Here is a 240055-nt window from a genome sequence, read left to right on the forward strand (position 1 = left end):
GTCATAAGGAAGACGATATCTGGAAACAACTACTGGATGAAATAACAAGAAAACACAGATTAACTGAAAACTTTGAAATTATAGGCCATGGAATTTGCACACACACTTTTTTTTTTTTTTAGTTTATTTCTCAACAAAGAAGTGGCATCCATCAATACCACTGACCACAGACGTACCCATAAATACACCTCAGAGCTAATTAGGTGTTGGTCTACATCTTGCAGAGATGGCTTCAGTGCTGAGTTATTTTAAACCTACGCTACCACTTTCCCTTGTCCCAAAAATCAGGTATTCTGAGGCTGCTTGCAAGAGGGCTGGAGGTATAAATAGGTATAGTTATAAGGACCAAACATACCCCTTTCCCTGTATAAGCATGCCACTTTAATCCACAGAGGTCAGTTACGTGATTAAATAGATAACATCTGGCAATGAGAAAGCTAAAAAGTAAGATGCAGGAAGTCTTAAAATACCTAGCTTTTGTGGATATTGGGCAGCCAGGATAAAATAGTAGAAAAAGGACAGAACTCCCATTTCACCCCATCAGGAGCACGTGTGGGTGTAATGAGCCAATACAAGCTCTGTAGGGCCCTAGACTGAGACAAAGAGTTATGCAGTACCAAGTGTTTACTGGGTCTTCAACCAGTATTCTAAACATTAAATCAAGTCATTTAATCCTTACTCTAGGAGATAAGCTTTATCCATTTCACAGGCAAGAAAGCTGAGGCTCTGAGTGGTTCTATAATTTGGCCAAGACACGCAACTTGTAAATGGTAGAGCTGATCAAGTCAGCCTGACTCCAAGCTCTTTCCACAATACCATGAGACAGAGAAATGACACAGCAGTGAGCAGCCTGGGCTTAGTCTGTGAACCCGAAACTAAGACCCAGGTACCCAAGGTTCCATCCTTCACAAAAGGAGTCAAGCTATGCTGTAGGGGAGCAAATCCGGGCAGCTGGCTCATTCTCCTCAACTAGATTGGGCCAGCTTTGAGCCATTACCAACTGCCCAGGCTATTCCAGCCCTGTGGCCCTTGGTTTAGATTAACAGAACTCAATGTGGCATGAGATTCTAATAGGGAAGAAAACATTTTGCATACATGATGTCAAACTAGTTTAGGTTGTCAACTGAAGAAGGTGGCTATCAGAAAGCTACTCAAAAATGACTACTCTACTGGTAGTTGAGAAAGAACAGGCAGTTGGACTCATCCTCTGGTTATGATGTAGTCAGGCAAAACCTGACTGAAGAGATAATTCTCTCCCAGATTCATTTCTTTCTTCTCTTTGGTTGGATGTAGTTAGGTGTCAGCGTCCTTTGGTCCCAAACCAAACTGTGGACTGCTGGCTTCCTGTGCTCTCCAGCTAAGGGCAGCACACAGAGGGCTTGGGGGACCAAGGACCAGGCTGTACGTACTCTCTCAACTCCCCAGGGTGATGGCTCTGAGAAAGCAGGTTCTTTATACACATAACGGGGTAGGCAGCAGGGGGTGGTATTTATGAGTGGAGTGACCCACTATGGAATGAGAGACTCACAGCTAAGGCCACACAAACATGCCTATTGGTAACTGCTTCAGCTTTTCACATCCTAGCTCTACAGCAAGCTCTCTAGACTGTTGCCCAGAAACCTCTCTCATCTCTGAATTCCTAGTTCAGCAAGGAATACTCTCAAGACAATAATCCATTTTAAGAATATTTTATTTATCGCTTGAGATTACATATTCATTATTGCTGATCTAATACAATCACTTAGACATAAAGATTTCCGAGAGCCTCTCAGAAATGGCAATCCTTAGAGGTTTTATTTCCTTTTAGTAAGATGACAATGAGAACTAGATGATTATTTATATATATATATAGTATATACGTACGTATATAGAGTTTAGAACTTGTCCACATATAATTTGCTGGTGTTGCCTATTTTCTTTCCATAATTCTCCTTTATTAAAAAAGCTTAATGCAACAATGCATTTTGATTTTTTTTAAAACCAGGACAAAGTTAATTTTGAGAAAACCACAGGAGCAGCAATTTCAGATCTGTTCAGAGAAAAGCCAAGCAGCAAAAAAGCTTTGCAAGAGTATGTGGCCATGGGGAGCCGTGCTCATATGGGAAGGGAAGACAAGGAGGTAGGAGGGCAGAGGGAAGGTAGACCAGATATCTTTATGTATTTATTTTTTTTTTTAGTGAGAAAAAGAAAATTGAGTATTTCCTTTAAGAAGGCAAAAAAGACCTTGAAAACTAGCACAAATTCATTGTAGAGAAAATGGTAAGTATCCCTACAGGCCAGGGCCACATATAAAAAGTCTTTCCTATGCTTCCAGATACCTAGGATGCATCTAAGGTGAGAGCTTGAGGGAAGATGACATCTTTGTTCTGATTACAAGGGCAGGGAGAATAATGACCAAATTCCAACACCAAGGTGGAACCCAAATACTCAGGAGGCCTGGACCTCCTTTTCCTTAATGGTTGGTGACTCAGGATCCCCTGAAATTCAGAGGCAAATACCTCACCATGGGTAGCAACACTGGCAACCTAACCTAGAAGCCCAGTGTGGCTCCTTGTTCATTTGGAATGGGTCTCTTCACTACTGCAAGGCAGAGCTTGCTCTGTCAGGACCAGCAGAGTGAGGGCCACAGGCAGCCAGGCTTTGCTGAGAAACAGCAGGCTGTGATTATTTGGCCTAAAACATAATAGGCTGGAGTCCAGATATCTGCCTAATGGATTCTACTCCGGATGTAAATGAGGTACAAATCTCATTTTCTGAATCTTCTGCTAAAGGGATTCAATTAATACAAAAATCAGAACTGGGAAGGCCAAAGGAAGAACTGAATAACCCTGGTGGAATTTTCAGCCTTTATGATCTTCTTTATGAAAGAATACAGCCATGTATGTGGCAATTTTCTAGTACTCGCTAAGACATAGGTCTCCGATGAACCAGATTCTATGGGCTGAGCCAGTATGCTATTTAATGAGGCAAAGAGCCATTTACCTAAGGCCCACCTCCCTACCTCTAAAAGGAAGGTCACTTCCAGACTAGCTCAGGATATATGTGAAGACCAGGGGAAGCTGGAGAAGGTGAAAACAGGAGCAGAAGGTTACAGTGATCCTGGGTGGTTTGGTGTTTCCTTGAGTCACCCTGGTCTTGAGACTTTGAAGCAAACCATGATAGAAAAAAATGGAAAAACAAGCAAAACTTTAAGTATGAAATAGGGATGGCAGGGGAAAAAAGGGCTCATTTCATCCAAGATTCCTAGGGCCACTCCAGACTTAACTCCTAGAACCAATCTGGTCCCAATGGAACCCTTAAGACCAATAGGTCAGTCTCCAAAAGGAATCCAATTCTTAGGTGGGATACAAAATTTCAGGCTGCTCACATTATAAATTTTTTGTAATGGTGGAGGTGTTAAAAAAAAACTACCTCTCTGAAATACAGAATCTTAAGATGGAAGAGGCCAGAACATAAAAAGATATGTCTGCAGAGAAGAAAGACGACAGACCAAATTGCAGAGACATTAGATTTCAGTTTCATCAATGGCAATGACCAAAGGGATGAACGTCCGATGAGGTTCAAACTAGTCAAACTAGCTTTGATCATCTGGATTCAGTTTACAGTGTCATCTCTGTATAGCCTACTCAGTTAAGCTGCAAAGCCCTTCCCAGGGGACAAATAAATATGTTCTGCTTCTTTAGGGTATTGAGCTGTGGGCCTGAAAGACCTGTCCCATTTCCAAAGTCCTGCACGCCCAAATCCCTTGAAAGGTAGGCCTTTTCCTGCTCAATTTCAGAAAGTTTTAGGCAATAGGAGGAAGTTTCAGGAAGCAGTGTTTCACAACAAACCTCCTTTTATGAGACAGTGACAATCTGGAGGGAGCTTCCCGGGAAACTATCCAGTTAAATGACAAGGAAGTAAAATTACGGGCTCCCGTGGGGCTGGCCCCCACTTCCTGAGCAGAGGTTAGCTGGGTTATAAAGACAGCAAAACAAATGTCTGACAAACATCAGAGCTGCTGAGGAAATAATAGAGGCACATTCCTCTTGGAACTTGAAAGTGTTAAAATGGACATAAATATTCAAGAAGAAAGGAGTCCCGGGTAAGGAAGGAGACCCACAGCAAGTACAGGCAGAGCTGAGTTTTTGGTGTAGCTGCCAAAGCCTCAACACTCCTTCCTTCCCAGCCATTGTATAAAGAAGGCAGTGATAGTGATGGTCAAGGCTGGGAACCCAGGCCAAGTGAATTCAGTGGTTTCCAAAAGGCCTCACCTAGGGAAGGGCCAAAGCTGAGAAAGGCAGCGGTTAAAAACTTATTCCAGAAAAACCCCAGAGAACAAGGAATCTGGAATCCATGGACTAACTCCTGAGCCTGGACGAGAGAATACTGACCAATGCTGAGGACTCAGAGTCAATGGGGAATCATGCGAAGGACGCACTGGGAGCAGCTACCCCATTTCTTTCCTTTCTCAGCCTGTCCTCTGTGGCTCTCACAGCCCTTGGGGCAGCAACCACACTCTAGGCCAAGGCGACAGGCACAGGATTCTGGATTTTAATAAATAAATAATCTAACATACAGGATGAGCACGGCGGGCAGCTGATTGGAGAAGCAGCTTGCTGGGTTCTTTCCTGTATAGGAGTGGAGAAAAGACTTGGAGTTCTATTCCTTAAAACTTCTTCTGGCTTGAGTTACAGGAACTTAATACCTGTAGGGAAAAAGAAAGATGAGACTGGATGTTATCAGCTTGTGGGGATGCTGGGACATGAAGAGCCTGCCTAAAGGTGTAACGGGGAGGCAGGGACTTTTCTGCAGTGCATGGTGAGAGGAGCTAAATGGACTTTTTCACATCAATGAAAAAGGCCAGGATTTCTCCACATAGAGATGAATATCACATCAAGAAGATGAAATGGCAAATTCAGGAAAAGGAACACTATTTAATGTCTGGAGAAGACCTCAAAGAGTCCTTTATGGGGGGCAGTGATGGGGAGTGGGTTTATTTTTCTGAGTTCATGTAAATATGGTAATGGCTGCAAAGACCAATTCCAGTGCAGGAAGCTCTTCACTACCCAGGCTTCCCAGTTTTCTGGGGAGCCCAAGGCACCTGTAGTAATTGGGCTTGAAGGGCCCATTCTTGTTGAGTCCCAGATACTTGGCCTGTTCATCTGTCAGCTCGGTCAGGTGGGCATCAAAGGTGGGCAGGTGTAGGCTGGCCACGTACTCATCTGGAATAGACCACAAAAGACCTGCAATAAGCATTCAAGTCTCTTGCCTAGCAGTCCTCTTCAGCCTTAAAAAGTTGGAAAGCGCCTTCTAATTCTTGGAGCTAAATGAAAAAATATTCAACTTTTGCTTACTGGACCTCAATTCTAAGAATGGTTGCTTGAGCCTAAGCTCAGTGCTCTTCGAAGTCCTAACATTTCTTCCTTACAAGCTGTTTCAGCCCTGAACCTTTCCTTCTCCCCAGAAAAGTGAGGGAGATGTGAAAGAAGCAATAGGCCTTAGAGTCTAAAATAAAGGATGGGAGAGTAGGGGGGGGTCTAAAAAGCGAGAAGCTCCAACTGTAGTTCTACCTTGAACCCTATACTTTGGGTCACTCGGAAACAGACACCTGGGGGGAGGATATAGCTCAAGTACTAGAGCACATGCTTAGCATGCTCAAGGTCTTGGGTTCAATCTCCAGTACTTCCTCTAAAAATAAATAAATAAACCTAATTACCTCCTTCCTCAAAAAAATAAATCAATAAGAAAACTCAATAACAACTTTATAAAAAAAAAAAGAAAGAAAGAAAGAAAGAAAGAAAGAAACACTAACACCTGCGGAAATCCGAAAGGAGTGACCAAGGACACGACACTGTTTGCTTTGCTTTCACCACTCTTAGCTCTTATGGGTTTCTATTTTTACCTTTTCTTACCTGAATACATATTATTCAGAATTTTTGTGTCATTTCCTATGTATTTGTTTGGTCTCTCTAACTTCATTATACATTCAGTCAGAATATGGACTGTTCTATTTTTTAAAATATCTTTCCAAAGTGCCTATTAAAGGGAGAATAGGTTGCCAACTTCTAACAGTTGCTGTGCCTATAATGCTAAAGCCAAACAAAACTAGAAGCTGATTTATGCCCTGATCTTTGGCTCGGAGTTTATAAACACACTGTTATCAGTTCAGGTGCTTGAGGCAGGTTCCTTAAAAATTTAAGACAGTTTAATGTTTCTCTTATACAAAACAGCCACGTAACTAAACTCTTAACAGCAGCTATTCAGAGTCTTTCCTTTGGCCTGAAACAACAGGGTCAGTGTTAGAAAGCGTAGAATGAAAGTCTTCTTGGTCTGAGGACAGTCTGGTAGGGGCTATCTGGCAGCCTAGAGCTGGAACCAGTCAGATGTCACAAGGTAGGAGACGATTCTTCTCTCTCGGGGTGGGGGAGGAATTTTTTTCCTTTGAGATTCTTTTCTTGTATAATAGACACTTTGGGAAAATCCTTAAAACTCACAGGCAGGTACACTAAATCATAGCACAGTGTCGTGACTTGCTTAGGATAACCTGTTTGAAAAATGCGCCAAATCAACTAGGGCTGGAATCTAGGAATTCTAGCTCCCACTTTATAAGATGAAGATAACTTTTTTCTATCTCTAAGAAATATAACGCCCCCAAACTTCATTTAGCCCCTGACTCTGAACTACTTGGTAAGGATGGGGAGAGAAGAGCTCAAGCTTACCCATTTTCTTGGGCAACAGGTAGACATCCTGCTTATAGCGGCCCTCAGGAGCATTGTAGAGCTCTATCAAGGCAAGAGCCTAGAAAAGCAGAGAGACAGATGCGGACATGCCATTCACAGCAACCCACCTCTTACCAAATGAAACCCTGATGGGCTAATGACCCTCTCCAGCCCACTGCTTCCCCACTATGGGGGCCTTACCTGAGTAGTAGCTGTGATGGAGAGCACAAAGGTAGGCACTGTGGAGCAGCTGAGGTTCAGCAGACGGCCCTAGAGGGCAAGGCGTGACACACAAATGGGTTGGTTAGATGAAGTCTTTGGCTTTGAGAAGCGAGGGAAGAACACCACTGCCATTTTCCAAATACTTCCCAACTACTATGCTGGACAAAAAGCAGGTATTCAATCAATAGAAATGAATCAATTGACATTTAAGTGAAATGTTAACAAAATTCTGGAAAACCTGATGAAGGTAGAAAGTTAAAAGATCTCTGGGACTATTTCAGGGGGTATATCTTCTGTGTGTTTTGAAGGAGGTGAGTTCTGTATGTGCCTTGCAGGACTGTAATTCAAAAATAGGAATCTTTGGCTGCAGAAAAGTTTTTTTCTTTTTAATGAAATGATAGGAAGTAATTTTTTTTGCTAACATTAAAATTATAACTTTTTGAAAGATATCAGATTTTCCTGAAGTAAAATCTGATAGTTCTAAATTAAAAAAAAAAGAGAGAGAAAAAGAAAGAACTAGAAATGGTCACATGACCCTGAGGCTTATGCCAAGGAAGGGTGTATTTCTCTTGAATTTTCTATTTTCTACAACAGAATATCTTCCTTCTGATGCATTGCTATTCCTTTGAAAAGCTGTCTTAAACAATGATCTGGTCAAATCCAAGGACAATCTCTCCAGGTTGTGATGGAGATATATTTTGATTTAGGAAGCTGTAAGGATTTCTGTGCTTCTTCCTCAATTTGGTTCTCCTGAATCCAGGACAGCCATGTATTTCGAGTGGGTGACTCAGAGAGTTAGAAGAACTAGAAACTTCTTCCAATGCCATCCTTTCCTACTTTATTTCCTAGGAAGCTTGATTACCTTTTTTGCTCAACATAGTAGCCAAAAACAACTGTGTTAGTTGCTTTTGTCACCAAAATTGCTAGACAGGACCTCTCAGGGCAACTAGAAATAAGTCATCAGACAGTGGGCTGACATTAAAGCAATTAATGAATATTTATCAACCTGCCCATTCCCTCCCTGTACATCCTTCTTTACAGATGCCCTGAAGTCTTTGAGAAGGTGAGATAAGGTGAGGAAAGGTGAAGAGAACAGGAAAAATACTCAAACATAAATTTAAGCATCCCTAGATGAAGACAGTATATGCTTTACATTTTCATATTCAGTTTCTTTAATTGAAAAATCAATGAAAATCAAAACTCAAGGAAAGTATTACTATCCTCCTTGTTATCTTGGTATCTTTCCCTGAAGAAGAGAAAGTATCAATGTAAAAACAGAGGGCAGTGTTAGAGCTGTCAGAAATCTAGGACAGGGAAGAGACACTGTCAAGAAAGGAAAAGTGGCTAAATATTGACATGGAAGTCTAAGTGGAAAGAAAGTCAAGAGTAAGGCTGAGCTAGAAGAAGCCGAGGGGGAAGTATCAGCCATGCAACCGATGTATAGCTGGGTATCTACTATACTTCTGGCTCAGCTTAGGGGAATGGACACTCAAAAACAGGGGATCTATTAGCAAAGACATGACCTTCCCAGAGTTTGCTTAAGATTGTCTGAGTCACAGTCAGGAATATCTACTTTGTGCTTACTGATTAAACCATCCCACAAATGACATTATCTCTTTGTAAGCATCACTCAAAGTGGCATTGGTTCTATCTGTTAATTCTTTCCACAGTAATAGTCATTATCTGACTCAACCTGCAGAGTGACATAGAGAGACAGGATAATTGGTGAAAAGTGGGGAACCAAAATAGTTTCTTAATTGCTGAATGAAAAGACCTTTCATAGTTAGATGTAAAATCTATTGGTAAAGTAGTTAAGCTTGTGCTTAAGAGATGCAGAAAGGATGGGAGAACATGAGGAGGAGGGGAGCTGGGTACTGCAGTCTCTCCGGTCAGGGGTGAATCTCTCTTACCAGCCTCAGGTCTTACCTCTGCCAGCAATACTATCCTCTTGCCATCGGGCCATATTACATGGTCAACTTGGGATCTCACTCGCTCCCAGGTCAGTTCTGGTGTCCGCAGACTCGCCTGGAACATAGACAGCAAGGATACCATCAGCCATGTCAAGAACCTTTCTGGATGGAAAGATGTTGAAGGGAGCCATTTCAAATAGCAAGTCGAAAAGAGCAACCAACATGCCAGATGGAGAATACCTGTCCTGGGTTGGTTAGGACTGTTCCATTTCAGGGAATTTAATCTTAGGCCCAGCCAGGGAGGGATCACTCAGGATGTCATTCCACAACATATACTGTACGCCCACTGACTGCTGAGCACTGTAAAAGGTGCTATGGGAAATACAAAAGAAACCAAAGACATGGTTTCTGCCTTCAAAAAGCTTGTACTGTAGTTGGGGACACAAAACAATACATATGTGAGGGGATAAAAGCCTTTAATACTTACAAAGCAACATGCAAACAAGTGCAGATTAATACGGTGCAAACTGAATACATAAGTGCTGAAGGGACACAGAAAAAAGGAGGGTCAGAGCTGAGTGAGATTAGTTAGAGAAGGCTTTATGTCCTACAGGTAGCATGCCGGGGCCCAGGGTTCTGCCCTCATGTCCCAGTGTCCCAGGTTCCACCTTCTCAATGATGGTGGTTCACCCTAAAGATCAGAAGCTTTGTGACCTAAGTGCAAACGTGAGGTAGCCTTTAGAGAAATGCTTAATGGTGGAGTAAAGCTCCTGGTGGCTCACCCTCCATCCATTTCTGTATATTGTATATTCCGAGAACAAGAGAAGAAATGTTAAGTTTATCAACAGCAGCAATCAAACAACAGTCACAGGGTTTAGACTTAAGATAGTAACTTCCTTCTTCCAAGAGGCAATGCCTAAATTAGAAAAGGAGTCTGTACTCTATGACTACCCACTGGCTCAAGTTGGTAAAACTGAGAAGTCCTGCCAAATAGTAGTTTGCAGATAAATAAAGAGAAATACTTTAGTTATATAATAATCACTTACTGAGTACACATTATATTCTAGGCATTGTAGCAAAGGCACTATTATAGATAAGACTGTGGACTCCTCCCCTGGACTGTGAGCTATTTACGGACAGGGACTGTATCCTCCCAATCTAGTGGGAAAGACAGGCATGTAATTATATTTCATTATATTCAGAACTTTATTAGTGGTCTGGACCACTTCTTTATTAGGTAGATGAGAAATATAAAATCTCTTGAGATGTCAAGTTTCACAAATTGGTTCAACTTTTCTAAAGGGCAATTGGGCTAACAAAATTTTATATATACCTAATCTTTAACTAAACAAATTCACTTTTAAGGCTCTATCCTATGGAAGTAGTTGCTTAAGTTCAGAAATGTAAGTGCCCAAGAATGTTCAACCCAGTATTATTTGTAATAGCAAAAATGTAAGTCAACAAGGGAATGTCTAGGTAAATCAGGATAATTCCATACAACAGAATAGCATGCAATTCTTAACAAATAAAGAAGTAGATCTGTATGTGTTAACATGAAGACCATACGTTATTGTTAGGTGAAAAAAATCAAGTTGCAGAAATAACATACTATAATCTCAATTTTGTGAATTTTTAATTTCTTACTTTAAACATATTTATAGTTTGAATTGTAAACTAAGCAAGTATTACTTGAAAATTAGAATTTAAAAAAGAAATTTTACAAATAAACACTGTAAATAAAGTTTAAAAGAATTTTAGCAAACAGACCATTTTGGGAAGTTAAGGACATACAAAGTAAATTATTCAGCCTTTAGAAATATCACCATGAAGGGCCATAACCATGTAGAGCCAAGAGATACTTCTTGGTGACATTGACAATTTTTTATTGAGATGATGGGACTTTAAAGGATTTCAAGTTCTTAGTGTTTCACAGTCCTAATCTTCCATTGGACAAGCAATCTTGGTGACTGGGAGTAAAGAGCTGACACAATGATTAACAAAATCTCCCGTCTTAGGAAGGATTTCCTGGGAAAAAAAGATACGGTGGAATCAAGGAAAGGGCACTTCCTATGAACATCATAAAATAATCAATGCTTAGTAGAAGTGGTTTACTAGAGCACTGGGATGGCTATGATGCAAGCAAAAGACCTGAGGGTTTAAAATGGGGTTTGAAGAGAAACTTGGTTATCTCTAGCACTGCCGAAGCAGCCCCAATAACCTATTAAAGTCTACTTGGTAGTTACACTCCTTGAGAGAAGGGTTTCCCATGGCTAGCACAGTTTTACAGGAATTCCTCTTAAAGACATCCAATTGTCTTTTCTGTGGATTTACAATCACTAAGCAATCTACCAGGAAACAGGTTCCCTAAGCCCACTCCTTTCCCCAACTAGGTGTACCTCCCACTGTGGTTCTGGTCCTGCGAAGCACAGAGTCAGCAGCAAGTCTCAGGTTGTAATTCTTCAGTTGGCAAAAACTTTTAAAGCATGTGCACATAATGGTTTAACTACTTGAGCTGTGAAGCTGACAATCATACAGGCTGTCTGTGTGATACATATGGGTAAGCAGGTCTCTTTTCAAGAGAAAGGAAGTATGTGAAAGGCTTGCCAAAAGGCAGCTAAGAGCACAATTCCTATCGCAGGTTCCGTAAGTATTCATGGTATCATTTCTCAGAAAAAAATACCTAAATGACGGATGTTTTCCATGAGCTATTCCTTCCTAAAAATGCCGTAGTCAGTATCTCAAGGTTAGGTAAACTGTATATTTCAAACAAAAAAGACCCTTAAATTTTTGATTACTAAAAATATCTGGATAAAAATTTACCAGATCATTCTCCTTTGCAGTTTGGCTGAGTTAACTTACAATGACTCTCCTCCCTTTTTATCACACTCTGCATCCAATTTATTTAGCAAATCCCACTGGTCCTACCTTCACTTCTTGTCACCTCCACTGTTTACCCAGCTAATCCACGCTACCACTTTCTGTTGCTGGAAATACTGAAAGAGCTTCCTATCGTCCCTATGACCACTCAAGCTCCAGGAGTGTTTTCCTCATACAACAGCCGGGGTAATTTTTAAAAACATAAGTCAGGTTTTGTCAGTCACCTGCTCAAAACATTCCAATGGCATCATTTGTATCCAGAATAAAATCTAAAGTCCATAGCATGGCATATAAAGTCACCTGCTACCTCCTTGCTGCCTCTTATTCTCAGTGGCATCTTTTCTGTTCCTCAAACACATCAAGGACGTTTCTACTTCATGGTCTTTAACTAACCATTCTCTCTGAATAGAATGCTCAGATGGCTTGCTCCTTCAATTCATTCAAGTTTTGTTTTTTTTTTAAACAGACAAGCACAGAGTCACTGTTGTGGTTAGAAGTTGGCAGCATGGGAAAGGGGAGGAACAGATGGGGAATTGAGGTGTCGTTAAATACAGCCCCCCCCCAACAGCAGTGCCTGGGGGAGACTTGGTCTGCTTCAACCCAAGAGGAATCAGGAGGTCAAAAGTGGTTTGGGAAGCCAGAACCATCAGGGATGGAGGGAGGAGGAGGAAGGTCCAGGGTGGGGTTGGGGGCTGTTTGGCAACTAGGGTGAAGGGCCTGCCCTCTCCCTGCTGGGATCCCCCTAGCCCTTCTGGTCTGGAAGGAAGCAAGCAGTCTGCAACCCCCATGGGCAGGTCTGGGGCTGCCAGATGCTTTAGGCAGGGGGCTGTAGGGGTTCACAAAGGCTTGCCCTCCAGGGAGATGATTGCGCTGCCCCCACCCCACTGGCTTCTCTGCCAGAATGCAGTGGTCCTTAAAAATATGAAATGGTTCAGGAGTTTCTGTGTCATCCTTGCACAGGGGCTATGCTAATCTCAGTATTTTTAGCATACGTGCTGCTGAAGCAAGCACTCATTCAGGTTTTTGTTCAGATGTTCCCTCCTCAAAGATACCTTCTTTGATCACTCTAACTAGATAGGTTCCTCAATGTCCTCACCCTTCTGCTATTCTTCAGTATTAGGCACTAACTGACAATAACTGTCTACTTAGTAACTGTTTCCCACACTAGAATATAAGCAAGAAAGTAGGCATTATTGTTCACTGCTATTTCTTCAGCCAATTAGTACTTAGCACAGAGCAGAGCAAGTATTCAATACAAATTTGCTAAGTAGTGAATGAACATTCTGGATTCAATGATTAGTTGAGCCTGCTCTTTCCTTAAATTTCATTTTACATGCCCTGTGACACTACCATCCAAGGTTGAGTAATTTAACATTTTCAAAGCTGTTCTGAACATGTCCCTTTCTGGACCATTTAGTTTAGTCATACATTTTCTGCTAAGAAGAGCACAGACAGTTGAAAGATGGCTCTTGGCTAGTGTCAGTGGCAGATACTAGTGCTACTAGCAACACCTGCAAAAGTAGGTCTAATCTCACCACAGAAGCCAGGCTGATCCTTTTAAAACAAAAAATCATCCTTTTAAAACAGAAGTCAGAAATCCTATAATGGCTCCCTATTCCTCTCCAGACACAATGAGGAGTTCTTACCATGGCCCCCCATAAGATCTGGCTCATTACCTCTGACCTCATCTTCCATTCTTCCCTGCCCCATGCTCTTCCGTTCCAGCCACACTGGCCTCATTGCTGCTCCTCAGACTAGGCACACTGGCACCTTAGGGCATTTGCTCTGGCTGCTGTTCCCTTGTCTTGAAATGTTCTTCATCTAAAAGTCAACATGGCTAATTCCTTCAGATTTGCTCAACCATCACCTTTTTTTTCTTTTTGGTTGGATTTTTATTTTATTTTATTTTAATAGAGGTGCCGAGGATTGAACCCCAGATCTTGTGCATGCTAAGCATGCGCTCTACCACTGAGCTATACCCTCTACCCCAACCATCACCTTCTTAATGAGGCTTATTAAGCCTCATTAAAATTATAACCCTCTCTTTAAAATTATAACCCAGCACTCTTGATCCTCATTACCATGCTCTACTTTTTCTTTTATCCATGGTGTTTTCGTCTTCTAACACACTATAAATTCTACTTATTATATTTATTATCCTTCTTCTCAGTAAAATATAAACTCCATGGGGGCAGGAATCTTTTCCTATTTTGTGCACTGATCCTAAGCATGCAGAATAGCACCTGGCATATAGTAATCACACAATACATATTTGTGATGGGAGGTAAAGAGGCTCTTGGCTTTTATCCTGAGAGATTACTTATGTCTGGGCTGCCTTTGGAGGAAAGATTAACATCACAATTTGAAGTTAATCTAAAAAAGCATGAGAAGATAATAGTATAACACATAGGAAAACAAGAACAAAAAAACTGGACTGGAAGTCAAAAAACACGGATTTTGGGCATCAATTTCATTTTGGAACCAATGGCTATGACTGAACAATGCACTTAAGCTTTAGAATTTCCCAATCGAAAATCAGGAATAAAAATAATGCCTCATGGGATGGTCAAGAGGTCAAAATGAGATAAAGTAAAGGTATAAAAATCACATGATTGCATTTGGAATTATTTTTATTTTAGAGCTTCTTGAGGGTTTAGAAGAGAAAATTTCTTCCCCTTTCCCTTATACAGAAGATTTCTCTTTAGGGCTCAGAGCATGACTACTTCCCTTTAAGCCTTTTCCATCTGGGGGCTCTATAAGTGGACTAATCCAGAAAAGGAAAATCATGGGCTAGATAGTTTTAGAAATATTAATATCTTTGACCATTTAATAAAGGGGCAGTATGGTATATAAGTGGAACTTAAAAAACAAAGACAAACAACCCCCTCCACCAAAACCAAAATAGAAAACTAAATTAATTATTCTTTATAAGCAAAATATCACAGTAAAGACAGAGTAATGGAGCCATGCCACTCAAAAACCTCGAGGGTAGCAATAGGCTCTGGAAGGTTGTTTTCACAGCTATTTTTAATAACAGAAGAATAGAGCACAGAGTTAAAAAGAGAAACCATTTAAAATAGACACCCAACAGGTTCTCAGTATATCAACCGATCCTTACCTGGCCATGCTGAAGCTCAATCAGAGCAGCCCTCAGTGGAGATGAAAGCATGCTTTGCTTGAGCCATTTACCCAGAGAGAAATACAGTTGTGCCAGAAAAATGCCAGAAAAATTTAAAACCAGAGTGAAAGTCACAATGAGACATACTTTGGTAAGTCTGAAAAGAAATAAATAACACTTCTATTAACTATTACTTGGGCAACTTAGTAGGACCGAGTGTTATGTTGGATTGGAAAATTTTACGGTGGATATAATAAAATTAGAGAACCAAAGTGACAGATTTTCTAAGTTTGAGGAACACATGCTACTGAATCGCTTGTCACACCTATGGATGCAATTACTATAGTTTGGAACATATGTTAAGGGGAGATCTAGACCCATGAAAGAGGGAGAGAAAAGGGAAACCACCATATTTGACAGTCAGTCCTAAGCAGTGTTCTCATCCCAGCCCATAGATTTTCCTCCCTTGACTTGTTTCCTTGGACCAACCTACTTATTTCATCTTCATGGTAAAGTCAAATATTCCACAAATACTGACTAGCAATACTGACTCACATTTGTTGCTTCCTTTTTGTAGTTTTGAGTCTACCGAGCTCTTAATCCTATATATAAAGATAAAATGGCTTAGAGTATAAGTAGGTATCAAGCTTAGGTGGAAAACAAGAATCATTTGAAATGATTAAGTTGAGATGAAGAAGTTTTACTGATTCCATAAGCACAGGCCATAAGGCTTGTAAGTGAACAGCTCTGCCAGGACAGTCATGTTTAGGATGACTGGTGACCCTGCTATTTCTTCTTCTGGCTTATGTTTCTTGGGAAGGAGAGAAAAAAAAAAAAGCCCCCAATGATGAGTCACTAGTTGATCTTACCACGTCAATCTCCGTGTTAGAATGTCCCATGTTACAAACGATGCAGCTATTCTTCATACGGTCCAAGTGCTCTCTGGTTACCACATTCTTGTTACCTTAAAAACAGAAGAGATACCCACATGAAAAAGAATGAAGTTGGACCTCTACCTCACACCATATGTAAATTTAACTTAAAATGGATCAGAGACCTAAATGTAAGAGCTAAAACTATAAAAGTTTAGCTGAGCATACGAATAAATCTTTGTGACCTGAGTTAAGCAGTGGTTTCTTAGGTATAATACCTAAAGCACAAGGAACCAAAGAAAAAACAAAATAAATTGGACTACACTGAAATTGAAAAACTTTCGCGCTGCAAATGATACCACCAAGAAAGTGAAAAGACAACCTAAAGAATGGGACAAAATATTTGCAAATGATATATCTGATATATGGAATATTATAAAATGGAATACTATTCAGCAATAAAAAGAATGAAACACTCATACATGCTATAACATGCATGAACCCTGAAAATATTATGCTAGGTAAAAAAAGCCAGTCACAAAAGACCACATGTTGTATGATTCTGTTCATATGAAATATCTAGAATAAGCAAATATACAGAGACAGAGAATTTAATTTAACTAGGGCTGGGGAAAGATGGAGGGTAGACTGAGGAATGACTGCTGATAGTATGCGGTTTCTTTTTGAAATGATGGAAATGTTCTGGAATTAGATAATGGGATGTTGTACAATTTTACTAAAAATCACTGAACTGTATACTTTAAAAGGGTGACTCTGATGATATCTGAATTACATCTCAGTAAAAAAAATTAGACTGTGTTGATGGTTGTATAACCCTTTGAATTTGCTAGAAAACACTGAATTATACACTTAAAATGAGTGAAATGTGTGGTAAGTGAATTATATCTCAATAAAGCTATTAAAAAAATTATCGAGTGATTGATGTGAAGCAAGAATAGTTTCTTATGATCCCTCTTTGTCCCCAACTCTTCCTGAGGCTACAAATAATATTTTTATTCTTAAACATTATGATTTTCTCCTCTAAAATAAAATAAAATTATAAAAGAAACCCAACATTCCAATGGTTTATGGTTCTAACATAAAGATAATATAAGTATCTCAGTCCAAGGGAAGTAGCCATATCTATATATTCCTCTCTAAAACTCAAAATCTACCTCTTCAGGAATTAACACAACTACCATTCCCACTTTCTCTAACTAGGAAGAATTTTGCTCTAGCTTTGCTTTAATTATAGGGACTAGAGAGAAATATACATCACTTCTGGAAGTGAAATAAAAAACCAGCAAATGTACAAATGTAAGATCTGGCTTCCCAAATAAAACTCATCTGTAGCCATCTCCCAGGTAGCTGAGGATGCACGGAGATATAGAACAGTTAAAAGGGCTGGAGAGAAACATTCCTGTAGAGATGGCATAATGGTATACTTTTGGTCAGAGCTCTAAAAAGGCAGGAAGAATGTGAAAGGTTGACTAGCTTTCTGGACGACTGTCTCTGGCTTTTAGAGTTTGGTTTTGTTCAGAACATTTTCAGTCATTTTGCACTTGTTCCATGAAAGTGTTCCTAAGTGCCACCCTACTTTATATGTCATAATCATACCTGTACAGGTAATAACAATATCCACTTGTCGGATGACCTCATTTAATTTCACCAGTCGAAATCCATCCATACTGTAGAAATAAAGTATGATCGATTAACCCAAATAGGCAGCTGGGAAGCCTTTTGCCACACAACCTCAAAAACTATCACCCAAGTTCCTCTGGTACCTACATCACTTCTTGATATAGCTGGACTATTCTTAGCAGTGAAAAATTCAAACCGTTTCCTTAGCTCATACAGGACAGAAATAAAAGGTTCTTTCGTATCACTGGAACCTAGTTCTTCCATGATAATAGGGAAGCAGGGTTAACCATGAGATTCTCCAATCAAGTTTCTAAAAAGTGCCATCTTACCTGAACCTACTGCCCCACTGAAGCTGCTCTCCCCAAGATCATCAATGATCTCCTGAATGTCAAGAAAAATTCTTTTCTTAGATTCTGATATTACTTGATTTCCCCTGCTACATTAAACATTATTTGTCTTCTTAAAACTCTATACTCTTTGGAGACCATGATACTGTTCTCTCTTGGTTTCCCTACTTTTCTGATTGTTCTTTCTTGATCTCAGTCAACCTTTAAATGTTGGTACTCGGTAGGGTACTCTTTTCTCTACCCTTTCAGCACTTATCCATTCCCTTCCCTTGGCTACAAATGATGCCTCACAGGTGGCTGATTTGCACATCGATATCTTTAGCTTAGCTCTTTTCAAAGCTTCAGAGCCACGGATCAAATGATCCACTGGATAACTCCTCCTGGTGTCCCACAAGGACCTCAAACTTACTGTGTTTGAAAATAAACTCATTTTCTTCCCCACACCACCAACCTTATCTATCCCTTCTTCTATATTTTTTATCTTAATCAACAGCATTACTATTCACCCAACTGTACAAGCCAAATAAACTAGAATGTCCTAGCCTACTGCCTCTCCCTAATTAAAATTGTCACCAAATCTGGTTGATTCTTTTTCCTTAGTATCTTAAAATTTCTTTGATCTGTCTCTTCTTCTTCATACATTCTGGTCTTATGTTTGGTCTTATTATTTCTTGCCTAGATTAGTACAGTAGCCCCTGGCCCAATTTCATCGCCTTTAGGTTTATGTCCCTCTAATTCATTTTGCAGAGTGATTTCCCTAAACACAATTTGGATCCTGTCACTCCCTTGCTTAAAATACTTCAGTGAGATTGACTGTTCTCAGGATAAGATTCAAATACTTATGTTAATATATGATTATACTGACATATGATCCCTACCTCAGGTGTTACCACTGCCCCAAATTTAACCTATAGGTCAGCTGCATTAAATAATTTCTTAAACATAAACATGATGTGCTCTCTCCTTTCTAGGTGATCTTGCACATGTTCCTGGAGCTTATTCCTAAACTAAGAAATCATTTACATGTCTCAAGACTCAACTCCATCGACACTTCTTTCTACCTTGCCCCCTCACTCTTCAGTTAGATATTTCTCCTTTGTGCTCCTACAGAAGCATGTGACGTTCATCTCTATCACAGCACTTACTACACTGCACAGTGATTATCTGTGTGCTTCTAAAAACAGGGACCTTGTCTCATTCACCTATACATCTTATTCATCCTCAGCACACGGCACAGAACCTAACACAGAATAAGTGATCAGTTCACATCTATAAGATAGTCTGAATCAGTATCTTTATCAGTATTCAAGCAGGTTCACATTTCTCTAAGTGAAAATGCTAGAATGGTGATAGTTCCCCTATTACGTTGGAGCCCTGACTCAGACAAAGCCGACAACTGTTGGGGAAATCTGTGGGTTGATGGCGAGGGTGTGTGAGGAGTTGTAGGGCAGGAAGAACAGTTACGGCAAAATCTTCTATGCCATGACTCATCTATCCTGGGTACCCTCCTCTGGAGGGTTAATGGTAAAGACTAGGGGTGTTATCCAGGCTACAGACACAGGGACTTTGCAATAGTCCTCAGGGGCAGTGCTATTTCCATCCTGCTGAAGATGCCAAAACAATTTTAACGATTTTACCACTTTTTGAGCACTTACTATGTGACAGCAGCTCTATCTGATGTCAGCCTATATCTGTTTTCAACCATTGCTTTTCAAAGGGAGAGAACTGCATGTGGAGATGGTAAGGGGCTATTTGTTCTCTAGCTCCCTGTTACTATTTTCACAGGAGTTCTAAATGTTAGCTTCTCTAATAGTCTCGGCTCTTGGAGCAGAACTCCTTGATCTTTGAAAGACAGGTGCTTGCAGTTAACAGCAATCTCTTGGGATCTGGGCCCCTCGGAGATAAAATGCGGCATTAACCAGGCCAGTCTTTGGAGCTACAAGGTTACGTGTTAGATGGCAACGTAGAGGAAAAAGAAACTCTCCTTTTGCATGCTTACCAGGCTTGAAGGGCACAGATAGGGTCAATCTCAGTCACATACACAATGGAGCCCATAGCTTTTAAGGCAGCGCAGCACCCCTTCCCCACCTGAAGAAGAGAGAAAGTACATATTATAAGGAAAGTCACGCAGAAAATAGTTTCTCAAAGCTTCTGGTAAAGCATGCCCACCTTTCCGCCCCCAAAAGGAATTTTGCTGAATAGATTCATGCTTAGGGAAAAATAAGAAAAACAAATAAATTAATGCAGTTCATAAACAAATTCCTAAGCCTTGCTTAGCACATGCATGTGCATAAGAACACCCACACTCACGATTTATAATCAAAACACAAGCTAAAAGAACATCACAAGCAGTGTACTGGAACAGTCAGAAAATCAACTTAAGAAAAAATAGCAAAAATATAAAGGAAAAAAAGAAAGACTGTATTTTAATCAGAGGGCCTCTGAAGTTCCTTTTTTCCATCTAAAGTGGTAAATGAATGTATTTTTATGTCCGTACAAGGGAAAAATTCTAGTATATTTCAACAAAATACATTTTAAACACCTCATAATTGAAAGATTAAACCTTACCTCTCCATAGCCACAGACCACCACCTGCTTTCCACCAAACATCATGTCTGTTGTTCTTTTAAGTCTATGGGAAAAAACCAAAACACAAACAAAAAAAAAACCCCATTAAATCAGAAAAATCTCTTGTTTCTCCCTTGAGATTAGATTGAATCCCTTTGTTTTCATGGCTTTGTTTTTTTGTGTGTTTTCTTTTTTTGGTTTGGGGTTTTCTTCCCCCATGGTGAAAGCAAGCCTGGTTTCTATCCCAGAGAAACTAATGACTAGAAAGGAAGGTTCAATAAAATATGTATTTTCTTACTCCATGCTATCCAATCAATTCCATCTATATGAGGCTTTTTTTCTTTTTTTGCCCCCTTGTCTTGGGAGTGGTGCAGAAGGGAAGACGCTTTAGACTACAAAGTAACTTTTAAACATAACAGCAATACGTATTTATTATATAACATTTGGAATATATAACATTTATAAATAAAGATACAAAGAAGTAAAAAGACTGTAATTTTAACTTAAGGAGGTGACAAAGCTCTGTCTTAATGTAAACATTCTACCTTACTAAATTAGACACATAAAATACAACACTGATAAATGAGTCCTACATTGTTAGTATCAGAATGGCCAATAAGTCCCACAGTAATTCACCAGGGAGGGTAACAGGCAACAAGGTGGAGAAGAGCCTTGAAACACACCAGCACTGACTACGTGAGGTAGTGAGTTTTCTAGGCCGAGTCCTTCTCAGACATGTTCTACTTCTTTGTCTCTGATTCTCTAAGAAGTTAGAATAAACGTCCTTACTGTTATTTTCAGGGTCTCTTGGAAGAGGTTGTAGGAGCAGTTTCCCTTCAGGTTTAGTTGGTCTCCCTTCTCTAAGGAAGCCTCAGGGAGGCAGAGAAAGTTTTTAATTACAACCAGCCTATTCTGAGATAGACAGTTCCAACAAATATCTGTGGGTCTTTCTACTCATTTATCTCTCTGTTAAATATCTATAAATGACCCAAAAGCAGAGTAGAAATCCTATCTTTTTACTGATCTGACAACTCCACTCACTAGACCTAGTATAACTCCATGAACCCCAATAAAACTCAGTAAATATCAATTGAGCGTAGAGGCAATTTTTGTTGACTGAAGAGACTAAGTCTGGCTGGGCTGCCACCACACTCAAAAGTCAGGGCTTAGAATGGTCCTGGACTGGCTAAACACTGCAAGGAAATCAGTAGATCATATTTCTGAGCCTCCTTTACTTTGCCTACCCTCAAGCCTTTCTGCCTCTCTTCCCAAAAGAAAATGTGACTCTCTTTGTGATTACAAATGCCTGTGCGGTGGAAAGGAAACATCATCAACACTGCAGCTCTGCAAACAACAGGCTGACAGACCTGGATGGATTCCAGTTAGGCAGTGATTTCCTTGTGATCTTAGGGACCCAGATCTGCCTCAGGGTTCAAGGATAAAGGGCAGAAAAGACCTCAGTCAAGGAAGGACTTTTTGGGGATAGGAGGGGAAGCTGTCTGCTGGTGTATGAGAGTCACACCAAGTCTCTGGCTTCTCTCTTTATTCTTTTGGTCCCAGGACCTCTAGAAGAGTTTCTGAAATACAATCTATTTTACGAGCTAAAAATCATATCTGGGATTTCTGGTAAATCCTTTATCTCCCTACCAAGTGGAACCTCAGTCTCCAGAAGGCTGTAGTTGCCCTGCTTTTTGGCACCGCAGACCAATTACAGAAGTGTCCTCCAGGAACGAGTGGGGCCATTCTCTCAGCTTATGGTGTAGTATGTAACCAGCTCAGAGCTACAGAAGCTCAAGCCCTTCCTCATTTGGACCCTCTATTTTGCAGCCTTCTCTGGAGCACACTTTGCCTGTTCTTTAACTTCTACTATCAACTCCTCTGAGAGGAAAAACTACCCGTGACCCAGTTGGAAAGCTTTTCACCGTCTGAAGGTGCCAAGGATCTCTTACTACTCAGCAGTAAGTAGATGGGTGATGTTTTCCTATCTCTCCATTAACCTTAACCCCTGTCTACTGCTTCCATTTTACTCTCACTTTCATACATCTGATATTAAAGTAGCTTTCTTATCCACAGGGTAAATGCTGCTTAGGAGGGACTCTGTCCATGTTTATGAGCTATCTTTATGCATCTTTTACAAAACTTAAGATTAAGGAAGATTTTAAACTCACAGATTTGGGATGTGAAAAATCTAAAAGAAACTTAGTTGTGAATGAGTAAATATTTTTATGAGTATAATACCCAGATCATTTATCAGGTGCAAAGCTGTGCATCACAGTAACAGTTATATGGGTACAGAACTGGGGACAGTTCATAAACATACTGATGGATTGGGAACTCAAATGTCCAATCTATCTTATAATATCATTGACTTTACACGAGTAATAATTAGCAATAGTTTGAATTTGCATTCAATACCTCCCCCAACCCTGAAAAAAAAAAGATTTCAAAGCAAAAGTCTTCCTGCTATGATCTAACTTAATCCTAGAAGTTACTGTACAGGGTTCTGGAAAGAAGGGCAAGTGAACTAACAATGACCAGGATTCATACCTTATCTCATCTAATCCTCACAGTAACCCTATGAGGTAGGTCTTACTGTCACCATTTTACAGGTGAGGAAACAGGCACAGAGAGGTTAAATAACTAGTCTGAGGCTTATAAATGATATAGCCAATCATCAAATCAAGGTCCTTCTTGCTCCAATGCCTGTGGTGTTGAACACTGCCTGGGGTCCAGACTAGTAATGGGACCCACAGGCTCTTCCTCCCCTTTTCTGTTAACCTATACATGATGGAAACCATTTGACTTGGCAATATTCTAAACCAACTTAATGGTTTCATACAGAGAATTACTGAATCTTCCTAGCAAGTATGAAGAAATATTAGGACACAAGTGTAGAAACAGAAACTGGGCACTGGAAGAACAGAATATTTGGTATAGTATATCTAAGTGGATTTTGTCAGACTTGCAGTCCTTACAGATTTGAAAAACTAGAAAAGCCTCTGGGAAATGACTCTTTGCTCACTATAATTTCCAGATGGCCAGAGAACTCTATGACAGTGGAGGTTAACAACAGACAACATGACCTAGAAGAGGAACACCAGGAACCTTCTCCTAAACCACCAAAGATACTTCCTTGTTTATAACAACTTTAGTTACTGACTCACAGCCTTGATAGGGTCACAAAGTGAAAACTCTGCCATCAATAGATAAGGGCTGCTCTGACTTTTTAAGTAAAATAGATTTGCTGGTAATAGAGACAGCAATGGTAGCTCTAGGTTATAAAATATTGAGTATGATATAATAGTGACAGCAATGGTAACTTTGGGCTATAAAATACTGAGTATGATGTGGTGACAGATCCAGAGGGGCTACACAAATCATTTCCAGAAATAACCCAAACCGAAAAACTTAGAACCTCAATTCAACAACTTAAGTTCATCCCACAGATAATAAAAGATTACCCATCAAGAATTGATTCACGGCAACAGTAGAGGTTGTCAAATTTCTGTTTGGTGACTGAATCATTGACATTCATGGCTGGAACACATAGCTTCCCAGCTTTGGAGAGCTGGTACAGCCTGAGAATGAAGGAAATCAAGAAGAACATAAAACAATGAGATATTGCAATCTACCATCAGTTTCATATCAAATTCAACAAATAGGTTAATTGAACAGGCATGAGACACGACTAGTTTCATCCTATTAGATGTATGTAGAGAAATAAAGAATACCTTTCCAGAACCTGTATATGCCTTAGAAATAAAGACTTTAGTCAAAAGGCATGTGGGAAAATCTTTGACCCACCCCTAAATTTTAGGGATTAAAACATGAAACTTTAAACTATTTATTAATTTTATTTCCCTTTTTAATTAAAAAAGAGTAACTGTTAGTAGTATTTTAATTCCACTCTCTAATGCAACAATTTTAACTTTCAAGTATCGTTTGAAATTTTATCATTTCAATACACACACCTATAATTATGTGTATCTGTGTATGGGGTTTTATTTAAATTGAGTCAACTAAAAATTAGAGCCAGGTGTTTTATTCAAAATTCATCCCTTTCTAAGAGTCTGAAAATATGGCATAATCCATAGTTTTATACATTCAAAAAGGTCATAAGATATTAAAGCAGTGATGGTAGCGTATTTAGATTTTACTTCCCTAAAACTTTCATACTTTCAGATCTTTCTGTATGAATAATAGTAAACAGAAATGATTCCAATTTTACTCAGGGAATTATTGCTCATTTGAGGAAGAGAATCCTAAATCCTTGCTCTCTGTGCGAGAGTGTAAGCTCTACAAGGGCCCAGGTTTTTGTCCCTAGCATGGTTCCTAGAGCAGTTTCTGATTCATTGCAGAAGTTCAACAAATATCTGTGGAATCAAAGAATTCCCCTCAAAAGGACAAGCACTCATTGCACCAAAATGACGAGAAAACAGGAGGACCATACTTGTTCTCCTATCCACCCCCTCTCTATTTAGGTTTGTTGTGTTAATTAAAAAAACAAGTATGTAGACTCGGATATCATTATCTCAGAGCAGGTTCCAATTTTTAACATAATATATTCTATAGGTATGGGATTGCAAGAATATATATCCAGGCTGCATAAAACCAGGCATGCCCATGTCAAATCTTACCTATGGACTCCAGTAACACTCTCCTCTACGATGCCCTTGATTTTCTTAAACATGTTGGGATACTTCTTATAAATCCAATGAGTAAGATCCCCTCCATCATCCAAGATCTGCAATAATGAGCATAAATAATGTTACTTACTTTGCTGAAGGCTCAAGGCTTCCAGTGCTTCTCTGGGTCTTGTATCCCAGTTCCTACTTGTCAATTTACAGATATTTCAAATTTCTCAAATGGTTATGCAAAGTAACTTAAGGCCAGTATAATAACCAAACACTTGTTTCACTGGAGAAAAAGACACTGAGGGTGAAAGGCAGACTGTATTTCTCACAGCCAAATGACCTTCCCAAATGACACACCTGCTAGATCAAAATGTACAGCAACACGATGAAGACTTTCTTATAGACTAACAGCTTGCGTGGCTGTCTAGAGCACGAGCTCTTGAATGTACTGTCGATAGTCAGAAAGCCTAAACTTAGTATCAGCACATTTATATTGGTTAAATTCAGGACTTTAAATATGCTCAAACCTTAGTTTAAATCCAGCCACATAATTCATCTTCCTCCTAGAACAATGACTTATAAAACTGTATTCATTAATCCTTTACTTCTCCCAAAGTTCAGGCGCTCTCCTACCCAAAATGATCAGGCAGCACTGGAGGGTTCTGCCTAGCGCAACCTCACACTCTCAATAAACCAAATTAAAAATAACTAGGGAACTGTGCAGCATGTAGGTGTGCAAGCATGCCTCTGAACAGCTCATCACTATTTCAGGTTGGAATTAAAGATAAACACAATGCTGTGCCTACTGAAGCTTTCATCAGCAGAGGAAAGTTTCTGAATTATAAATAAGCTAAAGAAAGACCAGCCTAGAATACTATTAGGCAGTAGGCTGTGGCATTTCAGCCCTTCACCTAGCTGTTAGAAATGCTTGGCAGGGCTTTCCAAACTGTGACACCCACCCTCCTGAAAAGACCCACAGGACTGAGCTGCCCTCTACTGACATGCACCCATTTTGCAGTCCCAATTATCAACTCTACTGCAAGTGCCAAGGATGCCACCCTGGACCCCTGAGTACATAAAACCTCCAACCTCATGTCCACCACCTGATCTCTTTTTTTGCTCCTGCTCTTGTTGTTGATCAATTTTTTTGTGACTCCACTAAACCTTATTTGAGAGCAGGGATCGAAGGCAGGACTCTTAATAACTCTTCCACTTGCTCCATAGTGTAAGTTAGTGCTCCATTTTCTCCCAGTAGAAACCTCAGAACAGATGCCCTAAGAAATGGAAAGGCTCCTCTGAATTCCTCTCTCCCTTTTTACATGTATGAAATCCCTCGTGGAGTTGCCCCTTGCAGTCTCTGATCCCTAGCCACATAGATGATCAGAGACAAAAAAGACTCTGTCTTAAATCTCCCTATTCTTGCCCACATTTCCCTTTTAACAAAGGTATCTACAGGCAGGTAGTTGCCATCTCCAATATTTATTTGATGAATATAGTCCGTAAGTCTCACCACGTAATTCTAATGCAGAAAATTTTTGTCACCAGGGAATCTTCCTGAGGTTGGAAAGCAAGTAAAAGTACTATATTTTGACAGGCTCCAAAGAGATATGGGCCCTGTTTTCTGGGGTCACAGTTGTTATCCTTGTCTTACTCTCTCCGTCAACCTTTCTAGCAGTCTGGGCTGCTCTACAGTCTGTAAAAGCTCTCTGTGTACGATCCCCTGCCCTCCCCATGTTCATCACTATAACATTAATGTTTTATTTCCAGTAGAAGCCCCCTGGTATGTCTTCTTTAGCTTCTGCCAGTCACACTCTCTTCTATCACTGTTAAACTCTACTGGAATGAGCGGACTCATCCTACAGCCGACCCCTCCTTCCTTTCAGGATTTGAAGGCTTTGACCCAGCTTCCTCAAACCAGCCCTTGGTGCAACGTGTCCTGGATCACAGAATCGAGAAAGATTCTCTCTGTTGTGTACCAGGTGAAGCCTGCTCCGCTGTCTTTAGCAGCGAACAGTAGTTGGACTAGAGCTTCAAGGATTCTTTGTTTCAGTCGATTCCCTAATTTCTCCTCTCACTCAAATGCAGAAAAGTTTGCAAAGTAGGAGCGCATCACACTTTGTGCAGCTTTTTGCTTCTCTTTGTGACTCTAATATGCTATCAGCCTTCAAGAACTTAATCTTAAAAAAAAAAAGAAACAAAAGTAAAAACTAAGCAAAAGTAAAAAACCCAAAATTTTGCCAGTCATCTTTCTTAAAGTGAGGAATGAATAAAGAGAAGAAATTTGAACTTGTAATCCCTTCAGGTTTACTATAAATTTAGCATGTGATTCTAGAAAGCTAAGTACCACAGGAGCTGTGTGCGTGTGTGTGTGTTTTAATCATTGTTGTGGGGAGCACGGTAGGGGATGGTAACTCATTAATCGTACTTTTTGACCAGTCATGTGTGAACCCTGAGCAGTATTCTAATGTTGCTGATGAATGTGAGTGCTTCTAAGAGCAGCATGACAATTATAGCACTTTGAGGCTACAGAGAGGTTTAATATTCTTGGGATACTCTAAGCATAAGTGTCTGCTGGAAGCTCAGGTACATCAGATAGAAAAGGAAGCATTTTCCTTCCTCCCTGTTGGGAAACCCTCTCCCAGACCATCTCCTCCCTCTCTGTACCCTCAGGCCCCTACAGAATTGTGTTAGCAGAAATCTAACCCACCATGTTTGGCTGCCAGCCCTCCACATTCACACATCTATCAATGCACCACCAAAAGTCATCTTCTGACTCTCCTTTCCAGGCAAACACAGGAAATCCTAAGAAAAAAGGAACAAAGAGAAAACATTAAGGCCTGAAAAACGGGCTGACCCTAAATTCTGGCAAGAAGATGCCAGTTTCTCCCAATTCCAAACTCTCTCATTCTGCTGTACTTTCTGAATTGACTTTCTTCACTGATTAGTATCATCTTCAGCTCCTCCACCCACTCCTTTGTCTTTGGTGGTCATTTTGTTCTTGTTAGACCAAAGAGGACAAGCAAAGGGGACAAGAATATGATGGATTCTAAAAATATAACTAAAGGCAAAAAGAAGAAACCAGAAATAAGTACTTCTTGATCCAGTCCAAATGGAATTCTCACCATTTCCCACCTACATTTTAATCTTTCTTGCTTCTATGCTTTAGTCAGAAATTTAAAAAGCTTCTGTGCTTTTCTTCATCAGGAAAGTTCTTAAACTCTTCTCCCTCTGCTAAAATGTTGTTATACTTCATGGCTCAGTTAAGTGTCATGTTCCTAATGAAGCCTTATTAACTCAGCTGGAAGTAATCTCTCTTGGACTCTGAACTTATACAAGCCCCTGGTTGGTATACTTAACGTGGGTTTATGACCTATTGTGGCATTCTCACAAATGCCCTTGTATTATCATTATTTATATAGATGTCTTTTCTCCTTAACCACAACATATGATTCTGAGGGCAAAGACACTGTCTTATTTGTTCTTATATCTCTTAGAGTAAGTCAATAAGCATTTGTTGAAAAAAAAAGAGAAATGAATGTGTATGTACAATTAATTGGACTATATATTTCTATTTGTGTATTTTTCTATACATATATTTTATACATGAATAAAAATTTTACAAATGAATAGAGCTTTCCCAGAATTTCTCAAGAGCTCTGAAGCAAGTATTTGGTATCTTGACCTGTGCTGTGCTACCAGAGAGTAAAGGCAAGAAACTGCAAAGTCTAAATTTCTCTTTCTCTCTCTCTCTCTTTTTTTTTTTGTCCTTCAAGTGTCAGTGGCTATTGTGATCAAATATTAATCTGCCAGGTCAAGTCCTGTTTACTGCTGAAGCAGAAGCACCAAACATTAAATCAGGGCAAACTGCTGAAAAGCCAGGAGGACCACAAAACTATGCCTGAAGCATTTTCTTTTTCAGTCCATATGACCTTAGACAGAGAATAGTGTTCTCTGGTGCTCTAATATTAACCAGTCAAGGCAAAGCATTAACTAATAATGGAAGATTAGACATAAGACGATATTTGCAACTGTAAAGTACACAGTTGCCTCAATCATATTTAACAAGAGAAGCCCAGAAAGAGAGCAAGTTCATCAAGAATATGGATTCATTTCTTCCAAAACAGCTTTTACATGGCAACTTTCCTTAGGGATTTATATGGCAACAATGGAACTTTTTAGAAAATTACTTGAGCCAAAGACACAGAAAATAAGCGGAAGATCTTACCACTTTCTGCTAGAGCAGCAGCCACTTCATTGAGGGTGGAATAGATGTTGCAGGCAGCCCATCGGCACTGTGCCCCCAGAGCACCCAGAGTTTCCATAAGCACCTATATTAAAGAGAATGCTGGAGATGAGCAGGCACGGGCCAAACAATTGGTCAAGGAGATTAAGTTTATATATCTGACAATGAGAAAGTACATTAGGAATAACTAATGTGAATGATTTTCAAACTGTGCTTCACAGAAACTTCAATACCCTGAGAAAAGGGCAAGGGTAGGGCGCAGGCAAGGAGGAAGGCTCCAGCTGAGCTCTGTGCTTCTACTCATTTAACATATTGGGCCTCCCTGTAAGATTTAATTAAACCAAGGATTTCAGAGCCAAAACATTTTTTTAAAACCAATTTATAGTTCTTCTTCTTAAGAGGTAGAAAGCTGCAGAAGCTTCCACCTAACAACAAGAAAAAATTGGACAGTCTACAAAACCATAATTTTTCTTGAGCCCATCAAAAAGCTGAGGTCATAATGCAACCAAGGAATTGAACTCTAAAGAATGACAAATCCCTTTAAGGAGAGAAGGTACACAGTTTCACCTCTGGCAGAGCAAGGGAGGCTGCCACACAACAGGTTAAGGAAAAAGTAGCTAAAATTTTAATGAATTAGTAAGGGCTGGGAAAGTATGTCAGTTTGGAACTTCTGGTCACCTCAGACACAAGGAGATTTCATGCTCACGTGCCAGCTCTTTTCCAGGGGCTTCAACCAGGACTCACGAGAAAAACTGCGGGCAGGGAGCTGATTGTCTGTGCTCTACGATAAGCATGAAACCTGGGCACTTCCCCACAATCTCCTCTCACAGGAAGCAAAAGTTTTAAACTGTAGGAAGAGGAGCAGAAATTATGCCTGCCACCAAGGACCAGGCAAAGATCCCCTGCTTCTGAAAGAGTTAGTAGCAAAAACTCTCTGTTCCTGGGGGAGTGGTGGAAAACCCTCTTGGGTCAAGGACTCTACGTTAATACAAAATAAAGATCTGCTACCTTTCCAGGAGGGACAGGAAAGTATCTCTGCTCGAGACCTATCATCAGATACAAGGCAAAGATTACTGTTACAGGGAGGAGAGGCAGGAACGCTGAAAAAGGCCTACCTTCAAGAGGCCTGCCTAAGACTGAGGCTGGATCAGAACCCCACCTGCCCACACTATAAGCCCAGCTTCAGGAAACAAGGAGCAGCCGTCTCCTGCTGCAGGTGGGGCAGGCACTTGAAGAGAGAGCCCCCGTGTGGCAAGCATTTGCAGAAGCAGCTGAAAGCCTCAGGGTGAAGCCAAAACACTCAAGAGCCCCTGGCTGGAGGAATTTGAAGACTATGGTGCAGGACAAAATTGAAATCCAGCCCAATTTATGACAATAATGGAAATGAATATACCTATTCAATGTAAAATTTCTAGATACGCGAAAAAAGTGGGGAAAAAACCCCAACCTATTGTCCAGAAAGAAAGTATTCAAGAGAACCAGACTCTGAGATTAGTGAGATGTTTGATCAAGACAGGAACTTAAAATTAACTATGATTAATATGTTAAGGGGTCTAGTGAAGAAGATGAACAGCATCCACAAACAGATAGGGAATTTTAGCAGAGAGATTGAAAGTATAAAAACAAGTCAAACAGAAATGTCAGAAAAAAATTTTTTTAATGTGTCAGCGATTAAGAAGTCTTTCATTAGGCTTATCATCAAACTGGGCATATTTGAGGACAGAGTGAACTTAAAGATAGATCAATAGAAAGTATGGAACTGAAATACAGAATAGAAAAAGAATAGGGGGGCAAAATCAGAAGAGGGCACCTGGGATCTATGGGATACTATCAACGGTCTAACACACAGGTAATCGGAATGCTAGAAGGAGAAGGAAGAAAACAGGGCAAAAGATATATATGAAGAGCTAATGGACCACCATTTCCCAAAATTAATGAAAGAGGATCCAGGAACAATGACATCCCAATAGCGAAGAGCCTCAGAAGCCAGACTTAAGGGGCTCCCCTTGGCCAAAATTGGAACAATTTGAGCATCATAATAAATAATTATAGTAATGGATTTAACCTATTAAATAAAAGGAAACAATGATTCTATACAAATAAACAAGTGAGTGAATAAATGGAAAGTCTGATGAAGAACAGGATATTTACACAGTTTTGTATCACTCCCTCACAAAATACTTATTAATTACAAAAGAGGGAAAATAACTTTTATAATAGAAAAGTCTGGCAGACATCACCTCCATCAAGGGATCAAAATGAACATCAGTTATGGGACAAATCAAGATCAAGTGCCATCTGATAGAATTAAATGAAGAAAAAAAAAAAGCAGCATCATTTCCTACCAAAGCTACATACCCTGAAACTAGTCATGAGGAAGCATCATAAAAGTCTGAATCAAGGACATTCTACAGAATAATTTGTCTATAATCTTCAAAGTGTCAAGGTCATGAAAGTCAAAGAAAGACTAATGAACTACGCAGCCCTGATGGAGACCAAAGATGATGACAATTAAATGAGACCTATAACTATGGACTGGATCCTTTGGTTATAAAAAATATTCTTGAGACAATTAGTAAAGCTCAAATGGGGTCTGAGAATTAGATGGCAATAATGAATCAATGTTAATTTCCTAATTTTGAATGACTGGCCATTCAAATAGAAGCATATCCTTGTTTGTAGAAAATACACACTGCAGTATTTGTGGGAGCATCATCAGGTTGGCAACTTACTCTCAAACAGTTGTATTTGCTACTTTTCTATAATCCGTATTTATTTCAAATTTTTTAAATTATTAAAATAAAGTTAATCCACTGTGACTTACTTTTACTTCAATATATAAGATGGAGATAGGCTTCTTCTTTTTCTAATTAACTTTTTTATTTTTAATTTTTATGGGGGGAAGTAATTGCTTATTTAATTATTTGCTTATTTTTAACAGAGGTACTAGGAATTGAACCCAGGACCTCGTGCATGCCCAGCACTCTACCATTGTGCTATAACTGCCCCCCACACCAGACAGGCTTCTTTTTAAGAAGGTAGTATACCACCTTACTTCTTTGATTAAGAGCTATTTTAGTGAGAATAAAGCTTTAGTGGAAAAGCTTGTTTTAAAACTTCCTGACAGCAGTTAACTTTGGGTACTGATAATTTTCATTTTAAAATAAAAATTCTAATTAAAAATATGCTCTAAATAAAAAAAAAACTTGCAAATAACTCCACTAATGTAGGCTAATCCCTTATGTAATTTGTCCAAGGCCATATAGTGAGTTAATAGCAGAATTACTCTTATATCTTAATTTCTTTATCTTTCAATATCTGATCCCAGTTTTTCTCTCTTGTTTATTCACTTTAAAGAATTTCTGAATCCTTACAACTAGGATTCATGAATTTGTTAAAAAAAAAAAAAAGAGAATGATACTGAGACTTGCCTACAAAGCAATATAAATTAACTAGAAAAGTGTCTGGAACCAAGACTGTAAGAACAGTTTAAAGAACTATGAGTCAAGGCTTCTGGCTAACGGCTCAAGCAGGAGTAAAGGCAAGTGGTAGTGGGGGGAGGACAGAGCTTAGAAGCTGGTTTAGCCCAACTTTAAATCATTACTGTTTCAGAAGAACAGATAAGGAATCTGGTTAGAAGGAACTATGGAAACACACCTAAAAGACAAAAAGATCCAAGTCTAAAAAACATGAACAGGGACTGTTAACTATGAAAGTTATTCCTGGAGCACGAGATTATAGGAAACTTTGTCTTTCTACATTATAGATCGTGGCAATGCTTGAATACTGTAAAATGAACATGAACTACTTCTGTAATCAGAAAAATTAAAGACTAAAAGCAAAACAAAGCAAAATTCCTTTGTTATTATTTTTTTCAAAGGAAAAGGAAAAAAACAAATAACCTTGAAGAGTGGTAATGTTCAGTGAGTCAGGGAGTAAAAAAGAAACTAGATATAATTTAGCAACATGAGACAGTACAGAAGTACTTACTATTTTAGGCCACCACACTGAAGTCTCATGTTCCCGACTGGGGAAGCCCAAAAAAAGTTTCAAGAGTGTTTCTGCCTTGATTCATTAATCTATATTTCCAAAAAGAGATCGCTTTTCAATTTATTATACTAATTTTGGGCCACCAAGACACGCTTTTCCTCTGAGAACACGTAACCCAGAAAAGACTCACGGGGAAGATGCTAACAGTAGCCGTCTATGTCATGAGGAATCTTTGTCGTTGTTAACAAGGAATGTGGACACATAAGCGTTGTGCTTCAGGAGACAATCTTTTGAAAGTTGATCTAGCCATACAAATGACTTGGATCTTATAAATCCTATAAGAGATTCCAGACCATTTCCTGATACAGGGATTTCTTGCAGTGGTCCTATTATGGTTGGCAACTCAGTATCTACTACATCTTTGATGAAAACTCTAAGTCAGTTGTTTTCAACAGAGGAACTCTGAACTTTGTGGGGGTGTTTTTGGTTGTCACAATAATTGATACATATTTGGTTTAATCTTCAAATGTTTCAATGCAAAGTTCACATGAGTGAGAAACCTATTTATAATGATCTGAGTTAAGAACTTTATTCCACTTTACATATCAACAAAAGCATTGCCAAGAATGCAACAAGTGTGTAAATCAAGAGATAACTCATACTTTTTGTTGTTATTCAAAAATTTACAAAAAGTTGTTTATAATTTCAGAAAATTATGCAATTTTGCAATATTGCTCTGATGCTCTGGAAACAGTAACACACTTCCATGTATATATATTTGTAGCTCTCTTGTTCAAATAGTGCTATGAGTAAATACAGATAACTGTGACCATTCTGCTATAGATGTACCCAAGCACTTAGATACTGAAATATACATAATTTGATTATAAATCACTTTCCTTTTATTCTTCCTTCATATTTCAGTAAGATTTTATGTTGATTTTTTTAAAGAAAATTATATGTACTTAGATACGTCATACTTGAATTTCATTTCAAGGTAATACAGGGGGATTGCAAAATATTTTTTGTATAAAGGAGTCATTGAATTTGATAGAGGTGACAGCACTGATCTAAACTAATCATGGTAACCCCAGTTCCTTTCCAGGACTGATGGGGCATAGGATGTGATCCAGTCCTGCTCAATGACATGATAGAGTATCCTGGAGGACTTCTGGGAAAGGTTTCCTTGCTCTTGGAAGAGAGAGAAGAAATGGTCCCTTTTCCTCTTCATGTCTGTCTGTGATGGCTTGAAGAGCTGTAACCATCTTGCTATTAGCCTGAGGATGAAGTAAGCACAGTGAGGAGACAGCTCCAAGAGCAGCACGAACTGATGAAATAGGAGCCCTGAGATTTTTCATCTGAAGTCCACCTTTCCTCTGGGCTTCTAGCTATGTAATTCATAAATTCCTTTATGTATAATCCAGGTTGACTCAGATTTTCTCTTATTTGCAGCTGAAAGCAGCCTAACACAGTTGCCTTGTAGAAACGATAAAGGAAGGGAAGATAAAGGGAAGCACTGCAGAAAAGTGAAGGAAGCATCAGCTTGGGAATCAGATGTATTGAAGTTCAAATGTCAGTTCTGTTGTTTACTAGCTGTACAACCTTGGACAAATTACTTAAACTCCCTGAGCCTCAGCTTCCTCATTTATAAAATGGAAACAGGAAAACAGGCTTTACACAGCCATTATGAGGGTTAACAAAATAATACTTGTTAAGGTCTTAGCCTCTTAAACTAGTGCTTAAACTAGTTGGAAGCCCTTAATAGCCGGTGGCTATTATTAACTATTGTTATGTGGAGAGAGGAAAAGGACTCACAGCAGTCTGAGCAGTGATGTGTGTGCAACCCACGATTTTGGCTCCAGCCAAAGGTTTTTCTCCTTGAGCTCTCTTCCTCAAAGCCATCAGTGCCGGCATTTCTGAAAAGGCCCAAAACATACACAGCAATATTAGAGAGGAGGGAATGAGAGAGAAAGAATACACAGAAAAACGCATTAAGGTAAGATCCTTCCCCAGTCAGGTTCTCTGTTACATTAGGTTTCTCAGGGGTTCAAGATAGTAAGCCTGACTTTTCCTTTATAAGGCACTTTCAGAGGCAAATGCTCCAGTGTTTGATTCCCTCCATCCCAGTTCTCCTTATCTAGTCTCTCTTCCTGTTTTTCTTGTCCTTCTAGACCCACTGGAGTTTACTCCCTCCCCACAGTGTTTCCTGAGCTCAGATTTCTTTATTACAAGTATTCTTCACAATCACACTGAAATTTCACAAACTACTGGACCCCAGGATGTAAAAAGGGATTAACGTGGACTAAAAGACACAGGCAGCTTGAGAAGGGAAAGGTGCTTTCTTTACCTTGTTCAGCAATTTCAATTTCTCTTCGTCCAAACTCTGCCTGTTTGATGTTCTTGACACAGAAGTCACTGCTTCCCTTAGAGTTCTTTTGCTGCTTGTCCCTAGGGGATGTCTCATCATCAGAGCTGTCTGTATACGAAGCCGCTGGAAGGACAGAATAAAAACCCTCAGGGGCAAAAATGGCTTCCTTTAAAGCTCCAAACCATGAGTGAACTGAGGCTTTTCTAGTCATCCAGCATCATGTAAATTTTCCCATTTGGTAAACACCTAAGTGGCACCAAGGAGCTCTCTCGGTCATCTCCTATGGAAAGTGCTATTACCCACAAGTCAGAAAGAGGAAGCTGAGAGAGGCTGCCAAAGACATTCTCGTAGGGTAGCATTAACTTGGAATCTAGAGCTAACTTCATCTTCAGAACATGCAGAAGTCCTTGAACATGTAAAAAGAGAGGTTACACCACAGGAGCAATAGGTTCAAGTTCTTAATGCAAGATCATGGTCATTAACCTGTGGGTTTCTGGGATCCTAGCTACCCTTCTCTGTTTGCTGCTTAAATGCTTGATGTCATTTGTATTTTAGTACAATAACTGAACAGATAAGTCCTAGAAAACAAGGAACCCATGGGAAAGTAATGAAGAACCACACAAAAAGTGTTTGTCCGACAAAACAAGAGCTTTCTTTTTTAAGACTGGCTCTGATGAGACTGAACTATGCCTGCCGACCCAATTAGACATTGACAATGAAGCATTCAGTGTGCTCCCCCTTCTTGCTGGCCTCAGTGGGTCCTGCACTAGGCATTTTAGATTCCCAAAGAAGCGGATATATTTTCTTTTGGTATAACTAAATGCTCTGATGACTAATCCATTTAGAAATACACACTAGAGGGTAGAAGGTCTAAGACTTTTGATTGTGGCTAACAGGCAGCTGCTGCTATTCCCGTATTCGGCTGAGGTCTTCTTAGTCTTCATATAATTCTGTAGTTGCTAATCATTTGCTGGATGGTTTCAAGTAATTTCTTTCCTTAATTTATGTTTAAGTTTCTGACTTAAAGTTTAAGTACCTAAGTAGTCTTCAAGGTTTGCTGGGAGGAAGGTTGAGGGACTTAAAGCACTGTCTATAAAGCATTATACATCTCTCAGTGAGATAAAAAGTACTTCCAACACTTTTAAGGGGAGAAAGCTGCAAAAGCTCAGAGCTCCTATGGTTTCTGGTGCTCTGATCTACTTATACCCAGAGAATTAAGGCATTTCTGGGATTTCTCAGTAAATGGTCTATCTCTGGGAGGGCTGCAAAAGGCAAGTCTGACCTTGCCCGGTTAATCAGGCATGGCGCTACAGAATGCTTGGGCAGCAGGGGCCGAGTGTCTCTCTTGGAGCTGGAAAACTGCCCTAGAGCAAAGTCCCAACACGAGGCAACAAGAATGAACATGGACACCAGGGGAGGTGAGGGAATTAATAAATCCCCAAAGGGACTTTTGTTCTTTAAAGGAGCTAATCTGTACAAAACGTCTATGGGTCTCCCTCCTAGGGTTAGTAAGAGCTCAAAGTACCTTTGGCAGCAGAGCCCAAAAACAGTTTCCTGGGCAGTCATCTGTTTCACTAATCAATACTCAGAAATAGCTTATGAGTTGGAGGTTTAAGGGAACCACGATTCTATCACCTGAGAGAAGAAAGGTAACAGCCACCCCTAATCCTGATCCAAATTTATAGGAAAATTGCTTTTGAAGAAAGTGTTCACATTTAGAATATCTACAATTTCAAATCCTTTTCCAGAGCCATGATGATTCTGATGCTCCACAATGGCCATTTAAATCTAGGGGTTATGTGTTTTGGAGCAAGACAGAATTTGGTTGAAGTCTCCATCTCTGTTTCTGGGTATATAAAGTAGAGGTGACTCTAGAACCTGTTTCTTAGGGTTGTTAATTCATTCATGGATTCAGTCATTCACACAGTCAGTTATTCATTCAACAAATTTTTATTACACATCCACTATGTACCAGGCACAGTCTAAGTGCTGGGGTTACAGGACAGATACGGATTGTCTTTGCCTTCATGGAGTTTTTAGTCTAGAAGGTGAGTCAGACATGAAATAACTAATTATAATTTTAATTATTTAGAGGGTTTGTTTCCACATGATTATAATATGTGCTATGAAGCAGACTATACACTAGGCAGACATGACTTGTCAGAGTCAAGTTGTTGAGAAAATTAAATAAGATAATGTAAGTAAAGTGCTTAGTGCAATGCCTGGCATAAAGTAATTAAGCATTCAAATTATACCTGATATACTTATTGGCTTTTGTACATATTTTTAATTCAATGCCAGATATTACATCATTAAAGGTTCTTACTCAGCTTTAGGATATTGAGTGAGAAAGGAATGACATACACACGGTATTATTTAGCAGTTTCTTTTTTTTTCTACCTCTGTCATCTACTGACTTATCCAAGCAGCAGGTGGTTGGCTGGCAGTGATTAGAAAGGTTGAGACTGGAGTCCTAACTCTACCCAGAATAGCTCTCCTCTCCTATGCCTCTTCAGCAACAAAGGATGAGCCAGGGAAAAAAAGCCAACCAAACAACAACAACAAAAGTCCCCAAAATTCCTCTTAAGAGAAGTACTTCAATTTTTGGCTTGACTTGTTCTCTTCCTACTCAAAGAACAAAATTATTTATATTATTTCCCTATTCTAAAAGGAAAAAATGGTATTTTCTTTTCTCAATGATAGTCAACTGGTTGTAGTTAGTTCAACCAATGCTTTTCTTTGAGACAAAATGGATTTGTTTCCAAGACCCTTTATACAGACCTGTTATCAGGTAAGAACCAAAAGTATCAGTTGTCTAGACTGGACTAATATGTGAATGCAAAATGGCTGAGAGACCCAGACCAAGAAAGTATTATTTTTGCAAACACAGTAGATTATTCCTGAACTAACATGACATTTATTTTTGGAATCCATAACTCATTTCTGCCACTATATTTAAAGTAGGATATTCATGAAAATGGTTGAGATAGCATTAAAAAATTCTTGCTAGGAAAATTTAGAGAAACCCAACACATATGTATACACATGCCTGAATAGTTTCTAAAGTGTTTGTAATTGTCAGTACACTCTGAAGCCCAGAGTTACAATTTAATTAAAAGTGAACAATCAATAACCACAGAAACCTACTGAAGCACAGCCCTGACACCTTAGCTCTAGTTCACCTCTAATTGGTTAAGTGAACAATTTTCAATTTATCCAACTGTATATTAGAGGGTCTAACAGATCCTCTCTCTCCCATACTCTCCCCTTCCCCTAACTACCATGAGAAAAATCTTATGAATAAACGAGATAACAGAAAAGGGTCAATTTCTAGATAGAAGAATAACATAAAGTACAAAATAACTTTACCATGGGATGTTCTCTTGTTTCATGATATCTCAGAATGAAAACAATTTGGTGAATCATTAATCCACAAATCTATCTCACGGAACATGCACACATTTGCTCAGCAGCTGTGATACTGTGGGTAATTGCTAGGAGAAGCAGTCAGATTGCTGGTTGAATTAGTCCTATTAGACAATTTCAAGTCAGGCAATTCCTCTTGGGCCCAATCTACTCATTTGGTAATGGAATAAGAGTATTGACCTGTGTGTCAATGTACAGTAGATTTCATTGACGACTATCACTCTAGAAATATGCGAAAAGCTATGTTAGCAACCAAAATACAGACAAACAAACAAAACTTTGTTATTTGAAAAAATTTCAAGCTTTAGAAGAACCAATTATGAACTGTGACACTTTAGACCTCTTTCCTTATCCTTAACCAATTAACTCACTGCAAAGGCAGCTTTTTCAGAAATACATCATTGAGATGATCTAACTTTGAAGAAGTCTCTTCTGTTCATTCGTTTTTATGAGGTTTTGTGCTTAGAGAAAGAGTTTTTAGAAGTTTGGTTTTTATAAAATAATTTCAGGGATTAACGTAGCCTTTTTCAACTGGGGTTTCACCAGAATTAAGCTCTAATGCCTTGAAGCATCCATTGGACGTATGAATTAACGTCTCTCTTATGCCTGTATCAGTAATTCTGAACCATCCTTTGAAGAACTGAGAAAACAACCTTTCAAATCATTTTCTGTGTTCTGTGATTCACATGAGGAACCGGCTGCAAAGGCTGGAGGAGGTTCCTAAATAAAAGCATGACAGACTTTAGTGGCAGGAACATGAGGAAGGGAGTGTAGGCCAGCGCCTAAGAAAGGCTCCAAGTAACCTCAGCAAAACAAGCACTTCGTACAGAAAGGTATCCTTTTTTTTGAAATGCCAGAAACCTTCTTCTAGCTGCGCACACACAGAGTATATCAGAGGTGTACACTCCTTCACAGAGGTGTAAAGTCGTTTAACAAGAATGTCTCTGGACGCCTTTCCCCTTATTTTAAAACAAAGGATCTGGCTGCAGCACTGAGAATAGATCGAAGAGGGGCAAGGCTGGAACTCAGCCGTTCAGTTTTTAAGACATGGGAGGGTTAAGATGCCTGTAAAATATCCAAGTGAAAGCACTATGGAGGCAGTTGAATATCTGGGTTTAATGTACAGGGAAGAGATTTGGGCTAGAGACAAAATCCAAGAATCAAACATCAATACATATTTTAAACTGCGAGACTGAATGAGTTCACCTAGGGAGAGATAAACAGAGAAGAGAAGTCTTCGGGGCTCTCCAACGTTCATTTCTATAGTCAATTAAATGATAACATATGCTGAAAAGGGGGTCCAAGTTCTCATTGACATGCATTCGCACATCTTCTCATATTTAGAAAGCTGTGAGTAATTCTGTTATTCCTGGCTTTTCTCTTGATAAGTATGGAGCTTTTTCTGTATCACCTCGTATCACTTTCCCATTCCCTCTGTTATGAACATTGCAGGCTGCAAGAGTTTTCCAGAATCACACAACAAATCACACATTGATCAAAGCCTAGAAGCTAGGTCTCTCCTAACTCCCAGTGTAAAACTCAAAGCAGCAGGCACCTCCATTCACAGTTCTAAAAGGGTTTGACAACTGTTCACATGGAAATAAAACAAGGTAACAGTGTGTGTGAGATGCTGCTGAAAAAAGAGCAAACATAATGAGGTTTCATTTTAAAAGCACTGAGTTTATGGAAATAACACTTCCTATAGATTATTTTGGATCATACCTAGAATATTATATTTATAGGTATAATATTTTGAAAGGACACTTCATCTGGAACATATCCAGATGAGGTTAACAAGGACAATGGGATGCCCTCCAAATTAGGCAACCAAAAATGGTGATTTCTATTTCTAAGTAAAATCTTTACATTTCAGAGACAGCTAAATTACTAGATAAAGCAAGGATCATCCTATCATCTAAAAATGGTCCCAAAGAGACCAGATGGCCATTTGTCAGGGATGCCATCAAGGCAAGTCCAGCATCCACTGCAAAGCTAAATAATTGATCTTTAAGTTATTTTCCAAGTCCAGGATGTTTTGACTCCATGCTTCAAAACTTAATACCCTTAAATAGATATATAAGGTTGATTTTTTTTTTACTATAGAAATGGCAATTTCTTATAGTTCAACCTAAAAGTCCAACTTTTCCAGGGTGACATCAGTCAATATGAGTCACCAATGAGCTATCCCAAGTAACTATGCATTCTCTTGGACACCAAGGGTATCAAACTCACTCTTTTAGGTAAGTAGATACTTTGTAAGTACTCTCCCTGCATATATATATGGGTGTTTTGTAGGAAGGCAGGCTTTGCTTTTCTCTATAGGAGCACAGTTGGAAATGTGGATCAAGTGTGTAGGGAAGAAAAGGAGCTAGAGTTAAAATTTACTGTTTTTATTATTTAGTATCAATCTTTAGATAACATGCACAAACTCACAGTCTAAAATGTTCTACAATTCATATTTTCACAATTATTATAGTTTTCTGAATTATATTAACTGGTTCATGAATTTTTAACAGTTACTGAGAATTTTTTTATATAATTTAATTATTTATTATTCTGCTGGTTATTTCAGCAGAATAACATAGGTACAAAATTTGGTATCTTTAGACAAAAATCCATAGGGATTTATACCATGTGCTTTACATCATTCAGTTATTGTGGGGGAAATTTAAAGAAATGTAAAAAGTGTAAATAACAGTCCACCCAACCTAAAAGTTACAGCTTCCCAAACAAGCTTTCTTCAGCTTTACATAACAAATGCTAATTTCTTAGTTGTGTGAAAAACAAATAAAATTTCAGGTCATGATGAACATTTTTTAATGAATATTATTATTTATAAGTTAAGACATAACTTGGACAAACACCCAGCTTCCTATCACATTCCTACATAAGAGCAAAATAAAACAGCTCCATATTAAATCAGACACATACTGGACACTGTTACACAAATGGCCAGTGTTGACAAGGGGTCCCACATGTTGATACTCATTTGGCATTAAATGATAACTCAGCCCCAGGGACCACATATTGGAACTGACGCCACTGCAAAGGAAAGGAGTAACAAGCAATACAATGTCACAGCTTAGAAGGAAAGGCAAAGGGCTCACTTGAGCTAGCTACAATGATTTCATTGTTTCTTGGGGCAATTAAGGTTTCCCAGATGGAGGGATGGGGATCCTCTCTTTGATTTTCAAAGAATGGAAAAAACACAAGTCCCTACACATGCTGTTCAGTGAAGGTCATCAGTGAGCAACATACTCCCATTCTCTGAATAAATCAGAATTCACTTTCCCTAGTCACCCTCTTCTGCCATTATTGGAAGAGGCGGCCTCTGTTAGGCTCCACTCTGAATCCCCAAGAGAAATCCAAAGATTCGATCCAGAATTTTGGTCTAAATTTCGACTGAGAGTCCAAGTGTTTATTCCAAAGCACAGGCTTGATCGTGCTTAATTAGCTTTAGATAGACAGGACGGTCTGCTGATCAGACTTAACCAGCCTCCACAGCTGGTCACAGCAGTCCAGCACTCACCTGAGCTGTAGCTGTCAGTAGATGACTGAGAAATGGAGCGAGACAGAGAGCGACGTCCAATTTTGGTGGGACGCTTGTTGAATTCTTGCTTCTGGTCAGCAAATTGAATCTGCTAAGAAAAAGAACTCTAGTTTCATAAAGGGAAAGAACCTCCATTGTGAGACAGCAATTCAAGGCTTGTAGGAACTTACCTTCCTTCCCAGCTGATCTGATTGTACCAACCCACGTTTGGAATGTTAACATTCTTCTGAGAGAACGATTTTTCATTCTTTACCTACTCTGTTTCTATCAAATTTAAATCTTTGATCCACTCTCTCACTATATACATTTTGCAATAAAAGGGAATGTTCTGGTTAAAATAAATTTTTAGAAAGTTAATTTATATCCAGAAATCCTTCCTATGGTTTCACTGAAAATTAAAGCTGGAAAGGACCTCCATATATCTGGATAAGAAACTTCAAGGTACAGAAAGGTAAAGTGACTTGCCTTCAGGTTTTAAGATTCTCAGGAAATGGTATGGTATAATGGAAAGGGAGAAAAAAAAAGCTTTCTACTCATACAGAACTTTCTGGAACTGCATTCAAATCCTGGCTATGCCACTCGTTAGCTATGTAACATTGGTCAAGATACTTTTGTGATCCTCATTTTTTCATAAATACAACAAAGATACTTCACAAGTTTTAGAGAGGGTTATATGAAATAACGTGTGTAAACTATGAAACTCAGCAGGAGATTCAATTAATTCACCCCTACAAAACAAGTTTATATTGTTCTTGTAACTCTTGCAGGTAGTCAATCTAGCTTTTTAAAGGTTTCCTAAAATGTATTAATAAGCTTTTTGGTACTAATAAGTAAACATTAATTTATTATTTTTAATATTTGGTATCAAATACTAAAAGCTACAAGATGATGATTTATTAACTGTAACAGATGTAGAAGGAGTAGATGACTGGACTGAATAGGTATAAATCTCAGTACAGTGGAGGTTGCATTTTGGAAGTTCCAGCTGACGCTTCATAACACATTACAAATCAAAGCTCATATCATTTATTCAAAAAATACCTTTTTTTCTCTTTTTCTCTAATTGAATGTTTGCATAATTGCTTAGATTGGATCAAACTGGCATGGAGGCAGAAAGGATCAAAGATCTGACAACTGGTTCTGCCTTTCATGAGAAAAAGATGGGCCCTTGATGGGCAGAAGACAGATACAGCACATCAGAACGAAAGCAACTGTTGGCTACATTTCCCGAAGTTAGAGGTAACCATTGAGTCATCTGAGTATTCAGACAAGGAGAAAAGTGCCAAATCGAATTAGCTTAGCATATCTTTTAGGGGAATTCATAGCATTTTCATAGCTATAACAACAAATAAAGCCTGTGTAGTACTTTAGAGACTGTAAATTGTTTCCAGCAATAGGAAAATTCATTGGATTAGAAGCTTTCCGCAAAATGAAAAATGGCAAAGTTAATTATTTTTTTTTTGAAGTAGCAGTGTATTCCAAAAAGATAAAGCCCTGTTTCTCTGCACTCCCATGGAACGTATGTGAACTTCCATTTACTTCTCCTATCCCAGCACTTACCACCCTGAATATAACTACCTACCTGTATCCTGTGCAAACTAGGCTCCATAAAGGCAAGAACTGTGTACCTTATTCACACTTATATCCTCAAGCACAAATGCCTGACACACAGTAGGCAACCATGTGCTGAAACAGTGAATCTGAAGTAGCCCACTCTATTTGCAGGCTGTACTTGGTTGAATATTAAGTAAATATGGTAACCATAAGCCAAGTCTAAAGTTAAAAGAATTCTTAAGGGCAAAAAAAAAAAAGTCCATCAACGGATGACTGGATAAAGAAGATGTGGTATATTTATACAATGGAATACTACTCAGCCATAAAAACCGACAACATAATGCCATTTGAAGCAACATGGATGCTCCTAGAGAATGTCATTCTAAGTGAGGTAAGCCAGAAAGAGAAAGAAAAATACCATATGAGATCGCTCATATGTGGAATCTAAAAAACAAAAACAAAAACAAATAAACAAACAAAAACAAAGCATAAATACAGGACAGAAATAGACTCATGGACAGAGAATACAAACTTGTGGTTACCAGGTGGATAGAGGGTGGGAAGGGATAGACTGGGATTTCAAAATTGTAGAATAGATAAACAAGATTACACTGTATAGCACAGGGAAATATACACAAAATGTTATGATAAATCACAGAGAAAAAAATGTAAAAAAAAAAAGTATTCTGCAAATTAGAGCTTCATCATTAACCAAAATACAAGTGCAAATGATTGGACTTAAAATTCACTTTATAGCAAGAACCTTCAATGAATTAGTAGACTGTTTAAATAGTTTTACCTGTGGTGAATTGTTTAATAGGTGTAAAAAAATATTTTAATGTTTTGTATCACCAACTCAAGCTGACCAAGTAATTTGAAAAGCCCATTAAAAGTCTTTATGAGGAAAAAAAAAAAAAGTTGGGAAGGGGGAAAGGGTGGGTGAGAAGATGGGGGAGGGGAACAGCAGTCAAACTCAAATCCCTGGCTTCCATTTCACCAACCAGTTCAAGACAGTATGTCGTTTTGCTTTTTCTAGAGGCTCATCTAGGAAAAGAAATAGTCCTTGACTTTCTAAAGGCCACATGAGTCACTAACTTCAGCAGTGCCTTTTTTAAAAAAAGAATAACAGATAAACCCTGCCTCAGGTATGTACCACCCACTCGCACCCACCCACCACTAGAGGGGGCGGGTCAATCTACTTCTCTAGATTTGTAGGATCAGGGGTGGGTGGGCATACACCCGTTTACCCCAATAATACTAAACCATGTAGCCTTCTAGCTGCACCATCATCTCAAACCAGTTTCCTTAAACTGAATTCTCTTCTCTGTGAAGACTTCTCCACAGCAATTACTCTTAACCAGGTCAAGTTCAGGCTATCTTTTGGCACTAAAGAATGTAGGCTTTCTCCACCCAGAGACATGGGGTTCTGAATCTTGTTTACTTTTTGGACACTGAACTCAGATTTCTTTAAGATTGAAGAATATTAGAAAGAGACTAATATATAGAATAAGTTATACAATTTCCTCAAGAAATAAATGTTTATCTTTTACTGACAACCAGAACACATGGTTTAAATAGGTCATCCCTGTTGCCCACCTTCCCTCACCAGTTACGTGCCATTACATTCTTTACTCTTCCTTTGTAAAACAGTAATGTACCCACCCCAGTTAGGGTACTCTGGTAGGCTCTACCCCTAAATTTCCTACCTTGTTTGAAATCAAAGAGTCCTTCAAGGTAACCCTCCTTATCCACTTCAGAGAGAATTGCCTATTCCAGCAGGCATCAAGGCACGGAAGGGAAAGAGACTGCTAGGAGAGGGGCAGCTCACCTTATACCAGAAGAAGGGACGAAAGCGGGAAAGGAGGGAAAGAGCAGCTGGCTTTTTACAGTAATGGCTGTAGCGGCAGCAAGACTGGTAAATAAGAGCTTAGCCTCACCTGGGCTTTAATCCCAAAGTTGCCATTGACAATGTATTTCTTCTTGTTGCTCAGCATAGTGACATTACCAGCCCTACTGCCACCTCTCCAGTCCAGGGACCCTTGTGGCTAGGCCTTTAAACTTTCCTCATCAGCAATTCTGTTGGCTCTGGTTCCAGCTAGCTTTTTTTTTTTTTTTGGTGTGTGTGTGTGGGGTGCCTACCCTTCCCTGGAAATCCTGAAGCAGCTCCAATAGCCCCTCCAGCAGTAGAGCCCAATTTAATAAGGCATTTCTGTTAGTGGCTCATCAGCCATTCCTAATTCTGCTGGCTGTTTTGTTTTTATTTTTAATTTTTTTCCTAAATACCCAATTACACAGATCCTCTGACCTCTAAACCTTAACAAGTCCCTCGACAAGGCCCAACTTGCATGCGCATAACAATAGCTTATTTATATAACCGGTGCACTTTTTTACCTGCTATAATTAACTTGCTAATTAGGTTCCTTTTTAACCTTACCTCCTCCTTTTTCATGTCAGATGACTTTAGTTAACCTAGTCTCATTGGAAAAAAATTAACTACAGAGCCACTAAAACAATGAGGGAATTTATTAAGACGGTAAGGAAAAAAATGGTTCCAAGTGCTCAGGCAGCCTGTACCTTATACTCTGTGTCCTTGAGTTAGTTAGACTGGGGACACTGGTTTTAGCTCTGTCACCAAGGAAATCAACTTTCTGAGAACATTGCTTTACTCTTAATTATGCATCTTTTATACAGGTTTTGACATCTGGTTTCTAGTTCCATCTCAAGATTGTTCCTGATTGGGTGTTGAGTGATCTGCTTGCATTTTTCAAAAAATTTTTTCAAAACCCGTGTGTGTCACAGAAGGTGTGACTGCAATAGGGAGTTTCTTATTTCCTCAGAGCCCCTAGAATCATAATGACCTTGTTACATATCAAACAGAGTCAAATGAAAGGGCAAAGAATCACAGTTGTTGGTTTCTGAAAGGGACTCAGTGAAAAGGAAAGCTACATTCAACCGTATGCTACAGAGATAGGGGTGGGAATGTGATTTGAATTCCTTAAAAAACAAGAGCTTGTTGAGCATAAGAAGGAGCATAAAATTGTAGATTCTTTTTTTAGGATAATCTTTATGTTGAGAGAAAAGGTCTCTGGAAGAACAGAATAAGGGGAGGAGAACTAATATTTACGAAGTGCCTACTACGCCCAGCCCTGATATATGTTGCTTCTGTTAATCAGTATAAGAATCTTAAAAAATAGGCTTCATTACCCCATTTGACAAATTAGGAAAGTACAGCTCTGAGAGAACAATGATTGGCCTGAGGTCTCACAGCAAGTAAGTGGGACCAGAATGTGAGCCTGCGTTTATGTCAGAGCCAAAGCTCTTTCCACTACACCACACATTACGATATCGATCAGAGGACCCAAAACTCCCCCGGTCCTAATTCTGTGGGTACGTCTTTCCTCTTAATTTATCTTAAATTTATTTAATTTAAAATTACTCCTTAAATTTACTTTCTTAACAGATTAGGTCTCAGAAATGACATCATCCCAGATAATCTTGGGGCTCTGATCAAACCACAATTCTGAAATGGCTAAATCATATAAGAATTTGAACTCTAACAGCCCCTTAACTGGCAATTTTGCCCAAGGCCACTACCAAAAATTGAAATGGAAATGAACTGATCCTGGGAGATGGAATGTTCACTATCACCCATGATGATCTTGATCTCCTGTTCATAATTTCACAAAATGAGATGAACTGATATTTTCCTGCTTGCTTGATGAGTCTCTAAACTTCTGCTCCTCCTAACCAAGCATGTTCACCCTAATACAACTCTCAGCTGGTTCCTCATTTTCCGCATTCAGGGGAAAAGGAACTCCATGGCCTACTGGCTTCAGTCACTAGGCCTGAGTAGAGGAACATGCAGATCTATATCAAATACAACCAGAAGACATTGGTAAGAGCCTTACCACTTAACAACTTCATCTAACAAACTACTTTTCAAATTTTAGCTGCATTATTTTATTAAAATAAAATGCACTGTTAGGCCCTACCCCAGAGTTTCTGATTAGCAAATCTGGGTGGGGCCCAATATTTTCCATTTCTAACAAATTTCCAGGAGATGCTGATGCTGCTGGTCTGGGGACCACACTTTGGGAACCACTGCTCTAATACTTTCTCCAAGCATGAATAAAGCTGCCCTAATTTGCCCTAATTTTCTCCTTAACCAACCGTTTTATCCTCTCTGTAGCTACAACCATGGAGGCATTTTCACAGGCAGAAAAGAAAAGTTTATTTCAAAGGTGAGAGAATGGAATGAGGTGATCCTTTTTTGTTATCCAACACAGGGTATAAAGAGAACAGGGCCTAATTCTGATTTCCACAATTTAAGGCTGTTAAGAGTAGATGATTAACACACTAAGAAATATAGGACTCATGGGGAGAACAGATCTATTTACCCTACAGAGGAGCAGGCCAAGAGAAAAAAATTCATTCCTTTTCAAGTACATAAAGTAGGACTACAAAGGATGGTGATCAGAGGTTCTCTCTCTCCATATCTTCATTTCTTAACATTCCTGTACTTAACATCTGTAATCCTCATCTGTAAAATAGGAATGACAATATCTACTTTGTCTATCCCAACTGTGTGCTGAGAAAATAATGTATGTGAGAGAGTCTGGGAGACAACATAATGATACACAAGTATAAAATATTAACATTTCTTCTTTTTTTAAGGTCAAAAGTTCTTCCTCTAGAGTACATGGAGGTCTAGACCCCCTAAAACAGAATGTAAAATTTTCCTGGGTAGAGAGTCCATAGTTTTCATCAGTTTCTCAAATGGGTCTCTGCTTTGTCAATTCTGACCCAGAGTTATAGTCAAGCTACTTCTAACACCATTTACCAGATACCTTCAAGGTTTTTGTCTCACTTCCAAGTAGATATGGTTCAAGCATATATAGAGACATTGCTCCCTTCCAAGCCAAATGAGCTGCTTGAATAAATTCTTCACCTATACAAGGGATTACTTCTAGCCAAAAGAAAATCGGGTAACCAGCTGGCTGGGTACTCAAGAAAGTCAATCAGATTTCCTATGGAAAAGTACCAAGTACCACAGAGAGCTTGAGTGGGAGGAGGAAATATTAATTTGTAGAAACTTGAAAAAGGTTACTGCTGATCTCCATGCACATAAGAGGAAGTATTTTCACCTACCAGCAGGGACTAAAGAATTCTCAAGGGAAGTAAAACGTATTAATAAGGACAACCTTTAAAAGGATGAGTTCCCCAACCTTTTAGCAGTAAAACTGCCTGAACAAGGTTAAGAAAATCCTTCACATGAAAACAGCTGAGGAGCAGGGCTCCAGCAGAAATTTTCCAGTGACTGATGGAATGTTAACTTGAAGGTCTACCTTGTCAATTCTCGAGACTGGAGTTCTTCAGACTTCAACCTGGCTTATTTCCCTGCTGGGAATCAGAGATGTGAGTACTGTCAGCTGCTGTCTGTGGTCTTGAGTCCTATTCTCTGAGGGATATGCGAGTCCCTTTGCTGCTGATCACTAACAAGAAGGGAGGTATTATAATTTAACTTCTCTGCTATATTTTTCCCCTGAAAGAAGATTTGAGAGCCTTGTCATATTTCCTTTGGGGGCAAGGATAGTCTCAGTGGAAATTTCATTACATTAATATGTAAACTGGAACATGAGTCAGACATTTGTTAAAGCTTTCATAAACTGAAACTTTGGCTCAGTGTGGGAACTGGCTCCAGGCTTTCTTCTAGGGGATTAAAAGCACTCTAACATTTCACAAGTTAAGGTCTGGAAATCTATAGGCAATACACTAGAGGGTGCTCAGTGGCTCACTTTGGTGGCTAAGTGGATATCAGCGGCAGCCTACTGAAGCACTTCCAGACCAGGTCAGAAATTAATGACTTATGTGGTATCTGATAGAAAGCCTCAAGAGGTTAATCTTTGGCAAGAAAAAGACAGCTGATGAAAAAACTGAGTTATTGAAGACAAGCCCTTCCCTACTTTTTCTCATCGTTAAAAAAAAAAACCTACTGATCAAAGGCATTTTCCTGGTTTTTGAGAGAGAAGGGCCAAGAAATCGCTAAATAAGAGACATGCTGTATTGAAAACAAAGCAGAGCTGTTCTTTATTAAAGAATGTTATCTTAGGGGAAAGGGTGTAGCTCAGTGGTAGAGTGTGTGCTTGGCATGCATGAGGTCCTGGGTTCAATTCCTAGAACCTCCATGAACATAAGTAAATAAACCTAATTACCCACCCCCCCAAAAAAAAAGATTTAAAAAAGTTATCAAAAACTGGGGAAATCTTAGGTGAGCAATGGTCACACTAACTCTTTTAGGACAGTTATCTATCTTGTTCACGTAAATAAAAAAGTGAGTAGGTAAAAGTCCAGTAGGAGCTCCTCTTGAGAGGATGTGCTCAGGAGGTAAGACAGAAAGGTGTATTGCTCATGAGAATAAGAGTTACAATAAAACTTCTCTTGATTCTGAGTTGACACACTAGTCAACTGAGGAATTCTTCTGTAATATTCCTTTAGAGAAGTAACAAAGTACTTAATGTGGGCCCTCACCTAAGAAAACCAGAATTCCTGCTCCCCCTTCCTGTTATTATTATGTGGCTGGAGACTCAAAAACAAGCTTAAAAGCCCAACTAGAATTATTATTTGAACCCCTTCCATTAATCTCCAACACTACATTATTTGAAATAAGCCTGTGGATGGGTAGGATTTCTTTTGATCAAATATCTTAAACTGAGCACAGGGTTCTGGAACAATATTAAGAACAACAGGAATAACTCCAACAAAAATAATAAACAATAGTTGTTATGAGAGTTGAAATGTGGGCTTGTCAGTTGGACATTTGTTAGGTCTACTATATACTCATTATTGATGGTTATTTCTTTAAGTCCGTAATTCCCTAAACACTGAAAAGAACTTGGAATATGTTATGTATAGTCCAATCAGTTTTCAATAGGGGAAAAATATACATATATATGAAAAACACAAGCTGGTATACAGACTGTAAGAAATCAGGCTAAACCAGGAAGAAAGCAGACAGGAAAATAAAGATAGTTGCTGTTTTTAAATCAAAAGTTAAAATTGGATCTAAAATATTAGGTTATATGTGCTAGTTCTTATCATAATAATTATAATATTATAACCTTATTATAATTATATTAAAATATGTATCAGGCAAATAAGATATTTTGAAGAACAGTAGCAAGAGAGCTGTAGTTCCTGCCTTTTAGAAATACACGTATGAAGAATATTTGGGGTAATATTTTGACCGGCTGGAGAAAAATGGGCAGGTAGGAGAGGAATGTCAAATTTTTTCAGACTTGAGGGAGCACCATTTCTACAAGTTCTGGTTTTTATCCCTTCACTATTCTTTTACCCCCATGAGAAATAAATTAAGCATCAGCTTGCTAGTAGAATGCAAAGCAATCAGAGAATAACACAATTCATGCAGGATACCAGCAGCAGTGGGGGAGCCCCAGCCCAGCACAGACAGCCAGGCAATAAGCTGATTTGGCCAGGCAGGTCTCAGACCCTCCCCAGCTTCACTCGTAATTAAAAAAACAGGGGTTAAGAAAAAGAAGAAGAAGAAGAAACAAAAGAAAGCAGCAGGGGTGACCCAGGACATAGGAACTAATCAGAAATAAGAACAATAACTGTTTTCCCAACCACAGGTCTTGGTAGAGACTTCTCACAAGTGATCCTGTCATCTGTCAGAAATGGCTGCCTCATTATCAAGAAACAGAAGGAAAAGCAAAGCAACCAAAGAACTCACCATCCACTCAGGCACGTGAAAAGCTGAGGTGCCCTCATTACCGTCCCCATTCTCCATAGTACAGGCTTGGGTAATATATGTCCTGCAGCAAAAGAAAGCTGGTTTGGAAATACCGGGGTTTTCTGAGTGCCAAAAAGTAGAACCAAATCTAGTAATTCAGAAGTTGACAATATCTAGCAGAAGCTGCATCCCCTTTCACAAAGGTTTCCTATTAAAACAAGATCATTAATAAGTCAAATGCCTGACACGTCCCTTACTGGCCAGTTTCAAAACTGCTTCTGCTTCAAAATCAGAGCTGATGCAAAGTTCTGCACCCCGGTACTGAGCTTTCTACAGGGCACTCACTGTTTAATGCTCCCCGAACACTCTAACCCCACCTCCTCTGTGGGGACTTTCTGCAGCAACAGTTAGGCTTCCGCTCTTTCCCGGCGTATAAGGCACTTGTTCATTTTCTCCCGCCCCTCAGGACACGTCATTGGAGGTGCTGATACCAAGATCAATAAGGATCGAGGTCAAGAAGACACTCCCATTTCTCGAGAGTTGCTTGATTTGGATCTGTACAGTAAACAGGCGTTTCCTTGAAATCAAGAGTTCCTTATGGCTTTCAAGTTTAAACAGCTATGCAGAAGCTCCCCATCTACTCACACCAGGGGTCTGGCACCAAACTCAGGCATATCTCAAGTTAAATTCTTATTGCACAGGAGATTCGGATGGAGCCAGGGAAGATCTCTTGCAAAATCAGAACTTAGAAGCTCTTAAGAAAGTTCTGGGACCACAACCCCCTCTGCTGGCTCCCTGTGCTATGTACAAGAAGGTCTAAGGACCTTCAGCTGCAGAAAGATAGCTGTTTCCCTGAGGCTAGTCAGGAGCTACCACAGTGTAGGTAGGTTTAGGAGCCAGGATTTCTGATCAAGACTAGGGCTGCCTCTTGATTTCAGACATAGAAGTTTGTGTCTCTTAACCCTCTACTCCTGTCTTACCCCATTACCCCCTTCCCTCTCCCCACTGGTTTATTATCTAAATCTGTAAGTTTACAAGGATATATTGGACATCATAGGGAATATAGCTAATATTTTAACGTAACTTTAAATGGAGTATAATCTATAAAAATAGTGAATCACTACGTTATATACCTGAGATTAATATAATACTGTAAATCAACTATACTTCAATTAAAAAGAAAAAAAGACTAGTGCTGCCTCAAAGTCCCTATCCAATGCTGGTTTTTACTCAGAGATCTGGTTTCAGAAACAGGATGCCAACACAGTAGTCTTACATACCATCATCTTAAGGGAAGCTGTTTCATACTTATGTCCCTGCACCGGCTCCCTCCTCTCCACATACTTCAGAAGTTTGGAAATAAGACAAAAGTAGAAAAAAGGTGACCTAACCTATTTTACCTTCTTAGTTCATTCCTAGAGTATATTATCCAGTAAGAGTACCACAGACTTCAGGCACAAAGGAATCTCAACAAGATATGCCTGCTCTGGTCCCCTTCAAGGACCAGGGACTCTTTACAGTGTTAATTCCCACTGCAGAGGATAATTTCTCTGGAGCTGATAGTCATAATGCTATAATTAGGATTACAGGCTCAGGGCTTTCACTGGTTAAGAGAACGGAGGACAGGAAGGTAACTTCTAGGGGAAGAGGTATTATTTTAAGATGCCAGAAAGGGCAGAATTCAAATGACTGACCCAGAGATCTACACGAGAGAGAAAGGCAATTGAAAACAGAAGGGGACTGTTGGACCAGGTCAATGCAGAGGTGTCAAAGGATTAGAGATCATAGGGCAGGTCAGATGCAATGAGAACAGAGGTGGAAGTAAAGGAAGTTATGGTCCTAGAGGAGCTATGGAGAGAAGCAATTTGAGTGACAGCAAGATATAGAAAGTTGATGAAATGCAAGAGCGATTTGAGATAAGGATGTCAATTTTGATAAGGCCCTCTGAGGTCAGAGTGTCAATTTCGATAAAGCCTCAGCTCTCAGAAACCTCCAGTTACTGTCTTCTGTCTGGTCTTCCTGTTAATCCAAAATTCTTAATAAAATGAGATGTTAACACTTCTTGCCTAAATTTCCAATGATACATTCCATCTGTGTTTTAAATGCAACATATCTAAAATCAAAATGATTGCCCCATCTTTCCTTTCCCCACATCCTTCAAACAAGTTTCTTCTCACTTTTCTACCATTGTTCCCTCAGTCATCTAGATATAAAAATTCAGTCGTCTTTAATTTCTCCCTTTTCCCTAGCCCCTAGAACAATCAGTTGCCAATTATTTTTGACCCTCTTACACCAAGCATCTTGTCTATCCTTCCCTCTCTATTTTCACTGCCTCCTAAAAACCCTCTATAAATCCTTTCCAGGATCTTCCACTTCATATCCCTACATACCCTGCACCCCCATAAAAGATGTATTACCCACTATTTCCTGAATGTGAAGACCATTCAGCAGAGCAGCTAAGGGTACTGGTTTGGGAATTAAAAAGACCTAGGCTAGAACCCTGGCTGCCACTTAACCTCTCTAACCCTCTAGTTTTCTAATCTGTACAGTGGTAATAATAATAGCCATCTTACAGTACTGATGTAAGGATTTAAAAGTGTGCATACACTAAGTATTTAATAAATGGTAGCTCGTACTTATATCATTGTTATGCTGTGTCCTTTCCCACCTCAGTGCCTTTGCTTATGCTGTTTTCTCCAATTAACATGCATTCATTTTGCCTTCATTTCCATCATCTTCACTTATTCATATTCTCTGAGGTTCAGCTCAAATGATAGTTCTGCCATGGAATCTACCCTAAAAAAAGAACCTCCCTTTCCTCTAACATTGTTCTTTGGTCACATCACTATTTTCACCTTTCCTCATATTACAGTTACTGTGTATGTTATCCCTCATTAGATTCCAGGCTCTTTAGGGGCTTAGCCAGCTCTGATTTGCCTCTAGTGTCCAGCAGATAGTAAGGGCTTAAGAAACTGTCAAATTTTGTCTCCTGTATGTGTACCTCATAATACGCTGGGGTTACTTGTATAACCAATGTGTTTAATATATTTATGCCCATCTTATAGGATGTGAAACATTATTTTATATACACAGATCTTAGTTATACTACTGATAAAAACTATGACTTATTTGTGGTCCTTTTAGGGTTTTAATCCTTAATTATAATATTATGTCTGCATGAATATATAATCCATTTTCCATTGCTTGATCTGTATCAATTATAATCCATTAGATTGCATCATAATGAAGGATTTTAGGAACAAATCAAGGCCAAAATACTATTTTATGTCTAGAGTGGAACTCAATCTTTAAAAGATGTCAGTGATCAGCAAACTACTAGATTCTTGGTACTCATCAGTTATTGAGTAAATGGAAGATGACTGCCCTCATGGTAGTGTTAAAACATGGAAGAAAATAACTTTTAAATAAGACAGAAATGAGAATAAAAGAATAAGTACAAGTAAAATATGTCACTTTAGCAGGTTAAACTAAATGTCATTTTACTTGTGACATTTTTTTTTTTTTTTAGGTAGGTTTTAACTAAAATGGACTTCATTTGAAAACTGCAGCCTTATCATACCTTTCTGTAATGACTCTGAACAAAAACAAAATAGTAGCTATTACACTTGAGAATGAAGGTCTATTAAGTGAGTAGGACTGTATAAGACACAGGGTATGGGTGTAAATACTAATTATAAAATTGTTTTCAATCTAATTTCATTCCACCATAATGTGCCTGAGAACATACGCCTACAGCAAGGGCAGGAGTGAGACCCCTGCATATGATTATCTATAATAATCACCCTTAATATTTAGGGGAGGAGTTTGCAACTTCAGAAGGTTACACAAACTGTATCTGTTCCTGCAGTCTTCAAGCTTCATAAAAATTGACCAAATGTATGAATAGCTCAAAAGAATCTTATTTTCACTCCAAGAATCTCATTTTTACTCCAAGAAGTTCTGTGTGCCAGTTGTGTTCCTACCAGTGGTGATTTGATAGTAGTATCATTATTGAATTAATGAGGGTAAGCCAGATGACTTGCCAGAGTGAGTATATGCTTGGGGCTGGAGGGAAAATGTCAAAAAGTTAGTAATTTCAGGGGTCAAGAAGTTAGTATTTTCAGGGGTCAAAGTCAAAAAGAACCAGGCAGTGGTGAAGAAGTAATGACAATGGTAGAAGAGTTTTAAACAGGAGGCAATAAATCTGGAGCCTAGAAAGTCATAAGGCACAGGGCAAAGAATACAAGATTGTGACCCCTGGCTGGTCACTAGTGGTTTTATTAGACTTTGTCAAGTCCCCTAATTACTCTCTTCTTCAGTTTCCTTATTATGAAATGAGGGGAAGGTGGGTAAGAGTGCACTGTGGAAGGTGAGAACTGGTTCCTTCCAGTTCTGACATTCAGTTTTTCTAATCCATCTGGTTTCTCTGAGGCCATAAGAAAAAGCAATAACTACTCCTTAGTCACCTGAGTTACAGCTTATTATAGAGGCTAAGGTTCCTAACCACCTGAGTTCAAAGTTCCATTGGGTCAATTATGAGGCTGGCTGAAATTGCTGGGCTTCAAATCTCCCTTGCCCAGTCACATTTGAAATGCCCATGATACTAGAGCAACTGGAGTTGTTAAGTCCTCCTCCTACTCCACAACTTAAATACTAGGCATCCTGACTCTCAGTTCCTTGGTGATCTTAAGACTCACATCCTACTGGTATTTCAGATGCCACACGGAGGCATCATCATTACTGGTAAAGACCACAGACTTTAAAGTTGGGTAGGCTTGGGTTTAAAGGCTAGCTTCATCACTTACTAACTGTGCATCTTTGGGTAAAATACATAACTTTTTGAGCCTTTGCTTCCTCATCTGTAAAACAGGATAATAAAACCTTCCTCACATTGATGCTGTAAAATTTAAACAATACACATAACTACATAGAAAGCACTTAGTATAGTGCCAGGAAGCTATTTTGTCCAAAACCAGACATAGTAGAGTAGTACCAGACTGGTTTGAATCTTGATTCATCACTTACTAACTGTGTAATCTTAGGCAAATTATGTATCCTCCCTGTGCCTCAGTTTTCTCATCTGTAAAATAGGGACATTGAGACTCTACCTTATAGGATTGCTGAGAGGGTCAAATAAACTAACATATATAAAGTACTTAGAACAGTGCCTGGGACTTGTCAGTGTTTTTTTAAATTGATTATTATTATAATGTAACATGTATATCCACCAACACATCCAAATTCATATTCCCTTATATATGGTGAATTCATTCAATCGAATCACAAATACTTACTATCAAGTACCAGACAGCATAGAAAGACAGTCCTTGCTTAAAGTCTAGGAAGAGAGAGAGGCAATTGAATAATTACAATAAAAATGTGAAAAACGATAAGCTAAGTACAGGGTGCTATGGGAGTGTCTGGCAAGGGTACTAATCATGTGTGCTGGGAGTGTCACATCAGAGAAGCTCCATTTAAGCTGAAAGGTAATGGATGAGTAGTGGGTACCTGGTGTGCATTTGGTGAGGAGTAGGAGGGAAAGAATAGAAAGAAGAACACGTACCCTACGTTATCTCTTACAATATGTCCTACATTCTTCATACCAGCTGTCAAAAGCTTGATCATCATCATTTCCATCTAAATCAGTGCTGCCTAAACTTGAATGTGCCCACAAATTACATGGAGATTTTGTTAAAATGCAGATTCTGATTTAGTAAGTCTGGAGTATATCCCAAGAGTTTACATTTTTAACAGCTCTCTGATGATGCCGACACTGCTGGGACTACACCTTAACAAGGCCTAGATAACTCCATCTCTGTAATGGCCTATTTCCGTTTGTTAAATTACCTTATTTATACATGATTATCATCAGCACAAATATTTGAAAATCTGATCTGTTCACTTCCTTGTTCAAATGCCTTAGTAACTCCCCACTGTCTTCAAAATAAAATCCCAACTCCTTAGTATGACACACAAGACCCTTCATAACTTAGCCTCTGCATATTTCCTGAGCCTCAGCCCTCGGCTCTGAATTCCCCCACATCCCCACTCTGAACACACACACACACACACACAATGCACACACAAACACACATTTTTCAAAATTTAGTTTAGTTCTAGCTTCCCTCAGTACATATTTCCAGTTCCTGGTCTAGGTTAAGAATCAATTCTACGAGTTACTGAGTAATCGCCCAGACTGATCTCTGTCATAGTACGTATCAGTGTTGATACTATAATCAATCAGTTATCTCTTTCTACACTAGAACTGCAAGCAATCTGAGGGAAGAGATTAGGCGTCTCATTCCTATGTTCCAAGCACGTAGCAAACAACTAATGAATATGTGCTGAATGGGGGGAAAAAAAAGCCTTAATCAAAGAATAGTTCTACATATTTATCAAAATTCATCAAATTGTACAACTGAAATACGTGTAGTTTATCGTACAGGAACCACACCACAATAAAGGTGTTAAAAAAAACCCCAAACAACTCCCTAACCCCCCCCAAATTTAAAAAAAAAACATTAAAACAGATCATAGGAATTATCCAAAATAAACACACATAGGAAATAAAGAGTTGGGGAGTGGGGAGGAAGGAATAGTTCACTCAGAGTAAAGCCTAAAATGAATAAAATACATAACAGTCACCTGAAGAGTAAAAGCTATACACCCGCCTCCAGGACATTTTTTTATGGCCTTTATTTTGTTAAGACACATTTCCTCAATACCCATTTTGTTGAGAGTTTTTATTATGAATGGATGTTGAACTTGCCAGATGCTTTTTCTGTATCTATTGAGATAATTACATAATATTTATCCTTCATTTTGTTAATATGGTTATCACATTGATCAATTTGTGGATATTGAATCATCCTTTCATCTCTAGAATAAATTCCATTTGATCATGGTGTATGATCCTTTTAATGTACTGTTAAATTTGCTAATATTTTGTTGAGGATTTTTGCATCTATGTTGATCAGAAATACTAGCCTATAACATTTTTTTGTGGTGAAATATACATAAGATTTACCATTTTAACCATTTTAAAGTGTACAATTCAGTGGCAATAAGTATATTCACATTGTTGTGCAACCCTAACCACCATCTATCCCCAGGACTTTTTCATTACCCCAAACTGAAACTCAGTACTCATTAAACAATGACTCCTCATTCCCCATCTCCCCCAGCCCCTGGTAACCACTATTCTACTTTCCGTCTCATTGAATTTGGCTAGATACCTCATATAAGTGGAATCATACAATATTTGTTCTTTTGTGTCTGGCTTATTTCACTTAGTATAAAGCTCCATCCAGATTATAGTATGTATCAGAATTTCATTCCTTTTTAGGGCTGAATAATTTTCCATTGTACACACATAACACATTTTGTTTATCTATTATTCATCCGTCAATGGACACTGGGGTTATTTCTACCTTTTAGCTATTGTGAATGCTGTTATGAATATAAGTGTACAAGTATCTGTTCAAGGCCCTACTTTCAATTCTTTTGGGCATATACTCAAAAGTGGGATTGCTGGGTCATCTGGTAATTTTTGTTTAATTTTTTGAGTAACCACCATACTATTTTCTACAGAAACAGCACCATTTACATTCTCATCAGCAATGCACAAGGATTCCAACTTGGAGAAACTGGAACCCTTTTGCACTGCCAAACACTTTTATGCTTATTGGCCATTTGAATATCCTCTTATGTGAAGTGGCCCTTCAAGTATTTTGCCAATTTTTCTATCGGGTTGTCAGTCTTTCCCTTATTGATCTGTTTAAGTAATTTATATATTCTGGTTATGAGTCCTTCACAAATATCTCCCATTCTGTGGCTTGCTTTCCCACATTTACTGTTGTCTTTTAAAAATTTTTTTATTTTGAAATAATTTTAGACTTAGAAAAAATTTGTAAAAATAGTGATGAAGTTCCCATATACACTTCAACCAAGTTGTTCTAATGTCAATATCTTGCAAAACCAGGGTAATGATCAAAACTAATAAATTAACATTGGTATAATACTACTAACTAAGTTACAGACTTTATTTGGATTTCAAAAGTATCTCCACTAGCATTCTTTTTTAGTTCTGGGGTCCAATCCAGGATCCCACATTGCATTTGGTTGTCATGTCTCCTTCGTCTCCTCTACTACTAACTAAGTTACAGACTTTATTTGGATTTCAAAAGTTTCTCCACTAGCATTCTTTTTTAGTTCTGGGGTCCAATCCAGGATCCCACATTGCATTTGGTTGTCACGTCTCCTTGGTCTTCTCTACTCCATGACAGTTTCTTAGTCTTTCCTTTTCTTTCATCACCCTGACAACAGTAGTTGACTGAATCCTGAAATAAACTATGCACTAACTGGATTGGGAACAGAACAAAACAAAAACCTTTATATTATCTGTTTACCTTTTTTGATCAAATTTTAGTCCCTTCCCCCAGTTTTATTGAGATATAATAGACATATAACATTGTATTAGTATAAGGTATACAACATGATTTTGATATATGTATATATTCCAAAATGACTGCTATCATAAGTCTAGATAACATCCGTCACCCCACATAGTTACAAATATTTTTCTTGTGATGTTATCTACTCATCTCTTTTGATTAATTTTAGTATAATGGAGATATCAATTTTACACATTAATAAAGACAATATTAAAAAATAATAATACTTTTAAAGATCAGCTAATTCAATGTCCTTATTTTAAGGATAAAGAAGTGAAGACCTAGAGAAATTACTTACCCAAAGTCTTACAGTACTTCCTTTCCCCACTGATTTTATTTGGAAGGTGATACCTATTGTTTGTGACTTTTAATATATTTTGGGGGTGCTTTATGTGCCTCAAGTGTTCAGAGACCCTCTCTTACTAACATGAACTAAGTGTCTCTATTTCCATTAAGAGATCCACAGGGCCTAAACAGCTCCTCAATTGCTGGTCTGTTTTCTAATTTTTCTGGAATGAATGTACTGCCCTTAAAAAATAGAAATTAAAAAAAAAATACATGGTAGACAGAATAGTGGCCCCCACCCTCCCACACACACACCAAGATGTCCATGTTCTAATCTTTAAAGCCTGTGAATACATAGCATGGGTAAGGCTGCAGATGGAATTAAAGTTGCTAGTTGGTTGACCTTGAGAGAGGGAGATTATCCTGAATTATCCAAGTGGGCCCAATATAATCAAAAGGTTTCTCAAACTTGAAGAGGGAGGCAGAGAATGAGAGCCAGAGACAGATTTGAAGATGCTACACTACTGGCTCTGAGGATGCAGGAAGGGGCCACAAGCCAAGGAATTCTGACAGCTCACAGAAGATGGAAAATGCAAGGAAATGGATTCTCCTCTAGAGCCTCCAGAAGGAATACAGCCCTGATGACATCTTATTTTAGTTCACTGAGACCCGTTTTGGACGTTTGATCTCCAGAACTATAATTAAACACATTTATATTATTACAAGCCACAGAAAATTAATACATGAGGGTCCTAAAATTTTAAGGGGAGGGGAGGAGATTGTTTGGTCTTAAATATCTCATTTTCAGCTAACTACTCATGCATGCATAGTTTGTAACATTTTCATAAATGAAAAAATTCTGCACATTACCATGACTAACATTTTTTAAAGTGCTTTGGAATAAGAGTCCATTCTTACTGAATCCTTATTTTGTATAAAAACACTGTTAATGAGAGAGAATGTTAAGATGTGACTGGAGAGATAGGCAGAACTGCCTGATCATGTAGGGTTTACAGGCTACAGAAAAGTTTTAATTTTATTCTAAGAATAATGAAAAGTTACTGAAAATTTATGTTTTTACAAGATCATCATGGCTGTTTAAAAAGAAAAAAAAGAACATGAATGGAAATGAGAAGAACAGTTAGGTCATTAAACATATGAGCGAAATAAAATCAAGCCCATTAAAAAAGGTAAAAAAATAAAAATAAAACACATGAGTGATGATGATAGCTTGAATGAGGATGATGGTAGCACATGGATTTAAGACATACATGTTGGTGGTTGACTCTACTGGACTTGATAGCAAACTGAATATGAAGGGTGAGGAGGATGTCAAGAATGAGCATTAGGTTTCTGGCTCCAGCAACTGATTAAATAGGAATGCAATTGATTCAAATGTGTAAGAATAAAGGGAAAATAGATGTGGGAAGAATATCAGGACTTCAGTTTTGGTCATGTTCAGTTTGAGATGTCTATGAGATATCCAAGTGGAATTGAAACAGCAACTGAATACCGAGTTTGGAGCTCAGAGGAAAGTCTAGACTAAAAACATAAAATTGAGAGTTACCGATCTCATGCATTTCTATAATTTAAATCCCATGTATATGCAGATATACAAAACCATGGAAATGGATAAAAATTGCCTAGAGAGAAGAAAAAAAACAAACAGGATTCAAGTCTGAGCCCTGATCCACAATCCACCATACAGGGTAGAAGAAAAAGAAAAGCCAGCAACTGAAATCTAAGAAGCAGCCATCAGAAAATAGAGAGGAAAATCCAAAGAGAACAGTGTCACTGAAATCAAGAAAAGAGATTATTACAAGAAGTAAAAAGTGGTCGGCTATTCCAAAGACTGCTGAGTTGTTTAATAAGATGACAGCTGAAAACAGTTTTTAGGATGTGGCAACATGGAAGTTTTGGTGACTTGAGGGAGAAATGGGGGTGAAAGCAGGATTAGGCAAAACTGAAGAATGACTGCAAGGTTAAGTAGGAGTGACAGTTTGAAGAGACAAGTCTTTTGAAAAACTGGGTTATGAAGGAGAGCAGAGAGGTATGGAAATAACTAAAGAGGGATTACGAGTCAAAGGAAATTGCATGTATGTATGTGTGTGTGTGTGTGTGTGTGCTTTTGTTCACAAGATGGTTACTAGAGTTTGACTGAACTCTGAAAGAAGTGATCCAACGAGGGGGAAGATGAAAATGTGTGTGTGTGTGTGTGTGTGTGTGTGTGTGTGTGTGTGTGTGTGTCTGCGCGCATGCGCACAGGCGCTTAAAAGTATAAATAAAGGAAGGAGAGAAGTAAATAGGGTTGCCAGATAAAATTCACGACATCCAGATATATCTGAATTTCAGATAAACAAAAAACAATTTTTCAGCATAAGTGGGTCCCAAATATTGCACGGGACATGATTATACTAAAAACTGTTCATGGTTATCTGAATTTTAAATTTAACTGTGCATTGCATTGTTGTTTTTGCCAAATTTTAACAACCTTAGGGGTATATCAAGAAGAAAAGTCTCTGAGAAGATAAAAGAGAATGGGATCCAGGGCACAAGTGGAGAAGCTATTCCCGGTTAGGATTAGGAATATGTCTTCCTCTGTTATAGAAAGAAAAAAGAAGGAATAGATGTAGCAGATTTACAGATGATGGTAATAAGATGAGGGAATTCACATCTAAGAGGTTCCCCCCACCAATAATGAGTTATAACATAACATCCATTAGGGGTAGGTGGGGAGGAAGGGCTGTAGGAGAGTTGAGAAGCATTAATTGGTTTATAGTAATTTAAAAACAGACAACCAGCAACCACTGAAAGTTTCTAAATAGGGCAGTAGTATCTCTGCAGAGTGACATGATAAAAATATGCAACAGGAAGATGCAGTCAAGGAAGAATGTGGCTAAAGGAAATGAGAGCAACTTTAAGATCAGTCTTAAAGATGGTCAAAGTCTGAATTTCCAGATTATGACAATAAGAATGAAAAAGAAAGGACGAATTTGAGAAATTACCTAAAGGAAGAAAAAGCAAGATCTAGACAAAGATCTGGATGCAGAGCTGAAGGTGAGAATGTTCCTATAATATATATATATATTATATATATATATGAAGCCATTTTTAACATAGTACATTCAAATTCCATGCATTCAGCATCTTTCACCATTACTGCTTTTGTGATAATAATCCCTATGATTATTTCTCTCTACCTGACACTTTTCTGCCAAAAATTTCTCTCTGCTTTTCAAAATTCTTTGCCTTTTCACCTTTCCCTATGAAAGTCAAATAGGAAATATTCTAATGAGTTCCAAAGCAAATCAATCAAGCATAACTATGATTAGGAAGCAGATCTTTTTACATCCAAGGTCAGGATATAATATATTTAAGAGATTCCTAATAGGAAGCAAAAATTATCCTAGAATCTGAACATTAGAGAAAAACTACTAAGTGGATTGCCCCCCACCGTCCTCCATGTAATAGATAAATCACTGTCTAGCAGCCAAGTTTTGAAAACTGTGTTGATGCCTGAGCTAATGTCAGTAAGATACCTATTTTTTTTTTAATTTTTGGGAGGAGGAGATAATTAGGTTTATTTATTTATTTTTTAATGGAGGTACTGCGGATTGAACCCAGGACCTCATGCATTCTAAGCATGTGCTCTATCAGTGAGCTATAATCCTCCCCTGTAAGATACTTTGAGTCTTGGAAGGAAAAAATACATAAAATACAGAAGATTCTTACTATTCATGGTAGTTATATTCTAATAAAGTCACCACAAACACTAAATTAGCCAATAACTGAAGCACTGCTCCTGGTCACATTTTGTCAAATGACCAACAGATAACCTTGTTTTATGTATGCTTCTGTTTAAAGACATCTTATTTAATGTATATTGTAGATTTGTTAACATTGAACTCACAGCCAACAGCATCATAACTCACAACTGAATGAAGCTTATCTCACACACATTTTCTCTATAAAGCACATCACAGCCTTTTTTTGTGCTTAGAAACACTAGACAGCACTTCAGCACTGCATTTAGGAGACATTTTAAACAGTGAAATCATCAAGAAAAAGCACAAAAATGCAAAAAGAAAGAAAGAAAGAAAGAAAGAAGAAAGAAAGAAAGGAAAAGAAAGAAAGAAAGAAAGAAAGAAAGAAAGAAAGAAAGAAAGAAAGAAAAAAAGAAAGAAAGAAAGAAAGAAAGAAAGAAAGAAAGAAAGAAAGAAAGAAAGAAAGAAAGAAAGAAAGAAAGAAAGAAAGGGCAGTAAATAGACCATGTAAAGAACACCTGGATGGGAGTATGAGAGTTTTAAACAAGAAAGCAGAGCATTGCCTTGTTTGACCTCAACTGAAAACATACATGTTAGGTGACTCAAAAGTTTTGCCACTCTGAGCTGTCCACAGATGACCACTGAAAGGGCCACAAGTATTGATTCCGAGATTAAAATAAATGTTAGCAAGTACTCAAATTTGCAAATGCAGAATCTGGAATAATGGGGATTGACTGTGCTTGTTGATTTCTCTTGCTCCAAGTGATTCCAAAGCACATTTGCTCCAATTTTAAAGCTTACAGCTAACTCTTGCCTACACTTGCTGTAAATGCCTCCTTAAGTTCATAAATCAACCGAATTTTGCTTCTAAGTGCAGTTCTCTACAAGATAAGGATGCTCTACTTTTCCGCGCTACCCAGAAAGGGGTCCATACAGCGTTGTTCTGGATTCCCATCGTAACTTAAAGGGAAACTTTCACAACGTCCGGAGCCCTTGATGTCCTGCAAATGATGGAGGAGGATGTCCTCAAATTCCTTGCAGCAGGAACCCACTTAGGTGGCACCAACCTTGACATCCAAATGGAGCAGTACATCTACAAAAGGAAAAGTGATGGTATCTACATCATAAATCTGAAGAGAACCTGGGAGAAGCTTCTGTTGGCAGCTCGGGCCATTGTTGCCATTGAAAACCCAGCTGATGTCAGTGTCATATCCTCCAGGAATACTGGCCAGCGAGCTGTGCTGAAGTTTGCTGCTGCCACTGGAGCCACGCCTATTGCTGGCCGCTTCACGCCTGGAACCTTCACTAACCAGATCCAGGCAGCTTTCCGGGAGCCGAGACTTCTGGTGGTTACCGATCCCAGAGCCGACCACCAGCCTCTCACCGAGGCATCTTATGTTAACCTGCCTACCATCGCCCTGTGTAACACGGACTCCCCTCTGCGCTACGTGGACATTGCCATCCCGTGCAACAACAAGGGAGCTCACTCAGTGGGTCTGATGTGGTGGATGCTCGCCCGGGAGGTTTTGCGCATGCGCGGCACCATCTCCCGGGAGCACCCGTGGGAGGTCATGCCTGATCTCTACTTCTACAGAGATCCTGAAGAGATTGAAAAGGAAGAGCAGGCTGCAGCTGAAAAGGCCGTGACCAAGGAGGAATTTCAGGGTGAATGGACAGCTCCCGCTCCCGAGTTCACTGCTACTCAGCCTGAGGTGGCGGACTGGTCCGAAGGCGTGCAGGTGCCCTCTGTGCCCATTCAGCAGTTCCCTACTGAAGACTGGCGCGCTCAGCCCACCACTGAAGACTGGTCTGCAGCTCCCACTGCTCAGGCCACCGAATGGGTTGCAACAACCACGGAGTGGTCGTAAGCTGTTCTTTCCACAAACTCTTAAAACGGAAATAGGTTGACGGAAAATAAAGTTCCTACAAATTGTGAAAAAAAAAAAAAAAGATAAGGATGCTCTAGCCAAAATCTTCTGCCCAGTCTAGCAGTGATTGAGAAAGTGGAAGAGACTTCAATCTTCTTAAAGCAATGCTGTTATTGTAGTGCTAACAGGAGTCTACACCTGGTTGCAAGAGGTCTTACACAATAAAGACTCATAAGGGTCTGTATTCAGACATGCAAGACTATCACTGCCAAACACTCTTGCCTATGCTTGTGCTGCTCTGCTGCTGAAAGCCACCCAGGCACACAGATAGGTCAATACTACCTAGTAATTGTGCCATGCTTCCCTACTCAGCTCCCCTTTCCCATCTCCATACTGGCTGTCAAATGTTCTCTACTCTTGGCTCAAATGCCCAACTATAATATCTATAGTCTCAGTACATATATTCCTATTTCAGAAAAAACTAAAACCATTAGATGGAAAATTTTTTCAACTTCTTGATACCAGGGCCTACAACCTCACCCACAGCTATCATCTGTTGCCTTTTACCTACACTTTCCATTTTAATGGAAGAGAATTCCATTCCTTGAGGCAATGGACTAAACTGTAGTCCTCAAAATTCATATGTTGAAGCCGTAACTCCCAATGTGACTGTATTTGTAAATAGGGCCTTTAGAGAAGTAATTAAGGTTAAATGAGGTCATTAAGGGTGGGTTTCTAATCTCGTGGGATTATTGCCTTTATATGAAGAGGAAGAGACACCACAGACCACTCTCTATCTACAGTGCACAGGGAAAATGTAATGTGAGGACACAGGGAGAAGGCAGCCATCTATAAACCAGAAACCTCATCAGAAACCAACCCTGATAGCCCCCTTGATCTTGGTCTCCCAGGTTTCAGAACATGAGAAAATAAATTTGTGTTGTTTAAGCCACCTAGTCTGTTTTATTTTGTTACAGAGCCTGAGCAGACTAACATACCATCTAAATCTAATCCCGCCAGCCAGTGGTCTGGATCAGATTCTCTCATCTTCTCAGGGGCTGTTCTCTATCAATTACTCCCTCTCACTCATGTTCCTTCAACCTGTCACCACCCCCCCACCGGCCACTGACTTCTTCCCATCAGGACAGAATATGTTCAGGTTTCTCCTATCCCAAAAATGAATAAATTTCCACCTTTATCTCTCAGCTACTGCTCTCTGTACTTACCTTCAGAGCAAAACTTCTGGGCTTTCTAAACTCACTATATCCCTAATGTTTTACTAACTATTTATTCACTCCTCAATCTACTACAGTCTGGCTCCTGCCAATCCACTGAAACTATCAGTGCCCAATAGTCCTTGATGCAAAATCTAATAGAGACTTCTCGGCTTACTTTACCTCTCATAATTTTGACACTGTTAATACCTTTTCCTTGTTCTCTTCCCTTGGCTTTTCTGATATTATACCACTCTTTTCTTTGATCTCCAGGATAACTTCCTTTTCATTTTCCTTTGTAGCTTTTTTTTTTTTTTAAACTTCTGGTCCCTTAAATGTAGGAGTTCTTGGGAGATTCTGATCTCTGTTTCTTCTTCTCTCAAAACATTCTCCTATACATATCCATGGCTTTGTTTACTATTAATATGCAGATAAATTCCAAAACTCTATCCAGTACTTTCTGAGCTTCAGATCTATCTAAATAGACAATGACCTACTAGATGGCTTTACTCTATGATGTTCCCATAGGCACATCCAACTCAACATATCTAAAATTACTCACTTACATATTCTAAGGGAGATAAAAAATAAGTAAACAAATAAATGAAATCATTTTTGGTAAGTGTTATAAAGGAAATGAGCAAGAAGCTAAAGCAAAGTATAAAAGGAACAAACTACCTTCAACAGAATGATCCAGGAAGACATTTTAAAAGTGATAACACTTGAGCTAAGACCAGAATAATGAGAGAAAGCTTGTTCTATGAAAGGAAGGAAATAGTTATTAGCAAGACTCCAATGTAAGAGAGACCTTGGTACGTTAAGGAATGGAAGGAAAAATTGCATGTCGACAATTTTGTGACTGAAAGGACGAATGAGGTTGCAAAGAAAGGCAAAGGCCTAAACGTGAAGGGTCTTATGAGCCAAGATAAACGTTTTGGATTTTATTGCTTAAAGTTGCTTAAAGGATTTTAAGAAACATGACATGAATCAATTTGTATTTACACTTGCTGCTGTGTGGAAAATGGATTATGAACAGGCAAGAAGGGAAGATCAATTAGAAAGCTGATATAGCAGATCAAGTGAAAGACGATGGTAACTTGGAGAAGGCTGATAGCAATGAAGGTGTATAAAAGCAGACAAACATGAAGTAATTTCAAAGGCAGAACTTACAAGACTTGCTAAGGGATCAGAGGAAGGAGGTGCGAAAAAAGAAAGAATGACTTCCACAATTCTAGTTTGAACAACTGGGTTGAAGGTGATTTATCAAGATGAGAAAAACTTGGGTGGGGCCAAAGAGATTAAGTTTTATGGAAGAAGTCAATGTCCACTGTGCACATGTTAAGTCTGGAACATCTGTGAAACATTTACATGGACACAGAAAGCAGGTGGGTAGATCTGAGAGCTGGAGCTCAAGTAAGAGGTCTACACTACAGGCAGCTTGACTGGAAGCTGTCAAGCTCATGGTGGCAGATTTGAGTTTTCCAAAATTCTAATTTCATTTGAAAGCTTGAATGTTATCACTGACAACAAACACTGTCTGTTTTACTTAAGTGACAGGTTCATTTTGTTCATTTTCCAAAAAATGTCTGCCAACTGCCCAAGTCTGAATAACTATGGTCAGCTGTCCTCTAAAGTAAAAGCAGTATGCCATAAAAAAGAGGCTAGTTCAGTCTGCACCTTAAAAACCTGAGTGCTCTCCCTCAAGACAGCCATCACACTTCAGCATGCAGAAGCGCTTTATGTGTACTTCCATTTTCATTATAAAAAAAAGAGAATTGTACTCCAAGGTCGATATTAACAAAATTAAATTTTCAACTGCCTCAAGGACATACTTAAGTGAAACTGGAAAATAATTTTTTCTTTTTTCTTTTTTTTTTTTTAACATTTTAAAATTGAGTTATAGTCACTTTACAATGTGTCAAATTCCAGTGTAGAGCACAATTTTTCAGTTACACATGGACACACATATATTCATTGTCACATTTTTTTTCACTGTGAGCGACTGGAATATAATTTTTGATTGCAAGTGTGTGGCAATGAAGAGTACAGTGACAACTAGTAGTTTGGTGCCACCGCCTAATTCATGGTAAGGTGCTAGCAGTTTTATCTACCATTGCTAATGTACTATTAGTGCAAATGTCAACACAATGGAAAAGGCAAATAACATATTAATATTATTATGAAAATAGTGTTGACTTCACAGACCTGTGAAAGGGTATCAGGGATTCTCAGAAATCCACAGACCACACTTTGGGAACCACTGCAAAAGAGGTACTAGGAGACCATTGGGAGGTCTGGGGATTATCAAGGGCTTTATGCAAGACATGAATTTTTTACCTGCAAATAGGTATCTCAGAAAAGTCTTCCCTTCATTCTTACAAACTTCCATAACCGCTACCATTAACAGTGAGGATTTCCTTCTTTTTATGGCGCCCACCTCCCCACCTACCCCGCTGGCCTTTTATTCAAGGGGTCTTTAAAGTCAAAAGTATTTTCATAATACTATTAAAATGTTATTTGTCTTTTTCACTTTTCATTCTCTCAACAGTGTTGAGTTTTCCAGAGGCTATATGGTAAGTGATGATGTTATATCACTATGTTGTCTAATGAAATGTATGCTTCTGTATTTTTGTGTTTTCTAAAACTTAACAAGGACATTGATTTAGGGTATAAATAAAAGTATTTGCAGCTCATTACTTCTACTATGCTCCTACTGTCTATGATCTTCTGCTATAATCTCTGTAATTATATTATCATCCAATAAATTATTATTTTTAAATCCCAAAGACTTCCTAGTGTCCATGTGGAACACTAATAAGTAGTATACATTGTCAAATTGTTTCAAAATAATATTCAAAAAATTTTTTTCAACTTTTCTAAATTTAAAAATTTTATTTAAAACTTACTATTTTAGAATTTAATAAAACTCTGAAATAAGAGAAAATTTATTTATAATCTTTTTATATTTAAAGATGAATTGTTTTTAAAAAGGAGATTTAAAGAATCTTTTTTTCAACCTACAGCTGTAAAATTTATACCTAATTCTGAAAAAGATGAAACTAACATATCAGAGAGGTCTTTGACTCATGGAAGAGAAGAATCTACCCCAAAGAACATGAAAAAATTTGTAAATAAAACATGAAAATAAAATGAAATTAGTATTTCCTTCAGACTTATAGTTGATAATAATTTATTTTGTCTTATGCAACAGAATATTTTTGAATAGTATTATGGCACCAGTTAAGTTATAGCATCACTTTGAGACTAGTCATCTATAGCTTGAAAAAAAAAAAAAAGAATTGAGTATTTTCAATGGAAGCAAGATGAGCTTTTTAAGTGTCACACAACATGAAGACTGACTCAATACAAAGATAAAATAACCCCAAATCACGACTTAAATGACAATCATCCTGAATCATTCCAGAAAAAGCACAGATGAAAAACTGAATAAAACAGTTCAGTTTAGGATTAGGTAGAGTCTACTTAGGAATTACATATTTTGTTGAAATAATTAGTAAGACAGTAATGGGGCCTGCTGTTCTTTTAAAAATATTAAGAATCTCCTTTAATTCTGATTCAGCTAGGAATCTGACAGGGAGAGAAAGAAAAAAATCTACATGACCCTTGGTGGAAATCCCAAACTTACAGGGAAACAGTTGAGACCTGATTCTGAGCTGCTGTTTTTTTCCCCCTCCTCTTTACTGTCAAGAAAACAATAGAGGTCATGGGCATTCAGAAAGAGATCATTGCTAATGGATTTATGCAACAAAGGAATCTTAGAAGAGAACTAGTGGTTAATTCTGATAATCAACCACTCTGTTCCACAACTTATCTACTTATTCCACACCTCAAAACGTGGAATTCAGGGAACCTGGTCTCTTTATAGAAAAGTGTACTCTGACCCACCCGTCGACTGAGACCCTTCAATTCAAGAAACTGAATCTTACCTCTCTGACTAACCAGTGCAACAGAGGGCCATTTCCTTAAAGTAGTCATCAAATTATCAAGGATATTCTGATTGTGGGATAACAAGAAAATGTTAGCTCTGAAAAGAAGAATGATTTAAAAGTCATCACTGTGTCGCCAAGCACATGGCAAAAAGAGGGCATGACATCTTCCAGGTGCAACCTAACTTTGGGAAGACTAGATTTTCTATGGTAAAAGTTTACTTTTGTCAGTAGTATTTGGGAAATCTCTGAACTGACTACCGTTTAGAACCTCCAGCTCATCTATTAAGGTGACTATCATATCCCTAGTACTTACAATGAAGCTGCTTCAAATTTATTATTTACTGAGAGACTGTAACGAAGAAATGCATAGCACATATATCCAAGAGGAATGTCTAGGGATAGAAGTACTTTGTTTATAAACAGAGTACACAGCTCAACACCTGTGAGATCTGGGAAGGCTTCACTGGGGAAAAAATGTCTTGAAGAAATAAGTTATACCTAACTCTTTAAGCCTCCAAAATTGCAATAGTGCTTTACATCTTCATATTTTTAATAGCAACAATTAAGAAAAAAGAGACTAGTTACAAAGAGAAAACCAACAGCAAAGTATTTTCTGGTGAGAAAACATAAAATAGTAAAATGGCTTAGATCAATCTGTCAACTTTTTTTAGGGCCATGGGCCCTCCTTAGAAAATCCAATGAAAGTCACAGACCCTCTCTCTAGAATCTGGAGAATTTGGTATGTGCTTGTACAAAATTTGGTAGACAATTTCAAAGAGTTCATAAGTCCATTAAGACGGACAATCTGCATTCACTTAGGCCTAAGTGAAGAAAATAAATCCTGGGGACTCTCCAAACATTAATTATGGAATTGAAGGGGAAGAAAACAAGGACAAAGGCTATCACTCATTATACATTCACTATCTGCTAGGCAGCACTGCAAGAGATTATATACATGACTCATTTAATCCTCAAGACAATCCTAAAGATAGGTTTTTAAAATCTGGATTTTATTTTTTTATTTGTTCATTTGCTTTTAACTAGGTAACAAAGGTTTATGGCACAAAGTTCAAGAGACATTAAGAGTATATTGTGAAAAGTCAGTCTCTCTTTTTGCCCCCTTTCCTTCAGCACCAGATTATCTTCTCCAGAGGGAAATTATCATACTTATGGATATTTCTAGAGATGTCTTTTGCATATAAGCAAATGGGTTAAAAAACTGGCTCAAGATCACACTAATAAGAAGCAGACGTAAGACCTGAATCTAGGTACATTCATGTGTGGGGACTATTCTTCGCTTCTCTTTCTAGACAAATAGTAGCATATCATGCATATAGCTTTTCCCCCTTAACAATATTTAGAAGACTGTTCCGTATCAGATGACAGAGCTGCCTCCTGTACATTTAACTCCTGTACATTATTCTACAGATGTACTAATTTTATTTAACCAGTCCCCTACCAATGGACATTCAGTTCATTTCCTGTCTTTTGCTATTTGCGTATCACCGTGATAATGCTGTAATGAATGTTCTTCTACGTATATTTCACACATGTGTGAGATTATCTATAGGATAAATGGCCAGAAGTATTAGTTATCATTCTCTTTATTGGAAAAAAATGACTTTTGCCATTCTCCCCGACTCCCCTCGCAAAATCTGGATGCAGTAAATGAGGGGAGTGTATCCACCAACCAGAAGCAGCCAATTAGTTCACCTTAGTTTTACAGGGTCATTTGTATACATGGGTATAACCCAATCCCATCTTTTCAGAAATTGGTTTGGAACCCACAGGGGAGGGATGCCCAAATACTCAAAGTAGATCAGTGTATAGTATCTATTTGAAAAGCTTTCAAGTATGAAATGGTAGTTGGGTGTAGAAGTAAACAATGTGAAAAATATAGCTGAAAGAAGATTCAAATATTCCTTAGCTTAGTGAAATAAATTTCTTTTAATTATTGGTGTTGGTCATTTTCCATATTTCCTAAGAGTGTAATTCACTATCACTGTAAAAATACTTGATGGAAGTGGTGAAGGTAAGGAAGGTAAGCAAAGCAAAAGCTTCCCACTAAGCAGCAGCAAACAATTGAAAATAAAGACATATGAATCCTAGAGTTTTCACTAAGTGATTTCAAGTTTAGACCAGTAGTCCTGAGTTATTTAACCTGTCTCCATGCAGTTTCTTATTATAGCTTTTTTAAAAAAAAAAAAACTTTACTTTTTAGAGCAGTTTTAGGTTCACAGCAAAACTGAATGTACAGATAGTTCTTATCTATCTCCTCCCCTTTAGCACACACAGCCTCTCCCGTTATCAACAGTCCAGCCCAGAGTGGTACGGTACACTCGTTACAAAGGATGAACTTATGCGGACACACATCATTAACTTTACTAAGGGGTTCATTCTTGGGGCTGTTTATTCTATGGATTTGATGGCTGTATAATGACATGTATCTATCACCATCATACATCTTATAGTACAGTTCCACTGCCCTAAAAATCTATGCTCTGCCTGTTCATCTCGTCCACCCTCCATTCCTGGCAATCACTGAGTTCTTTTTACTCCATAGTTCCGCCTTTTACAGAATGTCATAGAGTTAGAATCATACAGTATGTAGTCTCTTCAGATTGGCTTCTTTCACTTAGTAATATGCATTTAAGGTTCTTCCATGTTTTTTCATGGCTTGATGGCTCATTTCTTCTTAGTACTGAGTAATATTCCATTGTCTAGATGTACCATTATTTATCCATTCACTTACTGAAGGATATCTTGATGCTTCCAAGTTTTGGCAAGTAAAGCTGCTATAAACATCCATATGTGGACGTAAGTTTTCAACTCATTTGGATACATAATAAGGAGCACGATTGCTGGGCTGTATGGTAAGAGTATGTTTAGTTTTGTAATAAATTGCCAAACCATCTTCCAAATTGGCTGTCCCATTTTGCATTCCGCCAGCAATGAAGAAGCAAGCGTTCCTGTTGTTCAACATCCTTACCAGCTTCTGGTGTTGTCAGTGTTCTTGATTTTGGACATTCTAATTGGTGTGTAGTGGTATCTCGTTGTTTTAATTTGCATTTTCCTGAAGACATATGATGTGGAACATATTTTTATATGCTTATTTGCCATTTATATATCTTCTTTGGTGAGGTTTCTGTTAAGGTCTTTTGCTCATTTTTTAATTGAAATGCTTGTTTTCTTGTTGACTTTTAAGTGTTCTTTGTATATTTTGAATAACAGTCCTTTATCAAATAGATCTTTTGCAAATGTTTTCTCTCAGTCTGTGGCTTGTCTTCTCATTCTCTTGATACAGCTATTTAACAAATGAGAAAATTGAGGCTCAGAAATGTACCTGCTCAAAACATATAGTAGGAAGTGACAAAGCCAGGACCTAAACTCTGCTCCTACCACCATTCCATGATGTATTTACAAAGACTTACTTGGAAAAGGAGACAAAATACTGAAGGAAAACAAACAAACAATAAAACCAACAACCACCATAACCATTCTCGTTTTGAAAAATGGAAATCACACACCCTCCCCTTCTCTCATCTCATAAATTCCCTGTGATAATCTCTTCCATCACCACATTTCAGTTGTCACCTATGTGCTGACAACTCCTAAATTTCTATTTAAAGCCCAGATCTTTCAGATCTTTATATCTAAATTCCTAATGGACATCACCACTTACACATCCCATACATTTCTCAAACACAGCCTATCCAAAACTGAACTCATCATATTATACCAAACCTGCTCCTCCTCCTCCCAGATTCTCCATCTCAATAAATGGACCTCCATTTCAGAAACCCCAAAGTCACCCTAAGACCACTTCCTCCCAGCCTGCGATTTCACTTGCAGAAATAGCCCCAATTCATAAAATTCTGTCCTTTGTCCAATGACATTATTTTCTCACAATTCATCAACACCTTTTTAGTTTTACTTCCCTCCTTGTCTAATCTAGATTTCCTGGTCCATCTTGAAAGTGACTCTTATAAATAGCTTCATTTCCTCTCTCCCTTCATTATTTTTGCCAGGTAAAACCTCAATCCTGATGACCCCTACCAATCTATCTATTTCATGTTTGGGCCCAACCTGCTAAATTTTGCAAGAGGAAAACCATGTAACCAAGCTGATTGGTTTCACTTTAACCTTCCCTAAACTCAAATGAGCATCTATAGTGCCTCTGTCATCTTATGAAGTTTCTTTAGTGGTACATACTCCCTGTGTCCCCTCCCAGGAAGAATAGTTCATGCTTGTCCCTCAAACTTCTACCCTCACTGTCAACTGACAACCTTACCTTATACAGAAAAAAGAGAATAGAAGAAAACAGAAAAATATCTGATATAAGCTCTCTCACATTCCCACCACCAGGCCTACCTCATTTGCCCTAGTTTCTCCTTCTTCCCCACTTTCACTGAAGTAAGGCTCTCACCATGTGCTCTACTGTCCATTCCCTCTCAAGTTCTTAAGGACTTGACTCTTTCCACATGATCTGGCCCTCACTTATCTCTACAACCCCATCTTTCACCATTTACTCTCTGCCTAAAAACACTCCAATAGAAACCAATCTTCTTTTCCAGTTTAGAGTCTTTATCCTGCTGCCTATGCCTTTCTTTCTTTCATAATGTGTGGATTTTTAGTTAACTCAGTTGTTTGTCTACTGCAGTTGACTCTCCACCACTACTACAATGGCCCTAGGCAACCACTGATTCATTTTCCATCACTATAGACAGATTTGACTTTCATAGAATGTCATATAAATGGAAACATAAATATATATATTCTTGTGTCTAGCTTCTTTCACTTAGCATATTTTTGAGATTCATCCATATTGTTCCATGTTCAGCTCTTTCTTTTTTATTGCTAAGTAGTACTCCTCAATACAGATGTACCATAATTTATTTATCCATTTACTTATTGATGGATATTTGGTGTTTTTCCAGTTTGGAGCCATTATGAATTAAAACACCATCAACACCAGTATACAAGTCTTTGTGTAAACATAAGATGTCATTTTTTGGGGTAAAGACACAAGTAGGGATAGAATTGCTGAGTTATTTGGTAAGTATATAATACATTTATAACAAACTAGAAAACTGTTACTCACCAGTAACATATGAGCATCCCAACTGATTCATATCCACATCAATATTAGGTATTCTCAGTCTTTTCAATTTTAGCCATTCTAGTGGGTGTACAGTATCTCACTGTGGCTTTAATTTGCATTTTTCAAATGATTCATGATGTTGAGCAACTTATATGCTTACTGGCATTTGTATAGCATCTACTGAGGCATGTCTGTTCAAATCATTTATCCATTAAAAAAATTGGACTGTGTATCTTATTACTGAGCTGTAAGAATTCTTTATATATTCTAGATACCAGTCCTTTTTCTGGTAAATGTATTGTGAATATTTTCTCCCATTCTGTGGCTTCCCTTTTTATTTACTTAATTGAACTTTGAAAGAAATAAGAAAATTTTCCCTACTCCAAGGTCATGAAGATCCTTTTCCTTTGTTTTTCCTGTAGCTTCTGATCTATTTTGAATTGTTATGTATGGAATGAGACAAAGGTAAAAGGTCACTTTTCCTGCAAATGGATATCTAATTGTTCTAGCACCATTTGTCAAAAAGAAGATACTTTCTCCACTGATTTACTTTGGCTTTTTGTCAAAACTCAATTCACTGTCTACGTATGGGTCTATTTCTAGACTCTCTATTCTGTTGCATTGACCTATTTGTGCCTATTCTTTTCCCTTTCGGGTCAGTACCTTTGCTGGAGTGATAAGAAGGTGATAATCAGGGTCCAAAAACATCTAAATTCTTTGCCAGTTGTCTAAGCCCTCCTTTTTTTCTTCTTTAAGCATTTAGCACAAAATACTCTTCAAAATCAAAATTGCTAGCACAGAAGGTACTACAATTATCCATATATGCCAAACATACACTGATCTCAGGATGAAGATTTTATTCATAGTAAATGCAGGACAAATAAAAATATGAAAGTTTTAATTCTAAATTCACCATAAATAGTCCACTAAAACCAAACAATATCCTAGTGCCCTCTAGTGGGGAGAAACCGCAGGGATATGCCAAACACAAGAGAAATGGGCTAATAAAACACTATTCAGAGGAATACAGAATACCAACAAATGTGATTAATATTTTCATCTAGTCTCCTCATTCTTTTTAAAATAAAATTTTTTTAAATAAGAAGGAAATTTTTTTCACTATTTTAAGTTATGTTAACTCAATATGAATGCAGTGAAATAGAAGATTGGTTAGAAAAATAAAACAGGTGATTGAATTTATATTCCCACAGTATATTTTCCTATACAAACAAAATGGGGACCAGAGCTCAAAGGAAAAGAGAAGGATTCTACATAACTGATTGAGCAAAGATGTAAATTAGCTGGTTTCAAGATACGTAGTTTAGATACACTATCAAGGCATATGTTTATATATACTTGTATATACTTGTACACAATACAATACACAATATAGTATTAGACATGCACACATTTTCCGAAATGGAGCACCAAAGTTGTTGACAACAATAATTATCTGCAGGAACAGGGGTGAGCAGGGAGAAAATAAGGCTTTACACATCTATATATCCAAAATATATATATATCTATATAATGCTCTTTTAAAATTGTAGGTTAATCATTTTGAAACAGTGAAATGGAATTTTATATGAACTCCCCAAATAGGTGGCAAGTGAGTAATACTTTATTCAGAACAGTTCCAAAGGTTGATTATAATCAACTAATTCTTGTTAGGTTCCACAGAGAATATATAGCTATCTATATTAACCTCCAACATTCTAAACAGGCAAGAGAGAAACAATAAATTAAAAGTACTTTTCAACAGCAATTTTGCTCAACAATTTAATCTTTTAGATATTTCCATTTCCCCATCACCAAGCCTCCAGATCTGAAGGAGGAAACCCAAAATCCAAAATGTCTGCTCTCTGCATAAACTCATTCTTGAGCAGGTTCTTACACTGCTATTAGCTCTAATGTCACTTTTCCAAATGGTATATCATAATTTTCCAGTAGGTCTTGAAGAATTTCCAGCTGAGTCTCAAGGTCTCTCGCTGATTCTACATATAGATACTCCTCCGAGGAGTCCCAGCCTTACTTAGCCTTCTACTTCATCAAAATTTCTTAGTATATTCATCTACCTTTTCCTTCTTCCATCTTATTTTAAAGAAAAGGGTCTCTCTCCTCATCTCTTCTTTCAAACTACCTCCCTATCTTTACTTTTGTATTTTTTTAATCATCTATTATTTTTAAAAAATTTGTAGTCTCACTATTCTTAGTCTAGTTACTTAGGTTCAAAAGTTAAGTCATTACTCTTCTTCTCAAAATGTTGTTTCTTCTTGGACTCTCAGTTCTCCACCACTCTGCTACGAGCTGACAGAGTAAATGATGGTACTAACAAGGCCCTCCCTGTACTTCTGTAATTTCCTCAGTCTAAAATACCTTTTCTGTCTCCATTCCATATCCTCTAATTACTTTCTCTTCTCCTTCCCTACTTATATCTTTGAATGCCAAAGTATATGCTGCTTTTTATTTGAAGCTCTACCTTTATATCCTTGGAGATGATCTCTTCTTCTAAATTTCTGTGGTAATTATTGCCCACACTACTTAACTGGCTTGTAGCTCAGGCTCCTTTTCATTGACATTCTTCCCTTTAAGCACTTGCTAAATCTTCCCAACTGTTGGTAAATTCTCAAGATTATAGGCAGATTTTATATTTCTTATTTCCACTATCTTGCCCAGAATACATTTTAAATGACAGTCATGAATGTGTTATTCCCACCCTAGAAATTCAGAGAATTCTACAAGAGCACATTGTAGACAACAGTCACTTCTACTGCTATCAATGACTGACACATACTCAGTCCTCCGTTTGCATCCTTGTCAGCCTCCCCCCAACTACTACCACCACCTACCTCCCTTCCTTCCTGTATCTCATCTCTCTCTCTCTCTCTCTCTGCTAAGTGGTACCAAAGAATTATATGCTATGATTTTAGCTAATTTTTTCTATAAGGGTAACCTATAAAAGCAACTTGTATTTCTAATAGTTATAAAGTACAAAATACACTGAATTATCCTCCCACTGTAAACAACTAAATATATCATACAAACACCTACTTAAATGTATTATTTGGTTGACCAAAAGTTATGAACTGGCAGGGCTTAAAAAAAGGGAGAGGCCCCCAAGGGAAAATTGTCCAGCTGAGCCATTTCCATAACCCTGTCCCACAAAACTGTGAGCAAAGTAAAATGTTTATTTTAAATCTTTAAATTCTGGTAGTTGCATAACAAATTCTAAACACTAACTATAACAGGTATTACATAACAGCAGAGAAGTTCTCCACTCTATACTATTTGAAATCGTTGTGAAATCTTGACGACATTCTGCTTCACTTCTTTTGTTTCTATTCTTTCTTTCTTTTTTTTTCCCCTTGCCTTAGAATTTCAGAGATATTTTTGTTAAAATTCCAAACCACTCATTTCATAGGTTGGGAAACTTACGTCCAGAAAAGTGAAATCACAGAACAAATCAGTAATAGAATACAGATCAAAATCCATGCTTCTTGATTCTCAATGTAGTGTTTTTGTCCATAACCAGAACTTCTTTGTATCTTCTCCTTCCTTTCTTTAGTCCACTCTTTTTCCTTGTGGTAGCCAAAATAATATCAATCAATCACCCTTCTAAGCTTTTCTCCAAAGAGCCTAGACCTATTTGCAATTCCAGGATTTAAAGAGCATTTCCCAGTCCCGCTTGTCTCTACTCCTGCTGAGCCACTAGCAATATTTGGTGCCAGCTTCCTGGGGCAGTTGATGAGTGTGTATGGATTATCACCAACAGAATGCATATCTGCTACTAAGTGTACCTTGGTAACAGGGGAATAATGACAGTAGAAGGGCATTATCTGAGTATTAAGACTTCCAGCAAGGAAAAACAGCAAGAATCTCACCCTCACCTGGACTGAAAACAATTATCCTTTGGCAATTGTAAAATGTAAAAGTCATCTGCAAGTCTAACAATTTCTTAACAAAGGTCTAACTAGCAGTTAGGGAGGCTGCTGTATTAGACAGGGTCAGGAAGGAATGAAGATAAGAAAATTAAAAGACAAAAAAAACCCCAAAAAACCAAACAGCACCAAAAAAAAAAAAAACAGATGGTAATAAAGAAAGAAAAATAAAGTAGAGGGAGATGCATAAGTATGAAGGTATGCAGACATCTTCCCATAGCCCAGATTAGAACTACAGCTAATCTGTAGTTTTTTATTTATATTCAACTGGTTTTTATGTATTAAACTTTGTAGCCCAGCCTCAAAGTAAGACTGCTAATAAAAGGGGCTTAAAGTTACTATAATTCCAGCTTAAAACTATCTGTAACCATTCAAATGTTATCAACAGGGTTTTGATTAGATAAACTGAGGTACATTCAAACAATGGAATATTATATATCTGTAAAAAGAGGAAGTTCTTTTGTACTCATACAGAAGGTTCACATTATGTGACCCTTTGGTTTAAGAAAGGGGAGATAACAATAAATATACAGATTATCTATACTTACATAAAGAAACAATAAGAAATAACAACTAGGCCATGAAAAAAAAAAGTTCTGGCTACTTACATGTAAGTTCATTCTCAACCTGCTCAGTAAGAGACTTAAGACCATTATAATGACACTTCTCATTCAAGTTTTGCTCTTTCCTAGCTTAAGGGTGAACTAGACCATCCAGTAATTTAGCATTAGTTGGCATAGTAGGGTCTGATGCTGACTGATTTCCAAAGACTCCTCGGATCAGATAAGACATGACTTTTTCTCCATAACTGGATTAGATGAGTAACTGCCACACTCATTCTTTCTCTTCTCACAATGATGTATCACCCTATGTTTACCTCCACTTACCCATAATCAATATTTACAATTTAAATTAACATCCTTACTATCTAAGTACTTACCTAGTGTCTGTGCCACTGTTTCAGGCTTCAGCTGTTACTGTCTCTCCAGTTGAAACTGGAAATGCTTGTAAGTTATTGACCAGCTAGCTACAAGTATCTCTGCATGGTGCCTCCAGGGCATATTTAATTAGACACCCTGGAACTACTTTTTATGCCAATCCCCAAAGTGAAATCCTGTATAACCAAAAATCCTAAACTTTATGTCATAGCATAAACCTTTAATTTTCCTAGGTTTTCTAGTCCTGAAAGACAATTCAGAATCTATTAATTCCAGTAGTGACAGTTTCCAACATGGAAACAGAGAAAAGGTTATTAGTCAGCTACATCTCTCAGCTGCTGGGAAAAATGACTAAGGACCAACACATATAGCTATAGGTAGCATATACTAATCTTATACTTAAAGAGACAGAGTGAGAGTCAAGACCAAGAATGTAAACACAATACTAATCTCTTCCCTCAACTTCTACCCTTTCTTTTAGACCTTCTCCACCCCTTCCCTTCCTCTAGGGAGGGAGGCTCAGGCAGCAGCAGGTTTAGGTTTACTCACAGCTAGCTTTATTTGATTTACGAGGCAACAGAAACACACAAAAAGTCAGGCCCAAAAGAGAGCTATTTGTTTATGATTGGCTCAAATTCTTTTCACCCAAGTAAAAAGACCCTTTAACAAAAAAGAACTGGTAGGAAGGAGAGGTGAAGGAGGATTTCTAGAGAAAGGCTAAAAGTGATGGGCGTGAGGAATTGCTGTGTTAATTCCTAGGTACTGTGCTTCTGGTTTCTGAATCCTGTTACTAGTGGCCCTGGTCCCAGATCTAGGGTACAAGCTGAATAATGGTTACAATGTATTATTTAAAGATCTTTCATCTGTTCACATCTTTGGATCTCAGAATAACACTGCCCTTCCAACTTTCCAGTTTTTACAAACTAGTGCCAAGAGGAAATTACAGGCAACATCAAGAGTGGATACGCCCAAACTCAGAAATACCTCCCTCTTTAGAAACAGAAGGGAAGAGGGAATGCTTATTTTTTTTAATCCACCCCACCCTGCGCTATGAAATGAATACCTTTAAAAAAAAAAAACTTCAACTATAAACGTTATTCATGTTCACTGTGGAAAACAGTAACAAAAGAAGAGACAAAAATCAACCATAATTCGAACATTCAACTATTACCATTGCTGACATTTTAGAATGTATCCTTCTGGTAAATTTTTATAGGCAAAAAAAGACATCACGTTATACCCCTTTTTAATGTATTATTACATATTTCATGTGCATAAAATCATTAAATACTATAATTGAGAGCATGGATTTTGAAGTCAGACATAACTGGATCGCAGCTCTCTTTACTGAATGATTTTAGACAAGTTATTTAACCTCTGTCAATGCTTGAGTTTCGTTACATATAAAATGGAAATAGAAACTGCTTACCTCACAGGCATATTCTAATTATTAAATGACAACAGATAATAGGATAAATCCAGCATAGTAAACACTCAACAACATAATACATGTTGCATAAATTTTGTACTTTACAACATTTTATTAAGTGGCCAGTACTCCACTGAATAAATGTATCCTAGTTTATATAAGTATAGTCATACAACACCACACTACAAGAAGCGGTTTACTTTTTTTTTAATTTACCAGAGTACCCTGAAGGCCTTTCCATGACTGAATATGCATATTTACATCATTCTTTTTAAACAATGGACAATATTGCATTAAATGAGTGTACTACGATTCATTTAATCATTCACCTGTTATTCTATTGTTTTCAATTTGTCATTATTACAAAAAATACTGCAGTAAAAAAAATTCGTGTACCAAGGCCTTTACAGATTATGTGAGTCTTTCTCTAGGATAAATACTAAAAAATGCAACTGGTGTGTCAGAGCATGAGCATTTCTATTTTTAATAGCGATTATCAAAGTGTCTTCCAAAGAGGATGTAAAAACGTTTCTTCTGTCATCTGGGTATGAATGTACCCATTTCTAGTATCCTTGCCAAGACTAAATGTTACTACTTCAAAAATTTCTTTCCAATATTATGGACAGAAGTAGTCTGTCAGTTTAATAAATATGTTTCTAATTACTAGTGAAGATGGGCATCTTTTCATATTTTTAAATGGGCATTTGTAATTTCTCATCTGTGTAATTCTAGTGTATAGCTCTTGCTCATCTTTGTATTGAATGTCTATTTCTTATTGCTTGGCAGAAATACTATATATAACATGGATATTCATTTTTATCATACATATTACAAACATTCCCTCCCAGTCTATGGCTTAATTTTCAACATTATTTATGGCATCATTTTTTGTATATACATTTTTTTACTTGGATATTCAGAGTCTTCTTTAAGAACTAGTTTCCTACCCCCAAGAGACTGAACATCCAAGTAAAAAAATGTGTATACTTCATTGATCCTACATAATTACTAAGAATTGTCCTCACTGAATTTCCCTGTTTGCTTTGCCTCTTCTCCAATTAACTAACATTATAAAGCTGAACTGTTAACTAGGGATGCCGAAAAACAGGTATACAGCAGTACAAGAAATGTTAAAGGAAGTTTTTTGGCACAAAGAACATGAAAAGATGGATCTACACAAAAATATAAAGAGTACCAAAAATGGTAACTATGCGGATAAGTACAAGATTCTTTTTCCTAATTACTTATATCTCTAAAAACATTTACAGTCTGCACATCCTTGCTAACACTTATTATCTCTTGTCTTCCTGACGACAGCAATTCTAACAGGTGTGAGATGATATCTCACTGTGCTTTCGATTTGTATTCCCCTGATGATTAGTGATGTTGAGCATCTTTTCATACCTGTTGGCTATTTGGGTGTCTTACTTGGAAAAAAAAAAGTCTATTTTGTTTCTCTGCCCATTTTAAAATCAAATTATTTGGTTTTCTTTGTTGTTAAGTTGTACACGTTCTTCATATATTTTGGCTATTAACCCCTTATCCAATATACAGTTTGCAAGTATTTTCTCCCATTCTGTAGGCTTCCTTTTCATTTTGTTGATTGTTTCTTTTGCTGTCAGAAGTTTTTAAGTTTGATATAGTCCCAACTTATTGATTTTGGCTTTTATTGTTTGCGCTTTTGGTGCCATATCCAAAAAATAATTGTCAAGTCCAATGTCAAGGAGCTTCTTCCCTAAGTTTTCTTCTAGGAGTTTTATGATATCAGGTCTTATGTTTCAGTCTTTGATCTATTTTGAGTTAATTTTTGTGAGTGCTGTAAGATAAGAGTATAATGTCTTTTTTTTTTCATGTATTTATTCAGTTTTCCCAGCATTTATTGAAGAGACTGTCCTTTTCTCATTGGGTGTTCTTCACTCCCTTGTCAAATATTAGTTGACTGTTGATGTGAGAGTTTAATTCTGGGCTGTCTATTCTGTTCCACTGGTCTGTGTGTCTATTTTTACAGCAATATCCTACAGTTTAAATTACTATAGCTTTGTACTATAGTTTGAAATCAGGAAGTGTGATGTCTCTGGCTCTATTCTTCTTTCTCATGACTGTTTTAGCTATTCAGGATCTTTTTGTGGTTCTATACAAATTTTAGGATTTTTTTTCTGTGAAAAATGCCATTGGAATTTTGATAGAGATTGTGTTGAATCCACAGATGGATTTGAGTAGTATGGACATTTTTTTAACAATACTAATTTGTCTGACCCATGAATATGAGATGTCTTTCCATTTATTTACATCTTCCTCAATTTCTTTCAACAAAGTCTTGTACAGTACTGGTGGGAATATAAATTGGTTTAGCCACTATGGAAAACAAGATGCAGTTTCCCCAAAAGATTAAAAATATAGCTACCATATATGATCCAGTAATTCCACTTCTGGATATACACCCAAAGGAAATCAAAATAGGATATCAAAGAGATACATGAAACCTCATGTTTATTGCAGCATTACTTACAAAAGCCAAGATTTGAAAACAACCTAATTGTCTGTCAACAGATAAATGGATAATGAAGAGGTGTATATACATGTATACAAAACAGAATATTATTCAGCCATGGAAAAGGAAATCCTGCCATTTGTGACAACATGAATGGATCTTGAGGACATTATGCTAAGTGAGATAAGTAAGACAGAGAACAATAAATACCATATGATATAACTTGTATGTGGAATCTTAAAAAAAAACTCATAAAATTGGAGAATAAATGGTGATTACTAGCGGCTGAGGGGTGGGGGAATATGTGAGAGGTTGTTTAAGGGTATAAGCTTACAACTAGCAGATAAATAAGACCTGGAGATCTAATGTACACTACAGTAATTATAAACAATAATACTGTATTATAAACATCAAACTTGCTAAGAGAGTAGATCTTAACTATTTCTATCACAAAAAGTAAATGATAATTATGTGATGTGAAACAGGTCTTAGCATTAGAGTGAAATCACATTGCAATGTATAAATGTATCAAATCAACATTCTGTACACCTTGAACTTACATAATGTCATATGTCAAATATATTTCAATATAAAATAAATACATATAACAAGATGTTTCTAGGAAAAAGCTTATAGCAAATAAATGAATAAAATAAAATAAAAAGGTACTGTTAAATTATAATATATGCAGAAATAATGTATGATAGCAACAATACACAGGACGGGGGGGAGAAGTGGAAGTATACTATGATGAGATTGACACACTGTATGTGAAGTGCCACATCACATGAACATAGTCTATGATAAGTTAAAGATGTGCACTATAAACCCTAAAACAACCACTAAAAAAGAGAAAAGAGAAAAGAAAAAGTTATAGGTAATAAGCCAGTTGGGGGATAAAACTAAATGATTAAAATATGCTTAATACAAAAGAAACAAGAAAAGGGAAGCAAAGGATAGATGGGAAAAAGAGAAAACATTTAGCAAAATGGCAGATTTACACCCAACCATATCAACAATAACATCAAATGTCAATGGTCTAAACACCCCAATTAAAAGGCAGAGATTATCAGACTGGATAAAAGCAAGACCCACCTATATGCCATCTAAGTGCCACCTACAAGAAATATACTTAAATAAAGATACAGACTAAAAGAAAAAAGAATGGAAAAAATATACTTCATTAAAACAAAAGAAAGCTAAAAGACAACCTTTTATACATATCCTCAGGCAATTTCAAATCTGATGATGTGATGATGAGACACTCAATATTCACCAGCTCCCAACTTATTTACTGTACTTAGTTCACTTCTGAGGATTAAAATGCCTGAGTCATTAAAAATTACATGCCCCGTTTAAGCAGGTTTTCTGCATACTTTACTCAGAGAAAAACACTGAATACATTTTCCCTTACATAAATTATGTCTTTTGTTTATGATTCATCAGCATTTAAACCTACGCTATTAAGTCGATGCCTCTCAGCTTCACATGCTAGTGGTGCATAATACCTGAGAACAGCAAACTTAAGTAATAAAGGCATTCAAGCACTATATCCCCCACCATTCCTCAGGCAATTATTCTTGGGGGAAAAATATCTCAGAGTTGTAAATTCCTTTTATAAGCCTATGGATTTTAACCAGCTTTCATCAAATAGAGAAACTAGAACACCCCTCCCTGCCCCAGTAAATTTAACCAAATGATTGTCTCAAAATACTACTTTGCAGCTTAAAAAAAAAAAGTGTGCATATTTTAAAAATTAAAATATAGCTTCTTTTTAAAAAAAAGTTGAAATGGCTATATTAATATCAAATAAAATATATTTCAGAGTGAAAAATATTACCAGGAATAAATGATATCATTTCTCAATCACAAAGGAGTCAATTCATCAAGAGGACATAATCCTAAGTGATTTTCTATCTGACAACTAAGCTTCAAAATACATAAAACAAACACTGATAGAACTGCCAAGAGAAACAGGCAAATCTACAATTCTAGCTTGAGATTTCAATACCCTTAACTGACAGAACAAACAGAAGACCGGAAAGGATTATAGAAGACTTAAACAACACTGTCAACCAACTTGACCTAACTGACATTTATCAAACACTCAACCCAACAGGAGCAGAAAATACATTCTTTTCAGGTACACACAGAACATATAACAACATATTCTGGGCCATAAAAACAAGTCTAAATAAATTTAAAAGAATTCAGTTCAAACAATTTACGTCCTCCGACCACAATGAAATTAAACCAGAAAACAGCAACAGAAAGATGTCTGGAAAATCCCCCAAACATTTGGAAATTAAATACAATACTTCTAAATAATCCAAGAGTAAAAGAAAAACACAAAAAAGAAATTAGAACGTATCTTAGGCTGACTGAAAACATAGCATATCAAAATTTGTGGGATGCAGTGAAGCAGCACTTAGAAATTTATAACACTAAGCACTTCTATTACAAAAAAGAAAGGTCTCACGTCAAAAACCTCCATTTCCACCTTAAGAAACTAGAAAAAGAAGAGTGAATAAAACCCAAAGAAGAATGGAATAATAAAGATCAGAGTAGAAAGCAATAAAATAGAAACTAGAAACAAGTAACAGAAGATCACTGACACCAAACACTAGTACTTTGGAGATGAATGAAACAGATTAACCTTTAGTCAGATTGATGAGAAAAAAAAAAGAGAGAAGATCCAAATAACAATACCAGGAACAAGAGAGGTGACATTACAATTCTACAGATATTAAAAGGGAAATAAGAAAAATATTATGAACAGTTTTTTCTAATGAATTCAATAAATGACTTGAAAGAGACAAAGCTCACTCAAGAAGAAACAGATAAATCTGAATAGCCCTTTATCTCTCAGAGAAATTGAATTTGTGGTTAGAAACCTCCCATCACCCTCCACCGCTCAAAAAAACCACCAGGCCCAGATGGTTTAATTGATAAATTCCACCAAATATTTAAAGAAAAAATAATACAAATTCTACGCAAACTCTACAGAGTCGTATAATAAGAGAAGATTACTTATAGATTAATATTTTTCACTAACACAGATCCAGATATTTTTAACAAAGTTTTAGAAAATCAATTCCAACAGTATATAAAAAGAATAATACATCACAACCAAGTAGAGTTTATTCCATAATGGAAGATTGGTTTGGAATATGAAAATCACTTGATGTAATTTACCGTATCAATAAACCAAAAGACAAAAACTATATGATCATCTCAATAGGTACAGAAAAAGCATTACATACAAGTCTATATGTACATATGCTTTCATTTTTTCTGGGTAGGTTTCTAAGAGCTCCTAGTGTAATTCTCTTCCATAAAGAATTATGGTAACAGGCAATTTTTGCTTGGGGACTCCACATCTGCCTAGCTGAGATTTTCTCAACTGTGCTGTGGCCTGAGGTTCTTCCCACCCAATCCGTACTTCCCTGTCTTTCTTCACAGCTGTTGGACCTGGATCACATTCTGAAAGCCCTCCCTGCCTACTCCTGACTCTCTTCCCTTTATAGTTCACAGGTGCTTCCCCAATAAATCTTGCACCTCTATGCTGTCTTGACACCTGCCCCTTGGAGAATCTACACTGAAATAGGGAACATAAACTAATCTAACTGAGGAAAGAATTAGCTACCTGTTTAAACTGGTCCTGATTTCACATTCTTCATACCCAACATTACGTTTAAAGCCACAACGTGGATGGCTTCTCTAGATAAGGAATTAGAAGCCATGGAGCCCACTTATGAGGGAAGAGATAGAAGTTTTTTTAATCTCAGTATGCTGTGGGCTCTTTTAGCTATTTCATCTGAACACTCAAATACATTTGCCTCAGGAAACAACGATGTCTCTAAGTGAATCACCAATTTTTCCTTGTCCTGTCTTGAACTGAGAAATCACTCAGAGATCTGGCTAGCAATGAAGGCAATTGCATTACTCTCTGGCATTTAAAATGTCCTGAACAACAAATATGTTATTAGCCCAAGGGTTCTTCATCCCAATCCCTAAGGAAAATCTCAAATCTCAACCCAAGTATAGATGTTATGCCATCCAGTGACAGGCAACATTCATTTAAATCGAATTTCATCTGTATTTTTTTTCAAGTTTACATTTGGCTTACTTCTACCATTATTCTGTTCCAAAAAGGATAGTTTTATGAAATCTGCCAAAGTTTCTAAATTATTGAAACAAACTGAGAATGCATGAAGCCTATAAAGACCAGCGGTTTTACTTTAGAACCTCAAGAATCATGTTGCCCTGTGTATAGTGCTCGACCTACTGGGTGTGCCTAATAAATGTGAAACTAATCCTCCATGACCTGCCTTCTAGGATAAAAACTCTCTTTATTAGTATGACCAAAATATTCCACAGCAATTTTTCAAGGGAAATAGCTTCTTAAATCTTACATATTGACCTTAACAGCTTCATACTATAAAAAGTTCTGAGGGATGAAGGTAATACCATTACCCAAAAACTACATCAGGACATTCCTTTAAGAGAGGCATAAATTCTCCTGCCCTTAGTTTCACCTTCTTGCAAAGTTTCTTAGTCCAGGCTAAATAATTCCTCTCTTGCTCTAATGTTAACAACCTTCAGATATGTGGGAGTGTCTCTCTTTCCTGGATTTTGTAGTTGCCAGAATTCAGTTCAACCCGGCATGCTTAAAATCTTTAAATGATCTTCACAAATTCATCTATTTATCCTTTTCAGCACTACAGTTGCTCTCAGGACGCACTACCTTCTGTTTCTATCATGCTGACACTGTGCTGAATGTAATACTCCCAAAGGGCTTCTGCCAACTCCCTATGCTGTGGCACAATTCTTCTTTGTTCACTGCCTATAATAGCACGAGCTTTTCTTTGATTGCCAGATCACATTTCAAGCCCAAACCAAGTTTGTTATCTGCCATTACTGTCAAGTGCTCTCTTGTCCCTCTGGGGTTTCTTTCCTTTTTTTTCTTTGCTGTCCGATCTCTTGTATCTCCTCTTCAGCCTCTGAAACAAGAGTAGAATTGTGCACTGATGCTAATTTCCCAGGCAAATGAATATTGTTCATATTTTGGCCTGATATTAGTACTAGAAATCGCTTATTGATAATGTTCATAACTGAATTTCCCCCCTTGTTAAATTCCTACTTAAGATCTTTCTTTGTTAAATCTTCACAATAGATAAACAAGTTTATACTATATAGCACAGGGAACTACATTCGATCTTGTAATAGCTTACAGTGAAAAAGAATATGAAAACGAATATATGTAAATTCATGTATGACTGAAGCATTGTGCTGTACACCAGAAATTGACACAACATTGTAAACTGACTATACTTCAATAAAAAAAAAAGTAAAAAGAAAAAAATCTTCACTCAAACCTATATCCTCCTAGTAACTAAATATTTTAGTTAAAACAAAATATGTTGTATGCTCTCCATAGTTCTTTTAATCCAATAAACTTTCACTAAGTGCTTCCTAGATGCAGATGTTGTGGCTAAAGATGAATAGACCACTTCTGCCCTCAAACAGTTCACAGCCTTGTTTGAAAGAAAGGCACGTAGAAAAATATTTATAACTCAGTGTAATAACACAATAATGGAAGATTATACAAACTACAAAGGTCAGGAAAGGTGGTCACTTGAAAGTTGAATAGGAATCCATCAGACCCTGAAGGAGGAGAGGACATTCCAGTCAGAGAGAAATTTCAAAACAAAGGCAAAGAATGTTGAACAGTGTGGAATGCTTGGGAAACAACTAGCATGGTGTTACCGGAGCATAAAGGGCAGGAAGGGGGAAAATGTCAGGAGATGAAAGTAGGAAATTAGAAAAGAACTGAGGTAGTAGACCCTGAAATGCCTTGAAGCTCAAGCTGAGTTTGGACTTAATCACGTAAGCAATGAGCAGAGGTTAAAGAAATATAAAAAAGAAAGGCACATGACCAATGTTTTAGAAGAATCATGTAACATAAATGTAGAGAAGAAAATGGGAGGAGCGGGGACAGAGGCAAGAAAATCTATCAGGTGTCAGATGCAACAGTCCAGATAAGATGTTATGGGTTTCAAATTTGAAGATTTTCAGAAGGAAAAAAAAATCAAGAGGGCTATTCTCAGCTTAACACTTACTGAGCCATCAGCTATGAGGAAGGTGCTATATTATATGACTCCCATATTCTGTCCCATTTAATGGTTACCATAAGCTGTCAGGTAGATACTAGCATCTTAATCTAACACAGAAGAACCTGTGACTCAGAGAAAACAAATAAAGCTAAAAAATGTGACAAATAAACCAATCACCAAAAAGAGTCAAATTTTACTAAATTTGTGCTGTGCTCTGTATGGTCCTCTGCGTCCTCTGCACAGTCACTGTGGCTTCTAGAACACTATTCCAGAGTATAACCGTAATTTTATTTTCTCTACTTCAATTCATTTATTCAGCAAAAACAAGTTAGTACTTAGAATTTGCTAGCAGTACATAACATGAGTCAATGAGTTTACAATCTAGTAGAAGAAAGACATAATCACACAATAAAACCTATAATTAGAAACTAATAAAGAATCATAAAGTATAGGCTATTATGAAACAGTGTAAGAGGAGAACTTAATTTAGTCTTGAGGCAAGGATATATAAGGGAAGGTCTCTGAGAAAGTGACGTCTGAGACCTGAAGGGAGTAAGGATAACCTGCAGGTGAAGCTGTTCTTCTCTAGCTCTCTCTGTGCTGTTACCTAGTCACTTCATCTCACTGGTGAAAACACCCAAAACTAGCTCATGATTCTGGGTCTTCAAATTTCACAGCATGATATATCTAATCAGATGCTTGGCCTCAATTCCTTTTTATCTTTTCCAATGACCATACGCCGGTAAACTTGTCAGTACCTATACCTTCTACACTGTAGGAATCTAAAATTTAAATACCATATTTCATCAAATCTAAGATGCCATCAATTGGAAGACTCACCATTATTTCACATACCAATAAGAAAAAAATATTACCAATTAAACTGACATTTCAACCCCAGAGATGTTAAAAAAAAACAAACCCTAAAATCAATGAATTATGGTATGTTAACTCTGATGGCAACTGCTAATCCTTTTTAAGAGTCTCTTACTCTGTTCTTTCCATGATTTCTCTTTGAGCTCAACTACACTTTTGGAAACTTGACCCTCTTATACTATCCAAATCTGTTAGCTCTTGCCTGTTAGCAAAAAATGAGACTGGAATTTAGAGACATGAATTTAGAGAGGCAGCAATTCTGTAACTTCATAGCACTGAGTTGCATAGGCACAGGCAGAAACAAAGGCAGACTACAGAAGTAATCCAGGAATGTGGGACTAGCAGAGGATAAGAGCCAAGGGAGCTGAAGGTACTTATAGGTGACTAACTGAAATGATCAATCATTTGTAACTATCAGGATTTATAACTCAAAGCAAAATGTAACAGACTGAGAACAAATACATGACTACAGATATCACTGAAACTGTCTGTAATGATCCACACTAGCCTGCCCATATGAAGTGGGCCATGTGCCCTAGCACCAATACCACATGTCCCTTACCAGAGCAAATAACTCTTCATTATAATAATGGTTTATATTTTGAAATCATTTTAGAATAATTCCATTATCTGAATGTTCCTGGCTTTTAAATTCACATAAAGAATCTTCTATATATACAATTATGTGCTAGAACATCCTTTAGAAAAATCATTCTGGTGTTTTGGATTCAATATTATCTAAACTGTAGAAATACAACCAAACCAGGACAGATCAGATCCCACAGATGTGGATAAAGAATCAACTTCTGTATATACAGATTTGTGGACTTGTATACTATGTGGTTGATGGTAATGGTGAACAAGTATTATACCCTCCTGACAAGTCAATAAGAGCATGATTCTTGTAGTAGCTGATGGTGAAAAAGAGTATGAAAATGAATATATCTATATTCATGTATGACTGAAGCATTGTGCTATACACCAGAAATTGACACACCATTGTGAACTTACTATACCTCAATTTAAAAAAAAAAAAAGGGCATGAAAATGCTCCTAAAAGTTGGTTAACTCTCATCTAGACTATCACCTCCATGCGATGTGAGAACTTATTGGTAAATTTTTTAATATGTCTGAATATAAAGCAGGGGTCAGCAATCTATGGACCACAGACCAAATTTGCCACATTGCCTATATTTGTATAGCTCACAAACTAAGAATGGTTTCTACACTTAAAAATAATTTTTTAAAATCTTAAAATGAATAATATATCATGGCACATGGAAATTACATGACATTCAAACTTCAGTTTCCATAAACGAAGTTTTATTGGAATACAGTTGTCTATGATTACTTTTGTGCTACAACAGCAGAGCTGAGTAGTTGCAACAAGAACATGTAGGCTGCAAACCTTAAAATCCTTACTTCTAACACCTTACCAAGAAGTTTGCTGCCACCTAACCAAAAAAAGTTTTATTTTATTGTATAATCCAGTGATAACGGTGACAGTTACTTCTTAATGGACACAAGAGCTTGAACCAATAGCAATTTGGAAAATGATGACTTTAGTCAATCAGAATTTTTAAATCGTAAATAGTTTATTAAGTAAATTAGTCCTAATTCAATCGATGGAATGGCAGGTATCAAACATATTACTGCAAATGTGCCTCTTACAAGAGTTCATCTCTTTGGTTTAGTTCTTATAAGCCCTCACGTTGTTTCTCTCCAGTTATCATCCAAGCAACCTTTTATAAGAACTCTCCAAATCTCCTCTAGGAATTTTAGGGGAAGCTATATAAAGGTACAGTATTTTGTCCCTGCAACTCTACCTAGGCACCTTCCACATGTTTCAGGAAAACAGTAAAACAAAACAAAAAAGCAAGTGTCCTCATGAAATGTCAAGTGATTTGTGGCCAGTAGGTGGAGATAGTCTCTAACCAAACTAGAGAAGCAAAATTTGATTTCAAGTTGTAGTAAAAATTTAAACCGTCTTCAGATCCTTAATTTGAAATATTCAGTTAACTAGATAGGACAAAGTGATTTTTTTCCTAGTTCAGCAGTAAAACCAGGCTACCCTATATTTCTTAAATCAGATTCCACTAAGGGATCAGAAACTGACAGGCTGGTTGTTGAAAACTCCATTCCCTATAGAATATGAACCTACTTCATTGGCTGGAATCAAAGTTTTTTTCCTCTTGCTAATAAAAAAGGAGTATTTTCCAATCATTTATTCTCAATGAGGTTTAGCATCTTTCCTCTCAAATCAAGCCCTAGGCCTTCTTTTGCACTACCCTCAAGCTACTTGTTTATATAAACTGGGAATAACTGACTATTCAGCTTTTTGATAACAGATCCAAATCACCTTATCAAACACTACCTTCACTAACAACAAAAATCCTTCCCAAAGATTTTTCTCATTTTATAAAGAAGAAAAAAAGTTTCTTTTATATTCTGCAAATCACAGGAACATAATTGCAGTTCTAATTACTGGGCCACTAGGCCAGAGCTAAAAGGCAATTTTTCTAGCATTAGGCAGGAGAAAGGAAGATGATTCTATCAGGCCTTAGGCAAAAGCATTCTAAACCCAATCGCTCAGTACCCTGGAGCTGTTCAATAGCTTTCCAAAGCTCCCAACAGGAGTTCTCTTTGGGATTGGTCTGTCCTATACTTTTTTTCTCTCCCTCTGATTTCAATAGCATGTACACATCAGCCAGGTTTTAAGAAAAAGCTTATTTCAAAGTAAAGCATATAAATGCAAAGGACTCACAGGCAACCCCTGCCACCATCACTACCCATGGGATAGGTGCAGTACAAAAAATTCCTAACTGGAATAAATAACAGAGATGTCTTCCAGAAGCTCCCTCTCTTTGGAGAAGCCACCTCTCCATAATCATTTCCTGTCGCATTCTCAAACACCCTTCTTATACTTACACATTGCACTAGATACAATACATAGATACACACGCACACACACACACACACATACACACACAGAGTCTTGACAAGTTGGATACCTACTTCAGAAAGGTTGACATATCTTATACTAAATCTTAAAAAGAAGAACGTATACTAAAGCCTCCAAAAATGAACTCAACAGGCAAGGTTGTAAGGACTTTAACTTAGCTAGCTTAATTTAAAATGAAAATACACATTCATTTCTTTTACAACGCTACTTTCAGAAACCATTTCTTTTGAGTATTGTTCTAAACCACCGGGTATCAGAAGGTTCTGAATTTGTTATTTTACTTTTCAGGTTACATGAATATAGGTATAAACACCTTAAGCTTTTCAGTTAATAAACTCCAGGCATTTACTCTCTATCAATTGCATGGATCATCCTAGGAAGCCAAAATATTTAAATCCAGTGAAAGCCAACGTGGCACCAGAAAATAGTTGTATCTTCCTTCCATGGATATTTCTGATCTTTTGATAAAGTAATTGGAAGAAAGTCTGTGGTTGATAGTATATTAAGGGGTCCAGTGGTTCTTCACTGGCTCTTTTATGTAGCCTCTCCTCTACTCCTCCTATTATTTCTTTGATTACTTTCAACCAAATATCTGTTTTGAGTAATCCTAAATGATTCCCCCAAGATGAGACTTTCGAAACCACATTTCCAAGACTCCAATGAGTTTCTTTAAGTAATACTATCCTAGGAAGTAAAGATGGGAGCAGCAGAGCCCGAGGCTGGCATCAGGTACTAAGATTCCAGGGTCTAAAATCAGCTATATATTTATCCAAAATACACTTAGTGAATAAAGGCAACAGTATGAATGCAGAGAACCTTTAGAAAAACTGACTAATCCAGTTTTATCCCAACATTTGCCAAATTACGTAAACCAATGGCTTTAACTCCGTATATATTCATACAAAACCCCAGCAATGCCAGCAACTATTGGGGGAATAAAGGACTGAGCAAGATCTTCCTGGTTAGAGACAATTAGAGTTCTAACAGGGCATGCAGTAACCTTCTAGGGATGCCTATGGTTACAGAAACTCACTTGAATTAGTTTGTCTGGCCATTCACTATCTTTACCTTAAGACAATAACTAGGCATAATCCTATAATTATTTCTACTAAATATTTATACACATATTTATTGTGTGCCTACTATGTGTTGAGTGTTGTGTTTCAATTTTCTTCTCTATGTAATGGAAAAGTTCATGAGCTAGCACACTAACCAAGGTCTAGAGAAACATCAAATAATGCCTAGATGGGGACTCAATTCGACAGTCCATACAATTCGTCCACATACTGCTTATTTTTCTACTTTCAGAATCTAGGCTTCTCTTCAAGATGCTACTGAGGACCATTCCCTGAGTTTAAACTAGTTGCAGCTTACTGTTCTCAAACCTAGAGACATAGGCTGACTCATAAGTAACATTTTTAAAGCTGCTGCTCTGCAATGGACATCCCTCATAAAACCTTAATCACAATAAATTTAGTTAAATCCTTTAAAACCAGATTGCTCTAGCTTCACAGAACAAGTCGGGCTGCTCAGCTTCAATTCCCTGGAGAGGAGGGAGAGGCTCTACTCTATTATGAAACCAGCTTCCCTAATCAAATTCCCTTTCAGAGAAAGAGGTCAAGGAGAATAACTGCTGTGCTATTTTCAATTCTTCCTTCTAAGAAATGAATGTGATTGACAGATGCTATTTCTTTGAGTTCCCGTGGCCTATTGCCAAGATCAACTAATTGTTCCTTAATTAAAAGAATGACACCAATTCACCAAGCTACATGACTCTCCATAGTCAAAATACATAATACTTTACATTTGTAAAATTTTATAATTTTTGAAGTTTACACACACATATTTTTTCTCTCTCTCAACACCCCACTGGGAAGGAAGAAGAGATATTATCCTCATTTTAAACACTGGGAAAATGCAACAAAGGCCATGTATCATTTGCCCAGTGTTAGGTGATGGATCCAAATGTTGGATCTAATATGCTACTCTCTTATAGCCCTGCAATTTCTTCACATTACATACCTTTGCAATCTCTTTAGTATGCCTACTAATTCTATTATCTGCCCCAACTTACTGAAACATTTACTAAGAGAAGACAGCATGTTCAATCATGTTAGTATAGCAGATATAGATACACGGGGTGCAACAAAAGAGTGGTTTTGGAGACTAAGATGAGTTCAGATGACAGTCTAGACATTTAAGCTATATGACTTAATGGTAAATTGAGAACTAGCCTTAATTTCTTTATCTGTAAAACTAGTATACCATCTATCTCACAGAACTCTAAGTAAAATGCCTGATACACAAAACGTATTCAAATGTTAATTCCCTTCCCTGGAACAGTTCTAAACAGATCACCAGCCCTTGAGACAGTCTAACTCATCTGATTTCAGCGACCCCTAAAAATTAAGGGATGAGGATTAGGGAAATTGGAACATTAATATTTTCCTGGCACTTCCCTCAGACATGTGGGCTTTTTTGGCTGTCAGTCTAATGAGCAGCTTTTAGAGATGCAAACAAATTAAGAAAAAAATAGGAAAGAGCAAATGTGTCCAAATAAATAACATTTATCATGGGCACACAGAGTAATTGTTCTACCAACTGAACATGTATTTGAATGGCAGCTAGAATACACCATTCGGCCTCCCAGTAAAGAAGAGCTGAATTAATGTTACTTTTCCTACAAAATAACTGGTTAGATCCATACAAAAAGAAATAATACAACATTAATACAAATAATCCTTCTCCACTATTAACAAAAAAGCCAAATGGGATAAAGCGTTTTTCACAACCAATAAATGAGTAATCATGTTACTGTGAAATGAGTTTCTAAAAGTGAGTTAACAGTATTTCAAATGAATAGTTTAGAACAAATCACATCTGAGTCATATTCTCAATACCGTATATAAATTCATAGTAAGCCACCTCATTCCTGGGATTTATTATATTTCAATAGATAGTTGAAAGACAGTTGCTATAAATATTTGAATGACTTCAAAATGTGAAACCCCTGACTTTAAGAACTCACATTTGTTGTTGCAGTTTTAATTGTTTCTGTTTGAAAAATGCTGAGGGTGAGTTGGGCTCCCACAAATAAATTTTATTCTGTGGTCATAATCAATCTGTGGTTTCTACTAGAACATTTTCAAGGCCATATTCAAACACTGATATTAGTTGAAGGGGCATACATATATTGGTATGCAACTTTTATGTGCTGCAAGAGTGTTTTTTTTAATCTCCCAGTCATGGGAAATCAGTAACACATTACTTATTAAAATTAATTTAGCATAATTATTTCTTGGTTTCCTTTTCTAAAACTTCCTTTTCCTGAGTCATTAAAACTGAGCTTCCAAAAACTAAAGTTTCAAAGATAGAAAGAAAAAAAATACTACTAGATGTCTCTGCTATATCAATTTGAAGAAAGGCTGTTAAGTAATATGCTTTAAGAGTAATGTTTCTCTGATACATTAGATCAGATGGACTTAGCAGACATACACAGGACATTGTATCCACAAGCAGCAGAATACACATTCTTTTCTAATGCACATGAAACACTCTCCAGGATAGATCACATGCTAGGCCACGAAACAAGTCTCAGTAAATTTAAGACTAAAATCATATCAAGCATGTTTTCTAGCCATAACACTGTAAGACTAGAAATCAACTACAAGGGGAAAAAACTGCAAAAAACAGAGGTAAGTGGAGACTAAACAATATGCTACTGAACAACCAATGGGTCACTGAAGAAATTTTTTTAAAAATACCTCGAGGCAAATGAAAATGAAAGCACAACAATCCAAGATCTATAAGACACAGCAAAAGAAATTCTAAGAGAGAAGCTTATAGTGATACAAGCTGAAGAAACAAGAAAAATCCCAAATAAACAACCTAATCTTCCACCTAAAAGAACTAGTGGGGAAAAAAGAATAAACAAAACCCAAAGTTAGTAGAAGGAAAGAAATAAAAAAGATTAGAACAGGAATAAATAGAGACTAAAAACAATAGAAAAGATCAGTGAAACTAAGAGCTGGTTCTTTGAGAAGATAAACAAATTGATAAACCTTTATAGTTAGATGCATCAAAAAAAAGAGACAGGGCTGAAGTAAATAAAAGCAGAAATGAAAAAGGAGAAGTTAAAACAGACACCACAGAAATACAAAGGATCATAAGAGAGTACTATAAACAATTATACACCAACAAAATGAACAACCCAGAAAAAATGGACAAATTCCTAGAAATGTACAATCTCCCAAGACTGAATCAGGAAGGAATAGAAAATGTGAACAGACTAATTATCAGTATGAAATTGAATCAGCAATTTAAAAAACTCCCAACAAACAAAAGTCAAAGACTAGACAGCTTCACTGGTAAATTCTACTAAACATTTAGAGAAGAGTTAACACTAATCTTCTCAAATTCTGCCCAAAATTTATAGAGGAAGAAATGCTTCTAAACTTATTCTATGAGGCCAACATCACCCTGATACCAAAACCAAACAAAGACATCACAGAGAGAGAGAGAGAGAGAGAGAGAGAGAGAGAGAGAGAAAATTATAAGCCAGTGTCACTGACGAACATAGATATAAAAATTGTCAGCAAAATATTAGCAAGCCAAATTCAACAATACATTAAGAGAATCATACACCATTAAAAAAAAAAGGTTCTGTTTCTCAATCTAGAAGTCTAGTTGTAAAACTGGGTCCCAAATAACTTACTCCTAATAATACTTAATATTTTTAAATAAATAAACTAAATTAGATTCAAAGTTCTCCCCATTAATGCCACTTTCATTCTCATATTACATTCAATTTTATTGAGTGGGAGAAGAAGGACTGACATATGGCTAGTCAGCAAGGAATTTTGCACAACCAGCAGGCTCTATTATATATGTTACAGCCTTAGCTGTGACAATTACTCATTATTATAATGCTTGTGGGTTATTTTCTCTTTCTCAGACATAAATTCACAATAATGATGGGAGCAAAGAGAAATGAAGAAAGTAGGACAATCGCCTCTCCAGGGCTCAAGTAGGATGCTATGAACATGTTAGTAACTACACAAAACAAGTTATAATCACCTAATCAAAGGGAAAGTGATGGCAAACAAATTACGTTACAAGTACTGTTCCTACTAAAAATGTTTGAGATTTTCAAATTCTATGAATGTATTTTTTTACAATAAGAAGAACTTGTTCATATTCATACTTATTTGCTTTAATGTCACCTACGAAATGATGACCTAGGGAAAAAATTAAGATTCACTTTTCTGGGAAATAGTTTCATTAAAAAAAAAAACTGATGAGATCGCTCATATGTAGAATCAAAAAAACAAAAACAAAAACAAACAAACAAACAAAAACAAAGCATAAATACAGGACAGAAATAGACTCATGGACAGAGAATACAGACTTGGTTACCAGGGGGGTAGAGGGTGGGAAGGGATAGACTGGGATTTCAAAATTGTAGAATAGATAAACAAGATTACACTGTATAGCACAGGGAAATATACACAAAGTGTTATGATAAATCACAGAGAAAAAAATGTGACAATGAGTGTGTATATGTCCATGAATGACTGAAAAATTGTGCTGAACACTGGAATTTGACACAATATTGTAAAATGATTATAAATCAATAAAAAATGTTAAAAAAAAACTGGCTTAGTCAAATAATTACTTATCATTCTAAAATGACAGATTTTGTGACACGGTGAATAATTTTCTCACGTGAGTATAAAATTCTTTAGTGAACACGATCCCATACTGCAAGAGTCTGTGGTTAAGTCACTAAAGGTAATTTAACAGAACAGGCTGTGGAGAAAATCCATGATTTGAATCCTGGCTTTAACATTCACTAGTTTTGTAACCTGGGGCAAATTACTTAATCTATGGTTTCAATTACTTAATCTATAAAATGGGAGGATGCTAATAATCTTACCTATTTAATAAGGTTGTGGTTAGAATAAATTATACATACATATTTCATGTGAAAGTGCTCAGAACAGTGCCTAGCATATGGTAGGTACTTAGTTTTGCATTACTTCCCTGAGTTTTTTTTTAGGGTTTTGTAAAACAAATGGATAAACGCATGGGGAATGTGTGCTTGATAATGTAAATGTTCTTTGCCATTTACTTTAAGGAAGAAAAGAACAAGTAGGGGATGAGGGGGAAGATGTTTTTAAATGTAATATATCTTATAGCAAGAGAAGTAAAAGCAAAGGTTCTGATTTACTCCTTTGAACAAAAATACAATGAAAAGACTCACTGGAAATAATGGAGTAAAGAACTCCAAGTTGGATAACAAATAACAATTAAATAACATTTACTTTTTAAAAAATACATATTTCTTTCATGTTCACTCAGAATATTTTTCACCATTTCATCATCTTGTGTTAGATCAAGCAGGGAAAGCCATACTTGACACTGCTCATCTGTCATGTCTCTAAAATGAACTCATGTTTTAAAATGCTGCTCAGAACATTCATTCATTCATTCAACAAGTATTTACTGAAAGTCATGCACTAGGCACCAGGGACACAAAGATGACTAAGACCTGTCCTTCTCTTCAAGCTTAGTCTATCAGAAGAAATGAATATGTAAAATTACTAGGAAAGGAATAATGTATAATAATAATAGCAATGGATAAAAAAAATATTTTAAAATATTTAAATCTAGACATTCATAATGACACCAAAAATAAAACAAAACAAAAAATCCTAACTGGTCACTACTGGAGAATACTAGTGAACCAATTCATTATTTTCAAAATTGATAATTAAAGGAAAGAATCAGGCATTCATCCTGACTTTCTTACATGAACTATACTGCTGGGTAATCAAATATAGGTAAAGGAAAGTTTCTCTTTATAGAAGTAGTCCATCTAAGGGGGGGAGTTTAGCTCAAGTGGTAGAGTACATGCTCAGCATGCAGAAGTCCTGGGTTCAATTCCCAGTACCTCCTCTAAATATAAATAAATAAACCTAATTATCTCCCTCCTCCCAAAAAAGAGAAGTACTCCACCTAATAAATTAAGAATGATAGATTGGAATATCACTGCCATTTTGCAGCTCTTAATGATTTAATGAATCTAAGCAAAGGTCATCAGATAGCAATTGACATCAGAAAGAGACAGTACCTCCTGCCGGAAATATTTACCACTCATGAAGAAGTCTGAGCAAATTCCAAATTTAAGTAGCAATTTGCAGGAAATGCAGAGGAGAAAGGAACATGCTAAAAGATACCACAGAGATGTGATCAGCAAAATTCAGACTCAAGGAAACTCTACAGACAAACTCAGTTTCTACAACAAAAAATTACAAAAGAAAAAAGAGAGAAAGAGATGGACAGTCTAACTGCATTGTACAAATTTATTGCATCCCAATTCAAACACAGTGAAAAAAATATATGTATGTATGACACAATCAGGGAAATGCAAACACTTGGTTTTGATGCTATTAAAGAATTATTGTTAATTTTTAAGTGTGATAATAGAATTATGATTATTTACTTAAAGCTCTTACCTTTCAGAGGTATATATGGATGTTTGTAGGTGAAATTATAAAATGTCTGGAATTTGCATTCAATAATCTAGAGGGGAGAGTGGAGTGGGTCTGAGTAGTACAAGGGGGTGATGGGGTACAGTTTGACATTGTTTACTACAAAGAATATTGAAAAGAAACAGTAAGGATCAAAATAATGAGGGAGACAGACAGACAGACAGACAAAGACAAAGACACTGTATGTAAAGCACCTAGCCTGTACATCACAAGTACTATATATAATTATTATAACCTTAAGGATTGGATTAGATGACCTCTCTGGTACTTTTCAATCCTGAAAGTCTAAAATCCTAGATTAGATTATTCTTAAAGGTCATTTTTATCTCTAAAATTGTTTGATTCTCCACACCCCACAACCCCCCAGTCTGGCTCAGTTTTCTTCTCCCACTAGTTAACAATAGCACACAAAAACACTGAACAACAACTACTTTTAAAAAGCACATGAACTGGGATTGACTCCCAGTTCAGTGCTTGGACGTTTCGGCTATACCACCCACTTCAATTCTGGAATCTGGATGTTATACTTCAATTAATAGGTTAAACAGTCAGTACTGATTAAACACATGGAAAACTTTGCTTTATCCAACAGTGATAACTTCTGTGTTTCTTTTTTCCCCACATGTAAACACTTGGGAAACAGTAGGCCAGAACTCCCCGGAGGTGCCTTTCAGCAAGTACCTGTAATCAAAAATATTTTCGTGATAATACTAAGACGATACTTCCCTTTTTTACTCTTGTCATCTCAAGTGTACAGTGGAGTTTTCCAGAGGATACATGATGTGTGGAAATGCATCAGATCAAATGCAAAAGCAGATATGAAATTCAAGCTGTTTTTAATGAAGCCAGATATCAAAGAGATTTGTAGAAATATAAAACAAAGCATTTCTTCCCACTAAATATTTTTTTTGTTTTGGAAAATACATTCTTCACGGAAATGTTATTTATGTTAACATGTAATAGGCTGATTTTTTTTTAATTTCTGTTTTAAATAAATAGTAACAATGTATTTATTACTGTTATCTTAAATAAACAAATTTAAATTCTCAGCTTTAATTCCTAATATAGTAAATAGTGATAGATGTAACCCTCTTATGCAAAAGCTCTTTGGGATCCCCAAATTTCAGGAGTATAAAGGGGTCCTGAAACCAAAAAATTTGAGAACTGCTGCTCTAGAACACACACAACTCTGATTGTGTCTGTCACTATAACACCTCACATTACCATTACATTTTATGTTGCGTAGCTTCAATTCTTTCATTTGCGCACCCTACAAAGGACACTGCTTTAAAACTAGTTGATTTGATATATTTAAAATTTAAAATTTATTGGGGGTGGGGGGGGCTACTCTGGTCTAAAAGAGAGAGAATTACTGCTCAATTATAAAAAGATATGAAGAATTTTGATCACATGGATTCTACAAGGCCAGAAAGAACATTTCCCATTGGAGGGAGATTGGCTCTTAGTCCAAAGACCTAACTTCTTTCTTTTGTTATCTTTTTTCCTTTTCATTAAGACTTGCCAAAGCTAGAGTTCTCATTCCCAGTTCCCTGACACCATGGGAAGACTTTGGCAAAATAATCCTTCCTGGTCAGGGTAAGAAAGCTGGTCATCTCAGGACACAGATCTGTTCAACTTCTTGCCTTGTGGAGTCTCCATTAGGAATCTCTATGCACTGATCTCTTCCCAATTCTTCTAACAAAAACGTGAAGTTTAATTCAGTTCAAGAAATTTGGGTGAGCTCTTGAAGGAATGACTAAAGGAGACCACAAATGGGAGAGAAAGAAAAGAATGCAGCCTTAAATATAGCTGATGCTGGCTGTAAATTCATACATACATTACATACAATACACACATCAGAAAGGTTATATACATAAATTATCAGGGAGGCCACAGATGAGAAAGAAAAGACTGCAGCCCTGAAACAGGTAATGCTGGCTATAAATACATACTTACAAACATACAAATAAATGCAAACACCTGGAGTTGGTTGCCCCATCCTCACTAACCCTTGAGCAGCACTGAATCCTTCTAAATCATGTCTTCTCATCTTTTATACTCCAGGGCATTTTAATTGGATTTCACCTTTATAAAAATATTGTGGACGAAATCTGAAATTCGTCCACTTTCCTACAGCTATAATTCTACAAACTGATACAATAAAAACTAATTCTACTCCAGTTAGCCGAAAATAAATTTTGAGTAACAAAAGATCTAAATTTTCTATTTCTTGATATATTTTCCTGCTATGAAAAATTTTTCTTTTAAAAAAAGTTTTCATTCCCACTCCTTTTCAATTAATCAACAACTGCATATTGAACACAGAGGAAAAAGTGAGCAAGAGTGAAAGTGATAAGCTAGAATCCTGCAAGAGAATTCCTCATCCTCATAAAGGTGAGAATCTCATTGCTGCTGAATTATCCCCCAAATAGCTATTTCATGCCTCTTCTATTCCACCTACAGGCTTAATTTCCCTATTCCTCACTTTTGTCAGATAACCTTACTTCCTCTATGAGAAGACTGGCAAGCACTCTCATCTTAACTTCAGACTCTACTATAGATCAACCCCAACCCCATATCTTTCTTTCCTTTTTTACTTCCACCAACAGAATTCATATTCTTATCAATTCTCTTAAACTACTCAGCTAGAGCACAGTCTTCCCCAGGAAATCTTGAAAATAAATTATTTATAATAGTATTCAAATTAAATAATTCATTAACTAGCTAAGAGGACAGTGTTTCTATTTTTGATTAAATGACTCCATTGTAGAAAGGTTTAAAGATATTTAAATGATTTTAGTATTTGGATCTCCATTTTGTTTTTTAAAGCTTCAGGATGTAAAATGTTTCTTTATTCTATTCCTGGGTGGTTTCTTCTCTGAGGTCACAAGATCAAATCAGACCAGATTAGTAGACTGGTTTTAAAGTAAAAAATGACCACCTGATGATATTTGGAACCTTATATGAAACAGGATAGTGATACTGAGTTCAGGTCTCAGGGCTTGTAGTATAAAAAGTATTGCTCTATTCATACAGTCATAGAACATAATAAACCTCTTTGTTTTAAAGATAATCACTGAACTCTAATAGAACCAAGGCAAAACAAATTGCCTTTAAAACACCTGAAATAAATGTCAAAAAAACTCTACAAACAGACAAAAAACCACCTGAAATATAAAACTGTAGTCTCTCAGAATGTTCAAGAAAAAAGTGAAGTTTAACTCAAGTCTGGAAAATTCTAATCACTACCTTATCTTTGACAAATATACCTGTTTGGTTTATGTATTTATCACAAAACATTTTAAGCACATTAAAAAGTATAGAAAATAGGGGACTTCCATTTCCAGCCAATATGGAGTAACAGGTAAAGGATTACCTGACTCAAACAGACAAAATATATGAAACAACGGTTTTGAAGACACTGCTCATCAGACAATGAATGAAGGACAGTGATCCCCAAGAGACAGGAAACAAGTGAGGCGAGTTCTATAAATGCCCGTTTACTGCCTTCCGACTATTTCTAAGGCATAGGTCAGGGAGGAGGAACCCAGAGAGAGCCCAGCAGACTTCGTCTTAGTTGAAGAGATGGAGTTTTGACTTTGCAGGGCAGAGTGCTGGAGAAGAGAGAACACTCTTTGTGTTCAGTATACCCTCAAGTATTCGGCAGAGTACTCATCAGTAACTGCATGTAAAGAATCATTCAAAGGATTAGGAGGAACACTATCTGGCACTCAAGCAGAACAGGAATAATTCCTGTTCCAACCAACCAGAATGGAAAACCCCATAATTTACAGAACATTGGGTAGATTATTCAGAAAGGTCTTGGAGAATAATTACACTAGATGGAAAACTGCTCAGGCCCCACCTACCAAGTCTTATAAGCAAGACCAGAAAGGGTCAAACTGTATCCATAACTTAACTGTGATACAAAACAAAGAAGAAAAAGATTCAGTACTCAACAAAGTAAAATTCACAATGTTTGGAATCCAAGCAAGTTTACCAGAATCAGAAAGATATGACCCATAAATGGAGAAAAACTGATCAGCTGAAACCAACACAGAACTGACATAAATGTTAGAATTAGCAGACAAGAGTATTAAAATCGTTATTATATGCATATTCTATATTCAAAAAACTAAGTGGAAATATGGGAGATACTTTAAAAGGGGGGGGGCTAAATCAAACTTCTAAAGATAAAAAGTACAATGAGATGAAAATTCACTGGATAGGATTAACAGCAGATTAGGCAAAACAAAATAAGAGATGAATAAACCTAAAGACACAACAAAAGAAACTATCCAAAATGAACCAGAGAGGAAAAAAGGGGAAAAAACCATCAGTGAGTGTGGGAACCCTTTAAGCAGCCTAATATATATGTAATTTGAGTTCTGTAAAGGACAAGGAAGAGGTACAGAAAAATATCTGAAATAATGGCCAAATTTTTCCAAATTTGAATAAAACAATACACCCATAGGTCCAAGATGCTTAGAACCTCACGAATAAGAATTCAAGGAAAACCACATCAATAACATAATAATCAAATTGTCCAAACCACTGGCAAAAAGCCAATCTTAAAAGCAGCCAGAAAAAAAGACACATTATGTATAGAGGAACAAAGATAAGGATGGCAGCAGATTTCTCATCAGAAACAATGCAGGTAAGTCAGTAGTTAAGCAACAGATTTAAAGTAATGAAAAAAAAGGAAAGCTGTCAACCTAGAACTCTACATTCAGCAAAAAATATTTCAAAAATAAAGGTGAAATAATGACATTTTCTGATATACAAAAAAATTCATTACCAGCAGGCCCACACTAGAAGAAATGTTAAAGCACATCCTTTATACCAGATGAAAGGATTATACCAGATGAAAATCTGAATCCACACAAAGGAATGAAGGATACCAGAAAGAATAACTACATGGGTACTTAAATAAGATCTTTTTCTTATTATTTAAATCTCTTTCTAAGATAGTTTACTATTAAAACAAATATAATTACATAGATGGCACAGGGTTCATAATAAAGGTAGAAAATGTATGACAAAAATAGCACAAAGGCTGAGAGGGAAGAAAGGGGAGTATTTCTATTGTCTAAGAAATATTGTAAACTTCTTTTTTTAGTTCATTGTAAACTTACTTTATACTATGGGTGAAATGGTATAACAATTTTAAAGGCAAACTGTGATAAGCTGAAGATGTATACTACAAATCAGATTTAAAGCAACCATTAAAACAAAATAAACAAAAAGCAGCCAATAAAAGAATAAAAGAGAATGATAACAAATAAGTAGTTAATCAAAAATAAGACAGGAAAGAAAAATGGACCTAGAACAGATGGGACAAATGGAAAACAAGTAGCAAGATGGTAGATTTAAACCTAACCATATCAAAAATCACTTTAAATATAAATGGTTCAAACAAGCCAACTGAAAAACAGAGACTGTCAAATGCATTAATAAAGCAAAACTCAACTGTATGCTATATACACTTACTTATTAGAATGGCTAAAAATAAAGAGTTCTCTTATCAAATGTTGACAAGGATGTGAAGGAACTCAAAATCTCCTATACAGCCAGTGAGAATGTAAAATGACAAAATCACTCAGGAGAACAGTTTGACAGTTTCTTAAACATACACTTATATGATTCAACTATTATACTCATAGATATTTAATAAAGAGGAATGAAAGCATCTGTCCACAAACGCTTCTACACAAATATTTGTAGCAGCCATATTTACAATAACTCCAAGCTGGAAATAACCGAAATGTCTGTCAATAGGTGAAAAACAAAGTGTGATCTAGCCATACAATGGACTACTACTAAGCAATGAAAAGGAATGAGCCTTTGACCACTCAACAATATGAATGAATCTCAAAATATCAATGCTAAGTGAATGAAGCATAATATTGCCTCCCCCCAAAAAAGAATACATACTGCATAATTACATTTATATAAAATTCTAGAAAATGCAAACTCATCTATTGTAACATAAAGATCAGTGATTGCCTAGGAATGAGGTTAGGAGGTGGGAAGGGACAGAAGACTTTAGAGGTGAAGGATGTATTCTTTATCTTAAGTGATGAGTTTCATGGTTGAATACCTATGTCAAAAAATTTCAAGTTGTACACTTTAAATATGTGCAGTGCATTGTATGTCAATTATACTTTTATAAAACTATTTTAAAAATTTCATCTGTGCCTCTTTTCTTTGGGGTAGAGTTTTATTTACAATTCAAGATATTTAATGATTATAGGTCTGTTCAGGTTTTTATTCCTTCTTGAAACAATTCTAGTAAGTTAGTTTATTTCTAATTTCTACTATTATTTCTTCTTTGACCTATGAGTTACTCAGAGGATGCTTTTAAATTCCCAAATAAATCATCTTTATTTTGATCATCTTTTAGTTTAATTTCAATCTTAACTGAAATGAGTAAGAGAAAATAGCCTGCATACTACTACTGACTGGTTTTGTTGAGACTTGCTTTATGAATTCAGTATGTGTTCAATTTTTAAAAAACTACTTAAAAAGAAAGTATTTTCTCATGTATTAGGTGTAGGGCTTTGTACAGGCCCACCAAATCAAGCTTGTGGTTGTGTGTTCAACTCTTATCAAATTTTTTGTCTGTTTGACCATCAATTGCTGAAAAAGATTTTAAAATTTCTTGCTTTGTAGGTTTATCAATTTTTTCTTATAATTGTATCTATGTATTTTCTTCTGGTATTCTATCTATATATTTTGCATTCTATCTGTATCCTATCTATATATTTTGAGCCCATATTTGAAATTATTATAGCTTCCTGGTTATTCCTTTTATAATTTTTTGTGATGATTTTTAACTCTAGTAATGATTTTTGCCTTCAAGTTAATTTTGCCTACTATTACCCTGCTATACTAGCTTTCTTTTAGAATATGTCTTTCCATACCTTTACTTTCAATCTCTCTGATTCCTTATGTTTTATTAGGTATCCCTCTTATAAACTGTATACAGCTGGATTATTTTCTATTCAATCTGACAATGTTCCAGTTATGTATTATGGTATAAAAAACTGCCTGCAAACAGTGGTAAACAATGATCATTTATTATTCTCATGATTCTGTGGGCACAGCAGAGACAGGGTGTCTCTGATCCACAATGTCTAGGACCTCAGATGGGATGGATGCCTTGAATAGATGAAGATGGCTGGGATGTCTCAAAAGGAGCTATCTGCCTGGGACCTCAGTTCCTCTCTCCAGATGATGTTTACTAGGGCTAGAGTGTCCAACATGGTTCCTTCACTCACTCACATGGCTGATAGCTAGTTGATGCTGGCTGCTTGCTGGTAGCTCACTGGGGCTATCAACCAGTGCCTACATGTGTCCTCTCCAGTTGGCTTGGGCTTCTCAAAGCTGGGTTCTGAAAGCAAGTATTCCAAGAGGCATAGGCACGCACTACAAGGCTTCTTATGACCTAGCCTCAGAAGTCCCATTTAATTGGTCAAGCAAGCCACTAAAGCCAGACCAGGTTCAAGGAGAGGAAAGAAACAGCCTCTATCTCTGCATGGCAAGAAGGGAAGAAACTGATGATGGCCACTCTAGAGGCAAGCCACCACAAACCACCCTCTGGCCCCAACAAGTCCCTCCCACATGCAAAATACACTCACCCTCTCCTAAGACCTTCAAAAGTCTCATCTCATTATGGCATCAGCTTGATGTCCAGAATCTTGATATCTAATTCAGGTCCAGGTGTGATTGAGGTTCCTCAGATGCAGTTCCTCAGGTACAGCTACTGGTGTATAATTCCTCTTGATCTGAATAAAGAGACAAATTATCTGCTCCCACACACCCAATACACAAACGTACAATAGTGAGACTGATGCAGGATAACCACAATAGACACTCTCATTCGAAATGTGAAGAAAAGAGGGGAAGGAACAGGAGATACACAGAGGTTATTTTTCCGTAGCAATTCTGAAATTTAATCAGACACACATCACTAGTTTCTTGGTTACAGCCCAGCCCTACTCTCGAAGAGTTATCCTTCAAAACTCTTGACCCCACCCTGAATTATCTTTCCTTTTACATAAGAGATGATTAATATTTGCAATGGAGTAGCCTTCTCAGCCTGTTTCCTGCCTGTAGATGGTTGGGAATTCCAAAATTTTTTTTTTCACTGTCTCTGATTCTTTTAATCCATGCTGAAGCTGCTACAATTAGTACAAATTTATTAAAAATCTTGCAGATTTCCTATGAATCTTATAGGTTCACTCCAGTAGACAGAGTCATACCCACCTTCTCTATTCAAGTTCTGTGTGAAGCTACTGTAAGAAAATACCCTTCCAATCCTTAGAAGTCCTATTGTTTAGCTAAGAGGGTCTAAGAGGTATTCCCTTAATATTTTTAGACATTTTTTCATCTAGCTGAAAGGTTCTATGAGGCACAGCTTTAGATCTTTCCAAAGTTTAACAAAGGGATTTATAGTTGCATCCTTGAGATCTTTACTTTGAGGCCACATTTTATTGACAGCATGTTGAATTTTATCTTTGCTTTTAAGCCATTTTTTTTAGAAGTCATCAGCTATCTGGAGCAATGGAGGATGAGAAAAAATTCTCTTTTCTGACATAACAGATCCTGGGTTAGAAATATTTCCCCTCTAAATTCTGCTTAAAAACTGAATAGTTCATTTTTTAGTTCATTCATTTCTGTATTTGTACAACATAGGCAGTTAGAAGAAGTTAGGTAATACTTTTCAACATTCTGCCTAGAAATCTCTCTAAATAAAATGAATTCATTAGATACATTTTCTATCCTCCATGTTATCACATGCATGTGACAGTGCTAACAAACCTTGTACCACCATCACCACATAGCAAAAGTTCCCTTTTATCCAGCCTCCAGTAATATTTTTCTGTGTTTCAAGGCTTCACTAACAGTCTCAAGATCTCTCTAGCTTCTACCCTCTGCCAAGTCCCAAAGCCAATTCACATTTTAGGTTATAGCAGTGCCTCATTTTCAGGTACCAAATTGTTTCAATTATTTCTTGCTATGAATAAACTACTCCAAACCTTATTGGCATAAAACTGCAAACATTTTATTATGCACATAATTCTGAGGTTCAGGAATTCAGACAGGATACAGTAGGGATGGTTCATGTCTGCTCCATGACATCTGGGGCCTCAGATTGGGTAGGTCTAAAGTCTGAAGATGGCTAGACTGGGTCCATATGACTGCTGCATGAGTTTGATGTCTGCTGGGATTGGAATGTCCAGGATGATTCCTTCACTCATTCATGTGGCTGGCAGCTGATGATGGCTGCTGGCTGTTAGCTGGGAGCTCAGCTAGGCCCCTTCATCTGGCTTGGGCCTCTCTTTGCATGCCACCTAGGTCCCAGTTTGAGTGTTCCATGGGAGAACATTCCAAAAAAGAATGTTCAAAGAGGCTAGCTGGAAGGTGCAAAACTTCTCATGACTTAGACTTGAAAAGCTCCAAAATGTCATTTCTGGCACATTCTATTGATCAAACAAGTCACTAAAACCAGCCCAAATTCAAGATGAATGGAGAAATAAACTCCACCGATAGATGGGAGAATGGCACACAAGTAGAAGAAAGGAACTAACGTCAGTCATCTTGGAAACATGCTTTAATAGACAATCTGTCTTATAATTGGTAAGTGTAATTCATTTACTTTATTATGATTACCGATGCATTGGATTTATTTCCACCATCTTTTACTGTGCTTTTTATTTATCCTGTTTTTTCTGTGATATTTATTATATGTTTGACTCCTACCTTCTATTAGATTGAATAAGTATACAAATCATAAGCTCAATAAATTATCACAAAGTGAAATAATCATGTAACTACCACCCAGGTCAAGAAATGCAATGTTACCAGCACCCTAGAAACCTCCACCTTCCCTCCTCCTAGTCACTATCCCTTCCCTCTTCCTCAGAGATTACTATCATGACTTCTGACAACATATGGTAGGGTTTTTAGCTTTATATAAATGAAATCATATAGTATGTATTCTTTTGTGTCTGGCTTCCTTCATTCAGCATTATTATTATTCAACCATGATCCTGTGTATACCAGCAATTTATTCATTTCCATTGCTTTATAGTATTCTACTGTATGAATATACCATAATTTATCCTCTCTATCATTGATGTTGTCCATTGAGTTTTAAATTTCAATGACTATATTTTTTAAAGTTTTATTTTTCAAAAAAATCTCTAGGACACTTTCAGCAGTGTGGCCTACATTAAGGATATTCCTATACAGACATTTTGCATTTGCTTTATCCAGATGCCAAGGGACCATCACTGACTCAGGACTACTCTATATATTAATTTCTCAGCTTTAGGTTCCCTGAACTGCAGAGAAAAAGAGGGATACTCTAAACTAAAGTTACAAGAGGACAAGCCCATGGTAACAAAGTCTCAGAACAAAATTTTTTACCTAGAGCTCACTCAGTGTGGACAAACTTCCTTGACACCTATGTCACTGGACAGATGTTTTTCTACATCAACTTTTCAATGATATGGCAACCTTTTGAGGAGCTAGCTTTGTGGAGGGAGGCAAGAAAGTCTCCTGTTCCTGTATGGCTATTAAAATGGAAAACTCTTAGTTATCCACAGCAGCTATGACTTTAGCATAAGTAGCTATCACTTTGGTTTTAAATACCCTCTTTACTTTTTGCCCCTGAAAACTTTCCATACTTTTTTTTTTTAAACAAGCTCAGCTATTGGATTTGAAATAATGTTTATTATATTCTATCTGGAATTTAACTAGGAATCTTTAGTGCCCTTTTCACGTTTTGTCAGATGTAAAGCATATGACAGGGGGAAAAATAAAAACCAAAACCAAAGGCCACAGGAAGCAAAACTCAAAAAGAAAAAAAAAAATCTGCCTTTCATCACAGACAGGACAGAGCACTCACAGATTCAAGACTATTTGCAATAAGAAGATTTTAACTAAGGGAATGTATATACTTTAGGATCCTGTCTGAATCTCTTTGTGCTCTAGTGTTTAATGGAAGAGAACACCATTCAAGTAGGTATACCAAGGCAATCCTAGACACAACTGACATTACATTTGGAAGGCAGAATCCTCCAACCAGGGTGACCCACATTATATAATGAGGTAGGGTCTAGGGGAACTGAGAAATGGAGTATTAAGATATACCTATTAGTCTCCTAATGGGCTTCATTTTCTTTTCAGTAAACTTCTGACTTCTCTCCTACTAAGTCCTGTATAATTACATGAATCGGCCAGAATAAAGAAGGAGTGAGTAAAAAAATTTTCCATCAGCAGTGTAGGTAAAAACATTATTCAGCTAGAAAGTGAATAGTTAGGGGAGAAAATGGGAATAAGAAAACAGTAAATGAAATTTGGACACTGGGAAAATATCAACAAAGAGTATTTTTTAATATCCATTAAAAATTCATGTAATACTATAAATTGTTTGATATATGCTATGTACAAAGCATTGTATTAAATGATAGGATACAAATATGAATTAAGAACTAAGCAAATTTATCACTCAAGATAGACCTATAAACTTTATAAACTTTAAAGTGACCTCTAAATACGTGGAACACAAAAAGAAACATTTAGAAAGGGAAAAACCTTAAAAATTAAGAGATATATATTGTATGATCCCATTCATATGAAATGTCCAGAATTGGCAAACCTATAGAGACAAAATAGATCAGTGCTCGCCTGGAGATGGCATGGGAGGCAAAGTGGGAGGAGGAAGGAATGACTACTATGAGGTTTCTTTTGGGGATACAGAAAATGTTCTAAAATTAGGTTATGGTGATGGTCACACAACTCTGTAAATACACAAAAAACACTGAACTGTACACCTTAAATGAGTGAACTTTATGGTAGGAAAGTTTACCTCAATAAAGCTATTTAAAAAAAAAAAGACATTATTTATTTTTAAAAAGCTAGAACATTCTACCAAAGGAGAAATTCAGCCCACTAAGCAATACTCAAGATCTTTGTTTGTTTGTTTAAGCAAGTGAAAGACTGAAACTGAGCATTAACATTGTCTCCAAAGAATCATACACCATACCCAAACTCCCTAATGCCTCCTTCAAAGTTACAGCTTTTTAATACATAGATCTTTCCACTTGGTTATACCACAATATTCTGTCAAGCTGAACTTCTTTAGGCTCTAGCTGATAAAAACAAGATCTTCAAGATAGCACAGGAATTTAAAAATCATCCCACAACTGCTAAAATTCAGACTTGGAAATTATTAATTTAAATTAGAATTTAGAGTAAAAGGGGAATAGACTGAAATGGCAAGTTTGTTTAAAAAGTCTTCAACAGAAATTATTTCTCACTTTCACTCTCTCTAGGTATTTCCCCTCATCAAGTGTTTTCTTAAAATAGATAATTTGGCATTTTCAGTTCTTTTTCTCACGTTCCTAGAACTATGAAATAAACAGGAGGTGGTACTACCATTTATTCAATTATATAAAACTAAAAACTTATCTTTCTCTAATAACATAGAGTTTCCACCTCAACACACAAACATCATCAAATTCCATCTTAATATTTCTCTTATTTGAGCTCCTCTTCTCTATTTCTTGTTTAGGTCAGGCCCTTATCCTCTTTTACTTAGATAACCACAATAGCCTATTCCCTAAGCCGTCAAGACTAGCCTCACCCCAACCTCCAATGTATTATCCACAATACTGCTCAAACCTAATAAGGCTAAAGTGAACTCAATAAACTGGAGGGTTTCACACACACATTCTCTCTCTTCCCTCTCTCTCTCTCCTTCCCTGTCTCCCTTCTCTCCTTTCATCCCTTTAAACTAAATTGATATTTTAAATTAAAGTTTTCTGCTCATGTTACTTTATAATTCATTTTTTATTTTCACATAAAATGATCATCTCCCCTTCTCATTAAGTATACTTGTGCAACATAATTTTTGATGGCTGAATATTACATTCTATGGATGTACCGTATTTTACTATGTCTTCACAATGTAAATAACATATTCATGCTCTACTGGTGAACAAAGGAGTTTCTCTTCAACATTTTTTCTTGCTTATCTTTCCTTTAAAACCTATTTATATCTAAAGTAAAAACTATTTTTGTTAATATAAAATAAAATCATCTTTGTTTCATATTTTATAGCATTTATGGCATTTATTACATTCTAATTTATTATATGATTTATTAAGTCTACTCTATTATTGTTATATTATTTATTAAGTCTACTCTATTATTACTCTACTATAACCCTCTGAATGAATGTCTTATATTTTATTCAGCTTTGGATGCCACCTCCCCAACCAGTCCTACTCCAGCATCTAACTCAGATCATTATTAAATTTGATACTCAATGACATGAGTGATTTACCCAGATAGGGTTACTCTGATAAAAAATATTATGTCCATTATGCTATCTAGATCTCTGTGGGATGACACTGTAGTTCAGTGCTCTTCCAAGGCATGATTCTTTAGCATTTCCTTTGATTTTGTGAGTTACCCCTATTATTCCTATAATACCCCGCCCCACCTCACCCACCCCTTTCCTTTGTCACTTAATTCAGTATGCAACCAAAGAAACCTAATCCATAAAGGCTGAAACACTTTGTAACTGTTCAACAGACATTTGTTTGTTGAGCATAACAGTGAATGAATATACTGAAAGCTAGTTAAATGTGCACCAAAAAGGAAGAAAAGAATACACGAATATATTGAAACAGGAAGAAACTGACTAAACCTATAAGTAAGTCACCGTACCAACACAGCCTCATTTTGAACAATTTGTCCCTATTGCTCCCATCTTTACTGTTGTTCTGGTCAATGGCTTTGACGTTATCCCCAGCTCCTCTCTTTCTTTCACTCATCAGATTCATTCACATTTCCTGCTTGCTCTACTTTCAATATATATATGCAGAATCTAACCACTCTCCCATCTTCACCAGTATTATCTGGCCCAAACTATCATCATCTCTCTTCTGCTTATTGCGATGACCTCCTAACTTGTCTCCTTGCTAGCACCCCTGACCCTCTTCAGTCTACTCTCAACTATGCAGCCAGAATGATCTTGTTAAAACAAGATCAGATAATGTCACTCTGCTCAAAACCTTCCAATAGTTTCCTATCTCACTTAGAGTAAAAGCCAAAGCCTATAATCCCTAATATGACATAGTAAAACCATATGATCTGTCTCCCTTATCTTCTGGTCTCAGCGCTACAACTCCCCCTCTTACTCTACTCCAGTCACACTGGCCTCCTTGCTATTCCTCAAAATTGCCTGATATACTACCCCTAAGAAGCTCTGCATTTGCATATTCTGCCAGAACATTACTTCTTCACTCTCTTATAAAAAGCAATTCTTTTAAGTTCATGCCATGCAACTACGTTCTCTCTTCCCCTCCTAGTTACTGCTACCTATTAAATTTCTCTCTCTCATTATAGTCATCCTAATTCCACCATTAACCTGGGTTTATTAGACAATAGGTAAGTGGAAGTTGTTGGGTGGGGCTTCTGGAAAGGCCTTTTTTTTTTTTTTTTTTGCGCCTTTTGCCCTTCCTCCTTCTAATGCCTTGAGCTCCAGCAGTCATCTTGAACCATAAAATTGTCCCTAAGGATGGAAGCAACATACTAAGAATGACAGAACAAAATGACAGTAGTCTGGGTCCCTAATCTTTGGGGAGCTACCATACCAACCTTGTAATGCTTATCTCTGTATTTCTTTATAAATTAAATACAGTACATACATTCTGAGGGTTACAGTTGAGTAGAATTGGTAAATCATGTATATAACTTACTCAGAATGTAATAATACCATAAATGCTACAAAAGATGTGAAACAATGATGATTTTATATGAACAAAGATAGCATATTTTATGAGAAAATAAACCCAAGTGCATGTAAGTCATTGTTATTGGGGGTTAGTGTCCTATGAAGCTGAATCTAATTCTAAATAGTATAGTTTTTCCAGTGCACATTGCCCAGGGTTCTGTTAATAAAGCAGCAGTAGAAACTGGACATTGAGTAGACAACTTAGAAGTTCTGTAACACTGGGTGATTTCAATAATGCATGGGTGGCCCATTAAGACCTTGGCTTTCAAGTTCCTTTATCTTATCTCTAATGTTCACCTTTCTACCTCCATTAACCACTACCAAGGTCATATGCCGAATCTTATTAACACTAAAAATTGTTAATCCTGGGTTCAATCCCCAGTACCTCCTCCAAAAATAAATAAACCTAATTATCTCCCCCTCCGGCCAAAATAAAATAATTAAATATAAATAAATAAATAAAGTTAAAAAAAAAAACTGTGACTAGTGCTACTAGTCTCTGAATTAAAAAAAAAAAGATATATGCGCACTCCTTTGTTCAATACAACATTATTTACAATTGCCCAGATATGGAAGCAACATAACTGTCCATCAGCAGACAAATGGATAAAGATGTGGTGTGTGTATATATATGAACACACACACACACAAACACACATATATACAATGGGGTATCTCTCAGCTATAAAAAAGAATGAAATCTTGCCATTTGCAACAACATGGATGGTCCTAGAGAGTATTACATTAAGTGAAATAAGTCAGACAGAGAAAAACAAATATTATACAATTCCATTTATATGTGGAATCTAAAAACCAAAACAAATAAACATAACTAAACAGAAAGAGAGTCACAGATAGAGAACAGATGGTTGCCAGAGGGGAGGGGGATGGGGGAAAGAGAGAATTAGGTGAGGGAGATTAAGAGGTACAAACTTTTCAGTAACAAAATTAATGAATCATGGTTATGAAATGTACAGGGTGGGGAATATAGTCAATAATTATATAATATCTTGGTATGATGATGACAGATGGTGACTAGACTTGGCATGGTGATCATTTTGAAATGTATAAAAATATCAAATCATTATGTTCTATACCAGGAAATAACAGAGTGTTGTAGGCCAATTATACATCAAAACAAATAAATGAACAAACTCATAGAAGAGATCAGATATGTACTTACCAGAGGCAGGGATGGGAAAAGGGGGAATTGGATGAAGGCAGTCTAAAGGTACATACTTCCAGTTATAAGATAAGTAAGTACTAGGGATGTAATGTACAACATGATAAATATAATTAACATTGAAGAACATCACAAATGAAAGTTGTCAAAATAATAAATCCTAAAAGTTCTTATCACAAAGGAATAGAATTTTTTTCTATTTCTTTAATTCTGCATTTATATGAGGTGACAATGTTCACTAACCTTATTGTGGTAATCATTTCATGATGTATGTAAGTCAAATTATTATGCTACACACCTTAAACTTACACAGTGCTATATGTCAATGATATCTCAAGAAAACTGGAAGGAAAAAAAAAGTTTAACAAGAATTCCCAGAAATATTCTGTCAGCCTAAGGTAGAATAGGGAAGGGGTACAGAGAGCACCAGAAGCCAGAATGGGTTCAATAAGAAAAAAAGTCATGCTAACCATGTTTAAAAACTACTAGACTGAGAGATTAGAGAAATAACATAGAATAGGTCAAATACGCCTCATTGAAATCAAGGTAAAGTTTCTTATGTTAGTTAGGTGACAGATTGGGAATAGACTGAACCATCCTCAGATTATTAATCAATGGCTTGATATCAATCTGGATGGAGGCTCTCACGTTGTCATAAGGCTCTGTATTTGGCCTTACTTTAGTCAATGTTTATCAACACTTTAAGATTTAAATGGTAGCTTATACATTTTCCTAATGATATAAACCTGGGAAGATTAGATACCATGAAAGACAATCAAAAATCAAAAATATCTGAACAGATAGACACAATGGGCTGAAAATGCAAAATGAAATTTATCAAGGATAAATGTAAATAACTTATCTAAACAAAAGTATGCTTGCTACTAGTAAGAAATCAATTTTAATATTAGCTGATAATTAGTTGAGAGTTTAGTTGACTATAAACTCAAGATGAACCTTCAGTGTGAAGTGTCAGCTTAAAAAGCTCACACAAATTCAGTTAATAAAGTAAAAGTACAATGACCTGAACAAAGAAGAAAATCACTATAGGTCAGGCAACTTCCCAAGAATTACAATATAGAATATGACCTCTAACAAGTGACACTGACCACATATAATAGATTCAGAACAGATAACCAGGATGGTGGTAATGCAGCTGGCAAACCAAATCATATGAAGAACTAGAGAATCAGGAATGATCTCCACAAGAGAAGATCTGAGGCAGAAAAAGTAACATCAGAGCTATTTCCAAGTTATCTGAATGACTATTATATTGAATGGTAGGAATTATGCTTTTATACATTTTGTAATTATTCCCCACTCACACAGTTCCAAATTTTGCATATAAATGCTCAAATATTTGAAGTTCAGAATCAACTCACCTGTTGATGGCTAAGCCAAGAAAGACAGTTGTCATACAGGAATATTTGACGTGACATCAATGACAACTCAACAAAAGAATAAGGCTGGAGGAAGGAAACTTAAGAACCAAAGTAAAAACACTTAAAAGCCTTAGCTGAAGCAAGCTACATAGGATATCTGAGGCACATTACCCTGAAATTTAGAATTTGTCTTAGATGATATTCTTGACCATACCACTAGTTACATTTCAATTCCTTTTGTAAATATTTCCCTACAATAGAGTCATTTTTTTCACTCTTCCTTTACAGAGAGAAAACTGAGACTGACAGAAGCTATTTGCTTGGCACCAAACAGCATGACAATGGTTAACCTTGAATCAGAACTCTAAGCTTTTTACCCACAATCTCTTTGTCAAAACTCTTTAACTAATTAGGGACAAAATAAATAAGCACTTAGCAACTCAACCCCAGTTTGGTAATACTTTGGTTTCACTTTTATTATTATTCCCCTCCAGTCATCCAATCTCTAAACCCATAGAGTAAGCCTGCATTAAAACTATAAAACACACTTTTATTTCTTAAAGCTTAAATGCTAAAACAAAAAAAAAAATAATTGAGATTTGAAACCAAAGATTTGTCTTTTTCATGCTGCTTAAAGGGTAGCTATGGCATCAAAATCTTGGCCAACAGGGTATGCAAGGCACACACCACACTGTTTCTCCGGAAACCTAAGTGGCTTCCTTTGTGCATCAGAGACCTGGTGCAGAGCTGCATCAACTTTAGTGCCAGAAGACAGTGAGAAAAACTTTAACTTTAGTAGAGGAAAGAGGTCTTCATGTATATGAAGAGGAAAAACACATCAGAGATTCATTTTGTTTTATACACAAATTAAAACATGGTGTTAGCTTCTCATTAAACTAAAATAAGGCTGGAGAGGCACAGGACTAGATGGTGTCCAAAGAGGAGTTACACCAGGTTTTTAAAATAGCAAAATGCTAGTCAGCTCTAGTAGTAAGATCTCCAAAGCAATGCCCAAACAAGTGCCCACGCTCTCAACTTCCTTCCCAAGGAACTCATTTACATTATAATGGTTGCCAAGGTTACTCTAATTCCATCACAGCTCCTTTCTCCAGTTGCTAATCTGAAGCTCTGGCTTGGGTGGTTCATGCTAAAAATTAAAACTTCAGTTAAGGCTAACTCAAAACTCAGGCTACTCAAAAGTTCACGACCTATAAAAGGAGAGATCTGGCAACAAAAATTGACGAAAGGTAGGGCTCTTTGTTTCCTGTATTTATTCTACCCAAGATCTTACTGCTATCTCAGGGAACTCTCTAGGAGTCAGTATTTTTACCTGCCCCAACCAGAGATTCTTACAGGAAAAGCAAGACAGATAACAAATTTGATTGAGTAATGGAGCCAAGCAGTGATTGCTTTATTACCAGTATTTTCCCCCTTTGCTTTAATCAAAAAAGGTCATTATCTAAAAGGACATTGAAAAGTCTCTCCTATGACTCAACACTATTATCTTCTAAAAATGACAACATAAAATGATAACTAGCTATACAAGTAGTACCTAAACCAGACATAAACAATGAGACTAGGATTCTCTGCAGTAAAAGGCAACCATCAAACACACAGTAACAGGAAAAGTGAAGAGGAAGTAAAGACCGAAAAAAGGAGCAAGATTTCTGAAACATGAACTCCAAACACTCACTTTAAGTACAGATTAACAAAAAAAAAATTCCAATGATAATTTACTCCCAAATACAGCAAAAATGAAAGACACAGGGGTAGTGGTCTGTAGACATCCTCCTAGCCAGCCAACAGATGCTTCAAAGATCACCTCACCAGAAAAATGAAGTTTCACATCTACATGTTTTTATTCTGTTTATTCTCTTTTATTTCCACTCTCATCACCCCCTCAACTTAGGCGATTATTGTAATGTATTTAATGTGTTTAGATGTTTTCTTACAAACTGTGTAACGTGCTTTACCTTATATACCTTTTTAATTTTATAAGTGCTATTGTGTTACATATCTCAATCTGTTTCTTTTTGTCTTTATTCAGCACTATCTAGTTCAGTGCTTCAAACAGTACTCAGTAGTATAATCTACCACAATTTACTTAATATTGGGAAAAGACTATGGACAACAAGACTGTTGTCCACATGCACAAAAAACAATGTATTGAATGACCTCTTGTGGATCTGTGTGGCAATTTCTTTCAGATATATATCTAGAAAAAGAACTGCTGGATCATAGGGTATACACAATGCATTAAACCTACCCTCTAAAATGGTTAGACTAGTCTGTACTTCCACCAACAAGGAACTAGGGTAACTGAGCAGCCACTACTTACCAGGCACTAGACTAGACACTCTAGATCCTTCTTCTCCTGTAACCTTATCCTCTTCAGCTAGTCTTTGTCCCTTTTGCTTTTACTAAAATCATGAAATTATAAAAAGAAAATCAAACAGCAAATGTTATTTTAAAACGGTTTAATTCTCAAAATTCATTAACTGTGGTTTACCTGTTACACAGAACACTAAGAAATTTCTTTTGTATATATTTTAGAGCCAGTCCTATTTTTCTTGGAGAATTCTATAGTCCATCTTCTTTCTCCCTTTGGGGAGGCCTTGGAAGAATAGCTCCATTTCTTTGGAATACTTCATACATAAAATAAGGCAAGCTGGATTACAATCAGTGTTTTCAACCTATACTCTGGAACTCTGAGGACTCACAAGGATCATGCTGAAACAAAAGGGGGTTACCAACCTCTCTCCAATTAGAACAGGACAATAAAATGTTTTTTAATCTATAAATTTTGTTTCCTCGTAAGATTCAGACTAGATAATCAGTTCAATAAGAAAAGGTTCATTCACACATAACTAGTTGGGAGTATTAACTGGTATACTCTCTAATGTGCTTGGCAATAGTCATAAAATTTAAAAATACATACCTTTTGAACTAGAAATTTCACTCGTCAGAATTTATTCTACAGACATTCACATATGTGTTCAACACATATATACAAATATATTCATTATAGCTTAGTTTGTAAAGGCAAAATACATTGAAAACAACTCCTGAAGGACACATAAAAACTAAATACTCCAGTTCCTTCTAAAGAGGGCAATCAAGTGGCTATGTTAGAGCAGGCAGATAGCTAGATATGAGGAGAGAAAGGGGGACACAGACCAAATGGTAGAAGTGGGCAGAAAGGAAGGGCACAAGCCAAATGCAGGAAACTATGCATCACGTAAGCACCAGGGGTCCCCGGCAGAGACAGAAAAGCAGGAACCTTTGGGCTGATAAGGGGCCACACCTTTGGGGGTGATGAGTGGCCTGGAGACCAACAAACAAAGGTGAGAAAAGGTAGGAATTTCCAGTGTCCGAATGTAACCTTTTGCTCATTATGCCCTCATTTCAATAAAATTAGCCTTGCAGATTAGAAGTACCCATCATGCACCCACATGATGACACTTCCAATCCAGACTAAATAAGGACAAAAGTCCCTCCTCCCTTTGGGAAGGTGGAGTGGGATGTTAAGCACGGAATATGACCCCAAACCCTCCCCTCCCCAATGAATATTCCACCCATTAATTTTTACACCCTATGTAACTAACTTGCCAAAGAACCACAGGGCAGCCACTCACCTGAGCCTGCCCGCTCTGCCCTTGAGAGTGTACTATCCATCCTTTAATAAATCCTCACTTTACTTTTTTTAACCACTACGTCTTGTCTCTGAATTTTGTCTGGGACAGGACAAGAACCTGGAACACCGGTTGCATCCACCTGCAATAGCTAGAGGACAAGGGCTTTATTTTTGCTACATAATCTTTTTACATCTTTAAAATTTTATACCATTACATGTATAATCTATTAAAATTTTAAATTTATTTATCACCCTAACAACCTATATTATCTTCTAAAGTTTCTTCCAGCCCTCACATTCTGATTTTAACATACTGACTTCTTATCAAACAGCTATTTCTTTCAAGTAATCAGAAAAAGAAAGCAGTTGAAGGGTAACAAGAAACCAGCTTTAATTCGGCAAGGTGGATATGTCTACATTGGATTGAGACAAGAAGGCGGAAAGGCACAGTCATTCAAGGAATAACACAGCATTAGCACCAGAATAGCTAAAGATTCAACACCCACTAGGCCTTGAGGCTCAAGCTGGTGGGAGATTTGACTTCTAGTAGACCTTGAGCTTCATTATACACCCATTGTAATATATTAACATGGTAAATAACATGCCCACAGGTGCCATCATGACAGTTCCAAGGCTAGCCACAAAAGGTCAAAGAGTGGGAAATGGTCAACTTCCTGGGAATCCCAGCCCCTTCTCCAGGCTAATTAGACTGGTCCTTTCACTTATTAGCATATGAAGCCATTGAGCCCATAAAAACTGGCAACACAGCCGTCTCTCTCCCTTCTCCTTCTCTGTCTATGGAGTACGTACCTATTTTGACTCTAATCTGAGCACCCAACCCTCACACCTCGTGTCCTTTCCTCTTACCTTTTGAAACAGACTACTCTCTATGCAGTATGTATCTCTCTACATAAATCTGCCTTTGCTCAACTGTGGCTCACTCTTGAATTCTTTCCTGCGCGAAGCCAAGGACCCACACTTGGCGGGGCACGTCCCAGGGGCTCAACAGAAGCCTGAGACACGGCCTCCTCACGCCCCACATCCGTTTTTCCTGCATCAGGATGATAGTATTAAATTTAGTCTTGGCACTGCCCCCTCTTTTAGAATGAATTTCCTTCTAACTGATCTCACCTTATTTTTAATTCATATCAACCTCCCTTGAGTTCATCAAGCCAGGTCTATCAAATGAACTGCCTTATCCCTAGGAACTGCTACAGAAAAAAATATTATCCATATAAATAACAGATAACAATGTCTATGAAGCTCAAAATGTATTTACTTTTAATTACTTTTGAATTGCACTGTTCGATAGCCACTAGCCACATGCAGCCACTGAACATTTGAAATGTGGCTAGCCCAAATTCAAATGTGCTGTTAATACATAATACACACCAGATTTCAGACTTAGTATGAAAAAAAATGTAAAATATCTCAATTTTTATATGATTACGTGTTGAAATTGTAACATTTTAGATTTATATAGGATTAAATACAATGTATTATTAAAAATTATTTTACTTGTTTCTTTTTACTTTTTAAAACGTGGCTACTAGAAAATTTAATTCTTTTATACTTTCTGATTAACACAGAAACCCTGCTAGATTTCTTATTAATTCACTTGCTCACATTCCACAAAAAACTTTCAAAATTTCACTGTTTTGTCACTTCTGAACCCTCTTCCTTCTCCCTTCCTCAGCCTATTCCCTAGCCTCAGAGAAAATAGAAGGGAAGCTATAATGTTGCCTTTAGGTCTATTTACAAAATTATATCTTCTTTGAAACAGAGCTTGGAGATAACATTGCTTTGGTCAGGTTAAATAAAAAGTAACCCAGGGCTTATTGAACAGTGATGGTTTTACAACAATATGGTTCAACAAAGAGACCCAGGTAGAAATTTAAGGCACCTGGGCTCTAGTTTCAATTGCTGTTTGTTTGAAAAATATTAACAATGTACCAATCAAGTACAAATAATTAAATGTAAAATAACTAGTTTTTTAATCATAGTTAAAAAAAAACAGTAATAGCTTCCCTGAAATCAAAAACTCACTTAGTTTATTTCAAACTCTATCTCAGTATCAAATAAAATGATGGATTTAACTGGATTAAAGGTATAAAGAGCTATACAAAGGTAAAATTGTTACGGTAATATAATAATGTAATTTTGCCAATACTATTTCTTCCTGTCCATTAAATAGTGCTTTGTTCCCAAGGTTCTCTCAATAGCCATCTTTGTCCTCCCTACAATCCTTCTAACTATAGCTACCGTTATGATAAGGACCTTTATGATAACTTCCAAAGCTATTTTTTGACTCCCTCCCTCCCATCTCTACTCGGAACCCAGTTCTAGCTAACTACAAGACATCTTTGTTTGAATGTTATACTAATATTTAAAACACAAGGTAAAAAAAACTTGAGTTCTTATTTTGAAGTACTTTAACCAAGTGCTCATATTACTATGTAGTCAAATAAGCATTTAGTTGAAGTATTATAGAACAAGAACTCAAGTCCAGTTTTTTACATTGTGTTTGATTTGACTAAATTCATAATATTTAAGCACAAAAGACACAACTATAAACTAAGTTTATTTCTTGTTTTTCTAATTTTGACTTTTTACAAACCTTTGAAAAGTCATGAAACATAAAAACCTAAACCAGTATGTTTTGAAACACATTCTAATCTTTGCTCAAGAATATTTCTTTACTATCTTATAACTCGAATTATTTAAGATACAGAAACTGAGATGTTGTCTTGGCAAAGTGAAGCATTTGTCTCTTGCGTTTACAAATATCTGCTCTGGAGCCTTGGGAAAGCACTAAGTTGAGTGCTTAACAGCATTTAACAAACATTAATTTTATTTTATTTTATTCAGGCTTCTGATTAGTATACTATAATTGCTTACCACAGTGCTATTGTAAGAACTAATTCATATTTATAAGTGCTCTAAAGAGAGTATTCTTTGATACTCTGTTGCATCTTGGCAAGGACCCAACCTTCCTAGGGTGCCCTTCTTTTTCTTCCCAAGACTGGGACAGAGGCTTCAGGAGTCTGTGAGTCCCAAAATATACACCACCTTTGCTCCCTTTAAGCCAACAGCCCCTCCCCCACCCCCAGCTGAGTCTCTCTTCATATCTACCAATGATCTCTGCTACATATTTAAGGAACAATTTTGGAGAAAAAGAGTAGATAAAATTGTAAGATGTACAGAGTAGGTTTTAAGCCAAGAGTCTTAACTGGTTTAACATGATGCTCTTGGATATAACCAATGTTGCTTTAGAATCATCAAGTATCATCAATGTCAATATATACTACACACTCTTCTTATTGTTACTGTCTAGCCAGAGAACCTGAAAACCCTTATGCTCTTCCCAAAGGCTTAATTATCAGTGCCATATGACAGAGAATCTAGCCAAGAATATCACATACAAGAGTTAAAAGTTAATACTGAAGATTTCACATATGTGACTGCATCAGGGGTTAAGTTCACTGAAGAGACACAGGTAATCAAATTGGTAAGGGAAGAGGAGTATGTTATAAACCAATGGCTCCTGACTGGGCTCAGCTCTATAATCACAAACCTCTATTAAGCACCATTATATGTTAGCATTAAATTGTGAAATATCCACCAACAGCAAGCCAAATACTAATGAACAAAAAGTGGGTCAGCTAACCAAACAGAAGAGATTAAAAGATACTATTACCCCAGGGAAAGAAAAAAAAAAAAAGCTCAACAATTTTTGGGATACCCACGAGATCCTAAAGACCATAAAATTTATAAGCCACTATGATAATTCAGAAGCAGTGGCAGAAAAAGAATTTAGGATCAGCTGAGTAAATTAATGGGTATATTCAAACAGGAAATACTTATTTTTGGATATCATCATTATCAAGCTATGTAATTATCATTGTTACTGATAGGGTTCAAAACATACTATCTCTAAATATGGCACCTTGCATGTTGAATATTTAAGGCCTTGCTAAGTTTCCTCTAGTTTACTCTCCTTAGCTTATATTGCCCTATCACATTTTGCCATGACTTTTGTTTCTTCATCAAAACTAGTTTAACCATTTCTTTGTGTTTTTATTTCCTAATAAAGGCTCTCATCTCACATAAAACATATTAAATAACTTTGTATGCTTTTCTCTTGTTAATCTGCCTTTATAGTCAGTGTAATTTATAGAGCCCCAGCCAGAGAGCCAAGGAGGGTAGTAGGAACAAGAATTTTTCCTCCCCTACAGTTTTGGGGATCATGAAGAGACAGCTAGGATGTCCCACTCACCCCAGAGGCTATAGCTAAATCCTGGAACAACTGACAAAAGCAGTGAAAGGTAAGAATTCTTTCCAAAGTCAGCCTCCCAGATGTCCATCTGCAGTGTCTCTGATTGAGAGAAGGAGAATTTCTCGTTGTCAGATTAGCAGGAGAAAAACATTTGCAAGAATTATTTCTTTGGACTGTGAGTCCTGTGAATATTGTTTTGCATACCCTTTGGTTATTGATCCCAGAAACAGTCATTGTTTTCCTGTATCTCTGTTTTGTATCTTTTGTCATAAGGAGGTTGTTTATACCACCACCAAGTCTTTACTATCTTAGATTATCTTTGGGTCTTCGGGTGGGGTCTGCATCTTTCGCACCCTCTTTGGGGAGGCTTCTTGCATCCAAAGTTAAGCTACGAAAAGGCTTATGTCACATTGAAATAGGTATACTATTAAAAATTTGCACTTTTACATCTAAAAGTATTTTCAGAGAGCATTCATCCTAAACAAATGCCCTATTGGTACCTATGGGAAGATCAGATTGAAAAGAAAAAGAAAATACACAGGAGAGTACCTTGGCTGGTCTGAAGGTGGGGGAAAAGTTCCCCTTAACAAGATTAGGAGGAAAGATCAGACTTAGACCAGGCTTGAGATTTATGTTAACACTGACAGCCAGGAAATGGTTTTGGCAAAGGCCCAAGAAATGTACAGGCCTTACTAAGTCCTTTGCAAATACATTTTGGACTCCAACCACAAAGAATTCATTGGCCTTTTTAAAAAAGAGAGAAAGAAACAAATAGTAATCATCCTATATTTCTGACAATACGCAAATATGCCCCCTTGAAATCCTTCTTAGAGAAAATTTACATCCCTTCTCTGTGCCTTTAAGATGTAAATTTTTTACTCTATCTTCTCTGGGATTTGAGAGCCATCTCTTTGAAATGCAAATTTCCAAGGGGATAATTTTTGCTTCCCCAATCCAAAGGAGGAAAAAAAAATTAAGAAGGCTTTATGGTAACAAACTGCTATTTGACTTGTTTCCAGAGTCCCTTGCCCAAAATTTGGTCCACAGCCTCCATAAATTATTTATTAAGGACAAATGAAAATCCTAAAAGTCTTCTCCACAAGTACTGATTAAAAAATTTAAAAAGGCTTTTGCAATCATTAAGCATGTAACCTAACTTGTTCCATCTGTCAGAAACACACCTGCATTAGAAAAAATAAGATAAAGATGAGAATCAATTCGTAAATAAAGTGAATTGTGTGTTTATGCATTTATATTTAACTCATGGCTAATATTTAGAATGAAAGCTATAAAATCTGTTCACATTTGTCTGTATGTTTTCGTGTGTTTACATGTATGTATGTATTTATGTGCGTTATATATATACACAATATTTTTCTACCTCCAGAAAGCATTACCAAATTAACTTATAAAACCCAAAACTTTATGTAAATTGGCCTAGAGATAAATGAGTGCTTCTATAAATTAAGTATTCCAAACTCTCAAAAATATAAAAACTAATCCAAATGCTCTTTTCAAATGCACGTGATCTGGGATAATCATTGGTTAAAAAAAGCTAATTTAAAATTTTTCGTTTAACAAAAACAGATATTTCTTCAGAGCTGTCAGTATTAAAATTTAGATAGATATACAATTTTTTTCTTCCTACGTTTACTAGTCAACAAGCTTATATTAACTCTACTGGATGTTTAGGATTATAAAACTATAAATCCAACCCAAGAACAAAATGTAAATAAAAATGAATTTCTTGATGCATGTCAAGCACAGCAGAAATAAAAAAGCCATATGTTTTACTTTTTATATTCTTTGCTTTTGTGATTTTTTTTTTTTGGTATTTGCCTGATTTGTCAAGACGAAACAAATAACAATGATGGCTAGCTTTCTTTTAACATCTCATGAAATCACATTTTAAAAATTCATGATTTTTAAATTATTATGAAAATAAGCATAATTGTTAAAAACAAGTAATTAAATAGATGTAAGTGGAATAAGATTTTAAAACTGAACTTTTCAATGTTAATTATGTTTTATAATATTTTTACCTAAAAATAGTTTCCAAAATCTTTTTGGTAACCTGAAACCTTAAAGCTATACTAAGTTGAATGATGAGTATTCATTGACTATTTAGATCCAGCTCCAAATAAGATAAAAATGCTGAAACATTAATTGCTAAATGTAAGTTTATCTACGCTGGCTTAATTTTTATAGAAAGATTAAAAAATATTTGGTTCTGTTAGTAAGCATGTTCTTTACCACACTGAAAAACTGTACTGTGAGGAAACAGAATATACCTATAAAAAATATGAGATAGTGTTACGGAAACGACAGGCCAGTCAAGAAACAAGCACCACTCGGTAGGTTGGAGTACTCAGATGTATTACGCTGGCGGGCTCAGAGGCGCTTCTGCTCCAAAGCTCTGAGCACCTGCAAGACGTGTACATGAGGTTTTATAGGGTAAAGTACAAGCTTGGGGTATTCGGCCAATAGGCATGGAACAGCTTTAGCAGCAGCAGCATCACAAAAGTGGAGGCGGGGAGGCAGCAAACCAACATTCCAAAGCCAGATATGTATCTTTGAAAATCCAGCTGGCTAGCAAAAAAATATAAACAGCAAACCAACACTAATTAACTTAGATTTACAAGTTAGTCCAGAAGAACTCAGATCAGTATTCCAATACTTAGACTTGTTAGCCCAGCCCAGCCTCTCCTTCACATTCCTAGACCCCTGTGAGTTATCTTGTTAGACCAGCCCAGCTTTTCCTTCACAAGAGTATATTAATAAAATTTGCTTATCTGCTACAAAATGCTGGGATGTGACAGTCAATTCACCTTTATCTACTTCCTAGCTTCCTAAGTAAAAGAAAGGTTACTAACGGGAAAAAAATTATAATGAATATATGTAAGTGAAACTACTAGGAATGAGTTTTTAAAAAACCCTCTATATGCAAAATATGCAAGAAAAGTAAGATGTGGTGGGTTTTTTGTTTTCTGGGGTTTTTTAGGCTCCATGGAGATTCCGGGAAAGGTGTGGGGTTTTTTTGTTTTTTGTGTTTTTTTTAAGAGAGATACATACTACATAGAGTGTAGGCTGTTTCAGAAGGCGAGAGAAAGGCCACAAGGTGTGTGGGTTGGGTGCTCAGGTTAAAGTAAAAATAGATACACACTCCACAGAGTACCTACCGGTTATCTCTGAAGATGAGGGAGTGAGGTGACCAGGAAAGGTGTTTGTGATAAGGAAAGGTAGGAGGTATGAAAGATGTGTTTTCCTTAGTGGGAAATAAACTAGAATGACTGGTTGTTTTAGAATAAGAAAGATGAACTAAAAAACTAAATAGGTATTTTAAAACACATAGAATGTTTGTGGAAAAGGAATTTTATGTGTGCTCAAACAGCTAAGATTTAAAGGATTTATTTATAAATTAAACAAAATTATAAGCCTTAATATCAAAAGCGTACTGATGCAAAATTGGAATGACAAACTTTTAGTGGATTACTGTCTGCTCTTATTAAGAAACTGTAAAAAGGTTCTTCTTCACCTTTTAGGTAATCTGCCCTTTGGGCAGTTAGAAATGAGCATTGGGCAGGAGGAAAGGGGAAAGGAGCAACCCAGAAAATAACCGAACACCTGCACTCAGGATAAGGGGCTCCAAAAACAAACAGGAAACAAAGATTTTATTATCTTAGTAAAATAATTTCCTGTATTTCATGATGTCTTTATCATGTCTTTGATTACTTAAAAAAAGTCTTCCCAGAACTGTATAAGCTAAGGTTTTTTTTTTTTGACATCTATATTACTTTCTATATTTGCCCTTAAAATATTTTATCATCACTTTGGTTAATAGGATAACTGAGTACTGTTTCACAGTGACCTCTCACCCTATATAATCAAATGTTCAAATCTTTTGAGATTTCTGGCAAATTTCCTAAAATCAAATTCTAAATGAAATCTTTCTAACCTCAAACTAACTTGATATTTCCTAGAGGGCTCCTGGAAAGTCAAAGGATTTGTTCTTTTACTTTGTAAAGGGAAATGTTAAAAATAATAATAATTCCAGTTATTTGATATATTAAATTGCATGTAAAACATTGTCAAATAAAAAAGGATGCTTAAGCTTCCCAAGGTTTTTTTTTTTTTATGGGTAAATGTTAATAAATTAAGTGTTCCAGAAATTGCAATGAAGTTCATAAAAATTTGTCAATGACCTCACTGTCCTATTATTATGCTAAAATGTTGTATTCCACAGAAGTAACCAAATTTCCTTATCAAATGAACTCTCATCAGATCTTTAACGTCAATTATTCTAAATTTTTTGTCATGCACAGTTTTTGTTTTACTCAGATCCTTCTCTGAAAATGTTTGAAACTGCTAACACAAGATCAACGAGAACAAGAATTAATTACATGGGACTCAATGAACTGATGAAGGATTATGACCTTTTATAGCCTTATGCAAAATTTTGCTGGCACTTAAACGTTCTACTTTCCAGATATAAGAAACTCCTTTCCTTTTTCTCTTAAGCTAACTATAACTTACAGTAATTTAATAAATTATACCATGATAAACAAAAATGATAAACAAAATTTACCTTTTCTCCTGCTTGATCCCTCCAGAATTTGGAACACTCTTAAGTGTCCTTATTTTCATGGCATTAATAAGTTAAATAAGGATCTGTTCTCCTTGTAGCAGGACATAAGTTACACAAAATCAGATATGATTTGACAGCTTTATGGAACTAAGGTTGACTTTATGGCCCCAATGCTTACAAAGTCCTCCTGGAAAAAATGTGCTGGTACCTGGCTTACATAGTTTCCAGCCCCACAGGTAAGTAAGGAAGATCACTTCCTGCCAGACCCAGGAATGTACCAACTATCAACTAGTATCATATTTAATAGTAAAAGACTGAATACTTTTCCTTTAAGATTGGGAACAAGGCGAAAATGTCAGCCCTCACCATTTCTATTCAACGCGGTATTGAACGTTCTAGGAAGTACAATTTGGCAAGGAAAGAAAGGAAAGGCATATACATTGGAAAACAAGAAGTAAGGCTGTCATTTGTAGATGATATGATCCTGTATGCAGAAAATTTACACAATTTCCAAAAAAAACTACTAGATTAATAAACAAGTTTAGCAAAGCTGCAGGATACAAGATTGACATACAAATATCAACTTCACAAATATCAATTGGATATATAACACATTGAAACCAGGGACTCAAATAGACATTTACATACCTATGTTCACAGCAGCATTATTCATAATAGCCAAAATGGAGAAACAACCCAAATGTCCAGCAACAGAGAAAAGGATAAATAAAATGCAGTATATAGATACAATGGAATATTACTCAGCATTAAAAAGGAAATGAAATTCTAGTATGTGCTACAACATGGATGGACATGAAAAACATTATACTAAGTGAAATAAGCTAGATACAAAAGGATAAATATTGTATGATTCCACTTATATGAGGTACGTAAAGGCAAATTCATAGAGAGGGGCTGGGAGGAGGAGGGAAAGGGGAGTTATTATTTAATGAGTAGAGTTTTTGTTGGGGATGATTTAAAAAAAAAGGTTTGGGTAGAGATCATGGTGATATAGAACATTATGAATGTACTTAATGCCAATGAACTTTACACTTTAAAATAGTTAAAATTATAAATATTACATTATATATATTTTACCACAGTGAAAAAAAGCAATTGTATTTCTATATACCAGTAATAAACAATTTGCAACTAAATAATTCCACTCATAACAGCATCAAAAAATAAAATACTTAGAAATAAATTTAACAAAGGAAGTGCTAAGCCTGTACACTGTGAAGAACTAAACAGTACTAAGAGCAATTAGAGAATATTAAAAAAAAATGGAGAGATGTTTCACGATCTTGGTTGGAAGTGTCAACATCATTACAATGGGAATTCTCCCCAAATGACCTACAGATTCAACACCATCCCTATTGAAATCCTGGCAAGATTTTTCATAGAAAATGACAAGTCAACCCTACAATTTATATGGAAATTTAAAGGACCTATGATAGCCAAAATAATTTTGAAAAAGAAGAACAAAATAGGAGCATTTATACTACTCAATTCCAGTACTTAACTATAAAGCTACAGTAATCAAGAAAAGTATAGTATTGGCATCAAGATAAACAAGCAAATCATTGGAACAGAACACAGAGCCCAGAAATAGACCCACACATCTACAAATAACTAATTTTCAACAGTGGTGTCAAGACAATTCAACAGGGAAAGGATAGTCTTTTCAACAAATGGTGCTGGGACAATTGAAAATCTGTATGAAGGAAAAAAAGATTAGGTCCATATCTCACCCCATACATAAAAGTCAACTCAGAACGGATCACAGACCTAAATATAAAATCTAAACCTATAAAACCACTAGAAGAAAACAATATTTTTATGACCTTCAGTTATAGATTTCTTAGACATAATACCAAAAGCATAATCTCTTATAGTATTAAATTGGACTTCATCAAAATTAAAAACATTAGCTCTTCAAAATACATCATTAGGAAAATGAAAAGACAAGCCACAGACCAGGAGAAAATATTTGCAAATCATATATCTGGAAAAGGACTTGTATTCAGAATGTAGAAAGAATTCTTACAACTCAATAAGAAAACAATCCAATTTAAAAATGGGAAAATGATCTGAATAGGCATATCATCTAAGTAGATATACAAATGGTTAATAAGCATAATAAGCACATGAGAAGATGCTCAATGTCACTAGTCACTTGGGAAATGCAAACTAAAACCATAATGAAATAGTACTATATATATAACCACTAACATGGCTATAATCAAAAAGACTGATAATGCCAAGTCTTGGAAAGGATGTAGAGAAACAGAAACATACATTGCTGTTGGGAATGTAACATCATACAAACAATTTGGAAAAGTTAGCCATTTTCTTAAAAAGTTAAACATAAACTCAACACATGACCCATCAATTCTACTTCTAGATATCTGCCCAAGAGAAATTAACACATTATGTCCAGACAGACTTATCCAGACTTATCCATGATTGTTCACAGCAGTATTATTCAAAACTTGGAAACAACCCAAATGTCCATCAGCAAGTAAAATGATAAATAAAACATGGTATAGCCATACAATGGAATGCCATTTGGCAATAAAGCGGGAAAACTACTGATATATAATTGAACCACAAAAACATTACGCTATGTGAAAAAGCCACATACAAAAGACCATATATTATATGATTCATTTATCTGAAATTTTCAGAAAAGGCAAATCTACAGAGAAAGAAAGCAAATGAGTGATCACCTGGGGCGGAGAGTGGGAGCAGGGACTGACTGCAAATGAGTAAAAGGGATTTTTTGGGGGAAACAGAATTGTTAAACTAGTTCGTGGTGGTGACTTTAAGATACTTCATACCCACTAGGGTAGTTATAATAAATAAATAAATTAATTAATTAATTAATAAAGTATGTATGTTATTTGGGATGTTGAAAAATTAGAACCCTTGTACATTGCTGGTAGGAATGTAAAACGGTGAAGCTGCTATGGAAAACAGTATGGCAGTTCTTCAAAAAATTAGAAATAGAATTATGATATGATCCAGGTTTCTACTTCTGAGTGTATACCCAAAGAACTGAAAACAGATTCATAAAGGTATTTGTACACCCATGTTTGTAATAGCAATATTCAGAACAGTCAAAAAGTAGAAGCAACCCCAGTGTTCATTAATGGATGAATGGTTAAACAAAATGTGGTATATACATATATTGAAATATTATTGAGCCTTAAAAGAGAAATGGAATTCTGACACAGTCTACAACATGGATGAACCTTGAATACAACATGCTAAGTGAATTAGCCAGACACGAAAGGACAAATACTATATGATTTCCCTTATACAAGGTAACTAGGGTAGTCAAATTCATAGAGACAAAGTAGAATGGTGGTTGCTGACTGGGAGGAGAGGGGAATAGGGAGTTACTGTTTAATGGGTATGATGAAGTTTCAGTTTGGGAAGATGAAAAAAGTTCTGGAAATAAGCGGTAGTGTTAGTCCTACAACTATGTGAATATGCTTAATGTTACTGAACTATATAACTTAAAATGGCTAAAGTGGTAAATCGTACATTTTATATATTTTTTCCATAGTGAAAAAACTCTACAGATGTATTTATTAACAGTCATTGAACTGAATATACAATGGGTGAATTTTACCCTATGTAAATTTTACCTCAAAAAAGCTGTTAAAAAATCTTTAAAGAATACATTAGGAGAAACTTACCCAAGCAAATATCAAGCGTTATTATAAAGTTCTAGAAACTCAAAAAATAAAAATGTGGTACTGATAAAGAGATCAACAAAGAGACCAATGACACAAAATAGAAAACTCAGAAACAGAATGGATACCAAGCATATGACAGAAAGTGGCATTACGTGTCAACGGGGAAAGGACAAGCTTAGTCAACGAACAGGGCTGGACAATTGGTTATCCATATGAAAAAATAAAATAGATCATTATCTCACACCATACAAAAATAAATTCCAAATATATTAAAGACTGAATTGTGAAAAAAAAAACAAAACACTGACCATGTTAGAAGACTATATACACAGAAGAATATATGACCTCAAGACAGGGAAAAGTTTCTAAAACAAGACTCAAAGGATAAACTACACAGAGAAAAAAACCAATCAACTTTACATTAAAAAAAAAAAGTAACTTCTGTATAAAAGCCGTAAGTTAAAAAAATAGTAAGACACAGGCCACAGACCTGAAGATGTCTGCAACACATATATCTGATAAAAGATTAGAACAAACATATATAAAGAACTTTTACAAATCAATAAGAAAAGCCAATGAAATCCCAACAGAAAAATGGGAAAGGATACAAACTACAATTTACAAATATATTAAAAGATGCTCAATCCCAGTAACATCCAACAAAATGAAAATTAAAACAACAGAGATACCATTTCACAACTACCAGACTGACAAAAGTTCAATGTCTGATAATTGCAGATATTACTAAGTGTTCAGAAAATAGGAATTAATAAAACCAACTTAGAGAGCAATTTGGAATATCTGATAAAGTGGATATACCTTAAGGAATTTTGCTTATAGGGACATACCCTAGAGAAACTATCATAAAAATGCATAAGGAAACATGATTAATTCACCCTAGAAGGGGAAAAAAAAAAAAAGAAACACTGAAGGGGAATGGGTAAACAGTACTATGTTCATACAATGAAGTACTACACAGGAGTTAAAATGAATCAACTGGAAAATCTGCATGTTTCAAACTGGTTGAGTGAAAAAAGTAGGTTGCAGAATAACACCTGCTCTATAATACCATTTATACATTTTTTTTTCCAGAGATGGGGAGGTAATTAGGGTTATTTATTTATTTTAATGGAGGTCCTGGGGATTGAATCTGTGACCTTGTGCATGCTAAGCATGAGCTCTGCCACTGAGCTACACCCTCTGCCCCTATAATACCACTTATATTAAGTCTATAAACATACAAAACAATGTTATATATCATTTACCGATATACAATTGAGACTAATAAATAATATATAGCAAAAGTAATAAAACATAAACGAGAACTATAAACAGCAGAGTTCGGAGAGCAGTTACCTCTATAACACAGGGAGAGAGAGGGAAGGAAAAGAAAATGAACAGAGAAGGGGTACAAAGGGGTCTCCCATTTAACATACGATGTTTTATATCTTTTAAATTATCTACAGAAAATTTTACAAAATGCTAACATTTGTTATATTGAGCAATGAGTACAATTTTCTCAGTACTCCTCTATGTGCTTGGGAAAAAAATGCTTTTTAACATGTTTTTGGTCAAATGAATATATTATACATGTACCAGGCAAGAGAAAATACTTCTCTTTCTGGAACCTACATTTGTAAAACTAATGTGTCTCTGGTGACTTCCTCCCTCAGTGTGATAGAAACTTGTAAGTATTTAAGCACAAATACGCTGTACGGTTGAGTCTCTTTTTCCCTAACAAGACACTTCTCTCTCATAAGATGCTGCTATAGGCATTGAAAAATCGGTGTATGTGGATACCAATGATCTCTCAACCAACACAATCAATGTGCAACTCCCAGCTCTTATTAGTGTAGTTTAAAAATCTTTTAACTTACAACTAAATTATTCCCGAGTCATTCTTAAGCTTCATCACAGGTCTCTAGGCAAACCTACACCATGAATGATCCAACAGGTTTAAAACCCCCAAATTACAACTCTTTCTAGTTTTAACATAATTTTCCCTCTCCACCCTATATTCTTCAGTCCTGGACACCCACAGAGAACTCAGTACAAATCCTCTACATAGGTGCAGGGTCTCTGGATCTTCCAATCCTAGGCAGATTTACGTGACTGAGATAGCATCCAGGCAGGGTGTTAATTGGTGCCAAGGGGCACTGAGCACGGAACTCTGCTTAACCAGCAATCTAGGATGCAAGTTCCTGAGAGAAAGAAAGACAATGACTTTCCATCCAAGCATGATGAGTATATCAAACGGAAAATGATGCCCAAGAACAAGCAGTTCCAGAAACAGGAATTCAAATAAAACTAGCTTTGTAGCAGTCACTGTTCTGCAGACCCAGTGGCAGCCCATCTATTTTTGCTTTTTTTTTCTGGCTCAATTAAAAGTACCTTAGTACTTGTCGCTTCTCCTCAAAATAACCACAAACACAGCTTAAGTCCTATGAAAATCTGAGTTTTACGCACTACCTATTGAGTGTCAGTGTGTGTGTATCTCTCTCTGTGTGGGGGTGAGCCTCAAGATGTATGTGGGTCTGCAGGTTGTGGCGGGGTACAAGTCGGAGTCTCTGTGGATACACATGGGTTCTGTGGGTTGGGACGTATCTGTGTGCGTGGAAAGAATCCAGGTAAAGGAGACTAGAGGGGTTCTGTGTACATGGGTGAATTTCTGTGCATGCTTCTGTCTTTGTGTATCTGTGCCCATCCATGCTTCTGTCTCTGTGCATGCTTCTGTCTTTGTGTATCTGTGCCCATCCATGCTTCTGTCTCTGTGCATGCTTCTGTCTTTGTGTATCTGTGCCCATCCATGCTTCTGTCTCTGTGTCTATCAAATACTTTATTACAAGTCTTATAATAAGTTTCATTATAAATGTCTACTCTTCCACAAAATCCTAAAATAAATTTCTTGCCTCTCTGAGATTTCATAAAAGAGAAAGAAACATGAAATAAGGCAACTGATAAGCCAACATTATTCAACAATGAGTAAAAAACTAAGGTTCTGGTGGTACACGCTAGTACAGAACCAAAGTTGTCTGAAACTGTGCATTTCTAACAAGCTCCTAGTGATGCCAATGCTTCTAGTCATGGACTAGCTTTGAGTAGCAAAGATTTAAAAAATTCCAAACTTAACTACCTCTAACTACAATTAGACTTCCCATGTAGATTTTCCAGAGTCTACTTTGCCTGACACATATTTCAGATCAGCTTCAGTATTACCTTCTGACCATAAATAAGAAGTTATTTTGTTTTAAATATGAGTCTTTGGTGAGTTTGATTTGAATGAGCCAGTACTAAGAGGTGAACGATCTCTAAGTGTACTAAAAATGTGAATTTCCGGATTTGTAAAGCTGGAACATGGAAACCTCCCAAAGGTTCTGCTACGCTGTGAAGCCACCTGGGTGGACAACTGGTTTTCCTAAGGTGATATACCTTGGCTTCAATGCTCCCCTCCTCAAACTGTAACAATTCCTGCTTCCAGTATTGCTCATATCAAACTAGACTATATTTATCTATTTTCATATCTACATTCCCTATTCTCTTGTCGACGGCAAGAATGGTGTTTTGCTGATTTAATAACCTTACCACTTGTTTAGTGTTTAGCACACAACACATAAATGGTTTTTGTACAAAAGAAGCTCAGAATGTACTGGGAGAGATTATTATACAAGTATCTAGAAGCAGTAAAACTGCTTCTTTTCTTCTACAATACAGTCTATAATAGGCCCTAAAAAGGAATTAGCATTAAACCAATCATCTTTTCTCTCTTAATAGAAACAATAGATATGAATGTAGTAAAAATTCTTATTCTACTTCTGTCTCCTAAAGCAGAGTGACCCAACACTAGACTCAGTGAAGCTTCATCCAATAAAAGCTTTGTTGAAGAAGACTCTTCACCTGTCAGGAAAAGCAGTTCTTTAACCTGGAGCAGGTAATATCAACTTTGAAAGACAGATGCACGCAACTATCTAATTAGGGCAAAAAATTTTCTTCCTACAGTCATATCACACATACTCAATTTCTGGCAATGCCTGTTTAAAAAAAAATCAGGTGTCATTTTGGAAAAGTTGGTACTACCAGGATGGCAATTTTAGTGTCAATCTTGAGTTAAATAGAGTCTTCACTCAAAAGTTACTTCTACATGTCCAGCTAAATGTTAAGAAAGAAAAAGGTTAAGGACAAGATAAAGAGAAAGAAACAGAGAACAAACCTGAAAAAGTAAGTTGTTAAATTTTATTTGGGGACAAATAGAGCTATCTTATATTCCAAATAGTTCCTATCTTAAATTACAAATGAAAATAAGTTCCAGACGGACTGAAGACCAAAATACAGTAAAATACAACCATAAAAACAGATAAAGAAAATACAGAAGAACTTGTTTATAAACCTGAGGTAAGAAAGGCCATTCTGAGGCAACAAAATGTTTCCGCCATAAAAGAAAATACTGGCCAGTCAGACTACATAAAAACTTTTAATATCATAAACAAAGTTACAAGTCAAAAAGAAATAGAGTAAGAAAAAATATTTACAACATATACACAGGGAATTAATATCCAGAAGACATACAGAATTCCTACAAGCCAACAAGAAAAAGACAAGTCAATAAGAGGGCAGAGATCTTTATCTCTTCAGTTAACTAGTGTATCCTCAGCAATTGGCACATAGTAGCACTCGGCACATAGTAGCACTCAATAAATATTTGTTAATGAATAAATATGAATAAATAATTATAACAGAAAGAATATAAATCAACAATATATGCATGAAAATACTCTCAGCTTCATTATAAGCAGGAAAAATGTTAATAAAAACAATAGTAACCTATCTTTCTCATAAAAGGTATAAAAATACCCAGTATTGGTGAAGGTCTGGTAGAAGGGCTGTCCTGTACATAGCTGATGTGTGAAATGATACTATATTTCTGAAGGCAACATGACATTATGTATGTATTAAGTTTAAAATGTGGATATCCTTCAACTCCAAAACTTAGGTATCTATCCTAGAGAAACGGTTATACATGTACAGAAAGAGAATGCTTACAGGTAGTTACTACAGTGCAGTGTATTTAAAAAGTTAAGTTAAATGTGCATCAACAGAAGAGTGGTTTAATAAACAACAATGGTATAGATTTTGGAAATGAATTCAGCAGTTAAAAAGAATGAGATAGATGCATATATACTAATAGGTAAAAAGCTCCAAGACATGTTGTTAAGAGAAAAAAGCAACCTGCAAAACAATGTATATATAATGTGCTTTTATTTATGTACAAGTTATTACAAAACTACCAATTTCTCTAAGTACCAGTATGAATGTAAAGTTGAGAAAGATATGTTGATAGCAACGGTCACCTCTCAGGAGGGGAATGAGACTCACTGAGGGCCAAGAGGAAGGACTCTGCTTCACCAGAATTATTTTACAAGAATATATTCAAGCATTACTTGTGTAATTAAAAACAACTTTTCTTTTAAAAAGGGGAAAAAATCATGTAAATATCATCTTACTAATACAAGGAAAACAAGAACATATTTTGAGGATTAGATAGGAGATAAAAAATTCCATTTTGGACATGTTAGTTCTGAAGTCCAGCTGCAAGTAGGCAGTTGTACACCACAAGATTGGCATTCAGGAGACGTTGGGTCTTGGCTAAGGAAATAATTTGGGGAGCTGGTGGTATGCTCAAAGGCACAGGAATGGTGTGGATGACTTAGGAAGAAGCACAATGGAAAGAGCAGAGGGCCCAGGATCAAAGAGAAAGAGTCCTTAAAGAAGACTGAGACGTAGCAGCCAGAGAAATAAAGGAAAACGAGTTAAGAGCCGTGTCATGGAAGCTGAGAGAGTGTTCTGGTAAGAAGTTGGTCTCAAACGATATGATGAGAAATGAAAAAACAGACAGCTATTATTTCCCAATCTGACGGACACTGGCAACTTTAGCAAGAGGGCATTATCTAAGTAGGAGAGGGTTAAAGAGTCTGCAGGGGAAAAAAAGTGAAAACTCCTTTAAGAAACTCAGTTGTGAAAGGGAGTAGAAAATTAGGACAGTAGCAGGAAGGAGATATGGAGGTCAGAGGACAGGATTTTCAAACTGGGAGAGATTAGAGCAAGGAAATCTGTAGAAAAGGCTCTAGTAGAAAGAGGAAATAAGCAAAGGAAGAAGTTCTTTAAGAAGACGGAAGAATATTAGAGCACGTGTGGAGGGACTGACTGGTCTTTGAGAGAAGGAAGGATACTTCTTCCTCTCCTGCAACATGAAAGAAGGAGAAAAAGATGCACCCCAGATACAGGTAGGTTTGTAGAACTGAGGGGTACAAAGATGAAGGAGTTCCCTTTTGGTGGCTTCTTTTTTTATGAGTATAAGACATATCACTGGTTTTAAAAGAACACATGAGAGATTAGGAAGTAAATAGAGACAGTATGAAATAATAATTTGCAGTGAGTGGGAAAGTGAACTTACTAGAGAGACATATAACATTGCGAGGCAATGCTGATCCTGTGTATGAGGTTGACGATCATGGATTTGTAGCGACATCAATCTGCCTAGTTTTCTGATTTTCTCTAGCAACTCTCAGCTTCATGGATGCAGGCAACTGAAGAGGCAGATGGTTAGGTTCAACCAATGCATCACTCAGAGTTCCATAAACAGCAGAAGTCAATTGTGGCTGAACTGAACAGAAAAAGAATTCACAGAAAGGACATGAGGTAGCTTTCAGAGCAGAGAACCTGCTTCAGGACTACATAGCTAACAACACCACCCAAAATTATACACAGAATGGGCTTAGGAAAGATGTTGTATCTGCTAATGTCAAGCAGAAGGTGCCGCAGCTTGGGCTGTGCCATTTTAGTTCTGGATACCAGGTGCCAGAGCACCAGCACCCCCACTGTCACCCCTGTAACTTGATCGTGCTGCTAGAGGCTAATGCTCTTAGAGGATTTGCTGATAATGGAGAGATGAAGAGTGGTAAGGGAGCGACTGTTAGGAAGATAATGGCCAACTGGACATCAGGCAGTAACTGAGGTAAACAGGAATGCGTAGGCCTCCTCTTGGAAGAAGGTAGATCTTGGGATCTAAAAGGCTGCCGAGTGGTTGTAGCAGCCTAGGTGCAGTAGCTTAAGCAGATTTCACATAGGAGTTTAGTCAGAAAAGTAAGGGATTAGCAGTGTGGCAAAGCCTCCCACTATTGCTGTGGGCAGTGTCTCATCTCATAATCCCAAAGGCACTGGCAAAGGCTTGAGCAAGTTAATTACTCTTTTGGGGGCCTATATTTTCTTATCTGTAAAATAAAGACAGTAATATTCATCTGATAAAGTTGTTAGGATTAAATGAGATGAGAGAGAGAGAGAGATAGCTAGAAGAGAGTAAGTATTCAGTAAACGGCAGCCATGAAAGAAGGGTTATAACTGCAGCCGAGAAGAATTTCCAAGAAAACAGTGTCAAATCTTTTAGAGTGATCAGAGCGTTCACACTGGAGCATTCCAGGAGATAAATGTGTAGGGAAGATGAAGTCAGTTTAAGTCTCAGCTTGCTTAACTTTCAATGACAGCTTTTAGTATTCAGAAAGGCTTTAAGGAAAAGCCTGATTTCTATCAGAGAAATTCAACTAGCAGTTCCAGAACCTCTAAACACTTCCTTAATATAAGTGCTGAGCTAAAAAGAACCAGGCGCCCCAAACCAAAACACTTCTATTGATAGACACTTGAAAAAAAGAACAGGAAATCACTAGCTATTAATGCAATGTCCAAGAGGGAAAGTGGCTAAATGAACTGTTGCAGAATACAGGGGAAGAGGGGACTGAAAGTCATACACAACATATGGCTTACTTTCCTTAATTTAATCAAAGTAGTTTTACTTACAACTATTACAGAAGAAATTTCACTCCACTGCTTTCTCCTCTGCTCAGCTTTCACCAAATCTCCAGCTATAAGTCACTCAGACTATATAAAAAGCTCCTACAAATTCCATCGAAACCTGATCAATCTAACTAAACGTCTTACTAAGGGAGTGGAATTTCAGCTCCTCTAATTGTGTGTACTGCCTGAACATGACGGCAGAGCAGTGGACCAGGGCAGCTGCCAAGATTTACTGTTCTTCTCCTATCCACCTCAGTTGTACCTCTCTGAATTATTTAAACAAGGACTACCAAGGAAGAATGAAGTCTGAATGAAGATTCCAGCAAATCTCTTCCTCTTTTTTTCCTTTACCTGTAGGGGAGGTGAACACTTTCAAGGAAATGATACACTAAAGAAACTCACTCTCCCTTCTTATAAACTATTCAATTAACTGGACACTAAGGACCTAAGGAGTCTTCCTCAAGACATTAAATACACAACTGCAACTTCAGCTCTGAGCAACCTCCTAAAACAGCTCTTAATGTCCAATCCTTCCCAGGAAGGAGAACAGAATTCAGGAATTATATACTAATACAAAATAAGGGCTGCCTTCTCAGAAAATTTTATAAATGTTCACATAAGAACATGGTAAGACAATTAAACAAGCTCGATACATAAAAATAAACTGCCTGTTAGTGAATTAACAAAAACATCCAGAAAAATATACAGATTAACTAAGATTTAAAAGGGTCAATCATTTTAAATAAATTGGGAGATCAGGATTTGCAGATACTAACTACTATATATAAAACAGATAAACTATATATAAAATAGATAAGTCCTATATAGCACAGGGAACTATATTCAATGCCTTGTAATGACCTATAATGAGAAAGAATATGAAAATAAGTATATATATATGAATCACTATGCTGTACATTGGAGATTAACACAACGTTGTAAATCAACTATTCTTCAAATAAATAAATAGTTCAATTCAAAGTCTGAACAGAGAAATACTTCAATTGAAAAGCAATAGAGTTTAAGCATGAGAGTCAAACTGATTAGAGTTCTGTTAGCGCACATCACAGTTACTAAATGTGTAATCTTGAGACAAAATCCTTAATCTCTCCAACCCACAGTTTCCTCAATAAGGCAAGAATAACACTACCTATCTCAGAGCTCTTAAAAGGATTACAGTACATGTAAAGCTCTAATACAATGTCTGGCACAAGGTAGGAATACATAACAGGTACACTTCCCCTTCTAATTTTTAAAATGTTTAATTAGAGATTGATTCATAGAGAAGGAGGAACTTAAAGAACAAGGAAAACTGTTAGCTAGACAGGAAGGAGGACACAGTCTTCTAGTTTTATTTATAATTTAAAAAATTAGAATATATTTCTCAGATTATCACTAAATTACTAATATGAAAGTACATCACTGACCCTGAAATGCTTTTTTATATACATATAAGATCTTCTTCTCCCTCTCTCATAATTTTACAATTCTTTGAGATTCTACATTTATACAGTTTTTTCCCATCTTTTTCTTAAAGCCCTGACTCACACTCTCCTTACTTTGGTTTTGGGATGACCGAAGTCTTAAAACAGACAGACATACCTTAGAGTTCACTGAGTATTTTGAAATACTTCTGGGAGAAAGCCAGAACCCAGCAACTAAGCAGGTAGAAAGAATCAGTGTGGCATAATGAAAAGAGCATGGGGTCTGGAAACAGATCAAGGCTGAAGACAGAGGTTTAAGTCCTCCATCTGTCACTTTCAGATGCATAACCTTGGTCAAGGCACTTTACCTCTCTGGACGTCATTTCTTTATCTGTGAAATGGAGATAATGCCACCTATCTCTCTCTGTGTAGTCTGGATTAGAAAAACGCCTGTTAACAATTCCAGGCATATAAAGGGCCAATTACTGGTAACTGTTATTAGGGTCAATCTGGCAATTGCCTGACTGAACATTCTGCAAGGCTGTACTTTCCTAACTGGCAAAAGGAGTAACACTGCTCCCACATTCCCATGACTATATCCAAAAGGTTCCATTTTAGTAATCTATAATTAACCAAATCAAGAGCTTAAAGTATTCAGGGCAAGAAAGCGCTAACATGGCTCAACTCAGTCTCTGCTGACAGCAACAAAGCCAGCATAAAGTGGATTCGTTTGCCCCCCTCAAAAAAAAATCTGCTCGAACATGGTCATTACTAATATTGACGTAAGCACAAATTAGTTGCGGTTCTTGGATTCCCAGCCTTATTGTCAGAAAGTTTTAACTTTTCTAATACAAATCCTTTCCTGCCTTGTTTTCTCTGTGGTGCTATAACATTTCCATTATCCCATTTTCAAGGACACAGGGAAGAAATCCTCTCAGCTATTGCTATTCCATTTACTGTAGAACTTATCTTCCTGTTAAACAAATCACTTTTTACAGAGTGTTTTGGTTTGCTGAGTTCTCTTGTTGATGGGAACTTATGACGAAAGATACATATACAAATACACGATAGCCACAATGACAAGATCTGGTCCCCAGAGCACCACAAGTTACAAGATGGAGGTAGATGCCAAAGATAAGATGTGACTGAGTAACCTGCACTCCATATGTTCCTTTGCATTAACTACTGCATTTGGGAATTCTGGTTCTTGTAAAAAGTTTATTTCCCTTGTGTGGCAGAGCGGAGTAACAGTACTTAGAAAACTGATGACAGACACACAAATTGAGTAAGGGAAACCATCAATGGAAATGGGACTTAAGATAAATAAGCTTGTAGTATGCGACAGTTACTAAATAATAGCAACAATCACCAATTACATAGCCAAAGCAGCTATTTCAGTCCCTAGTACTCCCAGTCCCTCCCTACACTAAAATAAAAGCAGAACAGAGTCAAGGTCAGAATGATTATTTAAATAAACTAAAAATCAAGAAAGGCTCAACAAATCAAAATGCCACACTGCAGTCCCTTGGGGAGGTGACTTTCAACTTGGAGAAAGAAGGACAGCCTCGTGTACTCGTTTTAATTAAGCTAATTCAATGTCAAGAAAGTTGAAGATTCTGCTCCCCAAAAGCAGCTCAGCAATGCCTTTGGTTGTGTCATACAGTTGCACCCTTGCCCAGAGCTTCGCCTGCTTAACTTCCAGTAAAGAAGTTGTTTTTTGGTTGCAATTAACATTGTAAGGCAAGCTCAGCCCTGTCTTCCATAGCCTTAAGGCTGCTGAGTAAATCTAGAATCATGGAATCTACATTTTGATGCAGGAAGAAGGTGGTTCAGCAATAAGGAAGATTGTCAAGAAGCACATCTAGAATTAGGAAAAATAGCCTGGTATGCTGGCCTGTGATTTCTTTCACTTCTTTATATAGAATCTATTGAACTGTGTGTACTTTTCAGAGGCAGGCACTTAAGCCATAATGGGAGGAAGAAGAAAATAAAATCAATTCTTAGTAATAATAGCTGTCATTCCTTAAGCCCTTATTATATGTGCCAAGTTCAATGCTAAAGCCTTCTACAAATATTTCTAATCCTCAATCATCTTAGTAATCTCATTTTATAAAAGAGGAAACTAAAATTTAGAGAATTTGGAAATTACCCAAAAGCCAGTTAGTGGGGGTACTAAGATCCTGGCTGTAAATCCCATATTCTAAAGGCAATTTGTTAAACACTCTTACCCTCAAGAGATCTAATCAAAATACAGATTTTACACAAAAAGACTCTTAATCATGGGATTTGGCCAAAGTTATAAAGCAACTCAGCTAGTCACAAATATGTTTCAGATTTCCAGACTCACATCTAGGGACTACCAGCACTGGTATCCATGTGGCCTCTCTTTTCTCCTATAATTCCTCCCACGGGAGTTTCATAATGCAAATGAGAAAGGCACTGTCTTATAGCATCATTAAACAAATTCCTTCGGTCTTGCCTCTGACATCGTTTATCACCTATATTTGGGTAAACAGAATAAATGAGTTCTCTGCTTTATACCTTAATCATGAAGTTATTACAACAAAAGTTAGGCTGAACCCAAGGTTCCAATTCAGCTGAGTCCTACCCAGTAAAACCAATACAGACTTCAAATCACTTTCATGCCATTCTGATAAAGCAATTAAAAATTATTCACAAAACAAAATTTTAAAAAATCATAAATCACTGTGTTCACATTATGCCTAGGAAATTAGAGCGATAATCCCTTTTCATATGATTCACATCTCTGTTTTTGCAATATTTGCCCTTTTTTTCCTGTGCTGATTTAGCTTTATGAGAGAAGGAGAGACACACCACAGACAGCCATTGTAAAGGTAATATTGGGAGTATTGGTCATCTAGGCATACCTACTCCTTGGTGTTCTGAAGCTACTGCCTCTTCAAAACTGTGTCTGAAAGAAGCTGACAGCTGAGACAGAAAACCCCACAATGACTGCCTTTCCCAGAAGTAGAAGCATTTCTTTCTAACACTTTCAGATCATAATAAAGGAACCAATAAAACAATCATTCTTTTCATACACGGTCTAATAATCCTGGTGACCAACTACTGAGCAGAGAAGAAAAACCTCTGAATAGAAAAGAGTGAAGAGAATCTCTCCATTACCCTTCTATATTCAGAGAAGATGTAAGGATATTGCAGTATCTGGAATGAAGGGCACAACATCAGTACTGCTTAATGGAAGCGGCTGGCCACAGAAAGGCAGAAAGTCATTATCTGGACAGAAACCAGACAACTCAGGATTTCAATGCGAGGTAACTACTCCTTATTCGTTCTCGAAATAGCAAAGATCTTTCCACCCTTATTGCTAGGTGTACTCTCATAAGCGGTAAGGTTTTTCTATACCATCGGGGTCTTGTCCCCGATAGTCTGGAAAATACACACGGGAGTATGTTGGGAGTACAGAGAGAGGTAGTATTAGGTGCCTCTCTTTTCCCAGCCTATTCCAAGTAGTAGGGGAGAGCGCTACTTCCATGTTATTCCCAGCCAAGTACGGCTGTACCACATGGAGTCTTGGCTCTCCAGCACTGGGGCCCGGGTGGGGGGCATCACCGAAAGAGTGGGTTTAAGAGGAAAACGGATCTCTCTGCTCCTCCGATCAGAAAGGAGGGCGTGGAGGGAGGTACCGCCGCACCGAGAAGATCTGAGGTTCCCCTCCTCACCCTCCCTCTTAGAAAGAGGCAGCCCGGCCCCAATACCTTCTTGACTGTGCGCGGCGCCTCAGTGACTGTACCGTCGGGGCTGACCAAGGCCTCGCCGCCGTCGCGGTGCCTCTGATGCTGGTGATGAGGGTCGCTCCGCTTCATGGCCGACGCCTGAGGCACTTTCCCAGCGGCGGGACTGAGAGCCGCGGCGGGCCCCGATCCCGGGCCACGGGCCGGGGGCCGCTCCGCCGCGGGAGCTGGAGCCTCAGGGTCCCCACCGCCCGCTGGGGGGGCCATGGCGCTCACGGCCGCCGTGCTAAGTCCTAGCTGCGGCTCCACCTCAGAGGGGCTCAGGTCCTTCAGCTCCACCTCAGGCACCTTCGCGGCAGCAGCTGCTGACACGACCTGCACCGACATCACCGCCTCCACTGCAACCGCCGGCTCAGACTCCAGCTCCAGCTCTGGTTCGGCCCCGCCTCCCGCCTCCCTTCCCCTTCCCTCCCCCATTCCCCCACTCCTCCCCTCCATCGCCTCCGCTCCCACCCCCTTCCTCCGCCCTCCCGCCCGCCAGCCAGCCAGCCCCCGCCTCTCACTCCCCACCCCCCCCTCCCCGCCCCGGTCAGGCTGGCTCCGCGCGTGGTGCCACGGAACCTGTAGTGCGCTTGCTCCCGGCCGCTTGCGGCGAATAGACCGTAGGACCTCAGCCCCCGACCGCCACTGCGCGCGCCGAGGGCGGGGCCCGCGATGACCCTTGGGAGTTGTAGTCCGCGTTGCCCTTCCTCCGGCAAGCGGGATTCTGTAGCAGAGATGGAGTTTTAGGGCAGGCAACTAACCGAAAGGGGTCAGAATTGGTGACAAGACGAAGGCCATGAGGAAGAGAAAGTCTCCAGAGGAGTTGCGGCTTTCGGGGAGGGAACGCTCGAAACCCTAGGGTTGGGAAGGTCGGGGAGGAATAGCTCTCTACCCTGACAGTGTAAATTTCCTCCGGGTGTGCGCGTCTGCGATCACGTGAGCAGGCATTTAAAGGAAAAGCCGGGGCGTCACGTGTGGAGAGCGCTGCCTCAGGCTTAAAGTGGCATGGTTTTTCTACGTCTGTGAAATTGGGACCCTATTACCTTTTCCGAACTTGAATGGCTTTGTTTTTAGAGGGAATAAAATAGGACCTTTCTGCTGTGGTAATTTCTGGCACATTCTGGGCTTAGAGTTTAAAATCAGTATAAAATACAAGTTAGTAAGCACTAGGTTGAAATTTCAAGGCTAAGGAATTACAGGTTGCCTTAAACAAGGCCAATTCTTTTGCCCTATTAATTCTGCCAGGGATGTTGTTCAACACGTTAGTGTGCCTGCCTAAGGCACAGTGAGACCAAACCAAAATGTCAGAGTTTGGAGCAGAGAAAGGTTCATTGCAGAATGCCAAGCAAGCAGAACCTTCAGCACTGTGGGTAGCAGAACACCTGGATGCTCAGAGCCTGAGGCCAACCCGCCAGGAAGGGGGTGGGGGGCAGTCTCTGTTCTCCTCTTTAAACAAAGCTATTGGTCTAATTCAAAAAGAAGAACCTGCAGCTTGTGCTCAAACAGTCCCAACTCTTGGATGGTTTTCAGGGAAGAGATTTTAAAGGCAAAATTTGGGGTGAGGGGTACAGGTTGTATGACTTTCTTCTGATTGATTGGTGGTGAGATAATAGTGATATCTCAGTAATCTCAACTTTATGGTTCCAGCCAACCTTGGAATTATGCTTGTGGTCAGCATGTAGTCATCAGCCTCCACCTGGGTAAGGGGCTTAGTGTCTGTAGACGGACTCAGAGATACGTATCAGATTATTATCCATACCCCTTCAGGGGGAATAGTAGTCCTGTGACTGTCCTTTTAACTACTTGAGCCTGCTCTTTGGAACTTGGGAACCTAAGAGACTAAAATCTTTTTTTTTTCCTACGAAAAAGATACAGGGAACGTGGAGGGGCTTTTGTACCCAGGAGGGCCCATAGGGTCCTACTCGGGTTTCAGGGGTACAATACGAAATTAAGATAAATATATGGCGGGGGAGGTGTATAGTACAATGGTAGAGTGCATACTTAGCACACATGAGGTCTTGGGTTCAGTTCCCACCACCTCCGTTAAAAAATAAATAATAAACTTTTACCCACCACCAAAGAAGAAAATAACAAAAAACAAAAGAAAAAAAGATAAATATGTCAGCAGAGAGGAATATTAACTAAAATATGAGTAATGATTTCTTTAAGTGAAAGGATTTGGGATTTTTTTTTTACTTTGTACTTTTCTGTATTATTTTTAAATTTAAAATTTATTTTAGAAGGTGTAAACCCAAAGACATGTAAGGCAGTTTTATTTCTAATAATGAAAAGTTATCTGAAACTAATGTCTAACAATTAGGGGAATGGTTATGCCTTCAAAATTAAGTTTGCCAAGAACTTTTTTCAGTGTTGAAGGGAAGTAAGTGCTTATGATAACATAATAAGTTAAAAAGCAGGAGACAAAATTTCACATTCTATTAGATTTTAATTATGTAAATAATACTTTAAAAATACAATGTATTAAAATGCAGTTGACTCCAGGTGACAGATTATGGGGTAGGTTATTTCCTCTCTGTTCTCAGAGAAACTGAAGCAAAGGGGATCTTATGGTTTATGGCTGTTCAGAGAGTAAGTGATAGCCCTGGCAATCCCAGAAGGCCACTGCACATCTAGTCTTTGGAGTAACTATTTTTTCCCTGGCAAGAAGGAGAGGGAGAAATCGCCTGCCTTGATCTCCTTCCCTGTACTACTGCTATCTTGGAACTCTGTTTATTTGTGGAGTTGTCCTACCCCAAAAGGAGTCTTTTGTTTCCTGGCCTTCAAAATTTGTGCCTAACACTATGAGTTGGAAGGGATCTGAGCACTGCCATTTCCACAAAGCCCACAAGTCCACCAGACACAAGGCCTTCTTAAGCTTTCTTTTCACACTCTGGCTTTTAGAATTTCCTTCCTGTTAGAAAGAACCAGCCCAGAGCTTCATCCTCCAGCTGTCGGAGAAGAGATTAGCAGCTCTATAACTGATTTCTTTCTTCCCCCTAATGCACAAGGGAGCTGCAGTACAGCCACCTGGTGTGTGTCGAAGCTCATAGGCAGCAGCTGCCTACCTGGACGGCTATTCAACTTGATTACTGAGGGGATGAACTAATTCTTCAGTGGGATGTGATTACAAAACATAAGGAGTTGGAGCACTGGAAAGAAATTGATTACTCATCCTTTATTTATTCAGGCACCAACCACTGGTTGAGGCCAAACATCAGGGCACATTCCTCACCCATTCTCAACTCCATCTAACACACCTGCTGCTTCTACCATCTTTATTACTGAGGGACACCAGGCACAGCTGAAGATAGAAATACCATAATGTAAACAGGATAATTAAGCACAAGTTTATGGTCTATTTAGTTTATGAAATATTTAGAGTACAGGTCTTCTTTTGTCACTGGGCTAATTCAGCTTCCAGACCTTGGCAGGTAAAAATGGATCTTCCATGTAGGAGCCCAGAAGAACTTCTCTAAGATATCTGATCAATCCAAGTGAGAAACTTGAAGATACTAACACTGAGAGTTCCCCAAGAAAGTAGGCCAGCCAGATCACCCTTGATGAAGGCAACACCCAAGTTCACAGTTTCCAGAGAACCACTTAAGTACTCTTAAGTATGAGTAGATAGATAAAGTCGCCAGTTATATGAAGAAAACCTTTAATGTGGAAGGCAGAGGCCAACATAAACAGAAAAACAAAAAACAAAACAAGACAAAACAAAACAAAACAAAAACAACTGGGAGGAAACAGAGGCTATGTATCAAGAAGAAATCAAGACCAAAAAAGAAAAAAATTAATATCCTTAGAGACTGAAGGTATTACATTTGTGAAAGAACATGCTGTTTCAAGAAGTGAACATTCAGAAAACAAACGTGGGACTTTTGAAATCCAAGCACACTATCATAAATGTTTTTAAATTCAATAAGTAAAAAGAGGAAGAAATTAAAAATATGAAAGATGCATTTTATCTTTGCTCAGACTGTTGAAGAATGGTAGCTTGTTTCATGGTTTTTATATTTGTGTCTAATGTATGTTTTAACATGATAGGTGCAATGCATCATGTAGCTACAGTTTTCCGGAAAATTCAGTCTCTTAGGAATTGTTTTTCAGATCTTCAATACATTTTTTCTCTAATTAAAAAAAATAGAGGGGAGAAGGGTATAGCTCAATGATAGAGCTCGTGCTTAGCATATATATATATATATATATATATATATATATATATATATATATATAAAATTATTTATATATAAAATTACCTCCTTCCCCAAAAAAAGAATTTTAAAAAGTTACTAAATTAAAAAAACAATAGGAAAGAAAATGAATCAGAGGGTCAGTCCAGGAAGACCAACATCTGAATAATAGGAATGCCATAAAAAGGGGACCAAAAAAAATGGAGGGGGAAGAAATTCATCAAAGAAATAATTCAAAACATTTCCCAAAACTGAAAAATGAGAATTTCCATAAAGAAAGGAGCCACTAGGTGCCCAGCCCAATGGATAAAAATAGACCTGCATTAATATATATCATTGTTAAATTTCGTAATTCTGGGGACGAAGAGACAATCCTTCAAAAGTGGGTCAAGGAACTTTTTACAAAAGCTCCAGTCAGAAATATATTGAACTTCTTAAAATGAATTTCTGGAAGCTAGAAGATAATGCCCTCAGATATTTGAGATCCTCTGTTTGTGTTCTCCCAAGAGTGAACTGACAATCAGCTAAAGTTGGGAAAGGCAGTCATCTGACTGTTCAGTTGGGTAGGGGATCAGAGACCAATCCTCCTGCTTTCATTTCTGCCTTCTGAAGTTACTGCTGTCTCCAGTTCAGAGCCTTTTAAGGGTGTGGCAATGTAAGTTTTCCCTATTGCTAGGTAAGACTTCAGCTTTTTCAAGTCTGCCAAATGACCACTCATTTGCTTTCCAGCTTTCAAAACTTTATCTAGTGATTTCTCCCCTCTGCATCTCTTTTTCCCTCTTTGCAGGCAAAAAGGGAAAAAGAGCTAAATCCTTATCCTCTATATTGGGAGGTCAAATGATGACACCTAAAATGAACTTTCAAGAGATGGCATTATCCTGTTATTCAGACATATGGAAGTAAATATCATAAAGTTTATCTAAAATACAGTGGTTGGCTCCCAGGAACAGGAAATGATGTGGTACTGAGATAGCTGTGGAACAACTTGACTTTTCAAACTATATCATGCATGATTTAGATGAAAATTAAAACTTTAAAAGCAAGCAAAACTATATTGTACAGAACAGGGAATTATAGACTATTTTGTAATAACTTTTAATGGAGCATAATCTATAAAAATACCAAATCACTATGCTATATACTTGAAAATAATATAATATTGTAAATCAACTATACTTCAATAAAAAATATAATTTAAAAAATAAATAAAAAATTAAAGCAGGCAAAATCAATACATAAATAGTTTATGGATGCATAGCTTCATTTGCATATATAAAATATAAAAATAGGTTGGAAGGAAATCCACTAAGTTCATACTTGAACATTAAGTTCAGACAGAACACTAAGTACAGTTGTTTTTCTGTTGAGGAAAGGGAAAGTAGGAGGAAAAATGGGACAGCAGTATTGGTCAAAGGAGACTAGCTAAATCTGTTATACTTTATTCTATTTATTTTATTTTTTGGTGAGGGAGATAATTAAGTTTATTTATTTAATTAGTTTTTTTAATGGAGGTACTGGGACTTGAACCCAGGACTTCATGCATGCTAAGCATATGCTCTACCACTTGAGTTACATACCCTCCCCCTGTTATATTTTATTTCTTTTTAAAAAGTAGGCTGGAAGCAAATATAAGATGATTTTTTTTTTCAGTTGGTACTTCTGAGCAGTGGGAATATGGGTGTTTATTAGGTGGTTCTTTGTGCTTTCCTATATCTTTTCAATTTCTTAGATTAAAAAAAAAAAAGGCAGGCAGAGGAAGGCTTGGGGCAGTGGGCATACTACTTAAAAGAAGCTGGGACCAACAGAGGCAGGCCTCACAACCTGGAAAGATGGACAACTGAGTTTGAGAATGGTAAGGGGGAGCCCAACGGAGCAGCAGAGGGCAGAGCCTGCTGGAGGGGTGAAAGCAAGGAGGGCAGCAGCACTGCCACAGGAGGTCCCCTAAACCAAGCTTCTCTTGGACCCTGAGAATTTTCTTCCAGAGATCCAACTCAGGAGTTTTGGTAGGACACTATTGCTCAGTCTTGAGAACTGGTGCTCCTATAAAAATACTGCAATACACAATTGGTTGTGGGAGTGTCCATCGTCTTGGACTTCCAACTGCTGCCTGGCTGCATTCATGAAAGGTGGGCTCACAGTGCCCTCTAGTGGTCAGAGTCTGTCAGCCTTCACAACCAGAAACAGTATTTCTCAGCTTTTTAAAGCCCAGGATAAACTCCCTCAACACCTCATTCCTCATCCTTTACATAAGTAATACTTCTAAAGAAAGAAGAGATGGAGGGAATGTCCATGGATATAAAGTCAAGAAAGAAAATCATTAACATTTCCTCTTAGTTCAGAAAAAATCATTAGACAACGCTGATCCTTTTTATTGTTTTGCATACTGCTATTGATAAAGGTTTAAAAACAGCTGTACTACTGAAGACATACAGATGGCCAACAGGCACATGAAAAGATGCTCAACATCGCTAATTATTAGAGAAATGCAAATCAAAACTACAATGAGGTACTACCTCACACCAGTCGGAATGGCCATCATCAAAGTCTATAAATAATAATGCTGGAGAGGGTATGGAGAAAAGGGAACCCTCCTACTTTGTTGGTGGGAATGTAAACTGGTGCAGCCACTAGGGAGAACAGTATGGAGTTTCCTTAAAAAACTAAAGTGATCCATATGATCCAAAACCATATGATCCAGCAATCCCACTCATGGGCATATATCCAGAAAAGATGAAAAGTCTAATTTGAAAAAACACATGCACCCCAAGGTTCACAGCAGCACTGTTTACAATAGCCAAGACATGGGAGCAACCTAAATGTCCATCAACAGATTAATGGATAAAGAACCGTATATGTTAAATATATACAGTGGAATATTACTCAGCCATAAAAAAGAATGAAATAATGCCAATTGCAGCAACATGGATGGGCCTAGAGATTATCATACTAGGTGAAGTAAGTCAGACAAAGAAAGGCAAATATCATATGATATCACTTATATGTGCAATCTTAAAAAAAGGTACAAATGAACTTATTTACAAAACAGAAATAGACTCACAAACATAGAAAACAAACTTACAGTTAACAATAGGGAAAGGGGGGGAGGGATAAATTAGGAGTTTGATATTAACAAATACACACTACTATATACAAAATAGATAAACAACAAGGACCTATTGTATAGCACAAGGAACTATATTCAGTATCTTATAATAACCTCTAATGGAAAATAATCTGAAAAAATGCTTCAGATATATAGATACAGATTTAGACTATAGACTATATATCTATATATCTGAATCACTTTTTTGTACACCAGAAATTAACACAACACTGCAAATTAACTGTACTTCAATTAAAAAAAAAATAGCTCTACTATGGTTGAGAAGAGCAGTGGTGGCAAGAATGAGCAAGGTGGGCAAGCACAAGGGGATACAAGGTGGCCAGAGGGAACACAGCATGGGAAAACTGGGTAGGGTAAAAAATTGAAGGTCAGAACTGACAGTGGAAAGAGTCTGGACTGAAGTCAGGAAGACCCTGAACCCAGTGTCTGTCACTTACTAGCTATGAGGTTGTGGGCAAGTATTTTGCATCACTGAGTTTGTTGCTACAAAAACAAAAACAAAACAAAAACAAAAACTAGCTCCTCTGATCCTTCTGAATTCATTAAGCAGCAGTAGAGTGTGGTGGCCAAGAGCCACGTGACTCTGGAGCCAGATGGCCCTGATGGAATCCCAGTGTTAACACTTATTCTGTGGCCTTGGGCAAACTATTGAAACTTTCTGTGTTTCAATATTTTGGGGGTGTTAACAGTGCCTCATAGGTCTGTTCTGAGAGTCAACAGGTTAATGCATGTGAAGTGCTTGGAAGGGAGCCTAGCAAGCACTGAATAAGAGTTAGCTATTATTATTATTATTATTTTTGTGCACATGGAAATTACCTAGAACACGATCAGTGTTAGTCTCATTTCCTCTTCCCCTGGAATTTGGCTCTGGGCAGATTGCTTGTGTCTCCATCACTTGTGCTATATCCCCAAACAAGTATGGCTAATACTCCACAATACCCAACTACCCCAAGTGGTCTGTGAGTACCACCCCCTTTCCTCCGTGGATCTCCTTTCCACATGGTCCTGTGTCCTTGCAGCCCAGCTCCCAGTCTTTTACTGACATCTTTTTGGAGGAAGTAGGGCTAATAGGCTTTGCTCAGGGAAGCCTGAATTCCTTTGACTGCCCAGAGGAGAAAGCTATGAATCAGAATGCACCTGATCCCACGGACATCCCTTGTAAAGCAACAGGTCCCCAGAGTGGGGGCCCAGGATTGCCATGAGGAGCCATGCCCATCTACACTCTCCAGTAGGGGGACACTTACTTCCAATCATCACTCCAGGGACAAGCCGCATGTTCTTGCTCACTTATGATCAGTGCACAGTGAGGCAGCTGTGGCTGAAGTCCATATATAGAGCCAACTGGCCAGGAAGGATGGCCAGCACATTAAGCTGATTCAGCCTGACATCTGTCAGTCCTGACCTCATTAGCACCAAGCTCTTGGCCTTTCAGAATAGCCTGAGGAGGAAGTGGAAGACAAACAAGATCAAGACCGGTAAACAGGTCAAGACGGGGGGGCCTATGGAAAGAAGCACACCAAGAGTTTATACAAAAACCTTTTATTTACTGTTTACACTTCGTCTCCCTATCACTACCCCCGATCTGGAACCTAGCCAGCTCCTAAGGCTTCCTGCTGTCTGGTTCTTGAAATTGGGGCCTTGGGGACTTGAACGGGGGTTATGAGAGGTGAGAATCTCTTCACCCACTGGTTGTGGAAGTTGAAGGAAGCTTTCCTGCCTGGCTGAAGCATCAGCAGCTTCCCAGGGGAGCCCCTCAAGTCCGAGGACCCATCCCCCACTGGACAGATACAGGAAGAGATAACCTGTGTCTCCCAGAGGCTCCCCATCACTCACTGCTTCTATACCATGCCAGGCTCTATAGCTGAACCAATCTTTTACCTGGAGATGGAGCCCAGAAGCAAAGGGGTGGGGTGTGGGGATGGGATAGAAAAACTGCAATTCTGGGTCTTAATCAACAAACAGGAAAGAGGAAGAGGTTGGCCTGGTTGAACTGAAATGGGAAAGGGGAAGGAGGGTGGCAGGAAAACACAGGGTGCGTTACTGGCCTGGGGTGGAGCCAGATGGACACTGTGGAGAGGTGATAGTCCCTGTGGGAATAGGCACTCCCAGCCCCACAATCACTTGGAAGAGGGAGAAAGGAGCCCTGTCCCCACTTAGCCAAAGGGCTAATGACACAATAAACACTTTTGGTCTGAGAGCCAGGGAAAGGCAACCATTGACATAGACAAAGGCAGCCAGCCCTCATCTGCCAGACATGGGCTTGGCTGCCTCCCTGGCCACAACAGCCCAAGCGAAGTACTGTCACCTCTGCCTCCACCTTTACTGCCCCACAAGCTCCACACACCCCACCACCCTGTGGGAGACTGATGCTCCCAGCCAGACTCCAGTTGGTGGGGAAGAAACAAGGACCCTGAGCTCCAGGGCCCTGCCCCGGGGTGAGGCCTGTCCATGGAGATGTCAGGGCTCTTTCCCACAGTCCTGCTGCTGTGAGCCAGACAAATCGAACTCTCCTGGGAGGGCACTGGGCCCTCAGCTTCTCTGGAAGATGAGACCCTGGGGAAGCAATCTCGGAGGAAGAAGAGCCTTGGAAAGGTATCTGTTCCTCTTTCTCATCCGAGGTCCCGCACTCCAGGCTCAGAAGTCCGAGTCTGCATCCATGAGTTCTGCCTCCATCAGGTTGGTGCGGGAGTGAATGGGCCCCAGCCCCTGCCTTCGGCCCTGCGCCCAGGCCATGGGGGCTGGGGCGCTGGGCTCTGGGCAGAAGGGGTTGGAGACCAGGGTCCAGGCTGCCTGTCGACAGGATTCCCCAGCTCCCCAGGCGCCTGCGGCCACTAGGCACTTCTGCCGGGGCAGCTGGGGCAGTCGAGGGACACTGGAGGCTGGGGCGGGGCCGGGGGCGGGGTGGCGGAGCTCAGGGGGCGGCACCAGCGGGCACACCTCCTTCTTCCTCTTCCTCCGCTTCTTCTTCCGACCCAGGCGCTTCTCCAGCTCCGGGGAGATCTCTGCCTCAACCAGCCACAGGTTGGCTTTTTCCTCTGGGGGCACTAATGGTGGAAAAGAGAACGTGAGCCTGGGACCCTGGATCTGTCTACATCACCCCTTGTCTACTCGCACCCCTACTCTTTTAGCTCAGAAACCCAGACTTCAGATCCTCCAGGGCCTTTCCCTCACCCTCCCCTGCTGGCAGCCCAGGAACTGCTAGTCCCAGGAACCTCCAGCCTCTACGACTCCCACCTTTCTACAGAAGCCTGAACCCCATACCTGGAGTTGCCACGGGGGTGACAGACACATCCTGGGGCAGTATGGCTCCTCTCCGGGCCACCATCTTGGTGACATGCTGGGCCCAGGCAGAGGACACATCCGCCGAGGGCTCATTGAGGTCAAAGGCCAAACCCGCTGTGGGGACAGAAGGATAAGGAATCGTGACTGCCCAGTCCCTCGCCATGACGGCTCCTCCCTTATTCAGCACCATCTCCCTTCCCCCGGCCGATGGCTCCCACTCAGCACGGAAAGCCCGCCCCGGTGGTGATCACAGTGGATCTCTACGCATCCCCAGTCTGAAGAGAGGGGCCTCACAAGAAGCCAGAAATGCAGTCCCTGGAATCTGACTTCCTCTAGTCCAGGGAGAACAGCTGGAGAAGACAGCTGAAGGCGAGGGAGATGAGTCCTTTGGAACCACAGCTCCAGCAGAGCAGGAACACAGGGCAGAATGGCTGGGGGCGGGGTGAGGGTGGGGGAACTGGAGGAGAACGAGTGTGTGAGCAGAGGAGGGAGCGCCGATTCTGCACGGACTGCCAAAGAATCCGGGAGGCCACACCAGCCTGGGATGGAACAGGGAAGGGGCTCCAGAGGAGCAGAGGGGCAGAAGCTCACCCACAGGTCCGTCGTGGGAGACGGTGTGCATGCTGAAGGAGAGCTCCTGGCCTGGGTTCTGCAGCAGCTCGCGCCGCTTGGAGAAGGCCTTGGCGATCATCTTGCTCTTCTTGATCCGTTTGGGCTCGTCATCACTCTGCCCCGTCAACCTGAGGGTAGAAAGGGTGGGGGAGGGGCGTGGAGGGGCAGCTGCTTCCCCTTAAATCTTGCAAAACACCAGTGAATCCGTTCCGTCCAGGGAAGGAGCCTCCAGAGGGCCTCAAGACCCTCAAGAACCCTGAGGAGCAGAGAACTTCTCCGCAAAAAAGGGGGCCTAGAATGCAGGGCTCCTGTGCCCAGTTTTCAAATCACTCCTCTTTAGAAGATGCTGGCAGCGGGCTCAGCCCTTGGCCCATCCTCCCAAGGACAGGAGTTGTCACCAGGGGGCAGTGGTGAGCCATAGAAAAGGCCACTTTTGGCAGCCCAGTGCAGGCCCTTAGAAATCACACCTGCCCAAGGCTGGGCTGGGACATGTGTGACCAGACAAAAGCCTAAAGGATGTCGAGGCTGAGAGAGCAAGGCAGCAAAGTCAGGACAGGCTGCTGCTGACCCCACCTGCACCAGGTGCGCCTCCAGATGAGCAGCGTGGCCTTGGTCCAGACCCAGGTGCTCATGGCAATGCCGGTTCCGAACATGGCAAATAGGTTGATCTTCTCCACCAGAAGGCTAGGGCGATTCTTGATCTCACAGTCGGGGATGGGCTTCTTGGTGGGTAGCCCGATGGTCACATTGGCCTGGCATCTGAGGTGAGGGGTAGTGGACAGGTGAGGCTTCCTGGGTCTCCTGGGTGGCTGCCCAATCAATCCAAACACTTTAAAGAGAACGAAGCCCCACAGCACCGGCTTACAGTCCTTGGTGACCATCAGAGTCACCTGGGGGCTTTTACTGATGCCTGATCTCTGGGCCACTCACTAGAAAATTCAATCAAATCTCTGGGGGAGGGACCCAGGCATCCGTGTGGTTTAAAGCTTCCCACATTGGAAGCAGGAGCCTTAAGTAAGACTGAAGCAGGGTTTTAATGAGCATTTTAACCGCTATTCCTGGTACTGGTAGGTGCTGCACTTCTTTGAGCAGCTGAGATGCTTCACTCTCTCAGATTCATCCTCATTGTGACATAAAAAAGTACAGGCAAAACCAGAAAACATTAGTGGGTTGTTCACCTATCGTAGAGAGGTAACTACTTCTGTGCAGGGATTTGCAATGAGCTCAGTAAAGAGTACATGAGAAGTAGAAAGCAACTTTTGTGGCCAACACAGAGTTGGGAGAGTCCAAAACACAGTGGCGTTACAAACGCACCAGTGATCCAGCCTTGGGGGTGCAGAGGGAAGGGCAGAGTTAGGGACCTGAGGGCTGTTTGCCATGTTTGCAAGTTACAGAGCAACAGCTTGAGCACCCACAGCAAGACATGCAGTTCTCAGGACAGCAGAGGAGGGTCGTCTCCAGCTCCCACCACTGCTGCCCCTCCCAGCCCCCAGCCCCCCACTCACAGCACATAGTCCCGGAAGCTGCGCTCCCACTCGGCCTGGTTGAAGAAGTCGTAGAAGTGGCAGCTGAAGGTGATGAGCACAAAGCCAAAGGCCAGGAAACCAAAAATGCCTGCAGAGGGATGGGAGTGGGGACAGGGCGTCACCAATCCCAGGTGTGGAAGTAGTAGTGGGGAGGAGGGTGTCTGCTCCACTTGGGCCTGATGGATATCTTAGACTGGGATGAATTCATGCTGGGCTCAGTTCCAGAACTGTATCCTCCAAAATAAGACAAGGAGGCAACTGTGGCAACTCTGGGAGGGCCCAGTGGGAGGAAAGTGGCCATGAGGAAGCAGCCTTGGCATGAACTTGACATCTGTCACCTGAGAAGGAAGCTACCTTTTCTTTTGAGTTGCAACCACCACCACCTAGACACACACACACACACACACACAGCCTTGTCTTGCCTCCCTGCCTGCTAACTTGCCCCCCACGATCACTTATTGCAGTCCAGGAGGATGTGGTGTTGGGCTAGCCCACTCACCCAGGCGCAGCATCGTCTCATTGATCTTGCTAGCTGCCTTCTCACTCAGCAGCCCGGGGTGGTTGCTCTTGATGGAGAACAGGGTCATGACTCCTGAACAGAAGGGAGATGGCAGACATTAGCTGGGGCCAGGCCACTCTCCTGGGAGGGATGGGTGTGTGGCAAGAGAGGGTCCCAGGTCTGACGACTCCTGTGCTGATGCTGATTTAAAGCTTGGGGAACTGGAGATACTGGAGTACACCTGGTGGCAGATGTGCCATGGACTGGAAAGACTGGCACAGAGCACAGACAGAAAATCGAAATGGGCTCAGTCCTAGTCTGGCCTCCTCAAGTAAGGTAGCTCAAAGCTCAAGGTCAAAGCTATTATGGTGGAAAAGGCATAAGAAGAGATTCCAGGACAGTGCTGTACAAGAGAAATACAAAGTAAGCCACATTCATAATCTCAAATTTTCTAGAAGCTGCCTTAAAAAAGAAAAAGGACACAAATGAAACAAACTTCAATATATTTTATAAACAATGTATCATTGTTTATGACATGATCATTGCAGCATGTAATCCGTATCCAAATTGTTAAGGAGACAGTTTCCTTTCGTGTGTGCTAAGTCTTTGAAGTGCCGTGTGTATTTTATACTTATGATATGTCTCAATCTGGACTAGTTTCAACACACGTGGCCAGTGGCTACCGTACCGGACAGCGCAGATACAAAACATAAATCAGAGGCCCTGCCAGTGCCAAAAAGAGGGAAAAGAGGTGGGCTGAACAGAAGGCTGACAGTGCTGGGGGAGGAAACTGAAGTTTACAAAGAAAACTAAGCAAAAATGAGCTCAGATCTGGAGGCTGAATGTGGAGGTGGCAGACTGAGATGGGGAAATGAGGGAACAGAGAATCTGTGCATGTTGTGAAAACTCTGTCTGTGCGTGTGTGCATGCTGTAGGCAGAAAGGAGATGAGAAACCAAGCTCCGAAGACTGAGCATATGTATATATAAATTCAGGGCACACACACATGACCAAAGGCCACCAGTTGGCCCATGTGGACAGGGTTGGTTACGAGGATGTTGACCACACAAGGGCATCTGGCTAGGGCTGAGCAGAGGCTGGAATCCAGCCCAAGTTCCACTCAACAAGCCGTGAGCCCTGGCACAAGGCTGGAGTAAGGGGAGCACTTTTCTGGCCTGCACAAAGGTGCTACCCCACACCGAGTGCCATGATGCTGTGTCTGCCCACGGGCACTTCCCGCTTTGCACCAAAGCCCCATGTAAGCCAGCTGAGGGCCCACTGCGAAGGCAGCGCCTGCTTATACAGAGCAAGTACTCAACACATTTTGCTGCCCAACTGGTCCTGGCCTGGTCCTCACTCACCTCGGATGAGGAAGTAACCTCCCACGATGAGTACCAGACCAATTGGGGCCAGCACAAAGCCAGCACGGTATCGGTAGTTCTTATAGCCCACAAAGCAGATGCCGCTCACAGAGTCCCCATCCACCTGCAGCAGGAAAATGTGGGAAGGACAGAGTCAGTCACTGGCCCTCTCACCCAAGCACACCCCCTCAGGTCACCACCCACTACCAGTCACTATACCTGGGCCACAGCGAGGATTGCCACTGTGAGGACAAAAGGGAGTGACCATGTGAGCAGATGGAAGTACGAGGTCTTGCCTGAGAGAGGCTGGTAGGTGGTACCCAGGGCTTTGAAGGACGTGTGCCAGGCGTAGGTGAGGACCACAAACCAGACAACGCCAGCCATCAGGGCATAGTACACAATGACAAAGATGATGACGCAGGACAGGGTCTCGTTGGAGCTGTGCAGACATGTGGGGTGTCACTTGGGGTGGTCATTCTGTACTTCCTCTACCAAGTCTTCCCAACCCTGTCCCCAGACCCTTGGCTTCTAAAGTCTGGAGATGCCTCAGGAGTCAGGGCTTGGAGACCAGACTTGGGTTAGGAGTGAAGAGGGTATAGCAGATGCCTCTTTGGACAGAGGCAAAGAGTCAAGGCTCTAATGCTGGAGACCTTGGGTGCAACAGGGCACAGCCGAAACCTACGCTGAAATCTCAGTTTCAAGTCCAAACTTTGTGGAAAACGCGTGCCGGCCTCCTCCTCTCCCTCACCCCTGGGTCCCCAAGTCACGTACGTGGGCTCCCCGAGCCTCATGGTGCCGTCAGCACGGCAGACAATCTCCCGGCGGGCACCATCCATAAACTGGGCCAGCCAGCCAATGCTGCCCACGAAGAAACACGCATTGACGTAGAACAGAATAACAGCAGGGTAGCGATTCGAATTCCGCCAGTCAGCCACAAATGTGGCCTGGAAGACAGAAGTGGGGCCCGTTCTGTGAGGTTACGGTTATTCTGCTGCCCTCATCTGAATCCTCAACCCCTTTTATCATGACCCTTCCCCAGGGACTGCTGCCCAGTCCTCTCCCCACTCCCAGAACCTAGCCTCTCTCACTGATGATCGGCCCCCTTTCTACTTTACAGGCTGGCTGAGGGTCCCAGGCCCTGCCACTCCCCTGACTCCTCCACCCTCCATCCACGGGCCTGCCCTCCGCTGACCAGGGTGAAGAGTGTGCAGAGGCCGGTGACAGCACCGAAGGCCGCGATGTAGCTGTGCATGTCCTGGTGCTCGGCCTCGGTGAAGAGCGGGTTCTGGCACTGGATCCCACAGCCCTCCACATCCTCGTACCAGCTCTTGGGGTTGTCAGTCCGAACCAAGGGAGCCTCGCATTGGCCCGAACTGTTGAACTTTATGTTCTGCACTTCGTTCTGGCAATGAGGGAAGGGGTGAAGACAGTGCAAAGGGGAGCAGTAGGCTGGGGAGGACCTTTGGTTTAATGAGAGGCACAGGGGTAGCATGGCAGGGAGTCTGAGAGCACAGGCCCTGCAGACAACCTTCCAGGATTTGAATCCCAGCCTGGCCACTCAGGGGCTCAGTAGCCTGGGCAAATTATTTGACCCCTCTCTTAGCTCAGTTTCCTCATCTAAAGATAGTACCTACTTCATGGTGTGGTTTAAGGGTTAGATGAATAAACAGATATAAGATGTTTATAATAGCATTTAGAAGGTAGTAAATAGGAGGGAGAGTACAGTTTAGTGGTGAGAGTGCACACCTAGCATGCAAGAGGCCCTGGGTTCAATCCCCAGTACCTCCATTTAAATAAAAAAATACCTCCCCTCAATAAAAAATAAATAAAAAGATTTTTTAAAAGGTAGTAAATAATAATAAATAGCATTATCACCATCATCATTACTGTTAATATTATTAATGCACTTTCCTTCACCACCCAGAACTAGATCACATCCCTACCTTGGTGTCTCTAACTGTTTTACATGTGCAAGCCTTGACTCCCCACATACACGATAAACTTCTTGAGGATAGGCTCCTGTCACCCATGACTCCAGTAACTTCCCAACCCCAGAACAGAGGGGGTGCACAAAGATCTTTCCTAAATAGATAGACAATCCCTGGTAGATTGGCCCAGCCGGCGAGCGTCAGTTTGGGTCTGTGGGGTGCAGACCCAGGATCTCCCAGGAGAGAAGGCTCTGGACTGCCCTGCCCTGCCTCCTGCTGGGCCTTGTCCTGTGCCTGGTCCTGCCAGGCCAGACCCTGCCTCCCAGAGCACTCACCGGGCAGCCCTCGGGGAAGTGGTCGGGGGTGCAGCGCAGGAAGTCGGGCCAGCCCCGCTCCCTCTCCACGATGGCACAGGGACCGCGGGTAGCCTGGCAGAGGGTGCGGCTGGGCAGCTCCACCCGGTCGTTCTCGCACTTGGGCATGTACACAGCACACAGCAGGGGCTGGATCACTGCCCAGCAGCGGGGGGCGTTCCGGAGGCCTGGGGGTAGCGACAATGTGGACACATTGCAGCAAAGACCCCTCCTCACGCTGACCCACAGACACAGCTGCACCTCTGTTCTTCAGGCCTAAGGCAGCAGCTCTCTTTGCCACTCTGCAGGCCATGACAGCGCAGAACGGTCAGGCACAGCGTTTCTTAGCAGGGCATTTGGGCGGGACCATTCTTTGCTGCAGGACATTTAGCTTCCCTAGACCCTGACCACTAAATGCCAACAGAACCTCAAAGTCCTTGTGACACCAAAGAATGCTCCCCCACCCCTCCCACTCCATTGGAAGAGGCCTGAAGAGGAACTTCTGGGACGCTGGTGACGTATTTCTTGATCTGGTACTGGTTACACGGGTATATTTGCCTTGTGAAAATCAAGCTTATGATCTGTGCACTTCTCTGTATGTATATTACAACTCAATTAAAGTATTTTTAAAAAACAGCCCCCATTTCCAAATGCCCTCCTAGGGAATGTTAACACCTCTGGCTGAGAACCCCAGGTCGATTTAACTTTTACCTTTTACCTTTTTAAGGGTATTCTTAAAACCTTCTACAGCCATGGGGAAGGAGTGCTGTGGGACCCACCCTCACAGGGCCCGTGCACCAGAACCAGGAAATGCTTCCCCCTGCCCAGACCCCAGGACCCCTGTTCCTCTTACCAAGCTGAGGTGAGATAGAGAACAGGTGGGAGCTTAAGAGGAGGTAGTCAGGGGAGCCACTCCAAAGCCAGAGGAGGAAACAGGAAATCAGGTGGAGAGAAATAGAGGAGGCTGTGTTCAGTGCAGGGGGAGGAAAGGTGTTGTCAGCAAGACAGAAACAGGTGGAGGTCTCCCAGCACCCTTGCCCCAGCCCAGGCCTCTACCCTGCTCCCCCATGGCTGGGCTCACTCAGCAGTCCACCCACTCTGCCCCTCCCACATCATCCCTGCTTTAGAAACACCTACTTCCCAAACAAGACATTGTACTAGAAGAAGCTTCTGAGGATGTGAGAGCCAACGTAGGTGCTGCCCGGGCTGGGGGTGATGGGGGCAGGTAACTGCTCTTTTTGGGAGGGAGGCAATATACTAGAGGGTTAAGGAACACAGACACTGTAGTCTGCCTGGGTCCAAATCTTGGCTCTACCATTTCCTGGCTATGTAATCCTGGGCTATCTCCATGGCTATTTCTAGCTTCAGTCTCCTCTCTCCTTATCTGTAAAATGGGGATAACAGAATTACCTCGTGGAACTGTGGTACAGAGTAAGACAACGTGTTAAACGTGCTTATAGCACAGTTCCTGTCATACAGTAAGCACTCAAGAAATAATTAGCTGTTACTATTACTTATCTGAGGCCTCTGACCACTCACAGCTCTCACTGGACAAAGCCTATTCCAAGGGTGCAAAGCAAGCTCTTGTCACTTAAGAAACACTGTCCTTGGGCAACAGTTCCCAGATCTGACTCAAATCAGAATCACCTGGAGGACCCTTATTACTCTAGATGGAGAACTCGCTCTCAGAAATTCTGACCAAGAGGGTGTGGGTGGAGAACACAGCAGTGGTTGCCAGGGCTGGAATAGGAGGGGGGTTTACCAAGGGGCAGCATGAGGGGAACATTGGGATGTTCTCTATTTTGAATGTCATGGCTGGATCCACAACCCTATGTGTTTGTCTAAACTCACAGAACTGTGACAACAAAGAAAAAGTAAATTCCACTGGATATTTATTAAACAATACATTTTAAATGGGGAGGGGATCCCTAGAGAAAATGTATCTTAGAGGAGCAACAGGAAGATGATTAATGAAAATATTGTGGAATATGGGATGGCTTTAGTGACTTGTGGTATTCTCAGACCCTCAAGCCCAGATAATAATATTAAGCCATTCAGCTTTTGCGTGGGTCTCCTGGAATACTTGTTCTTGGAGCCCAGCTGCCGTGTAACAGGACCAACCTGAGGTTGTCCTGCTGGAGATGCCCTGGGAAAAGAAGAAAGAGGACGAGATGCTGGGTTTTTCAAGTCCCTAGCTTTCCCAGTTTCCCAGTGAAGGCCACAGATAACAGGGAACAGAAATAAGCCCTCCCTGCTGAGTGCTGCCCAGGATGCAGATTCATGAGCCGAAGGAATGGTTCTTGTTTTAAGCCACCAAATTTTGGAGCAGTTTGTAATATAGCAATAAATAACCAGAACACACACACACACACACACACACACACAATATTGTGTTATTTTCCTGGACTTTGTGATATTTGTGATAATTATCAGCTTTTAAAAATGTGTAATTTGTTTCTTTTTTTCTCATTTTAAATATTATTTTGTACCTTAAAAATAAACACCCCAAGGAAATGATAGATTATTAGATAAATCCAAGATAATTGCGGAATCATGTAGGGGAAAAAAGTTAGTTCCTTACCCCATTTCTTACAAAAAAATAAATTCCAGACGAATCAAAAATAACTACATTATCTTAAAAAATCAGAGTACTAGAAGAAAAAGCGGAAAATGTTCTTTTAAATCTTAGAGTGGAGGTCTTTTGAAGTATGACACAAAACACAGAAGTTATGAAATAAAAGATTTAAAGAAAAGACTTCAGAAAAATGGATAAAGTCAGTAGGGTTAAAAAACAAGATCATAAGAAAGGCAACACACTGAGAAAATTATTTGCAACACATGTCACAGGTAAAGAATTAATTTCATTATATGCATAAAGCTCTTCCAAATTAGTAAGAAATTCATAATTCTTTAGAAAAATGGGCAAAAGACAAACAACAGATCATACAGAGAAAATACAGCTGGCCTTTAAAAAGCATAAAGAGATGCTCAGTCTCTCTCTTAATAAATGTGAAGTAAAACTACAATGACATATAATTTCTTAAACTTTACAGTGATAAAGATCAAAACATTTGAAAATGCTATATTGGTAAGAGTCTGGGGGAAACTGGCACTTTTGTATAATTTTAGTCGGAATAAAAATGTGTAAACACTTGTGGAGACTATTTGACATTAGCTATCAAATGTCCTAGCAATTCCCCTTCACATGTTCACAAAGATTGTACATAAGATTATTCATTGCAGTATTGTTTGGAATAGCAAAAGAGTAGAACTATCCTTAATGTATATCCATCAATAGGAGACCTACTAAATAAAATATCACACATCAATATAACAGAACACTGTCTAGGGTTGAACTGTTTGCATTGAAAATGGAACAATCTCCAATATGTCTTGTAAATGGGTGCAGTTGCGTGAACAGCCCAGAGAGCTACTACTGGTTATGAGAGGAAAAAAGACTAAGGACACACCTATGTTGTACATACATTGGATATCTACACAAAGACACACAAAAACCAGTGTTGCTGGCTGTCTGTGGGAAGGGGAAACAGGTAGCTGGAAGCAGAAGCTGAGGAATTTAACTTGTGTTCCTTTTTAATTTTATATTATGAGTATATATTGCCCATTTTTAAAGTAATTAAGTTAAAAAAATATGCAAATTATTGGGAGAGGGGAAGCTCCCCAGACAAGAGAAGGGAATGAAGCTGGAAATAAGAAGAAAGGGGACATCAACTTTGTCTGTTTTGTTTTATTTCTTTTACTCTAAGAAAATATGAAATCAGAAGGAAAAATAGGGACTCAGGTATTATATTAGTCTGTATTTTTCTATGTTTATAAACTTTTTAAATAACATTTGCCACAATTTAAACTTTAAAAAAGAAGTTCTGTTTGTGTGATTCTGATGATCAGTCAAGTTGAAGACCATCGTTCTAAGGTTGGTTTAGCATTAGAAAATTTCATCAATGCAATTTACCACATTAACACATTAAAGAAGAAAATCATATGATCATCTCAATAGATACAGAAGAAACAGTTGATGAAATTCAGCATCCATCAATGATAAAATAATAATTAGCAAATTAGGAGTGGAAGAAAACTTCCTTAATATGACAAAATATAACTAAAAGAAACCTACACCAAACATCATGTTTAATGGTGAAAGGTAGAAAAGCCTTCCCTTTAGAATGCAGAAAAAGTCAAGGATGAAGGATGCTGCCACTATTACCACTCCTATTTAATGATGTACTGGAGGTCATAATTACTGCAGTGAGGCAATAAAGATTATGGTATATGGCTTGAAAAGGGAGAAACAGAAGTCATTCACAAATGAGATGACTATTGTGTAGTATAAATTTAGCTAGTTTACTGGATTCAAAATCAATTAAATTTCTATACATAAGCAACAAACCAAATAAAATGTAAAGGCACCATTTATAACAGCACAAAAAATATCAAGTATCTAGGAATAAATCTAACAAATGATATTTAAGAACTCTGCAAAAAACTGTAAAAAAAATTGAGAAAACTGAAGATCTAAATAGACAAAGATACATAATGAAAGACAGAGATTCATAATGATTAGAAGACTCAATATTGTAAAGACATCATTTTTTTCAAATTAATCTATACACTCAGTGTAATTCCAATCACAACCACCAAAAATATTTTCACATTAAAATACAAAAGGTCAAGAAGAGCCCAGACTGTCTATTAGATACTATCATACTATAAAGTAGAGGTTCTTAATAAATACAAAACAGAAACAGACTCATAGACATAGAATACAAACTTGTGGTTGCCAAGGGGGCGGGGTGGGAAGGGACAGACTGGGACTTCAAAATGTAGACTAGATAAACAAGATTATACTGTATAGCACAGGGAAATATATACAAGATCTTGTGGTAGCTCATTGTGAAAAAAAATGTGACAATGAATATATGTATGTTCATGTATAACTGAAAAATTGTGCTCTATCCTGAAATTTGACACAACATTGTAAAATGACTATAACTCAATAAAAAAATGTTAAAAAAAAAAAAGTAGAAGTTCTTGGCCTGAAGTTCACAAGGGATTGTTGGAGAGAATTTAGGGGTCCATGAGCATGGATGGGAAAAAATTACATCTAACTGAAATTTAGTCTTTCTTCAATTATGAACGTGAGCAACATACTATGGAAATGTTAGCAGTACTCGTGGCTTTGTCACAAATGGAAATCAGATATTTTTGGCGCAGATATTCAAAATGCTGGTACTGCTCATCACTACCTTGATGTTATAGTGGTTATTAAACCCACATTAGATCTTATTTAGTGTACTAATAAAGAAGAACATATATATTAGATTACATACTTGCTTTTTTAATATTTGATAACTATATTTCAATATAACTCATTTCCTTTGTAATCCTATATGCTTTTCAATCCTATGTGTCTTATTTTATGAATTAAAAAAATATCATACCGAGAAGAGGCCCATAGGTTTCACCAGGCTGCCAAAAGGTTCCTAGCTCAAAGAAGGTAAAGAACCATGCTATAAAGATACGACAATTAAGATGGTGTGATATTGGCGAGAGATAAACAGACTATGATATGGAATAGAATAAAGATCCCAGAAATAAAAACATACTTGGCACTTGATTTATGGCAGCACAGTGAAGAAAGGATATTCTTTTTAACAAATGATGTTGAGACTATATATATGTAACTGGAGTTCTAAAAAAATGTCCAGGTGAATTATTAACCTAAAATGAAAGGAAAATCTATACATTGGGGGAAGATAACGTAACAGAATAAATTCTTGACTTTGTGGTATGAAAGGACTTTTAAAAATAAGATACAATAAGCACTAAGATAAAAAGTTTGATGAATGGCTACCTTAAAGTTCAGAACTTCTGTTCAACAGAAGACACTGGAGAATGAAAAGGCAAGTCAAAGAACAGAAAATATTTTCTACATATACAGCCAATAAAGGACTCATATCTAGCACATATAAAGAACAACAAATTTTACAAATGTGATTGATAGCTCTATAGAAAAATGGGCCAAAGATCTGAACAGAGGCTTCACTAAAGAAGAAATCCAGTGGCCAGTGAACATTTGAAATGGTGCTCAACCTTAGTAGCAATCAGGGAACTCCAAATTAAAATCACAAATACACACCACAACATATCCATTAGGTTGGCAAAATTTTGAAGGCTGACAATACTAAGTGTTGGGAATCACGTGGAGCAATGATGACTCTTCTACAGGAATAGTAGGAGTAGAAGTTGGTACAACCACTTTGAAAAGCTGTCCGGCATTATCTGGTAAAGCTGAGGTATGTATGCTCTATTATCTAGCAATTCCATTCCTCTTAGCATGTACCTAGAGAAACTTTGCCCAGGTGCCCCAGGATATAAATAAAAGAATATGCACAGCAATGTTATTCACAATGTCCCCAAACTGGAGACAACTTTAAATGTTTAAGAACGACAAAATAGATAAATAAATTGTGATCCATTCTACAATGGAATACTATTTAACAATGAAAAAGGTGGGCTGCAACAAACATGGATGAATCTTACAAAATAATGTAGAGCAAAAGAAACAAAACTTAAAGGATTCAAATAGCATGATTCTATTTGCATAAAGTTCAGAAACATGCAAAACTGAAATATACTGTTTAGGGATTCTGAAACTAGATGGTAAAACTAGAGGAAAGAAGAAATGATTATCAAAAACGTCAGGGTAGTGGTTACTTCCAGGAGAGGAGGAAGAGGGATGTGACTGGAAAAGATAAAGGGGGAGCTCCTGAGTACCCACCATCATCTAGTTCTTGACTCAGGTGTCACTTAATAATTATTTGTTATTTAGCACCTCTATGTCATGCACTTTCTGTATACATGCTAGGTTTCACAATTAAAAAAATTAAAAATCTGAATCAAAAATGGACATGTGGGTGTTTCTCTGTATTTTTACACTTTCCAAAACTCTATTTTTTAAAACTGATTCTGATCATAAGCCAGGTTAGGGAACAGCTCTAAGGAAATTCTTCCTGATTTGCCCCTGCAAATATTCCACCATCACCAACAACAGGCCTCTCAATCTCTTAACTAGATGTCTGAGTAGCAAATGAGAAATTCCTCCCGGCTTCTCCACCTCTATCCTACAGCCCCGGGCTAGGTGACAGGGCCACACACCCCTGTGCACACACAGAGCACAGCAGTGGTCAAAGAGGCTACGTGCTGGCTCTCAGGGACCTATTTCCCTTGCCAGACGCAGGTCTTTCGGCTTTCTTGCCCCATTTACCAGACCAACCAGATTTGGCTGAAGGTGGACCATGGCCTGGATAGTATGTTTGTCTGGTCAGCTTGGAATGCTTGAGAGGAGACATTTCAAGCTATCCCGGAGAAAGATGCTGAGTGCCTGAAGAAGCCTAAGTCCTGGGGATTGAAAAGATAGGAGAGACAGACCTGAGTTCTATACAGACCTGGAAACTGGCCCGACCTGTGCTATAAACTTCCTTATCTGATGGCATGCTTCCAAAGTTCAGCAGTCTAGGCTAGGGAAGCACATGGTGGCTACCTCTCTTCAGCAACTCTTATTCCAGATCTGCTGGGACTCCCCACGTCGATGTCCAATGAGCGCCTCTAAGTCACATGGCCGAAACTAAACCATACTTTCCTTCTAAACCTACTCCTCTGCTAGCATTCTCCAGCTTAGCAAGAGAGAATGGTACCACCTTCCATTCAAGCCTGAAACCTGGGTCCTCCTGCTCACTCTTCAGCAAGTCCCATTGGTTCTACCTCTGAAATTCCAGGATCTGTCCACTTCCTCCAAGCTGTTACCCAGGTCCTGACTGCCATCATCTCTCGCCTGGACTACTTTAGCCATCCCCTAAGCAAGCAAACAGGCTTCAGGCTTTCCCTCTTCCCATGGCTTCTTCACACAGTACTCAAAGAGATCTTTCTAAAATGCAAATATGATTACATCTCTCTCTTGCTTAAAAGCCTTCAGTGGCTCTTTATTGTGGATAACAAACAAACTTCCTAATATGGGATATTAGGTACAAACACTTTGAAAAACTGTCCGGCATTATCTAGCAAAGCTGAGGCATGTATGTCCAATTATCTAGCAATTCTACTCCTCTTAGTATTAAGTACCTAGAGAAACTTTATTTTCTATTTCTCCAGGTCTTATCTCTTATAATCCTATCTCTCACATGCTTTGATCCAGCTCTACTGAAATTCCTATACTTCCTTGAAAGTACCAAGCCCTTTCACTGCTACACTTTTTTGCATGCCATATCCTCTTCCTATCCCTTCCCACCCAAATCTTCTGTGGCCCCAGTAATTCCTACTTATTTCTCAGGTTGTGGGTTAAATGTCAGTTCCTTTGGGGGTCTTCCCTTGCTCCCCAAAGTATTTTGTGTTCCCTCAGAATCCCATCTGGTCACAATATCACAGGTATTGCTAAAGCCTATTTAACTATCTTCCCCTTGATGGCAGGGATCCTGCCTGTATCCTTCATCTTAATCTGCCTCAGAACCTGATCCAGGATGACATGTAATGAGCACCCAATACCTAACTGAATGAATGAGTGGATGGCTGTGTACTCAGAATTCTTGAAAAAAGTAAAAAACAAGTCTTTACCTTCAAAAGTTTATAGATGAAGACAACCTAGATCATCTTCATTCTTCACCCACAAAAACACCCCTAAGAGCCAGGTGACACTGATGACACCTAATGCCAAATCAAGACCACTAACTCAGGACAGGACATCACTAGCCAGAACTCCCACCTGAAGGCTTGTTTGTGACATTCTCACACTTGCCTCCAGTTCACCATACCCGGCTGCTGACCTGGCTCACACCAAGACCTGCTTCTGGCCCTACTTCATGTAACATCCAGCAGAAAGACCAGGCACAGAAAGAGAACAAACAGAAGGCATATAGGAACAGGGTGAGGGGTGAAGGTGGCAGGGAAGAGCTCAGAGTGAACTAGGGACCAGGGCTCAATGCTGGTACCCCTGCAGGACCTGCCCCAACAGAACAATAGCTAGCAGAGTTCGAACCTGCACAGCCAGCGGATGGTTCTAACTCCTAAAATTTCCTGCTAAAACCACTTCTGCCTGCTCAGCAGCTGCTCTCAGGAGTATGGACTGAAAAGAGGTTCACACCCTTCCTCCTTGATTTGATGGTAACTACAGAAGGGCAGCATCACACATGCATTTAACTTAGGAGAATTTAACCATGGGCTCCTGCAAAATAAATAGCTGAAGAGAGAGAAACTATCCTCTCATAGCATGAGCAACTCAGAACTGGGTGAGACTCTCCTGCTGAGACATTTAGATTTTCCACACAGTTGGCTCCTAAACACAAGCCTTATTTCACATAGTGCTCAAAGAAACCTTGTATGTACCTTTCTTATGTGTTCTTTTTTCATTCTTTCAGTCTTCTGCTCTTTTGCATTTATGTAACATTAAAGACTAAAATTCTATTTTCTATGTATGCCCCTTATATACTGTACATTACTATACGTTGCACATTTATACAAACATATCACCATAAACGAGTATAATGTATGCAAAATCACATAGACCTTATGTTGTGGTAATTTATGGACTTTTCCAAGCTACTCTTGATTACACATGGTTTTTCTCTACATGCTGCCTCTAGAACTTGATGCCTACAAAGGATGTGGCTCCACCGTGGGTACCATCCTCCAAGTTCTTCCTCTGGCATCTGTATCAAGCCAGGAATGATATGGCTTTGTCCAACATCCAGCAAAGACTCAGAGAATTCTAGTGGCCAAGCTGACAAGGACAGGCAGCCTACAAACATTCCCCCTCAGGATCCTTACCAGCCCCTGGGCAGAACTGAGATGTGGGGCATTCAAGACCTATCAAAAGGAGGAGGTTGCCAGGTCCGCTCCTGGCTTTTCATTTTATTTCTTTTTTCTTCAACGACAATTTTGGAATCACACGAGCTACAGGCAAGGGATTGCAAGGCCAGTTCCCTTCCCAAGGCCTCTTCAGGTCCCCAGTTCAGAAGAGTGACAGGTGAGGAGCTAATCCACTCCACACTGCTAAAGAAGGGACTGCTCAGACTCAGTCTGCAGTTTTTCAGGTGGGGGTGTAATCCCACCATGAGGTGAGGGTGCTGGGACTTCAGACCACCACTGAAGTATCCATAGGCTCACAACATCCCAGACTTAAGGTGTCCTTCCACAGCCCTGACCAGTCTGAGGATCCAAACTTCCAAAGAACACACAAATAATCGTTAGAATAGTCTCATTCCTTCACAACTTCAGACAAGGAACCGATCCCCCATTTTTCAGATGAGGAAACTGAAATCTCCTGTGAAAGCAAGACAAGATCACAGTTCTCTGGACTTCCTGTCTCCCAAAACAATATTTTGGGAACTTTCTGGTTACCTTTTAATTACTCATCACCAGGGATTTCTTATCCTTCACAAATTTCACTCTATTCTTCTTCCCCACCCTCTCCCTCAACACCCGAATTTTCTACCCCATCCTTCCCTTTTTCCTCTTCAATTCGATTTCCCGGTCTCTTGCCCAAGGTGTCTGAACACCTCCTTGAATTCCCGAAGACCCCGTTTCCAGAGTGGCATTTATGTGGAGTATCTCCTCTTCTTTAAAAAAAAAAAAACTCCTTTCCTGTGGCTCAGAGCCCCTTCCTCTCAGGCCGCTCACTCCCCCACCCCAGCCCCTTACCTCATCCTTCGCTCATCCACCCTCCTCAGGCCCTTTATGACCCGCTTCCTCAACTTTCTTGCCCTCCCTCCTATCACGGAGGGGCCCATCCTGCACACAGTCTGACCCTGAAGTTTCAGACTCTGTTCCTCCAGCTCTCCCGGGTGCTGCGCCCGCCCTCCCGAAAGCTCAGGCCTGAGCCTATTCTTCCCAAGAATCCCGCATCCCACCACCCTGGCCCTCGGCTCCGGCTCGCGCGCGCTTACCCGACCAGAGCACGAGCTTGCCGTGCGCTTCCTCCTGGGAGTCCGAGTCCCCGGCCAGCAGCGTGGAGGTGGCCCCGTAGGGCAGCGCGGAGCCCAGGCACACGTTGTAGCGCAGCGGCTCACAGGGGGCGGCCCGGCCGCAGTGGCTCAGCAGCGGCGGAGGGCCGGTCACGGCCGCGCTCCTTCTCGCGCTCCCGCCCGCGCTCCGCGGCCCAGGCCAGGTCGCGTTCCCGCTCAAGGCCGCCCCCCGGCCCCGGCCCCCCAGCAGCAGCAGCAGCAGCCCCAGGAGCAGGAGCTCCGGCCCCCGTGCGAGGAAGGCAGCGGCCATGGCCAAACCCGCCAACTCAGCAGAAGCCTAGGCGCCCCCGCCCGCTCCCCGGAGCCCCCCGGCCACACGCGCAACCGTTGAGGCCGCGGGGGCTGCTCAGGCGACCTGTGCGCCCCGCAAGTCCCGTGCCGGGCCCCCCCGAACGCTCCGCGCGCCGCGGGCCCTCGGCGCCCAACTTCTCAAACTTTGGACCCCGGGGCCCATGTTGGGCGGCGGAGGCCCGGGACGGGATGCACAGCTCCCTACCCCTTCCCCTGGCAATCCGAGTTATCTTCAACTCCGGGAGCCCCTTGGGCCCCCAATTTCCAGCCCCATTCCCTCTCCCACCATTAATACCACCTCCCCGCCCCGCGATGGAGGCCAGGCACCGGCCAGGGGTGCGGGAGTAGGTCCCCGGCTCCGCCCCCGCGCCAGCCAGCGGCCCAGTCGCCCCCTTCACTGCAGCGCGCCGCAGCCCCCCGACTTCTCCCCGCCAACTACCCGGCTCCTTTGTTGCTCTAGCTCGTTCGGCTCTCTGGAATGCACGGGCCTCGCCGAGCCAAGCCCGCCCCCCCCCTCCGCCACGGCTGGGGGAGGGACTGGCCCAGGGAGGGAAGGGGAGGGGAGGGATACGAGAAAGGAGGAGCTCCAGCTTCAGCGTCCCGGGTGCCCGAGGGGCCCGGGCCAGGGGGCTATGGTCACCCGCAGCCTCCCGGGGGCAAGAGATGGGTGGAAATCTTGGCCAGGAGCTGCAACAGGACTCAGCGGGCACCTTGACTGCCCAGAGAATCTTTCGACTTGGTCTATAGGCAGTGGGATCTTCTGGTTGACGGTGGGAGAGACAGGGTGCCTGAAGTCAGCTGAAGCCTCTACTGTATCCCGCCGTGTTCCCCCAACCCGCCAGTCTTTTCCGCTTTTGGTTAAATCTTTCAACTTGTCCTAGAGCCTCATGGAGAAGAACCAGGGTTTGGGGTTCCCAATTGTCCAAATCCTTCCAGCTTGGAACCTGTGAGAGAGATGACCTCAGAGTCACTCAGGGCAGCTGCCCCGGCTTGCTGTTACCTCTGGGAGCAGATGTCTGGAAACCAAAAGTGCCAGCATTAAGCCTTTATTGCTACAAATGTGTGAAATCTGAACTGTGGTTGCCAGTGGCTGGCCCTGTCTTGTCTTTGATTGTGTCCAAAGGAAGCCATTCCCTCTTTGATGGCCCTTTGCTGCTTATATGCTGGCTGAGAAAGTTCCTGCTGCTCTCCTCCCCCAACTCGGCTTATTCTGGCTTTTCTCAATCCTTTGCTTGTCAACTTTCAGTTCACCGAATTTGATTTCACCCTGCAGCAGTTTACTCCTCTAAATAACCAGGGGTCCAGCCAGGAGAGTGGACTTGCACTGAGCAACTTTTCCATGTTGCTGAGGGGCATTGCTCTAGGGTGGCTTTTCCTTTCTTACCAATGCCCATACCCTTCATTCGTAGCTCAAGGGAACCCATTCTGTTAGGTGTGGCCATTTTGGAGCAAATTAGCTACTGCACTTCAGCTACCATCCTCAAGTCTTACGTAAGCCCCAGAGACAGAGAGAGTGAGGGAGACATACACACACACACACACACACAGAGGATTAATTTGATATAGCAAGCCTTTCTGAAATCCTGGGATGTATGTAGCACTGTGATAGGCATGACATCCTTGAAAACTTGATTTTTACTGTGGAGACAAGGCTTGCCCTCAAGAAACAGTAATATATTATGACAAAGCAACCAAGTTCCCTCCTAAGGGCAAGGATCTTATTCTGTTTTCTGTATCCACAAAGCATCCAGTGCAGTGAGATATGCATATTAATCACTCAGTAAATGAGCTGCAGACAGAAATGAGGTGTACAGTGAATGTGCTATAGGAATTTGTACCAGGGAAAGGTCAGTGCAGATAGCAGTGGAGGAGGTGGGATTTGAATCCAGCCCTGAAGTATGAGTAGGAGGAGTGAGAAAAGTAGAGAGGAGCTGAGCTGGCATTACTATGGAGGAAACTAGGACCATAGCTCAGAGCATGACTGGCCTAGCAAGAAGGACATTATAGGGGATGAGTAGGGAAATTGATTGGTAAGACACCTCAAATGACATACAGAGGAATTAAGGTTTCTTTCTATTAGAAATAGGAAACAGTGCAAACTTTTGATCAGAGGAGTGATATGTTAAAGAACATTAATCAGGCAAAGTGAGGATGGTATGAAGGGCAAGAGGCTGAAGGCAAGGGAACATCTTAAGCGATGTCGCTGGTGATTTACGGAAGAAGTGGAAATAGTCTATGTTATCGGGATATAATACTCTCACTGGAAAAACAGTTTAAAACATTATGACCTACCTCAGCTATTTTTTTCTGTGATATAAATAAAATGGCAGTTATGTCTAAGTCTGAGCCACAGAGAAGTTTGCCTGTTACCACATTGATGCTCTGCTTTGGGAACTTTCTCCATTTATTTTCTATCTGGTTGATACAGTGGCAGCTTTGAAGCCCTGTGGGATTGTTTCAGTATTCTATGCATTAGGGAGAAACCTACACGTGTGCTAAGGCAGCCCCTTACCTGTCTGCCTAAAATTATTAGCAATTCTTCAAGTATGAAGGCTCTACCAACCTTTGTCTGGGATTTCTTGGGAGGCATGTGGAAAAATCAATCATTGTTATACAGTACCTTTATTCTGGAGATAGAAGAGGGTGAATTGAGAAGATCCTATGGTGTTGCCTTCCATTCAGAATGTTCTTCCCTTCAAGAGGAGGGAGAAGATGTGCTCATTTCTCAACTCCCTGAAACTCACTCTTCAGGAAGTGGAGATTCAGGAATCCTGCCAGAGAGCAGGTTCCAGGGAAGAAGGAACGTGTTCAGTGAGGACTAGGGAAGAGAGGATTTCCTGGTGGTTCCTGAGTGGCATTCAAGGCCCTGGAGGAAGCTCATCCATCCCCTCCTTCCAGGTACACCAAGACTTCCAGTGTAGAGTTTAGAGACTCCTCAGAGTGATTTGACACACTGCTGGTCTCCAGCCTCATGATGGCAGGGTGCAAAGCACTCCTCTCCTGAGCCTGAGCCACCCCTGACCCAGTTCCTCCAGAGTCTTGACCCCATCTACATGTCATAACACAATCCTTTTGTCAGATCTAAGAGAAGCTATCTTGTGTGACAATGCATTACAGTACTTGATTTGCTACAAGTAGCTTCTTGATTTCTGAGTAATTCTCATCAACTATTTTGGCATTTTGAGGTCACACATTCAACGTTGACTGTTTGTTCCTTGCCTCTGGGCCCTCTACTTGAAAAGAATGAATAGGAAAGTATCTATGGGATATTCATGGGTATCCTTGAGAAATTGATTGCTCCTTAGGGTTCAGTTGTCACACTGGCCAGAGTCTGGAACACAATTGTTGGCAATACTCCAGTTCTTTCTGTCTTCCAGTGTTTCTTATTTTACAATTAAGAGCATCAAGGCAGAAGGAAAGGACGAAATGGGAAAGGGGCTAGATAAGCTACCTTCTCAGAGAGGTAGCACAATAGATTTGGAGTTAGAGACCTGAGTTGGGCCTTACTGGCCAAGGACCTTTGAACAACTTAGTCTAAGCCCTGATTTCTTTCTTTATAAAAATGAGATGTTATCAGCTGTGTTTCAATACACCAGCAATGAACATTCTGAAAAGGAAACTAAGATGGCAATTCCATTTACAGAGCATCTAAAAGAATTAAATACTTAAGAATAAATCTAACCTAGGAGGTGAAAGACCTGTATACTGAAAACTACAAAATGTTGCTGAAAGAAATTAAAGAAGACCTAATAAATGGGAAGATATTCTGTGTTCATGGATAGAAAGACTTAACAGTGTTAAGATGTCAATACTACCCAAAGCAACCTATAAATTTACCACAATCCCTGTCAAAATTCCAACAGCCTTTTTCACAGAAATGGAAAAGCTGATCCTCAAACACATACAGAAATACAAAAGGCCCTGAAGAGTCAAAACAATCTTGAAAAAGACTAATAAAATTAGAGGGTTTACACTTCCCAATTTTGAAACTTACAACAAATCTGCAGTAATTAAAACACTATGATACTGGCATAAAGATAGACATATAGGCCAAAAGAATAGAATAGAGAGCCTAAAAATAAACCTTCACTATATGGCCAATTGATTTTCTAGAAGGGTGCCAAGACCATTCAATGGGGAAATGACAGTCTTTTCAACAAGAATTGTTGGGAAAATTGAGTATTTGTATGCAAAAGAAGGAAGTTGTACCCTTACCTTACACAACAAGCAAAAATTAAGTCAAAATGGATCAAAGACCTAAGTTTAATAGCTAAAACTACAAAAATCATTGAAGAAAACCACAGAAAATCTGCCTGACATTGGATTTAGCAATAATTTCAAGGATATGACACCCAAATTATAGGCAATAAAAGAAAATATAGATAAATGGGACTTCATCAAATTAAGAACTTTTGTGCATTAACAGATACTATCAATAAAGCAAAAAGACAATCTATAGAATGGGAGAGAATATTTGTAAATCATATATCTTATAAGGGATTCAGGGGTCCAGAGTATGTAAAGAATTCCTAAAACTCAACAACAGCAACAATAGAACAGCCCAGTTACTAAGGGCCAAAGACTTAAATAGACATTTCTCCAAAGAAGTTATACAAATGGCCAATAAGCACATGAAAATGTGCTCAACATCATTAGTCATTAGGAAAATGTAAATCAAAACCACAATGAGATACTGCCTCCCAACCACTAGGATGGCTATTAAAAAAAAAATAAAAACAAAGAAACACACACAGAAAATAACAAGTGTTGCCAAAGACACAGAGAGATTGGAATCCTTGTGCATTGCTGGTGGGAATGTAAAACAGTGCAACTGCTGTGGCAAAATTTCTCAAAAGGCTAGACACAGAACTGCCAAATGACCCAGCAATTCCACTCCTAGGTATATGTCCAAAAGAACTGACGGCAAGAAGTCAAATGGATAGTTGTACACCAATGGTCACAGCAGCACTATTCACAGTAACAACAAAAGCATCCATCAATAGATGAATGGATAAATAAAATGTGGCATATACTGTTGACTCTTGAACAACACAGGTTTGAACTGTGGGGGTCTGCTTAAATGTGGGGTTTTTTTTTCAATAAATGCTGCAGTACTACATGGTCTGAGGGTGGTTGTATCTAGATGCTGACCAGGGACTTGAGAATCTGAGGCTTTTATTATCTGAGGCATGTCCCGGAACCAATTCCCTGTGGATACTGAGGGATAACTGTACATACAATGGAGTATTATTCAGCTGTAAAAACAAATGAAATTTTGATATATGTTACAACATTGATGGACCTTTAAAACATCATTTTTAACAAGATCTTATGGTAGCTCACAGAGAAGAAAATGGGGACAATAAATATATATATGTTCATGTATGACTGAAAAATTGTGCTCTACACTGGAATTTGACACAGCATTGTAAAATGATTGTAACTCAATAAAAAATATTTAAAAATGAAAAAAAATTTAAAACATTATTTTTAATGAAATAAGCCAGACACAAAAGGACAAAGATTAAATGATCCCACTTATATGAGCTACCTAGAATAGGCAAATTCAGAGACAGTCAACAGAATATAGTTTACTAAAGGCTAGAGGGGAGGGAGGAAAGGGGAGTTATTGCTTAATGGGTACAGAGTTTTTGCTGGGGATGATGAAAAAGTCTTGGGTCTAGATGGTGGTGATGGTTACACAATGTGGTAAATGTATTTAATGCCACTGAATTGTAAACTTACAAATGGTAAAAATGATAACTATTATGTATACTATAATTTTTTAAAAAGAAAAAATAAGCATAGTACTAGTTGGCTATAAGGAATCTGATGAAGATCAATATGATATAATGTGAAAAAGCTTGGTCTTTAAGTACTTAGTAACTTTTGGTTTCACTTCCCTGTTTTCATCTCCAACATCCTACCTATGGTGCCATTTCAGTGATTCCTGGATGACCAACTGGTAGTCAAGATTGTAGAAACGTGACTGGTTTGGGAAAGTATAATCTTACCCCTTTCCAGTCTGTGACTGTACACTGTGATTTCAGGTTTTAGGTCTTTTCTGGGTGGTGACAGTTCTGTTTTTATACTAAAGAATATACTTTTCCTCTTCTCAATAAATGGCACCACCGTTTATCCAGCTACACCCAGGCCAAGAACCTTTGAGTCATCCTTGACTCTTCTCTTTTTCTAACATCCCACACCCAATTCATCAGCATATCCTGTCAGCTACACCTTCGCAATATGTCTAGACTCTAACCACTCCTCATCACCTCCACAGCTGCCAACCTGGTTGGAGCTACCATCATTCATCTCCTGGGCTACTCCAAGAGCTTCCTAACAGAGCCCTCTGTTTCCCTGTACCCTCCTATAGCCCATTCTCCAGCCATGTGCCAGGGTGATCCTTCTAAAATATGAGTCAGATTATATCATTCCTGTGCTCAAAACTCTCTAATGGTATCTCCTCACACTTGGGGTAAATTCCAAGACTTCATCATGACTTCACCAAGGCCCTGTAGACCGCTGGCAACCTGGCAACCTCCTGGATCTCATTTACTGCTACCCTTTTTCTAGCTCACTCCAACTTAGACTTGCTGTTCTTTTTGCTGGTCCTTACACACACCAAGTAAATGCCTGTCTCAGGACCTTTGCACTCTTGTTCATGCTCATGCTCTCACTTCACTCAGGTCTCTGTTCAAATAGCCCTCCTCAAGAAGGTGTTACTTACAACTGCTCCAAAAAAAAAAAATTGAAATACTTAAGTGTAAATCTGCCAAAAATATGTACAAGATCTATATGATGAAAATTATGCAATGCTGATGAAAGAGAAACAGTAGACAACCCAAATCCTTGGAGGGACACACTGTGTTCATGGATTGGAAGATACAGTATAGTGAAGATATCGATTTTCCCTAAATTGATTCCCTAAACCCCTAAGATTAACACAATTCCTATCGAAATCTCAGCAGGTTTCTCTGTAGACGTAGACAAACATATTCTAAAATTTACATGGAAAATGAAGGGTCCTAGGAAAACCAAAACAATTTTTGGAAAAGAATAAAGTGGGAGGAATAAGTTCTCAATATTAAAGCTTACTGTATAGCTATAGTAATCAAGACAGTGTGGTACTGGCAGAAAGATATATACATTGATCAATGGAACAGAATAGAAAACCCCTAAATATGCCTCCAAATATGCCCAATTGTTTTTTTGACAAAGTAGCAAAAGAAGTTCAATGGAGGAGGGATAACCTTTTTGATAAATGGTGCTGGAGAAATTAGACATTCATAAGCAAAAATATGAAACTCAACCTAAATTTCATACCTTGTACAAAAATCAGTGCAAAATGAATCATGGACTGAAATGTAAACATAAGACTATAAAACTTCTAGGAAAGTACATAGGAGAAAAATCTCAGAACCTGTGACTACGCAAAGGGTTTTCAGACTTGACAGCAAAAGAATGATCCATAAGGGAAAAAAACAGAAAAAATGGACCTTATCAGAATTTTAAAAACTTTAGCTCTGGAAAAAGACACTGTTAAGAGAATGAAAAGACAAATTATGGACTGGGAGAAAATATTTGCAAATCACATAACCAACAAAGATCCAGAATCTGGAACATATATAGAACTCTCAAAACTCAGCATTAAGAAAACAATCTCATTAGAAAATGGGCAAAATATATTCTCACTAAAGAAATTACATAGGTGGCAAATAGTACATGAAGAGATATTTAACATTACTGGTCATTAGAGAAATGCAAATTAAACAAAGAGATAATCATGACATGCTTATCAAAATGGCTAAAAAAAAAAAACAGTGATTAACATCAAGGGTTGGCAAGGCTGGGGAGAAACTGGATCACTCATACATTGCTGGGGAATGCAAAATGATACAGCCCCTTTGGAAAACAGTTTGTCAGTTTCTGAAAAAAGCATGCATACACTTACCATACAACCCAGCAATCACACTTCTGTGTATTTAGTCAAAAGAAATGAAGACTTATTTCCACACAGGAACTTGTACATCAATGTTCATATCAGTTTTATTTGTAATAACTCAAAACTAACCAAATGTCTTTTAGTGGGTGAATGGTTAAACAAACTGTGGTACATCCATACCATGGAATACTACTCAGCAGTAAAAAGGAATGAATTGTTCATACATGTAACAAGTTGAACAGATCTCGAGGGAATTATGCTGAGAGAAAAAAGCCAGTCTCAAAAAGATACCTACTGCATGATTTCATTTATGTAACATTCATGAAATAACATAATTATAGAGATGGAGAACAGATTAGTGGTTGCCAGGGGTTAGTGATAGTGGGGAGGGTGGATGTGGCTATAAAGAGGTAACACAGATGATTTATCTTGTGATGATGGCACAGTTGAGTATTTTTTTGTAACAGTTTTATTGAGATACAATTCATATATGCAGTTCAATACAGTGATTGTAGTGATGATTACTCAAGGCTACACATATGATAAAATTACATATAACTATGCACACATACTCAAATGAGTGTATGTATAACTGGTGAAATCTCAATAAGCTATGGATTACACTCATGTCAATTCCTTGGTTTTGATATCGCACTATATTTGCATAAAATGTCAACACTGGAGGAGGTTAGGGAAAAGTGCATGGGGCATCCCTGTACATTTCTTTGCAACTTCCTGTGAATCTATAATTATTTCAGAATAAAATCATTTTTTAAATTTAAGGCATTTTGTAATTGCCTCATCCAAAATAGCACCTCTTCCATCACTCTCTACCCTCAGAGCCTGCTTTATTTTTCTCCCTAGCCTCTCTCTACCTGACATTCTAGTATATGTAATGTATAAGATACAACATTTTTTAGAACTCTATCTCCTCCAGTAGACTTAAGAAGCCAGGAACTTGTGTTCAGTGCTAAAATGGCACCTGGCACATTCTCTTTGTTGAATGAATGCATGAGTCTACCTGCCTTTCTGCAGGTGTACACTTCATTTGTGTCTATACATAAATTGGTCCTTACAGCGTCCTGCCAGAAAACATTTCATCAAGGTATCCACCCCAGGCTCTCGTTTAGAGGCATTTCAACTGCCTATTTTCAGTAATAACATTTTAATATATGCAATCCTTTAGTGGGCAATTAAGTATTTAATCCCATTCTGTTCATTCCGTCCTGGCTCCAATCAAGACTTTTGGGAATATGTTCTCATCTAGTGTCTTTCTGGGATAGTTAAAACTTTAGCTATGAGAAGGTAGCTAAATAAAAGTCCTTGAATCTGGACAGAGTTGACCCTGTGTTCCTCATAAAAAACTTCAGGAGGTCAAGGCTTCAGACTGAGTTGCTCAAATATGTAAAATGAAGAAATTTTATAAGAAAAAGAGACCATACAAAGAAAGATCATTAAGCTCTCAGCCATCTATCTTGTAACAAATGGTCATGATATATTTCATTGTGCATCTGTGGTAGGCAAAGTAATGGGTCCTAAAGATGTTCACATACTAATCCTCAAAACCTGTGAATATGATGTTTCACATGGCAAAAGGGACTTTGCCGATGGATGTGATTAAGGTTAAGGATCTTGAGATGGGAAGATTAGCCTGGATTATGCAGGTGGGCCCAATCTACTCACATGGATCCTTAAAAACAGAGAACTTTTCCTGGCTGCAGAAAACAAGAGAGATGTGTGGTGAGAAGGACGTGGTCTGCTGTTGCTGGCTTTGAAGACCGAAGGAGGGGACTTCAAGGAACTGGAAAGAGCAGGAAAGAGATTCTCCTTTGGAACCTCCAGAAGAAATGTAGCCTTGCCAACATTCTGATTTTAGCCCAGTGAGACCCGGATCAGACTCTGACCTGCAGAACTGTATGATAATATGTACTGTTTTATGCACTAAGTTTATGGTAAGTTATTACAGCAGCAATAGAAAACTAATATAGCGCCTAACTCTGATTATAGCTTTCCTATCAGCTTTGCCTGTAAGCAACAGAAACCAAGTTGAGCTGCCTTAAGCAAGCAAAGCAGGCTTTTCTGTAAGTGTACAGAAGGTCTCAGAACCCAAGGCAGGAACAGCCGCGGGGCTGCAGAAAGGTTGCTGAACCGCAGGGAAAGCTGCTACCAGGAGTGTCCTTCTTCTGTCTCCCTTGTCTCTGCTTCCCCACTCTACCCCCAATCTGTTTCATTCTTCTCTTTCTGTAGATAGACTTTCTCTGCTACTTAGCCCATAAAGTATAAGAAGTTGAGCCTCAGATTCTTTTTGCCTTCTCTTTCTTCACCAGACCAGTCAGCCCAGGCTGTGACTAGAATCTGATTCTCAATTCCAAAGTCCCAGGGAGGGAACATTGTTTGGCACAGATAGGTTTAAATGCCTATTATGGGTTGAATTGTGTCCCCCCCGACCAAAGAAGATATATTGAATCTCTAACCCTCCAGTACTTCAGAATGTGGCCTTAATTGGAAATATGGTCATTGTAAATGTAATTAGTTAAGATGAGGTAATACAAGAATAAGGCGGGCCCTTATTCCAATATGACTGGTGTCTTTATAACAAGAAGAAACTGGGACACAGGGACAGAGGGAAAATCACCACGTGAAGATGCAGGCAGAGGTTGCAGTTATGCTGCCACAAGCCAAGGTAGCCTGGGGCCACCAGAATCTTTCCCTAGAGGCCAGAGAGAGCACGGCCCTGCCAACACCTTGATTTCAAACTTCCGGCTTCCAGAACTGTGAAACAATGAATTTTGGTTTTTTGAGCCACCCAGTTTGTGGTACAGTTGACTCTTGAACAATGCGGGTTTGTACTGCATTGGTCCACATATAATTGGGTTTTTCCCCCCCAATTAGTACATACTCCATGGTCAGGGCTGGTTGAATCTGTGGATACAGAAGGCCAACTGTGAAGTTCTCTGGGGATTTTCAACTACATGGGGTGCTGGTGCTCCTAACCCTTAAGTTGTTCAAGGATCCACTACACTTTGTTACAGCAGCCCCAGGATACTAATACAGTGCCCAAGCCTGATCCAGTCAGCTCTGTCCAGGAGACCAAGTCTTACAGTACAAACAAGACTTGTCAAGACTCAACCCTATGGCTTGGGGGCAGAGGACCAGTTTCCAAAGAAGGAAGAATCAGTGTGAGCTGGGCAGATGCACTGAAAAGCTGTCCACTCTAGTTCTCGACAGCTAGGATAAATATGATATTCTGATTTTCATTTTTGCTGTTTGTTTTGCTTTAAAAAATTCTTTGACCCTCTAGAATGCATTGCAGTTGTATGATGTGAGATATGAATTTCAGTTACTTCTCTTCTGTAATGTAACCCATTTGTCTTAACAACTTTTATTGGTGATTACCCTTTCCTCTCATCATTGTGTTGCTCCTTGTTTATTAGTCAGTGAGAACTAATGATTAAATACATTTCTAGAATCTCTATGCTACTCCAGTCATCTGAATGGCCAGGTTCTTGGTATGGTAGTGAGACGACTGCAGAGCTTAACTTCCAATTTCTTGCTTCATTTTCTCCTCTGAGTGTTTTATCTATGGCAATTTGGAATATCTGGTTACTCTTAACTTTTTTGGGGGGTGGGGGAGTAGGTTTATAAAATATTCCTAACCTTTTTAGAATAATGGACCCAAAGAACTTCAGGTGGAAGAAGCTGTACTATTCCCTTTTTTTGAAACTGGTCCCTGGCCCTGTTAACAAATCTGGTCACTGGGACGAGAACACGTTAGCAAACAGTAAAGGACCCACATATCAAACTTTGTAATAAAGATGTACCCAGCACACAGCAAGTAACACAATAAATGTTAGTAATTATTAGAATGAACACCTATGGCAAACTCTTGCAAGTATCCAATAATAGCCCATTCCTGCATCTTCCCCACCTTAAGCCATGCATGACAAGGGGAAGGGGATGTGGCAGGCTGAATAATGGCCACCCCAGAATGTCCATGTCCTTATCCCTGAAACTTGTGTATATATTACCTTACCTGGTAAAAGTACTTTATAGATATGGTTAAATTAAGAATCTTAAAATGGGAGATAATCTGGGTGGGCCCAAATTAATCACAAAGGTCCTATAGGAGGGACACAGGAGAGTCAAAGTCAGAGAAAAAGGAGATGTGATCACAGAAGCAGAGGTTGAAGAGATGTGCTTTAAAGATGGAAAAAGAGGCCAGGCACCAAAGAATCAAAATCCCTTCTAGAAGCTGGAAAAATGGATTCTCTAGAGCCCCCAGAAGGAACTTAGCCCTGCTCTCACCTTGATTTTAGCTCAGCAAGGCTCATTTTGGACTTCTGATTTCCAAAGCTGTTAAGATAACAAATTTGTGTTGTATTAAGCCTCTCAATTCTTGGAAACTTGTTACAGCAGCAATAGAAAAAAAAATACAGAGGGAATTAGAATTTCATTGAAAATTCTGCTAAATTTGTACTCCTGGACACAAGTCCTTGTTCAAATTACAAGGTTTGAGGACCACAGACCCTAGAGGTACCTTTCTTGCCATGTCACCCCAGACAGATTCTCACCTTCTCTCTACTTCTGTTCATCCAGCCTGATTTCCTCTGCCCCAAGTACCTCCATCGATTCCCCCACCTTTGAGGTCTAGACGTCAGAGCTGTTTTAAGATACTGGTGTTAACCCCATATGCTTGACACTAGGGTTATTAGAAACAGAAATTCAGGGAACAAATTAAATTAAAACGTGAAATAACAATGAGAAACCTTTCAGAAACGGGGGCATTTTCTCTTCTAGCTCCAGGTCAAAGGGAAAGAAACCTAGAGAGATAGAGAAATGAATCTGGCTAGAAATATTGACTCGCACTATAAGGTTCTGAACATTTGCTTAGGGTTTTTAAAAGCCTAGGACTTGGTGGAAAAATCCCGACCCCTTTTGTTCAAGCGCCAGAGGCTAGCTACTGAGAGACAGTAGACACTTCAGTAAAATTGTAGTTTGGATTTTGTATTTGAATCCCTGTTCTGCAGACCAGCGTTCCTGGTCTTTTCCTCCAAGAGGCCCTAAACGAGCTCCCCGCTGGGTAAGCTCCTCAAAGCCGGCAAACTCTGCCTAAAGGTGCACCACCACAGCTCCTAATACCGAATTCTGGGTCTGCATCACCTAATGAAGGAGAATAAAATGCAACTCTCTGGCACTAAGCGCTTTTTTTAAACTCTTCTCTCCCAGAATAAAAGGCCCTTACTTTTAATTTTTTATTTGTGATGATTTTATTTTTTCTTTCCGTTCTGTTACTAGCTGGAGCTAAACATTGGCTGGGGCCCCAGACGGCTGCTGGAAAGGCGCCCTCCCAGGAGCAGAAGGCTGGCTTAGGAGCAACTGGGGGCGGGGAAAGAACGCTCGACTGAGTCTCTCCAGCGCCGTAGGGCTTCTCCCCAGTCTTTCCCCGGCCAGGCCAAGTTCCCAGTTTGAGCCCCCAGACAGCAGGGCGCGGCGGGGACACTTGAGGGACACTCGCGGCGTAGCGGGACCACGCGGCCCCACGCGGCCCCACGCTCACTGCCTCGCAGCCCCGCACCTCCTTCGCCGGCCGCGGACTGACGCGCGGGCAGGCCGCCGCGGGGGCGGGGACCACCCACGGCGCCGCGTGGCCCCGCCCCGGTGCCGCCCCCGCCCCCAGACGCGCCAGCCCGGCCTCCCAGCTCGCCACCCTCGCACGCTCTTCTCGGCGAGAGGCTAGAGGCAGTCGCGCGCCCAGCTCCAAATGTTTTCTGTCTTCCCTCATTCAGGATGGGCCAGGACACCCAGCTCCTTCAGATAACGATGGAGAAGGGGGCTAGAAGGTCTAGACTTGGAGGGAAGAGATGGCTTTCTTCCTCCTCGTCTCCCCTTACCTCCGGCGGAGAGGGCTAGGCTGCGATTTCCGGACGTATCCTTCTCTAAGCTATCCTGAAAGTTTTGGGTAGCAAATTAATTTCAACTCACTTTAGTTCTGGAAAAAATTAATGTTAGGATTAGGGATACAATCACGCCGCTCCCAGATATGAATTAGGAAATCTCTCGATCTAATTTAGACCGGAGAGAGCTGTGTTGTGGGAGGGGAGTAGCACAGCTGGTTGAGGGGGGCAGTAGCTTAGCGTTTAGGGGAGTCTCCAGTCCCCTCCGAGGGAGGGTTCACCAGCTGGGCCCTGCTACCCCCTCCCCTTCTAGTTGCCAGAATGGAAAATTCATGGAGTCCAGTGTAGCCCAGGTCAACAAACTTTTATTGCCGTTTCTGGCTCCCCCAGCCCCAGCAAGAGCCCTGCTTACTCTGTAGAAATACTGAGCTCTGGTGCAGAGGAATGAGGGGTGTTACCTTTCTTTCTCTGCACATTGCCAAGGTTAAAAAAAAAAAAAAAAACACTTGCTGGAGAGGGAGGGCCAGACAGGGGAGGAATTCAAGGGCACGTATGGCTTAGTCCCACTTCTGCTGGCTGCAGAATATAGAGACCATGGTTCCAAACATTTTTTTAAAGGAGCGGAGAAGGGATGAATTTGGCTGCTGTTGTACCCCTTGCCACGTTTCCATGGAAATGAAGGAGGGGCAGGATGTAGCTCACTCTGACTACCTGGGAGGATGGCAGGACAGGCAGTTAATAAACATATCGCCTTCCACTCCTACCCAACACATACAACTGTCCGCAGCCAACCCCCATGCTCATTGCCTGATCCACTCCCTTCCCTTCTGGAACTGGTATCATGCTAACTGGACTCCAGGCAGGGCTCCTGGTGTCCACTCTCTAGCCAGGTCTCGCTGGCAGCCAGAAACTGAGTATGTCTGTCAAGCTCAGTAGCAGCCCCAGGAGTGCCTTGGGGAAAAGCAGCAGCTAGTGCCCCCGACTACTGTGTACAGCTGCTGTGGCTTAAGCGTCTCTGCTCAGACAAAACAAAAAACATACACCCAAATGCATAAGGTTAGAAACAACACAAAATAACAATGCTGAGAGCTAGGGTGGGGAGAGGAGGCACATCTTTCCAAGACCTGTGCCACCCGTGCACCCCGCCTTCTGCCACCTGGAGTTTGCTCTTTCCACTGGGCTGTTGCTTTCAGGGGCTGGAATCCAAATCTCTGTTTGGTGCTGAGAGCTGTAACCACTGCTGTTGGTTGATGAGGCTCGCCTGTGGCTCTACTGAGGAGGTGCAGGATGGATTCTCAGTACCATGGGTCAGCCCGGTGCTGCTGGTTGTAGAGCTGTAGCTTGATCTGGTCTTTGATCTGATTCACGAGGATCATGGACAGCAGGATTCCCACCAGCTGGGAAAGGTGAGAAGGAATTGGGTCCTCAGCAGTGAGTGACGCCCTTGTTTTCCCGGACTCAGTCTTCCCAGTGCAGTCAGCACCATCACATTCTCTGCCCCTCGGCAATGTCAATGCCTGACACCCTTGGTGATCCCCAGGTGCCCTCCCCAAACAAAGGAGTCTTTACAGAATTGTGGAGCCCACAGTTTTACAGGGTAAGTTACCTGGGGGATGGCCAGGCCCAGTGCCACACCACCAAGTAAGAAGAGGTTGCTGTGTATCCAGTTGACCAGTCTGTCAATACAGCCATTGGTGTAGATGACTTTACTAGCTTCCAAGTAGTCGAGGGCCTGCATGCCTTGGCCACACATGGTGTTTATCACTGCCTGGGGAGAGAGTTGAAGTCAAGTGAGACTCCCATTCTTCTTTTGGGCCTTAGCTGATGGGCTTCCCTAAACTCCTAAATTGTTGGAGAATATATGTGGAGGATGCTAGACTGGAAGTTGCTAAATACCGACTTACCTTCCTCTGAGAGGTCTGAGTCCAGGTCTCCCTGGTTTAGAGACCTGTGTCTTCTGAACCCCAAAGTGGGCTATAGGAGTGAATCAGATTGGGTGAAGAAAAACATCTGGCAGCTGTCCTACAAAATTGATTGGTTAAACTAGGGGATGGGGATTCCCAATAGCAGCTAATCGGAATGTAACTCACATCACTGCGAAGAAGGAAATGAGATGGGCTTGCCTGTGTGCTTACCTGGTTGGGGGTAGGCAAGCAACAGGAGTAAGGCACAGAGCAGCGCTCACGGCTGGGGTTGTCTTCTGAACAGTTGAAATACATGTTCTGGGACCAGTCTTTGTAGGAAATCCCTCCACAGCAGCTGAACTGCAACAAACACCACAGGGGTTAAGAATCACCCACCCCTCACATTGAGGCGACAAGGGGAACGCTCAGAGCAACCAAAAGTCTATGGCAAGCTTCCACTTGTAAGTTCACGTGTTTAAACACAGCATTGAAATTTGAGTTCAAGCTTCTCAGCGGCCTTTACCTGAAGTTTTCTCTTCTTAATTTCTATTGTTTTATATATCTTGTTATAACTTACTGTTGTATATATATTTTGTTTTACACATTCAGCTGTGAGCTCCTTGAGGCCAGTTTCTGATTTTGAACTCCTGCACAGCATAGAGCCTGGCAAAAGCAGATGTTCCAAAAATACTGGCTGAAATAATTAAAAGATTAATACTATACAAACATTTGCCTTAATATAGAGAAAACACATCAGGAGACACTTTAATATTGTGGGCCCATAATTACACCATGAAAGCAACTAGAAGCCAAGTCAACAGTGTAGCATAAGTGAATGGTAACTCAGCATTGGTCTCAAAAGCAGTTTTGTTTAAAATTTAACTTTTGATTCATAGCAGATACTTGTATGCCCATGCTCATAACGGCATTATTCATAATAGCCAAAAGGTAGAAGTGACCCAAGTGTGCTTCCATAGATGAGTCAATTAACAAATATGGTGTATAATATGATGGAATATTATTCAGCCTCAAAAAGGAAGAAAAATTTGGTACATTCCACATGGATGAATCTTGAAGACATGTTAAGTGGAACAAGCCAGTCACAAAAGGACTGAAATGCAGAGACAGAAAATAGAATGGTTGCCAGAAGCTGTGGGGAGGGGGAAATGGAGAGTTAGTGTTCACTGGGTACAGAGTTTCTGTTTGGGAAGATGAAAAAGTTTTGGAGATGGTTGGTGATGATGGTTGTACAACAATGTGACTGCACTTAGTGCTACAGATCTGTATGCTTTAAAATGATAAATTTTGTTATGTATATTTTACCACAGTTTTAAAAAATCTAACTTTTCAATAGGTAACATTAAAAAAAAAATCTGCCCAGCTCCTGCTCCCCCTATAAGTAACCACTTAAAATGATTCCTTACCTACCCATCCAGATTCCTTTTGCAAATATGAACACATATTCTTTCCTCTCGTTTTTTGCACAAAGGGTAGATTACTATATACTGTTCTGTACCCTTAAAAGCACTTTTAAAGCTACATGTGTTTTTTTTTTGCCCCTTCCCAGAATCCATTACCTGGCAGATAATGCAGAAGCCCACAGGCCTGGAGGGTAAGGTGTCTCTTGGGATGACATTAACTTTTGCCCACAGCTTCCCAGACCACTAGATGACCACCCCCACTCTTAGCCCATACCTTCTTCTGACCAAAATCAATGAGGTTCTGCAGATCCAAGTCATCTCGGTAGTGCACGATGGCATTATTGATGATCTCATTCACTTTCCCCCGCGCCTGCCAGAAACATGAGGAGGGAATCAGAATACAAGACTAACCCCTCACCTGCTCCTCCCTGCACAAATAACAATAGGCAGTGGTTATCCTTCCTTATTTAACTCAGACTTGAAATCAGAACCAAGTCCTAGTGATGGAAGATGGCCAGTTCTGAGGCCTCTGCATCCCTGGACCCTCAGGTACCAGGGGGCAAGAAAAATGCTGGACCTGCTCAGAGCCATATTTCAATAAAATCCAATATTTATCACTGAATACTGTTACTACAAAATACTTGTTGACTGATGCAAAGCCGCAAAACTTCTGTATGTGTATGTGTGTGTCTGTGTCTTTAGTAGAAAAGGACTTACTGAACTGAGGCACTGACCTCTAGTGGACACCAGAGAATTGCATCCCTTTAGACTCAAAAAGCTATCATTTTAGGATTTTACTAAGCCAGGACGAGGACTTTCTGAATTAGCTCAGTGGTTCTCAATTTCATAGTTTCTACCATGCTCTCTTCCTTCCTACTTCATTACTTTTCTCAAAGTTTCCTACCCATAGTCCTGTACTCTGCCCCTGGCAATCATTTGCCCTTTGGGAAAGAAATCTGGTTCTTAATTAAAAGGACAGTCACTGAGGGGCAGACCACTTCCAGATATGGTAAGCACTGTTCAAAACCTTGTTTGTTTGTTTGCTTCCCCCCTTTCTTACTTTTGTTTACCCCAATAAATAATTTTTAAAAGAAATAAAGAGCTCATCACATGGTTACTTAGGCTAAGCACGGGCAGGAACCTTCCCTTCCTCCCTCTGGTTCACATCTGAGGAGGCTCCTTGGCTCCCAGCATTACCTTGTCCGAGAAGACGAAGCCCAGGACCCCAGCAGCCAGTTGTAGCAGGAACACGATGGTGAGACAGAGGGAGAACTGTGGGGAGCAGGCAGGAAAAGGAGACAGTCTGATACCACGCCGGACAGTAGCTTCTTCCAGGGCCATGCGGAGTACTGGGGGGCCACAGGGCACTTCTCCCGGGTGACCCCCAAGCAGTAAAGGCTGCTGCCTCTGGGACACTGTCCTAGGGGTGGTCACCCTGTGCTGGGTCACCTGGGCTGAGCTCTAGAGTGAGGAGTGGACAGCATAAGCCTTGGGAACAGAGAGGGACTGAAAGTTTGCAGGAATGAGAGGCACATGGAGGAGGGGGCCAGGGCCTTTTGGGGGGCGCCCCTGACCACTCACCGTCTGCAGGAGGCAGATGTTCTCCCGGAGAGATCCAATGCAGCCACAGAAGGTAAGCAGGAACATGAGGATGCCCACCACGATCAGCAGGATGGCAGGGTCCACTGCCAGGGAGGCCAGTGCTGCTTCTGGGGGAGGAGGCTGTCTCTCAGTCTGAGCCTGGTGCCAACTGAGGGGGGTACCCATGGATGGAATAGGGATGCCCCCCAAAACTGTCCTCCTGCCCTGCTGGGGGAATCTCCAGTGTGGCTGGGTGAAGGTTACAGGGAGCAGTACTGCCCTCCCATGGGAAGAACACAAAGGGACCAGAAGGCCTTGTGGCATTTAATTTGAGGAACTAACAAAGTAAGAGCCTTTATTCCCAGGCTTAAGAAAGGAGGGACCACTTTTCGCTCCAGAAAAGAATTAGAATGGCATTAGGCTCGTTGGCTTTGCAGATGCCGTTTCCTGGAGACTTTATGCAGAGGAATAGGAACAGAGGTTGAGTTACTCCGAAACAGAGCGAGGGAGAGGCTAAAGACTCTAATTACTCTTTGCATGCAGAGGCCTACCTTCTTTCCTAGACACTTCCTAAACCTAAAATACAGGCAGATCTTGTTAGATTCGTGGGAGCGCAGGGAAATCCAGGTGAACTGCCTTGGGTTCCTGATGCCTTGGAGTAGGCTGCTAAGATTTGGCCAGAAGGTGGCTGCCCCCTTTAGCTCCATGGCTTATGTGGGAAGGAGGGCTGAAGGAGGCAGAGGAGGAAGGGGCATGTATGAGTCGTGGAGAGATGGACGGGGCCCTATAGCTCACCCGCATGCTTCATCAGCCGAGCGTAGACTCCCACGCCCACCATCACCATGGAAATCACCTGTGGAGACAGGGAAGGAGCCACACCCTGAGATTTTGGAAACCAGAGAGCTCTTAAAGCCGTGAATAACCTTAAAGGAGAGTAGGAGGAGGACGACTCTTCTTGGACCCAAAGATAAGCATCTTTTTCCTCCCAGTCATACTATTGATAGTATCTGTCAGTGCTTTACCTCCATGAAAAGCTTGTACCAAGATTATCTCATTTAATCCTCAACACAGTTATCTTGTGAGACAGATATTATCCCCATTTTACAGATGAGTAGATTAAGGCAATACAAGGTTAATACAAAACAGCAGTTAAGAACATGAGATTTGGAGCAAGTCAAACCTGGGCCTATGCTGGAAAACTCTCTGAGCCTGTTTCTGTATCTAAAGATGGGAATTAAAAACAACATCATCTATTAAGATTAATGTAAAAATTAGATAAAATGCATGGAAAGCATTTAACACAATGCCTGATAATAAATATTATCTAACATTACTAGTAGTTAACTTGCCCTGGGTCACATGAAACTCTGAAGTTCTGAATTTGAATCCAGCTATAAAAAGGGCAGCAGGCCTAAAGCTGAAGCAGGCCAGAGCTGATGCACACACCCAGGTTTCTAACCCTCTTGGAGGTCAATATAGTGTCAGACGCGGGAAAGTGCAAACCAGTATGAAAGAATGCTTGCATATGAATGTGCATGTGTAAAATAGGAGAATTACCTTGCAAAGGAGCCTTTATCTTTATAAACCCTGATTCTAGTGTGGAGGAACAGAGGAGTTTAAACCTTTCAAACTTTTGGGCTTCTCTCTGGGAGAACAAACTCATCAGAGACCACCAGGGCTCCCTAAAGGGGCCTTCTCTGTGCCCCACCCCCAGGCCCCCAGGAGAGCAGGGTGGCCCAGTGTGCACAGGCTTTGGCCACCCTTTCTTTGTGCCCAGTCCCCAGGCTGGTGCTAAGCAGCAGCTGGTTGTCACCATGGCAATAGCTGGGGACAAGCTCTGGCTGGATAGAGTTCTCAGCAGCAGGGACTTGAGCAAATCAGTGGGGAAGGAGAGGGCTGGCTGGACTCCACCATCTTGCAAGACAGAGACCAGCTGAGAAGAGCCATCTTGGGCTTTGGTGGGAGAAGGGAATTGGGCCCCTACAGCAGGTAATAATAGGGTCAGACTAGTCCCACAGTAGAAAGACATTTTCATCAGGGAACTCTACTATCTAGTGCATTCAGCAAAAAATGGGAAAGCCTTACCTAAAGCTGTGTCTTTCAGGACCCTTCTCTGCCTGTATGCACAGTCCCTCTCCTTGCCCCTCAGTCATTTGTCACCGTCTCTGACTCAGGGCCAGATGTGTTATCTGCTGGCTCTCATACTTTTTGTCCAGGAGAGAGGGGGCTGCTTGTAGGGCTGCATGTGGGACTAGAAGTGCCAGCTGGCTTCCCGTCCCACAGCACAGCCAGGCTCGGGAAGCAAGGGGGAGTGGGTGGGAGGCAAGGAAACCACACAACAGTGATCCCTGTGATTCCACAGGCCTGGAGGCACAGAGTGATTGAGCATCTCTGTCTGCCCTTTAAAACTCACCACAGCCAATTACGGTTCTGAATATCACTTTACTGAATCATTAAAAAATATGTATCTGCTCTTTATTTCTGTTGCTCCCAGGCTCTTCACTGTTTCTTCACATGTTAAATTTTCACTAGGGTGTATAACTGTCCAAAAAGATGGTCTCTGATTAAATCCTAACACAGCTAAAACGAGAAAGGGAAAGAGATGCCACGTGTCATGCGGGTAACTTTATTTCATGGGTGGACTGTAATTTAATCAGTTGTTCTGTCTCTATCTGTGGTAGGTAGAACAGTGTCCTCCCAAAGAGGTCCTGTCCTAATTCCCAGAACCTGTTAATATGTTACCTTACATGTCCAGAGGGGTTTTTTCAAATGTGATTAAGTTAAGGATCTTGAGATGGGGAGATTATCCCAGTTGGCCCAGTGTAACCAGAAGGGACTTTATAAGAGGGAGGCTAGAGGGTCAGAGTCAGAGGAGGAGATGCGTATGATAGTGGAAGCAGAGATTGGAGTGATGTGGTGCCAGGAGCCAAAGAATATGAACAGCCTCTGAAAGCCAGAGGAGGCAAGGAAATGGGTTCTTCCTTAGAGCCTCTAGAAGGAACCATCCCTGCTGACACCTTGATTTTAGCCGAGTGAGGCCTGTATAGGACTTCAGACCTCCAGAACTATAAGAAAATTAATTTGTGTTGTATTAAGCCATTAAGTTTGTGGTAATTTGTTACAGTAGTTATAGGAAACTAATACTATCCAAATCCAATTCTTAAGCCTCTATGTAGAGGTCCTCTGAGGACTGCAAAGATGAGCAAGATGTGGCCCTTAAGGAGACATATGTGTTATATGGGAGAGGGGCAAGAGCATCTGTAGCCTATGCGGTGCTTCTCAACCCTGAGTGCCATTAGAATGGAGTGGGGGAGGGATAAATCAGGAGTTTGGGATTAACAGATACGCACTGCTATATAGAGAATAGATAAACAAGGACCTGCTGTATAGCACAGGGAACTATATTCAATTTCTTGTAATAACCTATAACAGAAAAGCAACTGAAAAAGAATATATATATATATATATATAAAACTGAGTCACTTTGCTGTACACTTGAAACTAACACAAAATTGTAAGCCAATAAAAACAAATAAAAAAGAATGGGGAGTTTTTGAGTTCTCAAAAACTCCTGATGCCTATGCTGCTCATCAAACCAAGTATATCAGAATCTCTGGCATTGGAACCCAGGCAACAGTCCTTCTGAAGGCATTCCAGGTCATTCCAACATGCAGCCAAGTTCAAGAACCACAAACCTAAAGCATATTCAGCCAGGAATCTAGAGCAGCAGGTGCAGGCTACGTGAAAAACAAGATTAAGACTTTAATATTATCGTTAATAATGAATATGATCACTAATGATACTGCTTACCTGGAACTCACTAGCTAACTCTAAAACTGCATTTCTATCATTGATCTGCTTCTTCATCCTGGAGTCATAGCTTGCTCTTTCACACTTCTATTCCTGCTCACATCTCCCACCCCGAATCCCTCAAAGCTGCTGCCATTCCAAAGTTAGTGCTGCTGCTGTTAATAGCATAGCATTTTAGAGTTGAATAGAACCTCAGAAACGAGCTCGGTCACTCACCTTTCTTTATAGATGAGGCCAAAAGAGCGAAGTGATGTTTGACCAAGTGTACATGGGTGCAGCGGCAATATTTGGACCAAACCCGATCTCCAATCTCAGTTGGGTACTTTCTATACCATGTCAGTCTTTGCTATAAAATCCTTATAACGCCCACAATATCACCAATGACCTCCTTTCATGATGAAGATGGAGATAAAGACACTTCTCTTCTTAGAATAGCTTTTCATATTCTGGTTAAAATGAAGCCTCTCTGGAACCTACAAAAGCTAGACACAGGTTTTAAAATAGCTGAGTCCAGCAAAAGGCATGTTCCTGAAGAGTTGTCGATCAAATTCTGTAAAATAATTCGCACGCCCCAGTACCTTTATCGTTATGTAAGGTGAGTAATCACCTTATAATGAAAATAGCCATCCCCAGGCTCCTTGGAAAAATGGCTGATTGTAGGACTAGGCAGGAAAAATACAAGATAAGCCTAGAGCATCCTGCAGGGGCAGGAGGTAAGGGAATGCTCAAAAACAAACAACAAACAAAACCAAAACCTCACACTGATGTGGATATGCCAAAGAGACATCAAGATAAAAAAGTATAAAACTGTTAACCCAAATATAAAATAAATATCTGTGAGTCCATACTGATATAAACAACTTAATAAATAAATAAATGGGGGAGAAAAGACAAAGCTCCCACGTAGAAGAGTTCCAAATAATTTAGGTCGGTCCTACTCTGTCAAGGAAATGGAGCGTAACTCCCCACTCCTAAGTGTGGGCTACACATAGTAACTTCCTTCCAAAGAGAACAGCATGGAAAAGAGGGGAAAAGACTAACTTTACAGTGGAGAAGCCTGACAAACACTATCTCAGCCAGGGGATCAAGGTCAACATCAACAGATGTAAGTCACTGATATATGAGATGATGTGGTGAAAATGGCAATTCCCTTCTGTGGCCTTCCTTCCCCGAACCCATAACCCCCGTATAACCATGAGAAAACATCAGGCAAATTCCAGTGGAGGGACATTTTACAAAATATCTGACCAGTACTTCTCAAAACCATCAAAGTTATCATAAACAAGGAAATTCTGAGAGACTGCACCAGCCAATAAAAACCTAAGGACATATGACAACTAAATGAAATTTGGGATCCTGGATGGGATCCTGGAACACAAAAAGGACAGTAAAGAAAAACTAAGGAAATCTGAATAAAGTGTGGATCCTAATGATAATGCCATTAATTGTGACAAATGAATTATGGAAAATGATAATAATATTGCAGCAACATTGATGCTCTAGAGAATGTCATTCTAAGTGAAGTAAGCCAGAAAGAGAAAGAAAAATACCATATGAGATCGCTCATATGTGGAATCTAAAAAACAAAAACAAAAACAAACAAACAAACAAAAACAAAGCATAAATACAGGACAGAAATAGACTCATGGACAGAGAATACAAACTTGTGGTTACCAGATGGATAGAGGGTGGGAAGGGATAGACTGGGATTTCAAAATTGTAGAATAGATAAACAAGATTACACTGTATAGCACAGGGAAATATACACAAAATGTTATGATAAATCACAGAGAAAAAAATGTGACAATGAGTGTGTATATGTCCATGAATGACTGAAAAATTGTGCTGAACACTGGAATTTGACACAACATTGTAAAATGATTATAAATCAATAAAAAATGTTAAAAAAAAAGAAAATGATAATAATAAGAGACACTGGTTGTGGGGTATATGAGAACTCTCTGTACTGTCTTCTCATATTTTCTGTAAAACTAAAACTGTTCTAAAAAATGAAATCTTAGGGGAAGGGTATAGCTCAAGTGGTAGAGCGCATGCTTAGCATGCATGAGGTCCTGGGTTCAAACCTCAGTACCTCCTCTAAAAAAAAAATTAACCTAATTATCTCCCCTGACCAAAATAATAATAATAATAAAAGTTATTTTAAAAAATCTATTAAAAATACCCCCCAATTCGTTAGTTTTGTAAATCCATACTTTTTAATATCATATTTTCTTAAACTGGGATTCACTTGCATGCAATTTTAACCTTTAATTGGGGTGATTTCTCCTTTCACCAAAACATATGGTGGTGGATCTTAAAACTGTTCAGGTAACAGGGCACCAGGAAGCTACAGTGCTCTGTTGGTGAATGCTACACAATTTTGACATACTAAATTCTTTTTTTAACCTTTGATATCCTATTACTGCTGTCTAATTTACAGTCTATATTTAACTTTCCTCAATTATCCCAATAATGTCCTTTGTAACTGTTTTTTTTTTCTCCTTTTTACTGATTCAGGATCCAGTCAAGGATCATGTATTTAGTGAGCAAGTCTCCTTTAGCCTGGAACAGTTTCATAGTTTTTTCTTTTCTTTGTTGTCAGTTTTTCAAGACAGTGACTTTCAAAAAATTGTAGTAAAACACATATGGCACAAAATCAACCGTTTCAAAGGGTATGGTTTAGTGGCCTTAAGTATATATATTCTGCTATGCAACCATCACCACTATCAGGTTCCAGGACGTTTTTCATCACCCCAAATAGAAACCCTGTACCCATTAAATGGTCACTCTTCATCCCCTCCATTCCTCCAGCCTCTGGCAACTACAAACCTGCTTTCTGTCTCTATGGTTTTGCCTATTCTGTACATTTTCTATAAACGTAATCATACAATATGTGGCTCTTTGTGTCTGACCTCTTTCACTTAGCTTAATGTTTTCAAGGTTCATCCATGTTGTAGAATGCATTTCATTACCTTTTATGACCTAATAATATCCCATTGTATGGACAGAACCCAATGTGTTTTCCATTCATCCATCGACAGACATTTGGGTCGTTCCCACCTTTTGGCTATTTTGAATAGTGTTGCTATGAATAGCCATGTACAAGTTTTTGTTTGAATACCTGTTTTCAGTTCTCTCGGGTATAGACCCAGGAGTGGAATTGCCAGGTCATATGGTAATTCTATGTTTAAGTTTTTGAGGAGCTGCCAAAATGTTTTGCACAGCAGCTGCACCATTTCACATATCCACCGGAAACGTACGGGCTTCCAATTTCTCCATACCCTTGCCAACACATGTCCTGACATTTTTTTCTTTTGACAATGACATTTTTTTAATAAGTCCAGGCCAGTTGTTTGGCTTAATGTCTCTCAATTCGGACATCTGATTGTTTCCTCACAATTAGATTCAGATGACATATTTTGACAGGAGTATTACACAGATAACCTGTCCTTCTCAATGTGCCATGTGAGGAAACATGACATACTAATTTCTATCACAGAAATATGGAACAATTTTACTAACAGATGATGACTGTTACATCTCAGAAAGCAATAATATGGCAATACTCTAAATAGTTTCCTAGTTTTCCACAATGTTTGTTGCCACTTGTCCTCTTCGCTTTGCCTTCTGCTAGCACTTGGTGGCAGATAAGCAGCTGTGGTCTTGAAGAGAAGGTGGTCATGGGAGAAAACAGAAAATGGAGAAAAGTCTCTCCATTTTCTTGATTTTTTTTTCTCCCGTAAAATGGGAAAAGATAGTCATGATTTGATGTTTCTGAGAAAAACTCTTATTCTGGTCCCTAGGACACTACTTCAGGGCCATCAGCACTACAAGAGAAATGGTTATAGGGCCCCAGGTTGCGGTCCTGAACAAGAGTTCTTCTCCTGGCTCTCATGCTCAAATGCAGATAATTACAGGCAAATTAGCTCTTGGAGTCCATTTCCACTGGATTGCACCTTAAGACCAAGGCGGTATGAAAAGACCTGAGGAGGGGGCCCAGGGAAGGCCCTCAAAGACATCAGTGGGGTCTCTGTTCCTATGATACACGTGAAACTTCCCTGTAAATGATAAAATAAAGAGACACCACTCATTATCATCTCCTCTGGCTAACAGTAGGAATGTGAGCAAAGGATGTTCAAGGCTGAAGGAAGTCAGGCTCCAGGTTGGCCCTTATCTAGGCTTAATCCCCATCTACTTGCCACTTGTAGGAGGAGCACTCATCCTAGCTCTCCAAGACCGTCCCCACAGGTGACCTCTAGGAGCCAATTCTAACAATGATAGTAAGAGCTAATTTTTGTTGAGTGCTAAGGGCCAGGCACTGGGCTAACTGCTTTATACACACATGACCACAACCCCAAGAGGGTGTTAGGATCTCCACTTCACAGCCCTGTTGGGATGTTGGGAGAATTCACTCAGTGTGTGGCTAAAATGGTACTGGAACGTAGGTGCACGTGTCTCCAGAGCCTCATGCCCTCGGCCACATGGCTGCCTTCCTCTCTCTGCCTTACAGCAATCCCGGGACACCTGCATTCACTTAGGGGCATTGTGAGGTGGGAGGGAGCTTGTAATCTCCAAACTGGGTGGGGCTCAGATAGTGGGGAGGAAGACAGCACCAACAGGGCCCAGAGGGAAGTCCCTGGAACCGTGCCTGGAAGGGGGAGATGGCATCACCATGCAGGGCCCACCAGCCCCCAAGCCCAGCCTTGTCTGTCTCCCATATTCTAAAGTCTGGTCTGTGCAAACCAGGTAGATCTGTCTCAGAGTCCTCTTCTCTTCTTTGGAATGAATCTCTTTCCCTTTTCTTTTGACAGTGGGGGACAGCTGAGAGTAGAGTGATTCCCTGCATGGGAATCAAAACACTATCCCTAACCAGAGGGATGTTGGGAGGGAGGGGTCTGCACCTCTGGTTTCTCAGTCTTTTCTATTCTTTCTTTCTTTCTTTATTTTTATTTATTTTTTTAACATTTTTATTGATTTATAATCATTTTACAATGTTGTGAGTCTTTTCTATTCTTATTTCTGGATGAAGTCAAAGAAATTACAGCCTGCTAGCCCTAAAGCAAGGCCCCCTCTCTCTCACTGCTCAGGATCTGCACACACTGGTTCTTCTATAGTCAGCCTGGCACCACTGTTCCCGGGTTTCTAAGGTGGCAACTATCTGTATGAAACTGGCTCTTGGCTTTCTCTCTCTGGATTGGATGGAATTGTCCTGCTGGAATGGAGGAGTCCACAGGGCTCTTTCCTCTGCAATGTCTGCGCCAACCCTTTAGCTTCTTCCTTAGGTCGTGACTGGGTTTGGTTTTCCAAGGTTATAAATAAGGAAGGGACGTTTACAAGGGCTCACAGTAATATAAACACTCAAACTGCCTACTATAAGACACTGAGAGATGCTACATGTTTTCTTTTATTCTTTTTAAAAGCTGCTTGAAGTTTACGATTTTCTACTTGGTACAAGGCAAACAGCTATTTGGGGAGTAAAGAACGCATGCTTGTGACTTGAAAGCAAAGAGTGGTTTTGTCTTCATTCTTGGTGTTGTTATTGTTGTTTTTATAAAAATAATGTGATAATTCATGTGTTGTAGTCTGTCTAGTCTGTGCGGAAAGGAGGGAAGAAATGGGGGAGGAAATGGGCTCTGCCTCTGAGTACATTTAGGTAGGGTGTTGGGGTGGGGTTGGGTGGCAGGAAGGGACTCTGTCACTCAGAAGGGGTTTTTGCCAGGCTTGATGCCTGGTCATGTCCTCATGGCTTCTGAGCCAGGTTACAACAGATGGTGCTGCAGGTGGCCTGGGGCTTTCTGAGTACCCTGGAAACTCTAATGCAATGGTCCTGGCTGGGAAAGTGAATTTCTTCAAGATACCTTACCAGAGGCCTGGATCAGCCTAAGGAAGAAAGACCTGGATGGGGGTCCACATGTGCTACAGTGGAAGTAAAAAAAAATTTGGTACTGCAGGTAGTAATTAGGCATGAGCCTGAGGGAGATATCAGAAGAGATGGCTGTCATTTTTTTCTGACATGGCTTGAGGGAGGGGTGCCAGCCCATAGGAGCCACTGCAGAGGAGAGCACAGGTAGACACCCCAACCAAGGCTGCTCGAGGACTTAAGGTTGTGCTGCATCTTGACAGACTACTGCCTATGAGAGAGGGAGGTAGGACATCACACTTCAATGCTATAGGGTCTGCTCCCTCATTCACCATTCAGTAAACACTCAGTAAGTACCCACCCTCTGCCAAACACAGCTGGGCACTGAGAATCCAGAAGTGAATAAGGCATTCTCTGCCCTCAGGAGCCTAAAGTCTAGATGGGGAGACAGAAATACAGACTTGTAGCACAGGTAAAGAAAGATCTGACAATCAAATATGTGTAAGTTGCCCTGGGAGCCCTGAGACATCACCGCTAAGGAAGCCTGGGCAGGGACACGGGGGCAGGAGGCCTGAGTTTCTGGGCTCTGCCTGACTCAAAAGCCACCCCAACTGCTGCCCTGGGTGGGAAAACGACCAGCAAGAGCACTGATAATGTTCTTGCCAATGTAAGCCCAAGGCTTATAAAGCATGTGCCAGCCCACTGTCTTCCCTCTGCACAGAGCTATCCAACACAGGGAGGTAAGGAAAGTCAATTACTTTTTAACTGAAAGACTGAAATTCAACTTTTGGGATCTTGGGACAACTACTCCAAGCCATGGGATCCTAACAGTCAGTGATCCAGAAGCATGATTCTGGGTAGAAAAACCACAACTTCTGGGCAAAAGGGGAAGTGAGATTTGAATCTTGAGCAGGAGGAACTGGCCCTGGTCCTAAGGGAGCCAGCACCTTTCTGAGTCAGACTCCAAATGCCCCTGAGGACCAGGGCTCCCAGAGAAGCAGCAGAGGTAGCCACCACCATCAGTGCCACCACTATGAGACCAGGCAATGCTGGCTGTCTTCCCAGTGTGATCCAGGCACAGACACAAATACCATCCATATACAGCTCTCCAGCAGCTGGCCAGAACTTGCACTCTGCCTGGAAAAGGAGTGCGCTGATAATCCTACCATGGGTGGGTCTCCAGAGCAGAAGAGGGGAATTTGATTAGGATGGTGGAAGGCTGCAAAAAAGAAACCACAGTAACCAGTCCTAGAAGAGGGGATAGGAAGAAAGATGATCCCTGATCTGGGAAAGCAGCCCTTCATCTCCAGCTGGACTTGTACAGAATGAACTCTGAGGCTCTGGACCTGAGGGAGAAGTGATACTCAGTAACGCCCCAAGAGTACTAACCCCTGGGAAGGTCAATGTCCCAAGGATACCAGGACACAAGAAAGATGCATCTTAGATCCAGCTCCAGGTCTTAAAGAAAGAAAACAGTCCCCAGGCACAGTAAAGGAAGCCATAAGCAAAACAAAACCACAACCTATGGAATGGGAGAAAATTTTTGCAAAAGATGAAACTGACAAAGGCTTGATCTCCAGAATATATAAGCAGCTCATATGACTTAATAAGAAAAAGCAAACTACCCAATCCAAAAATGGGCAGAAGACCTAAACAAGCAATTCTCCAAGAAAGAAATACAAATGATCAATAGGCACATGAAAAAATGCCCAGTATCACTAATTATCAGAGAAATACAAATCAAAACTATAATGAGGTATCACCTCACACCAGCCAGAATGTCCATCATTCAAAAGTCCACAAATGACAAATGCTGGAGAGGCTGTGGAGAAAAGGGAACCCTCCTACACTGCTGTTGGGAACGCAGTTTGGTACAGCTACTGTGGAAAACAGTGTGGAGATTCTTCAAAAGACTAGGAATAGACTTACCATATGACCCAGTAATCCCACTCCTGGGCATATATCTAGAAGGAACCCTACTTCAAAAAGACACCTGCACCCCAATGTTCATAGCAGCACTATTTACAATAGCCAAGACATGGAAACAGCCTAAATGTCCATTGACAGATGACTGGATAAAGAAGTGGTATATTTATACAATGGAATACTATTCAGCCATAAAATGACAACATAACGCCATTTGCAGCAACATGGATGTCCCTGGAGAATGTCATTCTAAGTGAAGTAAACCAGAAAGAGAAAGAAAAATACCATATGAGATCGTTCATATATGGAATCTAAAAAAAACAAAAAAAACCCCCAAAAACCATAAATACAAAACAGAAACAGACTCATAGACATAGAGTACAAACTTGTGGTTGCCAGAGGGGAGAGGGGTGGGAAGGGACAGACTGGGAGCTCGAAATTTGTACATACTGACAGGCACATGTACAAAAGATAAATCAGATTATACTGTATAGCACAGGGAAATATATACAAGATCTTGTGGTAGCTCATAGCGAAAAAGAATGCAACAATGAATATATGTATGTTCATGTATAACTGAAAAATTGTGCTCTACACTGGAAATTGACACAATATTGTAAACTGACGATAACTCAATAAAATAAATAAAGAAAGAAAGAACCAAAGGGCACTACCTAAAAAAAAAAAAAAGAAAGAAAACAGTCCCCAAAGTGATGTATTCATCTTAAATAGTTCACAGAGGCAGAAAAATTTTCTACTTTAGAGGAGAAAAATTGAGGACAGAGAGACAGATACATTGGCTTGGGGTCACACAGGAAGCTGGTGCCAGAAAGAAACTGGGCCTCTTGTCCTCCAGTGTGCTATTTCTAGAGCCTCTGACTTCTTAAGAGTCCAAAGGAGGGCCAAGAAGGGGCTCTTCTCTAATTTGGAGTGATGCCAGCTTGGTTAGCCAGGTCCTCTGACCTTGAATGAAGCATTTGTACCAAGAAAAATGGGTCTGTGGAGCCAAATTCTCTCCCTGGCTGTGACCTCCCAAAGTCATTTATCTGTTAAAAGGCTTTGGGGCGGGGTGGGGAAGTCCTAGATAATGACCGTGAACACAAGTGTAACAGATGCACCCAGCTGTTTTCACTGGGGAGCACAGTTAAGGGTGAAGTGCCGAAGGCTCCAAAGGAGATGCAAAGTCTTAGCTGATAGAGGAAGTTAGAATGAGGACTGAGGTCCCTGGAATGCTAGTGGTGACTCTGAGGACAGCAAGTCATTGGCCTGGCACATTCAGTGAGCATGTAGGAGGGTTCTCTGGAAATTTCCCTTAAGTGGGGGTTCCCCTTAGGACATCCCCCAGCCCTTGCAGAGTGATGGTGATATTTTCTGCTGTTCTTCCCTAACCTCCAGCTGAACTAGACCATGGAACCCGTGTTGACTAGTTAACTACTAACACTGCTAATACCCCAGCTACAGTAGCAGCCATCTGGGCCAAGGACTTCCCCTAGAGGCACTGTGGTTCAGTAGAAACACCACCAGATCAAGCCTACTAACCAGACATTGGACCTAAGATAAAACAACATCTCTGTGCTTTGGCTTTCTTGTATATAAAATGTGGGTGGGTACTGGACAAGATGTCTTCCAAATTTTTTTTCTTCCAGTTCTAAAACTGAGAATTTGTTAGGAGTTCAAACTTCATTTTTCCCAGTACAATGGCTGAAAGGGAGCTGGGATTTCTCTCATTTTTTCCAACAGGCTAGCACTTATGTACTTTGTGTCTGTTCACACCATGGCCCTGGTGAAACCCTTCCAGCAACTGGCTTAGATGCCTAGTCTGCTCCCTCTCCTAGGAAACATATTTTAGACCCAAGACTCCTCCCTCCTGCAAGTCTGAACTTTTAGTCTCAGGCAGAGGTGGGCAAGCATAACAGGCTCCTAGGGCATTAGCTCTGTTATGACTGGTGCTGGAAGAGAAATCAGGGAATGGGGGATGGACCTCCCTGTGTTCTCAAACCCGGAAGGGCTCAGGAACTCTCTAGACATGAAACAGGACTGAGCTAGCATTTCATGATCTGGTCCAGCTGCATTCTCAGCTCCAGCAGAGTATTTCTGTTTTCCTTGATCTTGCTGGGTTTGATTTTACTAAGGCCTCCAGAGATGAACATATTGCCCAGTTAGTCAAGTCAACAATTAATCGCAGAGTGGAAATAAGAATCCAGGCAGCCCCAGTCCAATATTTTTTTTTTTACTTTTCCAGCCCCAAACATAAAATTCTGAAAGGACCCCTGGCCTTCCAGCCCAACATAGGATTGCATTTAAAGAAGCCGGAAAGGGTCAAACTCCAGGATATGGAGCCTGGTCCTGAGAAAGGTGAAGCAAAATTTGGGACAATGCTGGGCAAGACATCCACACCTGGAGGCCATTCCTGTCCCTTCTCAGCCTTTGGAGGGAGGTGGACAGCAGAGGCCTGTGAAAAGGAAGAGATGAAAGCCCCTGAACCCATTCTCTCTGAGGTAAGAGAGAGGGAAGGTCTGGGTTTCCCCCCCTTCCTCTTTTTTCTTTGACAGCAGGGCCTCCTTGCCCCCAGGCCTGAAAAATCCCCCAATCATGAATGTATCAGTGAGTCTGCCTTGGGCCAACAGGAAAATCCGCTCCTCCCGCCTAAACCCACCTCTTTGGCCTGACACAGACCCACATGCGATGCCCAGAGAATACCCGTAAGTCTTTACTGAATCTCTTGCATAGCCCCCGACCCCAACACCCCTGGCAGACAAGGCGCCACTGTGGTGTCCCTGCCTAGGATAAATTACCCCAAAGTGCCCTCTTCCCAGAAAACTAGGTAGTGCCGCTCACCACGCTTGCCTTGGACCAGGCACCCAGTGACACCCCCTCGTCTGCCGCGGGCAGCCCACTCAACCCTCTGAGGGGTGCCCTGCAGCCCAGGTGACCCTGCGACCCCCAAGACTCACCCAGAAGAGCATGTTGAAGAAGAAGAGCAGGTATTTCACCAGAGGGTTGATGAAGGAGAAGTCCTCCCCGTAGGCGGCCGGCGCCCCGGGTCTCCGGGCCATGGTCCAGCCGCGGCCGCCCCCGGGGGCCTATCTCCCCGCGGCGGCCGGCCCACCTGCGCGCTCCGCGCGGAAAGGCATGAACCGCGCCACCGCCGGAGCCCGAGCAGCGGATGAGCTGCGCAGCGACGAGAGGTGCCGGCGCGGTGCGTCCGGGAGAAGCGCGGGCAGTGGAACGGCAGCGCCACTGGAGCCACCGGGAGTCGCGGGAGCCGCGGCGGGCAGCGTGAGCGGCGGAGACTCCGCTGCGGCGGGAGGACCAGCCCGGCCCGCCGGGCTCCCAGGAAACCAGGCCCGCCCCCGGCCGCCCATTGGCGCGGTTGCCGACGCCCGACTTCTCATTGGCCGGTCTCTGATGTCACTGAGTCCAATCCCTCTTTTACGAGAGGCGGGGGAGACACCTGTTCTGTGAGGGACAACTTGTTAAAGGGTCAGCGGTTCTGCCTCTTCCCCCGAGAAGGAAAGCAACCAGGCTGCAGCTCAAGGGGAAAACGATGAGAAGGAGTGCACACTGCATCACACACCCACGTCCTCTACCCAGTTGCTGTGCACATATACAAACACACATACATTAAAATCAGTAAGTACATACACCATGTGTTGAGTAACGCGCCGAAAGCTGTGGGAATACAAGAGAAGAGAAATAATTCCAGGGGGTGAAAGGTGGGGGATGACAATAAAGTCAGAGAGACAAAAGTAATCTATACATAACAGCTGGAGAATATTTGAGTAGCTGCAATCTTGTTTAATTACTATATATTTTAGATGCTTATTTAAAAAACTCTGTAACCCAACAGTGGAAATTTGGAAACATCACCAGCAATCCTGCTGTCCTAATTCATTACTGTTTCAATCTCCACCTCACTATTTTAGTCTTGGTCTACACGCAGACACCATTTTTAACATGCTGATCCAAGGCTCGCAGGTTGAGCGCAGTATCGGTGCTGGACACTGTGCTGCCTACCGTAAGTAACACAAACACGAGTGCTGTAGACTGGATGTTTGTACCGCTTCCCCCACCTCCTAAATTCATATGTTGAAATCCTAACTCTCAAGATGATGGTATTAGGAGATGGGGCCTTTGAGAGGTCTTTGGTCATGAGAATGGAGCCTAACTCCTTCTGCTATGTGAGGACTCAGGGAAAAAGACAGGGACCAGGAAGTGTGCTCACCAGACACTGAATATGTTGGTGCCTTGATCTTGGACTTCCCAGACTCCAGAACTGTGAGAAATGTATTTCTGTTGTTTATAAGCTAATCAGTTTATGCTATTTTTGTTCTAGCAGCCTGAACAAACTAAGACAATGGTTTCAACCTCTTCAGATGCGTGACCTTGGCAAACTGCTTAATCTCCTTGAGCCACATTTTCTTTAATGTTGGATAGGGAGGGTCCTGGCCTAACAACGGTGATGTGAGGATTAAGTGAGATATTGCATGCAAATCACAGCACAGGCTGGAAGAAAGAAGTGTTCACTAAATGCAGCATTTTGTTTGAACTGAATTTAGAATCCATTGGGGAAATACGATAACGCACAAATAACTAGAACACAGTTGGTGAAGAGTTAGTAAAGATATCATGGCAAGTGAAATTAGGGGAGTATAAGATTTACAATAGCAGAGATGGAGGAAAGGTAATCCAGGTGACAAAAGGTGAGCCAGAGCCTGGAGGTACAAAAGCACACTGTGCGTTCAAAGATAAGCAGACTGATTTGGCTGGAGCATAGGATTTGCTTAGTATAGCAGTGGTAGGTAATGCTGACTTATGTCAATACATGCTGAATTGAGTTAAAATTGTGAAAGGACTTGAATATCATATTGGGGAGTTAGTGTTTAATTGATTTGGGAATAAGAGTTTGGAAGAAGGAAATAATGTAAGACCTTTTTTTCAGTTAGAGTGGGAAAGAGACTGCAGAGAGGAAGGTTTGTTACAAGATCACTGTTAACAGTCTAGATAATCAGAAATTAGGATCTGCTTTAGGGGTAATGAACATAACTGATGAGAAAGGATGGAAGTGAAGGGAAGATAAAATCTCTAAGTCTAGGCTATGGTGCGTATGTGGTGCATATGTGGTGGGGGCAGTTAGTGGTGACAGAAGCACCAGAGTTGGAGGTCAAAGAAGTGAGCCAAGGCCAGGTTACTGGGAAACTGGCCATTAACAGGTTAAGGTGACCACTTGGAAATCAGTTTTATATGAAGGGAGTGGGGTGGACAGAAGCTATTTTTACAAGAGGTTAAGAAGTAAATGGGTAAGCAAAGGGTGGATACTCATTTTCAGAGGTCCGAGGGGTGAGGATTGAGAAGAAGATGAGATCAGGCGTCACTGGGATGGCCACAATGTTCATTATGTGGAAGTCAAGGATGGTACCTGATGAGCCGTGCAGCTGTAGAACAAACTATGAGGAAACTCTCCAGTGTACTGAGTTGGAACAGTCTGCAATCTCTAAGTTATTATGTGAAAAAAGCAAAATGAGGAACAATGTATAAAATATATTACATTCTTGTTTTTAAAAAAAGAGGGACAAAAAAAGAAATGACATTTGTATTTGCTCACATCTACCCAAATAAACTGTAGAAAGATACAAAACATATTAAGATGGGAGGTTACATACTGGAGTGGGGGTTTTGTATTTTAATTATTATTAATATATAACATACCTATAAAATATATCATTCTTTTTTATTTAGGTGCTCCTCTTTCTACCTTTTGCATATGTTCTTTTAAAATCTGAGATCAATACAAAACTATCCATCCAGAAGAATCACAATTTTGTTAAATAAAAAGAATTGTATTTAAAATTTGTAGAAGGACTTATAACATAATATAAATAATAATTAACTCTGCATGGTAGGATAATGGTTGCTTCTTATTTTTATCACTTTTCTTTTCCCCCAATTTTTCTTTAGTCAATCTTTTTTACTTTTATAGGCAAAAAGTGTTTGGGGTTCTTGTTTTCTCTTTTGATTGGACATGTTTTCAGCAGGGAGGACATAGCTCAGTGGACATAGCTGAGCTATGCCTGGAATCAATCCTGGATTGAATCCTTAGTACCTCCATTAATAAACAAACCTAAGGTCCTGGATTCAATCCTTAGTACCTCCATTAAATAAACAAACCTAATTACCTTCCCCCCTAGAAAAAAAGTCTTAAATTTTTTTTTTTAAAAAGCAATGTTTTCAAATACACTGTAAAGTAGAAATAATAATCCCCAAACATCTATATTCCCGTTACCAAATTTTCCCATTTTGCCATGTTTGCTTTATCCATTTTTAAGCTACACCCATCATAACATTCCACCCTTTAATTTGGTTTTCATATCTAAAAATAATTACCCTTCTACATAACTACAATGACATCATAATTTCTGATAAATTTAACAATAGTTCCCTAATTTTGTACATAGTTCATACTCTAAGTTGCCTATTTTACCCCAAAATACCTCTAAGAGCTGGTTTGTTCAAACCAGGATTTAATCAAGAACGAGTCATTATATTTGGTTTTTAAAGAAACCCAACTTAATTGAAACTTCATGGGCAATCAAAATGTTTAACAAAGAAGGTGGCATCTGCACTCTGAGTCCTTAAGGATATGTCAGAATTGACATGGGTGGAGAAGTGAGGTGGTCATTTCAGGAACAGAGATCAAAGTGGGAAAATTTCAAAGAGACAGAAGGTAGCAGATATGCTTGGGGAGCGGCAGGTAGCCCAGTTTATTTTAATCAGAGGAAAAGGAATAATGGCAGATAAAATTGCAAAATAAATTGGAAGGAGATCATGGAGGGCCTTGAAGTTGTTTCTAGTTTGCTCTGTAAACCACTTGAGAATTCTAGTGAGCCCCAGGTGTGAATAACCCATCAGTCTATAATGCTTGTAGGACAGTGGCTGTGTTTTATTCATCTGTATATCCCTGGCACATGGCAGAGCATACTTTGTGGGATGTTCAGAGTGTATTTATTGTTGAAAACATAATTCTATTGAAAGATTTTTGGTTGGAGACTAACATGCTAAGATCTCCTTTGGGAAGATTGAAAAAATTGGTTGGTAATGATGGTGAGTAGAATAAAGATTTAAAGAAGAGAGCTAGCTGGCTGGGTTGGAGGAATTGAAGAAGGCTTTGTAAAGGAGGTAGAACTTGGCTCAATTAGAGGGGGAAACAACATAAGCAGAGATGAAAAGTCGGGAGTGAGTTGAGGATAGTATAATGACTAGTAAGGAGATTGTACTTTAGGGTGCTTTAAGAAATGAGATTCCATAAGATAGGATCAGGAATGGTTTAGGGGGTCTAAAATTAGTCAGATATCTGTTGTTATTCAGTAAATGACCTCTGATCATACTTGAACTCAAGATTTAGGGTTTTAAAGATAGTGTTTACCTATGCTTTCTCATATAAAAAGAACTCTTAGTACAATATGAAAGACAAAATTGGATAAGATTATTTTGAACCTAAGAAGAATTGGTAACGAAAGAATGTCTAAATGAAGGAAACATTAAATTGGATTTATATTGGATTGTGTTCATTTCAAATTTATTATACAATTGAAATATGATACTGAGTACAACTGCATATATGAATTGGGAAATTGAATTAGCAAATTTAGTTAAAACAAGCTTAATAAAGAAAGAAGAACATTTGCCAAGAAACACATAGGAAATTGTATACTCCAATTGAAGCTTGACAGTTTATCTCCCTTTCAGGAAGCTGGACCCTCCTTGAGGGTACATATTCAAGTTAAGTTGCAAGCCAGATACATGGCAGTCCCTTTCACAAAGTGTTCACGGATGCTCTACCAGCGACTTCTACTAGTACTGGCCAGAACTGGGTCACATTGCCACGTTAGCTGCAAAGGGTTTGGGAAAATAGTATTATTAACTAACAGTACTACTTCTCTAAGAGGGGGAAAATGAAGCTCTGTTTTTAAGAAAGGAGAGAAAGGATATGGGAAGAAACTAGAAAAGTATCTGTCACAAAGTTTTTATTGTATGTTAGAGTGTTTATCAGTATATGTCTGTGTAACTGAGCAGGACCCTATTGTCATCAGTAACCGTCTGATATCTGTAATGGTGTTTGTAACTGCTTAACTGTATAATAGTTTAAAGGGTTTTTCTCATGCTTTTGCTGATCAGAGTTAGGATAGAGAAGAGGAAAGCTTGAGTGGTCTGCCCAACCCCCTAGTGGTGCTGGGTGCAGGAATCATGCTCAGTGCCCTGCTTTTGCCCCCAGTGCCCTCTTCTTGATCCTGACACCTCAGAGACAGCTGTTGGGTGTTTTGTGCATCTTGTTATTCATAACTCACCCCAACTGGGCATGTCTGCTGTTGTTTAGCCCCTTATGGTTTCCTTGTATCCTATTGTTTGAGCTACAGGCCTCAGCTTGCAGCAGAAGGTCCTAGACCTTAGCCTGCTTAAAAGCCTAAAAGAATTTATCCACCTGACTTTAAACTGCATAAAATTTTCTCTAGAGCTCTTTTCTACAGGCCATCTTCCTATGCATCCTTTGTTCTAGGTACAAGGATATTATGAGAGTCTCAAAGCCAGAGGTGAACTTCATACCCAGCAGAGGGAAGGAGACAACTGCGTCTGCAAAAACAAGAACAACTTTGCAACAATTTGTTACCCTGTATAACATCTCGATGGAACCCAACACTGCCCCTTGAACTCTTGAACTTTTACTTATAAAATCCCTGCCTTCTCTCCCCAGAAGGCTTATAGTCTTAGAGGCTTAGCCCACTGTGACCTCCTTTGCCTGACAAAGAAATAAAGCTGCCTTTTCTACTTCATCCAAAACTCTGTCTTCGAGTTTTAATTTGGTAAGCATGGTACAGAGGCCATGTTTCAGCAAAGTCTGTAGGTATTAATTTGGATGTTTGTGTGAGCCTAGTGTGTGAGTTAAATTCAAAAGAATTGGTTAAAAATTCATTCAATAAATATTTGTTTCTTGGCAAAAGCACGTGAAGATGAATGAGCCACTATTACTGCCCTTGAGGAGCTCACAATCTAGCTGGGGAATCAGACATGTATGTAAATCTCATGGAAACTTTGGACCATGAACCCTGTCCCCAGTTAGCTTTAAATGTGCCATCTCATCCATAGAGGTAGCTCCCATTTTGTACCATGTGTTCCTGCCCACCCACCAACTACCCTACCCAGACACTCCTGACATCTAAGCTGAGTTAACCAATCCCTTCCCTCTCTAAACAGAGAGACAGTCACTCTCTCTTTGTGTGGCTAAACCTCTAACAGATAAATTCAGTAGCCGAGGACAGCCTTCCTATGGTGTAAGGACCAGAGAGGAAAAAAAGAATTGATCTTCAGCAGGTGAATGAATCAGCCACACTGACAAAAGCAGAGAAGAGAGATGGTTGGAGAGAGGAGTCTTTCCACTTCCTGGATGAGTCCCTTCCTCAGGGCCTGTTGCTTACTTGCCCTGGAGTCCTAGGAGTTAACTGTTATTTTTTAAGTTTATTTTCCATTAAGCTAGTTTAATTTTCCCTTTCTTTCAACCAAATAACCCTTATTAATACACCAGAAAACTATAGGATGCAATAAATGGACAGCTCAGGTCAGAACAGGTGCATCATGACCAAGCATTCAATCTTCACTAAAGTCCAGTAGCAAGTCAGAGCTATTTCTTAAAAGGAGAGTAGTTATCTGTGGTGGATAGCATAACTTTGCTCCAATATCCTAAGGGTCTATGCTGTGACTCGTCTATTGGAGTCTGCCAAAGTCTTATGAAGCATTTCTATCTGCCACAGACCCTTCGAACACCATCATAGTTGATCGGTCTTATGACAAGTGTACTTGCAGAGCAGTTTGCATGGCAGCCCAGATCCACAGCAGAGCCTTCTTTTGTTCTGAGCCCCACTCAAAACTATCAGCTTTTCAGGTCACTCAATAAATGGGTCAGAGTAGCGCTCTCAAATGAGCTATATGTCGCCTCCAAAATCTAAAGACGTCCACTAGGCATTGTGTCATTCTTAGAGAGAGGATGGACCAGGTGGGACAACCTGTTCATTATCTTGAAAAGCTTATCTCAAGTGCTCTAAACCATTGAACGCCTAGAAATTTTCCTTTGGAGGGCTCCTGAATTTTTATGGGATTTATTTTCAATCCTTTGGCACATATGTTTATTACGAATGTGTCTACATAGTTGCCACACCCTGCTCATTGTGTTCAAGTAACATAACATCATTAATGTAATGGACCTGCACGATGTTCTGTGGAATGAAGAGGTGGTCAAGGTCCCTGTAGACTAGATCATGACATAGTGCTGGACAATTGATACAGCCCTGATGTGGGATAGTGAAGGTGTATACTGAGCCTGTTGGCTGACAGTACACTGCTGCTGATGGCCTTTACTAACAGGTATAGAAGAAAAAGCTTTCACTGGGTCACTAGCTGCCTACCAGGTGCCAGGGGATAGGTTGATTTGCTCCAGCAAAGAAACTACTGCTTGAGCAGCAGCCACAATTGAAGTCACCACATAATTAAGTTTACATAAAACTACTTCTATTCTCCAAGATTTGCTTGCCTTCATAGGCCAAATAAGTGAGTTGAATGGGGATGTCTTAGGACACTAATACATACTTAATGACATTGCATTGCTCAAGTCTTTGATAGTGGCACTAATCTCATGGATGTGGTGTTGCTTTTGTTTACTATATTGGTAGGTCGAAGCAGTTTTAACGGCTTCCACTTGGCCTTTCCTACCACAATTAGCCCTCACCCCATGAATTAAGAAACCAATGTGGGAATTCTGCCAGTTGCTGAGCATGCCTGTGCCAGTTTTACATTAGAGAACTGGGAAAATAACTAGAAGGTGGTTGTGGGAACCCACCAGGCCCCCTGTGAGATAAACCTGAGACATAACTATGGATTGCCTGAAAACCATAAACCTCTATTCTGACTATTGGACCACAGTGACATTTTGGGTCTTCAGGAATTAGTATCATTCAGAGCCAGTGCCCAGTTTTCCCTAAGACATTTATTTCCCTTTTCCCCATGCACAGTCATCCAGGAAAACAGTTGCAGTTTCTATTAGAGAAGGCTAGGGAAAAGATTTATGGTATAAAATTTTGACTGTGTAAAATAACAGGTTCCTTCTTCAAAGGGACGTGGATTCCCCTTCATGCAAGGGGCTCTGAGTCTATGAACTTGTTCCAGTCTGGGAATTGGTTGAAGGATTAAAATTCTCTACTGTGGTAATTCATGTCATAATTCTGTTCACCAGACCCAAAGCTTTCCAACTTCACAGAAATAAAGTACACTACTAGGCTGCCCATCAATTTCAGTTCTGTGAACACTATGATCAACTGGCCAATGCCAAGGCTCTCTGTGGGTCAGACAATTCTGATTATTATTTTCGTTCTGCTGTCCATTACAGTAATCACATTATCGATGACAATTAAGTGCTACTACTTGGCCCTTGCCACCCTAGGGATCCCATCATCCCCACTAAATTCAGGGGACCCAGTTTAGTGATAACAATTCTCACTGTTCTGGCCTACAGAGAAGAGCCACCATAGGGTTCTTTAAGGAAGCTGGAGCTCTCCTTACACATATATTTCTCATTGTCCTGTGGGGTGAGCACATTTTACATGATAAATCTACTTTAGCATTCCAATTTTTCCTAAGCTTTTGGAAACTTTCCCCTACAGCAGTAGTTCTCAAGGGGGTAGACAATTTCCCAAGAGACATTCAGAAATGTCTAGAGACACTTTGGGCTGTCACAACTAGGAAGGTGCTACTGGTATCTAGTAGATAGGGGCCAGGGATACTGCTAAACAGGGCCAGGACGAGGATGAGATGAATGATACTCCCAGGGCACAGAACTTGTTGCCTCCCTTACTTCACCCTGGTCTTGGCTGTGCTGTTACACGTCTTGCAATGCACAGGGCAGCCCTCCACAAAACAGAATTATGCAGCCCAAAATACTGAGGCTGCCAAGGTTGAGAAACCCTGCTCTATAGCATATTAAGGAAAATTCATTCAGTCTAGGCCATCTTTGGATCTAGGTTTCAGTTAAGTAACCAAACTACAAGAGCCTTTTCCTGCAGCTTGAGCTAACATGTTACATCAGAATCTCTACTTAGTGAGCCCATGTCAATAAGTTTGGCCTGGTCCAGTTTTATATTTCTTTCATCCTGATTCCATACTTTTGGGATTCATTCTGACACATATCTCCTGGGTTGATATAAATTGGTAAATTGACACAAGAGGTTCTGGGTCTGTGAACTTTCTCCAGTCTGGGAACTGGTGGATATAAATGCGTAAAATAATGCAATTCTTCAGTATGTATCTCACTTCTTCACACATTATTCTCTGTATCTCATCCTCTGGGGCATGCTATCACTTACATCTTACAGGTCTAGGAGCAATGAGAAGTAGTGGGGATGGGTCCTTAGGAAGACCTGAAGTCCCTTGCAAGGGGAAGGCCATTTTGAGTTCTTCCAGCAAAAGGAATCTGTCACTAATTCTAAATGGAATGATACAGAAAAAAATAAATAAAAATATTGAAGTATAATTAAATTCTGCATTTCAAATATCAGCTCTTTACAGATATGATTTCATTACATAAAAACAGATGGCATTTGTCTCTTTTTAAAAGAGATGTTAGATATAAATTGGGTTTCATAAACCCCATTCATTCTATTATGAAATCTACACATTCATGACAGCTATTGCTAGGGTAGAGATTACCACTGGCAGTTTTGACTACTATTGGTCTTAGATTTTATGTCATCTTGATTAAAGGAGAGTAGTGACTCACCTTTTCAAGGTGATGTATTAGTAATAGGATATCGTTCTCTGTGGAAACTTTTGTGGGCATTCACCATGGATAAAAACTTGTGATAATAAGTTTAAACTACTTAACCCATGAAAAGAACTTACCTCCTTGTATCCAGAATGAAGTTATGCTTATAGGAGTGTTCAAACATAGTATAGCCCAATTACCCAGGACATATTTCACAGAACTAGAACAAATCATAATAAAATTTATATGGAACCATCAAAGACCTAGAATTGCTAAAGCATTACTGAAGAGAAAGAAAGAGGCTGGAGGAATAACTCTCCCAGACTTCAGACAATACTATAGAGCTACAGTCATCAAGACAGCATGGTATTGGTACCAAAACAGACATATGGACCAATGGAACAGAATAGAGAGCCCAGAAATGAACCCACAAACCTTTGGTCAACTAATCATCGACAAAGGAGGCAAGAATATACAATGGAATAAAGACAGTCTCTTCAGCAAATGGTGTTGGGAAAAATGGACAGCAGCATGTGAAGCAATGAAGCTAGAACACACCCTTACACCATATACAAAAATCAACTCAAAATGGATTAAAGACTTAAACATAAGACAAGATACAATAAACCTCCTAGAGGAAAACATAGGCAAAACATTATCTGACATACATTTCAAAAATTTTCTCCTAGAAGAAATAAAAGCAAGAATAAACAAATGGGACCTAATGAAACTTACAAGCTTCTGCAGAGCAAAGGAAACCAGAAATAAAACAAGAAGAAAACCTACGGAATGGGAGAAAATTTTTGCAAGTGAAACCGACAAAGGCTTGATCTCCAAAATATATAAGCAGCTCATACGACTCAATAAGAAAAAAATAAACAACCCAATCCAAAAGTGGGCAGAAGACCTAAACAAGCAATTCTCCAAGGAAGACATACAAATGATCAAAAAGCACATGAAAAAATGCTCAATATCACTAATTATCAGAGAAATGCAAATCAAAACTACAATGAGGTATCACCTCACACCAGTCAGAATGGCCGTCATTCAAAAATCCACAAATGACAAATGCTGGAGAGGCTGTGGAGAAAGGGGAACCCTCCTACACTGCTGGTGGGAATGCAGTTTGGTGCAGCCACTATGGAAAACAGTGTGGAGATTCCTCAAAAGACTAGGAATAGACTTACCATATGACCCAGGAATCCCACTCCTGGGCTTGTATCCAGAAGGAACCCTACTTCAGGATGACACCTGCACCCCAATGTTCATAGCAGCACTATTTACAATAGCCAAAACATGGAAACAGCCTAAATGTCCATCAATAGGTGACTGGATAAAGAAGAGGTGGTATATTTATACAATGGAATACTACTCAGCCATAAAAACCGACAACATAACGCCATTTGCAGCAACATGGATGCTCCTAGAGAATGCCATTCTAAGTGAAGTAAGCCAGAAAGAGAAAGAAAAATACCATATGAGATCGCTCATATGTGGAATCTAAAGACTCATGGACAGAGAATACAGACTTGTGGTTACCAGGGGGGTAGAGGGTGGGAAGGGATAGACTGGGATTTCAAAATTGTAGAATAGATAAACAAGATTACACTGTATAGCACAGGGAAATATACACAAAATGTTATGATAAATCACAGAGAAAAAAATGTGACAATGAGTATGTATATGTCCATGAATGACTGAAAAATTGTGCTGAACACTGGAATTTGACACAACATTGTAAAATGATTATAAATCAATAAAAAATGTTAAAAAAAAAACATAGTATAGCAAACATGCAATGGGCAGTCATTACACAAAGTAGTGTGCTGAGCACTGGGGTAAAATATGAAAAGATACAGCCCTAGGCAAAATCAAAGATGCATGCAATCTAGCTGTAATCTTAGCTAAATTGTTCAGATTTGAAACAAAATTTGGGCTCTGCTTTTCTAATTATGACAGAAAATAAATTTGAAGAGAATCAAGATAATTCTGGAAACAACATACTAGCACCTCTTTCAAAAGAAAAAAATTACTTCAAACTGCTATACAGTTAGGGCACATTCATTCTGGAAAATATGAACAATAAAAAAGAACTAAATAAAAATCATCTGTAAGCCCACTGTCTTCCAGAGTTTTCTCTGGGCACATGCACGCACATACACAAACATATTTTTCACAAAAGTAAGTCTGATATTTAATGTTTTCCAGAGACCTAGACAATATCACGGGGGAATATCTGGAATTTTTAAAGAACAAGAGAAAGAATTCTGTAACTGCCTTTTGAATTGTCCCTTGATAATCCTGCTAATTTTATTATAGAGCTATCTTGAGGTTAATTCTTAGTGAGTGCTAAAATTGTAAGTGTCCTCTTTGATGTGGAATTTGAAATGTTTGCCATAGCATTTTGCCTTGTGGTTTGAAAGAGAGGGCAAATCTGAAATCCAAAGGAAAAGGAAAAGGAAAATGATCAGAAAACAATCTTGAATTGATGTTAAGACACAGCAAAGGCAAAGAAGCCATTCATAAAAACTTGGTTAAAAATTAAAGAGTGGTCAGATTGGCTTTGATTGCCTGGACTAGGGGATTCCCAGCATATGGGACTTAGTGCTAAAAATGGACAGCCTAGGGCAAACCAGAATGACTGGCCATCCTAGACAGAGCCTGGGGTGTTATGGAATTCATCAGATTTTAGTCTGCAGAGTTCTGGATTCTGATACCCATTTGTCCCTAAGGATTTGGGATGAAGGGTTGTGGATCTGGATGTATATAGACTAACTCTGGAAGGAGACATGAGCAACGAGTCAAAATCACTCCCCCCACCGCCCCTCCCCAACATACACAGGGAAGAAAACAGGCTGGAGGGCAGGGGTAGAAGGGAGGGTTTTCACTGTACATCCTTTCGCATCTTTTGACTGTGAACCATGTGAATGTATTACCTCTGTATAAAATAAATACAGAATATTATTGAGAGCTTGTTTGAAGGTTTCAGCAGGGGAACGCAGCTACTCATATACCCTTGACCGAGAAGAACGGTTCTTCTTTATCGGGGATGGTCGTTCTCCTTTGGGAGGGATGCACTTGGAGCGGTGAGGGAGGAAGGGGACACCTGCCCAGCCAGCCAGATCAGCGGAATCAACACTGGAGATCAATGGGGTGACAGTTGTGGAAGCCAGATCACCCTCACATCCGAAATAAATATAGAATATTATTGGGAAAAAAAGTGGTCAGCATCTGCTACAAAAGCTTTCTGGTAATTTATAAAATCAGTGGTTTCTAGCCTTGCTTGCTTACTTCCACTTTGTGACTGTGTCTGTAGTAGTCTTTCTATATACATCACTCCACCCTCCAGGAACAGCAAGAAATAGTGTGGGCAGACCAAGCTCTTGGAGACATGCTACTTTAAGAGTTTCCAAAGTGGGCATGTAGGACCAGACAACAGTTCAGCCTGAGGAGGAGACCCTCCCCATAAAGGTAATAGGACTTAACCAGTCAGAAGAAAATGACATTTGTAACAGTGCTTACTATGTGCCAATCACAGTTCTAAGTGCAACGTGTCTGAAAAGTTAGGAAACATAGGACAAACTGATTTTTAAATTGTGTGTTATTTAGTTTTTCAAATAATGTGTTCAATTTTTTTTAAATCCCAAGACATCTTTTCAGTAAAATATCTCTAAATTTGAAGCAATGGATATACTTGTGTGATAAAAGTTTATTTCATATATATACTGTATATATAATTTTCCCTATATTTCTATAATTTTTAGACACTCTTTATCATATTTATTATACTTCTTACAGATTAAAACTGGACTCATTGCTTTGAACTGGGGTTGTCCAAGAATTGAAGAAAAAGACATTAATGATATTATTTGAAAAGCTAAAATACTGTTTAAAAACAAGTTTATCTTATGTTTCTTAATTTTTCAGATACCCCTGTACTTTATACTATTAATTCATTTAATCCTTTCAACGATGGTGGGAGCTACTATCCGTATTTCATAAATGAGGAAATTGAAACAGAGAGAAGTTGCCTAACTTGCCCAAGGTTATAGAGGAATACACAGCCCGGAAGCTGTGGGGTCTGGGTTTAAGCCCAGCTAGACAAGCACTATGTCCGTGCTCGTAACCACTGAACCTTGCCGCCTCTTACAGAAGTGTCTGAACAAGCAGTGACTTGGAACTGACTGAGACCATGTAGGATCTGGAGTCTGATTCTAAGGAAGGGAAAGGAGGCTGGTAGTAAATATGTAATATTTCCAGGTTATACTGAGGTCTTCACACAGCTCAGTTATGATTACAGAATACATTACTAATGAAAAATGGTAAATAAATAATATTTTAATATTTGCATAACCCCCTGTTCAGTCTCCATTTCTAATTACTGCCATTTCCTGCAAGAGTTTTAAACACCACGTCCTGACTCCACCAGGTGTGAAGGAAATACACTGCCCATTCCTGGCTTCTGAGAAACAGAAAAACTTCCACATCATGCTTAAACAGTGGTTTGCACATTAACCTCTTTGGACAATAGGTGAGTTTTCTTTGTCCCACAGTGTCTTAAATTTGAAGGTCTTTAGCTTGGGCTTACCCTTTCCAATTAATCGCAGTCTCCCCTACTCCTAATTATATATTCAGCCAGCTCCAAAATTGTATTACTTCTCTAGCCCCAGGAGAGCAAGATAGAGACAGAGAGACAGAGAATTTATGCCGTTAGGGTAATACAGTCAATGAGTAGCCAATGAATAATGATTCAAAGAATTAAGGCCATGTTATTCAGGGAGATAAAACTAGCTAGGGATAAGGTTTAAAGGACAGAAACATGTTATAGGGGAATCTAAAAAAATAGAACATGGTGTAGGAATGTTAAAAAGATCCAGCGAACATGTGAATTGGCAAAAGGCCCTGGGAAATTCTGGAGTTCTTTCTGAAACAGAAAGACTGTGCTGGTTAGGGAGGTAACTAACTGGTCAAACCAGTGGTGACCTTGAGGGAAGCATAATAATTCCATGGAGTTGAGACTGGGACTATGGACTACCAACAGGGGGGTTGGGAACATTTCCTTCCCAGAGCAGCCTGACTCCCGCATAGGGGTAGAGCACTGTCCATGTTTGTGCCATTTGAAGGGCTCCATAAAGCATCCCTTCCCCTACCTCTCCCTCTTACCAGCTTGCCTGAAATTCCCACCACTTTCTAATCCAACCATAATCTAATCTCACTTTAGATTAAAGTGTTGAATTGCTCATTAAATGCAAATATTCCTGGGAGAGACACCCAACCCAATATCTACACTTCATACTATAGATGTCATACATTTTTGGAAACATTTATTCTGGATACCTTCCACTCAGCCATCCAGAAATCAAAGGATGATCGAGCTCAGGCAGAATCTCCGTTTGAAATTTGATCACTCTGATCTGAGGGGAGAAACTGTTCCAAGTATTTATGTGAGTAGAATTAAATCCCTGTCTGTTATTTTTCCAGGCCCAGAATCTATTCCCCCTGCTGGTACCAGCCTTCTAGATTTCCTCTGGGGAATCGCCCTACCTTCCCTCCCAGGTATGCATAAGGGGAACATCTACTCTTGGGCTCTGGAGTTGGAGCATATTACTCTGTTTTGGCCAACCTGAACTTGGGGATGGATGTGATTCAAGTTGGTCCAATCAGAACAAAATTGATGGGGAGAGGAACATTACTGAAAGAGATTCCCTCTCTCTTTTGCTGAGACCCCTAGCATTACAGGTAAACTGCTGTCACTGAGAGCTACCACATGGATTGAAGGTAACACTAGGGGAGGCAGAGCTGAGAGATAGGGCGAAACTAAGTCCTGATGGCATGTGAGCCCCATGATCCAATAGTGCCTGAAAGTAACCCTATTCTCAGAATTTCTCCTTTCTTAAGCCATGTGAGGACACAGCAAGAAGTCAGCCATCTCAGAACCAGGAAGGAGATTCTCACCAGACACCAAATCTGCTAGGTGCCTTGATCTTGGTTTCCCTGCGAGAAAGATTTCTGTTGTTTATAAGCTATGCAGTCTGTGGTATTTTGTTATAGCAGACAGATGGACTAAAACAAGCATAGAGTTACTATGTGTTGTGGATATTAACAATAACGTTCATCTCTTGTTTGGAATTCATCCTGTATTCAAGACCCCCATGATGTAGCCGGACCTAGGATGTCTGTTTTTATAGCTTAGTCATTGACTTCTTTAACTCTGGCAATTGCCTGATGACCTCCTTTCAGCAGCTCAGCGAAGACAAGCACAGCAGAGCTCTTTAAAAGCTGAATCTCAGAGGCTGATTATGCCAACAGCTAACCACAGTTAACTGTGGTAACCAAAGTTGGCCTGGGAAGTCCGGAGACAGATGACCCATCCCATACTGTGGGCAGCCTTTCCTGCAGTGCTAGACCCCAGAAAGAACCCACCACCAGTTCCTTCCTGAGGTGGGAAATAACCCCAAGAAGTTTGGCTCTCTAAATTTGGGACAACCAAGAAATGAGTCAGCTTTCTGGGGAAGCCCCTCCTTCCCACAGTCTGTGACTCACCATCTCTGCCAGGCCCCCACCCCCACTCCCACACCAGTAAGGCCTCTGCATTGCTTTCAAGAGCATTATAATACCTGATATTTAAAAAGCACTGAAGTACTGTACTTCTTTTAAAGTACTTGTGCATTCATTATCTCATTAGGATACCAGATTTGCTATTTTTTCCCTTCAGATTCTTTTTTTTTTTTTAACTTAAATCCAGCGGAGAAATTTTGTATGTGGCTTTCAAAAAGCCTTGAGAGGAGAAAATCAGAATTCAATCCAAGAGCGAAGCTTTCCTTGAGCCGCAAATATAATCCTTTTCTCTTATGCCAAAAATAACAAGAGGGCAGAGGCTAGATTCTAGAGGAGAGAACACTGAGTGGGAGTTGAAACCTGGGCTCTAGTTCCAAATTTGCCACGAAGTAGCTGTGCGACTTAAACAAGCCCCTTAATCTCTCTGTGCTTCAGTTTCTTCCTTTGTAAAGTGGTGGTGTTGAGGCTTCCAGGGGAGGTTGGCTTTGATATTTCCTGAAGTCTCTGAGCTTATATGGCATGGGGAATTGAAAAGCCTCAAGAGACTGATTTATAAGCAAGTTGGCACATTTTAATAAGGCCAGCTGCTATTTGGGGATGTGCAGAGGAGAGACCATGTCCAGGGTGCCATGACCCATAGCACAGTATGACACAGAGCTGATTCTCAGAGACTCCAAGGCCTCCTTCAGGACGGCCTCTGATGGGTGTGGCTGGTTGGTGGTGGTTAGTTGGTTAAATGAAAGGTGAGCACCTGACTGTCACTCACAAAGTGCTAGAGTCTTGACTGATAAGAAACCCTGTGGCCTCTGGAACCACAGATGTCAGTATGGTTCTTGGAACAAGAAGGGAAGTGGAACCCTGGCATTTTCTTGGAGACGTGGCCTATATAGGGCTTGGCAGGCCAGGGTGGTAAGCCTTACTGAGCAGCCCAGGAATTTTTCTCACTGAATTCAACCTTCTCTTTATAACCCTTCCCTCCAGCAAACACTCTGCCCAGTGGGGAAGTGAATGAATTCCTCGCCCACTTTCTGTATGACTATACTCTCCAATATATCCTGGCTCATCCTTTCTTTTCCAATGACTACTTTGAGACACTAGGATGTTAGTGGTTTATCTCCCTAGTGCCTGTGAGCTATTATATATCCTTTGAGAGCAAGGACTATGGTACATCTGAGTGCTTCCTACATTACTCAGCCTTGCTTTGGCTCTGAGCTTTCCTTCAACTTGTCTCCTCCTCCTCACCAAAGCAAAACAAAACAACCAACTATCACCACCACTAACAACATAAAAACTCTGAACCATCCCATTCTATATCTTGTCCTTAGGAAATTTTTCTTTGTTCCTAAACTAATTCATGCTAAGGCACCAACAGCTGCTAAGGCTTATGACTTACCCACTCCCTGTCACTGCTCCGAATGTGTATTTAGATTTTAACAGGGACATTGGATTCAGTTTGGCAGAAACACTCCTATTAAAGGAACAAACTTGTTTCAGGGTCCTGCATCAGACCTATGATAGGAGATATTTTTGTCCTTAAGGAGGGGCCTTTTTTGGTTTCTTCAGTCACTGAAAGGAGGCTGGGTACTATGAGGTCAGAACTATTGGAGGGTCGTCTGGCCTATCAGGCCTTGCCCTGAACCAGTAGTGTCATTTTATTCATAATCTGCAGTTTCAATACCCAGAACAAAACCTGCCACATTGCATTTGCCAGCTTCCTTGCATTTCACAATGTTACTTAATTGTTTCTGGGATCTTCTGTCTTTCTCCTTAAATCCTGGCTCAGCCTCAGATGCTCCTGGCTCTGTTTGGGCTGTACTGCCTGATGCCAGGATGTGAAATCTTGGCATCCTCTGAGAACTCCTCAGGTGTGCGTGCCCTGTGCCCCTCCACATGCCAATCTTATGCCCCTTACGGAATCTCTGGTCGCCTAACCTCAGGACATCAATGGCCTGAGCTTAAAGCAGGACCAGAGGAGGAAGAGGGTATAGCTCAGTGGTAGAGTGCGTGCTTAGCATGTACAAGGTAGTGGTTTCAATCCTCAGTGCTTCCATTTAAAAAAAAAAATTTAAGTTAATAAAATTTAAAAACCTAATTCCCACTCTAAAAAAAAAAAGAAGCAGGACCAGAGAAAGGAACTACTAAGTCCATTAAGTAAAACCAAATGTGAATTAATTCCAGGAGACCAGGTGAATCTCCAGAGCTTCCAGGTCTGCCTTACAAAGGGGCAAATTTCTATTCCTGTTGTTTGCCCACTCTGAATCTTGTCTCCAGGCCAGTACTCTCTGTCACTCGCTTTGTCCCACCGTATTCACCACAACAAGGCTGAGAATGCCCCTGTGAACAGGAACTGGCCAGTTCTCTCAACTTGGAAGCCAGCTTGATTCTTGAGGGGAAGTGTTAGAAGGGTCAGATCCAGCTCAGGGATATCCTTAAGTAACCAGATGCTCTGAGTTTTCCTGGCATGTACTGATGTTAATATGCAAACATAGGCAAACTCTGAAGGCATTTGCTCAGATGTATAAAATATGCTGGCCAAGCTAAAGTAAGAATGCAGATAAACAAATACAAGGAAGGTTAAAGTGTTTCTTAAGTTTGGAATTCTAAAATAACACAGAATCCCATGGCAAGACCAATACCATATCATCCATTGGTCACTTTCCCACTTCCACAGCCTGGGGGTTGAGTCTGGGAGCCGAGGAGAAGGAGCTGGCTCTCTTCCAGTCCCTAATTCATCCTGCCTGGATCTGCATGGTCCATTCCTAAACTCCCTGGTTAGGAATGTGGTCACTTCAGTCATCTCCTGTCCAGTCATCTTGCCCTTTCCACTCCTCGATGTTGATTTGGTGGACGACCTGGTAAAAGCCATGGCAAGCATCCTGGAGAGAAGCACCAGAGATCTTTGTTAGGTCATGATGTAGAGATTAGGGATTAGCCTCGTTAGTGGTTAGTGAGCAAGAGACTTATGGGGCCCATATAAAAGAAGATATTACTGAAGAGAAAGGAGAAAGAGGGAAGGCTGGGACTGAGACTGAAGGAAATCCACTAACAGGCGAAGTGCAATCCAAGGTCATCCCTGCAGCCGTGTCTGTGGCTGAGTAGATTCTTGCACCCAGGTGGGTCCGGGTGGATCTTGCCCAGCAATAAAACTGGAGAAGACAAACTGACTTTGTCCTAACCCCATTTATTTTATGCGAAAGGAGCTTTATCATCATCCTTAGGCTTCTAAAACCTCACCCGTTTCCCAGTGTATTGCCCTAGAACCAGACTTGGGCTAACATGCGCAATGGAAAAGTTTCTGCGCTCAGTTCTCTGGCTCACACACTTGCCGGCAACAGTCGTGACCGCCAGCACCAGAAGGGCAGAGTGACTCTGGGTCAGCTCTACTTTGTGCAAAATCAAAATACAGAAATCCAGATTTTTTCTTCAAATGATTCATTTGGGAGGTGATTATTTATTTATTTATTTATTTATTTATTTATTTATTTATTGCTTTATTGCTTTATTGCTTTATTGCTTTACAAAAGCATCTCTGAAGGGTTTCTTCAATTTTTCTATGGTTCTCTTTTTTGGGAAAAATTATCTTTGGTATAACATTAGATAATCACTTTACCCCAAAAAAAGGGAAAAAAACTGAAAAAAAGAAACAATCCTGCATGACTCCATCCTCTTAGTGCACCTGTCACATACTAGCATTTAGAGGTTATCTTTCCTATCTTTTCTGCTATACACACTTTTTTTTTTGCCTTCTAAGCATTAAAGGATCATTTTGTTTTTAATTTAAAAAAGAAGTAATTCAGGTACATGATTTAAAAAGTGTGAAATAAAAAGTAACAGTCTCTCTCCTTCAACTTTATCCCCGGTGACCACTACCAACTCTTATATATCTTTCCAGAAAATAGCTTTTTATATAAAGCACGTAGCTGGGTTGCATGTGCTCTGAGGGGCTGGGGTAAGCAGTGGATTTGCTCCTATTTGGAGTATAGACACATGGACCATGTAAGCAGCCCCTCCTACTGTCAGGATTGTAACATGTAAAACTTGGGAGCTGCCAGGGATGTTGTTTCTGGACATGTAACTAAAATAAGTGACTGAAGAGCTGTAAAGAGAGTCCCAGTGCTATCAGAAATTCTGGATCTGGCTCTTTTTGAAGTTGAACCATGACCTTGGCTTTCCTACAATTTAGTCATTTGACCTTTCTCAAAGTTCATGACCAATAAATCCCTTTTCTGCTAAAATTTATTTGAATTGGGTAGATGTCATGTGTTAACAAACTAGCACATTCATCATAAGCATTTATTCTTTCTCTGTACAGTCTTCATGTCCATAATTTTTCTTCCAGTTTTATTGAGATATAATTGACATACAGCATTGTTTAAAGTACATGACAGAATGATTTGACTTACATACATAATGAAATGATTATCACAATAAGTTTAGTATTCGAATATCCATCATCTCATATAAATACAAAATTAAAGAAATTTTAAAATATGTTTTTCCTTGTGATGAGAACACTTTGGATTTACTCTCTTGACAACTATCATATATAACATAATTAACACTAACAACAGTGTTCATTGTATTTATTATGTCATATATTACATGTCTGTATTTATTTATTTTATAACTGGAAGTTTGTACCTTTTGACTGCCTTCATCCAATTCCCCCTCCCCCTCCACCACCCACCTCTGGTAACTACAAATATGATCTCTTTTTCTATGAGTTTGGTTTTTTTGTCTTTAAAGTATAATTGACTTACAACACTATGTTAGTTCCTGTAACACAACAAAGTGGTTCGATATTTCTATACATTTCAATAAGATCACAATAAGTCTAGTTGCAATATGTCACCATATAAAGATATTTCATGGCTATTGACTGCATTCCCCACATTGTATATCTCATACCCATTACTCATTTATTTTGCAACTGGAAATTTATACCTCTTAATCTCCCTCATCTATATATTTCCTCCCCACATTGCCCTCCCCTCTGGCAACAATGTTTTTAATCTGTATCTATAACTCTGTTTCTACTTTGTTATGTCTGTTCATTTGTTTTGTTTTTTAAATTCTACATAAAAGTGAAGTCATATAGTATTTGTCTTTCTTTAACTTATTTCACTTAATATAATATCCTCTAGCTCCATCCATGTTGTCGCAAATGATAAGATTTCATTCTTTTTTATGGCTGAGGAATATTCTGCTGGTGGAAATGTAACAGTGTGCAGTTGCTTTGGAACACATTGTGGCAGTTCCTCAAAAGTTTGGACATAAAGTTATATGATCCAGCAATTCCGCTCCTCAGTATATACCTAAGAGAAATGAGAACACGTCCACACAAATACTTGGATATGAATGTTTAGCAGCACTATTCATAACAGCTAAAAATAGAAACAACTCAAATGTCCATCAGCTGATGAATGGATAAACAATGTAATATATCCATACAGTGAAATATTATTCTGCAGTAAAAAGAAATGAAATACTGAAACATAATACAAATTGGATGAACCTTGAATGCATTATACTGACTTAAAGAAGTCAGACACAAAGGATCACATATTATATGATTTAATTTGTATGAAATGTCTAGAATAGGCAAATCTATGGAAACAGAAGGTGGATTTACCTAGGGATGGGAGCTTGAAGTAAAATGGGGAATGAATGACTGTTAATGGGGGTGAAGAAATTGTTCTAAAACTGTATTGATCATTGTGAAAGTTTGTGAATGTACTAAAGACCATTGACTTGGACACTTTAAATGTGTGAATTATATTGGCATGTGAATTATGATAAAATTATTATTTTTAAAAATATCCTATTGACTGGATGTGTCAATGGGATTAGTTATGTAATTGTCAGGTACAAACTCTTCCTCTATTACTTATACTTCTCTGTGTCTCATATCATTTAACAAATAGTTACGGAACATCAGATGTGTTGGGAATATAAAAAAAGCAGAGGAGCATCTCATGCCCCAGCCAAGGAGGCAGCACTGGTCCACAGAACTGGGCAAAGCAGCACCTAATAAACACTACTGGAATCAGAGGCAGGCTTGCTGTCATGGGCTTTGCACCCTAAGGAAGGCTTCACTGAGGAGGTGAAAACCACTGAATCTTAAAGGATAAGTAGTGAGAAACAAAATATAACAAAGTTATTATTGGTTGAGCACTTACCCCAATAGACATTGTTCTACACATAATACAGAGGGGGTTGAACTTCCAGAATGGCAGAGTAAGGAGTTAGGTGGACCTTCTCCCCAGCAAAACAACAACTCAGCTGGTAAAACCTGTAAAACAAAACACAGACTTTCATTTACAACCCCTTGAAATTGTTCTAAGGGCATAGAAAAAACAGAAAAATATTATACAAGAAAACTTACATTTTAGGAAGAATGATGAGAGTCTATTTGATATAAGCCACAACCCAGTATTCCCTTAGTCCTCCTCTCCCAGCCCCTTGTTTCGGAAGCTCTCCTGGAGAACTCTAGTCTTAACAAGAAGATTCCTCCCAGCTCCCAGTCTGTGGCTAGTTTCACCCTGGGAGAAGCAGCTGTCAGAGCTTCTCATCCCCTCAGCACCCTGTTGCGGAAACTTTATTATAGGCGTGGCAGGCTGCAAATACTGGGGCCCCGTCACTCCTTCGCTCCCCTAAGCCAGTTTGTAAAGTGGGGGTTCTACAGCAGGAGGAATAGGCAGAGAAGATCAGTAGCTTCCATCCCCCCCCCCCACTTACAGAGCAGGGGATCACTCAAAGAAAAGTGGGGCACCACCCCCAGCTCTGATGCAGCGGCACACAGTTCCACCAAGCTAAAAGGCAACCCATAAGGACAAGAGCTTTAGAGCTCCACTTGAGACTATTGGAACAGAGCCTAGAGGACTCTGTCTAATGGTGCCGTGGAAAACAACAGAGATCCTGATGTAGAGCAATGAAGAGGAGCTGGTAGCTCCATGACACAAGCAAAATGGCAGAGTGGCTAGAAATCTAATAGAGAACCAGGGAAAGAGGAAGCCAAGAAGAGCCCTCCTGGAAGCCCATTCAACTCTAAGGATCAGGAAGGCTGAACACTCACGCCTGGCTGCTCCCACTCAGGGGCAATCAGCTCAGGGCATGCTGCAGACTTGAGAACTTCCCCGAGCCACACGCTGGCCCATTAACACAGGGCCCCTCGTGGCATGAGGGGCTTAAACACAACCTCTAACCAAACATTGACTGAACAGTAAGCTACTCTGACCAGGAGCGACTCTTAGGAAATCAGGATTCAGAGTAAAATCATACTCATCCCTGTCAGTCCAGGCGACTGTGAACATGCCGGAGGCTGCACCCTATTAGGAATGATCAGAGAGGGAACATCCAAGCTATTAGGCTCTGGACAAACATGGGGCAAAAAAGTAAACTCCCTGAGCTGTGACAGCAACCTCCAAGCCAAACACACATACAATGAAAAAGGTTAAAAATATGACTGGCTAGGGGCCCTATGTACAATCTGTGACCGATAAGTAGCTAAGGCCAAGCCAGGGGGACCCCAGGTAGCCAGGCTAAAAGATGAAAATGAGGGGGAAATATCTAAGCAGGAATATCAGGGCTGCATGCTGCAGGGGAAATAGATTTTGCAAAATTAGTTCAGCCAAACCATTAAACAAATAAACAAATGATGAAGCAACCAACTATAGCTCCAACCCTCTGGTGGGAAAGCAGCATCCATCATTGCTACAATCTATTATCAAAAGTGTCCACTTTTCAATAAAAAATTATGAGACACGCAAAGAAACAGTAAAGTATGACGCATACACAGGGGGAAAAAAAGCAAGCAATAGAAACTGCCTTGAGGAGCCCAGATGGTGCAATTAGCAGACAAAGACTCTAAAGCATTTATAATAAATATATTAAAAGAATCAAAGGAAACCACACCTAAAGATTTAAAGGATTTATGATGGCAATGTCTCATCAAATAGACGATAACAGTAAAGAGAAACTGCAAGAATCAAATGGAAATTCTGGAGTCAAAAAGTACAATAACCAAAACGAAAAATTCACTGGAGGAGCTCAGCAGAAGATTTGATCTGTCGGAAGTAAGAATCAGTGAACTTGAAGGTAGACCAACAGAGATTATGCAATCATAAAAACAAAGAGAAAAAGGAATGAATAAAAAGGAACAGAGCCTTGGAGAGGTGTGGGACACCAGTAAGTGCACCAACATGTGTGGAATGGTAGTACTAGAAGGAGAAAAAGACAAAGAGAAAAAAATATAGTCAAAGAAGTAATGGTTGAAAACTTCCCAAATTTGATGTAAAGCACTGACACATTCAAGGCATAGCCTACTTTCTCCTAGCTCATAGCAAAATGCAAGAAGAAGGAGATACATCAAAAAAAGGAACCATTAAGCAATGAAGGATCAGAATTTGATGATATGGAAAACTCTCAGCATATCTGTATTGCATAAGATGAGGAAAGATGCTCTGGAGAGAACACCAAAGGTGTTCCTGGACAACCATTTGCTAAAGAGATTCTGTGTGTGACTTATAAATCCAATCCACCATTTCAGCAGAAGCCAGGAATAGAGACGGGGTTTTCCAGGAAGAACCAGTGGAGAACCCTTATGTCTAACGGTGTGGATCTCCTTGACATCACAGAGGACCAAGAAGGTTTTTTGAGAATTTTATACCAATAGAAAAAACACTGTCAGCCTGTACTGCAAGGGACAGAGATGGGATGAAATTGAGGAAGATTCTGAGGCCAGAGACGATGGGGTCATCCCGGAGGATACAGAGGATAGAGCATAGAGCCACAGAGGATTACTTTCAGGTTTTGAAATCTAATGGAATTAGCTCTGCTGGACTGTGGACTTGCTTTCAACCAATAACTCTTCTATTCCTTCCATTTTTCTCCCTTTCAGAATGGGAGTGTCTATCAGATGCCTGTCCCACCATAGTATTTTGGAAGCAGAGAACTTATTTTCTAGGTTTAACAGATCTGTGGCCTGAGAGGAATTTTGTCCCAGAATGGACCATATCCGGAGCCTCACTCATACTTATTAAGATAATTTAGATGATGTGATTTGGGACTTCGGGAATTGAAATTTAGATGAGACTTGGGACTTAGAATTGATGCTGGATTGGATTAAGATGGCACCTCTACCCTCCAATTGTTCAAAGGTCAACCGTAGTTATACTAAGGTGAGGTCATACTGGATTAGGATGGGTCCTAAATCCAATGACTAGTGTCCTAAAAGAAGAGACACAGACACACAGGGAGAATGCAATGTGACGATGGAGGTAAGAGATTGGAGTGATACAACTACAAGCCAAGGTACACAAAGGATTGCTGGCAGCCACCAGAATCTAGGGGAGAGGCATGGGATGGTTTCTCCCTCCGAGCCTCTGGAAGGAATCAACCCTGCTGATACCTTGATTTTGAATTCTGGTCTCCTGAGCTATGAGAGAAAGACATTTCTGTTGTTTTAAGCCACTCAGTTTGTAGTAATTTGTTATAGCAGCCCTAGGACATGGATGTAAGTGCCAAGACCATTTACTGGGAAAAGAATCGTCTTTACAGCAAATGGTGCTGACACCACTGTATATCCACATGTCAAAGAATGTGGATATACATCACATCACATACAAAAACTAACTCAAGACAAATCAAGGAGCTAAAACTTTAAAACTCTTATAAGAAAACATAGGGGTAAATCTTCACAACCTTGGATCAGGGAATGACTTCTTAAATATGACACAAAAAGCACAAGTAACAGGAGAAAAAAATTAGACAAATTGGAATCATTGACATTTAAAACTTTTTTAAATTAAAATCTTTTGTACTTTAAAGGACACCATCAAGAAAGTAAAAAGACAACCCACAGAATGGGAAAAGATATTTGTAAATCATGTATTTGATAGAGGACTTGTATCTAGAATATTTAAAGAACTCCTGCAACTCAACAACAAAAAGAAGAATAACCCAATTTTTTAAGTGGGCGAAGGATCTGAATAGATGTTTCTCCCCAGAAGATATATAAATGGCCAACAAGCAACAGCCATCAACAGTCATCCAAGAGTGAATTTTATGGTATTGAGTTATATATGGCTTAAAAAAAAAAGCAAAGGAATAAAATAATATGTATGGGGGAGGGTATGGCTCAGTGCTTGAGTGTGTGTTTAGCATGCATGAGGTCCTGGATGCAATCCCCACTACCTCCATTAAAACAAACAAACAAACAAACAAAAAATAAAATAAAATAATGTATAGAATTGTCTTGTTGGGGCTATAACATGCAAAAGTGTAACATATTTGACAATAACAGCACAAAGGAGGCAGGTAGGAGCAAAGCTGTATTGGAGTGAGGAAATGATACCAATGGAAACTCAAATCCATAGAAAGAAATAAAGAGAAACAGGAGGGGCAAAACAAAGGTTAATAGAACCAATTCTGTAATATACATTTGCTCTCCTTCTCTAAGCTTCTTTAAAAGTAATCATTGTAACAATGAATTATTGGGCTTAGAACATACATAGATGTAATATGTATAACAAAAATAGCACAAAAAAAAAAAAGAGAGGGAAGGGGAGGCAATGATTTGGCAGTAAAGCCCCTGTATTTCACTGAAACTATTTAAAATATAATTCCCTAGGTCTGCTGAATCAGAGTCTCAGAAGATGGCCAGGGCTTTCTTGGTTTGTACTGTGCCTTTGTGTGAATTCAAAGGCTCGCCTTCCTGTCAACAAATGTAGCTCCTCGCTGGGGGCAATGGCTTAAGCAAGTGGAACATGAACTGGATCAACCACCCACTCACACTGAACAATCTGCACAACTGTATAAAGGCGTGACCCCCATCTGTAATTTTAAGATTGTTCCTCTAATAATTCTAAGGTACAATCAGGGTTGAGAACTGCTGGGTTAGGGAAACATTCAAAAAGAATTTGAGGTATCAGGTAATGGATGAAATATGAGACATGATTGTTAGGGAGGATTTGGAGGTGAGACTCTCAGGTTTTTAATCCCAAAGACTGAGAGAATGGTAACAGAAAGAGAGAAGTGGGGAGGAAAAATCTGATTTGGAGGGAATACATTAACCATGCTGAATTTGAAGTCATGGAAAGACATTAGGTATGTTCGACTGACAATTAGAAGAAATATGGTCCTGGAATTGAAAGACTGTCTATTTAGGGATCATCACATAGCATAACAATAATGAAAATAGTGTTTATAAAGCGCCTAAGTAGTTCTTTTCCTTGTGCTGGACAGTTTATATAAATATGAGCAGCAGTGGGCATAAGGGTGATGACTCAGACAGTCACTGTCCCATGAGGAGTTCTTTACTCCTCACGTGTTGGCCAGTGGTCTGGGACGGGTCAGATAAGAGCAGGGATCAGAAAGTAAGTGGTACTGGGAGGATGGTTGTGCACTGACTATGAGGCCTGTAAGTAGTGCTGACAAGCAGCAAGTAGCTGAAGAGACACTGCCACCTGAGGTCTCAGAGCACTACCCTAGCATCTTAAAACAGGTCATTGCTCGTATCATCATGACAATTGGGTGATAAAAATGTCAGTGGATTCACAAGTTCCATGGCCAGCTGTCGGGATGGCAGGGGGAGGACAAACCCCTTTCGAACCTCTTATGCCTAGTAGACCACATTTGGAGGCGACATTCACCAAGATCAGAAGTCTGGGTGTTTCGGTATCTGAGCCCCATGGATCGGCCTTATTTGATAAGAGGGCTCAACACCTAGAAACTTGTGTGGCTTGAACCATGGATAAATTCCTGCAGGCAAATAGGGTGAGGCATGAAGAAAAAGGGGAGGGGATAAACAGGATTGGAACTGGCAGGTTATTTGGGGAACGGCATGGAGCAAGTCCCACCCACAGTATAATTGACACCTGTCTCTACAGTCATGTGCACAGTTGTAGTCATTTCCCTGGACCTCTGTGCCATGGGTAGGCCCCAGCCAGATTCTGGACTTGGCCAGACCGGTGAGCAGGTGTAGGCAGTTAGCCAGCCTGCTCATACCCTCAGGGCTACCATTTCTGTAAGGCCACCTCCTTCAGGGTCCAGGCTGGTTTAAAGCATAATTATGTTCAATCCCTCCTGGATATTTGCAAACAGGTCAAATTCAGAGCCAGGAAACAGAATTCCACAAAAGACAGGCTCATTAACCCCTTCTTTAGCTGCAGTGGCCGTTAGCCAATGCCAGTTAGGGTCTTTTTTATTCCAAATTGTCCCATGAGGAATCCAGCAAGGCTGTATCTGTACAGGGTCTTTCTGGCTGCATGAGGGGCACAGGCCATTTCAGAGTTTCCCTGTAAGGCATTCTGATTTTCCTTGCCCAAAAAACATGGGTCCTGGAGGGTCGGAAAAATTTAGGCAGGATGCCACAAAACTGTAGGGTCTCTTACGTAGTTGAGAAGGTGAGGGGAAGACACTGTGGACTTGGCCAGCACCGGGGGAGGGTGGCAGTGGCACGTATGGGCTCAGAACTGTGGGCTCCACTGGCTGTAAAATCTGGAATTCACCTCTGGAAAGAGAAACTTTCTTTACAATGCTGAGTTAGCCAAGTGGAGCAAATGCACAGTGCCTGTAAGCTTTTCCTTCTTGCCTGACTGGGAATCTCCGAAGTTTGCAAGTTAGTTACTGAGTAACTGGTAGAGGCAGTTCGTGTGACCCTAAGGCCTTTCACAGAATCAGCACTTTAAAGAGCTGCAGCCAGACAGTGAGTCCAAGGTCAGAAACTGGGAGAAACAAAAACCTGGGCTACACTGCAGAACTACGGGGCGGAGAGAAACCAGTCCAGGACATGTGATGCAGGAGACAAATGAATAGAGATGAAGAGAAGTCAATTTCTTCAGGATTTAAA

At 39.4% G+C, this 240055-nt stretch overlaps 3 protein-coding genes, 3 long non-coding RNA genes and 2 pseudogenes across 14 annotated transcripts; 3 read left to right on the forward strand and 5 right to left on the reverse strand.

The window, feature by feature from the left end:
• Positions 1-1672: 1672 nt before the first annotated feature.
• Positions 1673-149708, reverse strand: AHCYL2 (adenosylhomocysteinase like 2). Of its 4 annotated transcripts, XM_072964512.1 has the most exons (18): positions 149286-149392; positions 110347-110493; positions 42447-42555; positions 35471-35614; positions 34939-35039; positions 29116-29218; positions 27598-27692; positions 24894-25000; positions 23718-23834; positions 20257-20320; positions 19688-19776; positions 17318-17388; positions 15698-15792; positions 8850-8948; positions 6903-6971; positions 6702-6780; positions 5084-5204; positions 1673-4687 (listed from the first exon to the last, which is right to left on the reverse strand). In XM_072964512.1, the coding sequence occupies exons 5-18, from the start codon at positions 35035-35037 to the stop codon at positions 4681-4683; spliced, it is 1215 nt and encodes a 404-aa protein (XP_072820613.1). In that variant the 5' UTR covers positions 35038-35039; positions 35471-35614; positions 42447-42555; positions 110347-110493; positions 149286-149392; the 3' UTR covers positions 1673-4680. The 4 variants fall into 4 exon arrangements, 3 of the variants coding, with proteins under 3 accessions (XP_072820613.1, XP_031530040.2, XP_072820612.1); XM_031674180.2 differs by lacking the exon at positions 110347-110493 and having other exon boundaries at positions 149286-149708; XM_072964511.1 differs by lacking the exon at positions 110347-110493 and having other exon boundaries at positions 42447-42558; positions 149286-149708.
• On the reverse strand, positions 12626-12721 carry LOC116278834 (U6 spliceosomal RNA; annotated as a pseudogene).
• Positions 65172-66203, forward strand: LOC102541798 (small ribosomal subunit protein uS2 pseudogene; annotated as a pseudogene). Its single transcript, XR_338173.4, has one exon. The product of XR_338173.4 is annotated as a small ribosomal subunit protein uS2 pseudogene (transcript).
• Positions 121186-148592, forward strand: LOC140697340 (uncharacterized). Its single transcript, XR_012074286.1, has 3 exons — positions 121186-121330; positions 140108-140210; positions 148359-148592. It is a non-coding gene; the product is annotated as an uncharacterized lncRNA (long non-coding RNA).
• A 6133-nt stretch (positions 149709-155841) lies between the features above and the next one.
• SMO (smoothened, frizzled class receptor) lies at positions 155842-178036 on the reverse strand. Of its 2 annotated transcripts, XM_006202279.4 has the most exons (12): positions 177136-178036; positions 166163-166368; positions 165092-165301; positions 164671-164843; positions 164119-164338; positions 163900-164023; positions 162540-162632; positions 162020-162128; positions 161088-161273; positions 160494-160642; positions 159882-160016; positions 155842-159664 (listed from the first exon to the last, which is right to left on the reverse strand). In XM_006202279.4, exons 1-12 carry the CDS (start codon positions 177461-177463, stop codon positions 159255-159257), a joined length of 2343 nt encoding a protein of 780 aa, XP_006202341.2. In that variant the 5' UTR covers positions 177464-178036; the 3' UTR covers positions 155842-159254. The 2 variants fall into 2 exon arrangements, with proteins under 2 accessions (XP_006202341.2, XP_072820615.1); XM_072964514.1 differs by lacking the exon at positions 165092-165301.
• Positions 178037-185528: 7492 nt separating this feature from the next.
• On the reverse strand, positions 185529-211167 carry TSPAN33 (tetraspanin 33). 4 transcript variants are annotated; one of them, XR_012074287.1, is made up of 9 exons: positions 210800-211167; positions 197045-197102; positions 196250-196377; positions 195866-195940; positions 194943-195038; positions 193479-193607; positions 192950-193111; positions 190021-192740; positions 185529-189802 (listed from the first exon to the last, which is right to left on the reverse strand). XR_012074287.1 is itself a non-coding variant. In XM_072964515.1 (8 exons), exons 1-8 carry the CDS (start codon positions 210899-210901, stop codon positions 192639-192641), a joined length of 852 nt encoding a protein of 283 aa, XP_072820616.1. In that variant the 5' UTR covers positions 210902-211167; the 3' UTR covers positions 185529-192638. The 4 variants fall into 4 exon arrangements, 3 of the variants coding, with proteins under 3 accessions (XP_072820616.1, XP_072820618.1, XP_072820617.1); XM_072964515.1 differs by having other exon boundaries at positions 185529-192740; XM_072964517.1 differs by lacking the exon at positions 210800-211167 and adding an exon at positions 200276-200492 and having other exon boundaries at positions 185529-192740.
• Positions 204609-216661, forward strand: LOC140697341 (uncharacterized). The gene is made up of 3 exons (XR_012074288.1): positions 204609-204805; positions 210088-210343; positions 216400-216661. It is a non-coding gene; the product is annotated as an uncharacterized lncRNA (long non-coding RNA).
• A 15247-nt stretch (positions 216662-231908) lies between these two features.
• On the reverse strand, positions 231909-233709 carry LOC140697541 (uncharacterized). Its single transcript, XR_012074682.1, has 3 exons — positions 233591-233709; positions 233385-233497; positions 231909-232520 (listed from the first exon to the last, which is right to left on the reverse strand). It is a non-coding gene; the product is annotated as an uncharacterized lncRNA (long non-coding RNA).
• Between the last annotated feature and the right edge of the window lie 6346 nt (positions 233710-240055).

The sequence above is a fragment of the Vicugna pacos genome, chromosome 7 (assembly GCF_048564905.1).
Source record: "Vicugna pacos chromosome 7, VicPac4, whole genome shotgun sequence".
NCBI lineage: Eukaryota > Metazoa > Chordata > Mammalia > Artiodactyla > Camelidae > Vicugna > Vicugna pacos.

What these genes read in the sequence shown, in the direction of transcription:
- AHCYL2 (XM_072964511.1), bottom strand. Translation starts at nt 149,648, where the DNA reads ATGTCGGTGCAGGTCGTGTCAGCAGCTGCTGCCGCGAAGGTGCCTGAG. An exon ending in ACATCACTGCTCAGACTGCT is followed by an intron (nt 29,219 to 34,938) that starts GTGAGTCCTTTT and finishes TCTTTAATATAG; the next exon opens with GTGCTTATGGAAACTCTGGG. An exon ending in AGGGCTGGCAGCCAAACATG is followed by an intron (nt 25,001 to 27,597) that starts GTGGGTTAGATT and finishes TCATTATTGCAG; the next exon opens with ATCTTGGATGATGGAGGGGA.
- SMO (XM_006202279.4), bottom strand. Translation starts at nt 177,463, where the DNA reads ATGGCCGCTGCCTTCCTCGCACGGGGGCCGGAGCTCCTGCTCCTGGGG. An exon ending in ACTTCCCCGAGGGCTGCCCG is followed by an intron (nt 165,302 to 166,162) that starts GTGAGTGCTCTG and finishes CCTCATTGCCAG; the next exon opens with AACGAAGTGCAGAACATAAA. An exon ending in TCTGCACACTCTTCACCCTG is followed by an intron (nt 164,844 to 165,091) that starts GTCAGCGGAGGG and finishes TCTGTCTTCCAG; the next exon opens with GCCACATTTGTGGCTGACTG.
- TSPAN33 (XM_072964515.1), bottom strand. Translation starts at nt 210,901, where the DNA reads ATGGCCCGGAGACCCGGGGCGCCGGCCGCCTACGGGGAGGACTTCTCC. An exon ending in GCTTCGTCTTCTCGGACAAG is followed by an intron (nt 195,039 to 195,865) that starts GTAATGCTGGGA and finishes TGTTTCTGGCAG; the next exon opens with GCGCGGGGGAAAGTGAATGA. An exon ending in TGGGCCTGGCCATCCCCCAG is followed by an intron (nt 192,741 to 192,949) that starts GTAACTTACCCT and finishes CACCTTTCCCAG; the next exon opens with CTGGTGGGAATCCTGCTGTC.